This window comes from Dipodomys merriami, unplaced genomic scaffold, assembly GCF_024711535.1.
Source record: "Dipodomys merriami isolate MVZ:Mamm:240054 unplaced genomic scaffold, mDipMer1.0.p SCAF_106, whole genome shotgun sequence".
Classification (NCBI taxonomy): Eukaryota; Metazoa; Chordata; class Mammalia; order Rodentia; family Heteromyidae; genus Dipodomys; species Dipodomys merriami.
In genome coordinates, this window is record NW_027202338.1 from 329,656 (window position 1) to 566,293 (window position 236,638).

Genomic DNA, 236,638 nt, shown 5'->3' on the forward strand with positions numbered 1-236,638 from the left:
AGTGGCAACAACTGTCATCCAGGACGGAGGCCTGGAGGCAGAGCATGGTGCCTGGCACATTGGACAAGCAGCAAGAAGGCCAGCAAGCTAGAAGTAGAGGAGTAGAGGAACTGTGAGGGAAACAGAGGTCAGGTATGTGAAAGACCTGAGTCTGGCTGAAGCCTTAGGATTTTCTATGCTATTTCAAAGCTGAGCTGGTCTGGAACCAGGCAAAATGGACTCCTGCAGCCCTCCTGCCTTTCCTCAATTTTAGCTTTTACTCCTAAGTGTGGAGTCACAAGAGGGTTCTGAGAAGAGGGAGAAACATGAGCTAATCTAGGTTTTCACAACATCCTCTGCCTTTTTTTTTTTTGGCCAGTTAGGGGCTTGAACTTGGGGCCTGGGCATTGTCCCTGAGCTTTTTTGTTCAAGGCTAGTGCTCTACCACTTGAGCCACAGTGCCACTTCTGGCTTTTTCTGTGTAGATTTTTGAGATAAGAGTCTCAGGGACTTTCCTGCTTGCTTGCCCTGGCTTCAAACTATATTCTCAGATCTCAGCCTCCTGAGTAGCTAGGATTACTGACGTGAGCCTTCAGCACCCGGCCCTGAGCACTTTTTGATCAAGGCTGGAGCTCTACCACTTGAGCTACAAGTCCACTTCTGGCTTTTTTGGTGGTTAATCAATGAGCTTTTTTTTGCCAGGGTAGGCTTTGAACCTCTAGGATTACAGGCGTGAGCTACAAGCACCTGGCTCGGTCTGTCTTTAGGGTGAATGCATATAGTATGGTTTGGTATACAGTAGGCATTCAATAAATACTTGTTAAATGGGAATGCATTCCACGCAGGGCAGGTTAAGGCCGGAAAGTGAGCCCCACCTTATGAATCATTCAGCTCTCTGGCCCCGCCCACACGCGATGACGTGCAGGTTCTTGCTGGAGAAGGGGCGCGGCTCCTATTGGAGTAGGGCGGGGTCGGGGAAGGGGTGTGGGGGAGCGAGGTTTAAAAAAAAAAAAAGAGCAACATGAGTTTTGCGCCGGCGCAGAAGTCCACTGGGCGGTCTCAGTCTGTCAGGTGCGCGGGCGTGTACGTGCGCGCGCGCGGGCGGGTCGCGGCGGCGCAGTGCGCAGGCGCGGCGAGGGTAGTGCGCAGGCGCGAGCGGAGGGCGGGCTGTAGCAGCTGAAGCGACGGCTGCGGCGGAGTCTCGGAGCACAGGGGCGGGAGCTGCGGCCGGGAGTAGAGCGGCTGGTGGTCGAGCAAGAGGCGTCGGCGGAATGGTGGACTACCACGCGGCGAACCAGGCGTACCAGTACGGCCCCAGCAGCGGCAGCGGCAATGGGGCTGGCGGCGGGGGCAGCATGGGCGACTATATGGCCCAGGAGGACGACTGGGACCGGGACCTGCTGCTGGACCCGGCCTGGGAGAAGCAGCAGCGCAAGGTGCGCGGCCCGCGGGCCGGACGGGGGTGGGGCGGGCCGGGGAGGAGGGCTGCGGAGCCTCGGATGAAGGGGTGTGTGTGTGTGGGGGGAATCTCTGATGGGAATTGGGGGGGTTCTGGGGACAGGGAAGGAATTTGGAGTCCCGAAAAGAGATTGCAAGAGCTCGAGGAAGGAATTGGGAATCTGAAGGAATTAAATAAATAAATGCAAACAAAAACTGGCGCCCTGGTAGAGAATGTGAGAATCGAGGAAGCCTTAGTGGGTGAAGGAACAGGAGGGGCTGGGCGGGGAGTTATGGGGAATCGAGGAGGTGAATTTTTTTTTTTTGGTGGAGGGGGGGAGTTCGCGCTAAAATGGAATTGAGTCCGAGGGACGGTATTGCAGGGTCTTGAGGATGGGGTGGGAGAAACAAGATCTAGGAAAAGGTAAGAGTTCGGGGGTCTGGGGAACCCCGAGTATGGAATGCAGAGTGTCTGGAGAAGATTAGAATTGGGGGAAGCCTTAAGTTGGGAGGGGGTTTCTAAAGCTGGAAGTTTAAATAGAGGAGTGTGTGTGTGTGGGGGAAACCCCAGTGTAGCGAGAACAGGCTCAAGGAAAGAGTGGAGAGAAGTTAGGGATCTGTAAGAGGTTTGGGAAGGGGGAGAGAATTGTTGGGGTGCCCTGTTGTAAAGGGAAGAGGAGATAGGAAGATAAAGGGAATGAGCAATACATGGGTGGAGAAGCAAAGCATGGTACTGAGGGTGTTGGTGGGGGGGAGGGTATTTTAGAAAATGGTGGGAGGTGGAAATGGCTCCATAAAGGTCTTGGAGAGGAGCCTAGGGAAATGTAGTGTGGAAAGGGCTAGAAGGTGGGAGGGAGGACTAGCTGGAATGGCGGGTAATGGGAGGAGGGCTAGTTTGGAAAAGTGAAAATTTCCTTAGAAAGGGCAGGTGTGGCTCATACCTGTTTAACCCTAGTTACTCTGGAAGCTGAAATCTGAGGCTTGTGGTTCAAAGCCAGTCCAGGCAGGAACGTCCTAGATACTCTGATTTCCTGATTAACCAGCAAAAAAGCTGTGGCTCAAGTGATAGAACGCTAACTTTGAGCAAAAAAAGCTCAGAGACAGCACCCAGGCCCTGTGTTCAAGCCCAAGGGATGGCAAAAAGTGGGGGAGGGAGGTGTGATAGATAGACAGAAGGAGGGTGTTAAGTTTGGGGGAGGAAGAGATAGGAGCTCAGGAAGGATTGTGTCTTTGGGTGGTGGTAGGCCGGCCAAGCAGGTGAAGAGGTTTTAAAATGGAGCGTACTTTGGGGTGTGAAGGCAATGTAGGGGTCCCTCCTCGGTTGCAGAAGTGAGGTCAGAAGTGGAGCTGGAGGCCAGGAGAGGTGTTGAGGCCTTGGGAGTGATGGTTACCCAGCTTGGTTGGAATGGGAGGGAGGAGGGTGTGGAGTGGGCAGGGGAGGGGGTTGATGAAGTGCATGTGGAAGGTGGGAGGTACTTGAAGTTTGAAGTGTTTCTGAAGATCAAGATTTTCTTTCCACATTTGTTACCGATCCTTGGCTCTGTGGTTTCTCGTGGCAGAGCTGTCATCTGTACCATGGGGGGAATGAGAGGCGTTCCATTGGTAATTCTACCAAGGGGCTTTGTGGGAGACGACTCAGGATGGAGGAGTGTGTTTGGTGGAGATTTCTCAGACTCTTGTGTTGGGGCCGAAGGGCTGAGTTGGTTGCTGAGGGCTGAGCAAAGGGCGGCCTCTTCCTGAGGGGAAGGTGGGAGGAGCTGCTGTACCAGGGCAGCTGAGGTGGGGCTGGCATAACCTTGGCTAGATTACCAACGTCAGCACATTGTCCTCATCAGTCATGATGGAGTGGAGGGAGGGGAGCAGTAGTTCCCTGAGCTGGGGGGGGGTTTGTCTTACTAGCCCGACCACCGTGTTGACAGCAGGCATACAATACAAGTGATCTGGAGTCCCAACCATAATTGATTGCCCATGGCAGTGCCAGGTTGGAAAAGGGGAAAAGTTGCCAAGAGACCTGGAAAGTTGGGGGGGGGGGGACCGAAGACAGCAGTTTTGAGATAGTCTTGGATCTGTCTTCTCCATTTGTATGTAGGTGCTTGGGACAAGGAGCTAGCTGCGTCTTTTTTTCTTTCTTTTCCTTCATGTGGTGTGAATAAAGGATCTTTCTTGCCCTCCTGCCCACGTGCCTCCTCCTGCTCTTCCTTTGCCTCCCTTCTGAGTCAGGGTGTGTGCCCTTGGTGGTTGGAGTCTTTCTTGCCCACAGGGTGGGGCTGGGCCCTTTCAGGCCCCAGGCAGAAACGCCTGGCCTGTGGGGGGGGAGGGGTGTCATCCTTCCACCCATTGCCAGCCCCCTCCCTCCAGGGCCCGCCCAGGTAGAGGGAATACCAGCTGCTTTAGATGCTCTGGCCAGGTTCTCCTGCAAATATTTACACTTATCTGTTCTCTAGGGGAGAGGATCACTTTACCCTCCCACTCTGGGGGTCCCCGGGGTCCTCTGAATAAGAACAAGAGATGGGAGTAAATACAGCAGTGTATATTCTAAGAACCAGACTCACCCTCCCCATCCAGTCCGCCTGGCATTTTCAGTGTTTCATTGTCACTTCAGCGAATGATGGATTGCCTGTCTTGTCTCAGCGAGGCCAGTCCACTGGGCACCTGGAGAGTGACAGTCCTGTGAACGTCCTGTCCACATGTAACTCACATAGTCCAAAAACCTGTGTCAACTACAGTGGAAGCAGGGCGTGACCCAGGTCAGAGGGAGGGGCTTCTTCCCTTTGACCTGGCAGCCCTTTGCCCTAACTGGGAGCTCCAGACTTGAGGCATTGTCTAGTAAGTTAGGTAGCACAACAGTTTATTTGAGGAGGAAGGCCTTGGCTGTTGGAGGGGTGGGGGTGAGGGGAATAGAGAAGGACTGGTCTGGTCTTTGAGCAAATTCTTCTTTATAATTTTGAGCTGGGACCTTGCTCTGTTGTCCAGGCTAGCCTTGAACTTGTGGGACTTGAGGATCTTTCCACCCCATGAATAGCTGAGACTATAGACATGGCAAATCCTGAACAACTGTAGGGTTTTGTTTATTTGTTTTGTCCATCATGAGGTTTGAACTCTGGGCCTGGATGCTGTCCCTCAGCTCAAGGCAAGCGCTGTACCACTTGAGCCACAGCACCACTTCCAGTTTTCTGAGTGGTTTATTGGAGATGAGAGTCTCATGGACTTTTCCTGCCCGGGCTGGCTTTGAACTGTGATCCCCAGATCTCAGCCTCCTGAGTAACTACGATTACAGGCGTGAGCCTCTGGTGTCCGGCTCTGAACAACTGTAGTTTATTGGTCATTTTCCCAGTTTCTAAAAGAGGCCTGGGCAACCTTGTCCCTCCCTACCCCTGTGACACTTAACCTAAACTGTGTGTCACCGCCAGCTCACCCTCACCGCTGGCAGTGGCTTGAGGAGTCGCCTGGCTTGGCTTGCTTGCTAAGTCCCAGAACATTCTTGTTTGCTAGGCCTGGGTTTAGACCCTGACCTTTGGCTCAGACTTATTAAGTGTGAGTTAATCATTTGAAAGTTCTGATGGTGTTTTGCTTTTCTCCATGAAGGTTTTTTTTCCCCTTCTCATTTTTCTTCCCCCCCCCCACTTTTTTTTAAGTTTTATTGAAGGCTGATGATAGAAGCTTCAAAGTAGCCATCTGTTATTTTGCTCCATTACTCTAATTGCTTGCCTCTTAGGATCTGGCTAAAACTAACAGTTCCTTAGCAGTTTTCAGAAATGAATAATGTACTTTCCAAAAAAACAAAACAAAGCAAAACAACCCCCCCAAAACTTGGAGTTATCCTCTAGAAGTAGAACAATAAAACTAAAATCATTGGGGGCACTGGTGAATGGCTCACACCTGTAATCCAATCCTAGCTACTCAGGAGGTTGAGATCTGACAATCTGAGTTTGAAGCCAGCCTGGGCTAGGAAGTCCATGAGACTCTTTATCTCCAGCGATAGCGTTCTGCTCTCTCCCCTCCTCTGCCAGAAAATGTGTCTCAACACCTCACTTTTTTTTTTTTTTCCTGGTCGGTTGTGGGACTTAAACTCTGGGCCTGGGTGCTGTCCCTCAGCTTTTCAGCTCAAGGCTAGCACTCTACCACTTGAGCCACAGCGCCACTTCCGGTTTTCGGAGTGGTTTATTGGAGGTAAGAGTCTCATGGACTTTCGTGTCTGGGCTGGTTTTGAACCATGATCCTCAGATCTCAGCCTCCTGAGTAGCTAGGATTACAGGAGTGAGCCACTAGCCCCGGCAACACCTGACTTCCTTTTTTATTTTTGTTTTTTTGGGGTCCGGTCATTGGCCTGAACTCTGGGCCTGGGTACTGTCCCTCAGCTCTTCAGCTCAAGGCTAGCACTCTACCACTTGAGCCACAGTGCCACTTCCGGCTTTTTTTTTCTGCCCATGTGGTGCTGAGGAATGGAACCCAGGGCCGCATGCGTGCAAGGCAAGCGCTCTACCACTGAGCCACCTTCCCAGCCCCCCTCACTTTTTTAATGACTGAAGTAGCAGTGATCTGGATGTTGTGGTACACACCGTTAGTTCTGGAGACTGAGGCAGAAGGGTGGTAAGTTCAAGGCCAGCTGGGGCTACGTAGCAAGACATAGTCAATCAGAGGTCCTGGAGCCTGGCCTGGGAGCACAGGGGCTGTTCACTGAGCTGCCTGAGAGTTGAGAGCTGGCACCTGCCACTCCACTAATCCTAGGTGGTACCAGGCATGGGACTGGAATTACCTTTGGCCTTTTAGAAACACCTTCCCTGCTTCCGTCTTCCCAGACCCGCTGAGAGGCTCCTTTGGCTCACGGGAGCTGACTCACCCTCCAGTTGGACTTGTGGTAAAGGCTTTCATTTAATGGAAGCCAATTGCTTGGCCTCAAAGCGCTGCCTGTGAGGAAAAGTGGGGTGGAGGACAATTCAAGAGAGCTGAGCTGGGCAGGCAGGAGGATCCCCAGTCACCCGCCAGCCTGGACTCCCTAGTAGACTCCCAAGAAGAAGAAGAAAGAAAAACTACAAATGAGGGTCATATGGAGGCGAGGGGCAGCTAGCCGGGGCTGCCCAGTGAAAACATTGCAGCAGGCTTAGACTGTCAGCCTGTGCTCTGAATCAGGTGGGGGAAGGGCTGGGCAGAGCTGGATGCCCGTGTCAGCCGCTGGGTGTGGGGGTGCTACCGTTTCAGCTCACTGGAGTCAAGGCAGACTTTGGCCAGACAGCGTCAGTGTCCTTTTGCAGTCATTCAGTGTGTGGTACAAGTTATCTGGTGCGGTGAGCAGATGACAGCAAGGAGCCAGGGCCAAAGAGGAGTTGATGTAAGAAGGGCCAAGGAAGCCAAGGCTGGGGTGCTAGGCTTTTGCCATGTTGCTTAATAGTGTGGATCTTAAAAATTGTCCGTGTGTAGGTGTGTCAGTCCTTGGGCTTGAACTGAGGAACTGGGCGCTGTCTCTGAGCTTTGTAGCTCAAGGCTAGTGCTCTACTACTTGAGCCATACCTCCACTACTGGCTTTTTCATAGCCGGAACTTTCCTACCCTAGTTGGCTTCAAACTGTGATCCTCAGCTCTCAGTCTCCTGAGTAGCTAGGATGACGATGTGTGAGCCGCCTGCACCCAGCTAGGGTTGTCATTTAAGAAATCATCCCTTGTCCTAGCTTTTGAAAGGGAGAAAGGAAGGGAAGGAGGAATTAGAGAACTACTCGTACATATCACTGTGTTGGTCTCCCCTGGATTTAGAGTGTTCTCGGCCAGGGTCACCCCACTCTATCCCTTCCCTGCCTCTATGTCTTTAGTGTACAGAATAACAAGAACACTCCTGTTACCTGGTATAAGACGCTTTTTTGTTTTTCCATGGAAATAAGAGTCAAGTGATAGAGGCAATTCAATGGCCAGGGTAACTGAAACACTGGCCTATTAAAGGGGAGACGGAAGTGTGTGAGCCCTACAAGCGTGAAAGAAGCATTTATTTCACAGGTGGTTCAAGAGCTCAAGATTACACTCTTTTAAGACAAGTTTAAACTTTGAAACATCAAAGAAGAGTTATAAAGAAACTTAGTTTTACAGTGTAGTCAGTGCAGGCGCCAGAATTTGTTATAAAGTGTCTGAAAGTGGCACAAGTATCACTCACTTTCCCTGGAGGAGGTTGATGAGTTACATTTTAGTTCCTAGCACAGATAGGCAGGGAGGGTAAGGTTCAGTGAATCAAAGAGCAGCAGACCCATAGACTTCAAATTCCTACCTCCATTTCAAGAATGGCCCTGTGGAGGGAAGCACAGTGCTGGCTGGCTGGGAAGGGGAGGGCTCTTCCTGAGGGGCATTTTGCGTACGTTTACCAGGCCTTGGTGTCTGTCCTTTACTTAAACCAGTGCTTGGTGGGAGGTAACTGTCTCCCAGGATTATAAAAAAAATTCCAGCCAGACACTACTAGCCTTGTGCCTGTCATCCTAGCTACTCAGGAGGCTGAGATCTGAGGATCACAGTTCAAAACCAGCCTGAGCAGGAAAATCAATATAACTCTCCAATTAACCACCAAAATGCCGGAAGTGGAGCTGGTGGCTCAAATGATGGACACTACCCTTGAGCAGAAAAGCTCAGGGACGGTTCCCAGGCCCTGAGTTCAAGCCCCAGGACTGTCATATTCTTTCTTTCTTTCTCTTCCCCCCCTCCCCACCAGCTGAGACATTTATCTTGATGTTGTGCCTTTTTTGGGTTGTGTGTTTTTTTTTTCCCCACATCTCCCTCCTTTCTGTAAACAGGCATGGACTTGGAATGCCCATGGAAAGTTGCTGTAACTTGCGTGCCTTTCATTTAGTGTGAACCACAGTTTTACTCTGGAAAAGGCCCAGTCCTTTTTCTTAGGTGTGATTTATTGCAGTGTTATCTAAAAACCAGTGGCTTGAATCTGGTCATGATTTTTGCTCTTTGGCACCTGTTGCCCGGCTAGCTCCTGTGTTCCCTGAGATTGGCTCCCCGCTTTTCTCCAGTCCCTTTCCCCTAAGAGTTGGGAACCCATCCTAGGTCTCAAGGAAGTACAGTGATTCCCTGAAATATTTCTCTCCTCACTTTTACTTTGATGTATGTAATAGTTATAATAGTTATCATTAAGTCAGTTTGAATTTGTTGCCTTAAGTTTTTTGTGTCAGTATTCAACTCTTAAGTCTCACTTATGCTGGGTATGCTTGAGCTGTATTCCTCTAGCCGCTCCCCCCAACCCCCCCCCCCCCGCCTCTTTTGTGCTGGACCTAGGGCTTGAGTGCTGCCCCTGAGCTTTTTTTTTTTTTTTCCCTCAAGGCTAGTGTTCTACCACTTGAGCCACTTCTGGCTTTTTTGGTGGCTAATTGGAGATGAGAGTCTCACAGACTTTACTGCCCTGGGTGACTTTGAACATGAGCCACTGGGGTCCATCTTTTTTCTGTTGTTGTTTTGTTGTTGTTGTTTTTGAGATGAGGGTCTCACTGACTTTGCTGGGGTTAACCTTGAGCTCTGAATCACAGTGCTGGGTTTACAGGCAGGCTTACCTTCGAATTTTGAAGGGAGCTTGATGTGGTACATGGAAGACCCAGTTTCCCCCGCTGTAAATAGAAAGGAAACCTCAAAAATAAATATACAGAGAATGAAACAACCTTCTTAGGTTCTGGCTAAATCCTGTTCCTGCAGTTTCTGGTCTGAGGCCTGATCTCTCGGTGGGGGAGGTGCAAAGGTACTAAGGACCCCCTACCAAGTAGAGACCTTCTCTTTGAAGTTTTTGATTTCAAAGGTTTAATGTAAGGTGGGGATAATTCTTGGAAAAAGTTTGTTCTCCTGGGGTGGGCCAGGCAATAATATATGTTGAAACCCAGAGCTTTCTGCTCATGATTGGACGCTTTATTTATTTATTTATTTTCTGTTGTGGGGCTTGAACTCAGGGCCTGGACACTGTCCCTGAGTCTCTTTGTGCTCAAGGCTATAGCACTCTACCACTTGAACCACAGCGCCACTTCCGTTTTTGATGAGTGGTTTATTGGAGATGAGTCTCTCGAGGCCTTTCCTGCCGGGGTTGGCTTCAAACCATGATCCTCAGATCTCAGCCTCCTGAGTAGCTAGGATTATAGGCATGAACCCACTGCCCAGTGTTTTGTTTTTTAAGAAACCTGACCAGGGGCTGGGAAGGTGGCTCAGTGGTAGAGCGCTTGCCTTGCATGCTCGAGGCCCTGGGTTCTATTCCTCAGCACCACATAAGCAAAAAGAAAAAGCCGGAAATGATGCTGTGGCTCAAGTGGTAGAGCGCTAGCCTTGAGCTGAAGAGCTGAGGGACAGCGCCTAGACCCAGAGTTCAGGCCCCACGACCGGAAAAAAAAGAAAAAAGAAAAGAATTGTGGACCCTGCACTACTGGCTCACTTCTGTAATCCTAGCTACTCAGGAGGCTGAGATCTGTGGATCCTGATTGGAAGCCAGCAAGCTCCCCCTTTATATGCCCCCCTCTTATTTCCAATTAACTACCAAAAAATGCCAAAACCGGAGGTGTGGCTTAAGTAGTAGAATATTAGCCTTGAGCAAAAAAGTGCCCAGGACCAGCACAAAACTCTGTGTGTGTGTGTGTGTGTGTGTGTGTGTGTGTGTGTGTGTGTGTGTGTGTGTGTGTGTGTGTGTGTGTGTGTGTGTGTGTGTGTGTGTGTGTGTGTGTGTGTGAATAGATACATAGAACAGATTCGTAGGGTGGCACTGTAGACAGGACAGCAGTGTTAGAAAGGCTGTGATTGCTCTGAGGAACTGGGTGAGGCAAGCCTGGGAAATAAATACCCTTGTGCCCAGCTTTCTGGGAGTGAATGGGGCTGCTGGGGACACAGCAGCACAATGGCATTGTGTCTTCGGCTCTAGGCAGGAATAAAGACAACATTGTGGTTTGTTTTATGCTTTTGAAAGTTTCCCCCCAAAGGTGTGGGACTGAGTGACGCTGGTCACTGGCTTTCTAGTGGGTTTTCTTTTCATCTCCTCCCCCCCCTCCCTTGCCCGTCCTGCCCCCCTTGCTGATGGCTTCTGGAGAGGGTGGAGGCCATCATCTAGATGGATGGGAGGCCAGGGAACACCTTTCATCTTATAATCTCCAAGTGTTCAAGATAAAGTTTTCATAGCTTACTCCGGACTAGTAATGACTGATGTTAAGAATGTCTTATTTAGCAGCCCTTCAGAGGGCACAGCAGGAATGAAAGTCTCTCTTTCTCTCTCTGAGTCTGTTTTGTCTGTCTGTCTGTCTCTGTGTGTGTATGTCTGTCTCTCGCTCTCTGATGGTGGAAGAAGCCAACCTGAGGCTAGAAGGATCACATGGAAGGAAGCTTGCAAATGATTCAGCGTCCAGCCATGCTGGATGTTGCTTTTGGGAGTGCCTGTGTGCGCATGTGTGTGCAAGGAGCTGTGTGTGGGTCTGTGGTTCATGGTGGGAAGGAAGGCCCTGATTACCAAAGGCGTCAGGCAGTGCTGGAAGCTGACTTCAGCCAGGGCCCTCAGGGTTCAAATGCTGGTGCTCTGGTCTGTCTAAATCGGATATGGAAAAGGTGTTGAGCTGCTGTCACCATAGAAATCCAATCCCCAGCTTACTATTTGGGGCAGTGGCACTGTACCCAGGGGCAGTGCCAATGTGGGCTGTTGGGCCCCTGGGCAGAAAACAAGAGTCTGCCAGCGCGCTCTCACAAGAAAATGCCTACATGTATAGTGGCCAGGCTGCTTTATTGGTAAAGGGCATGTGTTTGAAGCAGCTGGTGGCTTTGTGGCCTGTCCAGGGCCTTTGTCCTCCAGAGACTGGGAGCTGGAATCTCAGCTATGTGGGGTTTTTTGTTGTTGTTTTTTTTTTTTTTCTTTTTTGGTTTTTTTCCCTTTGTGGTGCTGGGGATTGAACTCCAGGCTTCATGCATGCTAAGCCGGTGTTCTACCTCTGAGCCATATCCCCCAGCCGTTATGCCATGTTTTCCTAGCAGGGCAAAATGTGTCTGCATTCCTCGCCTGTTCTCACAAACACACACAAATTAAAAAGAACTCTAAAGTTTCCAGCAAATCCCAAGAGCAAATACATTTTTTTTTTTTAAAGTGCATCCTTCCAGCTTTGTTAGTAAGCAAGCCTTTTCCTTCCTTCTACGCCCCCTTCTGGGTTAAGATCACGTGAGAAAAATGGTTCCCATCCTACTGTCTGAAACTACAAAATGCTTCCACAACACACTGCAGGGCTATGCCCGACTCAGCTTGTGTTTGGAAGAGCCAGGTTTTCTTTGTTGTGTTGTTGTTTTCTCACTTTAAGACTTCTGTGATCTTCCAATTCTAGCCTAGGAAGTAAACTCAGTTTCAAATTCAAAATGTCTGGAACCGCCGACTTGCTAGGCTGGTTCTTGGGCTGTCTGGTGAATGGTCCCTCCTTACAGGCTGTCCGCGGGCCAGTCAAGATTCAGGTCTTCAAGTCTTGGAAGGGAGCCAGACAGTAAACATCACTGGAGTTGTGAGGCAGTTACTTGAGCCATGTGTTGCCAGGACTGTGGTTGGATTTGACTTTCAGTAAAACAGAAAGGCCTGTATCAAGATGTGTTTTTCAGAGATGTTGGCTTTGGTCCCCTCAGCACTCTGTCCCCTGCTGGGGTGAAAGGAAACACCTAGACCATCAAGGGAAGGGTCTTCCCTTTGTAACTTAATTTTTTATGTGTGCTTTGATCCTGGGGCTTGAATTCAGGGCCTGGGTACTGCCCCTGAGTTCTTTTTCTCAAGGCTAGCACTCTACCACTTGGAGCTACAGCACCACATTTGGTTTTCTGGTGGTTAATTGGAGGTAAGAGTCTCACAGACTTTTCTGCCCAGGCCGGCTTTGAACTGCAATTCTTAGATCTTAGCCATCTGAGTATATGCGATTAGAGGCGTGAGCCACAAGCTGCTGGCTCCCTGGGTTTTGTTTTGTTTTGTTTTGCCCAAGGGTAGCACTCTTCCATTTGAGCCATAGCTCCACTTCTGGCTTTTTTTTTTAAGTGCTTTTTATTTTTTTAAATAATTTCAAGTGAGCGCATAGTTTCACAGTATTGTGGGATAGTGATACTTAAAGTCACAAACACATTTTAACCTTCACAAGACAAATTGTCTTTTTAGTGCTTTTTAAATGCTTTATTGGAGATAAGAGTCTCTTGGACTTTCCTGCCTGGCTTTGAAACATGATCCTCAGATCTCAGCCTCTTGAGTGGGAAGGATTATAGACCTGAGCAATTAGGGCCCCTGACCCCTTTGTAACTTTCATGGCTCAGTGATGAAGGACCACTATAGAAGAGAATTGGGTCTGTTGAAGACTGTCAACCATTTTAGGAGTCCTCTTTCTTTTTTATTTTTATTTTATTTTATTTTAATTTTTGGGTCCAGTCTGGGCCTGGGCGCTGTCCCTCAGCTCTTCAGCTCAAAGCTAGCGCTCTACCACTTGAGCCACAGTGCCACTTCCAGCTTTTTTTCTTTTTGCTTATGTGGTATTGAGGAATTGACCCCAGGGCCTCATGCATGCAAGGCAAGCGCTCTACCACTGAGCCACCTTCCCAGCCCTAGGGGTCCTCTTTCTTACCTCCCCTCTTCCCGTAGGAACTCCCGCTTCCCACTCCACTTCAGATCCAAAGGGAATAAGCATAGACCATAAAAATAGAAGACTCCAAGTGCACCAAGTTCTCTATAAGCAGCCACCTAGCTTTGAGAAAGTTCTGGGCCTCTTTAGTAAACAAGCCCAGAACAACCCTGGCCAAATACGGCCTGCTCCAGGGCCTTAGGGTTAGTGTAGGAGACAGCTTTCTTGCCTAAAAATAAATGTGTGTTTCTATCAAACATTCCAGGCATAGTTAAAACATGAGGCAACCGAGGAGCCAAGGAGGTCTGTGGGTGCAGTCACGCGGGAGGGCAAGGGTCCTGGGGAACCACAATTGAGGAACCATGCACCAAGTGTCCTGTTTTCACAGGTTGGTGGGGAGACAGGTAGTAAGCTGCAAACCAGCAAGGGGACTTTAACCTCAGGAAGGGTTGGGTGCTGCAGAGTAATGAACAACAACTAGGTGGTGCAAGAAGAAGTTAGAAATAGACCATGGATCAAGAACTTGGGAGGCTCAGGTAGGAGGATTGCCAGTTCCAGGTCAGCCTGGGGAGCTACATAAGAAGACCTTGTCTGAAAACAGAACAACAAAAAAATTCTGTTTCTCTTAAACCATGTAACCAAAAAGACAAAGAAATGTGCCATGGCCGTTGAAGCTGCAGGCCTAAGTAACAGAGCCAGACTTGGGCAGGGGGGAGGAGGACGGGGATGGTTAGGAGCAGGGAAATGGGTCTTGGAACTTTTCTGAATGTGTCCAGGTGAGGAATCTCAGAGTTCATTTCCTGACCTCTGACAGGCTCTGGAGTCCTTCCTCCCCGCCCTCCGTCCCATCCCCCCCCCCCCCCCCCCCCCGCCTGATCAGAACTGACTTCTAAAGTGGGAACCCATCACTGCAGAGCATAAACCAGACAAAAAGCCTCAATTATCTCTGTGATCGTGGCCGCAACAGGCACCTGTGTTTGATTAAAGCCTCAGTCATTCTTGAATCTGGAGTTTTATGGTACTGTGCTCATAAGGCTTTGTAGTGCGACTCTGGGAGCTGGCTTTTACCACGGGAACCAGCTCCAGTGCCTCCCCTGTCTTCCTGATCCCTCCAGAGGCCATTTCTACCTGGTCAGATGCCACCTTGCTTCCAAAGCATCTTTTTTTTTTTTTAAAGTATTGATTGAGTCTCCCACTTTGAAGCCTGATTTCTACACTGGCCTCTTTTCTGTCCTGGCCCTATCCACCCCTCTTTCAGGCCATTCTGCATTTACTCCTTGTCCCTTTGGTCAGGTGGGGGCTAGGACGGTTGGTGCTGGTTCTGCAAATGGTGCTGGTTCTGCAAATGACACAGACATGCGGCTGTATTCAGTCTGAGGCATTGGGCTTTCTTGTGGCCCACTGGAAGCCAATCCCAGAACGGGTAAATTCATTGAGCCAGGGCTTCCTACTTGGAGTGAGCTTGTCAGACTAGTTGTGTGGCTTTGCTCAGGGAGGGAGGAGCTGAGACAGAGAGCTTGGGGCTATCAATAAGCACACATCACACACAGCCCGGCAAGTTATATCCTGGAAACTATGGCTGGGATCTCCCTGCCCTCCCCCTCACAGATCCGTGGCAGACATCTTCCCTGTCAACAGAATATAAAGCAGTGACGGAGGCCCGGGTGTCTGCAATGGCACAGGCAGCCCCACCCTCCTGCTTCCCCTGGAAAGGAGATGGCGCAGTCTCCATGCTCCTGGCATTCTGCCATGTGAACTTGCTATTTTTTTCCCCTTCTTTTTGTGCTAGTAGTGGGGTTTGAATTCAGAGCCTGGGTGCTGTCCCTGAAAGTTTCCCCCCCCCCCCAAAAAGCTGGTGCTCTCTCACTTGAGTCACAGCTGCATTTCTAACTCTTCAGTGGTTCATTGGAATTAAGATTCTCACAGGCTTTCCTGTTCGGTCTGGCTTCGAACCATGATCCTCAGATCCCAGCCTCCTGAGTAGCTAGAATAACAGGCATGAGCCACTGGCACTGGGCTTGCTAAATCTCTTTTAAGTGGCTGTATGGGAGGACAGATGAGTGTGTACGTGTCCCCTGACACATAAAAATAAAACTTCCTTTTTATAAAAATCTATTCCGAGTAGGCAGAAAGGATGTGGGAAATGGAAAATGTGTCGGATTATATTGAGTCCTAGCTCACGTCTGAGATCCAGCGGTAAGTTTCCATGGTGGGTAGCTTAGTATGCATTTATGCAGAGCTGAACCCGCTCCAAGTGGTTGCTGCAATGAACAGGCTTTCTTGTGTGTGGAGGGAGGTGTGGGGGGAGTCGCCTCCTGTCACACTGGAAAAGTTGCCCCTTGGATAGCAGAATGGAGTGAGCGTGGACCAGAGTGGGCCTGCATTTTACAGCCAGCCAGCTAGCTTCTGGTGTAACATGATGAGTTGGGGCTTTGCGGGCCCTGGAATCCAGCGCTCAGGTAGAAACATGACCGCCAGGGCCAGACAACAGCCCTCACTGGGCCCCTGGGCACACCGAGCGAGCTCCGTGCCGAGCCTTTGGGGTATGAGAAACCGGAGCCCTGGCCCCTGCTCTCCTGGAGCTCACTGGGTAGTACTCAAAGCCACAGGAGACTCAAGAGTGCATAGCCCTCTCGCTGTGTCCCGGGACAGGCAAGGGGTGCATCAGGCCAGGTTGGGTCAGTCATGGACACGTTCATAAAAGAGGTGAGTGTGCTCTGCCCTAGCTGCCTGCAGGTTTCGGGGGGGGGGCGGCAGATGTTAGGAGGCCCCCCCCATGTGTGACCACACAACACAACCACCCTTCCCCAGCCAGCGGTTTGGGGGCAGCTTTGGGTCTGAGGGGTGAGGTACCTTGCTTGTTCTAGCTTAGAGAGGCTTCTGGGTCCCAGTCCATCTAGGTGCAGAGCCGGTGGCCGGATGACCAGGGTAGGTGTGTACCCCCTGCCTGCTGAGACCCCCCTCCTCAGGAGAAGCACCCTGTTTTTGAGTTGGGGCCGGGTGGGTGGGTCTGCATGCTGCCTTGCGGTGCAGATGATCCCTCAGCCTGGGAACCACCATCCTGTCCTGAGATCATAGAGGTCCGTGGGGCGACAGGAGGCTGGCTAGGGTGGGTGCCATCCCCAGATGAGGATCTGCACGCCTGCCATGCCAAGCTTTTAGGTGCTATTCTTTACATAAAAAGCCTTAGAGCAGGCCTGTGGGCTTGTGGAGCCTAGAGTTCCCATCCCAGGCAATACTGTACTCTGCTTTAAAAAAAATAAAACAACAAAAACACCTCATTCGGGAAGCTTATGGATAGATGTGGTGACTCAAATACTGCCGTGCCCAGAACTGACGGTGTGCAGTCGCTGTCTGCTTTCGATGTGGGTGAAGGCGCTTTCATTGGTACCTGATGTTGGATGTAGCTCAGCGCAAGAAAATGACGTGGGTCACACCATCCAGTAAAACTTGTTCTCCATCCTTTAGATTGCCTGGGTCTGTGGTTAGCTGTGGAAGGGCTGAGTGGTAGGTATCGCCTGAGCTGGGGCTAGTCTCTAGCCTGGTACCCATGGGGAGAGAGGGCAGAGGATGCCTGCAGCACCACTTTCTTTTGCTCTTTCTACCTGTGGAGCTCTCTAGACAGGGCCTGCCTCCCTTGAAAAGGCAGACAAGTTAGGGAGGTAGAGAACCTGGGGCTCTTCACCTGTAGTTGATTAATATAGTACTTCACCCTTCTCTGGGGAGAATATTTCCTAAGGTAGAATTAGCAGGATTTTCAGGGGCCCATGAGCTGGCCATATTGGTACACATGTATAATCCCTGCACTCAAGAGACTGAGGAAGGAGGATCCACTGGTTTGAGATCATCCTGGACTGCCTAGCAAGACCTTGTCTGGGGATGAAAAAGTGTCTTGTGTGCTTCCAGGTCTGGAGGTGTCACCTGCTCAGCTGGTAGGTTAGCGGATAGCACCCCACCTCCTCACCAGAGAAAGGAGGCAGCTCAGGTGACAACAAGATCCCTGCTGTCTCCTAGCCTGGATAGCTACACTGGCTCAGGAGGCAGCTCTGAGCCCACGGGAGAGGGCTTGTGGGCCCCCCCCCCATGCCTGCAGTGAACAGTGTTGGTGTGGGGGCGGGGAGTCAGAGCTGGACTCCACCCCACTCCTTAACCTGCATCCTGCCCTGCCCTGGGCCGGTCACAGGGGCTGCAGCTTCTCTGGCCTCCTTGGAAAAAGGGCATCACTCTGCCTCCCAGGACGATTCCAAGGATTAAACAGGATAGAGTGTGTGAAGCACTTGGCACAGCGCCTGGCACATTGTAAGTGCTCAGTAATTATTTTAGCAGCTCCCCTCCCGTAGCCAGGTGGGGGCTGCGGCTCCAGCCTCCTCTTCAAAGGGCTTGAAAGTGCTGCCCAAATGTGCAGCACAGTGGAAAACCCAAACATCTATCCTCTTTCCTGAATACCCCCCCCCCCCAACTCTGGAGCCTAGCCCCAGCCAGCAACTTCAAAGAAGCATCCTCCATCCAGTGGCAACCGACACTGGCTGCTAGTGACGCGGCCTGGCCCTCCCAGCCTGCCGGCCTCTGTGTCCATCTGGGCCTCATTATCTGGGAGGTGGCTTCCAGCTTCAGAGTTTCGAGCCCTGAACAGATCTGTGTCTGGATGAGCCATAGGCAGTGCCAGGAAGACTCTTACATGAGCAATTGAACTTCCTAAGTTTTCTGTCTTTCCCCCAGGTCTCCTCTTTTCCCAGTCCCTCCCCCCCAAAAAATCAAAACCCTATCAACTCAAGTTAGAAACAACCCACAGCCTGTTACATACTATGGAAATAGTAAGGGCTTCCCACTGATCACCCCAAAATAACAGTCCAGAAAGACTAGTGAAGGGTGCCAAGAGGCCCACAGGAGCACATGGGACTTTCTGGAAGGCCTAGAGGAGCAGAGCCCCCGCTCCAGGAGGCCTTCCCTGCCCTAAGAAGCTTCTCCTGCCGGCTGCTCCATCCTCTTTCCTCCCGCCCCACCCCCCTTCCCGGGGTCACTTCCTGATGCCATTCCACAACTTAGCCCCTATCCCCCCTAAAAGCAATCAAATCCACAACCTAATAAGGCAAAAGAATGAGGAGAATGTCCGCCTCCCAGCCTCTCCCCTAACAGGCCCGGGCCCACAGCAAATTTGGAAAATGTTACAGCAGAGTGACAACTAACTGACTGACTGGAGGGCGGGGGGGGGGCACTGGTGTGGCCATTTTCAGGAGCTCCCATTGTCGGCAGGACCCTGGGGGAGGCCACCCGGCTGGGCTCGTGCTTTCCAAAGCAGGGGAGGGAAAAGTATATGGAAAGTCACAGCCTGAGTCAGCTGCACCTCCAGGGTAGGTTCGCAGCCCAGAGAACACAGAGTACCAACCAGCAAAGCTTTTGCAGAGTGATCGGCCTCTGTGTGGCCCTGCTCCTGACGCAGGACAGGGATGTGCAGATCCAAATGGGGTTAAATTATCCCGAGTGTTAATTAAAACTTGTCAACACTTAGAGTGCTGCCCTGATCCTGAAACCTGTCACCCCCTCCTACACCATGATCCTAAGCAAGTCAGCCCTCAGAAGCCATTTGTGATGGGCTGGGGAGAGGAAGGGCCTTGTCTCTGGTGTGAGCCCAGGGAGGAGTTGGAGGGGTCCAGGACCTGGCCCATTTTGTTTTGGAAGGTCAGACTTCTTCATTAGCCTGGGTGCTGGGGGAGGTCGTGAGGGGGGGGAGAGAAAGAACCAGCCTAGAGATGTGCCAGGGCTTTCAAATTGCTAATTATCAGCAGGCATGAGGTCATCTGTAAATATATCTAATTCTTTAGCTTGTAATTAAGGTGCTCATTAAAAGTGCAGGGGAATTTTTTTTTTAAGGGAAAAACACAAAAAGCCTTTGTTTCAACCTGACAGGATGGCTCAGAACCAGCAGGATTGAGGCACTGGGCTGGTTTCCTGTCTTAAGAGCCTTTGCAGGAAACACTGTGAACAATATTGGTGACCCTGCCAAGGAGACAAACCTGGGGTGATGTCATTGTTTGCGGCCACTTGCCTGGGGGGCGGGGGGAGGCTGCTCGGTGGGCTTAAAAAATGTTGTGTATTTGGCTATCTTTCCAAGAAGCAAGTCAAGTCGAGAGTGGGAGAGAAGTCTCCAGGGAAGATCTCGGAAATATTCTTAGCTGAGTTCAACTGGCCCTATTTTTCTAAGCTTTACAAAAATAAAATAAAAATCCTCACTCTTCTTGCTCCTCAGAATGCTGCTTTTTTAGGGCAGGCCTTTCTTGAGCCATTCTCGCAGGGTGCTCTGCGTAACTGGCCGTTAGAGTGTACCAATAGTTACTTAGGCCCTAGGTAAGTGCATACTCACCCTTAGGAAGTGTGGAACCTGACAGCCAGGATGAGTTTTTGATGTATCTGCTGCTTACATACACATACACACACACACACACACACACACACACACACACACACACACACATTTTGGAGAATACCCCAGTGCCAGTGAGCCTGGCATCTATTAGAAGTTGTTAATCTCGCATGTGCCTCCAGGAACTGTCTGGACTATCTCTAAGGGAGAAAAAAAAAGGACAAGCTTTATATCTATGTCATTTTTCCACTGGCTTGGAAGTCTTTTAACAGTGAGGCATAAACACAGTCTTAAAATGAAAGCAACAAAAATAAACTCAAAACAGCCCTGTGTGGAGACATTAATGCAAACGATGCAAGCTGGCTTGCTATTTCTGTGGCGGAAGGCAGTTCTAAGAAGAGCCAGGCTTGCTTAAGGCAAGCTGGGTCTTTGAGGCGTCTGTGCCTCAGATTCCTAATGAACCCCCTCCCCTCCCCAATCTCTCACCCCCAGAGATTACTCCGAAGGCAAAAGGCAAAGCAGAGTCGCCTCCAATTGCAGTCTCCCTCCCAGCACCCCTCCTAACATCCCTATGGCTTTGGGAGGAAGTTTGGAGACTGAACCAGAGGGCCATGCACATTTCCCGTGGCTCACATCCGGTCATCTGTTAATCCCCCTATCCCTCTACAACTGACATTTAACCTGACACAGTCTTGGAAGAAAGGCAAAAAAGAAAAGTAGTCAACTTCCCCTGTCCTCACAGCGGTTCCATGCTGACTGGAGAGGGGCCATGAATTCAGTGTGGGGGGAGCCCACACCTGTTAAAATAGGTGATGCTGGGTTTGAGAAGGGTCTTCCATCATGGTGTGTATTGTAGTGGGGGAGCTCATATATTCAAGGACCTCCAGATTGTGAGTTCCAGGCCAGCCCGGGCTATATAAGGAGAGCCTGCCTCTGAAATAAAAATACTAAAATAAGTGAAAAGCCCAGTGGAGTTGTGGCTGCTTGGCTCTTGGTCTGTACTTCCACGGGATGGGGGAGGGATCCCCTGGACTGAAGAGGCCCCCTGTTTATTTGGCTTGGGACCTGCACCTGGAAAGGAACAACAGATGGATCCAGCCAGAAGGATGCTGCCCCTGGGGAGGAAGCCCCAGATTTCAGGTGTCCCACCTCAGAGGCTTCCACTCAGACGGCCCAGGATTTGGAGTGGATGGTCCAGGGACCTATCCCAAGGTTGCCGCTTTTACTTAGACTGCACGGGTGGGCAGCTGGTGGAGACCCTGGCAGGTGAGGTGGCAGCCGCCCTTGGGTGGCTTAGCTGACTCTGCAACTGGAGGCATGGGTTTGTGGTGGCTGCCAGGAAGTGTTGCACCCAATGCTCAGCAAGTTGGTGAGGTTAACACCATTTTTGACAGGCTGGTGCCAGTGCCAGGGGCTGACACCATCATGGCTATAGCCCTGGGGTATAAAGTTCTTGGGGGCCCACTTTGGAAATGCATGCTTGGAATATTGGCTTGCTAGCGCCACAAAAGGGACAGACTCTGCAGGCAGTTTGAAGCTAGGGTTGGGGGAAGGAGAGAGAAGCAGTTGCAGCCAGCCGAGACTTTCAGCTCTTGGCCTTCAATGGATGGAAATCTGTAGGACTTTTCTGATCTTCATGGAAATAACTGTTCACTCTCAGCTCCAGTGGAGGAAGTGTCGGCAGCAAATGTGGGCTGCTCCTCGGGCCTACTGAGCTGGTAGAGCTGGTGTTCCTAGCCATTTCCCAAAGTGCACCTTCCTTTTTCTTACCTTTGTCCCAGCCCTACAACTTGGATTCAGTGCCACCATTAGGAAAAAGTGTCTCTTGGGTCCTGTAGGAAATGGGACTGGAGGATCACCCAGCCTCCTCCCTGAGAATCCAGGCTCTCTGCAGGAGGCCAGCAGTATGGCCTAATGGAGTATTGAGGCTAGAAGTTGAGTCGGTGCAACTCTGACCTCAGGTCTCTTTCAGTGACAGTTAGGAGGGGATGGATGGAGGGTCTTGTCACTCCAGGAAATGGCTGGTTCTTCATTTTCCAGAAAGTTAGAAATCCAGTTGTTTGTTTTGTTTGTCAGTCCTGGGGCCAGAACTCTAGGCCTGGACGCTGTCCCTCAGCTCTTCAGCTCAAGGCGAGCGCTCTACCACTTGAGCCACAGCGCCACTTCCAGCTTTTTCTACTTAGGTGGTGCTGAGGAATCAAACCCAGGGCCTCATGCATGCAAGGCAAGCGCTCTACCACTAAGCCACCTTCCCAGCCCAGAAATCCAGTTTTATGGGAGAGTAAATTGAACTAAAGCAAACAACAACAAACCCTACTGACCATACAACATAGGACCTGTTTGGTGCCAAGAGCTCCCCAGCTGACCTCTGATCTTCTCATGGTGTTCGCCCTGCCTCTGCCTTTTCTTCAGTTTCTTCTTTGCTCTTAACCGAATTGCTGCTGTGTGTCCCTCTTACTGGGAAAAAATCCATTTTTTCTTTTCCTCCTTGGTTGGAATGAATGGTAGGAAAGTGGGTCTGCCTTCCCACCAGTCGTTTTTAGTCTTCTAGTCTCTCCTCTTTCCCCTTACCTTAGATAATTGAGTTGGTTGCTCAGGATGTCTCTCTCCATCTCTATATTTTTAGGATCTGGCAGCTCCATGTTTCTGTGGATAGAAATAGTGGAAAGTGTTTTGTTTTGTTTTTTTATTGTTGTTGTTTTTAGAGGCCTAAAGCCACATTTCATTCGAAGGCAGCTATTCTGCACAACAATAACCTAGTGGACAGTGTCAGCCGTCACCGTAAACTTCCACTCCACCACCTGCATCCGAGTGTCAGATGTACAGAAATACCTCTTTATGACTGGCTGCTTAAATTTGACTTCTGGAAAATGTTGGTAACTCAGGATTTGTGAAAAGAGACCAGTGCCAAGATTCAGATAGTACCAAAAGTTCAAACACACCTCTTCTTTGGGATCAGAAGGTTGATAGATTTCAGGAGAATAGGATACAAGTAGTGAAGCAATGAATTTGTTGACTCTTGGGGGTTGGGAATGGACACATCCTTGAGAAATTCTTTTTCTCCTAAGTGCTAATCGGGTCCCCCTCTAATTGTACCAGTGCCCCTACCACCATCTTATCAAGCTATGCTGGGAGCTGTTTGGGAAATGCCAGGAAACCCCATAAAGGCATCGCCCTCTAAACTTTTAACTTTTTTGGACTCTTGTTGCCTTTGCACTGGCTTGAGTATTTCCTGCCTTGATTGTTTTCTCAAGCTGGCCTTGAGTTCTTCAGTGCTATTTGTGTGCCTAGAAATAGCTGGAGGGAAAATGGTTGCAATGCTTTGCATTGCTCCTTGCTTTCTGTGGACACAAACTCCAGTTCAGGTGGTGGGGGGAGAGGGAAGCTGGGCAGAGGAGGCTCTGGGCCTGCTGGCCTGTCACATCCTTCTGCCATGCTGCACAATCAGGATGAGAGTGACACTAGCTAGTTTTCATCAGGGTAGAGATCAAAGTGCTTGGAGTGGGCTGCCAGCTGTGAGGAATATTCGATAGCGTTTGCCACGCCAGACTCTTTCTTTTTTCTTTCTGTTTTCTTTTTCTTAATGCTGGTATTGGGGCTTAAACTTGGGCCCTGGGCACTCTCCCTGAGCTCTTTTGCCAAGGACCTGGTCATTCAGCAAGAAAATGAGTCCGTAAGGCGGAATGCTATGGTCTGAAGTGGCCTGGGTGAAGTGAGATGGGGGAGAAAGAGTAGACTGGAAGCAAAGGACTGTACTGCGGGGTGGGGGTCGACAGCTGGGGCATGGGGCTGCGGCCAGCAGGTGCCTCTCACTCATGACAGGTTGTAGGCACAAGAACACACACCACCACACGTGGCTTTTGAGGTAGGACAGATCCCTCAACAGCTCATGAGAGTGGGTCGCACTTTATTCCTGTCCTTTAGCCCCACACCAGCATGGCATTTGTTTCTTTAGTTTTGGTCTTTTGAGTCAGGATCTTGAACTGTACCTGGCTCAGCATGACATTTGTATCCAGCTTTACAGAGGAGCTAGCTGAAGCTCAGAGAGACTGCCCACCTTGCCCTAGGCCACTCAGCCTATAACCAACCGGACCAAAGAATCCACTTGAATGGTCCCCTTTACTTATTGGCTATTTCTTCCATGTCAGGACAGCAACTGGCCTGCTTTTCCTCTCACTTCATAACTCCTGGAGTTGGCACTCAGGGCTTCCTGATGAAGATCCTTGGGATTCAGGCCTGTGATGGCCTGAGGATGGGTGCGGCAAGAGGAACGAGTCTGCTATAGCTCTGCCTGGGTAGCCCTCCACGTGCGCCAGCCCTGGCACACTGCCCCCTCACCTCGGCGTCTTCGAGGGGAGATGTGCATTTGGCTGAATGACATGTCTGGGAACTTGTCTAAGCAGAGGTGGGAAGTTGAGAGTTGCTCTGGGGCCAGACCTCCTGGGTTCAGCCTGCCTATATATGGCTTGATCTCAGGGACCAGGTGATGGCAGTGGGAGTTGTTTTCTGTATTGCTGGGGGAGATGCTCAGCCACATTCCTTTGTAGACAAGCACAAACTAGATATTTCTGAAATTGAAGGTTGAAACCAGCCAAAGAATTAATCCTGGTCTGAGAGCACATGGTGATCGTGTAGGCAGCCAGGCTTGGGTGCAGCTTCCCCAGCCTTGTTGCTTTTTAATAAGCTTCCAAATACCTCTGTGTTCTCAATGGCTGGCCAGAGGCCTCAGCCATCTAAAGGGTGCATGGTGCAAGTGCGCACACTTTGTCTGATGAGGTGATAGGAAGAGGTTTCCTGGCGGGGGCGGGGGGGGGTCAGCTAGGGAGGCCTAGATGATCTTTGCCTCACCATGGGGTGGGGGGGGTGGGAATACAAGATAGGGGTGGTGATCCCCACTGTGCATATGCTGGGTCAGAGACCCAAAGCAGAACCAGAATGTGGTGGTGGTGGTGGTGTTTGTCTGTCATGGGGCTTGAACTCTAGGCCTGGGTGCTGTCCCTTAGCTTTTCAGCTCAAGGCTAGCGCTCTACCACTTGAGCCATAGCGCTACTTCCAGCTTTTTCTGAATGGCTGCCAGCCCTGCTTTCCTTCCCTCTGTGCCATGGATCTGGCTTCTCGGGAACCCAGGAACGAAGCTGGCAAGAGCCAGGTTTTCTTCCCTGCCCTGCTCTTGCTCTGTGCTGCCTCAAGGACCCGGGAGCCTCCGTTTCCAAACAAGGCCAAAAACATACCCCCTCAGCCTGGCCAAGACCTGGAGATGGAGTCATTATTAGGTGTCTTGTGTGTTTATACAGATAGACAGACAGACACACACACACGTATGCACATATGCTTTTCGTGGTGGTACTGTGGTTTGAACCCCTCACTTTGCTATGCTGACTGCTAACAATGGAGCCACATCCCAGGCTCTCATTACAGGCTGTAGAGATCCTGCAAGAGGTGTCATCAGAGTAGAAATTCTTTGGGAATTGGGGCTGTGGAGCTTGGTGCTGAGGCCATAGAGGCCATAGAGACAGATAGTGCTGGATGAAAAATCCCTGAGTGTCAGCCAATGTCACTGCCCAATAGTAAATGTCAAGTATTGAAGGAGTCCTGGAGAAAGTAAGGTTCCCTGAAAGCAGCAGCCATGGCCTACTCATCACCCACCCCACCCCCATCATCTCCAACACAGCAATGGATGGAGCCCCTGGCAGAGGACGTGACTCGAGGTGGTAGGTGGTACAGGAAAGCCAAGGCGGGAGAGGCAGGCATCCTACACCACAGCATCCTTTGTGCTGGCTTAGAACTTTCTGAGGGACAGTGGGTCCCACACCTGAGCTTGTGCCTTGTGCCCATTCTGCCTGTCCTGTAGAACATCCCATAAAAAGCCCCCAGGGCCGGATGCAGGAGGTATAAACCAGCCACAGACAGGCCGGAAGGCCCCAGGTGTAGCTTTTCATCTCAGGAAGCCCTGAGGTCTCATTATCCCTTTGCAAGAGCATGACCCGGGGCTGGGGACAGGCTCTTTGCTCCCTGCTCCCTCTCATCTCCCAGGGCTGAGTAGCATCTAGTGAAGGCCGGGGCAGTGATCCTCCGGGACCTGCCCCATAGCCTCTGCTCCTTCACCCACAGCCACTGTGCCATTCTACCCACCTCCGTCTCCACTCTGTTACACGCCTGCCACCTTCACTGAGGCTTTGCCTGATAACTCCAGCATCCTCTGCTCTCCCTCCCCCATGAGACTGAGGGCCACAAGAATGAGAGCAATGACTTTGTCCACTGCCGGGTCCTTAGCAGCTGAGACAAAGTCTGACAAATACAGGTGCTCTGGGAATAAACATGTATGCTATTTAGTAGATAGACGAGGAGACAGCCCATCAGATGGCACAGATCTGCTGCTCGCTGTCCGTCCACCCCGCCGAATGGTAAGGATATAGAGACCGATACCCACATTCTGTCCCAAGAAAGAGGGCACTGTGTGTCCAGAACGGGCCTACATGGCTGCCAGCTGTCCTGCCGAGTCCCACAGCCATGCCTGCCAGTTGGGAGACATAGGATGCTTTGCAAGGTCGCTGCCACCTGGAGAAGTGGGGACACTGGTGTTAGAGCTAAGAATTCAAGCCATTTGTGTGACAGAGCTGGGGGGTGGGGGGGGTGGGAGGGGACGTCTAGACAGCCGGAACCACCTCCATGAGCTACACCAGAGGAGAGACCACCACGAGAAAGAAGTGGCCAAGATGCAAGTGACCTTTTTTTTTTTTTTCCCTCCTCTCTCCCTTTTTTTAAACGTTTCCCTTTTTATCCAGAATTGCTACCTCCAGATAAAATTAACTTACCTAGTGAAAGAGACAATAAAGCGTTTTGTTTCTGGGGATAGCTTAAAAACTTTCAAACATAGCCCTGTGGTTTGGCTGAGTGACTGCCTTCCTGAAACCTGGCCTGCCCGGTGGGCTCCGATTGTTGAGCTGGGCCTGGAAAACATGCAGTATCAGGAAAGGAAGAGCCGTGCCTGCTGTTTGGGAACCATTGTTATTTATGGGGCAGTGGCATGGAAAATCTTAAGAGAAAGATAGAGGCTGCACAGTGCAGCCATGCAGAATCTGATAGCTCCTTGGCTTTCTCCAGGCCATGGGGACCCTGAGTGACATGGCCGGCCACCTTTTCCCTTCCCCGCCGTCTGGCTCAGTCTGGGGCTTTGTCTCTCATGTCCCTCCACACCTCCTGTACTGTCCATGGCCAAAGATCCCAGGGAGCCAGCCCTTCTGTTCCCTGGAGTCCTTGCCCCTGGAACCTTCTGTGTTGGGAAGACAAAACCTGAGACTGTTCCTCCTTTTAAATGCAGCCTTGTTCCCCAGGAGAGGAGGGAAGAAAGAGATGGCTTGTTCTGTGAGCAAGTGGGTGTGCTCCCATACACCTTTGAAAGGGCTCCAGCCCTGCCCCAGTGGGGCAGCCAGAGGGAAATACAGGGAGCTCGGAATTTGAGGGGAATTTGAGGCCTGGAGTGTGGGGTGGGAAAGTCCAGCTTTCACCTGGAGCAATGGTGTCTTTCTCTTGTGGAGGAAAAGAAAGTGGTGCTGTGTGGCCCCCAAGCTGGGTTATATCCTGGTATTTAAAAAACATTAAAGCCAACCCGGTGCTGGTGGCTCACGCCTGTCATTCTAGCTGCTCAAGAGGCTGAGATCTGAGGATCATGGTTCAAAGGCAGGAAAGTCTGTGAGACTCATCTCCAGTGAACCACCAGAAAACCAGAAGTGGTGCTGTGGTAGAGCACTAGCCTTGAGCTAGTGCTCAGGGACAGCGCCTGAGTTTAAGACCCACAACTGACCCTTCCCCCCCCCAAAAAAAAATAAAAGCCTTTGCTTGGGGGTGGGTCCTTCTCTCTTGTGGCCACTCTCCTGTGTGGGAGAGTATGTGCCAGCTACCTCTTCCCTAGCCTCTGCAGGAGCGAGGTACCAGCAGAGTTTTGTGAGGTGTTTGTGAAAATGGAGGTGCTCTTCATCCCACCCCCACCCCCACCCCCACCCTGTGTGCATGTGGGATATTTCTCATATTGATGAGACTCTGCTGTGTGTGTGTGTGTGTTTGCGTGTTTGCGTGTTTGTGTGTTTACGTGTGTGTGCAGGGGCCAGAATCCTTGAGGAACTGTTGACATACCCTCATATCCTCTAACACTTTCTACAGCATCCTTTCTCCCCGGCCAGAAATGGCTGTGGTCCTGACCCACTCCCCTCCCCTCACTATAGTCATTGGCAGCCCTGTCCCTCATGAGACATGGGAGAACTGGGTAGCTCTCTCCCAGCGTCCCTAGCACCGGTACCGAGTGGCCCAGTGCAGCAGATGTTCTCATGTTGGACTGCAGATTTCTTTTGCACATGCCAGCCACTACACTGGATTCTGGCTTGTCCAAACCCAGCAATCTCACAGCTCTCTTTGCAGGTTTTCTCCACCCCCAGGCTCGACATTGCTCTTTGCACAGTCAGAAACTATGGAAGCACTGAGTCTGCTTTCTTGCTCTCAGACATCTCAGGCTCCTAGCCTCCCCCTGCTCTTTGTGCAGGGCAGCTCCAGCGTTGCCTCTTCGTGCCATCTGTGCCACCTCCCACCACGACCTCCTACCTACCTGGCCTGGCTCCAGTCTCCTAGTCGTCTCGGCTCCATGAACACTATCTTCCTGAGACGCCTATCTAACCAGGTCACCCCATCCCACCCCCACACTGCCCAGAGAATACATTCTGAGCTCACGATGGGGTGATGTCTGACTCCCGCTGACACCATCCCTGTCACTGCCTCTGGGGCCCCCTAACATTTCCTTGCCCTTTTATGGGGTTTGCCCTGGGTGTGTTGGGAATTGATGGATGACCCTCTTCCCAGGCCACCACCTATCAGAACAGCACTCCCCTTTCAAGGCCCAGATCAGGTATCAGCTGACCTCAGATCGCCCGGCCCGCCATGGCCTCCACCAGGGCAGAGCTGCTGCTTCTCCCTGGAGCCAGGGCTGCGCCCAGCAGGTGTTCAGTCGAGTCAGCCTGCCGTTCTCCTTCGGGTGGTCACTTGCTGCTTCTGGACAAGATGGTGCTGTAGTCCAGCTGCTCCTCTAGACCCGCCTTCCCCTCACAGCCCCCCAATAGCATCTGCATATCCTGGGAGTATTCTGGCATTGGGCTCGGGACATTTGGCATCTGTCCCCCTTTTTTGGGGGGGTCCAGTTGTGGGGTCTGAACTCTGGGCCTGGGCGCTGTCCCTCAGCTCTTCAGCTCAAGGCTAGCGCTCTACCACTTGAGCCACAGCGCCACTTCCGGCTTTTTTCTTTTTGCTTATGTGGTGCTGAGGAGTCGAACCCAGGGCCTCATGCATGCAAGGCAAGCGCTCTACCACTGAGCCACCTTCCCAGCCCAGCATCTGTCCTTTTTATCTTCCCTTTTCTGCTCTCAGAACAGCAGGCCTTGGCCACAGCTGGAACTGCAGCATGTGTGGAATGCACACTCCCCCCCCCCCCCCACCGCCTGTTACCCACAGAGCAGAGTGGTGCCAGGATTTGAACTCAGGGCCTTAAGCTTGGCAGGCTGGCACTCTATCACTTGAACCTTGCTCTACCTTGCTTCTAGTCCCAGAACCTTTTTCTCTTAAGTAGAAGGGCCTCTTCCTGCTTATTCAGGCCAGATGTCACCTCCACCAAGAGGCCTTCCCAGACTTTCCCCCCCTTTCCACAGTGTCTCCATTTTAACTTTGCCATCTCGAATTGCTTTGTGTTCAGAATTCTGTGTGTCTCCTCCTGTAGACTGCAGGCTTCCTGAGGACTGGTGCTTGTTGATTTAATCCCAGTGCTCAAACCAGGTAGCATGTGGTAGATTCTCTTATCTGGCCGAGGCTTAGAGTGTTTGGGCTGGGGGGGGGGTTAGGCTGGTGCGATCAGCTGTATGTGGCCAAAGTTGAGGGGCCAGGCTGGGGTGTCTGTGGGGAATCCTTTGAGGCCCAGTCCATTTCTTTGGTCCTCATGTAGTATTTTTTGCTATTCCTAGGCTTGAACTCTGGTCCTGGGCACTCTACCACTTGAACCGTAGCTTCACTTCCAACTTTTTGCTGGTTAATTGGAGATAAGAGTCTCATGGACTCCTGGGCTGGCCGTAAACCACAGTCCTCAGATCTCAGCCTCCTCTGTGTAAGCTAGGGTTACAGGGGTGAGCCACTTGGTGCCCAGCTTGTTCTTAAGATGGGGTCTCTCACCTAAAGCTCAGAATCCTCCTCTCCCAGCAGCCTCCTGAGTGCTAGGATTTCTAAGGCCACGTAAGCCTTGTGCTCAGATCTACCCATCCATTTCACCCCTGCTGGTGAAGAGTGAGGTCTGTGCCTCCAGGGGCGGGCCTCTTCTTTTGCCACTCCTTTGGGAGAAAGTCGGTGGTGGAGGCTCCCAGAACCCAGACAGGCCTGGTGTTCAGCTGTAGCCTCCAATTGAGTTCCTCCAGCCCTACCTTGAGCCAGGCCTCCCCTGCCGCTCTTCGCTGACTACCACCCCTTCCCCCTTTGCTAAAAAGCCGTTGAGCTACACCTTTATGAGTCACTGGCCAGTCATAAATTGCTATTTCCTCGACTTTCAGAGCAGTTTTTTCGGGCGTCTCCTGTGCAACCTGGGAACGGATTGATACGGGGTCAGTTGACACGTCCTGTTGAAATCTGTCACTGTGCCCATATAAGGCAAACTCCTTGGGTTACTTTTTACCTTGGCAGAATCACAGGAATGTCAAGGTAGCCGGGCCTGCCGCCTCAGCATAGCTCTGATTCTCACCTGGTCACCTGACTCACCCTTCTCCCATGACTCACCCCGGCCTGCAGCGCTGGAGCTGGCCTCTGGGACAGAGTCCAGCCGCTGCGAAGGGCCTCCTTGGCGGGGGAAGCTGACAGTGGGCCCCAGAAATGTGAAGACAGCCTTAGGTAGAAGCAAGACTAGTTAAGAGACCTTGAGGGCGCCAGCCCTGCCCTTAGCCATGTGATACGGACCACTGTCAGCCCGCGCCGCCATTTAGTCCTCAATATGTAGTAAAGAACTCAGCTGAGGAGTCACTTGTCCCACTGGCTTGGACATCCAATCATTAAAAGCGCCTCAGCTATGTTTGGGAGATGCCCCCCTCCCTCAGCAGCCTTGATGGGGCTTCTTCTTCCTCCCTTGTACTCAGGACACTGCGTCCTTCCTGGGAAATTGGAGCCCACATCTGAAGGTGTTTTGCCCCCCATGTGTGGCAAACCACTCCCCATTTTGTTCTAAGGTAGCATGTGTTCCGCCCCGTTAGCCTCTGACCTCATACAGTTCCTGGAGCCAGGTCACCCGGAGCCTGCAGCCTGGCCAGGCCAAGCCCCTTGTCAGCCCCAGGAAGGCATGTAGGTGTGGCAAGCCTGGGTGAGAGTTCCCTGTTGCCAGGGCAAACGGTTTCACCATCTTTAATGGAGCAATTATGAGTCAGAGGTTTCAGTCTCTCCTTCGCGGTTCCTCCCAATCCTGTAATTACTCTTGGGCTATAGAATCTTATTTTGGTTTTTCTTTTTTTAAGTTCTCCCAAAACACTGTTGCTATTGTCCACCTATATTATTTACCCAACGGGTCTGAGATGGAACGATTTCCTTTTTTTTTTTTTTAAGATACCAAGCTTAGAGTCCTTTCTTCACCCACCCCATCCTGGGGCCAGGGAGTAGGCCAACACCTACTCAACTGAGGCCCAGGGTGAGACCCGAGAACTTCACACCAGTCCTAGCCTCTTGCCAAACTCCAAACTCTTCAGCCTGGAATTTCTGGTCAGAGGTCCCTCCCAGATGGCTGGGCTCCTAAGCCTCCTGCTATATTATTCCCTGGGTGCTGGCTCTGGCCCCCCTGGGCTGTGCCCACCTCTGGGGGACCCCCACTTTGAGCCAGGAAATCAGTTATGTAGATACATGCCCTCCATTCTTAGTAGACGCCCTTGCTAAGCAAGCTGCTCATCTGTATGTACTGCCCCTAGCTGGATCCACACCCCGTGTCACCACCCCACACGCCCCTTGTCTGCTTTCTCTCACCTGGCTGGGTGAACTGTTGACTCAAAGCCTCAGAAAAGGAAGAGATCCTAAGGAGGAGTTTCAGTCAGGAAGCAGAGGGCAAAAGGGTAGTGTCTGGTCTATGGATGGCCCTTGGAGACCTGGGAGTGTGTATGTGTGTGTGTGGGGGAGGGATGGGGGGGATGGCAGGAGGCAGAGCAAGACAGATGCATAGAAGTGGTACCCGCCAGCCCCTCTGTGCCCCAGACTTCCTCACCCCCCTCCCCAAATGTCTGATTTCTTATGTATGGTTGAGGCTGAGCAAGTGTCTACATGGACTGGTCCAGTTGAAAGCATTCATTCTAGGCCTTTTCCACCTGTGAGGGCTCCAAGCTACACAGTCTCAAGGTCAGAATTGCCCAATCGAAGTTAAATCAGACCTTTCATCTCCTCCCCCACCAGGAAACCTGAGCTCAGCTCTACTCTGGGAAATAAATGGGGTTTTTGTAGTTGCGCACTCCCTGTGCTCCAGGTGGAGGACCCAGGGTGCCAATTGTTTCCCAGCGGAGTGGAGAGGGCCCCAGCCCCGGCTGCTGCCCTCATTTTAAAATTGTCTTCTGGGAGTGGAAGTTTCCTCTTTTGAGAGTAGCTATCAAGGTAGACCTCGCCCTTCCATCTCCTCTTCCTGCTAGGAAGCTGTGGAAAGGCTGAGCAGCTTCTCCCTCTACCCTGTTGGCACTACTTGCCTTTAATTCAGAGCTGTCTTCAGTGCCCGCAGACATGCTATAGGAAGGCAGGCCCTTCTCTTTGGGTTGCTTGGTTGGGTTCTCTTGGTTGTGGGATGGCTCTTTTAGAAAAGCCTAAGGGAGGAGACAGGCTCAGGTGGGAAATCAGAGTAGGCCGCTTGTTCCTGTCTGCCAGATCCCAGGACAAACAGCTAGAAATGTACCTCTTCATGACCTTGAATTAGGCCCTGGCTAATTCAATTAAATGAGATTGCAGAAACAAATAAATTAGACTTACTCAAAATCAAAACCTTTTTTCATCAAAGAGCCCTTGAAGTCTGGTTTGGTATGGGGTAGTTTGGGGTTTGGGTGGGTTTTTTTCCCCCCTTGATATCAAGAGTGAAACCCCAGGCCTTGCTCCTCATGCTCTGCGCAGGTGCTCTGCCATTGATCTGCGTCCCCAGACCAAAGGACAGTATTAACGTGAGATGACACCCTACACAGAACATTTGCTAATAGCATTTCTGATAAAGGTCTAGTGCTGAGAATGTAAGACATCTTGCACAATTTAGCAATAAAAAGATAAGAATCCCAGTTTTAAAAAAATGGGATGGGGGCTGGGAAGGTGGCTCAGTGGTAGAGCGCTTGCCTTGCATGCATGAGGCCCTGGGTTCAATTCCTCAGCACCACATAAGCAGAAAAAAAAAGCCGGAAGTGGCACTGTGGCTCAAGTGGTAGCCTTGAGCTGAAGAGCTGAGGGACAGTGCACAGGCCCAGAATTCAAGCCCCACGACCGACACCGCATTCCCCCCCCCCAAAAAAAAAGAGCCAGGCACCAGTGGCTCATGCCTATAATCCCAGCTACTCAGGAGGCTGAGATCTGAGGATTGTGGTTCAAAGCCAGCTGGGGCAGGAGAGTCCATGAAACCCTTATCGCCAATTAACTATCAGAAAACCTGGAGTGGTGCTGTTGCTCAGTGGTAAAGCACTGTCCTTGAGGGAAAAAACTTGGGGACAGCACCCAGGCCCTGAATTCAAGCCCTACAACCAACAATACAACAACAACAAAAAAGTACTTTTTTTTTTTTTTTTTTTGGTCGGCCGTGGGGCTTGAACTCTGGGCCTGGGCGCTTGTCCCTCAGCTCTTCAGCTCAAGGCGAGCGCTCTACCACTTGAGCTACAGCACCACTTCCGGTTTTCTAGTGGTTTATTGGAGATAGGAGTCTCACGGTCTCTCCTGCCCGGGCTGGCTTTGAACCGCGATCCTCAGATCTCAGCCTCCTGAGTAGCTAGGATTATAGGCATGAGCCACTGGCGCCCAGCCAAAAAAGTACTTTTGACATGACTCAACACAATGAACCTTGAAACTGGGCTAAGGGAAAAAAGCTAGATGAGTACTCTATTTGCACAGGCACTAGGCAAACCCACAGAGAGGACGTGGAAGTGCAGAGTGACTGCTGAGGCTTAAGGTGATGGAAAAGACCTGGAACTGGGGGATCCTCCTGCCCCAGCCTCCAGGTGCCTTTGCCAATGCTACCACCAAGCTATGCCCTCTTTCTCTGAAGGATCTTTGGAATCAAGAAGAATCAGACCGTGAATTGTAATGGCTTTCGCTATTTGCGTTTTATTTATTTCCTTTATTCATTTGCTAGTTGGGAGGCTTGGGGACAGCTGCTTTATATCAGCTGCCAAAGTGCAGAAAGAACTTAGCAGCTGCTAGAGGGGCCGGCTGCGCACACACGTACACATGCCACACACGCATGCAACCACTGTGCTCTGTGAGATGGTATGGAGGCTTCTCTGTTACCTGTGGAACAGGACATGTCTCCTATCACCCTTTTCCAAGCTAGAAAGCAAGAGGCCAGAGTGAGGTTTGTGATAGACTCAGCCCTGGCCAGTGACTGTGCCACACTTTCCCCTCTGGGCTGATTAGCAAGGTAGATATCTGGGCTCCACCTCCGCCTTGCTGCCTACCCCAGAGTCTGTTGCCGTCTTAGGCATCGGAGGCCTGCAGGGGCAGCCTGCTGGGGGCTGGGGGCTGGGGCTCTTCACCACAACCATAGACCCAGAGCAGTTTTTCCCCAGCTTGCTTTACAGAATGTCACTGGTCGCGGGGTTTTTGTGGCCAACCGGAAATGAGCAGTGTCATCCTAAGTGGGAACATCTTGGGGACATAAGATGCCCAAGCCCGGTTCCATTTCTTCTAGGGTATCCTGAGTGTCCACTACACTTGGGCTGTTCCCACTCCTGGGCTCTGGGCAGGTGAGCAAGGCCCCTCTCGTGGACCTTATGTGACAAGTGCAAAGGATAAGGGCAGAGTTGAGTGACAGCCTTGGTGGAAGTGACAGAGAAGGGCTCCTGGGAAGATGGTGTTTGGAGGGAATCGTAAAGAGCGAGGTGCTGGTGGCTCATGCCTGTAATCCTAGCTACTAAGGAGGCTGAAATCTGAGGATCACAGTTCAAAGCCAGCCTAGGCAGGAAAGTCCTGGAGACTTTGATCTCCAATAGACCATTCAGAAAGCCGAAAGTGGCGCAGTGACTCAAGTGGCAGAGCACTAGCCTTGAGCTGAAGAGCTGGGGGACAGCGCCCAGGCACAGAGTTCAAGCCCCATGACCGACAATGAATGAATGAATGAATGAATAAATAAATAAACAAATATAAGCGGGGGGGGGAAGGGGGGACAGGGCTTAAGGAAGGGCTGAGCTCCAAGTCCATCCATGTTAACAGCTGGCACGCTGTGGCTTCACAAGGGACTGGCCAGGCTATGCGGAGCTGCTTTCTGGATGGCCACGCAGGGCCTCTGGAATGTTCACAACTGCGCTCCATGGTGTTTATACCGCTCCTACAACTGGAAAGTCAGCCTTCTCATGTAGACCCAGAAAACTCCGAATAAGGCAACTTCAGCCCCAGACATGTTTCCCTGTAATGTTTTCACTCCGGGCTGTCGCATCATGGGGCAGGTACATGCAGCATGCACACGCAGCATGCACACGCAGCATGCAGGTGCAGAGTGAGTGGCCCGGGTCCTGTGTGACCACCGTGGCCACAACATGAGCGGCTCCCCTGCCCCTCAGCCTGGTTCATCTCCTTCGGCATCTGATCCTTTGGCAATTGGTCTTCTAAAAAGTACTCACAGGTCCAGCCTCAGACTGTTCCAAAGGCCCCGCGGGCCCCGGGTAACCTACATTCCAGAAGGCCAAGGGGCCAGGGCCTTGAAAGCGCCTTTAAGAGTTGGTGGTGAGGCCCAGGGACCCAAGAGCAGTGTCTGCTTTCAGGAACTGAAAAGATGCCCCACCAGGGCTGGCCTTGCCCGAGGCCTGGCAGTGGCCTGGCAGATGGGTGATAAGAAGGGTGGCAAGAAATAAATAGCTGCTCCTGCCCCGTGTGCAGGCCCTGGGCGCGATTCTTGGGGACCCGTGGAGGCAGGAGCTATGGGCAGCGGCCGGGGCCACCGCAGGCCAGGTGGGAATTCAGGAGGCGGCATGGCGGCCGCCCCCGCTGAGCAGCCAGCATCCCAGCGGAGCCACAGACCCAACACGGTATTTCAGAGATGGGTTTAAGACTCCCGACCCCACGGAGACTTGCCCAGCCTCCCTGGTTTCCTGGGGGAGCTAGATGTGAGATGTGGCCACATGCAGTCAGCTCTGGGCTGGCGGTAGGTGGTAGTAGGTGGTGGTGTCTTGCTAAGCGGGTGGCCTATAGGCATGGGGGTGGGGGGAGTGGGGGTGGCGGGAGGGGCCCACAGCTGCTCCTCCCATCTTGTCCAGGAGTCAGTCTGGGGGAAGGGCCTGCCAGGCAGTTTGAAGCCCAAATTGACTTTTGTAAGAGGGGGCTCCCTCCTACCCCCCTCTACTTCCTCCCCCACCCCGTCCCAGGCCTAGTGGATCCCAGCTTTCAGTGACCTCGGCCCCCCCGCCCCCCAGTTTCCCCTTCCAGCCACGGCTGGCCTACATGCTGCCCAGTTAGCCACCTCCATCACCCCGCTTTCCTCCTCCCCGCTTTCCTCCTCGGCCAGGGCCCTCTTGAGTTGGGGGAGGGCCTAGCCAGCCCAGCCATGAATGGCTCATTAAAGCCCACTGTGACCACATTCCTGACTGCTTAGGTCACCTCCCAGACAATATCCATCATTCATTCACCCGGCTGCCCCACATCCTGGCGGCTGGGAGGGGTCCCTGTGACACAGGAAGGACTTTATGACCACTGATGCCCTGCCCCACCTCTCTCTCAACACCCAGTGACAAAGTAGAAACAGCTCCAGCTGGGGCCCAGCACCAGCCCACCGCACCGGGAGGGTGCCAGCCCCTCTCTGCACCCCCCCCCCCAGTACCCAGAGAAGCCAGGGACAGGCTTTGAGGTGCTTTCCAAAACACCCTGCCTGCCTGCACGCACAGGGCCAGGGCTGAGTGAAGCCCCCTTCCAGGGGTGGCCTCGGGGTGCGGGCCTCCTTGGCTGACCCAGTCTGACATCGTGGAGTGCCCCCACCTGGGTTCCTGTTTGTTAGCACAGTCTTAAGCACGTTGCCTCTGGTTCTGCTCTGGCCAGTGGCAGCCCAGAGCGAGAGGTGGTACAGAATGCATGGGCTTGGCTGTGGGCATGCATGGAGCACCTTAGGTGACACAAGTGAAGGCAGGAAGGGAGGGCTCCGACTCAGGTACCGAGGTGGCCTCTGCGCACTTCCTGCTACTAGCCAGAAGTCTCTGCGGTTCTCCCCCTCCCTCCTGTTCATCATCACTTACTGACCTTTGCCCCTTGGACTCTCCCCAGCCTCCCTTTTCTACATTCTTCCTTCCTGCAGCACGTGCAGTACCATAGCTCCCGTGTTCTTGTCCTGATAAGAGCTTGAGAATGAAGTCCGCAGGTAAACTTCCCCACCCCAGGATCAGATTGACCTCCGCTGCTGCTCCCCACTCTCTCCCCCTCCCCCTTTTTCCCCTATGAGGCAGGAGACAGATGAAGCCAGATACCCGCGTTGCTTGGCTGTGTGAATCCAGCTCTATAAATCTAGGTGTCCACCCAGGCCTGGGGGTGCTCCACCAATGCCATGGCCACATGGCTCACACAGATGGAGAATTGTGCCCATAGAAGAGGCATGGTGGGCCCACGAGGCTGCAGCTATAGAAAGCACGGCATGAGCTACCCACACAGCCTCTGCTAACCAGGAGAGAGGAAGGAGCTGAGCCCACTGTTATTTTTGTAGCCAAGTAGCACACGCTATGCATTTTTAATGTCCCTTCTGAGCCCCAGCTCCTCCTCCCCAGTATCGCTGTGTTGGAGCAATGGCGTCCTCAGTGGCTCTTGCCCAGGCAAGTCTCTTGGGCACAGGCTGTCTGTACCCAGAGCTTTTAGGGTCCTCACCTTCTAGGAGGTAAAGAGGCAGCAGGCCAGAGGTCTTCATTCTGCCTGAGAACCAGGCTTCTAGCAAGACAGATGCTCATGGTACAGCCATTGCTTACTTAAAAAGAGACCCTTCTCTGCCCTGTATAACTCCACACCAGCCCAGTGCTGATGGTGCACATGCACCTGTTTGTTTAATCTCTTAAGAGGAGAGTACATCCATTCATTCATCAACCAGGAAGCCACAGTTCTTTGCTTGCCAAGGTGGTTATTATATAAGGCAGCTTGCCTCCATGACCACTTGGAGGCAGGTCTGTGCCACCTCTGTGCCAAGAGCTCTAGTTCACTGCCTAGAGGAGGAGAGCAAGGGTGGGGTGTGTTGGAGGGCAGGTAGAGCAGCAGCCCCTGTGAGAACAGGTGCCCTGGGCCTGTGGTGGTAAAGTTTGCTCAGTGTCTCCAAAGCTTGGACTGGGGATCATCTGCCCTTTGAGTTTCCCCCCTTTTTCCGCCATGTCTCATCTGCAGGAGAGGGCTGAGGGTCTTTGCAGAAAACCAGATCCTGCCCTTCCACAGCCAGGCAGGGTGTGTGATTCATCTGGCCCACACTTTATGCCAGGGACCGTGACAGATGCTCTAGATGCATTTCCTCCACTGGAATCATTAGAGCATCTGCAGGAGGTAACTTCTGATAAATCTGCCTGGCAGGGAAGGAAACTGGCTGAAGGGAAAAGTGAAGTCAAAGTCATTTGATGGGGATCAGGTTAGATGAAGAGTTGGTGTGCAACCTCAGGTCTGTGCCCCTCTGTAGGTAGTGCCAGCTGTCCCTGCAGGCTCAATGCCACCTGGTGGGCTGGAGAGTCACTGGCCACTTTGTTGTCCAACAGAGGTCTAGCATCCCCACCTGCTTGGTGCCTGGCTTTGTCTGCTGCTACCCTCTTTTGTTGGGGAGAGAGAGAGAGAGAGAGAGAGAGAGAGAGAGAGAGAGAGAGAGAGAGAGAGAGAGAGAGAGAGAGAGAGAGAGAGAGTGTGTGTGTGTGTGTGTGTGTGGCTTGGGTGCTGTCCCTGAGCTCTTCAGCCCAAGGCAAGCGTTCTATCACTTGAGCCACAGCACCACTTCAGTTTTCTGGTGGTTTATTGGAGATAAGAGTCTCACTGACTTTTCTGCCCAGGCAGCTTTGAACCGAGATCCTCAGATCTCAGCCTCCTGCGTAGCTAGGATTACAGGCGTGAGCCACCAACGCCCACCGTGTGTGTGTGTGTGTGTGTGTGTGTGTGTGTGTGTGTGTCTGTGTGTGTGTGTGTGTGTGTGTGTGTGTGTGTGTAAATTTTTTTTGTATGTATACCGGGACATAGCACTCTACCACTTGAGCCACAGTTCTTTTTTTTTTTTTTTTTTTTTTGGGGGGGGGTCCGGTCATGGGGCCTGAACTCTGGGCCTGGGCGCTGTCCCTCAGCTCTTCAGCTCAAGGCTAGCGCTCTACCACTTGAGCCACAGCACCACTTCTGGCTTTTTTCTTTGTGCTGAGGAATCGAACCCAGGGCCTCGAGCATGCAAGGCAAGCGCTCTACCACTGAGTCATCTTCCTAGCCCTTGAGCCACAGTTCTAATTCTGGCTTTTGGCTAATCAGAGAGAAGTTGCACAGATTTTTCAGCCCGGGCTGGTTCAGATTACCCTCAGATCTCAGCCTCCTGAGTAAGCCAGGAGTTGGAGCCATGCCTCCTGCCTGTGTCTGCCCTAGAGCCTGCTGTGCCCTGGGCATGTGAGGTACACAGACAGGGCAGCCAGGGTATGAGGCATGTACTCTAAGGGGTGACAGGACTTCTGAGACCAGAGCAGGCTTGGCATGTGAGCTTCACAGACATAAACACCTGGAGTCCTTGTAATAACCTTGACCCAGTGCTTCTGCCTGGCTACATTCCAGAAGAGGAAACTGATGTTAGTGTGGGTGGAAGCAAAGGACCTGGGGCTGGGAGGGTGAATGGATGGATCCGTGGGTCTCTTCCTAATGAGAACATGCCCTGTGGGGAGACAGAAGGGACAGCTGGCGGAGACCAGGTAGGGGATCTATGGCTCGGACTGCAGAACAAGATCAGATCTGTTGGGAGTCAGAACTGGGTGGAAGCGGAGTCTGGAAGCTATGTGGTGTGGTAGAGTTGTACTCTGGGCCACAAGTTGGGTTTTGCTTTTGCACTCTGTAGACCAGGCTGGCCTCGAACTTGTGCTCTTCCTGTCTCAGCCTCCTGACTGCCGGGATTAGGGCATGCATGATCGTGCCCAGCTGGGCATGTGTTTTGAGGGGTAGGTAGCTGGTTACTGCAGGGTTGAGGCAGAGGCAGGCAAAGGCATCCCTAGCTGAGCAGCAGCAACTGGAGAAGGGGCTCTTGTCTTCCAGGCAGCTGCAGGGCGGGGCACAGTGGTCTGCTGCCTTTTCTTGCCCTCTCTGGTTTGGAGGGAATTCCCTTGCTGGTCCGCCCTGTGGGGTGGCGTATTAATGAGGCGTCATCATTGTCCCAGAGGCGCCTGGTGTTGGCTCTGAATGAGCAGACCCGATGACACTTGTCAAAACACATGGTGCTTGGCCAGAGGCTCCTTAGAAGCCCCTGGTGTCCCACGTGGGCTCCGCCTGCACCCTGGGCATGGAATGTGCTCTTGCCTGTTCCTGGCGGCCTGCCCACTTCAGCGGTGGTCCCTGCAGATGGAGGAAGAAGATGGAAGGGGCGGGCAGGGGGGCGGGGCACAGAGACTCCCAGGAGAAGCCCGTGCTTGGGTTTTTCCCAGCAGGCGTCTGGGCAAGTCGGCATTAACTGATGGGAGCCTCTGTGTACGCTGACGTCTTCTAGTATGCCCCAGCTGCGGGGCTGAGTGGCACGCACTCGGGTGTCCTGCCATGGGCGTTGGGACTCCAGCTGCTTGCTGAGGACCGTCCATACAGGGAAAGGCCCCAGGAAATTTGCCAGTAGTACCTGCTGCTTGCCTTCAGCATCCTGAGGGGTAGTGGAGCCCAAGACAGGGGAGGCCTGGGAAGCCAGCTCTGTGGGGATGGGTACAGGGCTGGCCCAGGCCTGTGTTTCCAGGCCATGGGACCCCCTGCTTGGCCAGTGACACCAGACGCTGGCACTTCATCCATGTGTGTATGGATTGTGGAAAGCCCAGCGGATCAAGTTCAAATCCACCACCCCTAAGGATCGCGGTCTGTTCACCACCCTGACCTCAGTGCCCTCAGATCTCTCTGCCTGGCCGACCATAAGGGTCAGGCACAGTGTAGTGAGGGCGGCGCCAGGCTCACAGTGGCTGCTGTGGCCCGCAGTGAGGGCTGTGGTAGGTACCCCTGCAGCTAGCTGACCTCAGCCTGCCACACTTTCCTCTCCAGACCTTCACAGCCTGGTGCAACTCCCACCTGCGGAAGGCGGGCACACAGATCGAGAACATCGACGAGGACTTCCGAGATGGGCTCAAGCTCATGCTGCTCCTGGAGGTCATCTCAGGTGAGGACCCCGCCCAGTCCTGCCCTGCCTCGTATGGCCCATTCAGCCCTCTTGCTGCTGAGGAGATGCCCAGGGTGTGCGCCCTTCACAGCGGCAGTAGCCTCAGCCCGGGGTAGGGCCTGGATATGGAGATCAGGACACACGCTAAAGCTCCTGTCTCCCTCTCCTCTCCTTGCACATCTCAGGGGAGCGGTTACCCAAGCCAGAGCGAGGCAAGATGAGAGTGCACAAGATCAACAACGTGAACAAAGCGCTGGACTTCATCGCCAGCAAGGGGGTCAAACTGGTCTCCATTGGGGCTGAAGGTGAGCCGATGCCTCAGCAGGGCTTCCTCTGCTCTCCAAACCCGTCCACCATGATGATGACTACCCTTGAGAAGACATTGAGCCCACTCTGAAAAATGTAGGCTGAACTACCGGGGGCCTATACCTGCAATCCTAGCTACTCCTAAAGGCTGAGCTATGGAGGCTATGGTTTTAAAGCCAGCCCAGACAGAAAAATCTATGCAACTCCACCATCAACCCCTCACATACACCCAAAAAAATACTGGCCAGAGGCTAAACTGGAAGTTTGGTTCAGGTGGTTCAAGCATCAGTCAAGCAAGCCCAGCAAGTGTGAGGCCCTAGATTCAAACCCTGGTACCACAAAAACTCTAGGTGGAGCTAGAACTCCACCTAGATAGAATACCTAGATGGTACAGACCTGTGATCTCAGCTCTTTGAAGGCAGGAAGGCTGTGCATTCATGCCTGGCCTGTGCTACATAAGATACTGCTTCAAAAATCAAAACAGAGGGGGCTGGGAAGGTGGCTCAGTGGTAGAGCGCTTGCCTTGCATGCATGAGGCTCTGGGTTCCATTCCTCAGCACCACATAAGCAAAAAGAAAAGCCGGAAGTGGCGCTGTGGCTCAAGTGGTAGAGCGCTAGCCTTGAGCTGAAGAGCTGAGGGACAGCGCCCAGGCCCAGAGTTCAGGCCCCACGACCGAACCCCCCCAAAAAAAAGAAAGAAAAAAAAATCAAAACAGAAGGACTGGGAAGGTGGCTCAGTGGTAGAGTGCTTGTCTAGCATGCATGAAGCCCTGGGTTCCATTCCTCAGTACCACATACACAGAAAAAGCCAGAAGTGGCACTGTGGCTCAAGTGGTAGAGTGCTAGCCTTGAGCAAAAGAAGCTCAGGGACAGCGCCCAGGCCCTGAGTTCAAGACCCAGTACTGGGGGGGGGGGGGTGATCAAAACAGAAAAAAGGAAACATGCTAACTATGAGTATAGTCCCAGTCTAGGAGGTGCTATCATGGGGGCTGGAAGAAAAAGGCTTTGACTTATCCTCTTCATACTGTGCTGGACCTCTTGTCTATACCAAGGGCCCCTGTGCTGTTCTCCTGCCTCTTGGTGGGCTGGAGGGGGACCATGGCCCCCAGCAGGGCTTAGGGGACAGGACGTGTAAAGCTTCAGGTCAGCACTGGGACTTTGCCTGGGGCGCACAGGCCCCAGATGGCTCGAATCCTTGATCCTGAGTGGACACTCAAGGTCCTCTAGCCCTGAGCTCTCCTCAGAGCCCTGGTTGAGTTCTCAGGCGCTTTTGGCAGGGCGAGGCCTGACGGAGCCCAGAAGCGCGGGCAGCTGGCTCGCTGCTCTGCTCATTAGTCAGCATAGAGTTTTTGCCCTGACATCCGTGTTGTCCCCACTTTTAGAAAAACAAAGAAAACTAATTGCTGCTAATGACAGGGCCCCAAGAATCGGGCCAGGACTGAGTTCCAAGGCCTTGCCCCAGCCCGGGACCTCTCCGAGGAGGAGTGCCAAGCCTCGCAGCCACGGTCGAGGTGGCTGGTGTTTGAACAGTCAGGCCCAGAGGTTTCCTGTCCCTGCCCGCGTCCCTCCTCTGGGCTCTGTTCCAGCCTTCTGCTTCTCACAGCCACATTTGTTTTGTCCAATGCTAGTCTGTAAATATGAAAGGGTCAGAGGACAGACCCAGGGCAGGTCCAGCTTCATTAGAGAAAAACTCAAGTCCGAAAATGTTCCCTGTTCATGCCTAAATTGATTCCGTCCCAATCCCTGAGCCCGCCAGGCCCTGGCACAAAGCTGGCGCATGGCATCCTGACCACAGCTCCCTGCCCTTCTGCACGCCCTGACAGAGATGAGGGTACAGCTACCAAGAGTGCTGAGAGACACCTTCTTCTCCTCCCTCTCCTCCTCTCCCGCCTGTGCCTGGGGTTGTGGTATGGAGCAAGAATCAGTGGGCTGTACTCAGGTCTGGGGCCCTGGATCTTGGGACAGGACCAGGGCAGGTCTGGGTCCTCCCCTGCCCCTGGGCTGCAGGCTGAGACTACTTCCAAACCAAATGTTTGGTTTCTCAAATGTCAGGGAACCTAGAACTCGTCTTTTCACCCAACCGCTCTGGTCATCTTCCACACTTTCCTCCAATGTCCTTGATTGGGGTGCTCATCTCAGGGCAGCCTGCAATCGGAGGACCTGGATAGGGTAGCAGATTGATTCTGAGGAAGCTGAGACTCGAAGAGAAGGCTCAGCCATTGGAGGGAAGGAGGCAAGCTACCCTTTGTGGGTAGAAGTACAAGGTCTCAAAGTAAGGAAGATCCTGGCTTAGCCAGGCTTACTGCCTGCTTTACTGCCAAGCTTGGCAGTACAGGTCTGTAATCCCAGTGCTTCATGGGAGTTTGAGGCATCCAAGTTCAGGCCAGCCTGGACCACAGAGCAATACTTTATCCAAAAGAAAGCAGGAAGTAGTTGTCGATGCCTTTAATTCTAGCTGCTCAGGAGGCTGAGATACGAGGGTCGAGGTTTGAAACTAGCCTGAGCAGACAAATTCAAGACTCTGAACTCCTGTTAGCCAGCAGAAAGCCAAAAATGGAGGATTGGTTCAAGTTACAGAGGGCAAGACCTTAAGTTCAAGCCCCAGTGCTGGTACACAGCGCACAAAAAAGAACAAATATCCTGGCTTAGCCTGGTTTGCCCAGAGGCTGCAGCTAAAAGATGGAAGGAGGTTGGCAGGGCCAGATCACCTGGGGGAGGCCTCAGGCCTCGGAAGCCTTTTATCGGGGGGGGGGGGGGGGGGGTGTACTGTGTAGCTGTCGTGAGCCGTGGGAAGGCCGCAGGGGCAGAGGGCAAGTGTCAGATCTCCAAACTGCAGGGTGGCCTGCACACTGACCGGTCAGAGACAAGAGGCCATCTTCACCCAGAAGGTGGCACTGCTCACACTGGAGCAGAACCGCGCCCCAGCGGTGGTGCCACCACAAACAAAGGTGAGCTGAAGGCCAGCCGGTCGCGGGCCTGCGGGTGTGTGGCAAGCACTTGGCAGCCCATCAGGCGGGTCTGCAGGTGCGGCCCCAGGCTGCGATCGGGACTGCAGGGCCTTGGCATGGCTGACCGCCTTCCCTTCCTACTCGCTTCACCATGTGTGCAGAGATTGTGGACGGCAACGCAAAGATGACCCTGGGCATGATCTGGACCATCATCCTTCGCTTCGCCATTCAGGACATCTCTGTGGAAGGTGAGACTCGCGCGCCCGCGGCCTCCTGCTCTCAGCCGCATTTCTTCTCTTTCTTGGGGCTGTCTGCTCAGAGGCCCCTCACACCAGCGGCCCCCCTCTCCCTCAGCCATTTCTGGCCGCTGGGTGGAGGAGGCAGTCTGGTGGTCCACCCAAAGCCCCTTGAGCTGCCAGCTGCCAGTTTATGGACCCTCCACTCTGCTCATGAAGCAGCCTGGGCTGCTGGTTCTCTGTGCTCAGGGGCTCCTAGGGCCCCTGTCTGCAAGGAGATGAGGCCAGGACTCGTATCCAGGGCTCTATTGCCAGTGCAGTGGTGGCTAATGGCGGGCTCTGTGGTCAGCTCCTGACCCTGCCGCTTCCTCCGGTGGCCTTGGGGCTGGGCCCATGTGTTGCGTTGTGTCGTTGGGAGGTGCAGCCCCCTCTCCCTGGGCTCAGCACGGGCCGAGTTCTACAGTTTGTGGTTGAGCCAGCCTCGCCGGCCTTGTGTGTGCATTGCAGAGACCTCGGCCAAGGAGGGGCTCCTGCTGTGGTGCCAGAGGAAGACGGCCCCGTACAAGAATGTCAACGTGCAGAACTTCCACATCAGGTAGCGACACCCCCCACTGCATTCCCGCCCGTCTCTGCTCTTTCTCCCAGTCCTCCGTGAGTCCCTTGCCTTAGCAGCCTTTACATGGCATTGGTGCCGGGCCCACACCTGCCAAGGTGAGCAGGACTCGGTCCAGCCATGAGACCTGCTTCCTTCCAGGACACACAGGCCACACCTCACGAGATCTACAGATCTCTCGATCCCTGCTGTATGCTCGGACTCCGCAGGGCCCACGCTGAATGCTCAAGACCTTTACCTTAGGAGCCTCCCCAGTCCCCTTGGGTTGATTGCTAGCGTTCTACCACTTGAGCCACAGCGTCACTTCCATCTTTTTCTACTTATGTGGTGCTGAGGAATCAAACCCAGGGCCTCATGCATGCGAGGCAAGCACTCTGCCACTGAGGCACTTTCCCAGTCCCAATTACAGAATTCTTTAAGTAACTGCTCCTACGTATAGGCTTCAAAGAAACTTACCTCTTTGCTGTTTTTATGGTATTAGATTGAACTCAGGGCCTCCTAGGCAAAGCACTCTACCACATGAGTCATTCCCCCAGTCCTTTTGCTTTAAGTTTTTCAGCTAGGCTGGGAGCTTTGGACCAGAGTGGGGCTGCAATCCTCCCACTTCTGCCTCCTGAATAGTTGGGATTACAGGCACACACCACTGTGTCCAGCTTAGGTTTGAAATCCGATTTCTCTAACTGTTGCCTGGATTGGCCTTAGACTGATCCTTTATCTGCCTCTTGAGTCGCTGATCTGCCACTCCTGGCTCAGTCTTTGATTGTTTGTGTTGTTTGAGTAGCCACTGGTGCAAGTATGTATACCTGAGCCATCGTAAGGTTTGAGTTCCGGGCCTTGTACTTACTGGGCAGGCAGTCTACTACTTGGCCCTGTGGGCTGTCCCCAGCCTCTCTCTTCAGATGGTAAGGAAACATTTGCAGATGCTGAGGAAGGGAAGGCTTTCAGGTGCCCTTTGCTGGGGTGGGTGTAGTGCAGGAGTGACAGACAGTGCCCTTCATCATCCAGGTCTCAGTCAGGTGGCGTGGTGAGGGCGGGTATCTGCGCTGCGCTCTGTGTCTCCTTCCTGCCACAGTGGCTCATCTCACTTGATTTTTTTTTCTTCCCCTTTTGGTGCCTGTCCTGGGTACTGCCTTTCATCTTTTGGGCTCAAAGCTCGTGCTCTACCACTTGAGCCACAGCTCCGCTTCTGGCTTTTTGCTAGTTAATTGGAGATGAGAGTCCTAGAACTTTTCCTGTTCTAGCTGGTTTTGAACCACAATCTCAGATCTCAGCCTCCTGAGTAGCCACTGGTGCCTGGCCACTCATTTGCTTGTTTATTGAGTCTGGGGCCCGTGGACTGCCTGCTGCTTCCGCGAGGTGGGGGGTGCAGCCCCTCCCTACCCCCGATCCCGCTGTAAGGACTTTGCCTACAGAGGTGCCATGCACAGCTGACAGAACAGAGCTGGGTGGGAACGAACGAAGCCAGCGCCTCAGGTCAGCAGGCCCTTTGTCCCTCCCTGCGGATCACGAGGAAGGTGTGACATGGTGGGGCCATTTTCTTCCTGACACCCTCCGGCCTCACCACATCCGGAACCCTTTATAGCCTAAGGACTGGCCCTCGGGTGCGGTCAGCGAGGCCCTGGCGTCACCGGGCAGGCCATGTCTGTCCAGCAGCCTCACAGCACCGGGGCTGTCACAGCCTCCGTCTCGATGCTTACTCATAGCGGCCCTGCGGAGTAGCTAACTGCCCCCATTTTGCAGTCCTGGACATTGAGGCAGCCAGGGATTAAGGGAGCTGGCCCCAGGCTAGGTGGCATCAGCTGATCCAGCAGTGCCTGCCACGTGCCGAACTCTCCATAAATGGCCCTCGTCACCTGTGCCTTTCCTCTCCAGCTGGAAGGATGGCCTGGCCTTCAACGCCCTCATCCACCGGCACAGACCCGAGCTTATCGAATACGACAAGCTGAGAAAGGTAGACGTCTCCACGCCCTCCCTCCCCTCTCCTCCCCTCCCTCCCCCCCCCCCCCCCGGCCTTCACCCCAGTGTCCACTGCCTGCCCTCTTGGAGCTCCTGGCCTTGTAGCAAAGGCAGGGGACTGTGTCTAAAGTGATCAGTTACCTTAGGTCAGGCATCTGGTCCAGGCCACAGTGGGGTGGTGCCCCTGAGCTGGCGTGGTCAGGAAGGGCCCTGGCAGGGGTGGCAAGAGTGCGCCTGGCCCACCCTGGCCCCGTGGGAGGGGGATGTGGCTCTGGAGGTTGATGGGAATAGTGGGGAGCCCACGAGGGAGCTGGCGCCGGTCTCTGCCGTGGAATGGGCAAGGGGGTTCCTCTGAAGTCTGTGGGTGACTAGAAATTCTGCATTTTCTTGAGAAGAAAAGGTCCATGGCTTGCCCTACTCGGGGTAGCAATTGCCCTCCTCCCGGCACCTCCCCTTCCTGCCCAGTGCACACATGGCGGCTGAGAGTTCCTAAGAATGCGTCCCAGGCCAGCCCCGTGCCCTCTGCCCCCTGCGTCCTGCTGATGGAGTTCTTCTCTTTCCCCATCCGCCTCCCAGGACGACCCAGTCACCAACCTGAACAACGCCTTTGAAGTGGCCGAGAAGTACCTGGACATCCCTAAGATGCTGGATGCGGAGGGTGAGTCCATCTCTTCCATTGCGTCACACGCGTCGCCCGAGGGCCTCCTCGTCTCTTCCGCCTGGCTTTGGGCAAGGGCGCGTGGACCGGCCTGAGATCAGGGGTCACTGCAAGGAGCCAACAGAGCCACCAAGATGAGCCGCGTGGACCTGGGTGCCCAGGACAGGCAGGCAGGCCTGCCATCCTGGGAGCCGTGGTGGGGACCACCCAAGCCCACACTGGCCAGATGCAGTCGGGGATGGAGCGCCTGAAGGGTCAGCTCTCTGGGATGTGTGGCCCGGGCGGGCTGGCTCCCAGCGCTCGCCACCCTGCCTGCCAGAGTGGAATGTTGTGTTTTTTCCCTTTTCTGGATTTCCTCCATTTCCCAGCCAGCACCCCTTCCTCCCCCCGCAAGCCATGACCTGTGGCTCCGGCCTCCCGTGGCCTCGGGAGTTCACAACACAGAGCCCCTGGAGGCCATGCTCAGCGAAAGGAAGCGGCCATTCCCACAGCCCCTGCTGTCGGAGACCGGGGGAGGGGGGGCAGGGGAGGAAAAGAGGAAGGGAGGGGCAGCCGAGCCCCTGCCACACAGGTGCCACCGAGGTCCTTCCCCGAGGCCTGGCCGAGCCTGCGCCCGCCCCACCCCCCTGCTCGGGCGGCTTAACCCTTGTTGTTCACTTGCAGACATCGTGAACACGGCCCGGCCCGACGAGAAGGCCATAATGACCTATGTGTCCAGCTTCTACCATGCCTTTTCGGGAGCGCAGAAGGTACCGGGCACGGAGGCAGGCCCTCCTCGCCGCCACTGCCCCACGCCGCCGCTGCGCTCGCCTCCCAGCTCACCTCATTTCTCTTGCAGACGGCAGTGGCTCTCTCTGACTGGAAGCCACTCCCACTCACTCCTGGGCAGAGCACTGCTCACCTCCGCAGCACATGCCCACAGAGCCCCTACTCAGTAGTGCCAGGCTGTGGGCCAGGGAGTGGGCACATGGTTAGGCCCAAGGCAGGCAAGCTCATGGCCAATCCCGTGGAGTAACAAGGCAGCGGAGGACAGGGGAGGTTGCCAGATGAAGATTAGGGCAAGTGCAAAGACCCTGAGGTAGGAATACGCTGGGCTTCGGAATCAGGAGAGGGTAAGGACGCAGGCAGCTCACTGGCCGGGAAGTAAACAGATGCGTCACACCCCGAGGGCCTCAGTACCTTCAGATTTGGGGGAGGGAGGGGGGATGTCTGGAGTTGATAATTGTTTGAGGCAGTCGTACTATGTAGGTAGTGCAAGTTGCCTTAAACTTAGAATTCTCCTGCCTCAGTCACCTGAGTGCTGGGATTACAGGTGTGAGCTCCATGCCTGGCATTATTAAGGGGTTCTATCTGAAGGCGGGAGATACACATGAAGTGATCCTACTTAGATTTTCGGTCCTCAGTTTGAGTCTGACTCCCCTAGCCCATGTACAGAGGCAAACCCAGGCCTGATAGACGAGGAGGCCCCTCGCTCACAACCTCGTCCCTCGTTCGCTGCAGGTGGGCAGGGAAGGACGCGGCCGCCCAGGCTTGAGCTGGGGCTGGCTTCCAGTCCCGAGCAAGCGCTATCCTCCTGCATGAGCCTCGGGCCCGCCGCCCGCGCGCCCTCCTGCCTCTTTCACTCTCTCTTGCCTCTCTCTCTTTCTCTCTCTCTCTGCACAGATATTGTGGGCACTCTGAGGCCAGATGAGAAGGCCATCATGACTTACGTGTCCTGCTTCTACCACGCTTTCTCGGGGGCCCAGAAGGTGAGCTGGGGCAGCGGACCCCACGCTGCTGTGCCTTGCACACTTGCCCGCTGTCACCTGGCATCCCACCATCTGTCTTGTCTGGCTGTCTGTCAGTCCGTCCATCCCTCCCTCCCTCCCTCCCTCCCTCCCTGTGCGCTCACAGTCCTGGTTCTCTTCTGAGAGTAGAGCTGCCTAGTGGAGCAGGGGTGTGCCCCAGGGTCTGCATGTGACAGCCCTGCCCCTCTGGGGAGCCCCCCCCATATCTGTGTGGAGACCGCCCCCCCCCCGCTGGCCAGATTTCCTGTTGGACAGTGGGTAGAGGAAGCATTGAATCTGTGAGCCCAGTAGGGCTCCTTAGCCCCCCTGGAGAAAGGAAAGGAAATTCAAGTTCTTAAAATTATACTGTGGCCAGCCAGTCACCCCGTGTGGTCACTCTACATGGCCTGGCTTGGCCTGCTCTGCTGTCTCTTGGGGTGTGGCCAGGCCCTGGGGTGGGGGTGGTAGGGTCCTATCAGCCCCTGGTTCAGAATTGTTCTCCAGTCGTGGGGCTGCCAGCAGAGGGCGCTGTCCAGCCAGGCCAGGGGCCGTCTGGTTCCGGGCCACATCACCACTTCACCATGTCATTAGCTGGTGGCTAGTGAGTTTTGCTTAAAGAACAGGCAGGGAGCAGGGAAGACCTGTGTCCATGCAGGGAGGAAGGCTGAGTGGAGACTGGCTCTTGGGAGGTTCCTTGCCACGACCCCTGACCAGCAGCGAGGCCGTGTTGCGCTCACTCCCTTCGGGCCCCTTCTCACACTGATTGCTTTCCTGTCTGAAATGCCCCCTTTGCATGGGCTGAACTTGGGAATGGAGGCCTCTAGGATCTCCGCAGGGGATTTGTGGGAGCAGGAAAGCCCAGGTCAGAGTGTGGGAAGATTCTGAGGTGGCTGGGCCCGGCAAGCTTGTTGCTGGCCATCCTGCAGGAAGCTCAGGGCCCCTCGGGGAGCAGAGTGCTATGACTTGGCCTCGGAGGACAGCCTTGCTCTGTCGATTCCTCAGTGACTTCAGAGGGGGCCTTTTGTTTCTGGTGGAGTGAACCCCAAGTCTCTGCCCTTAGCTGGTTTCTAGTCGTTAAAGGAACCACTCTGAGTTCTGATCCGGAGGCCTGTGGCTTTTAGTATACACACAGATCTGGGGGCGTCTGTGCAGTTGGGGGTCAGGAGCTGACCCCTGTGATGCCCCTGCCTCTGCATCCTGCCTGCCTCGCGGCCCCGCGTGTGGCCTGCAGCATGGTGCGGCCTGCGCCTCGGCCGCGGGGCCTCCCTCCCCGCTTGCCCCCGTGTGGTGCGTGGACGGTGGCGGGCAGTGCCAGCTCCCGAGCCTCCGGTTTTCCTCTCCGTCGCTGTAGACCCTCCTCACTATTTCTGTTCCTGTTCTGTTGCCGTTCCAACTCCTCTGGGACCCTTTCTGTGCTTCCTAAAAGGTACCTGGGCTCCTGTGTGACCCTCCACACCTCACCCTCCTGCAGGCTGCACCCCTGTAGTTGTGGACAGGGCTGGCTCTCCCGCCTCTCCCACTTGTGCCCCCCCCCAGCTCCTGAGGGCGCAGACCCGCCTGTGAGGGCTGAGGAAGGGGGCTGAACGCGCTCAGGGCACCAGCACCCCTTCTGCCCCCCCCCTCCAGCTGCCTTTCCGCCCAGGACATGGGACTGACCATCTCACCTAGCCGTGAGAGGTCTCCCCATCTTTCCTCTGTGCCCAGCTCTGTTCACGGGCTGCTCAGCCATCTTGCAGCTGCACGTCCTCTCCGTCCCCTCCTTGGGGAGTTGGTGTGGGCTATGGACTGTGCTTTCGAGGGGCGTGCTGGTCAGGAGGGAGGGGCTCCAGCCCCAGGCGGCCCTGACTTTGCCCCTGCTCCAGGCTGAGACCGCCGCCAACCGGATCTGCAAGGTGCTGGCCGTCAACCAGGAGAACGAGCACCTGATGGAAGACTACGAGCGGCTGGCCAGCGACGTGAGTGCTGCCCGCCCCCCCTCCCCCCCGCCCACAGCCACCCCGGAGTTGGACCCAGTCCCTGGGTGGCCTGTCATGTTTGGCTTCAGAAGGCAGAGGGTCAGACTGGCAGTCACCGTACCAGCGGGCTCTGGGTCACACACTGGAGATAGGACGATCGTTTCCCCTCGTGAACCACCAGCTCCTAGGCTAAGACTTGGTGAATCCCAGACATTTTGTGGCATGCTGTGGGCCTGTCCCGGTGTCACTCATAGTCCCTGAGCCTCTGGGTTCTTGAACAGCCAAACCTCGAGGAGCCAACAGCCCCAAGTCATGTGACTGCCTGAGGGGTGGGGTGGGGGACATATCTCCAGAAGTCTATGGGATCCCAACGGGGTAGGGAGCGGGGTGCCCTTGGGGCAGTGTGCAGCCCTAGCAGTGCACTGAGCACCGGTGCCAACGCCGCCCCGGCTTCTCGGGCGCCCACAGCTGCTGGAATGGATCCGCCGCACCATCCCCTGGCTGGAGGACCGCGTGCCCCAGAAGACCATCCAAGAGATGCAGCAGAAGCTGGAGGACTTCCGCGACTACCGGCGCGTGCACAAGCCGCCCAAGGTGCAGGAGAAGTGCCAGCTGGAGATCAACTTCAACACGCTGCAGACCAAGCTGCGCCTCAGCAACCGGCCGGCCTTCATGCCCTCCGAGGGCAGGATGGTGTCGGTGAGCGCCCTCCGGGGCCGGGGGCGGGCAGCACCCGTCCAGTGGTGGGGCTAGGTGCCCGCAGCACGGTAATCATGAGGCCCCACGGCCTGCGAGGCCGGGCCTCCCTCTCCCCCACTCCCTCCACACACAAGGACACCCAGAGCTTATCTTGGCTTGTGTGGCCGTTGGAGTTTGGGCCTCTCGCTTACCAGGAAGGGGCTGTGTGACCTGGATAAGGGTCCCTAACACTGGGAGCCTCCTCTGCGCCATCTCCATCCGCTTAGTGTCAGGACTCTGGCGCTGCACAGGCCTCCCGCCAGCTGCCTCCCCTGAGAGCCCCGTGTGCCTCCCCACCCCCCAGGACATCAACAATGGCTGGCAGCACCTGGAGCAGGCCGAGAAGGGCTACGAGGAATGGCTCCTGAATGAGATCCGCAGGCTGGAGCGGCTTGACCACCTGGCGGAGAAGTTCCGGCAGAAGGCCTCGATCCACGAAGCCTGGACTGATGGTGCGCCCCTCCCGCCCGCTCTGCCCAATGGCCCAATGTGCTCAAGCCTCAGAGGCCACCACTGGCAGCAGGGCTTTCCTAGGACACAGCCCATCCCTTCTGTGTGGCCTCTCTGAGGACAGCTCCCATCCTTAGTGGCTGTCGGCCTCCAGCGCCCTACCTGCAGGTGGCGCTCTCCGGCCACCTGCTTGTCCCGAAAGGGCAGCATTGCCTGAGAAAGCTAGCGCCATCTGCAGGTGGGTGTGGCTTAGCGGAGGCCTGGGTTCAAACCCTGAGCTGGCTGCGTGCGGGACTCCTCCTCGTGCTTCCGGCAGCCTCCCTCCCGCCTCCTGCCACCGCTTCCCAGCTGACAGCACTTCCTGGCCTACTCCCTGTGGCTTCCTGTGCCCCCCACCCCCGAAGCCCTCCTCACGTGGACAGGCCGCCCCACCCCTGCCCAGGGGAAGTGGGCAATGGCACAGGCCCAGGTGGCGCCCACATCACCTGGTGCCCTGGCTCTACCCAGAGCAGCCCTCAGCTGTGGGAAAACAGGGCCAGGCAAGGCCCTGTGCCAGGACGTGTGTTGGCAGTGGCGCGCTCTCGTGGGGGGGCAGGCTGGCCTTCAGTTACTTCACTTGACATCGCTCCCGGAGGTCCCTGGCCAGGGAGTGTCAGGTGGCAGATTTTTGCCTGTTTTCCTCAGAGCCCTAAGGCACATAAGGGCATGATTGTGCCCGTGCCCATCTCACACTAAGACGAACCTTCTGTCCTTGCCCACTCCCTTAGGGAGTTCCCCCCTGGGGAAGCTCTGTGCCCTGGCCCCATGAGGCCCCAGGAAGACACTTCCAGAAGGCAGCGGGACAGCTGCTGAGTCTAGGGCCCTGACCTGCCACAATCCAGAGCCCCCGGGGGGTCTCCCTGCTCCAGCAGGGTCCTGGGTTCTAGAGCAGTTCTGGATCACTCGTCCTGAAGATGGCTGAGTTGAGGAGGGTACCTGTTCCGTGCCCACCTTAAACACCCCAGTGACAGCCCAGTGCCACATGGACACCATTGCCCGCCTCGTCTTAGGGACGGGGGCCTGGGGCTCTGGGCACAGCTGAGGGAGATGAGAGCCCCTTGAGGAGCTTGAGTCCTGCTGGCCATCAGCCTGGCATTCCCTTGTTCCCTGCAGGGCGGCGGGAGCTTTTGTTCTGGTGTGTAATTAGCATGGCTCCAGGACTAATGACAGTGTGTATGCCTTCAAAGGGCCCTGCCTGCCCCACCCACAGCTCAGAGAAAGCCCAGGGACTGCATGGCGCTGCTGCCCACCATGCTGGGAACAGACGTCCACTGCCACCCCTCTCCTGGCCCTCTGGGGCCACCTTGCCTCCAGCACAGCCCCCCAGAAACCTGTCTTAACTTTTTTGCCACAGTGCCAAAGTCCAGTTCTGATGGCCTACTGATAAAGCACGCTGTTTAGAAGCAGGAGCTGAGTTTAGGCCTGCCAACTCCAATGTGTCTTCTAGCCGCATTCAAAACAATTGGTCCAGACCAGCCCAGGCAGGCAAGGCTGGGAGACTCAACATGAAGTACCAAAAAGCTGGAAGTGGAGCTGTGATTCAAGTGGTAGAGCAGCACTGGACTTGAGCAGGAAAGGACAGCATCCAGGCCCTCAGTTCAAACCCTAGGACCAGTACACACACCCATAGTTGGGCTTAGAGATTTCTTGGAGGGAAAGAAGGAAGGTTCCAGAATTGTTTAGGATGCCCCTGGTTGGACAGCCCCATGAGTGCTGTGCTGTTGTCCAAGTGCCCTCTGCCCCTCTCCCCAGGGAAGGAGGCGATGCTGAAGCACCGAGACTACGAGACGGCCACTCTGTCTGACATCAAAGCTCTCATCCGCAAGCACGAGGCATTCGAGAGCGACCTGGCCGCACACCAGGACCGTGTGGAGCAGATCGCCGCCATCGCCCAGGAGCTCAAGTGCGTGTGGGCGTCAGACCCCCGGGCTCCCCCACACCTCATGGCCAACCCCTGTCAGCCCCCTGTGGGGGAGCTGCTTCGCTTCCACAGTGGCACAGGCATCCTTTGTTCTGCTGGCCCTTCCCCGGGCAGATAAACTTGGGCACAGTTAGTACACGGCGCCCTGGAGCCGTGAATAGGGCCTCAGTCCTGCAGCAGCCCGTGGCAGGGAGGGCCCAAGGCAAAGGATGCCCCGGCCATTACTTCATGGAAAATGCACCAGCCTCCCAAAAATAGCCATCCGCTCCAAAATAGGATCCTTGGCTGGAGCTGCCCTTTCCACAGACATGCCCAGTGTTCTGCCCTCTGCAAGGAAAGGGCAGGGCCAGCTTCCGTCTGCAGATGCCCCCCCCCCCCCGGCTGTGGGCATTAGGACTGGGTGCACTAGACCCACTATAGACTCCATGGGACACTTGCTGGGGGCGGGGGGCTGCACAGGAGAGCATGGTACAGGTGCCCAAGACTACAAGGATATGAGACTGGCAGGATGCCCCCCCAACACACACCTAGGGGAGCCCCCGGAATTTGGGCCAGCCAGCCACGTGAAACCCACTCACGTGAAGCTAAAGCTGGCTCTGGGTGCTTGCCTGGAAGGAAGGTTGTTGAGGAGGTGTCACATGCACCTCTGGGATGAGCCTGCTGGGCTCATTTAATCCCCACAACAACCTGTGTCACATGGGGAAACTGAGGCATGGAGAGACCACAGGCCTGGTGAAAGATGACCCAGTTAGAGTAGAAGCTGGGGATGAAAGCATTTTCCTCCCAGTCCCTGCCTGCTCCGCTCCTCTGCCCTGTCCCGTCCACTGGTCTGGCTGCTCGCACTCTCCGCCCTGCACTCACTCCCTCCCAAACCTGCAAGGCTCAGAGCCTGCTGCACCAGGCTTCCAGAAGAGAGCACCCTCATGGGCAGGAGGGCCCGAGCCTCATTTACTGTTATTTCCAATATAGTAGTAAAGTAGTGCAGGCATAGCATCCTGGTCTCAGAATTAAAAAAAGAGGAGGATCCTAGAGTAGCACCCTGGGCTGCAGGCCTGGGCACGTGCTGCCCCGGCTAGGCCTTCTGCTCTGCGTCTTGAGTAGACCTGCCACAAACGTCCCCTTTAGGCTGGGTGCCACCAAGCCTGGCCCCCCCCCCCCCAGGGTTTTGGGTGCCACCAGGGCTCACTGCTGTCCATCTGTCCTGCAGCGAGCTGGATTACTATGACTCCCACAACGTCAATGCCCGCTGCCAGAAGATCTGCGACCAGTGGGACGCCCTGGGCTCCCTGACCCACAGTCGCAGAGAAGCATTGGAGGTGAGGGGGGAGGGGCAGGGCCACGCCCAGACCCAGGAGCTTCTCCCAGGGGCTGGGTAACTCCTCAGCACCTTGGCCTCTCCCCACTGGCAAGCTGATCTGCCTTCCCACCTTCTCAGAAAACAGAGAAGCAGTTAGAGACCATTGACCAGCTGCACCTGGAGTATGCCAAGCGGGCCGCCCCCTTCAACAACTGGATGGAGAGCGCCATGGAGGACCTGCAGGACATGTTCATTGTCCACACCATCGAGGAGATCGAGGTCTGCCCCCCTTCCCCCCTGCCCCACGCCAGATCCCTGGGGAGCCAGGCCGCCCCTTCATGCCTGCTCTTCTTCCCCACCAGGGCCTCATTTCGGCCCACGACCAGTTCAAATCCACCCTGCCGGATGCTGACCGCGAGCGGGAAGCCATCCTGGCCATCCACAAGGAGGCACAGAGGATCGCTGAGAGCAACCACATCAAGCTGTCAGGCAGCAACCCCTACACCACCGTCACCCCCCAGATCATCAACTCCAAGTGGGAGAAAGTGAGTCGGGCCCCCACCCCCACCCCCCACCCCAGAGGCAACGCTGGGCCCAGCCATGTGGGGAAGGGGCCCATCCTCACGCCCCCTGCTGGTGTCTCCCAGGTGCAGCAGCTGGTGCCCAAGCGGGACCACGCGCTCCTGGAAGAGCAGAGTAAGCAGCAGTCCAACGAGCACCTGCGCCGCCAATTTGCCAGCCAGGCCAACGTGGTGGGGCCCTGGATCCAGACCAAGATGGAGGTGAGGGCCCAGCAGACTGGTGTGCGTGAGATTGGCTGTGCCAGGCAGAAAGCTGCTGAGGGCTTGGTGGACTCAACTGGCCCTCCAGGGTGCTGTGCCGGGACTGTCATGGCTGCTGTGGGAGGGTTTACAGCAGGTGTCAGAGAGCGCTCTGTGCGCCAGGCCTCATAGGCCTCGATCTCCTCATCTGTCTGTCCACTCCGGACACGGCCCCGGCTCCATCCAGGCCACAGTCACCACTATGGCTGCTCTTGCCCAGGTTGGCGGGGCTCAGTGACGGCACAGGCCTTGCACGTCAGTACCCCACGGGGCCGCCCCTCCCCAGCCCACGTGTGCCTCCCCTCCCCACAGGAGATTGGCCGCATCTCCATCGAGATGAACGGGACGCTGGAGGACCAGCTGAGCCACCTGAAGCAGTACGAGCGCAGCATCGTGGACTACAAGCCCAACCTAGACCTGCTCGAGCAGCAGCACCAGCTCATCCAGGAGGCCCTCATCTTCGACAACAAGCACACCAACTACACAATGGAGGTGCACAGCCTGCCCCGCCCTGGTACCCTGGAAAACATTCTAGACTATGTGCACATTTGTAAAATGCTCCCTCCCCCTACCACCCCCCAGTCTTGCAGGGCAATCACCATGACTGCGCCCACCTTGAGCTACGTGTCTCTGGGGACCCAGAAGGGCCACATTTCTCACCCTGGGGTGGGAGCCAGGGACTCTGCAGCGGGTCCTGTTGGTAGCTGGATCTAAGCTGCGCCACAGACCGCCAGCCTGGCCTGTCCCCTAGAGAGCCATTGTTGAGCAGGCCGCGCATGTGCACAGAGCGCCTACATGAATCTTGGCCACTCATGCACACTGGTTGGCATGGGCAGCCCGGGTGCCGCAGTCCATCCCATGGATTTTAGGGGTGTAGGATAGCAAGGAGCTGTAGCCCCACACACACTGTGGGCAGCCCATGGCAGCCTCAGCCCATGGCCACGCCTGTTCCTCCACAGCACATCCGTGTGGGCTGGGAGCAGCTGCTCACCACCATTGCCCGCACCATCAATGAGGTGGAGAACCAGATCCTCACCCGCGACGCCAAGGGCATCAGCCAGGAGCAGATGCAGGAGTTCCGGGCCTCCTTCAACCACTTCGACAAGGTGAGCCGCCCCTCCTCTTTTTTCCTGTCCTGTCCTCCCTCTGTGTTGTCACTGTCCTCCCTCCCTGTTCCGGCCATGTGTGTAGTCTCGTGTTAGGGTCTGGGTGCAGCTATAGAGACCCTAAACAACATTGTGACCCTGTCCCCACCTGGCCTGCTCTGCTGGCCCCTCGTCCCCTGAGTCCCCAGGCCTCTGTCCTCAGTGCCTCCATCCTGTGTACCAGACACAGGCAGGACCAGGGTCCACACCAGCTCCTGGCCACCACCCCGTGTCTGTGATCGCCTCTAATTCTGTGTTTCCCTCCCCCGTGTCCTCCGCCCTCTGCATGCGGCCCGGCCCCTTCCCCACTCCACGGCCTGGTGGCATCGCCCCGCACACCTGCCTTCGATGGCCCCGGCAGGACCATGGTGGGGCTCTGGGGCCCGAGGAGTTCAAGGCCTGCCTCATCAGCCTGGGCTACGACGTGGAGAACGACCGGCAGGTACGCGCACGGGTCCCTGGACGTGGCATTAACCGCTCTTCTTTCTCTCCTCTCTCCTCCCGGCATCCTGCCCACCTCACCGGCTCTCGCCTCCTCCCTGCCCTCCTGTCTCTCACCTGTCCCCTTACCTCATCTCTCCCGGGGCCTCCCGTGTCCCTGCTCTGCACTGTCCTGTCTCCCCGCTGCGCGCACGGGGCGCCCCTCTGCCTCCTCTGCTATGGCTGCGTCCATCCGGGAGCAGAAGCAGACAGGCAGCATGGACTCCGATGACTTCAGGGCTCTGCTTATCTCCACAGGATACAGCCTGGTATGCAGCTCCCGCCCCGCCTCTGCCTCCGCTCCACTCGCCTCCCTCCCGCCCCTCACCTCCACCTCCTCCTCCTCCTCCTCCTCCTCCTCCTCTCCAGGGCCCACTTCCTCCTCCTCCTGTCCTCCCCCGGGACGCTCCTGCCTGCCTTGCCAACTCCTCTTCCTGCAAGCCTCGGGGCAGCGCCCCCCACTCCGTCTTTTCTCTCTCTCCCCTGCCCACCAGAGCTGACTCGAGTCTGGGGGTAGTGCACACCAACTTCCCATCTCCCGAGACTGGCGGGGGTGTGGCAGGCTGATCACTCAGCCCTATTCTGCCACTTGCCTTCCCGAGAGCAAGCCACTGGCACTGCCTGGCTAAGCCCCATCTGCCTGCCCGCCCCGCCCCGCAGGGTGACGCCGAGTTCAACCGCATCATGAGCGTGGTGGACCCCAACCACAGTGGCCTCGTGACCTTCCAAGCCTTCATCGACTTCATGTCACGGGAGACCACCGACACGGACACGGCTGACCAGGTCATCGCCTCCTTCAAAGTCCTGGCAGGGGACAAGGTAAGCAAGAGCCCACCGAGGCACTGGGACTGGGGAGGCCAGGTCGGCGCAGGGGTGTCGTGACTCCGTCCTGCCTGTACTCCAGAACTTCATCACAGCCGAGGAGCTGCGGAGAGAGCTGCCCCCCGACCAGGCCGAGTACTGCATCGCCCGCATGGCTCCCTACCAGGGCCCCGATGCCGTGCCCGGCGCCCTCGACTACAAGTCCTTCTCCACGGCCCTCTATGGCGAGAGTGACCTGTGAGGGCTCCTGACTCCCGGACCAAAGCCCCTCGGCCTCCCGGCGGGGCTGGGGGTACCCTGCCCCACCCCGACTCTTGTATCTATGCAAAGTCCTCTCTGTCGGTCCCTGGGGGCAGTGGGCAGAGAGGAGCTGGCAGGCTCTCTCCTCTCTCTGGCAGTCGGCCAGGGGCTCCCCCCCACACCTGGAAGGGGGACAGAGGCCAGGGTCAGCACCTCTGGTCTGGTAAATACGTACATTATTTTTAATCTTACGTGGAGGGGACAGAGGCTCCATGCCTCCCACACCCAGGCCAAAGCCCCACGTGCCTTGTCCAGGAACCGCCCCGCAAGGTCCAGCAGAGGGCGCTGCTGCTCCGCTGAACCAGACCCTGCCAGCTCCCTCTCCCCTCCCCAGTGGGACTCGATGGTGAGTGCCAGGCGCCAGGACCCTGCCATCACCCCCTTACTTTGTCTGGACTCCAGGTCTGTTTTTTTTTTTTTTCTAAGGACCAAAACCAACAAAATCATACAAAAAAAAATGAACAAGAAAAAAAAACCTATTAAAAAAAACCCTTCAGAGAATTCCTATTTACTTTATTAACTTACGGATTTATTATATAAATATATATTCACCTAGCAACGTATCTTCGCCTCTCTTGCTCTCTAATGAAGACATAGCTGATTGGCTGCCCGCCCGCACTGATCTTCCTCAGTGTCTGTGCTGGGCAGGGTCTGGGGGGACCTCCGGGGTGGAGGGGGCTGCTGGCCTGGCTGCCTGCTAGTTGATGGTTTTGCCCTCCTCTCCCCTCTTGAGTTTATTCTGATTTTCTTGGTTTCTGGATAAACCACTCTTCTGGGGACAGGATAATAAAACATGTAATATTTTTAAGATGGATTCCTAGCGTCCTCTTTCTGTGACGTCCATGCAAGGCCCAGGTCTCTGCGCCCCTCAAGGGTGTGGTCTCAGCAGGGTGGGGGCTCTCTCACGTAGGTGGCAACAGGAGGGGGGGGGCCAGGATGATGTGGAGGTGGCCCTAGACGATAGGTGATGGGCAGGTGCATGCGTGCTCAGCTGCAGTGCTGGGTTGAGGGCGCCCCTAGGAGAAGGAGGCCACCTCCGACCACTGGGGAGAAAGCGGGGCGTGAGCTCCGGCCAGCGCCCGCCCCAGCCACCCAGCCCACCGCCCAGCTCACCTGTCTGTGGGTCAGGCACACGACCCCTTCGCCCCCAGCTAGGTGCTGGCTGCAGTGTCCTGTGCAGAGAGGAGCAGGGTAGCTGCCGGCCCTCAGCCGAGGGTGCCCCCCTGCACCCCTCCACATCGGGATGGGCACTCACGGAAGATGCACGTGAGCTGGGCCGCGCAGGACACGAAGCGCTCCAAGTCCACCCGCAGGCGGCTGTCCCGGTAGCGGCTGGTGAGGGCCTGGGTCAGCTGGTTGTTCAAGTGGAAGCCTGGGGGGCACCGCCCTGTGAGCCCCACACCAGCAAGGTACCCCCCCATCTGTGTAGGGGCCCCTGAACACGGTCTGCACCTGTTCCCTCCTGCTGGTTGGGGGCCATCCTGTTGAGTGCCAACAACCCTGTCTCCAAAGCTGCCGGACTCTCCCTCCCCACGGGCCCACCTGAACACCCCATGTTGCAGCAGCAGCTCACCTCTGCCATCGTGTCCATGGGCTCCCAAAAGCCCCAAGCCCTGCGCCCCTCAAACTCAAGGCTGGGACGCAGCACCCGGAGGAAAGGCGCCTGAGGATTCCACCAACACTCACCAGAATCCAGAACATTCTACTGAATAAGCCTGAGCCTCAAGGCAGCAGCTCCCAATGCTCCTTCCTGGAGCCCCTCCCTCCCCTTCCCAGTCCTCTGCGCCCCTTCACCCTCTCTCCATCCTCCTGGCCGCTGGGCACACCTGCAGCGTTCAGCGCCAGCCTCAGCTCATAGGAGTTCATGGTTCCTGACGCGTCCTCATCGAACTTGTCAAATGTGCCCTGTGTGGGGAGACAAGGGTCAGCCCCTTGGCCCTGCAGGGGTGCTCGCTACCCTGAGTGGGAACCTCAGGGCCAGCTCCCCTTCCTCCAAGTGGGGATTATGGGCCACAGCACCTCTGCTTGCTCTTCCCTGGCCAAATGGCCATCTGACCACCACATAAAGCCTCAATGTGGCTGCTTACTGCTGTTTCTAGAACTTTCCTTTGTTTCCTCCTTGCACGGTTCTAAGCATCCTTTGTAGCCAAGGAAAAAGATCCCCTCAGAGGGAGGTGATATGCTTCAGGTCCTCCAGCCAGACCCAGAGGCTGTGGGATCAATTCTTCAGGAGCCTGATGACCTAAAGGGGGTCTTGGTCCAGGAAACAGTTCCGGCGAGTCACCCCTCCTTACCTGCCACAACAGGAGGTGACCCCAGAGCTCCTGGAAGTGGTGCAGAGACAGGCGGCCGCCGCGCTGTGCACAGGGACATCTGGTTAGGAACGAGGCTCACGGAAGAGGAGACCCCGCATCCTTATTCCTCCTTTCCAGCACTGCCTCCACGTACCCCAAAACACTGCAGCAGCTGCTCACAGGTCCTCAGCCCGATCTCTCCCCGGGTCCTTGTGTTGGCCCTGCCTACAAGAAAACACCCAAGGGGCTGGGAAGGTGGCTCAGTGGTAGAGCGCTTGCCTTGCATGCCTGAGGCCCTGGGTTCGATTCCCCAGCATCACATTTCCCAGCAAAAAGAAAAAAACCGGAAGTGGCGCTACGGCTCAAGCGCTAGAGCGCTAGCCTTGAGCTGAAGAGCTGAGGGACAGCGCCCAGGCCCAGAGTTCAGGCCCCACGACCGGACCCAAAAAAAAAAAAAGAAAAGAAAAGAAAACACCCAAGCCCAGCACTGGCTCACACTTGTCATCCTAGCTGCTCAGGAGGCTGAGATCTGAGGATCACAGGTCAAAGCTAGCCTGGGCAGGACAGTGAGACTTTGGTCTCCAATTAATCGCCAAAAAGCCAGAGGTGAAACATGGCTCAAATGGTAGTGATAGTAAAAGCTAAAGCTAAGGGACAGTAACCAGGTCCTGAGTTCAAGCCCCAGGTCCTGAGTTCAAGCCCCAGTCATGACGTACACGTGAGCACACAGGCTTGTGTGCATATGTACCATGCATGCACACAACACATGAAAACACGCAGCACTTGCTCCTTGGAGGCTGTACACCATTGGAAGAACTTTGCAGGCCAGACTCACTGAGGGGCCTTTGATAGGCATGGAGCTGGGATCAAGCCAGCCTGGGGGGGAGGGGTTTCCCAAGCCTGTGCCCACAACAGCTATCCACCCTGCCTCCCAGAACAAAGGCTGCTGAGGAAGCCCACCACAGGCCACATGCAGGGAGACGCCACTGAGCCCAGGCTCCATGGCCATCAGCGCCCACCCAACTCACCAGGCTCAAGGGCAATGCTTAGTAAGGTGTGCAGCTGATAAGCATCCAGTTCCTCCTCCTGGAAGACAGAGCAGCTGGTGAGGCCCTGTGCAGGCCAGAGCTGGGGACCTGGCTGTCGGGGTTCACTTGGGTCAGGGCAGTTAATGGCGGTGGTGGGGGCTGCAGGAGCCCATGGATGGCAGCTTCCAGATAAAGTCACTTTGGAAACACAGCCTGGAAAGGAAGAAAGGGGCCAAAGGCACCGAGGCAGGGAACAGCTGCAGTCCAAGAAAAGCAACTAAGGGCGTGTGAGCATGGAGGCTGAGGAAGGGAGCACCAACCGAGAGGGCTGGGCTCTGGGGTCAGAACAGACACACACACACACAGCATTCTTTTCTCACCCCTCCAGCCAACTCCAGAAACAGCTGCACCAGCTCCAGCTCCAGGGGCTCATAAGGGACCTGCGCAAGTGAGGAGAGTTGAGTCCTGACGCAAAGCCCTATCTGGCCCTGACCTCCGGGCCGGTGCACCCGCTTGCTGCCCCCTCCCAGAGCAGCCCCGCACCGTCAGGGCCTCCAGGTCCGCGCTGATGACGTCATCGATCTCCCTGCAAATACAGACCGGACTCGAGACAGGGCCGGGCCTCGGAGCCCAAGGGCCCTGGGGGCGGGGCTGTGCCGGGGGGCGGGGCCCAGATCGGGCGGCGCCAGGGGCTAAGGCTACACTGTGGAGTGTAGAGCCGGGGGTGGGGTCTTGCACACTTGCACGCGCGCGCACACACACACCCCCACCCCGTCCGGGGTCCCGGGCTCACACCGCCGTGTGGCCTCGCTCGGAGAAGATGCGCAGCGTGAAGTCGGCCTCCTCGCCGGCGCGGGCGGCGCTGGGCACCACCAAGTAGTGTCCGGGCGGCAGGCGGCAGCGGCGGCTCACGTCGCGGCGGGCGCAGAACACGGAGCGGTCGGCGCGCAGCAGGGTGGGCAGGAGCGCGCGGCTGCGCGGCGAGTCCCAGGCGCCCAGCAGCTGCGGGCGGGCGGGCGGCAGCGGCATGGCCTCCACGCGCCCGCCCGGCGCCCCGCTCCGGCCCGCCGCACCCCGCGCCCGGCGCCCCCCCACACCGCCGTCGGGGCAGGGGGCACCGCGCCCCGCCGGGGCCGAGCCCGGCCTGGGCCCCGTCTGATACCCACCTCCTCTGGAATCTGCAAGACAGAAGAGGCAGGGCGCGTCAGGGGCGGGCAGGCGCCACCGCTCAGAGCCCCTGCTCTCCCTCAGCAATAAGCGTCTCCATTTCTTTTCTTTGGCACCGGTCCTGGGGCTTGAACTCAGGGCCTGGGCTCTATCGCTGAGCTCTTTGGCTCCAGACTAGCTAGCGCTCTACCACAGCACCACTTGCAGTTTTCTGGTGGTTTATTGGAGATGAGAGTCTCAGGGACTTTAGTGCTCGGGCTGGCTTCGAACCGCCATCCTCAGGTCTCAGCCTCCTGAGTAGCTAGGATGCCAGGGTGAGTCAGTGTCTAACGGTCTTCCTGACCATTACCATCCCCTGTCCCGTCCCCCCCCCACCCAGTGGCTGGCCTAGGGCCCTCTGACCGGCCCTCTTCCCCCATCTGCGCCCTCAGTCCCTTTGCCGCCTGTTTGGTCACTCTCCACCCAGCCTTTTATCTGTCCCCATCTCCTGCCCTTCAGCTGACCTTGACCTCCCGTCCCCCTGCCTCCTCTGCTCTCTGACCCGAACCCCAGGCTCTACCTGGAACACGTGGAATCCCACAGTGAGGTACGTGAGACCCTTGGCCCGCAGACGCCGCCGGTTGCGCTGGATGAGTGACAGGAGGACGGTGCACTTGGGCATGCGGCCCCCCCTGGCGGGGCCCCGCGCCCCTGCTGCCCCCCAGCCTCCCCAGGGCCCCTCCTCATCGTCATCATCTTCCTCCTCATCCGGCTCCAGCAGCGTCAGCCGGAACTGAGGATTGGTCCAGAAGGTTTCTGATGGAGGAGAAGGACATGGGGTCCACAGCCCATGGCAGCCCGCACCCCACCTCACCCCTCACCCCTCAAGGGCCCCCAGGGCTCACCAGCACCAGGCTGGCTCCCGCCGGAGTTGAAGCCGCGTACCCAGCGGCCCTGGAAAGTGTGGATGTGCCAGCCACCCCCCGCTGGGCTGGGCCCCAGCACCTCCGGGCTCAGCGAGCAGATCTGCACCGTGTTGAAGTGACTCAGGAAGTCCTGCAGCTCCATCCTGCAAGGGACAGTCAGCCCACGTGCCCCTCAACCCACATCCCCAGCCTCCGGGTCCCCAAATGGGTCCAAGGCCCCACGGCTATGAAAAGCCACAGAACCCCACTCGCCAATGTCCAAGCCCTGAGCTCAAGCCTAGTACTGCACATACATACACATGAAAGACAAGAAGGGAGGGAGGGAGGGAAGGAGGGAGGAAACTGACCTGCAAGTTACAAGTTAAGCTGGTATAGCTTCTCCCCAATGGGCTTCACCCCACAAATTTTTGCCAGCAACCCTCTTCTCCGGGCATCCTGGCCTTGCTGCGCCCCCGGAGGCGGATGGGCCCCTGGGAACTCACCAGAACTCACCATCCTCCTTCTTCACCATCAGGGCATCTCGCCACTCGGTGGGGATGGCGTCCCAGCGTGGGCAGCTAGGGAGATGGACGTGAGGGCCAGGCAGGGGGGGACCTACCCCCCACCCCCCAGGGGCCCAGCCCACCTGTCACTCCAGGCCCCAGTCCACTCCACACGGCCCCAAGGATTCCGCAGCCGCAGGAGCCTCACTTTGGTGAAGCCCAGAGACACCTGAAGACAGCATGGTTGGGGGGGGGGGGAGCAGTGGAGGTAGGGCGGTCAGCAGGGGGCACCTGGAGACACACACACACACACACACATACACACACACACACACACACACACACACACGGGGTCCTCCCAGGGCAGCTCACCTTGTGTGTGCCTGTGACTGAGTATGCGTGTCCCTTTACCAGCCCCTCTTCCGTGCGGATCTCGCCCCGATCACTCTGGGTAGAGACAGCAGGGTGAGACTCGGTAGAGAGCAGCCACTCTTCCCAGCCCCCCAACCTTGGGCCACTGAAGCAGGAGTCAATCATCAAGCACAGGCAGGCAGGAAAGTCTGTGAGATTCTCATCTCCAAGGAACCAGCAAAAAAGCCTGAAATAGAACTGTGGCTCAAGTGGTAGAGGACCATACTGAGTGAAAAAGCTAAGGGACAGCGCTCAGGCCCTCAGTTCAAGCACCAGGATGGACACAAAGAAAAACCGTGAATCTGTGTTTGTCTGGTTCACAGCCCTCTCTCTCTCTCTCTCTCTCTCTCTCTCACACACACACAGCCCTTCCAGCTTTCCTGTCATGCATGGCATAGTCTTCGCTTGGCCCTCGGAATAAAAGCAGCACCTTCTCCCCACTCCCACCCCCCCACACTCTGACCCAGGCCCCTCATTTTCTCTGCATGGAGGGCTGGGGCCTCCTCATCCTGTCATTCAGATGCACGTCAGACAGGGGTGGGGCACCTAATCCAAGAAGGCCCCTCATGCTATCCTGTCACTTAATTTTCTTTCTGGAGAAAGAATCTTGGGGCTTGAACTCAGGGCCTGAACACTACTACCCCTGAGCCTCTTTGTACTCAAGGCTAGTGCTCTACTACTTGAGCTACAACAACATTGGCTTTTTCTGAGTAGTTTATTGGAGATAAGAGTCTCACACTTTCCTTCCCAGGCTGGCTTCCAGCTGTGATCCTCAGATCTCAGCCCCCTGAGTAGCTAGGATTATAGGCCTGAGTCACTAGCATCCAGCTTTCTGGCAAATTTATCATACTATGAAATGATCCATGACTTTATTTTCTGCCTAGCTTCTCACCAAGGCCCCTCTGTGATCTAATGTGTGCTCTGCACACAGTAGGCGTTTATACAATGACAGTGCCCCCTGGTGGCTATATCTATGCACAACAGTTTTCCCTGTAACCTAAAACACAAACGCTCAGGAAAAATGCCCAGGCCCTGAGTTCAAACCCCAGGATGGACAGATAGATGCACACAACCCATCTAGGGGGGTTGGAGGCATGACTCAGTTGGTAGAGCATCAGTTAATGAGCAAAGCCTAAGGTACTGAGTCCAAGTCCCAGTCTCACAACAATAACAACAACAAAACTATCTGAAAAAATAACCTAAAGCAAAAGGACTAGAGAGGTGTGGTTCTAGTCATAGAGCTCCTGCCTAGAATCTCAAGACACTGAATTCAATGTCCAGTACCATCAGAAGAAAATTTAAAAAGAATAGAGTCAGGTTGGAAAGGTGGCTTAGTGGTAGAGTGCTTGCCTAGCATGCATGAAGCCCTCAGTTCAATACCTCAGTACCACATAAACAGAAAAAGCCAGAAGTAGTGCTGTGGCAAAGTACTAGCCTTGAGCAAAAGAGGCTAAGGGAAGGTGCCTAGGCTTTGAGTTAAAGCCCCAGGACTGGTAGAAAAAAAGAAAAAAGAATAGAGTCATAGAGATAAAGATACAGATTAAAAGGACAGGCAGAGAGATTTTTTTTTTGTCAGTCGTGGGGCTTGAACTCTGGGCCTGGGTGCTGTCATTCAGCTCTTCAGTTCAAGTCTAGTGCTCTACCACTTGAGTCACAGTGACACTTCCAGTTTTCTGAGTGGTTTATTGGAGATAAGAGTCTCATGGACTTTCCTGCCAGAGCTGGCTTTGAACTGCAATCCTCAGATCTCAGCCTCCTGAGTAACTAGGATTACAGGCGTGAGCTACCAGAGATTTTTTTTTTTAATTAAGCAGGTAGATAAGTGGATGAGTTAAGACCAACTTAATGAGTGAGTCATTGATTTTATGACAAGGTCACAGGCAGGCAAAGCCCATGGGGAATCAGTGGGACACTGACTGAAAATCCCAAAACCGGTGCTTTTTTTTAACTTGAACTTGGCCTCATGCTCTCATTCAGCTTTCTCTGCCTACAGTTTATGCTCTACCAATTAAATCATATCTCAAATCTAGCTTTTTTTTTTTCCCTAGCTGACAGAGCAGAAATACCTTAAAAGACTCTTATTGGCCAGGGCTTCAGTGGCTTACGCTTGTAATCCTAGCTACTCAAGAGGCTGAGATCTGAGGATCGAGGTTCAAAGCCAGCCTGGGCAGAAAAGTCCATAAGATTCTTATCTCTAATTAACCACCAGAAAACTGTGACGCTGTGGCTCAAGTGCTAGAGTGCTTGCCTTGAGCTGAAGAGCTGAGGGACAGCGCCCAGACCCAGAGTTCAAGCCCCATGACTGAAGAGAAAAAAAAAAAAAGAAAAAGACTTCTGGCTTCAAATTCTGATCCTTATATCTCAGCCTCTGAGCAGCTAGGATTACAGACGTGACCCCCAGTGCCTGCCTATGATTTTTTGTCCCTTGGGTGGTGGAACACCCCTGCAGCTGTAGGAGCCCCTTCTATCCGTGAAGGGGAGAGCTTGCCCCAGAGTGAGGCTCATCCAGAACTAGACTAGCATAAACACTTTTGCAACACCTGGATCCAGCTGGGTCTGAAGCTTGTCTTAAAAACAAATAAATTCCTTCTAGCTTACTAAGTTGATTTGTGAGAGGGCATCAGGCAGCAGGAGACGCTGATGAAGGACAGGGGAAGCTCCCACCCCACGCTGACTGTGGCCGGTCACAGTGGGTCTGGCTCTCACCAGGGCAGTGGCACCCACGAGGGACTCCTTGGCCAGTGCGTGGCGAAGGGCGGTGAAGAGGCCGGGCGTGTTTTGTCTCAGGTAGAGCACCTCGCCCACGCCCCCCGTGAAGTCCACAAAGGCCTCGTTCATGTGGCCGCCTCGCATGGTCTCGTAGGAGCCGTGGAGCCTGTGGGGATGTGGGGGAGGGGTGTGAGGCGTGGGGGAGCTGGGCGCCTCTATCCCCGCAAAGGACACAATCAAGTAGGGGGTGGGTGGGAGAGGGGTGCTACAAGGCCCCGGAATCTGGACCTGTGGTGCCTGGAGCCTCCAGGACTGCACATTTGGGGGGAACTTGGGGAGCTCTTGGGGAGATGCTTACTGTAGAGGTGACTTCTAGGGAGCTTGTCAGGCATTCCAGAGCCCCATGATGGGGAAGGACAGATTGGGGGTCCCAGGGATACTAGGATTTTAGGGTGGCTATGGACATGTCAGTGGGTCAGGAGAGATGCTGAGCTTACCGGTTCCCCCGGAGAGAAAGCTTCGACCTGGTGACGGGTATGTGGGCTTTGGGGGGATCCTTGGGAATAATTATGGGTAATTGGTAGGGTTGTGGGAAGGCGCCAGAGGGGTGTGTGGACAGTCTGGAGGGTTTGCAGGGCGCACTGTGGTTTTGGGGCTCGTGGGGTAGTGACTCAGCTTGGGGGTCCTTGGTGAGGTGCCTGGAGGAACTCAGAAGTCAGGGGTCCTCACTTGGCGTAGGCTTTCTCCAGGAGGGGTGCCCAGAACTCGTTCCTCTGCTCCGAGTGCACGAACATCAGCTTGCCCTCCTGGACCGGCAGCTTGTCATCCACCACAACATCCACCCAGCGGCCAAACTGCCAGAGCTGGCGGGAGAGAGGCTTGGCTGCCACCCCAGCCCACCCCGGAGCCCGCCTTCTGACCTCAACCCTGCTTACCCAGTCCTTGAGTTCTAGAATGAGTACCACGAGGGGGCAGTGTCCATTACAAAATCTATGGCACCCTGCCTCCAGAGGGGAAACTGAGGTACAGAGAGAGAAATTAAACTCTACCCGGAAGTGGAAGACGCCTGCGTAGCCATCTTGGAAGCTCTGTCCTGGGGGGACCACCCGGTACAGAAGTCGGGGGTACAGTGTGAGTGAGGCGGCGGCAGCCAGAAACCAGCAATTTCCTGGAAGACAGGTTCAGTGAGGGGGGGCAGAGGCACACAGGGGGAGGGAGAGGAAGAATGGGGGGAGGGAAGGAGAGCCAGGACTTCCCATCAGGGCCACCACCCCCACATGGATATTTGGGGGCTCAGACCGGCCCGGGCTTCTCACCTAGTCTCCCCTGGCACACATCTGTCCTGCTCATGTCTTCACAGATGAACTGAGGCTTCTCACAAAACTCCTGGGCAGGAAAGGGTCCAGTCAGAAAAGCCAAGGCAAGCCGGGCACCTCAGATCACACTTAGGTACTCAGGAGATCTGAGGATCGCGGTTCAAAGCCAGCCCAGACAGTAAAGTCTGTGAAACTGTTCTCTTCAATGAACCACCAGAAAACTGGAAGTGGCACCCTGGCTAACAGTGGTAGAGCACTAGCCTGGAGCAGAAAAGTTCACCCCAGGTCCTGAGTTCAAGCCCCACAATGGACAAAGCAAACAAACGGCAAGAGCAACTAGGAACTCAGGTGCCCCCCAGTGCTACCCATCAGCGAATGGGGCCTCCAACCCCGAAACCTGTGGAGCTCCTGCAGTCTAGTCCAGACTACTGTCTGTAGGTCAGACCCAGAAGCCCAGGCCCCAGCCCCCCTCCCTCAGACTCAGGGGCCCAGGCCCCAGTCCTTTCTCTCCCTCAGAACCAGTCTCCTCTCTCGGCCTAAAGAGTACAGTACCCAGCCTTCCTCCATTGGACCCAGCCTCCTCCCTCCGGCCCAGCCCCACTTTACATGGGGTCTCTTCCACTCCACCCCTTTGGCCTTCTCCGAGTCTGGCCCCAGGGTGTCATAGCCAAGGGCATCTGGGCCGGCAGGGAAACAGGGGTCGCGGAAGAGGATCCCCGATTCCAGACAGGCTGCTCGGATAGCCTGGTAGTTCTGGCCCCGAAAGAGCTGTGGGCCCCCGGCCCCAGCGCTGGCCCCGTCATCCACCAGCTGGATGGTGACCCGCCTGCCGCTGCCTGCCATCGGACACTCCGGCTCCGGAGGGCCCCGGGCCCTTTAACCTCCTGAGTCATGGGGCGGGGCCTGCTCCCTCAGAGCCCCGTTGGGGGTCTTTAGGAGCCGCCCTTGTTAAAATTAATTGATGGTTTGGGGTGCCAGGGAGCAAGGACGCCTCATCAGTGGTTTCCTCCCTGGGGCGTGGAGCCTTCAGTTGTGGCCAGGGTGGCAGCTTAATGGGCTTGACCAGCAGCAGGAGGGAAGGTGGGCAGAGCTGAGGGAAGACTGGCCAAGAAGGAGGTCAACCTGGGGATGTGTTTCTGCTTGTTGCTGGGGGATGGGGAGGGAGGGGCAGCTATTTGCTTTCTCTGCACCTCTCTTCGGTCGGCCTCTGCTGCCAGCATTTCTCCTCTGACCTCTCCATTTTCTCTAAGCCATGATAACCCCTTGACCACCGAGCCAGCACCCCTCTTCTGCTCAGGCTGGCACTGCTAAGCCCCTGGGACATTGGCAGGGTCCCTCAGGCAGGGCTGATTGGGCCAGCAGCCCAGGGCTCACCTGAGCCCACGTAGCCCAGTCTTGTACAGGGGCACCTCAGGGTCTGAAGGCAGAAGGCTGATCCCAAGAGGACCCTGGAGCCCTTAGAAGAATGGCACTCAGCTGTGCCTCAAACCTTCTGGCAGACAGCCTCTAATTCCCGGCTGCCTGGCCACCAAAAGGAATCACAAAACAGGATGCCTTAGGCCAGGCTCAGTGACACATGCTTGTAATCCCAGCTACTCTACCCCAAAGTCTGAAGTAGGAGGATGGAGCAAAAATGGGAGACCCCATCCGAAAACGAAACTAAAACAGAAAGGGCTGGACCCCGTGGCTCAGGTGATAGATTGCCTGCCTAGCAAGCACAAAGCCTCGAGTTCAAACCCCAGTACTGCCAAAAGCAGCCTCCAAATAATTCCTATGCATTTGGCCCAACCTACCCCACACCTCTCCCATCAGGGTCAGAGAGACGGCCGGCAGCAGGGACCAGGATTAGAAACATAGCACATGGGTTCAAGCCCCAGCTCTGCTACTTATGTCTCTGGACAAAGTCACTCCATCTCTCTGGGACTCAATTTTTCATTCCTACAGTGGTGGGGGGGGGGAGTGAATATGGGCTCTACTTACAGAGGAGCTGTGGTGAGTGTGAGTGTGAGTGTGAGTGTGTGTGTGTGTTTGGAGTAGGGGTTAGACACCATGATGGTAAATTAGCTGAAAAACATCCGATCAGGGATTAACAATCTACACAATTTAGAGGTGCAGGATCAGCTGATAAAACCTTCCAGACAATGAACTGGAGGCAGGGGGGCTACCAAAGAATGAAGAAATAAGGACAGAGTGCTCAAGCTTTGGTGCCACAACCATGTAGAGAAGAGAGGGAAAAAAAGGCTCACCAAGGCCGGGCGCTGGTGGCTCACGCCTGTAATCCTAGCTACTCAGGAGGCTGAGATCTGAGAATCGCAGTTCAAAGCCAGCCCGGGCAGGAGAGACCGTGAGACTCCTATCTCCAATAAACCACCAGAAAACCGGAAGTGGCGCTGTAGCTCAAGTGATAGAGCGCTTGCCTTGAGCTGAAGAGGTGAGGGACAGCGCCCAGGCCCAGAGTTCAAGCCCCATGACAGACAAAAAAATTAAAAAAAAAAAAAAAAAAAAAAGGCTCACCAAGGCTGGGAAGGTGGCTTAGTGGTAGAGTGCTTGCCTAGCATGCATGAAGCCCTGGGTTCCATTCCTCAGTACCACATACACAGAAAAAGCCAGAAGTGGCGCTGTGGCTCAAGTGGAAGAGTGCTAGCCCTGAGCACAGGCCCTGAGTTCAAGCCCCAGGACCAGCAAAAAAAGAAAAAAAAAGAAAGAAAGAAAAGAAAAAGACTCCTCAGCAAGGACTTCAATTCTCACTATTTATCCAGAGGCCAAAGTGTGCAATGAAGACAGCAACCAAGATGGCTGAGACGGGCTCAGGTTCACATGTTTTGTTTTGCCACAGGAAGGCAAAACTTACTTTCTGCGCAGAAGGGAACACCAGCAAGCATCCGCATAATTTCTTGACTCATAAACTTCCATATTGCTGATAGCTCATGAGACTGAACTCTGAGCACAGAGGCTGAAATCAAGCCCAGGCAGAAAATCCATGAGACTCTTTTCTCCACAATTAACCTCCCCACCACCCCACCCCCACCACCCCAAAAAAAGAAGTGGAGGTATGATTCAAGTGGTAGAGCTCTAGCCTTCAATGGAAAAAGCAAGAGAGCATGAGGCCTTGATTTCAAACCCCAGTACTGGAGCACACATGCATGCGCACACACACATTTTCCTATTACTTTACTTACATTCCTGTCTTGTGGGAATTCTTGTTATTCACGTGGAAAATGAAGGATTACCTATGTCTTTTTAGCACTTGGATTCACAAAAAGGTGACAATGAGCCTGAGGGTCCATGCCCCAGGCTGACTCTGGCTGCTTTCCTGTGCCTTCCTCAGCCGCCTCTGTCATCTCTCTACCAACTTTTCTCTTCTCTCACTATGTAGGCTAGGGTTGGGCTGGAGGAATTCATGATCCTCTGGCCTGCATCTCCCCAGTGCCATGAGAGAGGGTTCTTGTCCTCTGTCTTCCCACCCCTGCAGTTACATACAGCTGACTCCTCTTTACTCCAAGCACCACCCACATGGGTGACACCTTGCAGTGACCAGGAGTGACCACTCTTGTGATGAGTGGATCCTGAGGCCTTGGGGAAGGGGGGCTGGTTGCTAGATGTCCCCTATCACCGAGTGGGGCCCTGCTGGCTGGCTAAAAGGCAGGCTCCTACTATACCATTTTTGTTGTTTTGTTGTTTTTTGCCAGTCCTGGGGCTTGAACTCAGAGTCTGGGCGCTGCCCCTGAGCTTCTTTTGCTCAAGGCTAGCACTCTACCACTTGAGCCACAGCACCACTTCTGGCATTTTCTATGTATGTGGTACTGAGGAATTGAACCCAGGTCTTCATGCATGCTAGGTAATCACTCTACCACTAAGCCACATTCCCAGCCATCCACAGCTGTTTTGTTGTTATTGTCCGCGGTGGGGCTTGAACTCATGGCCTGGGCACTGTCCTGAGCTCTTTTGCTCAAGGCTAGTGCTCTACTGCTTTGAGCCACAGCTCCACTTCCAGTTTTCTGGTGGTTAATTGGAGGAAAAGAGTATCACAAGCTGGCTTTGAACTGTGATCCTCAGATCGCAGCCTTGGAGTAGCTAGGATTACAGGTGTGAGCCACAGGCACCCAGCTCCACAAGTGTTCTCTATCACAGCCGCTTCACACCCAGGGGCCCTGCCATGCCTCTCCAGAAAAACTGTACGGATGATACAGAAATCCACATCTGCCTGGGGTGCTTTGCTGTTTGTGGGGCTGCAGATGAAGTCAGGGCTTGGAACAGGTGTAGGTTGCTTTAAGAGCCCAACTGTTTATCAGGAATCAAGCCCCTTCTGTAGGCTTAAACAATCCATTGACTCAAGTTTTCTAGACTTTCTGGTAAAGCTAGCCAGGCCTCCTCGGCTAAAGATAGCCATGTGCCCAAGGCCTGCCAATCAGAGCCCAGCAGCCATTAGCCAACATGGTCCGTCCCCCCCCCCCCCCCCAGGCCTCCAGATCATAAGGTACTAAGCTGTTCTCGGGGCAGATGAGACTCCAGAGTGGTCTGTGTCTATCTTGGCCTGTAAATGAGGCCGAACTGATGGGAAGACAGACAGATGAATGAGATTCCCCCTGAGCATGAATCCAGATGTGCTTTATTTACTTATTTTGAGACAGAGCCTCATTATATAGCCTAAGCTGACCTAGAATTTAAGATCCTCTTTCCTGGCCTTCTAGAATCCTCTTTAACCCCAGATAGGCATGCACTATCAGGCTGGGTTCCCAGATGTGCTTGAAACCACACTTGGACATTCAAGGAGCCAAGCAGTGCTGCTGCTCTTCATTTTTCCATTTTCTCACTAGCAACCAAAGGGATGCCCTCTCCCCCCTCCCCTGCAGTTAGCATGATTTTTGCAAAGGTGTCCTAGCCCAAAGGCTGAACACCAGTCCTGTGTAACTGTGACACAATCTGCAGCCAAGGATTTTGTGCCTCTTCATCCCAGTTCCCACACATACCTTCTTACTATTGGCCAAAGCCACCGGAAAGACGGGCGCTGGTGGCTCATGCCTGTAATCCTAGCTACTCAGGAGGCTGAGATCTGAGTATCCCGGTTCAAAGCCAGCCTGGGGAAGGAAAGTCTGTGAGACTCTTATCTCCAGAAAACCAGAAGTGGTGCCGTGGCTCAAGTGGTAGAGCACTCCTTTTGAGCTGAAGAGCTCAGGGATAGTGCCCAGGCTCAGAGTTCAGGCCCCACAACCACCAACAACAAAAAGCACCAGAAAGAAATTATGCTTGAGTCAATAAAACAGATCTATGTAAAACACTATCCTTCTGGTGGCTCACATCTGTGATCCTAGCTACTCAGGAGGCTGAGATCTGAGGATCCTATTCCAAAGCCAGTCTGGGCAGACAAATCCAGGAAACTCTTATTTCCAACAACAACAAAAAAGCCAGAAGCAGAGCTGTGGCTCAAGTGGCAGAGTGCCAGCCTTGAGCAAAAAAGCTAGGGGAAAGCATCTAGGCCCTGAGTTCAAGCCCTACTACCAGCACCAAAAAAGAAAACGAAAGCTTTCTAAATTCTTCCTTCAGCTCCTGGTACCCCTGTTCTTGGTCCTATGACCCTTATAATGATCCTGGTAGAATTTAATACACACTGTCCGGTCACTCTGATAAACTGGGTCTTAGATCTCCATGTTTCCATAGATGTTAGACCGATTTTTTAAGGGTTGGTTTCTCTATTAGGAGGAGACAGAGCTGTCTGGCTGTCTCTGCTCTATGATGTCAGCAGGAGGTGCTCTATACCTACATCAAAGTGATGCAAGCTACAGAATACAATGCTTAGACTCTGCTAGGCTTGGAGGTACATGCATATAATCCCAGCTCTTTGAGAGGTGGAGAGACAGAAGGGTCACAAGTTGGAAGCCATCCTTAGCAAAGTTAGTAGGCAACTCCATCTCAAAATCAAAATCAGACTGGGAGCTAGTGGTTCATGCCTATATTCATAGCTACTCAGGAGGTTGGGATCTGAATATCATATTTCAAAGTCAGCCAGGGCAGGAAAAAAATCCATGAGAATTTTATCTGCAATTAATCACAAAAAGCTGGAAGTGTAGCTATCGCTCAAGTGCTAGCCTTGAGCAAAAGAACTCAGGGACAGCCGGATGCCAGTGGCTCACTCCTGTAATCCTAGCTAACTAAGGAGGCTGAGATCTGAGGATCATGGTTCAAAGCCAGGAAAGTCCATGAGACTCTTATCTCCGATAAACCACTAGAAAACTGGAAGTGGCGCTGTGGCTCAGGTGGTAGAGCACTCGCCTTGAGCTGAAGAGCTGAGGGACAATGCTCAGGCCCAGAGTTCAAGCCCCACATCCGACAAAAAAAAAACAACAAAAAAAACTAAGGGACAGAGCCTAGGCACGGAGTTCAAGCTCTATTACTAGTATACACGCGCGCATGAGCACACACACCAATAAGACAAAAAGATGGAGGAAGGTGTACAGCTTACCTAGACAGGTACTCTTACCACTTGAGTTACATTCCCAGCCATGTTTGCCTTTGTTATTTTCTTCAATTACATCTTCTGTGTTTCCCTGGAGACAGCCTAGACCTCCATTCTCCATTTACAATTCCTACATAGGTATGATGACAGGTATGTGCCACTTTGCCCGGCTATTGGTTGAGATGGGGTCTCATGTGTATGCTTTGGCTAGTCTCAGATCATGTTTGTTCCATTATAGAGTCTCAAGCAGATATGATTACAGGTGTAAGCCCTGTGAAAATTTACCAATGTTCAGAGCAATACTTGTGTATCATATATACAAATTTAGTGTCAGAATTCCTTCACAGAACTTTCATTTGAATTAACTACCCAGTAGTGCAGCTATGTGACCTATCTCCAATTCTTTTTTTTTGGGGGGGGGGGGTCAGTCATGGGGCTTGAACTCTGGGCCTGGGCGCTGTCCCTCAGCTCTTCAGCTCAAGGCAAGCACTCTACCCTTGAGCCACAGCGGCACTTCCCGTTTTCTGAGTGTTTATTGAAGAGTCTCATGGCCTTTCCTGCCCCAGCTGGCTTTGAACCTCGATCCTCAGATCTCATGAGTAGCTAGGATGACAGGTGTGAGCCACCAGCGCCCAGTTTTACCTCCAATTCTTAGCAGCCATCAATATCTACCAAACAGAACTGAACTTGAATGTGACTAATATTTAGACTAAAGTCATAGCATCAAAATCAGGCTTGAAAGTAAAGCCTGCTCAGAAGTAAGCCAAGCTGAGCTCTGGGCAGCTGAGACCAGCTGAGCAGTAATAGAGGCAGGTACAATATGGACATACAACCTGTTCTGTCGGGCTGTCATAGATGTCCTGAGCTCACCTTTCATAAAAGTTTCCTTTAAGGTGAACCTAACAACACCCTTGGGAGGCCTGGTTTCCTAGAGCTGGCCAAGAGGGGAGGGGGAGGGGGAGAAAGGATAGACACAGGATCTTTTATAATGTAGACACTGGGAAGGGTGGGGAAAAAATCTCAAATATTCCCCGTGACACAGCATGGTACCAATTTCACCAATACAAGCGCACATTTCTTCTTTCTTTCTTATTTATTTTTTTGCCAGTCCTGGGGCCTGAACTCAGGGCCTGGGCACTGTCCCTGAGCCTCTCTGTGCTCAAGGCTAGCACTCTACCACTTGAGCCACAGTGCCACTTCTGCCTTTTTCTGTTTATGTGGTACTGAGGAATGGAACCCAGGGCTTCATGCATGCTAGGCAAGCACTCTTATCACTAAGCCACATTCCCAGCTCCCCACTGCATTTGTCAGTTGTGGAGCATGAACTCAGGGCACGGGCACTGTTCCTGAGCTCTTTTGCTCAAGGCTAACACTCTACCACCTGAGCCACAACCTGATTAATTGGAGCTAGGAGTCTCACAAACTTTCCTACTTGAGGTGGCTTCTAAGATCCTCAGATCTCAGCCTCTTGAACAGCTAGGATTACAGGCATGAACCACCAGCTTTGAAGTCAAGGCCTAGGTGCTGTCCCCTAGCCTTTTCAGTCAAGGCTGGCTCTCTCCTATTTAAGCCATAGCTCCACTTCCAGCTTTTTTGGTGATTAATTGGAGATAACCACCAAAAAGGGAGTGTGTATGGCTCAAGTGACAAGGTACCTACCTCACATGTGCAAGGGCCTGAGTTCAAACTCCTGTACTGAAGAAGAAAAAAAGAGCCAGGCAAAGCCGGGCGCTGGTGGCTCACGCCTGTAATCCTAGCTACTCAGGAGGCTGAGATCTGAGGATCGCAGTTCAAAGCCAGCCCGGGCAGGAGAGACCGTGAGACTCCTATCTCCAATAAACCACCAGAAAACCGGAAGTGTCACTGTGGCTCAAGTGGTAGAGCGCTCGCCTTGAGCTGAAGAGCTGAGGGACAGCGCCCAGGCCCAGAGTTCAAGCCCCATGACCGACAAAAAAAAAAAAAAAAAAGCCAGGCACTGGTGGCTCACACCTGTAATCCTAGCTACTCAGGAGGCTGAGATGTGGGGATCCCAGTTCAAAGCCAGCCCAGCAGGAAAGTCCATGAGACTCTTATCTCCAATAGATCACCAGGAAACCTGAAGTGGCCTTGAGCCACTGGACAGTGCCCAGGCCCAGAGTTCAAGCCCCACAACCGACAAACAACAAGGTCTTGCTGGCCTGCAGTCCCATCACCTGGTCTGACCACCCAAGTCCAAGCCCTACTAGATATATGGGAGAAGTTGATGACACACAGCGCAGTCTCCGGAAATTAGTGACTCATTAACCTAGTTTTCCAAAATTGACCATCCCATGTCCACATACCCCAATAAAACTTGAGGTCTTGGGGTGTGTAGCTCAGCACTGCCACCTGAACATGCCTGACCTCCCATCTGGAGGGGTTACATTAGCTTTGCTGTCGCTTTGCTTTGCATCAATAAACCTGCTCCTGATTAAGCCACTTCTGTTTGTCTTTAAATTCCTTCTCCTAACTGGGTGTCTCCCCTCTGCAATCCTAGCTACTCAGGAGGCTGAGGTCTTGAGGATCACAATTCAAAACTAATCCTGGGCAGGAAAGTCTGTGAGATTCTCATCTCCAATTAACTACCAAAAAACAGGAAGTATGGTATCAGCCTTGAGTGATAATGCCCAGGGACAGAGCCCAGAAAACTAAGTGGTGGTAAGAGCTAGGCCAAGTGTGTGAGACACCTGTAATTGCTCAGGAGATAGGCAGAAGGATGTTTGTAGCTCAGGATTTCGAGGCCCCATTAAAAAAAAAAAAAAGAAAAAGAAAAAAAAGAAAGCCAGGGCTGGGAAGGTGGCTCAGTGGTAGAGCACTTGCCTTGCATGCCTGAGGCCCTGGGTTCGATTCCTCAGCACCACATAAGCAAAAAGAAAAAAGCCAGAAGTGGCGCTATGACTCAAGTGGTAGAGTGCTAGCCTTGAGCTGAAGAGCTGAGGGACAGTGCCCAGGCCCAGAGTTTGGGCCCCAGGAATGGACCAAAAAAAAAAAAAAAAAAAAAAGCCAGATGCTATGGCTTATACCTTTAATCCTAGCTATCAGGAGGCTGGATCTGAGAATCATGGCTCAAAGGTAGCTCAGGCAAGAAAGTCCAGGAGACTCTTTATCTTGTATTAATCACAGAAAAAGCTGTAAGTGGTGCTGTAGGTTAAGTGATAGAGTGCTAGCCTTGAGAAAAAGAGTTTAGGGGCAGTACCCAGATCCAGAGTTCAAGGCTGAGGACTGAGGGGCAGCATCCAAGTTCAAGCCCCACAATGGATGAAACAAATAAACAAAGAAAACTGAGATTTTAAGAGATACTCCAAAATGGCCTTATTTCTTCAAAGTAATGCTCCCCCTCTTTTTTTTTTTTTGTCAGTTGTGAGGCTTTAACTCAGGGACTGGGCAGTGTCCCTGAGCTCTTTTTCTCAAGGCTACCACTCTACCACTTTGAGCCACAGTGACACTTCCAGTTTTCTGGTGGTTAATTGGAATTACAAATCTCACTGATTCCCCCCCTCCCCCCCCCCCCCCCGGGCTGGCTTTGAGCCAAGATCCTCAGATCTCAGCTTCCTGAGTAGTTAGGATTACAGTCATGCACCACCTGTGCCCAGACTTGGTACCATGTTCTTCTGCTTCTTGCCATATTCTGTGGGCTGCTGTAACTCTGCCACCCAAAACCCAGTATCATTGTCTGGGTGTGCTGTAATTTACTCAACCTGGGACTAAAGGCAATTTCCAGCTCTTCTCTCCTACTGCAAACAACTACTGCAATTTGTACACTAATTCCTTAATGAATACCTAAGCCAACTTTTCTGCTGCTAACTGTCCCGCTACCCAAGCCAATTGTCATGGGAGTTACTCAGTAAAGAACGTCAGGCAGAACCTGGAGGAGCCTGCAGAAGAACAAGTCCCTGGGACTTAAACAAGCCACACTTGGGAGGAGCAGCTGTGTGCTTGAAATCCCACTTGGAGAATTTGCTCTGAAGATGTTAGGCAATGTCTACTAGTCAAATGACATTATTTGACAGCTAGGCCACCATACACCTGGGAGAGTACTGAATCCAGGTTAGTTTTAAACAAGCAGCTATACACAGTGATTATGAGCAGCAGTCACCTGCAGTCTATCAGACTCCCTTGCAGCTTGGGTTTCCTTCTGGGCATCGATGGAGTCCAGGGTCTACATCCGGGTACTACGATATCTTTACATCAGCCATGTAAAGAACAGAGGCCTAGCCCAAGCTGCGGCCTTCTTGGGGTCGGTTTCTCGACTTGGGGTGCTGTGGGGAGTTGGCACAGTCCTGAGGCTGGCGACCAGCACCTCCTCGCAGCACAGCTCGTCCCTGCTCTTCTTAGTTGAACTTGCGCGAGGATAAACTCACTTAGCAGCAACTGCGCTGTGGCCCTCGTGTCCTTGCTCAAACAGCGCAGTGCTGAACTTTATGCGGAATTGGCCCCCTGGCGGTGAGACACGGGCCCAGGCCAGGTGCCCAGTGGGGCAAAGGGTTCCTTCCCGAGCTCCCTTCCAAGCACGCCAGAGAACTCCCAACGCCACTTCCGGCTGCCCTTAGTTAAGATGGCGGGCGCAGGGGCGTCACTGAGGCTTGGGCTGCGGCTTCTATGCCCTTGCCCAACATGGCGGATTTCGTCCCGCCCCTCGGCTTCCGCCCCTCAGCTTAGTTTGTTGACAGTCCTGACGACCGCAGCGATGGCGGTTTCTCGCGCAGTCCGCGACCTGTGGCTGAGGCGTAAGTCACCCCCTGTCCTCTGGGGGGTCCACCGAGGAGAGGCCTATGCGGAGGCAGCAAAAGGGCCCGTGCGCTGCCTAACGCAGGGGTCTGCGGAGGCTCCCAACTCGAGAGAACTCCCCAACTCCAGAAGCCTGGGTCTTTGCAATCTGGGGTCCCTGACAGCTCGTCGCCCCCGGGCCTGGCTCAGCCCACCGCCCACGGTCTCAAGTAGTCTCAGACTCAGCCCACTGCCAAGTGCACCGCAGTCCTCAAACCCGAGTCCCCCCCGGCCCTGGGCTCTGCGGACTTCGTGTTCTCCAGGCCAGGCTCCCCGAGACACGTGCATCCCCATTCTGGCGTCTCCAGGGCTCCTCTTCCCCTCTGTCCCCAGGACCGGCAGCGCCCACGCAGCTGGGCTTCCACCTCAGCCCTCGCCCCTTGAGCTCCTCCGCACACCAGGCCTCCAAGGCAGCCCCCTCGGAAGCCTCGGACCACAGCTACGAGTCCCTGCAGGTGACCTCGGCTGGGACACACGTCCTCCACGTGCAGCTGAACAGGCCTGACAAGAGGAATGCCATGAACAAGGCCTTCTGGAGGTGCGGGCTGCACATCCTGGAGGCCTTCCTGCAGGTGGAGGCGGGGCTGGGGCACCAGGCCTGGCTGGCCTTGGAGGACAGACAGATGGACTTGAGTGAGGGTGGGGCAGCCCCACTGCTGTGCTTACTGGCTCTTCCCTCCTTGCTCCTCCACAGGGAGATGGTGGAATGCTTCAACAAGATAGCCAGGGACTCCAACTGCAGGGCTGTGGTGGTCTCGGGTGCAGGAAAAATGTTCACTTCAGGTACCTTCTCCTCCCCAGGCGCTCCTGGTCCTGGTGGTATGGCAGTGCTTCTAATTGAGGATTTTAGGCAGCTCTAACTTATGATTTGAACCTCTTGCTCTTTTGTCACGAGGCCTCATTTCAAGCATCCAATCAAGGGCTGTGGTGTGGCTCTGACAGCACTGGCCTCGCATACTAGTAGACCTGGGTCATCCCCAGCATCCCCTCCCTAGAGGGCCAATCGAGAAATGAGTGCAGAACACACTATCTGAGCCCTTGAACCAGACAGTTGAACCAGACTTTGGCCTCTCAGAGTCCAGAGCAGGGTCAGCCAAGTGTGTTACCATAGCAGGGCCTTGCCCACGTAGTCAGCAGGCACATGCTAGTCTCTGGGTGTCTGTGGCCCTTTGCTCTGCTCTCCAGAGGGTGTCATCGGCCATCAAAGTCCCTCAGTGTTCTGACTTCAGATACTGTAGGTTTTTTTCTCATATATCCATTTGCAGCCAGCACAGTGGCTGACACCTGTAATACCAGCCACTCCAGAGGCACAGATGGAGAGGATTGTCGATTGAGGCCAACCTTATCAAAAAGTTATGGAGCTGGGCGCTGGTGGCTCACGCCTGTAATCCTAGCTACTCAGGAGGCTGAGATCTGAGGATCACGGTTCAAAGCCAGCCCGGGCAGGAGAGACCGTGAGAGTCCTATCTCCAATAAACCACCAGAAAACCAGAAGTGGTGCTGTAGCTCAAGTGGTAGAGCGCTCGCCTTGAGCTGAAGAGCTGAGGGACAGCGCCCAGGCCCAGAGTTCAAGCCCCATGACCGACAAAAAAAAAAAAAAAAAAAAAAGTTATGGAGACATCTCCCACCCCCACCCCTATGTCAACTGATAGCAGGACATGGTGGCTCACACCTGTCATCCAGCTACTCAGAAGGTATAAAAAGGATTGAGGCAACAATCATTAAACAAACAGAAGGGAGGCCCTAGCTAGGCCAGGGCCTCTCAGTGGCAGACAACAGACACAAGAAGCAATCCCAAACCAGGAGTCACTGGCTCATGCCTATAATCCTAGCTACTCAGAAGGCTGAGATCTGAAGATCATGGTTGGAAGCCAGCTTGGGCAGGAAAGTCTGTGAGACTCTTGTCTGCAATAAGCTACCAAAAAAGACAGAAGTGGAGCTGTGGCTCAAAGTGGTAGAATGTTAGCCTTAAGTGAAAAAGCTCAGGGACAGTGGCTAGGCCCTGAGTTCAAGCCCTGCAATTTGGAAAAGAAAGCAATCCCTATGAAAATGCCTCCAGGGCTGGGAAGGTGGCTCAGTGGTAGAGCGCTTGCCTTGCATGCCTGAGGCCCTGGGTTCGATTCCTCAGCACCACATAAGCAAAAAGAAAAAAACCGGAAGTGGCGCTGTGGCTCAAGTGGTAGAGTGCTAGCCTTGAGCTGAAGGGCTCAGGGACAGCGCCCAGGCCCAGAGTTCAGGCCCCACGACCGGACCCAAAAAAAAAAAAAAAAAGAAAATGCCTCCATTTCTATGTGACCACCATTTTTAGCACCCAACAATTATGGCCCTTAAGATCTGTATTCTGTAACATGAGCCCGAGGACCATAGAGAAGACAGGCAGCTTCTCCCAGTGACCCTATGAAGAGATGAAATTACAGATAAAAGAAAGACATGAAATTGGGCACTGTAGCACACAACTGTAATCCCAATTATTCAGGAGGAAGAGGCAGGCAAATCCTCCTTTTCCCTCCCTGACCCTGGCCTTCATCTCCATTATGCTCACTCTATTCTAGCCCTGCAGGCCATCTTGAAGACCCATACCCAGGTCAGGGGCATTCCAACCCAACCACTGGGCCTTTGCACTGGCTGTTCCCATCATCTGTTCACCACAGTCTAGATATATTCATGTCCCTTCCCTTCGTCTCCTTCAGGTCTCTCACTGAGGTCATTAGACAAGGCAACAGCCTCCCTGCTGACTCCCAACACAGATATATGTCATGCTTTTCATATAGTTGAGATGGAGTCTCAAGGAGATGTATTGTAGGCTAGCCTCCAACTCCTGATCCTCCCACCTCCACCAAGTGCTGGGATTACAGGCCTGTGTCACATTGCTCCAGTCTAATTTTACAAGAGTGTGTGTGTGTGTGTGTGTGTGTGTGTGTGTGTGTGTGTGTGTGTGTGTGTGTGTCTGGTCCTGGGCTTAAACTCAAGATCTAATCTGGTTTATCTTTCTTGCCTATGGCAGCATGGAGCCTGGACCTCTTTGACCATCAGATAGCCATAGTTGCAGGCTGGAACTCAGGGTCTTGCCCACCACTGAACCACACTTTAGCTGGGACAGTCATGAACAGAAGTCCAGGACTCGAATCTGAGCATTCAGGAGCCAGAGGTGGAGGGTCAGGAGTTCCAGGCCAGCCAGGGCTACCTAGCGAACTCTGTTTCCAAAACAAAACAAAGACTGCATACCAGTGACTCACAGGCTGAGATCTGAGAATCATACTTCAGAGCCAGCCTGACACTAAAGTCGGTGAGACTCTTATCTCCAATGAACTACCAGAAAACCAGAAGTAAAGCTATGGCTCAAAGTGATAGTGCTAGCCTTGAGCAAAAGAGCTTAGGGACAGTGCCCAGGCCCTGAGTATAAGCCCTATAAAACAAAGCATGAAAGAAAAACAGGAAAGCTGGGCACCAGTAGCTCACTCCTGTAATCCTAGCTACTTGGGAGGCTGACAGCTGAGGATCATGGTTCAAAGATAGCCTGGGCAGGAAAGCCTGAGAGAGACGCTTCTCTCCAATAAACTACTCAGAAAAAGGTGGAAGTGGCCCTGTGACTCAAGTGGTAAAGCACTAGCCTTGAGCAAAAAACGGCCAGGGACAATGCCTAGGCCCAGAGTTCAAGCCCCAGGACTGGCAAAAAAGAAAAGAAAACCAGAGGAAGAAAAGTCAGAAGAAGGAAGATGGAGGTGCAAGTTCACGCCATCCTGAACCCCAATCTCAGGAGACAACTTGCTGTGGCTAGTGACCATGGGACCATTTTGGATCTGAGTCCTGGCTAGGTTCTAGAGTACTGGAAGACTATGTGAGTGCCAGGAATCGACCTCATGGACATGGCTTCAGAACCGCTGCAGCCCGAGGGAGACGACGTGGCCCGCATCAGCTGGTACCTCCGTGACCTCATCACCCAGTACCAGAAGACCTTCAGCGTCATTGAGAAGGTGACTCTGAGCACAGCAGGGCAGCAGCTCCTCTGCCCACTGCCCTCAGCCCTGACCCCAGCCCTGCCTTCCCTTCCAGTGCCCCAAACCTGTGATCGCTGCCATCCACGGCGGGTGCATTGGTGGAGGTGAGTGTGCCTCCCCCTCTCCCCTGGGCAGGGGTGGGGCTGAGGCCGCCCCTCCCTCAGCCAGGGCCTCCACTCTCAGCTCTCTGCTGCTGAGCCTGGGGCCCTGCATGCGGCCATGACTGGGGAGCAGGGCCAGACTCTTTCCCTCTGCATTGTCCCTGGCCTCTTCCTTCCAGGTGTGGACCTCATCACTGCCTGTGACATCCGCTACTGTGCCCAGGATGCTTTCTTCCAGGTCAAGGTGAGTCTCCCTGAGCTCCTGCCTTCCGGGACCCCCACAGTGCTGACTAGAGAGTGGCACACCTGTCAGAGCAGGGACCATGTGTGTGGAGGGAGCAAGCCCTGAGGGCTTCACGGCAGAGGAGTCAGAGTGGCCCTTCCAAAGTGAGGCTCAGGAGACCGGCAGGGTAGCACACAGCTGTCATCCCGGCACTTGGGAGGTGGAGGCAGAAAGACTGGAGTTCTAGGTTAATCTGGGCCACATGGCAGGACCTTGCCTCTCCAAACCAAGAGCTGGGGATTTGGCTTGGTAGACTGCTTATCTGGCACATGGAGGATCTTGTTCCTGGCTCTAGTACCATGGAGAACATCTCCTGGCAGGCATCTAGGGAAGTGAGGAGTGATTGGGGGGAGGTGGCACAGACAGTATGACTGTCAAGCCACACTGGAGACCCAGAGACACAGGATGAAGCCAGGTGCAGCTGGGATCTGGAGGGAGAGAGGGAGAGGAGGGGAGGGAAAGAGAAGGGGTGCCTCCTGAGAGGTGAGGTCGCCATGAAGAACCCACTGTAAAGAACCAGGAAGTTGCTGGGTGCTCATGCCTGTCATCATAGATACTCAGGAGGTTCAAATACAAGGATCAAGGTTCAAAACCAGCCTGAGCAGGAAAGTCCATAAGTCTCTTATCTACAATTAACCACCAGAAAACCAGGAGTGGTGCTGTGACTTGAAGTGGTAGAGTGCTAGCCTTGAGCAAAAAGAGCTCAAGGATAGCACCCAGGCCCGGAGTTCAAGCCTCAGAACTAACAAAAATAAGAACCAGTAGGTCTCCTAGGGAGGAACTGTCTAGGGTTAGCATTGTAGGGGAGTAGGAGGTGTTTGGGGGTGAGGGTACAGAACTGGTGGGAAGTGGGGAACAGCTCTGGAGAATGGCACCAAGTCTTGGCCTTGAGTATTGGAAAGCAAATGATGACAGTCCCACTGCACACTAGGAGGTGGACATAGGCCTGGCCCCTGACTTGGGGACGCTGCAACCACTGCCCAAAGTCATTGGGAATCAGAGGTGAGAGAGGGGCGGAGGTGAGGACTGTGGGGTCTCTCCCACCCCAGACCACAGGGAGCCCTGATGCGCCCTCCCTCCATTCCCACAGCCTGGTCAACGAGCTGGCCTTCACTGCCCGAAAGATGATGGCGGACGAGGCGCTGAGCAGTGGACTGGTCAGGTAGTGGGGGCTGAGGACGGGGACAGGGCCACAGATGGGGGCGGAGGGCAACCAGGGGTTCGCGGGGACCTTCTGTCCCCTCTCCAGGTCACGGGCGTTGTCTTCTTGGGAGTGGCTGTGGCTGGCAGCTGGTGGTGAGGGTCAGCACCTGGAAGATAGGTCCTCTCCTGGGCTCTGCCAGCTTCCTATTCCTTTTATCCCCTCCTGAAGCCGCGTGTTCGTGGACAAGGAGGCCATGCTGGACGCAGCCTTCACGCTGGCGGCTGAGGTGTCGAGCAAGAGCCCAGTGGCCGTTCAGAGCACCAAGGTCAATCTGCTCTACTCGCGGTGGACATGGCGCTGGACTATGTGGTGAGCTTCAGCCTTGGCCACTCACCACGCTTCCTGCAGGATCTCTGCCAATCACTGCTCACGCTGCATGGCCTCCACCAATCACCACACTCCCAGTCCCGGCACGACCTCCACCAATCACCTCACACCCTTCTACTCATGCATCCAATAGGGACTTGGGGGTGGGGGGGCCTGCACCTCGCCCTCGGATTGGTGCCCACTAGCATCGCCCCGCCCCCTCCTCAGGCCTCCTGGAACATGAGCATGCTGCAGACCCAGGACATCGTGAAGTCGGTGCAGGCGGCCATGGAGAAGAAGGACCAAACTCTGAGCGCCAAGCCCGGCCTGCTCCGGGATCCGCCTGCCCACCTCTCTGCTGACCTCTTCCTCTGTAGTAGGAAGATTCAAGACAGACCTCCAGTGCCTTCTCAGTGCTCTCAAGCCTTATAACTTTATGGCTATCATTTCTTCCCACCCAGGTTTTTTTTCTCTTTTCTGAGAACAATTAAAAAACAAAAAATGTTCTGGAGAGAACTTGGCCCATTATTGGAGGGGAGGGAGACCCCGAGTCCCGGGGGACTCCCAGAAGGCAGCTGTGAAGTTGGGGATAAGGTTCGTTTGCTCTTCTGAAACAAGTTGTCATTTTGTAGCCTAGGCTGCCCTGAGTCATTTGATCCTCCTGTCTTAAGTCACCCTTGTAGTCAAGGGGAAAGATCTGAACGGTCAAAGATGATCACACAGGGTCAACAGGAAAGGTGGGAGAGATAGATCAGAGGTTACATGAACATTCTGAAACTTGATTGTCACATGGTCCTTCTGGCTATATTCAGAGTCACCTATAGATGTTATTTTTATCTTCACTTTTTTTTTTTTTTTTTTTTTGGTCAGTTGTGGGGCTTGAACTCTGGGCCTGGGCACTGTCCCTCATCTCTTCAGCTCAGGGCTAGTGCTCTGCCGCTGAGCCACAACATCACTTCTGGTTTTCTGGTGGTTTATTGGAGATAAGAGTCTCACTGACTTTCCTGTCCAGGCTGGCTTTGAACCTCGATCCTCAGATCTTAGCCTTCTGAGTAGCTAGGATTACAGGTGTGAGGCACTGGCACCCAGCTTATCTTTACTTTTTGTTATGCTGAAGAGCAAATGCAGGATTTCAAACATACTTCCAGAAACAGTTTAATACAAATTTTGGTGTTTAGACTGAGATTTTAACTAAGGGCCTGATGGTATGAACTAACAATCCAGTCCAGGTTTTTTTGGTCATTGATTAAAGATGGAATCTATTGAACTATTGAACTTTTCTCAAACCTCTATCCTCCTCCTCTAAGCTTCCTGTAGTAGCTACTCTGTGTGTGTGTGTGTGTGTAATATATATTATAAAATCTACTATATATATTTGCATTTCCCTACTGAATTGCTAAGTCACTCACATGCTTCTTTATCACTCATAAATACCTGTGTATTTTCTGCTGTGGGAGCACTCCACACCCACATAGTATATGGGGGGAAGATGGGAAGTTTCCATGCCACATGGCATGAGGCCCCACCTATATTCCCAGATATATACACTGTGACAGATGATTTCCTAGGAATATCTTCTTTTTTCTATCAATCATGGGGCTTGAACTCAGGGTCTGGGTCTGTTCCTGAGCTCTTTTGCTCAAGGCTAGCACTCTATCACTATGAGATACAGCTCCACTTCTGGTTTTCTGGTGGTTGTGGAGTCAAGAGTCTCAAGGACTTTCCCACCTGGGCTGGCTTTGAACTTTGATCCACAGATCTTAGCCTTCTGAGTAGCTAGGATTGCAGGTGTGAGTTGCCAACACCTGACTTCTAAGAATGTCTTTACAAACACCCTGGCAACCCACTCCTGTAATGCTAACTACTCAGAAGGCTCAAATCTGAGGATTGAGGTTCGAAGTCAGCCAGGGCAGTAAAGTCCCTGAGACTATTATCTCCAATAAATCAGAAAAAGGGGAAGAAAGTGAAGTTGTGGCTCAATTGGTAGAGTGCTAGCCTTGGACAAAACAAGCTCAGGGACAATGCCCAGACCAGAGTTCAAGCCCCAGGATGGGCAAAAGAAAACAACAGGGCTGGGGATGTGCCTTAGTGGTAGATTGCTTGCCTAACATGCATGAAGCCCTGGGTTTGATTCTCAGAACCACATACACAGAAAAAGCTGTAAGTGGCGCTAGAGCTCAAGAGCACAGAGAGGCAAAGTGCTGAGGCCCTGATTTCAAGCCCCAGGAGTGGCAAAAACAAAAACCTGGACAGCTACAAGGCCAGTAACTCAAGTCTGTAATTCTAGCTACTCAGGAGGCTGAGATCTGAGGACTGCAGTTCAAAATCAGTGGAGTAGGAAAGTCAGTGAAATCTTATCTTCAATTAATCACCATAAAAGACTGTAATGGAGTTGTGGCTCAAAGTAGTAGAGTGCTAGCTAGCCTTGAGCACAAATACTCAGGGATAATTCTCAGCCCCGAGTTCATGCATTAGAACTGGCACAAAAATAAACACCTAGAAAGTTACTGTAAGTACTTGACACTCCAAAACACCAGCTCCTTCACCAGGGCTTGCAGACTTTCTCAGAGCTCCATGAAATAGGTGTCCCATCCTAACCACCACTTCTACTAAGGGAAGGGACAAGCAGGGGGGGCACAAGGGCCCAAAACTAACAAATCAGAAAAGGCAGGAGTTGCTGGGCACCAGTGACTCACATCTGCAATCCTAGCTACTGGGGAGGCTGAGATCTGAGGATCAAGGTTCAAAGCCAGCCTGGGCAGGAAAGTCTGTGAGATTCTTTTTTTTTTTTTTTTGGTCAGTCTTGGATCTGAACAATGGGCCTGGGCGCTGTCCCTCAGCTCTTCAACTTAAGGCTAGCGCTCTTCCACTTGAGTCACACCACCACTTCCATTTTTTTTTTTTTTTTTTTTTTTGTCGGTCGTGGGGCTTGAACTCTGGGCCCGGGCGTTGTCCCTTAGCTCTTCAGCTCAAGGCGAGCGCTCTACCACTTGAGCTACAGCGCCACTTCCGGTTTTCTGGTGGTTTTATTGGAGATAGGAGTCTCACGGTCTCTCCTGCCCGGGCTGGCTTTGAACCGTAATCCTCAGATCTCAGCCTCCTGAGTAGCTAGGATTACAGGCGTGAGCCACCAGCGCCCGGCCACTTCCATTTTTTTTCTGCTTATGTGGTGCTTAGGAATCGAACCCAGGGCCTCATGCATGCAAGGCAAGCACTCTACCACTGAGCCACCTTCCCAGCCCCTGTGAGATTCTTATCTCCACTTAACCAATGGGAAATGGCGCTGTGGCTCAAGTGGTAGAGCCTTAAGCTGAAGAGCTAAGGGACAGCACCCAGGCCCAGAGTTCAAGCCCCACAACCAACCAAAAAATGAAAAAAAGAAAAGGTAAGAGTCCAGTCATGGCTCACCTAGTCACCAAGGATGTTTTTCTTGGCCATGATGGTCAAGGTGGATACATGGACAATGGTCGCCAGGGTGGGCAGCATCCTGTGGTTTGGAGCCTGGGCAGAAACCAGGCTCACCCCTTCATGGGGGTGGGGAGTGGGGGACTCCAGGAAGACTCTCCAAATGCAACCTGACCCTATGGTAGCACAGGAGCAGAATCTCCACCCCCCATGGTGATGCCCAAGGCCACTGCCCTTAGTCACCCCAGGCAGTGGGGCTGTGCTGCAGAGCGCAGTCATCCCTGTGAAGGGTTGGGGGGGAGTGCTGGGTGTTCCTAAGAATCCAGGGGACAGCTGTCCTGTTGCACAATGTACACCCTGTTGATGGCATCTTTCAAAGCTACCGTCTGCCCTGGGGCTGTGCATGCAAAGACCTGTCTGCACGGCGGGGCGTGCAGTTCCAGGAGATGACGCCCATCCCAAGTCAACTCACCCAATCCACCCCTTCTTGGGGCTAGGGAGAAAGAAAAAAAAAAGGGGGGGGGAGCTGAAGTAGGTGGGAGGGGCAGAGAGCTTTGAGATGTTTATTTTCGCTCCCAGCTCAAGTTTGAGGTGTCCAGTGATCAGGATCACACGGACTCAGTTTCCCTTGTTCAAATACACATATTAGTCGCCATTGACCTAGACACTCCCGCCCCACTCCCACCGGATGACAATCCCTGGGATCTGAGGACCAGACCTGCCCATCAAGGGACACAAGTTTGAATCGGCAGCAGCCCCTGAGTGGCTGTCCTCAGCTCCCTGGTCCTCAGGTGCCCTCCTTCCATACAAAGGCCATGCGGACGCAGTCAGACACCACGGCTACACTTTATTGGGCTCCCCGCCCCCCTCCCTGAGCCCCCCCTCCCTGAACCCCCGCCCGCGGCTCGGGCTCAGAAGATCCTCACGGAATCCAGCAGCACATCGCCGCTCACTTCCAGTGCGCGCACGCGCGTTAGCGGCATCCGGTGGCGGAAGTTATGGTAGGGGGTGTCCCCTACCACGGCCTGCGGGGCAAAAGTCACAGTCAGAGACCCCCCCCTCCGGGGACTACAGTAGGTCCAGCCCGAGCCCACCCAAGGGGGTGCAGCCTGGGGAGCTGCGTGTCTGGCTGCGCCCCGGGGCTCCCCGCTGCAGAAATGGGGCATAGGCCCATTTCTGGGGTCAAATGACTTGAGAGTGGGACAGAACCTGAGCAGAAGTGTTTGGGTGGGTGAGGGGGGTTGCTGATTCTTGGGGCGCTGGATCCTGAGTTGGAACGGCGGGGCGGAAGGAAAGGGGGAGAAAAGTTTCTTAGAAAGTGTTAGAAATGGTTGCTAGATTGGGGAGTCCGTGGTCATTATTGAAGCACTAATTTAAAGTGGTGATTGTGGCTGGGCGCTGGTGGCTCACGCCTGTCACCTCAGTGTACTGAGGAGGCTGAGGTGCGAGGAACAGGGTTCGAAGCCAGCCTGGGCAGGAAAGTCCATGAGATTGTGATCTCCAATGAACCAGCAAAGAGCCGGGACTGGAGTGATAGAGCTTCAGGGACAGCGCCCAGGCCCTGAGTTCAAAGCCAAGTACTAGCACACAAATGAATAAAGTGGGGACGGTCTCAGCCACCCTGGCCCACCAGGATGAGGTCCTGGGCTCTCATTGCCACTCTACCCCGTCCTCACCCCTCCTGATCTTGGGCACTAAGGACAGAGAGGAATACGGGCGGGAGGGTCTGGCCCACCCGGCCAGGGCACCCCACCCCGGATCCTGCCCCGCCCTGCTGCCCCTCTAGTGCGGTGGAGGTGCGCACAGGCAGGGGGATGGTCCACGGACGCCGGGGCCGGCGGACCTAACCATTGCACCGCGTGCTCCACCCTGCTCACAGCATCAAACCACGCCCACAGCACCCTGCCACGCCCACAGCTCTAACTCAACACCCAGCGCCCCGCCCCGCGACCGATGCCCCGCCCATCGCCACGCCCACCGCGCCACGCCCAGCATTCAGCGTCCCGCCCTGCAGGGACCCAGGGCCCCAGCCACACCTTGAAGCCGTCCTCGGCGGCGATGAGCAGCACCTCGAAGGGCTGGCCCCGCTGGAAGGGGACGCCTGCGCCGCGCTCCTCCGTGCCCCATTTGCCCTGCTCCATGCTGTTGAAGACCACCTCCGACGTGTCCAGCCGCGGGTTGAAATGCAGGGCCGCGTCGGCGCCCTGGTCCTCGCTGCACAGCAGGTTCACGTGGAACCTGAGGAGGGAGAGAGGATCGAGACTCGATCATCACCACTGGGAGGACTCAGGCCAAGCACCCAAGGACCCAAGACTCTCTGTTCAGAGCCTGGGGACTTGGCAACTCACAGGGCCCAGCGTGAGGGAGTCGGGTAGGGTGGACAAGGGCAGGGAATCACAGATTGGAGGCCCTAACGATGATGGGAACTCTGAGCACAAATCTACCCAGAACAGCCTGCGTGTTTGTGGCCATGGTATAAGTTCCCCAGGCCTCACAGGGCCTCAGAGCACCAGGGGCAGTACAAGGGAACCCCAAATCCCCACAAGCCCCCCACGAAGAAAATATACACTAACTGGCAGGTCCTGGAGCTCCAGGCCCACCTAGGGCCATACAAAGGTGGCCCTCGAACCCCAGATTATTTAGGGAGACCCCAGAACTCCATACAGGATGTCATGAGGAAATTAGTGAACATATCTGATTTCATAGCAGTTTTCATAAAGGTTCCAAAACTCTGACGTGCAGAGAAGGTTCCAGGCCTTCCATCTCTGGGCTGTCATGGAGGATCTCCTAAACCTGAAGATCACCCTCTCACCCAGTACTTTTGCCCTGGTTACTTGGGGGCCCAGAGGGAGAGTTTTCTTACCTGCTGGCCTTGTCAGGAACAATGCCTCGAATCCTCATCACAGTGCCTGTACGGAGGCCATCAGGCAGGGAGGTCTTGTGGGGGACCGTCTGCAAGATTCAGGGTAGAGGAAGTATGTGAACAGGGGAAACACAGGGAGAGCTGGCAGGTAGGTGAGCCTCTCTAAAAGGAGCTCCAATCCAGCGCCGGGGGCTCACACCTGTAATCCTAGCTACTCAGGAGGCTGAGTTCTGAGGAATGTGAGTCAAAGCCTGCCAGGCAGGCAACTCTGTGAGACTCTTATCTCCAATAAACCACTCAGAAAATAGGAAGTGGCGCTGTGGCTCCAGTGGTAGAGCGCTCACTTTGAACTGAAGAGCGCAGGGACAGCGCCCATGCCCAGAGTTCAAGCCCCACAACCAACCAAATAAACCAGAAGGTAGAGACAAGTGATCCCAGAACAAGAGAGACCCAGACAGGCGCCAAGAATGGAGACAGAAAGACAAGAGAAACTGGCAGTAAAAATGTGAGGTGAGATGCAGCAGAGGAGAGAGATGGAGAACTTGGCGAAGTCTGGGTGACACTAAGTCCACCCTTGGGCAATTCCCCGCAGGCCCAGGCCCCCACTTTCTCCCTGGAGCAGGACTTCCCAGCCAGGCCCAGCCCCCACACCTGCACAGGCCATGGGGGCTGAGCTTGACCGTGGGCTCCTAAAGCACTCACCGAGCTCATGGCTGGCACAGTGGGAAGGCAGCAGTGTGGCAGTGCACCCCACAGGGACCTTAAATAGAGGCAAGATGGGGCTGGCCTTGGTGACTCACCCCTGCCTTCCACCCACCGCCCACAGCTGGCACAGACCCTGGCCCTGGGGCACAACTGGCAAGGCTGGGCCTGGCCCTCCTCCCCCTCCTCCTTCTGCCCTCCTCCCATGCTCCCTGGGGTCCCAGACACATTGTCCCTCACCCAGGCCAGGGCCCCACAGAAGGCCTCCCATGGGTCCCCAGCCAGCCTGGCACATGAAACTCCTGGCTCCCAGACACCCATCCACTGGTCCTGACAGGTCCCGCTGGGCTCAGCCTCCTGCCCAGGGCTGAGGACAGCGCTGACAGCCCCGCTCACCACTGCCCTCTGCTCACAGACACAGGAAGCATAGTCCACAAACTGCCTCCCATGGACACCATGGCTGGGCCAGGGCTGGATCCCAGGCCCCAGCTGTGCCAGGACGGTGGGAGGCGAGGGCTCAGTGACCCCGGGGTTGATGGGGACTCAGGGGCTGCTGCCCTTCCCCAGGTCCTGGCTGGTTGGCTCCAGGCATGCATGCTCTAGCAGACATGGTAGGGAGCAGCAGGAGGGGCACACACAGGCCTGGGGCGGGGCGGGAAGCAGTTGGTCCTAGGTGCAACCTGCACAGCTGTGCTGCCCTGCTTCCTGCCCCCTCAGCTCCACATGCCTGTCCTCACTCTGCTGTCCTCCCTCCCTCCCTGCCCCAGTCCCATGACCACCCCCACCATCCTGCCAGCTGCTCCCTTGTTCCTGCTCAGTGATGACGACGTACAAAGGGACATGGGTTAGCATATCCTAGACACCCAGACTAGGAACGGGACACAGGGAACTCTGCCCAGCCTCCATCTCCTCTTCTCTGCCTCCCAGACTCCACAAGAAGAACCAAGGAGAGGGGAAATCAGGGAGAAAGATGAAAGAAGTTTCTGGAAGCAGGCACAGGAAAGGGGGCAAGTTGAGCAATTCCCCACCCCCACCAAAGACACACACACACACACACACACACACACACACACACACACACACACACACAGGAGATTTCCCATCCCTACCCCCTCTCCTGTGCTCCTGCCCCACCCAGCAGGTGGCAAAGAGCCTGGGGCAGCTGCAGGCTGGGAGTGGAAAGTTGGGGTGGAGTCAGGAGACTTAGAGCAGGATCCATCTCTCTTCTCCCTAATTCTAGGCCTCCGAGCCCATCCCCTCCTTCCCCACCTTGCTCCCAGGTCTCCCAAGGGGAGGTTCAACTCAGAGGAGAAGAGCTCTAAACAGGAGCCTGGACCACTGTGTTGCTTTGTGGGTTGTAAGACCCCCCCCCCTGTTTTGGCAAGTTGAAAACTGGGGTTCAGAGAGGGTAGTCTCTGAGCCAAGGTCACACAGCAAGCAGGAAAGACACCAGAGCCTGAGAGTGATCTGGAGGTAATCTACTTAGGGCATCCCAAAACTAAATAGAAAAACTTTTCTCTTCCAATAGCAACAGTTGGGCTGGGCTATGGTCAGGAATAGTGGATCTCATTTCTCTATCACTTCCCCCCTGGGAAGTCAGATTCTCCTAGCTTGTTTGTTTGTTTTGATGTGAATCCTGTCTCTGTGTTGTTTCCCATGACTTCTCTCTCATTTCTTCACCCAGTCTGGATATAAGTTCATGCAGTTTCCCTGCACGTCTGAACTTGCCTGTCTTTGATGAGTGACCCCAAGTTTGTTATCAGTTCATAAATCTCATTTCTTGGAACTGAGATTCCCTGAATAAATCTCCTTGATTGATTCTCCTTGGTCACTATGGTAAATCTTGGATTTTTTGGGGGGGGGGCCGGCGAGATAAGAGTTTCATGGACTTTCCTGCCCAGGCTGGCTCTGAACCATGATCCTCAGATCTCAGCCTCCTCAGTAGCTAGGATTATAGATGTGAGACACCAGTTCCTGGCCAAAAAAAAAAAAAAAATATATATATATATATAATATATTATATAATATAAATATATAAAAATATATTATATATATAAAAATATATAAATATAAAATATTTATATATAAATATATATATATATATATTTTTTGGAGGGGTCCGGTCATGGGGCCTGAACCCTGGGCCTGGGCGCTGTCCCTCAGCTCTTCAGCTCAAGGCTAGCGCTCTACCACTTGAGCCACAGCGCCACTTACGGCTTTTTTTTTCTTTTTGCTTATGTGGTACTGGGAATCGAACCCAGGGCCTCAGGCATGCAAAGCAAGAGCTCTTACCACTGAGCCACCTTCCCAGCCCAGATATATATTTTTATTTTTTTTAAATTTTTATTATTTTATTTTATTTGTGAACATACTGTACAGAGGGGTTACAATTACATGGGCAGGATAATGCATACATTTCTTACCAAGCATTGCAACCTCCTCCTTTGTTTATCCTTCACATCCCTTCCCAGCCTCCCCCCTCCCCCCCCAGTCCCAATCCTTCTCCCCCCCCCTGCACAGACATTGTAAAGCTCGTTGTGGACATGACAACTTGTACTTCTCATTGTTGCAACAGGTCCACCTGTATCCTTAAATGACTTGTTTTTCCCCATCTCCTCCACAAGTTATACTGACATCAAATATAGGGAAAGCAGGGGTTATACTGTGGGGGAGGGACATACAAAGCAACAAAGAAATAATCTTATAAATGCGTTAGAAACCCATGTATGAAAGAAAAAAACATTAAAATACATATCTAAGGGTTCATTTTCCTAACATCACATTATCTGACCTTTTCCGCTTGACTCATACATATACTAGATATTGCAAATAAGGGAAACCATGGGACCTATGTTTCTTTGGGCCTGGCTTACTTCGCTTAATATAATTTTTTCCAAGTCTTTCCATTTCCTAACAAATGGGGCAATGTCATTCTTTCTGATGGAGGCATAGAATTCCATTGTGTATATATACCACATTTTCTTGATCCATTCATCTACTGAGGGGCATCTGGGTTGGTTCCAGATCTTAGCTATGGTGAATAATGCTGTAATAAACATAGTTGTGCTGGTAGCTTTAGTGTGGTCTTGTTTGTAAAAATTTGGGTAAATGCCCAAAAGTGGGATTGCTGGGTCATAGGGGAGTTCAGATATATATATTTTAAATCATCAGGTTTTCTCCAACTTTATTAGCCATTTCAAATGTTACAATTCTGTTTTATAGGAATATAGTAAGCCTGTGGCTCACACATGTAATGCTAGCTACTCAGGAGACTGAGATCTTGAGGATCTATTTCAAAGCCAGAGCAAGCAGGAAAGTCTGCCAGATTTTTTTTTTTTTGGGGGGGGGTCCGGTCGTGGGGCCTGAACTCTGGGCCTGGGCACTGTCCCTCAGCTCTTCAGCTCAAGGCTAGCACGCTACCACTTGAGCCACAGCGCCACTTCCGGCCTTTTTTTTCTGCTTATGTGGTGCTGAGGAATTGAACCCAGAGCCTCATGCATGCAAGGCAAGCGCTCTACCACTGAGCTACCTTCCCAGCCCCTCTGCCAGATTTTTTTTTTAATCTCCAATAAAAAGTATAGGGGGAAAAGACTGGAAATGGAATTGTGGCTCAAGTGGTAGAGTGCTAGTCTTGAGCACAAAAGGTCCAGAACAGTGTCCAGAGACTAGACCACTAAACCACCTTCCCAGCCCAGTCCATGAGATTCTAATCTCCAATGAACTGCCAAAAAGCCAAAAGTGGGCTAGGAAGGTGGCTTAATGGTAGGGTACTCATCAAGCATACATGAAGCCCTGGGTTCAATTCCTTAGTACCACATAAACAGAAAGAGCCAGAAGTGGCACTGTGGCTCAAGTGGTAGAGTGCTAGCCTTGAGCAGAAGAAGCTCAGGGACAGTGCCCAGGCCCTGAGATCAAGCCCCAGGACTGGCAGGAAAAACCAAAAGCTAAAAGTGGAGCTGTGACTCAAGTGGTAGAGTGCCAGCCTTGAGCAAAAAAACTAAGTACTAGTGCCCAGGCCCTGAATTCAAGCTCCAGGACTAGTATTCTCTCTCTCTCTCTCTCTCTCTCTCTCTCTCTCTCTCTCTCTCTCTCATTCTGATCTAAGCCCACGAGTTAAACTTCAAGCAGAGCAAAAGCTTGGCCTTCCCACCTGCAGTGTCCCTGGAAGAAGAAGAACAGGACTGATGAATAACATCTTCCTGACAAGAGCCCACAACCAGCCCCCAGGAGCAGCAGAGGCTTGCAGAACAGAACACCCCTAATATGGATATGGGCCTATGCTGATGAGGCTGCACCCTGGAGGCCAGGAAGTTATCTCCTGGAAATCAGATTGCTACCCACCCTCCAGTGATGGACACCCAGAAGTGATGCCATGATAACGGCCAAGACTCCCAGAACCGGAACCCAGATAATCATCTGCAAGACACCGCTCAATTATACAGATCATGTTGATCTTTTGTTTGTTTGTTTGTTTGTTTGTTTGGTGTGCCTGTACTAAAGCTTGAGTTCAGGGCCTGGGCAATGTCTCTGAGCTTTTGTGCTTAAGGCTGCTGCTTTACCACTTGAGCCACACCTCTACTTCCAGTGTTTTGTTGTTTGGTTGGGGATAAGAGTCCCATTGACTTTGCTGACTGGACTGGCTTTGAACTGCAATACTCAGATCTCGGCTAAGCAGCTAGAATTACAGGCCTGAGCCATCAATGCCCACCTGGCATCTTCCTTCCTTCCTTCCTTCCTTCCTTCCTTCCTTCCTTCCTTCCTTCCTTCCTTCCTTCCTTCCTTCCTTCTTTCCTTCTTTCTTTCCTTCTTCCTTCCTTTTTGTGCCAGTCCTGGGCCTTGAACTCAGAGCCTAGGCACTGTCCCTAAGCATTTTTGCTCAAGGCTAGCATTCTATCACTTGAGCCACAGCAACACTTCTGGCTTTTTTTAAAAAGGTCCTATTTTATTTTTTGTTTATGGAGTACCAAGGAATCCAACCCAGGGCCTCATGCACCCCAGGCAAGCACTCTGCCACTAAGCTACATTCCCAGCCCACTTTTGGCTTTTTAGTGATTAATTGAAGGTAAGACTCTCATGGACTTTTCCTGCCCAGGCTAGATTCAAACCATGATCCTCAGATTTCAGCTTCCTGAGTAACTAGGTTAGAGACACAAGGCACCAATGCCCAGCTTGCATCTTCCTTCCCTTCCCTTCCCTTCCCTTCCCTCCCTCCCTCCCTCCCTCCTTCCCTCCCTTCCTTCCTTCCTTCCTTCCTTCCTTCCTTTCTTCCTTCCTTCCTTCCTTCTTCCCTCCCTCCTTCCCTCCTTCTCTCTCTCTCTCTCCCTCCTTCTCTCTCTCTCTCTATCCTTTTCTTTCTTGTCCTAGGGCTTGACCTCAGGGCCTGGGCATTGTAATCTGAGCTTCTTTAATTCAAATTTAGCACTCATCACTTGAGCCACAGTTCTACTTCCTGCCTCTTGGTGGTTAATTGGAGATAAGAGTCCCATAGACTTTCCTGCCTGGGCTGGCTTTGAACCACAATCCTCAGACCTCAGCTTCCTGAGTAATTAGGATTATAGGCCTGAGCTACTCTGTTCCCAGTTTACATCTTTTTGCTCTGAGCCATTATCTCCTGCATCTCCCCTGGGATTCCTGGAACCACAGGGCTGATGGAAATGACATCTTCTGATAAGGGTCCAACATGGCAGGCAGTGGCCAGGCTTGTTTTCTGATGACGAGGCCATCTGCCTGGCCACACCTTTGACCAGAACTGCTTAACAATGCATACTTCTCAAACCCTGCACCAATTCTTCCCGCAGTTTTTCCTCTATTGAAACCTAAACTTCGTGGTGTCAGTGCCCTAAAGATGGGTTGAAGGACCTACTCTTCCTCTTCCTGAAGCAACCTTACCCTGATTAATCATCTTTTTGTTGTTGCTCATGGGTCTTGAACTATGGGCCTGGGTGCTGTTCCTCAGCTCTTCTGCTCAAGGTGAGCACTCTACCACTTGAGCCATAGTGCCACTTCCGGTTTTCTGGTGGTTAGCTGGAGATAAGAGTCTCACGGACTTTTCTTCCCAGCTGGCTTTGAACCGAAATCCTCAGATCTCAGCCTTTTTAGTAGCTAAGATTACAGGCTTGAGCCCCCAGCCACCAACCAATGATGACTTCTTTAGTTGACATGTTGGGGCAAGTAGTTGAACCTAATATGTTGCAATGTCCAGGGACTCTGTCCTCAACTAGGACTCTGGTTAGATCCAGAGTGCTGGTATTATAGGTATGTACTACCATACCAGCTCAGTTCTATTGATAAAATATTCAATAAAAAAGATCCTTAATGGTTGAAGCTGTGATCCTTTATTGCATTGTGGCTTTGTCTGAAAGACCATCAGTCTCTGAACCTCCATTTTCTCCTCTGTAGAATGAGGTGCAATCCCCAAAAGAAATACAACCACCTTACCTCCTGTTCAGAGCTCTTCTCCTCTGACTTGAACCTCCCCTTGGGAGACCTGGGAGCAATTTGGGGAAGGAGGGGATTGGCTAGGAGGCCTAGAATTAGGGAGAAGAGAGATGGATCCTGCTCTAAGTCTCCTGACTCCACCCCAACTTTCCACTCCCAGCCTGCAGCTGCCCCAGGCTCTTTGCCACCTGCTGGGTGGGGCAGGAGCACAGGAGAGGGGGTGGGGATGGGAAATCTCCTCTCTGTGTGTGTGTGTGTGTGTGTGTGTGTGTGTGTGTGTGTCTTTGGTGGGGGTGGGGAATTGCTCAACTTGCCCCCTTTCCTGTGCCTGCTTCCAGAAACTTCTTTCATCTTTCTCCCTGATTTCCCCTCTCCTTGGTTCTTCTTGTGGAGTCTGGGAGGCAGAGAAGAGGAGATGGAGCTGGGGCAGAGTTCCCTGTGTCCCGTTCCTAGTCTGGGTGTCTAGGATACGCTAACCCATGTCCCTTTGTACGTCGTCATCACTGAGCAGGAACAAGGGAGCAGCTGGCAGGATGGTGGGGGTGGTCCAGGGACTGAGGCAGGGAGGGAGGGAGGACAGCAGAGTGAGGACAGGCATGTGGAGCTGAGGGGGCAGGAAGCAGGGCAGCACAGCTGTGCAGGTTGCACCTAGGACCAACTGCTTCCCGCCCCGCCCCAGGCCTGTGTGTGCCCCTCCTGCTGCTCCCTACCATGTCTGCTAGAGCATGCATGCCTGGAGCCAACCAGCCAGGACCTGGGGAAGGGCAGCAGCCCCTGAGTCCCCATCACCCCCGGGGTCACTGAGCCCTCGCCTCCCACCGTCCTGGCACAGCTGGGGCCTGGGATCCAGCCCTGGCCCAGCCATGGTGTCCATGGGAGGCAGTTTGTGGACTGTGTTTCCTGTGTCTGTGAGCAGAGGGCAGTGGTGAGCGGGGCTGTCGACGCTGTCCTCAGCCTTGGGCAGGAGGCTGAGGCTGAGGCTGAGCCCAGCGGGACCTGTCAGGACCAGTGGATGGGTGTCTGGGAGCCAGGAGTCTCATGTGCCAGGCTGGCTGGGGACCCATGGGAGGCCTTCTGTGGGACCCTGGCCTGGGTGAGGGACAATGTGTCTGGGACCCCAGGGAGCATGGGAGGAGGGCAGAAGGAGGAGGGGGAGGAGGGCCAGGCCCAGCCTTGCCAGTTGTGCCCCAGGGCCAGGGTCTGTGCCAGCTGTGGGCGGTGGGTAGAAGGCAGGGGTAAGTAACCTAGGCCAGCTGGGTCCCTGCCCCTCCCATCTGCTTTGCCACCTTTTTCTTTTGTTCTGGTCCCCAAATTGGGGAGTTTGTCATGGCAGATGTAGGGGTGGAGACTGGATCTGGGGTTCATTGTGATGTCCCCCTGTTTGCAATCTTGAGGTTTTCTACCTTGGGGCACAGCTGGCCATCAGTGGCTCATGCCTGTCATCCTAGCTATGAAGAGACTGAGATCTGAGGATGGATGTTTGAAGCCAGCTTGGGGAAAGAAAATCGATGAGACTCTGGGCTCCAATTAATCAGCAAAACCTGGAAGTGGAGCTGAGCTTCAAGAGGTAGAATGTCAGCCTTGAGTGGAAAAAAAAAAAAAGCCACATTTGGGTACCAAAAAGCCTGTCCTGGCACCAAAATAAAAGTTTTTGTCTTTTGTTTTTGCCAGACCTGGGGCTTAAACTCAGAGCCTGGACACTGTCCCTGAGCTTCTTTTGCTCAAGGCTAGCACTCTACCACTTGAGCCACAGCACTACTTTTGGCTTTTTCTATGTATGTGGTACTGAAGAATTGAACCCAGGGCTTCATGCATGCTAGGCAAGCACTCTACCATGAAACCACATTCCCAGCCCCCCCAAAATAAAAATTAAAATTGTATTTATAACTAGAGATGAGATTGTCTGCTTGGTCTGGCATTGAACCTCGATTCTCAGATCTCAGCCTCCTAAGTAGTGAGAATTACAGGTGTGAACCATCAGTGTCTGGCTTTGTTTTGAGGGGGCAGAGAGGGTAGGGATAGGGTCTTGCTTTTTACCTGAGATGGCCTGCAATTCATTATGTAGGAAGAGGACTGGGTTCAAGTCTAGGTTGGTCTTGAACTTTTTGTGTGTGTGCTGTTCCTGGGACTTGAACTAAAGACCTTGTCTTCTTGTTTGGGTTTTTCATTCAAGGCTACTCTACCACTTGGACCACAGCTCCACTTCTGGCTTTTTGGTGGTTAAGTGGAGATGAGAATCTCTAGAACTTTTTTTGCCTGGACTGGCTTTAAACCCAATTTCATTCTTAGATTTCAGCCTCCTAAATGGCTAGGATTACAGGTGTGGGCCACAGGCACCCCCAGCCAAATCCTGAATTTTTAATCCTTCCTCAGTCTGGCTGGTGCAGGGATTACAGGCAAGGACCAGTAATACAGGATTGTACGTAGATTTACTGTGATGGACAGACAGCTGGCTGGAAGAATGATGGAGTATAAATGACCCCTAAGGAAGGAAGGAATATTGAGGGAGAAGAATGGACACACACATACACACACACACACACACACAGATGCCCTCAGACATTTTATTAGGGCCCAGAAATATGTCCTGGGGATCTTTTTGTTTTCCCAGGAGTTGTGCCCAGGAATGATTTAGATCTGGACATAGGACAAGGTGACATCACCTTGAACTTCCACCATGTCCACCCTCTGGAAGGAGGTGAACCTATGGGAGAAGTCGAAGAGGTGCTGCCCATTGGCATAAACCTTGAAGCGATCCAGGCCGCAGCGAATGGACAGCTGTGGGAGGGAGTGGAGGAGGGGTGAGCCTGCTGGACAGGGCTGGGGGAGGGGAGGGCCCACTGGACAGAGGTGGGGGGGGAGGGCCCACTGGACAGAGGTGGGGGAGGGGAGGGCCCACTGGACAAGGGCTCTTGCAAGAGCAGGAAGAAGGGCAGGGATTCCGGACTCACATCAAAGAACTGGCCAGCACCAAAGGGGTTGTAGGAAAGCTTCCTCTCCTCAGAGCCCCAGGAGCCATTGAGGAAGCTGTTGCGGACCACAGCATTCTCGCCCAAGCGGGGGTTAATGTGCAGGGCCAGGTCCCCAGAAGAGCTCACCTTCAGGTTGATGACAAAGCTGAAACCAAGGGGAGAGTCCAGTGGGAATCCAGCACCTGCAGCCCGGGAAGGATGGCTGGCGCCTGGACCCCTGGGTCTGAGGGAGAAGGCCGGGGGTGTGGACCCCTGGGTCTGAGGGAGGAGGACTGGGTTTGAGTCTGCAGGAGACCTGGGGTCTGGATTCCTGAGTCCTAGGCAGGAGGTCTTGATTTGGATGTTTAGCTCTGAGGGAGGTGGACTTGGTTTGAACCCTGGGTCTGAGGAAGGAGATCTCCAGCCTGGACTCCTAGAGGAGGCTGGGACCTGGATCCTTGGGTCTGAGGGAGGAGGGCTAGAAATTTCCCTCTGTCTAGGTTCTGTGCTGACATACCTCTTGCTATGAGGAGGTACGTAGCCTTTGATGATGATGGTTTTTCGTGCCGTAAGTCCCCCCTGCAGTCTCCCTGTGTAAGGCACAGGCTATGGAAGAGAATAAGGAGCCTCAACCCCTGTGAGATTGCAGGAGCCACTGATCCCTGGACACAAATCCAACCAGTCTCCACCCTCACTCCTGCCCAGCCTGCCCCCCACATCTCTACTCCCACCACCCTGCAGAGTCTTACCAGCTCCCCAATCTACTACCGCCCCACCCCCTTCTGGATGCCATACCGGGTTGAAGGTTGGAGGTCCCTCCATGATCTGCGGAGTGGTGAAAAGAGGAATCATTCAATAATTGATCACAAATCATTGGCCATACCCCTGCCTCAGCTCCCCCATTCTCCCCAATTTTAGACTAGCTCCCCCTAAAATGGCCACCTAACTGTGCCACTTACAGGTAAACTGCTCATTGGTGGGGGACCATATCCGGGACCAAATCCAGGACCCTACAGAGATGGGCAGAAAAAAGCAGGGGTGGTGAAGGGTTCTAGGGGGAGGTCCTCTAACCCTTCCATGACCCCTTGGACCACTGATCCCCCAACTTAGGGACATTCCTCATCCTCAAGTACTTACTGGATAAGCTGGTGTGGTCACAGGTCTCTGTGGGCACAGAGAGAGAACATGGACATGAGTGAAACCCCCCCAAATTCAGGACCGGAAGGTGTGGAGGAAGCTCTGCCCCAGATGCCACCCTGATTCTCGGAGGGGACCCTGACTTCTTTTTTTTTTGGGAGGGGGTCCGGTCGTGGGGCCTGAACTCTGGGCCTGGGCGCTCTCCCTCAGCTCTTCAGCTCAAGGCTAGCGCTCTACCACTTGAGCCACAGCACCACTTCCAGCTTTTTTTTTTCTTTTTGCTTATATGGTGCTGAGGAATCAAACCCAGGGCCTCAGGCTTGCAAGGCAAGCACTCTACACCGAGCCACCTTCCCAGCCCCAAAAGGCGGATTCTTTTTTTTTTTTTTTTTTGTCTTTTTTTTGGTACTGGGGATCGAACCCAGGATGTTGCACTTGCTAGGCAAGTGCTTTTGCCACTGAGCTACATCCCAGCCCAACCCTGACTTCTTTAAGGATCACCAGTGCCTGTGAGCCCCGAGCTTTTAGGACAAAGCCTAGTACGTTCTTTTCTTTGTTCCCTCTTTCTGTTCTTCTGATCCCTCATTCTTCCCGTCTGTCCCATCAGAAGTGCACCTAGCCCATGTTGGGACTACTCCTGTAGTCCCAGTCACTCAGTAAATTGAGATCTTTTTTGTTTTTGCTTTTTTTTTTTGCCAGTCCTGGAGATGAACTCAGGGCCTGGACACTGTCCCTGAGCTTCTTTTTGCTCAAGGCTAACACTCTACCACTTGAGCCACAGTGCCATTCCCAGCTTTTTCCATTTATATGGTACTGAGGCTTCATGCATACTAGGCAAGCACTCTACCACTAAGCCAGATTCCCAGCCCAGTAAGCTGAGATCTGAGGGTGTAAAGCCAGCCCAGGCAGGAAAATCGAGCTCTGAGCTTACATGTTCTGATATCCGTGTGTGTACTTATTCAACTGTGGACAAATAAGCAGATTTTTTTTTTTTTTTTGCTGGTCCTGGGGCTTGAACTCTGAATGCTATCCCTGAGCTGCTGCTGCTGCTTCTTCTTCTTCTTCTTCTTCTTCTTCCTCTTCTCCTTCTTCTTCTTCTTCTTCTTCTTCTTCTTCTTCTTCTTCTTCTTCTTCTTCTTCTTCTTCTTCTTCTTCTTCTTCTTCTTCTTCTTCTTCTTTTTTGTCAGTCATGGGGCTTGAACTCTGGGCTTGGGCACTATCCCTCAGCTCTTCAGCTCAAGGCAAGTGCTCTATGGCTTGAGCCATAGCGCTACTTCTGGTTTTCTAATGGTTTATTGGAGATAAGAGTCTCACAGACTTTCCTGCTCAGGCTGGCTCCATACTGCAATCCTCAGATCTCAGCCTCCTGAGTAGGTAGGATGACAGGCAGGAGCCACCAGCGCCAGGCTTAAGCAGATATTTTGAACTTTGCCACTCTGTTCATTTGTACAATGCTGAGGGTAGAATCCCAGGCCTTTTGCCTGCTCTACCACTCTATAGCACTGCTCTACCACACCCCCAAGGCTTCTGGACATGGTGATATTGGAGTGTCCAAGTTGGAGACTCTTTGTTGTCTCTGTACCTGGGGTACAGTTTCAAGACCACTGGAGTTCACTGTGGCTCAGCTGTCAGATGACTGTGCCATCTACACTACCTGATGGGTGGGGTGCCCAGTATACCCTGCCAGCCTCTGATACCAAGGAATGGCTTCTCCACTAAAGCTCTTAAAGGCGTGTCCTGACAATTCACTGTGACATTGTGTCCCTAGTGACTAAGGTCATTTCGTAATATGCGCTTCACAATCCGTGTGTGTGTGTGTGTGTGTGTGTGTGTGTGTGTGTGTGTGTGTGTGTGTGTGTGTGTGTAAATCTGTGTGTGTGTACTAGGACTTGAACTCAGGGCTTGGGCACCATCCCTTAGCTCTTTGTGCTCAAGGCTAGTGCTCTACTAGTTGAGCCACAGCTCTACTTTCAGGCTTTTCTGGGTAGTTTATTGAAGATGAGAGTTTTATGGGTTTTCCTGCCTAGGCTGGCTTCAAACCACCATCCTCAGATCTGAGCCTCCTGAGTAGCTAGGATGACAGGCATGAGCCACTCTCAGATCCCTGTGTCCCTAGCCGGGTGCTGGTGGCTCACGCCTGTCATCCTAGCTACTCAGGAGGCTGAGATCTGAGGATCAAGATTCAAAGCCAACCCGGGCAGGAGAGACCGTGAGACTCCTATCTCCAATAAACCACCAGAAAACCGGAAGTGGCGCTGTGGCTCAAGTAGTAGAGTGCTCGCCTTGAGCTGAAGACCTGAGGGACAGCGCCCAGGCCCAGAGTTCAAGCCCCACAACCAACCAAAAAAAAAAAAAAGAAAGATCCCTGTGTCCCTGAGCTGTTTTGCTCAAGGATAGTGTTCTATCACTTGAACCACAGCCCCACTTCTGGCCTTTTCTGAAGAGTTCATTGGAGATAAGAATCTCACGGATTTTCTTGCCAGGACTGGCTTCAAACCACAATCCTCAGATCTGAGCCTCCTGAGTAGCTAGGATGATATCACCAGTACCCTGCTGTTCAGGAATTTTTTACTCCTTACCTTCAGTTTCTCATTCAGATTGCACACCTGCTCCTGTGCCTCAGGCTCCATCTGCCTCTCCCCAACTCACCCCTAACTCTCCCCACCCTGATCCTGACTTCTGGGGCTATGACTAATTTGAGGATATGTCTGTCTTCCAGGTGAACCACTTTAGCCACCATGGAGTTCCTTGGGAAGCCCCTAGAAAGACAATGGCACAGAGTAGGCATGGGCAATGGATGACAGGGTGGAAGGATTGAGGAAGGGTGGAAACAGCACATACCTGCCCTCCAAGGAAGTTGATGGACTGTAGCTCCAAATCCCCATCCACCTGCAGGTGGGTGACCATCTGCAGGGGCAGCCGGTGCCCGTACTCGTAGAAGGGCGTCCCATTGACCACTACCTGCAGGGCAGAGCCAAAGTGTGGAGAGTCAGTGCCAACATCCAGGGAAGGGAGACATGTGATCTTTTGTTTTTGTGTCCTGGGGCTTGAACTCAGGTCCTCAGCACTATCCCTGAGTATTTGTGCCCAAGGCTAGCACTCTATCACTTTGAGCCACAGCTCCACCTCTGGTTTTCTGGTGGTTCATTAGAGATAAGAGTCTTTCCCACACAGACTGGTTCTGAACTGTGATCCTCAGATCTCAGCCTCCTGAGTAGATAGGATGACAGGTGTGATCCACAGTGCCCAGCTTTGAGCCTTCCCTTCCCTGCATTTGTGATCTGAGGGAAGGGCCTGGGGAGGATGAGAAACTGCCGGGCATATGAGAGTGTAAAGCTCAGCCTTGTGTCCCCAGCATGACTGTGCCATCAGGCCTCCAGTGATAGTGATAAGACTTGGGCAAGCCGGGCACTGGTGGCTCACGCCTGTAATCCTAGCTACTCAGGAGGCTGAGATCTGAGGATCTCGGTTCAAAGCCAGCCCGGGCAGGAGAGACCGTGAGACTCCTATCTCCAATAAACTATCAGAAAACCGGAAGTGGCGCTGTAGCTCAAGTGGTAGAGCGCTCACCTTGAGCTGAAGAGCTGAGGGACAGCGCCCAGGCCCAGAGTTCAAGCCCCACGGCCGACCAAAAAAAAAAAAAAAAAAAGACTTGGGCATATGTGACTCTGAAGTCAGGCATGGTGAACTTGAAACTACCATCTTGGTAATGGGGAGGTGGAGCAGGAGAATGGAAAGTTCAAGGTCAGCCTGGGCTATATAGCCAGACCTTGTCTCATTAAAACAAAGAAAACAAAGCAAACTGGGCAGTGGTGGTACATGCTTGTCATCCTAGCTATTCAGGAGGCTGAGATCTGAGGATCACAATTCAAAGCCAGCCCTGGGCAGAAAAGTCTGTGAGACTCTCATCTCCAATTAACCAGCAAAAAGCTGAAAGTGGACACATGGCTCAAGTCGTAAGAGCATTAGCCTTGAGCAAAAAAGTTAAGGGACAGCATAGGTCCTGAGTTCAAGCCCCAGGAGTGGTGCAGAAAAATAAACAACAATTAATTAATTAATGGAGATATTTATGGATACAATGATGTTTGTGTGAGATCTGCTTTTTTTTTTTTTTTTTTTTTTTGGTCCTGGGGCTTGAACTCAGGGCCTGGGCACTGTCCCAGAGCTCTTCAGTTCAAGGCTAGCGCTCTATCAAGCCACCGCACCACTTCCAGTTTTCTGGTGGTTTATTGGAGATAAGAGTCTCATGGACTTTCCTGCCTGGGCTGGCTTTGAACCATGATTCTCAGATTTCAGCCTCCTGACTAGCTAGGATGACAGGCATGAGCCACCAGCACCCAGATAAGATCTGCTTTTAGATAACATGAGAGAGGTGTGTGTGGGAGAGATGAAGGGGAGGAACCTTGAGGGTCCCCAAATCTCAGTATGTGGGAGACCCTAGTTCTTCATGCTTCCCTTGTGTGTCCAGAGAGTTCTGATAGCACACAGCAAAATTCCACATTTTCTCAGTACCCTCAGGATGGCATGATTATATGCATCACATGAATTAGACGCCTCAGGAGCCAGATGGAGGATCCAGGTTGGAAGCTAACCCCAGGCAGGAAAGTCCTTGCGATTCTTATTTCCAATGAACCAGCAAAAGGCCAGAAGTGGAGTGTGGTACAAGTTGGTAAGCATTGGCCTTGCTTGAAAAAGTCAAGAGACAGTGCCTAGGCCCTCAGTTCAAGTTCCAGTACCAATTCACAAGCACACACACAAAAAGAAAAGAAAAGCCAGGTACTGGTGGCTCACACCTGTCATCCTAGCTACCCAGAAAGCTGAGATCTAAGGATCATGGTTCAAAGCCTGCTGGAGGGGCGGGGGGAGGGGGGGCAGGAAAGTCTATGAGACTCTCTTTTTTGTTTGTTTGTTTTGGGTCATGGGGCCTGAATTCTGGGCCTGGGTGCTGTCCTTCAGCTCTTCATCTCAAGGCTGAGCCACAGCGCCACTTCTGGATTTTCTGCTTATGTGGTGTTGAGGAATTGAACCCAGGGTCTCATGCATGCTAGGCAAACACTCTACCACTGAGCCACCTTCCCAGCCCCGTATGAGACTTTTAAGTCCAATGAACGACCAGAAAACTGGAAGTGGAGCTGTGGCTCAACGTGGTAGAGTGCTAGCCTGGAACAAAAAGACCTCAGGGACATTGCCTAGATCCCGAGTTCAAACCCATGGCTGACAAAAAATAAAGAAAGGAAGGGAGGGAGGGAGGGAAGAGGGAGGGAGGGAGGGAGGGAAGGCTGGAAGGAAAGACAGAGGGCACAGAGGAAGAAAGAGGGGAGTCCCAAGGGACAGACCTTGTAGTGTTCATCCAGCACCATGAACACCAGCTCGAAGTGGGTGCCCTTGCTAAAGGGCATGCTCCTCTTCTTCTCCTCGTTGCCCCACTGGCCACCCTGCTTCGTGTTGAACACCACCTTGTCCCAGCCATCGAAGCGGGGGTTGAAGTGGAAGGCAATATCAGCCCCCGGGTCCTGTCCCACCATGAAGTTCACCTGGAATCTGATGGACATAAAGGGCTGGTTCCTGGGGGGTCACCTCCCCCTGCCTCAGCCTGGCCCATAGTTTCCTGACCTGGACCTTCATGCCCTGGGTGGAGCGGAGGTGCTGGCCCAGTACTGTTTTGTATTCTTTTGCACATTGAATCCTAACAATTGTCTCATTTACAGTTGGAAAACAGAAGCACAGAGAAGAACAGTAGTCCTCTGAATCTGGGTGACAGAGCTGGGGATTTGGACACAGCACTTGCATCAATCTAGATTCATGTTTTCAAAGCTCTCACTTCCAAGTTAGGTGCTGGTGACTCATGCCTGTAATCCCAGCTACTACTAGAGAAGCTGAGATCTAAAGAATGGCCATTAGACGCTTATCTCCAATTAACCAGCAAAAAACAAAAAAAGCTGGACATCTGCTAGTTGTGGGTGGTTCATGACTGTAATCCTAGGTACTCAGGAGGCTGAGATCTGAGGACAGGAGTTCAAAGCTAGCCGAGTAGGAGAGTCCCTGAGACTCTTATATCCAATTAACTACTGAAAAGCTGGAAGTGGAGATGTAGCTCAAATGGTAGAGCACTATCTTTGAGCAGAAAACCTCAGAGACAGCACCCAGGTCCTGAGTTCAAGGCTCAAGGATCAGCATAAATGAATTTCTTTTAGAAAGCCAGAAGTGAATCTGTGGCTCAAGTGGTAGAGCACTAGCATTGAACCAACGCAAGTGCATAAGGCCTTTGAGTTCAAACCCCAGTACCAGCACAAAACCACAATAGCAAGAAAAAAAATCTCATTTCACGTCCAACATCCTCTTTCTTTGTAGCTCTGTCTCTTTTCTCTTGAGATAGTGTCTCACTATGTAGTCCAGGCTGGTTTGAATCTCTCAATCCTCCAGCCTCAGCCTCCTGAGTGCTGGAATTACAGGCATGCATCACTATACCTGTAATCTCTTGGGTGAGCCCTCCAGGCCCCTGCAGTCCCAAAGCATACACCTGCACACAGCTGATCTGACTACCAAGCTGCCTGGTACCCCCCCCTCCCCGCCCCTTCCCCATTAACCCTTCTTCCATCTTTTCCTTCCTGGACTCTTAGGCCTTGCAGGCCACCATCACACAAAGCCTAAGGGTAGCATGAGGATGGCCAAGTTCCAGTGCATTCTACACATCCATCCCACCAGCCCTGGTAACCAGGAAGGAAAAAGGTGGCGTCATGCAAATGGCCTGTGGTGCCCTGGCTGGCACTCTGGGAGAGTCTCACCGTTTCATGTTCTCTTTTGCTACTCCCTGGATATACACGGACATGCCAGCGCTGAGCCCACCTGGGATGGGCTGGTTGTAGGGCAGTGTCTGTAGAGAGGGATATCAAGGGACCTCAGAGGCAGCCTGCCTGCTACAACCCCTCTCCCTCTTTGAGAAGCCCCTCCCACTCCAGTGTCCCCCTAAACAAGGGAGAGGAAGCATGAGGATGAGATGGGGACCCAAAATGGCCTGAACGCCACTGTGGGTGGAAATCAAACCTTAGCCTCAGTTCAGGATGAATCAGGCCTGAGGAAGTCTTGGGATACTTCTCCCACACACCGAGGATGAATGTGGGGTGAATTGGTGGGGAGGGGGGCTTACCGGGTTGTAGGTGGGCTGGTAGCCCGGTGCCGGGACAAAGGCCATCTCAAGAGGCTAGGCTGGTGGCTGGTCCTAGGAGGAGTGTTGTTGCAGGAATGGGGAGCAGTGAACTGTGGCTGCTGACCCTTATAGCACAGTGAAGGGAGTGGCTGGCAGGGAAGGGGTCACCAGGTCCCTAGGTTAGAATCCTGAGGGTGCACCTCACTTCCTAGCCCTTACTGCCACACTGGGGCCTCATGCAAAGAGGGCCAATGATGGACTTTGGCCTTGCCAGAGCCTTATCAGAGACCATAAAGCCCTGCCCGAAGTCTGTTGGCAGAGGGAGGGGACAGAAGGTGGGCAGGGCGGGGCTGCAGGAGTGGCTGCACAGGTGGGTAATGGAAGGAGATAAGAGCTGGAGACACAGCAAAGTACCCACATTCACCTCCAGCTCTCACATTATGACCTAGGGACAGGGGTTTAGAGCACATGGGTGGCTGGAGTGAAAAGGTTTTTGTTTTTTTGTTTTCTTTTTCCAGTCGTGGGGCTTGAACTCTGGGCCTGGGTGCTGTCCCTCAGCACTTCAGCTCCAGGCTAACACTCTACCACTTGAGCCACAATGCCACTTCCAGTTTTCTGGTGGTTCATTGGAGATAAGAGTCTCATGGAGGGGCTGGGAAGGTAGCTCAGCGGTAGAGTGCATGCCTTGCAAGCATGAGGCCCTGGGTTCGATTCCTCAGCACCACATAAACAGAAAAAGCCAGAAGTGACATTGTAGCTCCAATGGTAGAGCACTAGCCTTGAGCTGAAGAGCTGAGGGACAGTGCCCAGACCCAGAGTTCAGGCCTCATGACCAGCAAAAAAAAAAAAAAAAAAAGAGTCTCACGGAGACTTTCCTGCCTGGACTGGCTTTGAACATCGATCCTCAGATCTCAGCCTCTTGAATAGCTAGGATGACAGGCGTGAGCCACTGGCTGCCTCTGCTACTTTCTACCTGGGTGTGCCCAGCAGACTCCAGCACTGCACTGACTATAAATAGGACAGGGGCCAGGTGGGTTGGGCACTGTCAGTCCAAGAATAGGGGGAGCAAGGATGGCCTTCCACACCCAGAAGGACGCCAGCCAAGGACTCCACCTCTTAAGACTTCCTGCTCTTCCTAAACAGTCTTCAATTGTTCAGATCTCATCATTGGCTGTGTATGGTGGTTCATCTCTGTAATCTCAGCACTCAGGAGGCTAAGGCAAGGGGATCTCGAGTTCCAGGCTACCTTATGTTATATATAATGAGACCTTGTCTCAGAAAAGCAAAAGAACCTCTATCCCCAATTTCACAGCTGCCTTCCTGGGAGACCCCTGGGTCTCCAATTCCCCCCACCCCCCTCCACTCCAGTAATGAAGCCAGGTTCTCTCCAGAACTTTATTGTTCTTAGTGAAGATAAGGGCCTGGGTAGAAATGAGGGTCATAAAGATAAGGCTTGAGAGTGCTCGGAAGGCACTAGAGGCCTGTCCTGAATCCTCCCATTATAGAGGAGGAGGCAGGCACTGGGTGTGGAGACGGGCTTGGCGCTCAGAGTTTGGAGAAGGTGATACTCTTCAGGTCCTTCTTCTCCATGGCCGCCTGCACCGACTTCACGATGTCCTGGGTCTGCAGCATGCTCATGTTCCAGGAGGCCTGCGGAGGGGGAAGGCGACACCTAGTGAACACCAATCTGAGGGTGAGGCAGGCACCAGCCCGCCCCTGAGCCCCAATTGGCCAGGCAGGGACGCCGTGATTGGAGGAGGGCTGGGCGGGGGCGGGGTAGGGAACAGGGAGTGCATTGATTGGTGGAGCAGCACCAGGAGTGGGAAGTGAGGTGATTGGTGGAGGCCTCGTGGGGCTAGGAGCACAGTGATTGGCTGAAGCCGAAGCTCACCACGTAGTCCAGTGCCATGTCCACCGGGTGATCCCGCGAGTAGAGCAGGTTGACCTTGGTGCTCTGAACGGCCACTGGGCTCTTGCTCGACACCTCAGCCGCCAGCGCGAAGGCTGCGTCCAGCATGGCCTCCTTGTCCGAGAACACGCGGCTTCGAGAGGAATCAGAAGGGCAGGTGAGGCTCTCCGTGTGGACCCCCATCCCACCAGGCGTGGACTTTCCCCTCCCTCCCCTGCCACACTCGCAGGGAGACACCCTTGATCTCGGATGGGAAGAGAGGGACTCGCCCCCCCCCCCCCATGGCATGGCTGCACACCCCCATGCTCTGCCCCTGCCCTCCTTGTCCTCAGCCCCCGCCCCCAGCCCTATCCTTGGTCCTTGCCTTCTTCCTTCCTCAGCCCCCATTACCTGACCAGTCCACTGCTCAGCGCCTCGTCTGCCATCATCTTGCGGGCGGTGAAGGCCAGCTCGTTGACCAGGCTGTGGAAAGGGAGGGCACACCAGGCTATCCTGTAGCCTGGGGCGGGGGGGGGGAGACCCCACAGTCCTCCCCGCTGCCCCCCTCTCACCTCTGATTCCCAATGACTTTGGGCAGCCGCTGCAGCGTCCCCACATCAGCGGCCAGGCCTATGTCCACCTCCTGGTGAGCAGTGGGACTGTCATTATTTGCTCCAACACAAGCTCAAGGCTAGAACTGAAGAGCCGTCCGTCCCCCCCACCACCACGCCATTTCTGCACCCCCTGAATACCTCCAAACTCCTCTAAAATGCTGACCCCAGCCAGTTCCTGGAGCCTCCTTTTCCCAGGAGACCTCCTGGTTCTTTACAGTGAGCTCTTCAGGTTGACCCCACTTTTCGGGAGACACTGCTTTTCCCCTCCCCCCTCTTCTCTCTCTCCTTCTCTCCTTCCTGGTCCCACCCTGCACCTGGCTTCCTCCTGTCTCTCTGGACCTCCAGTGTGGTCTGACAGCCACACTGCCTGTGCCCCCTGCCCCGTCACTCCTCACCTCCAGATTTTCTCCATGGCAGTCTCACATACACATCCCCTCCATGGTGCTGGGGACAGACTTCAGGGTCCTGCACATGCCAGCCAAGTGGTCTACCACTAAACCAAATCCCCAGCTCTTGGTTTGGAGAGGCAAGGTCCTGCCATGTGGCCCAGATTAACCTAGAACTCCAGTCTTTCTGCCTCCACCTCCCAAGTGCCAGGATGACAGCTGTGTGCTACCCTGCCTGTCTCCTGAGCCTCACTTTGGAAGGGCCACTCTGACTCCTCTGCCGTGAAGCCCTCAGGGCTTGCTCCCTCCACACACGTGGTCCCTGCTCTGACAGGTGTGCCACTCTCTAGTCAGCACTGTGGGGGTCCCGGAAGGCAGGAGCTCAGGGAGACTCACCTTGACCTGGAAGAAAGCATCCTGGGCACAGTAGCGGATGTCACAGGCAGTGATGAGGTCCACACCTGGAAGGAAGAGGCCAGGGACAATGCAGAGGGAAAGAGTCTGGCCCTGCTCCCCAGTCATGGCCGCATGCAGGGCCCCAGGCTCAGCAGCAGAGAGCTGAGAGTGGAGGCCCTGGCTGAGGGAGGGGCGGCCTCAGCCCTACCCCTGCCCAGGGGAGAGGGGGAGGCACACTCACCTCCACCAATGCACCCGCCGTGGATGGCAGCGATCACAGGTTTGGGGCACTGGAAGGGAAGGCAGGGCTGGGGTCAGGGCTGAGGGCAGTGGGCAGAGGAGCTGCTGCCCTGCTGTGCCCAGAGTCACCTTCTCAATGACGCTGAAGGTCTTCTGGTACTGGGTGATGAGGTCACGGAGGTACCAGCTGATGCGGGCCACGTCGTCTCCCTCGGGCTGCAACAGTTCTGAAGCCATGTCCATGAGGTCGATTCCTGGCCAGGAGTGGGGGGGGGGATGAGGGAAGAGGAGGTGCTCACATAGCCTCCCAGCACCCCCTCACCCTGCCAGGACTCAGATCCAAGCAAAATGATTATACCAGCCACAGCAGAAAACAACTTGCTTAGAGCTTAGGGAGACATGGCATGGAGAGATAAAGAGGTCTGCTCCTACTGAGCCTTCACTCTGTCTTCACAGAATCTTGGCAGGTCCTACAAGTGGTTCCAGTTCACCCGCAGGGAAACTAAGGCATGGAGAGGTTATACACTGGCCTGAGGTCACACTGGTGGTCTGGGAAGCAGGTGAGGGCGAGACACTGAGTCTGCAAAGTTGTTTCCTGAGATGGGGGTTCTGGATATGGAGCGAATGTTGTGCCTCTAACTTCCAGATAATCACCATAACCATGAATCTGACTTTTCTTCTGTTTTTCTTTCTTGCTTAATTATGTGTTTTTGTTTTATTGTCAGTTGTAGGGCTTGAACTCGAGGCCTGAATGCTGTCCCTCAGCTCTTCAGCTCAAGGCGAGCGCTCTACCACTTGGGCCACAGCATCACTTCCGTTTTTCTGGTGGTTAATTGAAGATGAGTCTCACGGACTTTCCTGCCCCGGCTGGCTTTGAACCGTGATCTTCAGATCTCAGCCTCTTGAGTAGTTAGGATTACAGGCGGCGTGAGCCACCAGCGCTTGGCTCAGTTATGTTTTTATCTTTTGAGACAGGGTTCACTAGGGTTCAGGCCTAGAACTCTTGACCCTCCACCTCTGGCTCCTGAGTGCTCAGATTCAAGGCCTGGACTGCGCTGTATGACTGGTTCAGCTGGAGTGTGGCTCAATGGTAGAGAAGCTGCCCAGTGTGGGCAAGACCATGAGTTCCAGCCTGAAACTGTGTGTTCCTATCTGATGGCCAGAAGAGGTCCTGGCTCCACAGAGCCATAGTAGAGGTCTCTGGTTTAAGCCAGGAACAACACACACACACACACACACACACACACACACACACACACACACACACACACACACACACACACACACACACACACACACACGTTTTGACTAGAGCAATGTGACATAGGCCTGTAATCCCAGCCCTAGAGGGAGGCGGAGGCAGGAGGAGGATCCGGAGTTAGAGGCTACTCTAGGCTACATCTTTCTGAGTCCCCATTTCAACAACAAGTAAAACATGATATCATGTGCCTGTGTGTGGGGGTCAGCGGGGAGGCTGTTACCCTGTCTAATGTCCTCAGTGAGAGACCTGAAGGACATGAAGGGAGCATAGACTCATCAGGATTGAGAATGGAAAATGCCAGAAACAGCCAGTGCAAAGGCCCTGTGGTTGGAATGCTCCTGGCCTGGGTGAGCAGCCTCACAGAAAGGCCTACAGGGCTGGAGTTATAAGGCAGACATGAACGTCAGGGTCAGGGAGGGGATGGAAGGAGATCATGTGTATCTCTTCTCTCCTCTTCATCCTTTCCTTGACCCCTAACATGTCACTGCCAACTTAAGAAGTCTCTCCCACTCTGAGCCAGTCCTGATCCACAGGCTTTGCTGTCTGTGGAGGCAGGTTCAGGAGACAGCAGGCTTGCGCAAGTGACAGGTGGGTATGACAGACTCCCTGCACCACCTTGGCTGGGCCTGAATCTGGACCAGGGGTAGCTTCTCTACACCAGGCTATTGAAACACTCCAGGGAGCAACTGGGCTGCAGGGTGGAGGAGTTGCATCTGGGCAGCACAAGGCAGGGTCCAGGCATGCAATGACTTCACAGAGCATCCTTAGCAAGTCCTCTGTTCAGCAGGACCGGGGTAGCCTGCCCCAGCCTGCTGGCAGCTCTTGGCACCCACAACAAGTCTAAGAAACCCTGGTGACTCATTGGCCTGGTTCCCAGGACCAGCCTCATGGGCAACTTCCTAAGCCTACTCTGGCTGGCTTTTCTGGTTCTCCTTGAACACCCACAATTGCAACTCCCTGAAACGCAGAGCCCCAGTGCGCAGGCCCCACAGTCAGATGAGATCAGTGCAGAAAACGGGCCCCAGCTTGTTCTCCTGGGAACCTCTAGATTTCATCATTAATCAGATTGTTGCTATTGTCACACAGCCACATAACAAATGGTTTGTCTAGATTAAGGTGGGTGCTGAATACTGACGTCACACAAGTATCACCTCCTTCCATTCACCCCACAGCATCCTGCTGAGCAGGTGTTCAGCTTCTCTCCATTTTCTTCACATCAGGGCCCCACAAGGTAGGGGGACAAGGACAGGTGCAGAGGTGGGTCTGCCTGAGCCCTCAGCCTTCATGCCTTCCTTTTCATTTTTCCTAGAGTGCTGGGGATGGAACCCCAGGCCACAGCTATTAGGCAAGTATTTTCCACTAAGCACTAAGTTTTACCCAGCAAGCCTTTGATTTGGATGCTTGAACAAGAGGTTCAAATCACAAGTTAGAGCTGCCTAAAATCCTCAATTAGAAGCACTGCCATACCACCAGGACCAGGAGCGCCTGGGGAGGAGAAGGTACCTGAAGTGAACATTTTTCCTGCACCCGAGACCACCACAGCCCTGCAGTTGGAGTCCCTGGCTATCTTGTTGAAGCATTCCACCATCTCCCTGTGGAGGAGCAAGGAGGGAAGAGCCAGTAAGCACAGCAGTGGGACTGCCCCACCCTCAAGTCCATCTGTCTGTCCTCCAAGGCCAGCCAGGCCTGGTGCCCCAGCCCTGCCTCCACCTGCAGGAAGGCCTCCAGGATGTGCAGCCCGCACCTCCAGAAGGCCTTGTTCATGGCATTCCTCTTGTCAGGCCTGTTCAGCTGCACGTGGAGGACGTGTGTCCCAGCCGAGGTCACCTGCAGGGACTCGTAGCTGTGGTCCGAGGCTTCCGAGGGGGCTGCCTTGGAGGCCTGGTGTGCGGAGGAGCTCAGGGGGCGAGGGCTGAGGTGGAAGCCCAGCTGCGTGGGCGCTGCCAGTCCTGGGGACAGAGGGGAAGAGGAGCCCTGGAGACGCCAGAATGGGGATGCACGTGTCTCGGGGAGCCTGGCCTGGAGAACACGAAGTCCGCAGAGCCCAGGGCCGGGGGGGACTCGGGTTTGAGGACTGGGGTGCTTGGCAGTGGGCTGAGTCTGAGACTACTTGAGACCGTGGGCGGTGGGCTGAGCCAGGCCCGGGGGCGACGAGCTGTCAGGGACCCCAGATTGCAAAGACCCAGGCTTCTGGAGTTGGGGAGTTCTCTCGAGTTGGGAGCCTCCGCAGACCCCTGCGTTAGGCAGCGCACGGGCCCTTTTGCTGCCTCCGCATAGGCCTCTCCTCGGTGGACCCCCCAGAGGACAGGGGGTGACTTACGCCTCAGCCACAGGCCGCGGACTGCGCGAGAAACCGCCATCGCTGCGGTCGTCAGGACTGTCAACAAACTAAGCTGAGGGGCGGAAGCCGAGGGGCGGGACGAAATCCGCCATGTTGGGCAAGGGCATAGAAGCCGCAGCCCAAGCCTCAGTGACGCCCCTGCGCCCGCCATCTTAACTAAGGGCAGCCGGAAGTGGCGTTGGGAGTTCTCTGGCGTGCTTGGAAGGGAGCTCGGGAAGGAACCCTTTGCCCCACTGGGCACCTGGCCTGGGCCCGTGTCTCACCGCCAGGGGGCCAATTCCGCATAAAGTTCAGCACTGCGCTGTTTGAGCAAGGACACGAAGGCCACAGCGCAGTTGCTGCTAAGTGAGTTTATCCTCGCGCAAGTTCAACTAAGAAGAGCAGGGACGAGCTGTGCTGCGAGGAGGTGCTGGTCGCCAGCCTCAGGACTGTGCCAACTCCCCACAGCATTCCAATGGCTAGTTCAAGGCTGCTGGTTGCAGGAGGCTGAAGGCAGGTGCTCACTCTGAGGTGTTCTGGTTTTGTGTGTGTGTGATGCTTAAGAGTACGGCCCAAGAGGCTGGGAAGGTGGCTCAGTGGTAGAGCACTTGCCTTGCATGCATGAAGCCCTGGGTTCAATTCCTCAGCACCACATAAGCAGAAAAAGCCTGAAGTGGAGCTGGGGCTCAAGTGGTAGAGCACTAGCCTTGAGCTGATGGTGCTGAGGGACAGCACCCAGGCCAAGTCCAGGCCCCATGACCCAGAAATAAATAAATAAAAAATAAATTATGGTCCAGGGCCACCAGCACAGTAGGCAAGGAACTCTGCCATGGAACCACTCTCTGCTTTTTTGAATACTAAGTTCAGGAAGTGAATGCTTTTGGAAGAAAGTATTACCCAAGAGCAGAAGAAACCTTTTTTTTTTTTTCTGTCATGGGCCTTGAACTCTGGGTCTGGGTGCTATCCCTGGGCTCTTCAGCTCAAGGCAAGCACTCTATCACTTCAGCTACAGCACCATTTTGTTTTCTGGTGTTTTTTTTTTTTTTTTTTTTTTTGGTCTGGTCATGGGGCCTGAACTCTGGGCCTGGGCGCTGTCCCTCAGCTCTTCAGCTCAAGGCTAGCGCTCTACCACTTGAGCTACAGCGACACTTCCGGCTTTTTTTTTTTTAATATATTTTATTTTTTTTTGTGAACACACTGTACAGAGGGGTTACAATTACAATGGGCAGGATAATGCGTACATTTCTTATCAAGCATTGCAGCCTCCTCCTTTGTTTATCCTTCACATTCCTTCCCAGCCTCCTCCCCCACCCCCCCACCCAATCCTCCCTGCCCCCCCCACCAACGTTGTAAAGCTCGTTTTCGACATGACAACTTGTACTTCTCATTGTTGCAACAGGTCCACCTGTATCCTTAAACGACTTGTTTTTCCCCCATCTCCTCTACAAGTTATACTGACATCAAATATAGTGAAAGCAGGGGTTATACTGTGGAGGAGGGACATACAAAGCAACAAAGAGATAATCTTATAAATGCATTAGAAACAAATGCATGAAAGAAAAAAAACATTAAAATACATATCTAAGGGTTCATTTTCCTAACATCACATTATCTGACCTTTTCCGCTTGACTCATACTAGATATTGCAAATAAAGGAAACCATGGGACCTATGTTTCTTTGGGCCTGGCTTACTTCACAATATAATTTTTCAGGCTTTTTTCTTTTTGCTTATGTGGTGCTAAAGAATCGAACCCAGGGCCTCAGGCATGCAAGGCAAGCACTCTACCACTGAGCCACCTTCCCAGCTCCCATTCTGGTGGTTTTATTGGAAGTAAGTCTCATGGATTTTCCTGCCTGGGCTGGCTTTGAGCAATCCTCAGATCTCAGCCATCTGAGTAGCTAGGTCTACAGGCAAAGTCACTGGGTGAAAGCTTCACCAAGGGTGAACAGAGCTTGCTTTAATGAATGAATGGCTCTTTTGAAGACAGAACCAGCCATTCGTAAGAAATTATCCATGCCACAGAAAACTGAAAACCCATGTAGGAATAAGCCATCAGCCAGGGAAAAATTGGAGAGCCAAGTAATGTTTAGTGGGACCCTTCTAGCATGAAGATGTCTCATGTATCCAGATGTGGAAGGACTAAATAAGAGCCCAGAAGGAAACTTCATCTGATAGATGGGATGTCAAAGTGGCTTAAATATTTGCATTGAGTGTGTGCATTGCAATGTTTGCCTTAGAAGAGCAGGAAATGGCCTTCAGTCTTGGGTTAAGTAAATCATGACACTCAGCTAATGATGGGGTGGGGAGGAAGCAGCAATAGGGCAGCAGTTAGTGAATGGGAGAAGGAAAAACATGGTACAGGAAATTCTTCCTGGAATCTTCCAACTTTAAATGAAATGTAGGGTTTTCTTTGCCAGTCATGGTGCCTGAACTCTGGGCCTGAGCACTGTCCCTCAGCTCTTCAGCTCAAGGCTAGTGTTCTACCACTTGAGCCACAGCACTACTTCCAACTTTTTCTGCTTATGGTGCTGAGGAATCGAACCCAGGGCCTCATGCATGTGAGACAAGTGCTCTACCACTGAGCCACCTTCCCAGCCCCAGAAATGTAGGTTTTAAGGACCCATTTTATGGTGTCTCTTGAAAATTCCCTGAACTTTTTTGGATAATGCCTGAACATCCTGGGCTACAGGTTTTTCTTCTACATACCTGGCCCAGCTCTTAATTACCACTTGAAGTGACTCTAGACGAGTCAGCTTGCCTGGGCAGAGCCCTCTAAGAACACCTCCAGTCCTATGGGATTTTCCTAAAAGGCCTCCTACGTTGCTAGCATGGCTCCCATGTGCTATGGTCCCTGCTTGCAGGGCTGCGCCTGTGTGCTGGCCTGTCTGCATACTGCAGGGATTGGCAGAAAGCAGTTAAAACCAGAAATTCCAGTAAATCCTCCATTTATTTTCCAAACAATTTTATTGAAATGTGCCAAGAGTACATGGGCAGCACAAATGAACAGAAAAAAAAAATCACATGGACAATAATTTTTAAAAAGTGAAGGTTAATCTTGGGAGACATCAGTTCCCCTCTCCCTCCCCCTCCAGACTTCCAGCAATTCCATTATGGTTAAGCTTCTACTAACCTAGCATTTAAAAAAGGAATACAGGAACTTTTGCAAAAACGAAACAAAACCAAACAAAAACCCAAGGGCATAAAGGGAAAAGAAAGGCTTTCTTGCTCAGGTGGTTCTTCGTGGGCATCTAATTAGGAGGCGTGCTGAGCGGTGGAGAAGCACAACTTCAGGGTGTACGGGTACGGACCATCTGTGGACAAGAGGGCAGAGGTGTGGTCAGCCCTTCTGGAGGCTCCAGCCTGGCCCCCCCTTCTGCACCTGCTCTTGCCAGGACAGCCCTGCACCTCTGCCCTCCCATGGAGGAGCCCGCTCCTAGACACTCCTGGGGCCAACGCTGACAGAGTGGCAGCTCCCAGAAGGGGACACCTAAACAAGTCCCAAGCTGAGAGCAGGCAGCCAGGCTGGCCTCCCAGGAGAAACATCATCAGACAGCTCTCCTGGCGACCAGCTTGCCTGCCTGCTCCTGCGACAGAAAGGAAATCTCGCGGGTCCTATCCTGAGGGCAAAGATGGCCTTGGACTGAAGCCAGCCAACCAGGCAGGCCACCAGGGGAGTGACTGCAGGACACACAGATACTCACTCGGGTTTTTCATCTGGTAATGGTTCAGGAAGCCCAGAGTCTCCAGGGCATCACTCTTGGATTCCCACTCGAGCAGCCCAGAAGAGCTGCGCTCACCTGAGTAGATAGGAAGGACACACAAGGTGTGAAGCTGAACAGCAGGGACCAGGCAGCTGCCTCTGGTCACTAAGGACAGGAGAACAGGGCAGTGACTCACTTTTGCCTGAGAATACTTTCACAGAAGTTGGCCGCTTCACTCCCAGCTCATCGCATATCTGCAGCAGAAATAGATGAAGAATTCAGAAACAAGCACCACTGCACAAGGAGAGATCAGGCAGGCCTGGCCTGCATGGTCGAATGCTGGCTTTAATCACATGTTAGAAAGTTTCCACATGGCATCAGGTTAAGAACAGGGATCGGGCTGGGAAGGTGGCTCAGTGGTAGAGCGCTTGTCTTGCATGCATGAGACTCTGGGTTAGATTCCTCAGCACCACATAAGCAAAAAAGAAAAAAGCCGAAGTGGCCCTGTGGCTCAAGTGGTAGAGTGCTAGCCTTGAGCTGAAGAGCCGAGGGACAGTGCCCAGACCCAGAGTTCAGGCCCCACAACCAGACCCCCCCCCCCAAAAAAAAACAACAGGGATCATATGATCCATACCAACCTTCCATCCTGAGCAACCCCACATATATGTGATAGGAATTGTGTGCTCAACTTCAGGGCAAATCAGAGGGGGGAGCCAGGAAAGTACACCCCTGCCCATCCCTCCCAACTGCCTTACTTCCCAGAATGCACTGGTTCCTAAGCTTCTGTAGCCAAGGACCCAACCCTGTACTGGTGTTCAACTTCACTGTGGCTCTCACCCTGACTCCAGTGTAAAGACCCTGGTATCCCTGATCTCTGTCCCCCAGTACCCAACTGGTAAGGGGGTCCAAATGTACCTTAGTTGCTGAACACAATGAGGCCCACTGGGGTACCTACCTCAAAGAAGTTCTCCTCAGTCACCTCCAGGGGGGCGTTGAAGAAGTGTAGCACGTTGCTAGGGTGCTGGATTCGGTTCTTGGCTGCCTGCTCTGGGGTGGAGAAGCGATTGTTTCTTGACTCACTAAAGTCTTTGTAACTGGATGACCCATCTTCTAGCCCATAGGACTGGCCGGGCATAATGGCTGGCTGCTTGGAGACACTGTGGAAAGCAAGGGGCGCCTTGATCAGATCCCAGGTTGTCCCCAAGGCTCGGAGGACAAGAGAACCATCCCACTATTCCAGCCTGGGTATCTCTGGCCATACCCACACCCCGTCCCTCTCCAGAGCTGCCTGCAACCCTCCCTTGCCCACAGCATAGCACCCACCAGACGTTCATCTTCTGCCCGAACATGAAGTTGTTGTTGAGGTGAGTTATAGCCCGGTCCACAGCGTAGCCATCAGCCATCTCCACCATGGCGGCCCCCGGCTTGCTTTTCATGAATTTTACCTGGGGAATGCAGCTGCCCTCAGCACCATTGCCCAGCTGCCAGGCTGTTCCTGCTCTGGCTCTGGGCTGCACCTTCTCCCATCAACACGGAATCAGAACCACCCCAAAGACCTGCGGGCCCAGGCTTTCGCACAATCTTACTGTAGCCCAATGTGATGGCCAGGCCCTCACTCTCACTTAGCCCTGAAGGCAATAGCTCTGCATCTGTTATACAAACGGCCACCAGACCTGAGTGCACCTCTGAGCACTGTGTTAAGAAAATGACCCAAGTTTCTATGTGTATGTAAAGTACCTTTAACAGAGCTTTGCTCATGTAGATACATTCCACAAGTACTGCAAGACCAGAGAGAGATGGAAGCAGAACCCCACCCAGCCAGTGGGAACCCAATGTCCCATAAGGAACACAGAAGACCTACACTGAGCGCCCCTCTCCCCCACTACTCACGCCTATACACCCATGCCTCTGCTAACCTGGAGCCAGAGATCAGGACTGAGATTCCTTCAAAGCTGAGAAGGGGATTCCATTTCAACAAATCAGCTTGGGAGGGGGGAGAGCAAGGGGATATCTACACTGATAATCCCAGCTTTATAAAAAGTGGATCATGATCTGAGACAGAACAAAGAATAAGAAGCTCTATCTGACCAGGCATTGGTGGCTCACACCTGTAATCCTATCTACACTCAGGAGGATGAGATCTGAAGACCACGGTTCAAAGCTAGCCTAGGCAAGAAAATCCATGAGACTCTTATCTCCAACTAACCAACAGAAAACAGTAAGTGGCACAATGACTCAAAGAGGTAGAGAGCTCATCCTGAGCTGAAGCTAGGGACAACACCCAGGCCCAGAGTTCAAGCTCCACAACCAATACATACATACGTACATATGTGCATGCATGCATGCATGCACACACACACACACACACACACACACACACACACACACACACACACACACACACACACACACACACACGTACGTATAGAAGTATGGCTCAATGGTTCAAAAGGTAGATCCCACATGCCTACAAGCACAAGTCCCTAAGTTAAGACCCCAGCACCTCCAAAAGGAAAGGAGAAAAAATGCCCATGACTGCCTGGAGCTTCCTTACACAACAGTCTCTCTAAGAAGACTGTTTCTGGGCTGGGAAGGTGGCTCAGTGGTAGAGTGCTTGCCTTGCATACATTAGGCCCTGGGTTCAATTCCTCAGCACCACATAAGCAAAAAAGCCTGAAGTGGTGTTGTGGCTCAAGTAGTAGAGCGCTAGCCTTGAGCTGAAGAGCTGAGGGACGGTACCCAGGCTGAGTTCAGGCCCCATGACCGACAAAAAAACAAAACAAAAAACTGTTTCTATGCCCTATGAGAACTTTTAACTCATGTAGTGCTAAGTCTTCATATTTGAAACTGTAGTTCGCAAAATGATCAACCGCTCACTGGAGACCCACCCCTACCTGTTTGTCTGTAGCCGGCTCTCCTGCCTCCCCCCCCCCCCCTCCCCGCCTGCCTCCCTGTGTGGACAGCCCCAACCCGGCGGCAGCTCACCTTCTCCACATTGCCATACAAGCAGAAGACATTGAAGACTCGATCACAGTTCATCTTAGATTGGTCCAAGCCATAGACCATGAGCACAGGGCTGTCGGCGTGGGGGCCATACTCGGGTGGTGGGGGAGGGGGTGGGGGGTGCCCATACTGGGGGCCGTAGCGACTTGGGCCCCGACGGTGACCCCCCACAGGTGGGCCCATCCTTCTCCCTTCGTAGTGAGGTGGGGGGGGCCCGTAGCCCTCATCATGGTAATGGCTGTGGTACCCACCGTGGGGCCCTCCTGGGGGGTGGGAAGGAAAGAGAGGGAGGGCGGGTGAGAATTTGCGCGGTGGGCGGCGGGCAGGGGCACAGGCGCCACGGGAGTCCACGGAGGGGAACCCCCTGCCCTCACCATATTCTGCGGGGTGATCTCCCAGGAGAGGGGGCTGCCTCTGGCGTTTGTTGGGGTTACTGCCAGGGTCACCTGTGGACACAGAGAAGAGTTAGGGGTGATCGTGAGGAAGAGCCCCTCCCTCCTGACTGCGGAGGCCGTGGCGGTCACTCACTCCCGGAGTGGTTGCAAACTCCTTCTTACAAGCAGGTGAGGGCTGTGGGGATGGGCCCCCTCACTCCTGCTGGGGTGGGCGTGAAGCCCAGGCTCCTCTCCTGAGCCCATGCCTGCGAAAGCCAGCTTCCGTGTGGGCAGAGGGCGCCCAGCAGCAGCCGGCCTCTGAGACTGGCAATCTGCCACTGAGCGGACCTAACACGTCAGTTCCCGGTGTAGGGAGAGGAGGTTCAGAGCAGAGACTTAAGCCACGACAGGCAGATAGAGTCAAGGGCGGCCTCCAAAGTGAGCTCTATCTACCCCCTACTCAGGGCCCAGACGGTTCCCCCTCCCCGCCCCCAGACCCATCCAGCCTGAGACAGGAGGAGGATGAGCAGGCTACAGCGGTCAGTGAGGACAGCGATCACATGAGGCACCAGAGTTCTCAAACCCAACAATGGCGCGGCGCCCCCCACCCCAACCCCCTGCCAGCTCAGGTGGCAGACGTGGGGACACACATTACAGACAGCGGCTTCCAAATTCCTCACAACAACCCTATGAGGTAGGTAGCAAGTACTGTGCGTTCAGCCCATTGTACAGAGAGGAAAACTTGAGAAGTTACCTTTTAACTGAGCAGTTAAAAGACACTTTGACCCAACGTCAGAAAGCAAAGTCAGCAGCTGGGCCAGGACTTAAACCCAGGTCTGGCTGACTCGAAAACCCAGGGCTCACAACCTCAGCCCTTGCTTGGGTTGGTTTTTCACCAATCTGTCATTACAAAGATGGAAAAGTGCTACTTACAGCAGAAGTACAGAGTACAATGTCCATTTGTCACAAAAAAGCAAATCTTATTTTCTCTTACCATTGGACGCTTCAACAGTGAGTTAGCACAGTTCTGAAAGATGGCGTCCCATCAAACATACACTGCGACCCTGCACACATGGTTTTACAGTCATAAATACAAGTTACAGTATACATCCGCTACATTTTTTTTTAAGAATTGCTTTAAAAGTCAATGCTGTGATTAAATCAAAATTGATTGGCTCACAGATGTTCTGTCCTCGGAAGATGGGAAGATGTCAGAAAGTGCAAATAAAGGTGTATGCAGTGGGTTGTGTCCCTCCGTGTTGTCACCTCCTCACGTGTGTGCTGCAGTGCGGTGGTGCTTCTGGCTGTGTAGGCTCCGTGTGCGTGTCTCCTGGTATGAAGTGTGCCAGTGGCCCCACCAGGCGCGCACTTTTGGCCTTGGGAGCGCGCCGGGTTGCCCGCCAGCAGGTAACTGTGTGCCTCTGAGCTGTTTTGGCTGTCTGGTTTTTTTAGATCTGTTTTTAGTTTTTGTTGTTGCTGTTGTGGTTTAAGGTTTTTGTTTCTGATCTCCAGTTGGTGCAGATTGTGTTGGCAGCCGGTGACTGCAGAAAAAAAAAAAAATAGCAAAAGGCCCTCCCCAAACCAAAGGACTTAAAAAACAAACCCACGTGGCGAGGAATGGAGAGGATCCTATTGTCTTGGAGGCCCATGGAATCTACTGCAGTCTATGAATCGTTCTCCGAAAACAGCACCGCTGGCTGGCTGGCTGGGAGAGCTGTTCTGTGTTTCCTACTTCTGTGTACATTCTCGGGCTCGAGTCTGCTTGGATTTTGACTTTAATGTTTAGTAAAAAGCAGTGTCTGCTGCCATGTTGCGTCTCTTTCTTTGTCTCTGTCTGCCTCTGTCTCTGTGCTTGGAGCTGTTCGTTGGAGCGCGGTGTGGTGTTCTTGATGTAGTGAGCTCAAGGCTGCGGCTGTTTCTGGGGTCGTGGTGCAGCTGCGTGTCCTGCTGTCCAGGAAGCGCTAGTGGTTTTCTACCCTGTGTGTTGGTGAGCGTGTGCAGAGGCAGAGCCGCTGAAGTCTGGTTCCTGAGGGCGGCGAAGCACTGCCCTCACTCCAGGTTACCTCACCAGCCCTTGTTTGGGGGCCCCAGCCTTGGGGCAGCCAAAGCTGAGAGGCATGAAAACCAATGCACAGCCAGCCCCTGCCACTAGCCCCTGCCGCTCTGCACATCTTCTACTTATGTTCCTTGGAGAAGAAATGGTTGCTTGCCGTGTTTCTGTTAGCAGTCATGTAATGCCATTGCCCGCTCTGGTACATTCACTTGATCAATTTGCCTCTGGCCTCTGCAGGGAGCGAGCCAGGCCCACAGGGCTCCACTTTGAGGGTCCTGGGACAGAGTCTAGCCCACCCTGCCCACTGCTTCCCAGCTTCAAAGGCGAGCAAGCCAGGTCTGCCCAGGCCTGAGGGCCTCTGGCCTCCCAGAGCCTCTGCGATGTCAACGACCAGCCTCCTCCCCCAGCCCCTGGCCTAGTCGACGTATCAGACCGAGGGATGGGCAGTCTTGCTGATTTTCAGAGGAGTTGCCGCTGCTTTTTAAAAACCAACCTCCCCCTCGCCCACCATTCCTGACACACACTAGGGAAGGGCTGTCCATTGGGCTCCTGCAGAGACGCTGAGTATCGTCTACAGATTAGGTGAGACATGGCCACGTGGCCCAGTCCCAGCACCTGCCTCTACCAGGCCAGCCTGCTCTAAGATCCCAGTAACCCTCATCACCTCCCTCCACCAGCAGAAAGTGAGGACTATTTCTGGCCCAATGGGGACGAAGAGCCAGTGGCCTGGCCCTGACCAGAGGCCATTTAAAGGTCCCAATGGTTAATACCTGCAATCCTAGCTACTCAGGAGGCTGAGATCTGAGGATCATGGTTTGAAGCCAGTCCAGGCAAAACAATGAGACTCTAATTTCCAATTAACCACTAAAAAGCCAGAAGAGCCACAGCAAACCCCAGTTGGGAGCTGCTACTGATTTCTAAGCCCAGGCCGCGCCCTGTCTTCAGCGAGACCTCTTCCCACCCTACCCAGGCCTCAGCCTCACTCTGGACACTCAGCAACTTCGCAGATCCCCAAGCTGCAGGACGCAGAGGTCCCTCATTCACCCACTTTTTCTAGGAACTGACCCAAGATCCTCCCGGGTCCACAGGAGTCCAATGGCATTACATAACCCACAGTTATGAGGTGCGCTAGTCAGGTGAAGGCGAGGCGCTTGTGTTTAAAACAAAGTGGCCAACAGGATTACCTTGTCCACTGAGGTTGGGGTTTGTGTAGTCCCAAGTATCCTGATCGTTCTTGAACACGTTCAAGCGTGTTGGCTGCAAGGACAAGGCACAGCTTGAGATCAGCCATTCATCAACGTCTCACGGTGAGGCCAACTAAGGCAGAAGGGCAGTCAGTCCCCAGACTTACCTTTGCATATTCGATCTTGAGAGTGCAACAGCCAGAATAGATGTCAGCCCCATTGAGGGAGGCCTTAGCCCGCTGAGCACTCTGCACAGAGTCGAATGTAAACCAAGTTAAGGACTATCCATCCCACCATAGTTCTTTGGGGAGGGATTCAAGGTGCCCCCGAAAGGACTATGAGAACATCCCAGACTGTGGCCTATGAGGCTTTAGGGGCACAGGCTGGTGATCTGCATTCCCACCCCAGCCACCAGCTGAGTTGCACCAACAACCTTCTCAGCCACCACCCCAAGACAAGCTACCTTCTTCAGTCCAGTTGTCTCAGATGCCATTCTGGGTGAAACCTGGAAACCAGCCAGCTCCACCCCTGCATGGCAACAGGATGGCACCTCCTTGGAGAACTGCCCAGACCCCCTTTCACACTCTTTTCCCAGAACCTCTCCTTATGCCATCTTCACAACTATACACAATGCACACCTGCTGCCCTATGCCCATTTCTGCACCATTCCTTGCTTGCTCCAAGCAATGTCCACTGCTCTGGGAGCCTCGCCCCAAGAACACATTCCCCAGCAAAGGATATTCCACCATAGCCTGGACTCCATTCTTCCGGAAGATAACAATTCGCTGGACTGGGCCACAAGGATTACAGATAGTGTAAAGAACATCCTGTAGAAGGAAAGACAGGCAAGATGAGGGGGCCTCAGAAGGTCAGCCTGGCTTGAGGAAGGATAAGGGAAGAAAGCTCAGAGGAGCCTCTAGGAGTGTCCAGTAGCACGCACCGTGGTTATGGAATAGATGGGATTCAGGATGGTAAATAAAAGAACGCTGTTAACGCTCCGGGAATCATCTGAGTCCCCAGGGCGGGAAATCTTCTGGCTTGTAGAGTAATTGACAAAAGCTGGATGACCAGCAATGTAGATCTGGTTGTCAGCTGCGTAGTTCACTGCATTGCAAGCCCCCAACACGTCTTCAAATTCCACCAGTGCTTGTCTCTTCTTAGGCATCACCACCACATAGCTGACAGAGAGAATATAGGCTCAATCCCCTCTCAGATATAAGGGAATGCCCCTTGTTTCTGGTGCAAAGCCTCCTCCCCAGACTCTGAATTCCTCTCATGTCCTCCCTGATGTCTCCTACAGACCCTTGGGCTCACCTATCACAGCTCTAATCTGGTCTTTCTGGGAGAGGCAGTTTTGCTCGCTTTTGTATTCTCCATATTTATTACATGCCATATACTTAACAAGTATTTGCTGTAAGAATGAAAGCTAACTATGAGACAAAGGAATACACAACCAAAGTTCAATGACCATGTGTAGGAGCCAAAGGAAGGCCTGCAAACCCAAAAAGCCCAACTTCCAACCACAATCCAGTGCCACATAAGAATGCCCAAGTTGACTTTTGGGGACCCAATCCCTCTAATCCAGTACCTGATGGGTCCAAATTCCTGCAAGGCCTCCACAAGGTCAGCTTCAACCACACCGTCAATCAGGCCCCTGATGTGGACAACTGGGGAGGCAGGGGTTTTGTGGGGGTCATCGTAGTTCTCCTGAGAAAAGAAAGCAACAAGATCTCATATCCTGCTTTATAAGATGCCAGCCAGTAGCCTCAAATATTGGAGGAGGGCAGTCAGGTCACCACAGGGGTGACCCAGGAGGATGCAGAGGGCAGAGAGGGCCAGCCAATCAAGCAATTCCACCCAAAAGGCTTCTTTCTGCAAAGGCAAAATGGAGCATCAAAGTGTAGGTGTCTCTTATATTCCATTAAGGTAACATGGGCAAGAGTGACATAGAAAGGGGAACATGCGAAAGAAGGGCCCACACATGCATTATGTATATGCCCCAACTTCCTTGCCTTTTCTCTGCTTGAGCAAGCCAACATCCTCCATTTAGGCAAGGCTCCCCTCTGATCACCCCCAAGGCTAATCAGGTCAAAACAGCATGTACCTCAAAAACTACGGCAGACAGGTGATCTCCCATCATTACTATTACTAGTTTTTAAACATATGCAGATCTTTCAGAAACACAAACTCCAAAACATACCACTTAGAGACAAGACAGCTCCTTCTCAGGGGTAGTATCTTTCCACCCACAGACAGAAACCTCAGGGACTCAGGAAGAAAATAACTTTTTCCTCCATCTCTCCTGGACTCTGGGGGCCTCCTGTTTAAGAAGCAGTGGGAGTGGGAAGAAACCCACTGGATTCTATTTCAGGAATGAGCCACACAAACCACGGAAGAATGCTAATTACCAGCTCTGCGATTCAGCTTCCAAAACCCGAATTCTAACCCTAGCCCTCTTGCCCCCTTTAGCGACATGACTTAAAATTTACCTAACCTCTGTGTCCTATTCTGTAAGTCAGAAATCCTAATACCTCTCCTGAAACCTCAGATAGGATTCACTTAAGCTGTCATTTAACCACATGGCCAAGTTCTTCTAATAAGTGAATCCGCAATCAGGAAACTCTCATCCCAGGAAATCCTAAGCCATGGCCTGATGGCCTCAACCCTTGTCTCAATTCCCAAACAGCAAAATCGTTTTCCCCGTTGCAAGGCCCACGAAAACAGGGATGTATGGATTTGTGGGGGGGAGGGGAGGGGAGGAGGAGGGTGGAAATCTCAGCGAAATTAGTATCTTTTATGAGATCGAGACTTGACACTATGGAGATTAAATTGCAACTCAACAGAAATCCCAAATTTGCAAGGCCACCCTCTTAACTCGTTCCGGCTCACGCGGTGACCTTCCCCAACCATGGGCCCACGAGGCCAGACCAGAGGACCGCGCCTGCGCACGCGGTCAACGCCAAAGAAAATGATAAAGGGGGGTGGGGGAGGCCCGGCCCCCAAGTCAGCCCGCTGCGCCTGCGCAATGAGATTCCAGCAGCGCGAACCGTTTCCTCCGCCCCCTCCACCCCCAGCTCAGGATTGCGCGCATGCGCAGGCGCCTGTCCTCGCGCAAACCCGGCCGTTTGCCCAACGCCTGCCCCTCCCCCAACCCCGTCCAAGGCGCGAGGCCTAGGCGCGTGCGCAGAGGCCCCCTAAAAAAAGATAAATACCAAAGTACGAGATTTTTCTTTTTCCTCCCTCCCCAGCACCTACAGCTCTGGCCTTACCCCGCCGCCGCCGCCCGCTCCCCCAGCTCCACCGCCACCACCGCCTCCGTGCTGGTCACCGGCGTTTTCAGTCTTAAGCCGTTTAGGGGCTCGGCCGCCCTCACTGCCGCCGCCGTAGTAGCGGCCTCCGCCGCCTCCGCCACCCGCCGCCGCCATCTTCACCATCGCTCCCGACCGTCTCAGCTGCTCGTCCGGCTGCTGCCTCTGCTCCAACCGTCGACGCCGCTTCTCCGCCCGGGGCAGCAGCCTCCGCGACATGGCGGCGCAGAACCCGCCTCCCCCCGCCTCTCATTGGGGGAGGGACACGCCCGTCACTCGCCGCCCCCACCCGATAGGGGGAGCCACTAACCCTGCCGTGGGGGGAGGGGAAGCCTCTGCACGCCTTGCGCGCCTATTGGATGCTGCTCATGCCCTTCTGCGCAAGGGCCCGCCCTCGTTTGTCTGACACACTTCTTATAGGTGAGCGCTTCCTGCCAGTCATTTGACCAATCCCGCCGTCTTAAAATAAACTCCAATTTGATAGGTCACATTTCTGCCCTTGCCCAGCCTCCCTAGGAGCATCTAGTAGAAGCGGCGCTCCCAAAATCCCGCCAGGCTCCGCCTTCTTCCCACTTTCGTTGGTTTTCTCGCTAATCCGTCAAATTGGAAGTCTTCAGTCCCCCAGTCAGAACACTACCTTCCCGCGCCACTTCGCGACGAGACAAGAAAGGCCTTCCCTTCTCTCTCTTTCCGCAGTGGTCACCGCAGACGCCCATCTTCTGCGTCACCTCCGGGTTGTCCAATGGAGAGTGGAAAGAGTATCCTCTCTCCAGAGGGTGGGACTAATGATGGCCTCTAATTGGGTAAAAGGAACCGACGGCGCCCTTTGGAATGGGATCGGTGGGAGGACGCATGCTCCAATACCTTTTTTTTTTTTTTTAAGGGTCCTCCGGAGGCGGGACAAACATACAAGAGCAGATTGCTCCCCCACCCCCGGGAAGGGGCGGGGGGATCCATCGCGTCATCGAGTGCTGGCGGTTCGCATCGCCGGAAGTCTACACTAAGACTGGTCACTTTCCGGAGCAGCTGTGTCCCCCATCAGAGTACCCCGTACTTCACCTCCAAGTTTTCCAAGGCCGGAGGCTCTCCACCACCACCACACCCACCCACAAATCCGACCCTTACCGTTCGTGTCTGCCGACTGTCTTCCAACCCTGTGCACCCTACCTCAACCTTTCAGCTACAATAAATCATTTCAGTATATTTTAGAGCTAACTTTCCTTAACCGTGCGGAGTCACTTCCCAGGTCCCCTACCGATCCAGATCCCTGGGCTAGTCCTCTCCCCGCGCCCGAAACTCAGGCCTGCGTTCCTGGCGTGCCCGCCCTAGCCTGCGTGGGTCATCACGGACCCCACGTGGACAAGGGAGCGGCGGGACAGGACCCCAGGAATGCTTCGCAGGGGGGGGGCGGAATCTCTCAGACAGTCCAGCCCTGCCCTACTAGGGGCGGGGATAAGAGGTCCCGACCCCAAATCTAGTCTTTGAGAGCTTCCTGGGCGTGGGGGGGCGGGATGGGGAGGATAACGCAGAAGGTCTGCCTGGCTTGCTCCAAGGCCCTGAGTTCCATCCCATCCCAAGGAACTCACAAAGAAAAACATAAAAAGGCAAGAAAGCCGTCTAGAACCGTGGGAAAGGCGGAGGACACCCCTGAAGGGTGATCAACGACCTTTCCCACGGGATGAACTCGGAATTCCCGTAGTAGGGGGTCCACCCAGCAACTACGTTTGGAATGGAGCCAACAAGCCCAGCGCCGACCGGGGACTGGGAAAGGGTGGGGGGGCGGGGGTGGAGAGGAGAAAAGTTTTGCAGAAGTGTCTGCTGGGAACCCGAAAGAACACACCCACTGAACGCAGGGGCTTCTATCCCCCCCTCCACTTCCACCCCAAAAGCCGACAGCACTTTACAGCGGGAAGCGGAGGGGGGGGGTGGGAGGAGAAGAGGAGCGATGGCTCGGCCTTGCGTCACGTGACGCGATCCGGGGGCGGGGCCCCGGGTCCTGACGTCACGGAATGCGGTGGGGGGAGGGGAGGAGGAAAGGGGGCCCCTCCCCTCCCCGCCCCCGCGCCCAGCCCGGACGCCCCTCGCGCCGGCGCGCGCGGACGGAGCGCGGCGGGACCCGCCCGGCGCCGCACGCAGCAGCAGGCCGCACCCCTCCACCGCGCGCGCCCCCGCCGGTGGCCGTCCGCGCCCCGCGCCCGCCGCCCCCCCCCCGCCCGCCGGCGCCCGTCCTGGGGGGGACCCTCTCGGGAGACACCCACCCCTTGGCGCCCCTCCCCATCCCACTTCCCCACTCCCCTCCCCGTCCCTTACCAGCTCGGCGGCGAGCCTGGCCGGGCGTCCGGGATCCGAAAGAACAGACACTGGGAAGTTTTGGGGGAGGGAGGGGCGGGCCTTAAAGGGACCACGACCTCTTTTCAGCCCCGAGGGTGGGGGGTGGAGGAACGAACGGAATCAGACAGCTAGGGGGGTGGGGGGCGGGGTGGAGGGGGAGGCCGGGGAGGCCACACGGCCGGTAAAGAACGGGAAGAGCGTGTGAGCCTCTGCGTTTAGGGGCTCTGCATCCCCTTCCCCTGGGCCCCACCCCACCCCCCGACACCCCAACCTCCCACCCCTGGCCTGCAGAAAGTTGTACAGATGTTTGGGGTTCTGGCGTCTTTCTCCCTTGGGTCGCCAAGTGCTGTGTATGGGTTGGAGTATGTGGGGTTTTTATTTGGGGGGGGGTATACGTTGTACTGTTGGGGAACTGGGTTCAAGATGGACAAGTCATAAAAGGGGGGGCACGGAAATGGAGGGATAGAGGGTGAACAAATGCACCGGACACTGGAAAATGAACTCTACCATTTCTACCATTGTGGGCGGGGGTGGGAGGAAAAAACTGGAAAAGAGCAAAGGGAAGGGGTGACACAGCTTATCCAAAAGGAAATAGACTCTTTTCCTGACTTACCGACCTGTAACCGCTCTATACATCACCTTTAGAATAATAAAAAACCAAAGCGATGCAGGTGACCAGCCCAGGATGCCACCGCATGGTAAGGGGCAGGGCGGGGTTTGTCTGCAGTCAGAACTGATTCAGCACATCCGGGACTGGGCAGGGCCTGCATTGGTCAAGGGGCTGCAGCTTAGAATGGGGTTGCAGCTATGAAGCCCATAGCCAGCCTCTGATAACTCATTAGCAGAGATCTGTAGCGTTCCAGGACAGTCATGAGAGGTCCCCTCCCCTGGGGGGGGGGGCAATTCACAGAGTGGAAAGGACAGCTGGGAATTCTTACAGCAGGGCAGCCTGTAAAAGAGCGGGTTGCACTGGTCCTTATCATCTTAGGAGGCATTAGCTGACTCACCCCTTCGCCTCCATTGCCCTGCTAAACATTTTGCTACTTTTCATCTGATCGTTTAGTTCAAATGTTACCTTCTGACAAGCCTAACTACTTAACCTCCTTACAGTTTTAAATCCTGGGCTCTTTAGAGGCTGGTGCTAAGCAGAGTCCTGTCAACAATGGTTTGCCTAAGTCACTGGGGCCCAATAAAATAATCTTTCCAGGATCATTTTGTTGACCCAGAAAACATGGGTGTGTAAAAGTAATGGAACATGTCTGTAGGAAATTAAGCAACTTGAGCACCAAAGTGGATGAATTATTACCTTATAAAATTAGAACCCATAAGCTGATTTTTTTTTGGGGGGTGCACTGGGTTTTGAAATTAGGACCTCATACTCTTGCTTAGCCTTTTAACTCAAGGCTGGTACTCACTTCCGGCAACAAGTTCCTCTTTTATCTTTTTGGAGATAGAATTTCACAGACTTTCCTGCCCAGGCTGACTTCAAACCTAAATCCTTAGATCTCAGCCTCCTAAGTAGGTAAGATTACAGGCTTGAGCCACTTGTGCTCCTATAATTTATTTATTTACTTATTTATTTTTGCCAGTCCTGAACTCAGGGCCTGAGTGCTGTCCCTGAGGAATTGAACCCCGGGCGTCATGCATGCTAGGCAAGCACTTTACCACCAAGCCACAATATTCCCAGCTCCCCTGCAATTTTTGAAAGTACACATGCTGTGTAGTGTTTGCAAAGGAACAGGCCTTTTTTTTTTTTTTTTGTCAGGGTCATGGGGCCTGAACTCTGGGCCTGGGCGCTGTTCCTCAGCTCTTCAGCTTAAAGCTAGCACTCTACCCCTTGAGCCACAGCACCACTTACGGCTTTTCTGTTTATATGGTGCTGAGGAATTGAATCCTGGGCCTCATGCATACAAGGCAAGCACTCTATCACTGAGCCACCTTTTTTTTTTTTTGTCGGTCGTGGAGCTTGGGCCTCATGCATACAAGGCAAGCACTCTGTCACTGAGCCACCTTTTTTTTTTTTTGTCGGTCGTGGAGCTTGAACTCTGGGCCTGGGCGCTGTCCCTCAGCTCTTCAGCTCAAGGTGAGCGCTCTACCACTTGAGCTACAGCGCCACTTCCGGTTTTCTGGTGGTTTATTGGAGATAGGAATCTCACAGTCTTTCTTGCCCAGGGTTGGCTTTGAACCGTGAGCCTCAGATCTCAGCCTCCTGAGTAGCTAGGATTACAGGCGTGAGCCATCAGCACCCAGCCTGAGCCACCTTCTGAGCCCCAGGCTTCTCCTTGCAGTTTTTGAACTCAACATTGCATTAGTGATTAGTTGATTCAAAGCACAGACTGTTTTACATTCTTTGCTCTAAGATTCCCAGTAAGCTGCAACATTTAGTAAAAATGACTTTTTTTTTCTTTTGACCTTGTTGGCAGGCCCAAATTATTTACTATTCTAAGAACCCAAAAGATCATTTTGCTCTGGGGGCTGAGCACAGATAGCTTAAAGAAAGACACTTGTCCTGGAAAAGGAAACATGGTAAAATGACTCTTTGACTGTAGAAATGTTTGCAAAGAAGAAATGATCTTCAAGGACACCTGGCTTAAAAGGAATATGGAGGGGTTGGAGGCATGACTTAGTTGGTAGAGCATCAGCCAATGATAGGAAGCATCAGGTACTGAGTTTGAGTTCCAGTCTTGGGCCTAAAAAAATTACTAAAATTAGGGCTGGGAAGGTGGCTCAGTGGCAGAGCACTTGCCTTGCATGCCTAAGGCCCTGGGTTCAATTCCTCAGCACCACATAAGCAAAAAGAAAAATACCGGAAGTGGTGCTGTGGCTCAAGTGGTAGAGGGCTAGCCTTGAGCTGAAGAGCTGAGGGATAGCGCCCAGGCCCAGAGATCAGGCCCCACTACCGGACCAAAAAAAAAAATTGCCCTTTGCCGGGCGCTGGTGGCTCACGCCTGTAATCCTAGCTACTCAGGAGGCTGAGATCTGAGGATCGAGGTTCAAAGCCAGCCCGGGCAGGAGAGACCGTGAGACTCCTATCTCCAATAAACCACCAGAAAACCGGAAGTGGCGCTGTAGCTCAAGTGGTAGAGCGCTCGCCTTGAGCTGAAGAGCTGAGGGACAGTGCCCAGGCCCAGAGTTCAAGCCCCACGACCGACAAAAAAACAAAACAAAAAAAAAAAAAAATTACTAAAATTAAAAAAAAAAAAAAGAAACATCTAGTAAAACCCAGCCTGTGATTCAAGGATTTCGTGTCACAGCGACACCCACATTTAACAAAGTGACCAGATCTGGGTTCTATTGATGATGTCAAAAGCTTTATCTCGCCGGGCGCTGGTGGCTAACGCCTGTAATCTTAGCTACTCAGGAGGCTGAGATCTGAGGATTGCGGTTCAAAGCCAGCCCGGGCAGGAGAGACCGTGAGACTCCTATCTCCAGTAAACCACCAGAAAACCGGAAGTGGCGCTGTAGCTCAAGTGGTAGAGCGTTCGCCTTGAGCTGAAGAGCTGAGGGACAGCACTCAGGCCCAGAGTTCAAGCCCCACGACCGACAAAAAAAAAAAAAAAAAAAGCTTTATCTCAGCTTTTACAACTCAAGGCCAGCACTCGACCACTTGAGCCACTTTCTTCTGGTTCATTGGAAATAAGTCTCATGGATTTGTCTGCCCTGGCTGGCTTTGAATCATAATCCTCAGAACTCAGCCTGTTGAGTAAGTAGGATTACAGGTGTGAGCCACTGGTACCTGGCTCTATTTTATATATTAAACTCTTACTTCCCTGCGGCTGCTGTAACAAATGAAAACAATTGGGGAGGGAGGTATTAAAACAGTAGAAATTTATTCTCTCACAATTCAGGAGGCCAGAGATCAGAAATCAGAATCTTGGAACCAGAACAGAAATTACAGTGTGCTGAGCGCCCCCTGGAGGGCTTGAAGAAAATCCTCTTCTTGAGTCTTCCAATATCTGGTGCCTACAGCATTCCATGGCTTGTGGTCCCACCACTGCAGTCTTCAAAACCAGCATGTTGGAAACCCTCTCTGCTCCATCTTCAGGTGGCCTTAGCTTTATGTTTCCCTCTGCTTCCCTCTATTTTATTTTTTCTAGTTACCTGGGTTGGAACTTAGAGCCTCACCTTGCTTGGCTTTTTTGTTGAAATTCTACCACTTGAGCCAAGCCTCCATTCCAGCATTTTGCTGATTCATTGGAAAGAGTCTTTCAGACTTTTCCGCTCAGCTTGGCTTTGAACCACATTCCTCCAGATAACAACTTCCTGAGTAGCTAGGATTACAAGTGTGAGCCATAGGCACCTGTTCTTTTTATTTGTTGAGACAGGATTCTGTTATGTTGTTGGATTGGACTAAAACTCTGGTGTTCAAGTGATCTTCTTTCCTCTACCTGGGACCTGACAGCTGATACTGCCTCTGATTTCCAGCACTGTCCCCTGTGATTATACAGGTATGTGGACATCCTTGGGGACATTCTGATTGTCATAAAAGAGTCCATGAGGGGGTGTGGTTTTAGACAGGGATCTCTGGAAGAATCTCACTAAGGACTGAAACCTGAAGGAGAGGCAGGAAGGTTCACTGTGGATATTAGCAAAGCCTAAGCCAGGATGCAGGGCAGCCTGTGCAAAGGCCTGAAAGTGGGTTGTTCTTTTTTTTGGGGGGGGGGACCCTGTTCTTCCCAGCAGCCTCCTGCACTTGGTCTACTGTGAGGGTTTTGAGCTGTCAATCATCATTGGTCCCTGGCACAGTCCCCACTGCCCAGGGTTCCTTAAAAGGCAAGTCAGCCTGTGGGGAGAGGTGAGAGGCAGAGTCAGACGGCCAATAGCATCCACCCTCTCTTCTACCTGTACCCCAGACTTGCAGTCACCTGAGCCCTAGGCCGATCCTGGTGGTGCAGTGTCCGCCTGCGGTGCCATTGACGCAAGGAAGCATGCACCTCAGAGCTGAGTCCCTGGGGTGCTTGGCCGGCCTCAGGCTGGTAGTGGGCAATGTGGTACAGTGCCCCAAACCACGAGGTCAGGTAGTACCCAGCTGGGGGCGAGAACAGGAGGTCAGCTTCTCTGAGCACCTAAAGTCCCCTCCAGTTGGCCCACCTTCCCTTCTGGGGCTTAGAGAAGCTTTTAAGGGTTTCCCTGTTTTGTATGCGGAGGGGGGGTGCATCTTGGGGCTTGAACTCAGGGTCTGGGCACTGCCCATGAGCCTTTTATTTCATTTTTGCTAAAGGCAAGGGCTCTACCATTTAAGCTACAGCTCCACTTCCAGTTTCTTGCTGGTTCATTGGAGATAAGCCTCTCTGGTGGCTCACACCTATCATCCTAGCTACTCAGGAAGCCGATATCTGAGGATCTGGGTTCAAAGCCAGCTCAGGCAGGAAAGCCCATGAGACTCTTATTTTCAATTAAGCAACAGAAAGCCTGAAGTGGTGTTGTGGCTCAAGTGGTAGAGCACTAGCCTTGAGCTGAAGAGCTGAGGGACAGCGCCCAAGCCCAGAGTTCAAGCTCCATGACTGACAAAAAGAAATTCATGGATCTGGGCATCTGTGGCTCACGCCTGTAATCCTAGCTACTCAGGAGGCTGAGATCTGAGGATCACGGTTCAAAGCTGTCCTGGGCAGGAAAGGCAGGAAAGGACATGAGACATATATATTCAGTAAACCACTCAGAAAACCAGAAGTGGCGCTGTGGCTCAAGTGGTAGAGCCCTGGCCTTGAGCTGAGAGACAGAGTTCAAGCCTCACAAAACAAAACCACCAACAAAACACCTCATGGATCTTCCTATGTAGGATGGCTTCAAACTGCGAACCTGGGATCTCAGCCTCTTGAGTAACAAGGATTAGCAGGTGTCAGCACCAGTGCCTGCCTGGCTCCCTGTTGGGTTTTGGGTTTCTGGGAGGTGGGGGCTCACCCTCTCCCCGCAGCTCATCAGGATCCAAGAGCTCCATCAGGTACTCCACGTCCAGCTGCGTCTCCCCAATGTGGGGACTCCAGATCAGCTCTTCGGTTAGGGCAGGCAGGAAGGCGTCGGCTCCCAGGGGCTCTAGGTGAAACCCAAAGACAGCTTTATTGGGGGAGGGGGGCCGGTAGGGTGGGAGGGTTACCCACCTTCCACCAGATCCTCAGGATCGCACAGACTCCTGCCCCACCCACCCCCGACGTGAGCCCAGGAGCTTCTTCTCTGGCTTTCCCGCTCACACCCATCCCAAATCCATAGGCCATTGCACACCCAGGTAACACGCGTGCTCCCCTCCCCCAGTCCTTTTACCTGGGCTCTGCTGCCCAGCCCTCTCCAAGCCCGCGTAGATGTCACCGCACACGGCCAGCAGCAGCGCCACCTTGCGGCGCGGGGCGCACGCGGCGTGCAAGCTGTGCAGGCGGGCGTGGATGTGGTTCCGCAGGGCGGGGGCGGGGCGCGGCCGCTCAAGCCACGCCCCCAGAGGCCCCGCCCCCTGCGCGCCCGGAGGCCCCGCCCCTGCCCTCAAGGCGATTTGTCTCCGCCGCAGTCTCCGCAGTTCCTGGGCCCGCAAAGTGCGGAGTCGCGTCCACAGGGCGGGTTTGAGGGGAGCCAGCACTGCGCGGCACACGGCTGCTTCCACAGCGGAGCCTGCAGGGAATGAGGAGGGGCAGGTGAGGACAGAACCATCAAGGTGACACCCCGATCCTCCCTGACAGTCCCTCTTCCCCCCATCACACCTGCAGGCCAGGGGTAGAAGGAAACAGGTGTGCGGTGCTGTCCACGTGGGACAAAGACATGGGATGGGAACACATATGTGGGACCCGGAGATGACACACCTGAACCCACCAGGAAAGAGATGGGGTCCTCCCTTGCCATCCTCCCCATTACCAAGATTCTCCTCCTTCTGGGTCACCCCAGATCCCCTGTTCTCAAAGACAGCTCTGACGTCAGGATCCTTGGCCAAGTACTCCTGGAGGTCAGTCAGGAAGTGGCGTACATCCTGAAGCAACTCAGTGGCTGGGTCTCCAGGCCTGTGGGGCCCGCCCGAAACTGAGGTGAGTCGCTCTTGAAGGCCCCGGTACTGCTTGGCCACATAGCTGCTCCTGACTCTGGCGAGAGCTCGGATGTGAGCAGTGAGAAGGTCATCATCCTCATCATCTCTGTAGACATCGCTGTCCTCTTCCTCCTTCTCCTCTGCCAGACTGGCCAGAACTGGGCCACGATGGCACACTTCAGGGCTGAGTGGGCCTTCCACCCAGGAGACCCGGTGGGGGGCTGGCTTCATGGTCTCTACATAGAGGAAGAAGTTGCTGAGATTCCTGGATCCCATCTAACAGCCACAGCCACTCCCTCAATCCTCCAGGGCCCAAGGCTCTGCCCAACTAACTTGGACCTTGTGTCTGAGCAGTGTTGGTCTCTGTCTCTTGGGAGACTTTCTCCATCTTCCAGGCTCCATGGGTCTCCAGGTAGAGCTGATTTACCACACACAATGTCCTCCGTGACACGTCAAGTCGCACCCCACCAACCAGCAGTGGATCTAGGACCCAGTGCAAGTGAGAATGTATCCCAGGTGTTCAAGAGGCACAGGGAGAATTTGTTCCCAGCTCTCTCTCAGGTCCAGGACTAGATTCTAACTCCTTCTTCCTCTAGCACGCTCCACTATTACGACACAAGGGTCTAGGTCTAGGTCTAGGTCTAGGTCTAGGTCTAGGTCTTCTCTTATCAAGTGGCCCCAAAATCTAGGTCCTCAGCTCTCACCTTTAAGCTTTATTCTCCTTCAAACCTAATAATAGGTGGGCACCAATGGCTCATGCTTGTAACTCCAGCTACTCAGGAGGCTGAGATCTGAGGACAACATTTCAAAAGCCATCCCTGGGCAGAAAAATCTGTGAGACTCTAATCTTCAATGAACCACAAAAAAAAAAAAAGTTGGAAGTGGAGCCATTGCTCAATGTGACAATCTTTTTTTTTTGCCGGTCATGGGGCCTGAACTCTGGGCTTGGATGCTGCACCGGTGCCAAGCTTAACATGATAGTCTTGAGTAGAAAAGCTAAGGGAGCTGAGTGCCAGGGGCTCACATCTGTAATCCTAGCTACTCAGGAGGCTGAGATCTGAGGACCATGGTTCAAAGCCAGCTTGGGCAGGAAAGTCTGTGAGACTTTTTTTTTTTTTTTTTTTTTTTTGTGTTGTGGGGCTTGAACTCTGGGCTTGGGTGCTGTCCCTCAGATCTTCAGCTCAAGGCTAGCACTCTACAACTTGAGCCATAACACCACTTCCCTCTGTGAGACTCCTATCTCCAGTGAACCACCAGAAAACCAGAAATGGCGCTGTGGCTCAAGTGGTAGAGCACTTGCCTTGAGCTGAGAGCACAGGGACAGCGCCCAAGCCCAGAGTTCAAGCCCCATGACCAACAAAAAAAAAAACTAAGGGACACATCCAGACCCTGAACTCAAACCCCAGTACTGGCACAAAAGCAAAGCAAAACAAAACAACAACAAACCCTCAAATAATCCCTGTAGACTTCTTTCCTGAGGACCTGGGCTCACCTGGGTGTTTGTCTCCAGAACTCAGAGCTGCAGAAGGCAAGAGCAATGTTCTGGGCAAGATATCCCTGAGAAAAGATAAAGGGGCACAACCATGTGGTTGGGGTGTCTTAGGGTCCCCATGAATGACTTTGATGGGTGGCCTGTACCTGCTGGCTGAGAGGAAGGCCAGGAGATGAGGCAAGTCTGGCATGCAGATGTTGGAGGAATCCAGAGACACCCCTGGAGTGAGGGAAAGAGGCAAGAAGGGATGAGAAAGAAAACTGAAAGGGTGGCCTAAACCTAAGAAGATTGTAAAATCTCTGCATGGACTGAGACAGGCAGGGGTGCCAAATTTGTGCCTGCTGTATAAAAATGCCTGCTAGGTTGCTGTGCCCGTGGGGATTGCAGGAAGGAAGGGTTGTAGCAGGAAGAGCAGATAAGAGGTTACTGCAGGGCTGGGAAGGTGGCTCAGTGGTAGAGCGCTTGCCTTGCATGCCTGAGGCCCTGGGTTCAATTCCTCAGCACCACATAAGCAAAAAGAAAAAAGCCAGAAGTGGCACTGTGGCTCAAGTGGTAGAGCGTTAGCCTTGAGCTGAAGAGCTGAGGGACAGCGCCCAGGCCCAGAGTTCAGGCTCCACGACCGGACCCAAAAAAAAAAAAAGAGGTTACTGCAGGGGTCTGAGCAAGAGGTGGGGGAGCCATGGGGGACTGGGTAGATGCAGATCTTTCAGAATTAAAGCTGATCATTGGTGACTGACACCTGTATTCCTAGCTACTCAGGAGTCTTAAGGATTGAGGTCCAAAGCCAGCCCAGGCAGGAAAGTCCCTGAGACTCGCATCTCGAAATGAATCACCAAAAAACCGGAAGTGACATTGTGGCTTAAAGTGGTAAAGCACTAGCTTCAAGCAAAAGAGCTCAGGGACAGCCCCCAGGCCTTGAGATCAAGCCCTAAGACCAACAACAACAGAAAAAGCTGATGATGGGCTTTAGTGATAAATTTGAAGTGCACTGGAAACCTAGGATGAGTGCCTCACCTCCGGGAAACTTCTGGATTTGGTAGGTGTTAACTTCTCCAGGTGAAGGTCCTGTCCTCAGTACCAGGACCTGGTTGGGATCATATCCGACGACCAGGAAACTCTATGGGATGGGGTGGAGGCAAGGGTCAGCTGGAGGGAGCTGTGGGTGAATATTGGTTATTTTTCCCATTTCCCTTAGGAAAACCCTCTTCCTACTCTCAGCCCATATGAGTGGCTTTCATGTCCCCAAGCTCTGAGGGGTGAGGGCACAGGCCCTGACTTAAACAGAATAGAAAGGATCTCTTTCCACTGTTTAGCTATGGGCTGGACATGTGACCAAGATCAGCCAATGAACATGTTCCATGAGATATATGGGCACTGTCCCTCAGCTCTTCAGCTCAAGGCCAGACTCTACCACTCGAGCCACAACGCCACTTCAGGTATTCTGGTGGTTTATTGGAGATAAGAGTCTCACAGACTTTTCTGCTTGGGCTGGCTTTGAACTATGATCTCAGCCTCCTGAGTGGATGGGATTACAGGTGTGAGCCACTGGGGTGTGGCTGTACCATGAGATTTTTTTTTTTTTTTTTTGGTCGGCCATGGGGCTTGAACTCTGGGCCTGGGCGCTGTCCCTCAGCTCTTCAGCTCAAGGCTAGCGTTCTACCACTTGAGCTACAGCGCCACTTCCAGTTTTCTGGTGGTTTTTATTGGAGATAGGAGTCTCACGGTCTCTCCTGCCCGGGCTGGCTTTGAACCGTGATCCTCAGATCTCAGCCTCCTGAGTAGCTAGGATTACAGGCGTGAGCCACCGGCGCCCGGCAATGTTGAGTGTCTTATTCCCTTCTTCCCTTTCCCTCCTTTCTTTTCTCTTCCCCTTCTATTGTCTTCTTTTCTTTTTCTTTTTTGGTGCCAGTCCTAGGGCTTGAACTCAGTTCCCATAGCTCTACTTCCAGCTTTTTGCTGAATCATTGGAGTTATTAAGGGTCTCATAGATTTTCATGCCTAAATTGGCTTCAAACCACAATCATATTGAGATCTCAGCCTCCTGAGTAGCTAGGTTTACAGGCTTGAACCACTGGCACTGGCTCCTTTCTTCCCTCCTCTCCTCTCCCTGCCCTCCTCTCCTATTTTCTCCCTTCCTTTCTCTTTCCCCTCTCCTCCTGCTCATCCTCTTTCTTTTCTCCCTCCACTCTCTCCTGAAGATTTAATCCCAGGACCTTGTGTAAGAATATGACCCCTGAGCCCAAGACTCCAAAGGTCTCTTTTTTTAGTTTTTTCCTTCCTTCCTCCCTTCCTTCCTCCCTTCCTTCCTCCCTCCCTCCCTCCCTCCCTTCCTTCCTTCCTTCCTTCCTTCCTTCCTTCCTTCCTTCCTTCCTTCCTTCCTTTCTTTCTTTCTTTCTTTCTTTCTTTCTTTCCTTCGTCGGTTGCGGGGCCTGTACTCTGGGCCTGGGTGCTGTCCCTGAGCTCTTCAGCTCAAGGCTAACAGTCTTGAGCCGCAGTACCACTTCCGGCTTTTTCTGGTTATGTGGTGCTGAGGAATGGAACCCAGGGCCTCATGCATGCAAGGCAAGCACTCTACCACTGAGCCACCTTCCCAGCCCCCTCTTTTTCTTTTTATTGTCAGTCCTGGGCTTAAACTCAGGACCTGGGCACTTTTCTTGTGCTCCTTTAGCCTAAGGTTAGCACTCAAACACTTTGAGCCACAGCTCCACTTCCAGTTTTCTAGTGGTTAGCTGGCAACAAGAATCTCACAGAGCTGAGTGCTGGTGGCTCACGCCTATAATCCTAACTACTCAGCAGGCTGAGATCTGAGGATCATGGTTCAAAGCCAGCCTGGGGGCTGGGAAGGTGGCTCGGTGGTAGAGCGCTTGCCTTGCATGCATGAGGCTCTGGGTTCGATTTCTCAGCACCACATAAGCAGAAAAAGCTGGAAGTGGTGGTGTAACTCAAGTGTTAGAGCGCTAGCCTTGAGCTGAAGAGCTGAGGAACAGCACCCAGGCCCAGAGTTCAGGCTCCATGACTGACAAAATAAATAAATAGAAGGATGATTTATATTAAAAAAGAAAGAGAGAGAGAATATCTCACAGGACTTTTCTGCCCTGTCTGGCTTTGAACCTTGATCCTCTATCTCAGCCTTCTGAGTAGTTAGAATTACAGGCATGAACCACCAGCACCTGGCTTGTGAGACTCTTATCTCCAATGAACCACCAGAAAACTGGAAGTGGCTCTGTCTCTCAAAGTGGTAAGCATGCTAGCTTTGAGTGAAAAATGCTCAGGGACAGTGCCCAGACCTAGAGTTTAGGCCCCACGACTGGACCCCCCCAAAAAAAACAAAGTGAAAGAAAGAAAGAAAGAAAGGAAGGAAGGAAGAAAGAAAGAAAAGAAAGAAAGAAAGGAAGAAAGAAAGAAAGGTCAAATGTGTAAGGTCCGCTCCTGGGTGGTGAGAAGACTCCACCCTCCTCGCAGCAAAGTCTCCACCCAGTACCTACATTACCTAGGCAACTGGTACACCTAGAAGAGGTCACATCTGCATCCTCTGAGGTCACATCTGAATTTGATGTGGCCACATCTTTCTCTGCCCATACCCTAGATAAGGCCTAGCCCAGACACAGAAGCTCTCTCTGCTCTTTTCTTCTCAGCAGCTCTTTCCCAGCTCTCTCTCTTTCCCTGCTCTCTTTCCCAGCTCTCTCTCTTCCCCACCTCTTCTCCCAGCTTTCTGTCCTTCTCAGGTCTTTCCCAGGCCTTTCCCAGCCGCGTGGAGTGCCAACCTGCCCTGGTCCCAGCAGGTCTACTGAATAAACCTACCCCTTACCTGAATACCACATGCGTGGTGCTGTTCTTACTCGGCTACCTCTTTAAAAAAAAAAAAAAAAAAAAAAAAAAAAAAAAAAAACCTAACAAAATGAATTTGGAATAAAAATCTTGGGCTGGGAATGTGGCTTAGTGGTAGGTGCTTGTCTAGCTGGCACAAAGCCCTGGGTTTGATCCCCCAGTACTACATAAACAGAAAAAGCTGGAAGTGGTTCTGTGGCTCAAGTGGTAGAGTATTATTAACCTTAAGCAAAAGAAGCTCAGGGACAGGCCCTGAGTTCAAGCCCCAGGCAAATGTAAAATCAAATCAAATAAAAATTTTTCCAGGTGCTGGTAATTCAGGTCTGTAATCCTAGCTACTGGGTAGGCTGAGAACTGAGGATCAAGATTCAAAGTGAGCACAGGTAGAGAAATACCTGTGAGACTCTTACCTCCAATTAAATAGTCAATAACTAGAAGTAGAGCTGTGGCTCCAAGTGGTAGAGTGCTCAGCTCAGGGACAGTGCCCAGGACCTTAGTTTAAGCCTGATAACCACCAAACAAATAAATAAGTTTAATTAAAAAAGAAATCTTGCTTCCCAGAGTCCACTTATACTCCAGAGGTAGAAAAACCAAAAACAAAACAGCCGGGCATCGGTAGCTTACACCTGTAATCCTAGTCAGGAGGCTGAGATCTGAGGATCACAGTTCAAAGCCAGCCCAGACAGGAAAGTCCGTGAGACTATTTCCAACTAACCACCAGAAAACCAGAAGGGGTACTGTGGCTCAAGTGGTAGAGCGCTGGCCTTGAGCTGAAGATCTGAGAGACAGTGCCCAGGCCCAGAGTTCAAGCCTCACAACTGACAAAACAAACAAACAAAAAACCTAGAGGTTAGCCGGGCGCTGGTGGCTCACGCCTGTAATCCTAACTACTCAGGAGGCTGAGATCTGAGGATCGTGGTTCAAAGCCAGCCTGGGCAAGAAAGACCATGAGACTCCTATCTCCAATAAACCACCAGAAAACCGGAAGTGGCTCTGTGGCTCAAGTGGTAGAGCGCTCGCCTTGAGCTGAAGAGCTGAGGGACAGCGCCCAGGCCCAGAGTTCAAGCCCCACGACCGACAAAAAAAAAAACAAAAACCTAGAGGTTCATGGGGGCCTCCCTTTGTCCTGCCTGGTGTATATTTGTAGGCCCTGGGAAATGCAAGGGAAATGGAAGAATTGCTGGGCAGCTGGCCATGAGGTCATGGGGCTGCTGCCCAGGCCACTGCCTTTCTGTCTACACCAGCAAGACAAATGGCTCTACATCAAACACTCTGGAAGACAAATCCAAGAAACTGAATCAAGAGAAATTTCCAAGTTGTCTAAGGTTCAGGACCTTGACTCCTGGGGATTTCTGTTATTTGAATGAATATTTTTAGGGGGGGGTTCCCAGTTGGTGGTATGTTGTTGATAAAAGGTGATATGAGGCTGTGAGCATGGTTCCTGAGTTGTATGTACTCACCCCTGGTGGCCACAGCTGCACAAGGTCCTCAGCTCTCTGGACATCCAGATCTGGGACTTGCCACACCCCCCATCCCCTCTGCAGGTGCAGAAGTGGCACTGGAATGCCCAGGGTCCCTCGAGGGGTCTTGCCTGCTCCATTTGTCTGTAGAGGAAACAGCCTGGGACGTGCAGGCCCGGATGAGGAATCAGAGTAGACAGGGGCTGGGAAGCCCAGGGACAGAGGCTGGGGGGGCGGGGGAGAAGTGGGGTGGTGGGTTTGGGGGCAGGAGCCCTCACCTCTGCCCCCTGGTGGGGCCCTGTCCTCCAGCTGGGCCATCTGGCTCAGCCATCCTCAGGGTACCAGAAGCCAGGGAGACATGGTGTGGCCTGTGGCAAGGAGGAAGATAAAACGCAAGGCTGCTCCAGGAGGGGTAATATTCTAAGTATGTATGCTCATAGGCAGAAAGCCTGGCCAATCAAAATGGGCCTAGAGGCCCCCAGTTTTTCCAAGGGTGGATCGCTACTTGCTGGATGCCAGGACACGAAGATCCAGGAGGTAAGGTTGAGATGAAGCAGGAACCCCATAGCTCCTTACCATGCTTGACATCTTGTTTTCTTTCTTTCTTTCTTTCTTTCTTTCTTTCTTTCTTTCTTTCTTTCTTTCTTTCTTTCTTTCTTTCTTTCTTTTTCTTTCTTTCTTTCTCTTTCTTTCTTTCTTTCTTTTGTTTCTTTCTTTCCTTTTCTTTCTTTCCTTCTTTTTCTTTTTCTTTCTTTCCTTTATCCCTCTCCCTCACCCTCTCCCTTTCCCTCCCCCCCCCCTTTTTTTTGGTATTGAACTCAGAGGAGTCTGGGCACTGTTCCTGAGCTTTTTCTGCTCAGGACTAGCACTCTACCACTTGAGCTACAGCTCCACTTCTGGCTTTTTGGACATTCATTAGAAATGAAAAGTTCAAGGACTTTCCTCCTGCAACTAGCATTGAACCGCCATCCTCAGATCTCAGCCTCCGGAGTAGCTAGGATTACAGGCATGAGCCACTGGTGCCTGGCCATTTATTCATTTTTAACTTCCATCTACCTATCCATCCATGGGATAGATTCCCATCCATCCATCCATCCATCATCCATTCCCCCATCCAGTATTATTGAACATAGGCCCTGGTGGCAGTGTCCTAGGTGGAGGCTGGAAAACAGAGTGGGCCCCTGTTCTGTGGGATCCCAGCCCACAGCTCCCTGTGGAAGATTGATAATAAACAGCTGAACAAATCAGCCTGCTGGCCAGCAGTCTGGAATAGGAGTGTTGAGAGGGCAGAGGGCAGGGGCAGGTGTACCATACAGGGGAGAGCAGGAAGGAGGGGGTGAGGAGGAGGAAGATGTCCACCTAGGCCCTTGGGCAGGGGGGGGGGTGGTGAAGGAGGGGGGACGAGGACGGATGGACATGGGTGGTGCCAGGCAAGGCTGAGTGGAGCAGCTGCCTGTCACCAGAAGGCAGCTGAGTATGCCAGATGCTGGGTCCCTGGGGGCCTACCTGTTCCAGGCGGGGTGGCAGGAAATGAAAGCACTCCCTAGAGAGGAAGCGAGGTGCAAGGGGAAGAGGCGGGGCGGGGGGGGGCAGGGGGGGGGAATCTGTACCCAGCCTTCCTGAGGAGGCCCCACCCACTAGTAGGGGGCCTTGCTGGCTCTTCTCCCAGCCTGGAGACAGTCAGGGTCCAGGCCGGCCCCTGCCCAAATGTCTTAGGTACCCACAGAAAGGAAGAGGCCACACATCTTAGGCTTAGTTCTTTCGCTTTTTAATTTATCTCCAATAAGCAGTATATCTTCTGCCCATCCCCACGTGGCAATTGGGTCCCAAGGGAGAAGGGGGGGCCCAGCACCCACTTTGAGAACTGGAGGCAGCCACTGGGGAGCCCTTTAGGCTCAGAGCCCCCCACCCCTGAGAAAACCGGGGTAAATTTGCATTGGTTTACTTGGCTACCAGTCCCTGGGAAGAGTAGAGTGGGGGATTCCTCAGCCCTCTGTCCTGGAACAGTTAGAAGTTGGGGGGTTCCCCTGACCCCTGGAAATGGTTAGAGATTAAGGGAGGCTGTTCCTTATGGGGGTGGTTAGTGATTGTGGGTGTTAGAGACTGGCCAGGATGAAGTGGAGACAGCTGGGAACCCCAGTTTTGAGTGGTGGTTAAGAGACTAAGGGGGTGTGCTGAGTCCTGCAGACCTAAGCTGCAGGTTGGAGGGGCTGTGCTGGTTTGGGGGCTGGTGTCCATCACTGGGGCCCCTCCTTCTCTGTGGTCTTGTCCCCGTCCTTGGCAGGAAGTGGTGACTTCCTGGGAGAAGTAGGGTTGGGGTTGGGGGTCCCTGACCCCGACTGGGCATCTATGCTGGCATGTTCCCTCCGGACCAGGTCTTCTAGATCCTTCTGCAAGTGGGGGGGTGGTGAGGGGGAGGATGAGGAGAGATTTCACAGAAGTCATAGGTCACCACACATTTGGGGACCACAGGAGGCACAGGCTGGGGTCCTGGGACCTGCAGTGGATGGGCTGGGGGGTGGGGGGCTGGTCTGGGATCACTGGACTCCTCACCTTCCATCCCAGGAGGTCAGCAAGCGCCAGGCAGCCCTGGTCACAGTCACCCAGCCAGGCCACATCCCTGCATTGTGACAGGAGTAAGCTCTGGGGTGCCCTCTCCCCTCCTCCTCCCCCAAGCCCCGCCCTCTTACCTGTAGGCTTTCTTGGAGTCAAAATCCATGCCTCCTCCCAGGCCCATCATCATCCCTAGGAAAGGGTCTGTCTGCATGGGAGGTAAGAGGAGGCCACCTAAGGGTCAGGGCCCTGTCTTGAGTGTACCCTGTTTCCTTTCTTTCTGTGTATAGGGGACAACTGGGGAACCCAGACAGGGTGTGTTGCCCACAGTGGATCACTGAGCATTTTCTCTTTCTGGTTTCCCACATAAAAGAGATGGGTTGTATGTATGTGTGTGTGCATGTGTGCATGTGCGTGTGTGCGCGCACTGGTCCTGGGACTTGAACTCAGGGCCTGAATGCTGTCCTTTAAGCATTGCTGCTTGAGACTAGTGGTCTACCACCTGAACCACAGTGGTAGTTAATTGGAGATAAGAGTCTCATGGACTTTACTTCCCTGGGCTGGCTTTGAACCTCAATCTTCAGATCTCAGGTTCCTGAGCAGCTAGGATGACAGGCGTGAGTCACCTCTACCCTTCATCGCAGGTTTGCAGTGGGACAGTCACTTGATCAAAAGGTTCCAGAATGACCAAAGGTGACCTGGACCCCTGACGGGTGGGAGGGATGGGACGCAGGAGGCAGATGGTTGGCGAGGGCTGCCCCCTCCCCTCTGGACTCACCTGGCCTGTCTTTTCTTTGTTGATGAGCAGGCGTGGGGTGGAGAGCGATGCCCTGGGGTGGGGAGCTGGGGGTCAGGCTTTGTCCTGGCTCCCCATCCCTAGGCACCCCCTCCCCCACTTCCAGCTCAGAGCCCCAACCTACTTGCCAATGAGGGAGGCGAAGGGCTGCACCTGCAGGGAGGTGCCCATGATGATGAGAAGATCAGCCTTGATGAAGTCCTGTGTGGAGTGGCCGGTGAGGGCTCAGGAGCCAGGGCCACGGAGGGAGGAGGGGGAGCCCGCCTCGCCTGGGCACCGCAGGGCTCTGGGGGCCACTTACCGACTGCATGCAGGAGAAGAAGCGTGCTGGGAGGTTCTCACCAAAAAATATGATGTCTGAGGCAGAGACCGACAGACCCATGGACAGACATGGAGACAGTTGGACACAATCAATGGAGAGGTAGAGAGAGGACTGGCGGGAGGGGAGGCAGACCCCAGGCACCGTGGTGGGAGTTGAGGGGCAGTGGGAGCCCGTGGGGAGGACAGAACTCTCCTCTCCCCAGGAGAGTTGAAGAGCAGGATCAGTGGGGGAGGGATGGGGGGGTCCCAACCCTAAGCCCCATCCCAACACCACCCCCAGGCCTGTCCCTGGCCGGACAGCTCACCAGGCTTGACCACACTTTGACATTTCTCGCATTTGGGGATTTCTTCTGAGAAGATCTTTTCTGGCAAGGGTGAGGGACAGATGGAAGGTGTGAGGGGCCTGGGGTGGGTGTAGCCATTTCTACCCTTCTCGTACATTAACCCACCATCGAACTCCTGGGGTAGGAATCCCTTGGGGAAGACTTCGTGTGTGTGTGTGTGTGTGTGTGTGTGTGTGTGTGTGTGTGTGTGTGTGTGTGTGTGTGTGTGTGTGTGTGTGTGTGTGTGTGTGTGTGTGTGCGTGCGTGTGCCCACCAATACTGGGACTTGAATTTAGAACCTACACTCTGTCCCTGAGCATTTTTTTGCTCAAGTCTGGTACTCTACCACTTGGGCCACAGCTCCACTTCTGGCTCTTTGGTGGTTTATTGGAGATAAGAATCTCATAGAGGGGCTGGGAAGGTGGCTCAGTGGTAGAGCGCTTGCCTTGCATGCCTGAGGCCCTAGGTTCGATTCCCCAGCACCACATAAGCAAAAAGAAAAAAGCCGGAAGTGGTGCTATGGCTCAAGTGGTAGAGCTCTAGCCTTGAGCTGAAGAGCTGAGGGACAGCACCCAGGCCGAGTTCAAGACCCACGACTGGACTCCCCCCTCCAAAAAAAAGAATCTCATAGAAAGTCATACCCCAGTGGCTCATGGCTGTAATCTTGGCAATTCAGGAGGTTGAGATCTAAGGATCAAGGTTCAAAGTCTTAGAAGGAAAATCCATGAGACTCTGATCTCCAAGGAACTACCAAAAAGCCAGTAGTAGAACTGTGGCTCAAATGGTAGAGTGCTAGCCTTGAGCAAAAGAAGCTCAGGGACAGTGTCCAGGCCCTGAGTGTCCAAGCCCTTGGACCAGCACCAAAAATAAATAAATTAATTAGTTAAATAAAATAAAAGATTCTCATGGACTTTCCTGCCCAAGCTGGCCTCGAACTTAGATCTTCAGATCTCAGCCTCCTGAGTAGCTAGGATTACAGGTGTAAGCCACCCGCCCTGAGCAAGACTTCCCTTCTTTTACAGCTGCCCCTTTATTCCTTGCCACCCCCAGATGTCCAGGGGTGGCGTTTGCTATGACTGTGAGAAGCTTACAAACGCACAGAGACACCCTGAGAAAGATAGCCCCTGCCAGGCCTTCGGGGTCCCCCCTGCTCACCCTGGGTCAGGAAAGGACACACAGATGATTCTGAGAAGGGACAAAACCTTTGTCCCAGCTGCTTCCCAGCCTTGGGGCTGTGACAGCGCCAGCCTCACTGGGTCTTTAGGACAATGGCCTCCTCCTTTCCATTCAACAAGTGTGCACAGAGCGTCTACTCTGTGCGTGTGAGGACGGCCATGACACACAATGGGGTGTTCTCTGTATGTCACCCCAGCTGCGTGGTGTGCTGCTCAAGGATCCTCAGCCCAGGGTGCTGGCTGGGGGCGGTCGGCGAGGCCCTCCTCCAGAGGACCTCCTATAAATACCACAGCTGGCCTTGTCTCCAGGGGACACCAGTGGCTTTGTCCAGACACATAAAGAGAGTCAGAGAAGGCTCTTCACTGGGCAATAGTGGGCTTTGCACCCTGCACAATGGCTGTGGGATCAGGCTCTCGCTGCCATGACACCCGTGGGCACTGGCTGGTTGTTGCTCCTGATGCTCTGTGAACGGGGATGGCAACTCTGAGCCCTGCTGCTGGTCTTCATCCCTCACCTGGCCTGTGTCCAGCTCCCTCGCCATAGACTTGGCTGGTACTGTTCAAAATGGCAGTCAAAATGTGACTTCACAACTGAAGTCCATACAAATTCAGTCTAACTCCCAATTTATAGCTGGCATCAGTGGCTCATGCCTGTGGTCCTAACTGCTCAGGAGGCTGAGCTCTGGAGGATCAGGGTTCAAGGCTAGCCTGGGGAGGTAGTGGTGGTAGGGTGAGAAGTCCTTAAGACTTCAACAAATAAAAGCTGGGGTGAGGCAGTGCATGTCTGTGATCCCAGCTAAGGAGGGGGATATAGGAAGAAGGATCACAGTCTCAGGCCAGGAAAAATCACAATCTATTTGAAAAAGGACAGGGGGCATGGCTCAAATGCTAGAACACCTGGCGAGCAAGTATGACCCTATGAGCTCAAATCTCAATATCATCAAAAATCAAAGTTGGAGCTGGGAGCTGGTGGCTTACACCTGTAATCCTAGCTACTCAGGAGGCTGAGAGCTGAGGATCTCGGTTCAAAGCCGCTCAGCCAGGAAAGTCTGTGAGATTCTGATCTCCAATGAACCATCAGAAAACTGAAAGCGGTACTGTAGGTTGAAGTGGTACAGTTCTAGCCTTAAGCAAAAGACCTCAGGGACAGGGCCCAGGCCAAGCCCCATGACCAACAAACAAAATAAAACAAAAACAAAGCTGGAGTCAGAGCATATAAAAGGACACAGAGCTAGGGGGCCTGGCCCTCGCGATGGCTGAGCTTGGCAGGGAGCTGATGTAGATGATAAATAACCAGGCCTCCACTGCCACCTTGCACCTGCCAGCTCCCAAGCTACAGAGTGAGGAGGACACAGGGAGCCCCAACACTGTGGGACCCAGCCTGCAGGCCTCATGATGACCTCCAGCTCCTCACCTTTCATCCAGCTCAGCCCATACTCCTGCCGGCAGACGGCGTTGACACAGTGTGACGTATGGAAAGTACCATGGGCCTCCACCAGGTCCTCGGGCTCCAACCCGGCTACTCGCTCCAGGGTGTCAATGTTCTGGAGGGAGAGCGGAGGGAGAATCAGGAGAGAGCCACTGTTCTCAAGGGCCCCAAGAGAGCAGAGGCCTCAAGAAGCAAGAGCAGGGGAGAGAGGACAGAAAGGAAGCAAGTGACAAGTGTCTGGACACATCCTGTGGTGTGAAGGGTTACTGGTAGACATCTAAAAGCCTGGGCCTCCCAGCCCTCCACCAGGCCCTGAGTTGAGTTAAAGTCCCAGTACTGAGGGAAATGGCTAATTCTGAGACACAGTGGGCTGTCAGACCACCTGACCACTGGAAAGGCCCAGGACTGTGGGGGTTTAACTAAGTTCCTCTATCCCCAGATCTTTAAACCTGCAGCACATGTCTGTACTGTGAAGTGTATCTTCACTTAACTGCCCCTGTCACTGGCTTTTGTCACCTCAAGTCACCATTAAGAAATCTGGTGCCAGGTGGGTCACGCTCAACCACTGTGTCACACACTGTGAGCACCAATAGGAAATGGGGACCGTCTTAGGGTTCCCATGGCATTCCCCTCAGATTCGGGGTCCTGTCACAATTTGCTTGGGACAAGCTGGGATGATCCCATGGTGAAGCTGTCCAGGTCTCTGTTTTACAGAAATGGAAACCAAGGCCGAGAAGGTGTGGCTCAGTGCAGGCCACAGGCATGGGGGGCGTGGCGGTAGGCAGGGCATGGCTGGGAGGCGTGGCTGTAAGTATGGGGTGTGGCTGCTGGAGGTATGGTGAGGACCCCAGGTGAGAAGGTAGGGTGGGCGTGTCCTGCAGGTGGGCGTGGCCAGATGCAGGGCGGGGCCTACCTGCGTGTAGCAGCGCAGGAGCTGTCCCTTCTCCTTCAGCAGGCGGATGAAGTAGTGGCAGATGGTCGGCTGTGGGGAGAAAGCCACGTGGGTACTCTCCTCTTGGTCATGCCACCATAACTGTGGCCTGGTGGGGGGTATGAGGAAGCAGCGCCCCAATACCGGTAAGGGGCAGAGTTGGTTTCATAGCGGGGCAGCGTCTGAGCTCCAAACTGTAGCCTGAGCTCACTTGTGCCTTAACAAGCCTGAGATTGTCAAAAGCTTGATAAATGAGGAAAGTGAGGCTCGCAGGCCATGTTGAACCAGGAAGGAGTGCAGGTGGGGCAACCTGAAGCATGCATTTAATGACTCAGAGTGGGGTTTCCCATTTCTCTTTCTGCCTGCCCCCTCCCTCCCCCCCACCCCAACTACCCTGCCAGAAAGCTCCTTACCTTGAACTGCCCTGGATATAGCTCCTTGGTGAGGGCAAAGAAGGGTTCTGGATGTTTCTGTAGAAGACAGTCAGAGGAGGTGAGAGGAGGCCTGGGGCAGGATAACCCCTGACCCCTCCCCTTCTTACAGATGCACCTTGAAGTAGCCAATTTCAAAGATGGCCTCCGGGTAAGGAAGATGGTACTTCTCCAGGTTGGCATACAGGCCCGTGGTTGGAGAACGGAAGTCGGGGATGCCCGCGGCTGGGGGGTGTGAAGGGCCAGGAGACAACCCCTCAGTAATATGGCCCCCATTTGTACCTCCATGACCCTCCCAGCTGGACCCCTGGGAACAGCTTCCCCATCCCCGGGTGTGGAAAAGGGGACACTTACATGTGGAGATTCCTGCTCCCACCAAACAGATGACCTTGCGACCTGGAGGAAAGGCTGTCATCACTGGAGGTGGTCCCCCAGCCACACAGATTGATCTCCATGTCACACAAGAGGAAGCCAAGGCTCAGATCAGGGGACACTGGCAACTAGGAGATCCAGCCAAGGGGATCAAGGATGCCAGAAATATCACTTGCAAAGGATGACCCAAGGGATGTACCAGTTCAAGCTCCAGTACTGGCACACACATACCAAAAAAAAAAAAAAAAAAAAAAAAAGACAGAGAGTACTTGGTCCCCTGACCATGTGATCCTGTGGGTCTTCCTCCCACACAAATATTCAGGACCTCATAAGAGAGCAGAGGAAGTGTGAAGTACACAGCAGGGCAGAGAGTCCTGTGGTGTCTTCAGCTGCTGCCTTTCATGCAGCCCTGCCACACAGCCCTGGCATCTGCCCCTCCTGCTGATGGACAGACACAAGTGTGCCATTCCAGGACATGGTGCCCTGGGATGACCTGTGCTACTGGGGACGGCAAAGATGAACAAGAGCCTTGGATTCCACTCTGGTGTCACCAGGCCTGGCTAGTGGGAGCATGCGCTCTGAATTCAGGGGACCTGGAACCAAATCCTGATTCTGCCTCTTCTCTTTATTATTACTATTATTTTTGGTGGACTTGACCTCGGCCTTGTACTCTCCCTTATCTTTTTCTACTCAAGTCTGACACTGTACCATTTGAGCCACAGCTCCACTTCCAGTTTGTTTGTTCCTGGCTAGTAGGAGATAAGAGTCTCATAGACTTTTCTGCTTGGGCTGACTTTGAGTTTTCAGCCTCTTGAGAAGCTAGGATTCCAGGCATGAGCCACCAACACTTAGTTCTAATTCTGCCTCTTTTAAAGTAGTTGGACAACTCTGTGCCTCAGTTTACTCCTCTGCTCAATCACTCCCGTACTGGCCTATTATTAGCTATTCTGTGAAGATCAAGTGAGGACAACTACACTAACTTGCACTGAAAACAGAGCAAGGCCAACACTGAAGGCTCAGTTTATGATCATCATCATCATCATCATCATCATTATCATCATCATCATCATCACCATTGTCATCAATCATGTTGTACCAGTGATGAAATCTAGGGCCTTGTACTTGCTAGGTAGGTGCTCTACTACTTGAGCCATGGCAACTCCCTTTTGTTTATATTTTGCTTTTGAGGCAGCATCTCACTAACTTGACCCAGAGTGGTCTCTCTCTCTCTCTCTCTCTCTTTTTTGCTGGTCCTGGGGCTTGAACTCTAGGCCCTGGGCGCTGTCCCTGGGTTCCTTTTACTCAAGGCTAGCACTTACCACTTGAGTCACAGTGCCACTTTTGGCTTGTGTTTCTGTGTGTGTGTGTGTGATTAATTGGAGAGTCTCACAGGCTTTCCTGCCCAGACTGGCTTTGAACTGCAATCCTCAGATCCCAGCCTCCTGAGTAGATAGGATTACAGGTGTGAGCCACCAGTGCCCAGCCAAAGTAGGCTTAAATTCATCATCCTATGTTTGCAGCCCTGGTAGTTGGGACTACAGGAATGTACCACAGTGCCCAACTAATTGTTGTAGTTTATTATTAATCCCTCCCTCACGGGTACCCTCATGTTCCAAAGACCCAAGACCTAGACACAGAAGGCTGGAAAGAACAAATACTTTGTTGCCACTGTCTGGGTTCTCCAGTGGCATCCCAGGCCCAAGATTGGCCACAAGCAGCTGGCTGGCCTGCTGCAGAAGGAGGTTCAGGGCAATGGACCTGTAGCCCAGGAGGAGGGAGGTAGAGGAGAAGACATCCTTAACAAAAGGCCCTTTAAGACCCTCAAAGGTCCATTGTCCCTTCAAGGACTGCCCAGGGCCTGATTTCTCAAACTTGAGTGACCCATTTGCATCCCCAAATCTAAATCTCATGGTGCCCCAGCCAGCAGACCTCTGCCCACCACAGATAACACAAGTTTCCCATAACCATAGCACATAGTCCCATGAAGTTCTGGGCGTGCTCTAAGCATGCATATTGTATGTCTGTCTTAAGGTATTCACACTGTCTGTAAGTCCATAAGTTGCTGTGTGTTTATGATATTAAGGTTTATAATCAAGCCAGAGGCTGGTGGCTCACGCCTATAATCCTAGCTACTCAGGAGGGTGAGACCTTGAAGATCACAGTTCATAGCCAGCCCAGGTTTAAAATCAGAGCTTCATAGCTGGGTACTGGTGGCTCACACCTGTAATGTTAGCTACTCAGATGGCTGAGATCTGAGGATCATGGTTTAAAGCCAGCCTGGGTAGGAAGGTCCGTGAGACTCTCATCTCCAATTAACCACCAGAAAACCGGAAGTGAAGTTGTAGCACAAGTGGTAGAGTACTAGCCTTGAACAAAAGAAGCTCAGGGATCCCTGAGCTTAGGCCCCTGAGTTCAAACACTAGGACTGGTATACACACACATACACACACACACACACATTAATCATTAACCAGATACACAAGGAACCAATGAGAAGGAAGGAAAGTTGTAACTGTTGAGAATGCAGATGGAGCCATGCTTAAAGCTGGGGTTTAGCATGGACACACGCCTTAGCTCATTGCTTGTAATCCGGAAGTATAAAGTCACTTGGGGGCCGAGCAGCGGGGGACTCACAGCGCTCGCTCTGCATGTAGCGAGCCACCCCTTCCAGGGTGAGCTCATCCAGCAGACGCTCCTTCTTGGAGCCCAGGCCCAGGGTCTGGGAGAAGAGATTCCGCAGGAAGTCCACTGAGTGAAAACGACAGAGACACCTGTCAGGGGAGCCATGGGCCTGTGGGTGGCCCCAGGGCCCCTGCGCCAGTGCTGTGATCTGCTCCCCCCGCCCCCAAAGGTATGAATTCTGGTCCAGCCAGGAGGCCCCAGGACCCTGCTTTGGCATAAACACTCCTGATGGCATTGATGGCATATCCCCAGCCCCCCCCCCCACTCCCACCCTGTCCCTCAAGAGGTTACTCACTCTCTTCCTCTCCACCGGCTGCTCCTCCCTCAGTGTCTGAGTCCGAGTCCTGGAAGGGTGGGGTGGGGTGGCCAAGCCCGAGAAGTGGGGTTAGGGGTGCAAGAAGGGGGGGGGGCTGGAGTGACTCCGAGCCAGAGAGGCTGGCTCTGGCTGCAAGGGGCTTGAAGGGCAGTAGAGGGCAGTACTTGGGCCACGATGAGGACTGGACCTGGCTATCTGGGTCCAACCAGGAGCCTACTGCTACAGGCAGCCCTTGGCCTCATCTTGGAGAAATGGGCTTAAGAGATGCTGGGGGAATGAGCCAGAGTTGGCAAATATGAGGGCCTGGGACCAGTGCCCAGTGGCAGGGGAATGTTGGCTATGGTTCTTACAACCTGCCTTGTGTCCGTGTCCTCCCCCATCTCCCTGTCCTGTGGAATGGGCCCTGTCACTGGAGTGAGTCACCCCATGAATGATGCCCCGTGCTCTCCTGCCTGGAGCCTCTCTGAATGGCAGCTCTCTGGGACTCTCAGCTTTCCAGCTCCATGTCCCCTGGGCCACCAGCCACACCTATTTGCCAGTGGCCTCGGCCTAGCTCCTGGATGCCCCCTCTCTGGCCCCAGACCCAGGTCACTTCATCCTAGGTGACCTAGACCTCATCTCACTGTGGTCTCACTGTCTGAGCCTGTCTCTGCCTGCCTTAGTCCCCAGCATAGCCCCTCAGTCCCCTGAGAGTCTCTCCTCTCTGCTGTCCCTTCTCCCTCTGTTCCCCACCCCCACCCCATTCCCAGGGCTTCCCCACCCCCACCCCATTCCCAGGGCTTCCCCACCCCCACCCCATTCCCAGGGCTTCACCTCTTCTAGCCAGTTCTCTCTCTAGGGGTCCTGCCCTAGCCTGCTCCCCGGGCTCCTGGGTTCAGTTTCTACCTCTCATCACTTTACTGCCAAGGGAGATTAAAGGATTGAGGATCTAGGCCAGCTGGGATAAAAGTTATCCAGACCTTCTCTTAAAACAAGCCAGGCCTGGTGGTATACATCCGTAATCCTTGCTACTCAGGAGGTGGAAGTAGAAAGCTCTTGGTCTGAGGTCAGTCTAGGCAAAGCTAGCAGCGGCCCTATCTGAAAAACAAACTAAAAGAAAAGGGCTGGGGGTGTGACTCAAGTAGTAGAATGCTCGGTAGGCCCTGACTTTGTGTCCCTTCTCTTTGTGGTTTCTCTGGTGCTATCTGTCAATCACAAACATCTCCACGTGGGCAGGGACTTCATCTGTGTTCACCATTGGATGCCCAACCTTAGGAACAGAGCCAATGTATGCCAGCCACAAACTGGAAAGACCAGGGCTGGCCCCAATTCAATGTCCTAGTTAAAAGCACACAGAGGCCAGGTGTTGGTGGCTCACGCCTGTAATCCTAGCTACTTAGGAGGTTGAGATCTGAGGATCACAATTCGAAGCCAACCCAGGCAGGAAAGTCTGTACGACTTTTTATCTCCGATAAACTAAAAAAGCCAGAAGTAGAGCTGTGGCTCAAGTGGCAGAATGCTAGTCTTGAGCGAATGAAGCTCAGGTTACAGTGCCTAGACCCTCAGTTCAAGCCCAAGACTGGCACCAAAAGAAAAAAAAAAAGCCAGAGAAAGAGAAAGAATATAGCCTTGATATAAGGATAATAGAGAACTTGACATATACATTAAAGCTTTGACTTTTTTTTTTTTTTTGGTCATGGGGTTTGAACTCAGGACCTGAATGCTGTCCCTGAACTTTTGTGTTCAAGATTAGGGTTCTACCAATTTGAGCCACAGCACCACTTCCTGAAGTTTTAATTTTAATATTACTCTCCAGCTAGACTTATTTACAAAGACAGGGGGAAAAAAATGGCCCCAAATTCTCTATGTCCAGCTTTTTCTGATGACAGAAATGTCCCATTGCAAGGAAAAATCCAGCTAAGCACTCTTAACAATTCAATACGGATCACTCGAGAACTTTTCTCTGCATAAAAACACATGTGATTAAAAAAAAAAAAACCAGAAATGGGTAGTGCTTGCATTGTACCCTGTACAATATGCCACTTTTTTTTTTTGTGGTACTGGAGATCAAATACAAGGCCTTGCACTTATTTGCTAGACAGATGCTCTAACCCCTGGAACTATGTCCCCCACCCCTTTGGATTGCAGTTTGTTTTTCAGATAGGGTCTCATGCTTTTGCCTGGGCTGGTCTTGGACCTTATCTATTGCTTCCTGGCTATCTAACCCAGCTAGAGTTACAAGCTAGAGATGGGATCACAGATAACCATTTTGCTTGGGTTGGCCTTGAACTGCCTATCTCTGCCTCCTTCTCTGAAGCAGCTACATAGTATGGCATTGTACAAGAGCACAGTTCATTTAACCTATCGGCTGACAGCCATTTAGGCTGTTTCCAGTGTCCCTCTATTACAGACAATGCTACAATTTATCAGCTGCTTCTCTTAGGGACTGAGGGTCTCTCTCTTTTAAACCCAGGAAACCTTCTCTGCTAGCAGGGATGCTTTAGGAGGCAGACAGTGACAAGAGGCTGTGACATCCTTAGCATGGCTTTGCTGTGCATTGTGGGGGGGTACTGCTACCCCAGCTTCCACACTGCCTCCACTTGAAGAGGGATGGGCAGGCTGGTATTCTCGGGGTTGCAGACAGTAAGGCACTGTAAGTGACTTGTAGGGAATCTGTCTAGCCCATGGCATAGAGCCAGCTTCAGGGAGAGCTGTGAGAGTCTATCTCTTCCTGCAGTATCTCTAGGACCCTGTGCCTACAGCCCTGAGCTTTAAACCTTTCTTTAGTCCTCCATGCAAGGGACAGGGGACAAGTGACTGAACAGCTCTGCCTCAAGTTTCTCATGTGTACAATGATCACACGCCAGGCCGGACACCGGTGGCTTATGCCTATGGTCCTAGCTACTCAGGAGGCTGAGATCTGAGGATCACAGTTCCAAGCTAGCCCAGGCAGGAAAGTCCATGAGACTCTTATCTCCAATTAACCACCAGAAAACCAGAAGTGGTGCTGTGGCTCAAGTGGTAGAGCACTAGCCTTGAGCTGAAGAGCTGAGGGACAGTGCCCAGGCCAAGTTCAAGCCCCACAGTGGATCAAAAAACAAAACAAAACAAAATGACAACAGGCCTGACCCTTCACAGGGATGCATTAATGAGATGTCACACTCTTCCCCATGCTCCCCATGTCTCCAACCTCCACTCTCAGACCTCCCTGCCTCTTCTATTTTTAACCACCACTCCTGTCCCCAGTACCAGCACTAGCAGAGTCTGTGGCTGGAGTAAAGAGCCAATAAACACTAACTATACCTACACCATCTCCAGTCACCTTGCTAGTCAACACATACATTATATTCTTTTCTGTCACCAGGCCTTTGCATAAGCTGGACCCTCCATGTGCAACATCATGTCTTACCCTGTCTGCAACCATTCCAGGTCAATTCACTGATTACACTATAACTATATCTTAGCCAGTAGGGTTCCTCCTATAAGAAGGGCCTGACCCATAAAGCTTGCTCCCATAGAGCTCCAAGCTACTTTTATAATCATCTTGTCAGATTATTTGCTTGTCACCCACCCCTGAGAACTGTTAGTTCAGGAACCAGATTGGATCCCTGTCTCCTTCCAGTCCCAATCAAAAGAGGTTCAAAAGGGATTAGGGTTGGGGTAGGCAGCATCAAGTCTGTCTTTGACAGTCCTCCAAAGCCCTCAGGCCCAAGGAGGCTGCACCAGGTGGGGTTAAGGATTAGGGTAATGAGCTGAGGGCCCTAGGGGTAACTCTCCCCTCTGCCACCTCCCCTCCATGCAGTGTGAAATATGGGAGCAAGTCCAGCTCTGTCCTTCCCTCCACCATTCCCCATCTCACCTGGGCCTCCTGCACCTTCCCTGCCTGGGTCTCCAGAGGGTCAGAGGCTGGGGAGGAGGGGAGCAGACTTGGTTATAGTGGGGGGAATGGTTAAGGGGTTCAAAGTGGTGGGGCAGTGGGCAAGAAGACCCATCAATCTAGTTATACTGGGGTGAAGGATGTCGGTAAAAATTAAGTAGGAGGGAGGGGAAGGGGGAAATGTAAGGTTGGAGTACAGGACTGGCTGGAGAGGCAGAGGAGATTGAGGAGGAGAGGGAGGAGAAAGTCGGGTTGTCAAAGCTGAAGGAAGATTTGGGAGTTGGGAAGGACTCAGTAGTGTAAGTGTGTGGCGGAAAGGTGAGGTTTGCAAGGCAGAGTGAAGTGTCCAGAGAGGGGAGGTTCCTAGGGCTGAGAGGAGGTGTGAGAGGAGGTGCAGTGGGGGTGACAGCTTAAGACAGGTATTGGAATTAAAGAGAAGAGACATCACCGGGCCGGGGGCGGGAGGGACGGGGAGTGTAGTACCCCACTGATGCCCAGGACACCATGTATCCTTAGCAACTGGGACCACGCCAACTTAGGTCCTTAGTAACCAGGGACCTCAGCCACCAAGGAGCGGGAAATACACGATCATACATTAGTCACTTAGCAAACGGACCTTGGTTTTGAAACCCACCAACCTAGTAATTGGGACCCTTTAGCAACAGCGCCCCGAATTCCACCCACTCCGTGCGGCCCCCACCCCCACCCCATCTCGCGTCCCACCGAATCTGCAGCCCCCACTACTCCGGACCCCGGGGCCTGCACCCCGCAGCTAGGCCCCGGCGCGGCCCGATCCTCCCACCCAGACCCCCAACTCACGGTCCGGTTCGGCCATGGGCGCCCGGCACGGGGCCCTCGGGGCTGTCACCGACTGCTCGGTCCCGTGACGGCACCGGAAACCAGAGAGGCAAGGGAGGGCGGGTGGGGTGGGGAGGAGAGAGGAGGAGGGAAGCAGGGAACTACAACTCCCAGTAATCTTCACGACTTCGCTTAGCTCAAGGCATCTCACGAAAGGGACTACGAATCCCAGAAGGCCAGGCGGCCACAGCCATTTTGGTAAAGGGCATTCGGAAAATGTGGGAACAACTAGATTGCGCTAGTCCATCCAAATACTGTGATTGGTTCATGTGCAGCATGGGGGCGGGGAATAAGCAAGGCATACAGCTCTGATTGGATAAACTAGGGGGGCGTGACTTTTTCTTCGGGAATTCCCAGCAGGGCGGAAGCTCCGGAGTTAAGGCAGAGCCCAGCCACTGACGGGCAGGTGGGGACCCCCACCGAGGTGGTAGTGGGGGGGCCATGGCTGGGGTCGCGTGCTTGGGAAAAGCTGCGGATGCGGATGAATGGTGTGACAGCGGCCTGGGCTCTCTGGGTCCCGACGCAGCGGCTCCTGGAGGACCAGGGCTGGGTGCCGAGCTGGGCCCGGGGCTATCGTGGGCGCCCCTCGTCTTTGGCTACGTCACTGAGGATGGGGACACGTGAGTGATCCTTAGACAGATCCAGGGGATTCCTGCGATCCGACGGTTGATTTTCCCATCCTGGTCCCTTTGGCCTCCTGACCTTTTCATTCCTAAATCTGACTTCCCATCCTTAACCCATCTAAGTTCTAAATGGAAGGAAAACTAGACTCCTATCTTCTCCATCCCAAACCTGTGATTTCTGCCCTTTCTTTCCTTGAACTTGGATTTCTAGATCCTGGAATCCACATCCTCCAAAACTTCTTTGAACCTCCTGATCCCAGTCCCCAGATCTTTGTAAGAACTCTGTCCGCCCGCGCCGCGCCGCCCCCGCCCCCTCCCGCCGCGCTCCTCCTACTCCCCCCCTCTCCCTCCCCCCTTTCCCCCCTCCCGTCCCCCCCTCCCCCAGCTCCATCCTCCGGACCATACAAATACCATCTTGGGTTCGACTGATTTATAAGCTCCAGGCTTTGATTTTCAGAATCAGAATTTTCAGTACTTGACCCAACACTGATCTTGACATCTTAAATTCAGAGAGAACTAAATTACCTGAGAGTGGAGATTCATTTGTTACTGGCAATACTTGTGTGGCACTGCCAGGTTCCAGGCCCTATTTTAGGTGCTAAGTGGTGAGGGATGGAAGGAAACAAATCTGGATCCTCAGATCTCAGCCTCCTGACTAATTGGGATTACAGTCATGAAACACTGCCCTGGTTTGTGTCTTAAGGTAGAAGCTGAGGTCATTGATTGATGTAGGCATTTCCTTCATTTCTGATAATGTGTTTAAACTTCCCTTCTGAACACTGCTTCAGCAAAAATATGTCTTCTGATACGTTTTTATTTTCATTTAATTAAGTAGTATACTTTAGTATACTTTTTTTAAAAAAAAAATTCAGATTTGACCAAGAAGTTATATAGAAATCTGTTACTTGATTGTCACATGTTTGGAAACTTTCTGTTACTGATTTTTTATTTATTTTTATTTATTTTTATTTTTTATTTTTTGTCGGTCATGGGGCTTGAACTCTGGGCCTGGGCGTTGCCCCTCAGCTCTTCAACTCAAGGCGAGCGCTCTACCACTTGAGCTACAGCGCCACTTGTTACTGATTTTTAATCTAATATCATTGTGGGAAGAGAAGATAGTTTGTATGATTTTTTTTTTTTTTTTTGGGTCCGGTTGTGGGGCCTGAACTCTGAGCCTGGGCACTGTCCCTCAGCTCTTCAGCTCAAGGCTAGCACTCTAGGACTAGAACCACAGCGCCACTTCCGGCTTTTTTCTTTTTGCTTATGTGGTGCTGAGGAATTGAACCCAGGGCCTCATGCATTGCAAGGCAAGCGCTCTACCACTGAGCCATCTTCCCAGCCCCATGATTTTTTTTTTTGGTCTGTCCTGGGGCCTGAACTCTGGGCCTGGGCACTGTCCCTGAACTCTTCAGCTCAAGGCTAGTACTCTACCACTTGAGCCACAGAGCCACTTCCAGCTTTTTTTTGAGTATGTGGTGCTGAGAAGTCGAACCCAGGGCTTCATGCATGCAAGGCATGTACTCTACCACTGAGCCACCTTCCCAGCCCAGTTTGTATGATTTGAATTCCTTAATTTTCTTTCTTCCTTTTTTCTTTTTCTTTTTTTCCAGTATTTAGAATGGAACCTAGGGCCTCTCAATTGCTAGGCAAGCACTCTACTACTGAGCTACTTAGCCCCCAACTCCTTTAAATTATATAGAGGAGTAGACCTATGGCTCAAGTGGTAGAGCACCAGCCAGAGGAGCCAGAGGCACTGAGTTCAAGCCCCAGTATCCCCCCCCCCTCTCTCTCTCACACACACACACACCCACACACACATGAACTATAATTCTGTGTTTGTGCTTGTAGTTCTCAGGTTTTGCTTGTTGTAATTTGAAGGTCAATTATTAGAGCCACAGATATTTAACATTGTTACATTTTTGTTTTTGAAACAGAGTCTTGCTATGTACCCAGACTGGTCTTCAACTTGTCCTCCCACAGCCTCCAACTGCAGGATTTACAAGCGAATGCCACAATGCCTACCAAATTTGCCTTTGAATTTGAAATTTGTTTGTGATACTGGGGTTTGAACTCAGTCTTATGCTTGCTAGGCAGGTGGCTCTACCACTTTTTTCCTTTAGTAAGAAAAGTTCTTTTTTTTTTCTTGCCAGGCTGAGTCTAGACCAAGATTCTCCTATTTACACCTCCCACGTGGCTGGGATGACAGATGTCTACCACCACACTGGATTTTCATGTGTGTTGACTTCTGTCCCGTCTCTACCCCTAGGGCATTGCACTTAGCCGTGATCCATCAGCACGAGCCCTTCCTGGATTTCCTCCTAGGCTTTGCCGCTGGTACTGAGTATCTAGACCTGCAGAATGATCTCGGCCAGGTGAGCCATAAGGAATTGTTGGTGTAAGGGCTCAGGGGTCCCAGGTTTTCAATGCGACCTTGAGCCTTGCCCTGCTTTCCTGCAGACTGCCCTGCATCTGGCAGCCATCCTGGGAGAGGTGTCCACCGTGGAAAAGCTGTACACAGCGGGTGCCAGCTTGCTGGTTTCAGAGCGTGGGGGCCACACGGCACTGCATCTGGCCTGCCGTGTGCGGGCACACGCCTGTGCATGCGCACTGCTCCAGCCCCGCCCCCGGGACCATACGCCTGACCCCAGCCCCGCCCCCGAGCCCGAGTATCCCGAACCCTCCAGAGAAAAGGAAGAGGAGCAAAGAGAGGAAGACTGGAAATTGCAGCTGGAGACTGAAAACTATGAGGGTGAGCGGACCAGGCAGGGTGGGCATGGGTTCAAGGCCTGGCCCCATGGGCAGACCTCAGGTATGGAAAATTAGATATATGGAGTCCAGTACACCCCAGACCTGCCATCCCCCAGACCCACAGCTATCAGGATCTAGTTCCCCAACCTGCAAAGTGTGGCCCACCTCTAAGCCACAGGCTCAGCCTACTGGGGAGAAATTGAGGGCTTTCAAAGCTAAGGCTTCATAAAACTGGCATCTGGGTACCCAGCCCTGGAGGGCAGCTGGAGGACCTGCTTCATCTGAGACTTGTATAAAAGGTGCTGTCTTAAGAAGTAGAGCTGTGGGGCTGGGAAGGTGACTCAGTGGTAGAGCGCTTGCCTTGCGTGCTCGAGGCCCTGGGTTCGATTCCTCAGCACCACATAAGCAAAAAGAAAAAAGCCGAAAGTGGTGCTATGGCTCAAGTGGTAGAGTGCTAGCCTTGAGCTGAAGAGCTGAGGGACAGCGCCCAGGCCCAGAGTTCAGGCCCCACGACCGGACCCCCCCCAAAAAAAAAAAAAAAAAGAAGTAGAGCTGTGGCTCAAGTGGTAGAATGCTAAATCTTGAGCACAAAATCTCAAGGCTAGCACCCAAGTCCTGAGTTCAAGCCCCAGGGGGGCATAAAAAAAGTCAACCTCAGAGCCGGGCGCTGGTGGCTCACGCCTGTAATCCTAGCTACTCAGGAGGCTGAGATCTGAGGATCGCGGTTCAAAGCCAGCCCGGGCAGGAGAGACCGTGAGAGTCCTATCTCCAATAAACCACCAGAAAACCAGAAGTGGTGCTGTAGCTCAAGTGGTAGAGCGCTCGCCTTGAGCTGAAGAGCTGAGGGACAGCGCCCAGGCCCAGAGTTCAAGCCCCACGACCGACCAAAAAAAAAAAGTCAACCTCCTTCCTTTCGGGGCTGGGAGGTTCGCTCAGTGGCAGAGTGCTTGCCTTGCATGCCTGAGGCCCTGGGTTCAATTCCTCAGCACCACATAAACAGAAAAGGGTAGAAGTGGCACTGTGGCTCAAGTGGTAGAGCACTAGTCTTGATCTGAAGAGGCTAAAGCACAGAGCCCAGGCCTAGAGTTCAAGTCCCACAACCAACCAAAACAAAACAAAAGGTGCTGTCTTAACTGTGATCCCAGCATCTGAGTCTGTAAGCACCTACCTGTAAGCCCAGTTTCCCCAGGTCCAGGCCTTCCACAGATACACTGAGATCACCTGCAACCCGGAGTTCAGAGACAACCTTAAAACCCTGGTCACCACCTTTGTGTGAAGTCAGACCAGAGCCTCTGGTCCCCAGATCCAAGGCTGCCATCTAAAGACCCCCAGCTCTTCATCCATAGTCCCTCCAGGCACCCAAACACTCAGCCCCCTCAGACACCTAACCTACAACTTAGCCAATCAGGACCCAGATGCATTTTGACATACCAGAATTCAGGAGCCAGAGCCCAAACCTGGTCACCCTCAGGGGCCCCGGGATCATGGTGCTGGGGGCTTAGGCCCTCACCCTTCCCTCTTGACACCTGTCACTCTGTCCCCAGGCCACACTCCACTCCATGTGGCCATCATCCACAAAGATGCAGAAATGGTCCGACTGCTCTGGCACGCTGGGGCTGACCTCAACAAACCGGTGAGCCACTTGAGGGGGGCAGGTGTGTGTGGGGTGTCCCCTCCCATGCCTGCTGACCTCTTGGCCGCACCCCACAGGAGCCCACATGCGGCCGGAGCCCCCTACACTTAGCAGTGGAGGCACAAGCTGCAGATGTACTGGAACTTCTCCTGAGGGCAGGGGCCGACCCCACTGCCCGAATGTATGGCGGCCGCACCCCATTGGGAAGTGCCCTGCTCCGGCCCAATGCCAGCCTCGCCAGCCTGCTCCGTGCTCACGGAGCCCCTGAGCCTGAGGATGAGGATGACAAGCCTGGATCCAGCAGCAGTAGTGACGACAGTGACAGTGACAGCAAAGATGAAGGCGTGAGTCAAGAGGGAAACTGCGGTGACTGACGAGGGGTCTGGCTGAACCAGCAGCCAGAAGGGGAGGATATGATAGGGACTCCCTTGAGCCTGACCTAGTGTGTCTGCTATTAATGAACTCAGGTGGAACCCTGTACCAGTCAGAAGCTCAACGCCTGTAATCCTAGCTCCTTAGGAAGCTAACATCTGTAGGACTCAGATTTGAGACTAACCTGGGCAGAAAAGTCTTTGAGGCCAGCCGCTGGTGGCTCTCACCTGTAATCCTAGCTAGTCAAGAGGCTGACATCTGAGGATCGAGGTTTGAAGCCAGCCCAAGCAGACAAGGCCCTATGAGACTCTTATCTCCAAATAACCGCTGAGAAACCAGAAGTGGCGCTGTGGCTCAAGTGGTAGAGCACTAGCCTTGAGCACACAGAAGCTCAGGGACAGTGCCCAGGCCCTGAGTTAAAGTCCCCCCCACCCACCAAAAAAAAGGATGAACAGCAATAAGCCTGGCTGGAAACATGGCTCAAGTGATAGAGAGCCATTTGATGGAGTGTGAGGTCCTGGGTTCAAACTCCAGTGCTGCCAAAAAAAAGTTAAAAACTCGGGGCTGGGAAGGTGGCTCAGTGGTAGAGTGCTTGCACTGCATGTACAAAGCCCTGGGTTCGATTCCTCAGCACCCCATAAGCAGAAAAAGCTGGAAATGGTGCCATGGCTCAAGTGGTAGAGCGTTCTCCTTGAGCTGAAATGCTGAGGGACAGTGCCCAGGCCCAGAATTCGGGCCCACAACTGACAAACAACAACAACAACAACAAACAGCCACACAGTGGCGTGAGCAACAGTCAGGAGAAACCTGGGCAGGAATGGCGAGAAGCAGCAAGACCTTGGTCACCAAAACCATGGTTGAAAAGTTAAGGCAGTGCAGGAGGAGACTGGGCAGAGGTGGTAGAAAGATTTTAGTGGTGGGGGGTGAACACAGGCTGCATGGCTGGCGGTGGGCTGAGTGGTCTTGGCAGCAGGAATTGGAGAGGCGAGGCTGTGGGCAGGGATCTAGGGTGGCAGCCACTGGCAGACACCTCGGGGAAGGGTGAGGATGGACCCTGGGGTGGGGTGCTATCCTGGGCACCCCAAGTGGCATTGAATGTTCTGAGTCATGAGGGTAAAGAATGTGGGTAGATGCCGGGCGCTGGTGGCTCATGCCTGTAATCCTAGCTACTCAGGAGGCTGAGATCTGAGGATCACGGTTCAAAGCCAGCCCGGGCAGGAGAGACTGTGAGACTCCTATCTCCAATAAACACCACCAGAAAACCGGAAGTGGCGCTGTAGCTCAAGTGGTAGAGCGCTCGCCTTGAGCTGAAGAGCTGAGGGACAGCACCCAGGCCCAGAGTTCAAGCCCCACGACCGACAAAAAAAAAAAGAATGTGGGTAGAGGCAGACGGGAGATGCTGCTTGCTGGGGAGTTGGAGGCATGACCTCAAAACTGGGACTTTTTATATGTGTACTGGCCTGGGCTTGAACTCTTGTACCTGGGCACTATCCTTGAGTTTTTTTTTTTTGTTTGTTTCTCAAGGTTAACTCTTTACCACTTGAACCACAGCTCCACTTCTGGTTTTATGCTGATTCACTGGAAGTAAGTCTTAAGGATTTTCCTGCCTGGGCTGGCTTTGAATGGCGATCCTCAGATCTCAGCCTCCTGAGAAGCTAGGATTCCAGATGCTCATCTCCAATTAACCACCAGAAAACCAGAAGTGGCGCTGTGACTCAAGTGGTAGAGTGCAAAGAGCTGAGGGACAGCACCCAGGTCCAGAGCAGGTTGGAGGAGGAGGGGACCTGGGGCTTTGAGACAAGACCCCAGACCTTAGAGGTAACTTGGGTAACTTGGGTCATGGGCATGGTGGCAGCCACCTGAGCCCCTGTGCCACCCCGTTCTGTCCCCAGGACGAATATGACGACATTGTGGTTCACAGAGGCCAGACTCCAAACTCGTCACCTCCTACCCCAGCATCCAGACCTTTTCCCGAGGATCCTGACCCCGCCTGATTTCCATGTTAATAGAATTTCTGATTTAATAAAGCCTCAGTTCTGATGAGCAGAGCCCTCTCTTTGCTCCTGGGTCCCCAAAGCCAATGGCACAGTCCGGCCATGGTGGTTTGCTATTTCTTTATTCACTCAGAGGGTAGGCTGGGGGGTGGATGGAAAGGTATTGGGGGATCCTGAGCCCCCCCCAACTCAATTCTAAGGTATACTTTCCTCTTTACCCTGCAGGTCAGGGTGAGTGGGTGCTGGGTAAAGTGTGTGGGGGTGGGGTAGGGAGCTGGTATCAACAGTCCTGAAGCAGAGGGGTACGTGAGTCGGGGGGACGCATGGGGCTAGGGTCAGCCCTCCCTCCTCAGCTCTTCCCCTAGCATGGCTGTGGCCTTCTTCAGTTCGTCCCGCACGCGTTCCAGCTGCTCTTCCTCCCGCTCCTGGCATCAGAAATGGGTGGCCAATGGCGGTGATAATGGCACTAGCAACTGACCCCTCCCCCCCCATGAGGATACCTTATTCTCCACAACCCAGCCATGGTACCTCTGTCTAGTCTCCCAAACAGAATGGCGGCCCCCTTGTCACATAGTGGCAATGCTGGCAAACTGGGGTACTTGATATTCATGGTGACCCTAATCCCAGAGGGAAGTCCCCATGGCCAGGCAGCGCCCTCATTTGGATGCTGCTGCTGTGTGTGCATGTGTATGTATGAGCTGGCCCTGGCTTGAGCCACAGCTTCGCTTCTGGCTTTTTGCTAATAGGAGATTGAGTCTTATGGACTTTCCTGCCTGGGCTGGCTTTGGACCATGATCCTCAGAGCTCAGCCTCCTGAGTAGCTGGGATGACAGGCGTGAGCCACCATGGGTGCTCGGCTATCCAGATGCAGTCATGGCGGATCCTGCTGTGTGGGAGCTTTGGGTTCAGTCCCCACTGAACGTCAGGTGGCCCCACCCCACTCACCTCCTGTTCTGAGGCCTCTTCCTCCTCCTCTTCCTCCTGGTGGTGGTGAAGGCGGGGGGCGTCCTCAGGCCTCTCCCCCTCGCCCCTCTGACCCTGCTGCCACAAGCTGTGGCCGCCGCCGTGCATCTTCATGCCCTTCTCCGCCTGGAACTGGGCAGACTGCTCATGGCTGCCTTTCTCTGCCACCCGCTTTTGGGGGCCCCCAGCACCCTCCAGCCGCTGCTTCCACAGCTCTTCAAAGGTCTCCCCAGGCTGTCTCTTCTTTTCCTCCTCCTCTTCTTTCTCCTGATGGAGCCGGCCATGCTGTTCCTGGAGTATCTCTTCCCGGACCTCAGATTTGTGTGTCCTCTCTGCCGCCTCCTCTTCCTCATCCCTCACCTCCTGGTCCGACTTGATCTTCCCAGTCTCCTCCTCTTCCTCCTTCAAGTCCCCACTCACCCCTTTCTCCTCTTGGGACCCACAGCCATGGGGCTCCTTCTCGCATATCTCTGGCAGAAAGAGACAATAATCTATGCAGGAAAGAGACCGGGAAGGGGTGGATCGGGGTCGAGTGTCATGGCAGCCCTCCAGAGCTAGGAGAGAAAGGAGGGACCGACAGGGCTGGGACCACCCTTCTGCCGCAAGCTACCAAAATGGAAGCTGTGGCCAGGCAGTCAGGCAACAGACAGGACAGTGCCACCCAGGGCAGAGGGCTGTGGATGGGGCAGGAGGGCAGGTTGGGGGGGGGGGTGTCGTAGCAGGCAAAGCCCTGGGTTGGGTGGGCTGGAGTTGTGGGAGAATGCCAGCCTGCTTACCTTTGTAGAGAAGAGCTGTGCACGGCCCCCTGTGCACCCAGCCCAGGCTCAGGACCTCTGCCAGACAGCGGGTCAGCTGGGGACAAGAAATAAAGGGTCAGAGAAGAATTGAGGGGAGCCGGCTGCTGGTGGCTCACGCCTGTCATCCTAGCTACTCAGGAGGCTGAGATCTGAGGATCGTGGTTCAAAGCTAGCTCAGGCAGGAAAGGCCGTGAGACCCTTTATATCCAATAAACCACCAGAAAACCGAAGTGGCATTGTGGCTCAATAGTAGAGCACCAGCCTTAAGCCGAAGAGCTCAGGAACAGTGCCCAGGCCCAGAGTCAAGCCAAATAAAAAATTGAGGGGAGATAGGGAGAGGGTGCTAGAGGAGATAGGGTGAGACAGATAAGGGGGTACACTCACTCTCACCTCCCTTTTGGAGGGACTGCTGGCTAGGGGAGCCGTGGTAGCTGTGGAGAAAACAGATGGGTGCTGTCCTCAGTACTGATCAGAGTTCCTGGAGTCCTGGGTCCCCATGGAACACCCCCTGTTGTGTGAACCCCCTCCAGGCCCGAACCCCTGCTCTGCAAACTGGCATCTAGGCCTCTCCCCACCACTCACCAGTCCCCAGCAGTAGTGGCAGCAGCAACAGAGGCAGCAGCAACAGAGAGTGGGCTGTGTGGTGCGGCATGGTGGGGAGCTGGGCTCCCTGATCCTGGGCTGGGCTGCTCCTACCAGCACCTTTATAACCCTCACAGTGGCCCACAGGGGAGCAGTGACAGCTGTGGGGCGGCCTGAGATGCTTAATTATTTATGGGGACCGGGCTCTGCACGCATCCCCTCAGGGGCTTCCTGCCAGGGGCTGAGGAATGGAGGACCTGGGTTCAAGCCTAACACCACGCCCCGCCCACAGCTCTCTCCTTAGGCCTGTTTCCTTACCTGAAGAGGCTGTGCAAACTGACCTCCTCAGTGAGGCCTGGCTAGGCATTCCAGCCCTGCCACCGGCACAGCCCGGAGCATTTCCCTACTTTGGTTTTTTTTGGTGCTGGTGCTAGTACTTGAACTCAGGACCGGGCACTGTCCCTTAGCTTTTTCACTTAAGGCTGGTGCTCTACCACTTGAGCCACAACTCCATTTCCAGCTTTTTGCTGGTTCATGGGAGGTGAGTTTCATGGACTTTCCTGCCTGGGACTGTCATTGAACCAGGATTCTCAGATCTCAGCATGCCAAGATGCTAGGATTATAGGCATGAGCCACGGGCGTCTGCCTCTAAAGTCTCTTAAGACGCTTTCTGCACTAACGAATGGGTTTGATGAAGATACAGTTGTGCAGGAGTGGTGCTGGGAGTGGTCAGCACTGCCAACTGCACAGGGCTGAGCACCATTACAATAACTTGTTTTGGGACAAGTTCTCATTGTGTAATCCAGGCTGGTTTTGGACTTAATTCTCCTGCCTCAGCTGGGATTACAGGCATGTCCTACCATACCAGCTCCAGTAAAAATTCAACACTGACAAGCACACTTCTGAGTCTGCAGCCACACCAGTGAATGCACTGGCTAAAACCAGTCCTCTTGGGGTACACACTAGACAAGGAAGGGGGTGCAGACAGCAAACACATGTGACACAAGGGAATGACTATAGTGAATCCAACAGAACAGACACAGATGTCGTGACTTTGTCCTTTACTTTGAGATGTAGTCACCAGAGGGCCTGGCCAGGTAGTTTCAGGTCTTCCCAGGGAGACCAATTGGGTGGCTCCTGCAACTATCTCAGTGGGAAAAGTGGTGGACAGGACCAGTACAGGGAACTGGGGAGGAGAGCATGATGGGAAGGTTCTGGAATATTCTTCTTCTTTTTTTTTTTTTTTTTTGCTGGTCCTGAGGCTTGAATTCAGGGCCTGGGCACTGTCCCTGAGCTCCTTTTGCTCAAGGCTAGTGCTCTGCCACTTTGACCCATGGCGCTACTTCTGGTTTTCTGGTGGTTCCTTGGAAATAAGTCTCACAGACTTTCCTGCCTGGGCTGGCTTTGAACCACAATCCTCAGATCTCATAGCCTCCCAAATAGCTAGGATTACAGACATGAGCTACCACTGCCTGGCCATGGTCACTGATTTTTGGACTCCAGGCAGTCAGGCAGCGCACTTCCTGTACTCCCGGATAGATTCACAGGCCTTTGTTTTGACCATTTATTAGGGGACCTTCAACTTCCCACCCCTGGATATCCTGCCTCCTTGTGCAGGCTGGGCTGCTGTCTGGTTCTGAGGGCTGAGGAAGGAGGATCTTGAAGTCCAGGCACTCAAGATGCAGAGGTTGGAATGGGCTCAGGGATGCAGGTCCTGAGGCATCCTGGCCTCTGGAGTCCCAGGAATTGGTGACAAGTCCCCCTGGCTGGGCTCAGCCAGTCCTCAGCTGGACGCCGGCTGGCCGGGGAGCCGGGGCTTCTGGGGCTGATTGGGGCCGATGTACAGGAGTGGTGCGTGCGTGGGGGCTGTAATCCGATCACTGCCCACATAGGGCTGGAGGGCAGGGGGCACGAGGACCGACCCGTCCTGGGGACAGAACAGGCCTCATGACCATGCTGACTTGGCTCCAGCCCCTCTCTCCTCCACTGTCTGGTCCCCCTCCCTCCCCACCTCCCACCTCCCCTACCCCCGCCTACCCCCACCAAGTCCACACCTTTTGCTGGTTGTTCTCTAGGAGGGCGATAAGGAGTCGGGGAACAGCACAGGCCGTGGCATTCACCTGGAAGTGGGGCACACTCAGGATGCACAGGACCTTGTGGTGGTCCTGGGAGGGCAGGGTGGGGGGGTGGGGGTGGGGAGGAAGGGGCAGAGAGGGCCTGAGCCTCACCGTGTGGGCGAACTGAAGCTCTCCAGCTTCGGTCTGGAACATGATATGCAGCCGGCGACTTTGGAAATCCGTGCAGTTGGAGGCGCTGGTGACCTGGAGGGATGGGGTGGGGGGCAGTGGAGAGGCTCAGCCATGAGGGGGGAGGGTATGGGGTGTCTCCCTCCCCTCCCCCTGCTCCGGGGGGGGGGGTGGAGCTCACCTCTCCAAAGCAGTCTCGGCCTGGCATCCAAGCCTCAATATCAAACTTCCGGTAGGCAGGAAGACCCAGTTCCTGGGTGGGCATGTCCAAGACCCTATGCCAGGGACAGGGCGTGGCCGATGTTAGGCAGTGGAGAAGGAAGAGGATGTGATGGAAGAGAGGAGGCCAAAAAAGGAGGGAAGTATTAGTAAAAGGGAGGGAATTATTAACAATAGGACAGCAGGCCCTGTGTGGTAGCTCCTGTCTGCAAACCTGGCTAAGTAGGAGGTGGAGGAAGTAGGATCAGTCTGCAGCCAGCCAGGGCAAGAGTGTGAGATTTCCCCCCACCCCCCATAGTAATGGGGTTTGAACTCAGGGCCTGGGTGCTGTCCCTGAGCTTGTTCAAACTAGCACTCTACTACTTGAGCCACAGCGCCACTTCCGAGTCTCATGGACTTTCCTGCCTGGGCTGGCTTTGAACCATGATCCTCAGATCTCAGCCTCCTGAGTAGCTAGGATGACAGGCGTGAGCCTGTGCCCCACAAATGCATGGAATTCTATCTGAAAACAAAACAAAACAAAAAAACCCACTACAGCCAAAAGTCTTGGGGCTGTGGCTCAAGGGGTAGCACAAGGTTCTGAGTTCAAATCCCAATACTACTCTCCCCACTGCCCCTCCCAGCCAATGAAAAAGAGGTAGAGGGGAGACTGGGGCCAGGGGAAGGCGGCACAGGGGAGAGGAGGCAGAAGAGAAGGCACTGGTGGGAGGGGAGAAGAGGCACATGTTCGGGTGCACAGGCCGCTCACTGTGCCATTCCCTGCTTCTCCGCACCGGAAGTGCAGGCCCAGCTCAGTCAGCAGTTCCACCTGCAGGGCCAGGAACTCATCAAGCAGCTGCGAGCTCTGCTCCAGCCCGGGGCCTGTCACCCCAAACATCTCCACCTGGGCCAAGGGTAAAGACACACAATCAGGAAGTCCCGGATGGTGAGCGTGACCCCGACTTGCCCCCTTCTGGTTCGGTTTCACTCACTTTGGTGAAATGGTGGACCCGGTACAGCCCCCAGGGCTCCTTCCCTGTGTCTGTCTCGGCCCGGTAGCAGGTACTGGAGCATGCCATCCTGCAGGGGACCAGGTGAGGTCGGTTAGAGGACAGAGAGGGCACAGGATGGGGCCAAGCCTTAAGACACTGGGTATCACCTGATTGGGAGGTCCCTGAAGGCCACGGCGTGGTCCATGAAGTAGCCTGGGAGGAGGAAGGGAGGGGATGAGGGTCAGCCAGGGCTGCCTCACTTTACCAAAAGCTTTGGTCCCTGCTGGACGTGACCAGGTGCCAGACATGTCACGTGACTTGTACAGTTAACAACCCACACACCGGTGCTGGCTGGCCCCGGAGTGGTTGTGCTGTGTCCCAGGCAGGAAGCCGCCCCCCTCTTCCACCTGTCTCCCCCCACAATGCCACCTGCTCCTTACTCCGGTTGCTCACCTGCCAGGCCCACCTCTGCCGTCCCGGCCAGGTTGAGGTCTGGGAAGCGCGTGGGGTCGATGTTGTAGATTTGAGAGGGGTTGGCATTGGGGGTCATCCCGCAGCCTTCCTGGGGGAAACCACAGAGGTCAGCCGCGGGGCAGGGGGGGGGGAGATGGCAGGTCCCATTTTGCACGGGCAACCCTAGCTTCTCCCTTACAAGTATCTGGAATTTCCCACCCTCCCAGCCCTGCCACTTACAGCTTGGGGCTCTCCACTTGGCCCCAAGATATCTCCTTAGGGGAACAAACTGGTCCCTCTCCTGGCAGGGGAACCCCAAAACAGAACTTGCCACCCAAAGCCTCACTCACAAACACGGCTCCCCGCAGGAGGTCTGGCACCGTCATGGGAATGAAGCCCTGTGGGGGTGGGGGGTGGGTGAGAGGGGGGCAGTGCGGGATTCCCCCAACTTTCACCCCAAAGGAGAGTGGGCAAAGCCTGAGCCATGGTCCAGGTCCTGGGGTCTTCGCTGCTGTGTGCTACTGACTCTCCTAGCTCCAGTTCCTTCGTTCACCCCATCCCACACAGGGTGTCAGGACGTGTTGCTCCCTTGCTTAAGGCCTCCCATGGCTCCCTAGTGCCCTCTGGCAATGTCCGTCTACTGTGGACAGCACCCGTGCCTAGCCAGCTGACTCCCTGTTCCAATGGGCACCACATGTGTCCCAGTCCTGTCTCCTGTGGCAGGCTCAGAGGGGCAGGGTTACAAGTGTAGGCTCTGAGGTAGGTCCACTTAAAGTCGCCTTTCCGGGCCTCAGTTTTCCCATCTGGAAAGTGGGCAGAGTAATAACCCATTTCATAAAGCTGGCACCTTTGAATTAAACATGTCCTCAGTAGAGGAAGACTCGGGTAGGAAAGTGTGATGAAAGTGGGAGTTGTCCCTTCCTGGAGCCCTCTGAGCTTGGTCAATGCCTCCCCCTTCCAGGCAGCCCTCCTCTCCTGCCCCATACCCGGCGCACGAGCTTGCTGAGAGTGAAGCTGACCAGCCCATGCTGCAGGAGGGCCCCAGCGCCTCGCAGGTAGTAGGAGCGATGGCCCGACACGTGGGACAGGCGCCTGGAAGCACACAGGGCACAAACGGTGCTTATGGGTGATGGATGACAGGAGGACTCCTGCATGGAGGGGGAGGGGAGGGGAACAGAGGCCCAGCTGCCAGGCAGGGGTGGGGCTGGCATCAAACATTCATGCCAGCTGGGGGTGCCTCTGGCTGCCAGCTGCTAGGGCAGGGATGGCGTGTGGGAGGGTGGGAGGGAGAACAGGAGGCAGACTCACCTTTGGCGGATGATGTTAAGTTTCTCGCCAATTTCCAGGTGGCCCCGGGGTCGGAAGGAGAAAGCTGGGTGTAGGTAAAGAACAAAGGGGGTAAGAGGGGAAGAGAGAGACACAAAGAAAGAGCCAGGAAGAGGATTAGACACAGTGGGGAGGAGACAGCCAGAAAGAAACAGCAGGAAGAGAAAGGAAGGGAAAAGATAAGGAGGGAAAGGAAGAAAGAGACAGAGAAAGCGGGGGAAGAGGATGGAGGCAGAAAGGGGAATGAGGGAAAAAATGAAAAAAGTTATCAGAGCCTGGGGCCGGTGGCTCACAACTGGATCCTAACTACTCAGGAGGTTGAGATCTGAGGATCACAGTTTGAAGCCAGCAGGGGAAGGAAGTCAGTTACACTCTTATTTCCAATGAACAAGCAAAAGGCTGGAAGTGGAGCTCTGGCTCAAGTGGTAGAGCAAAAAGCTCAGGGATAGTGCCCAGGCCCTGAGTTCAAGCCCAAGTACTGGCACATATGCACACAGGTACGAGACAGTCCAAATCTGGTCAGGCAGCTCCAGCTGTGCCCCCCGCTGCCCCCCGGTGTGGCCCACCTGGTTTGTCTCCGACCACGCGGAGCACTCGGGCATGGCTCTCATCCCCGACAGGCTGCAGGCAAGACAGGGGCATCACAGAGAGGTGGTGGCGGACAGTCCCCTCTCCTTTCCCCTTCCTCCCTGGCCGCCCAGTGCTCTCACCACATCCGGGTGAGTCTGGTTGGGCAGCTTCAAGGCCTGCAGGTAGAACTGCTCTTCCAGCTGGGTCTCTCTGGGGTAGAGGAGTGAGAGCTGCATCCGGATTTCCCGACCCTGTGTCCTCAGACCTAAGTACTGGGGGTCCTGGAGCAGGAGGGAGTCAGCCCAGAGCAGCGTCATGAGTCCCTCAGCCAGCCTGACCTCCTAATGGAAAGCCACCCACAGGCTCCTCCTTCTGTCTAGAACCCTAGGATTTCCTTTCTAGGGACCTCCAGTCCACCTGGGGCAGGTTCAAGCTTGGCCAGCTGGGGCAATCCGTGGATCGTCCCCTCTATGAAAACTCCTACCCCCACCCCCGAGCCCCTGGGCACAGCTGACCTCTCAAGGATTTACCCCAGGACTCTGGCTATCAAAAACTATCAGGAAAGTGTGACCCTGCCTTCCCTTTCCACAAGGGGAGAAAGCTGGGGGCTAAACATGACAGGGAACTGGAACCAAGCATTGGGCCAGGACCTGGATCTAACTGTACCTAAAGCCAGTTTTGGTTTCATGAACTAAGGAAGCCTGGTTTTTCTTTCCCCTTAAATTTGAGTTGTACTTTGAGTCATTTAGGGTGGAAAGAATCGTGACCAATTCTCCCTGCCCTCGTCAGCTGGGGACAAGATATCAACTCTGAGTACCTTCTGCACTTGGCTGCTGTTGTTGTTTACCTGGTTGGAAAGAAAAAGGAGGAGAGAGTCAGGATGATAAACTGGGGATGGGGAGGAGCAAAGGGAAGGGCAAAGGTCAAATGGGGTCAGGAGATCTGAATCTCCTAGTACTATGAATGTGGTAGTCAGCCTTCCATCTACCACACCGTGCCTCAGTTGCTCTGCTGGGCAAGCTAGGAGGCCAGGTAACCTAAAACGAGTAACATTCACAGTGTGTGTTCAGTGCTACCTCCATGCTGAGAGAGGGGCTCTTTCATCATGTCATTTTTTTTTTTCTTTGTCAGTCTTGGGGCTTGAACTGGGGGCCAGAGCGTTGTCCCTGAGCTTTTTTTGCTCAAGGTGAGCGCTCTACCACATTGAGCTACAGCGCCACTTCTGGTTTTCTGGTGGTTTATTGGAGGAAAGAGTCTCACAGACTTTCCTGCCAGGGCTGGCTCCAAAAGTGATCCTCAGATCTCAGCTTCCTGAGTAGCTAGGATAACAGGCATGAGCCACTGGTGGCCAGCTTCTTCTCACTTTTTAAATTTATGATGCTCCTTCTTAGGTCTCCCCATGCCACTGGGGATGACAGGCAAACACTACCACACCTAGCTTTTAGCACTGAGCTCACCAGCAGGCTCCGCACAGCCTCAGCCACAGCCTCCTTCTCTGCCTCCAGTCTCCGGATCTGCTTCTGCAGCTGCTGCAGCTCTTGCCATGTGGAAATCTATATGTACAAAGGAGGGAAAAGTAAGAACAGGTGGAGTTGCTCCTGCTGGCCCCTGGATGGGTCCCTGGACTTTCCTGCCCCCAATCCTCAAACCTTAGTCTCCTGAACAGCTAGAATTACAGGTGTGAACCAACAGTGCCCGGCCTTGCTCCCCAATTTTCTTTGCCGTCTTAGGGTGAGCCTGGCAAATCTTTGAGATTTGTGGTCTTAGGGTGTGTCTGGAGCTTGGAGGGCTCCTGGTACCTGATAAGTTCCCAGAGCACCCAGCATACATTATGAAAGATGCAAATATGGGTGTTTAAGATACACAACACAGGGCTGGGAATGCAGCTTCGTGGAAGAGTGCTGGCCTAGCATGCATGAAACCCTGGGTTCGATTCCTCAGCACCACATACACAGAAAAACCTTGAAGTGGCGCTGTGACTCAAGTGGTAGAGTGTTAGCCTTGAGCACAGAGAGGCTCAGGGACAGTGCCCAGGCCTTGAGTTCAAGTTCCAGGACTGGCAAAAAAGAAAAGAAAAAAAAAAAGGAAAGAATGAAAAATGATACACAAAACACCTAGGAGGTGCCATGCACTTAAGAAAACTTGGGGAAAAAACCTAAAATTCTTTTCTCTCCCTGGACCCCTGGCCCCAAGCCAGTGTGCCAGGGGCAAACTCCATTGGATCAACTTCAGCGTCTCCGCCTGGCGCATGCGCACTCACGATCGCGGGTAGGTCGGCCGGTCGCAGCTCCCCCTTGCGGAGCTCCAGTAAGCGCGCCGCCTCTTCTGGGCATGCGCACAGAGGCTCCATGTCCAGGTGAGGCAGAGCGCTGTACCCCTCGCGCGCGTGCTCGTACAAGAGGTTCCGCTGCCGTTTCTCCGTAGCAAACCTTCTCTTTGGATTCGGAATGCACATGCAACTTCCCCCGCGCCGGAACTCTCGACGAACTAAGAGAGGCCATAAATGCCGAGCCACGGACGCAGCCATCTTGCATCGGGAATTCAGTCACACCCTTTTGTCCCGCCCACGCTTCGTTTAGACCAATTGCAAAGCAGCCTGGGTTTTTTGGAGGGATGAACCAATCCGATCACGGAAGAGGGACAAGTTGTCCGAAATAGACTCTGTTGCTGCCCAATCGTTGACTGCGTCCCGCCTCATCAGTGACGCAGATAAAGAAATAGCCAATCCTTGTCCAGAGAACTCCCCGGAAGGGACTGGACACAGGAATCAGCGTGTCTGTAGATCCTGCTGGGGTGGTAGAGGTCGGTGGGGTTTCCCTCCGGCCCCCGCGTTTCTTTTACTTCCTTCCTGAGGGCGAGGACAGTCGGGTCCTTTACCCCAGAGCATCGGTTGAGGGTTGCAATTAGACTCTTACAAGAAAGTTCCTTAGCTTTCACCAGAAATCTGAGAGTGGGACGGGGAGGATTTGACCTCTCTTCCTTTCTGAGTTTGTTGTCCCCTAACAGACGCCCCACGTAGCGGGATGTCCTGGCCTGTTCTTCTCCGTGGTCTCCACACGTCCCTAACTCATGGTAAGTGGGTTTGGGCTGCCGAAACGATTCTGTACCTTCACTGAGTATGAGATACCTCCCTGGCTGAGATTTCCCCAAGTAAAGGTGTTTTAGTCACCCATTCAAGTGGTATTTTCCATCTATGTGCCAGGCACTTCTGGAGTAGCTTGACTTCTTACACTTAACTTAGATATCAGGTATTTCTCCTGGACTGAGCGTAGTGGTGCATGGCTGTAATCACAGCTATTAGGGGGAGGCAACAAAAGCCAGCCTTGGTTAAGTTAACAACACTGTCTCAAAAACAATACAAATAAAAGAGCTGGAGCATGACTCGAAGGGCTAGAGTGCCTGCCTAGCAATGAAGAGATCTTGGGTTTGATCCCAGTCCCTTGGAGGGGGGAGGGGTCTGTTTGTGTGTGTGCATGCGTGCACGCTGGAGCACATGTGTGCAGACTAGTGGTAAGTCTTGGACTCTACCACTTGAGCCAGAGCTCCAGGTTTTTGCTGGCTAACTAGAGATAAGAATCTCAGGGACTTTCCTGCCTGGGCTGGGTTGGAACAGTGATCCTCAGATCCCAGGCTTCTGATGACTGGCATGAACCACTGTCACATAGCCACTGCAAATGCTCTTATTGGTGCCTGGAATAACCACCTTGTTCTGCCCTTCCATTGTGTGTCTCCAGGCCTGGCCCTGGTTCCCCAGTTCTGGGTCACACGCTGCATGGCTACCCTGAACCAGATGCACCGTCTGGGGCCCCCTAAGAGGCCACCTCAGCGACTTGGGCCCACGGAGGGACGGCCACAGGTGAAAGGCGTGGTTTTGCGCACTTTCATCCGCAAGCCCAAGAAACCCAACTCAGCCAACCGCAAGTGCTGTCGAGTCCGACTCAGCACTGGCCAAGAGGCTGTCTGCTTCATCCCCGGGGAGGGCCACACCCTGCAGGAGCACCAGGTGGTCCTGGTGGAAGGTGGCCGCACCCAGGACCTGCCCGGAGTCAAGCTCAAAGTGGTGCGGGGCAAGTACGACTGTGGCCATGTGCAGAAGAAGAAGTAATGCGGGCAACGTGTTGGTTTGTGTGGCCAGTCTTACTCATGGGTTCAAACTCCATTGGTGATTCATTATCAGGACTGGCATTAGCCTGCTGAGACTCTGGGGGTGAATTGGAAAAGAAGCCCTCACTTCCAACAGCCACAGCTTCTGTGTTGAGGGCATGGACAATTTCTTTTTCTGGGACAGGCCACTGTTGTGCCAGCATCTGAGCCCAGGGTCTAATAAACATGTCACCAGAGCTGTCAATTCCCTGTGTAGTATTCTTGTGACCTCTGCTGTTTCTTCCAAAAAAGTTCCACTGGCAGTGGGGTTTGGTGAAAAGCATTTCCATGCCTTGTGGCCTGGACCCATCCCACAGGTGAAGGGCGGGGCCAAATAAAGCCCTACCCCAAAGCCATGGCCATCTGGAAAATTGTAACTAACCTAGAGGGGGTTATTGAAAGAATCGAGGGGTGTCTGATTTAGGCCTGAGGGCTTTGTACGTATGTTTTTTGTTTGGTGTGTATTGGTCCTGGGGCTTAAACTTAGAGCCTGGGGGGTGCTATCTCTGAACTTTTCCTCCCAAGGCTCTGCCACTTAAGCCACAGCTCTACCTCTGTCTTTTTAGTGGTTAATTGGAGGTAAAAGTCTCACACTTTCTTGCCTGGGGCTGATTTGGAACCATGATCCTCAGATCTCAAGCCTCTTGAATAGTGAGGCTTACAGACCTGAGCCACAGGCACCCAGTGTCTGGTGAGGCAGGGTTTTTAGTTGTAACCCAAGGTGATCTTGAACTCCATATCTTCCTGTCTCAGCCTCTGGAGTGCAGAGATTATAGGTATATACCATCATGGCTGGCCCTGTTCTTGGATATTATCACATACAACTAGGTTCAAGTCTCAGCTCTGCTCCCCTGATGGCCTTGTAATTGGGCTATATGCTTCCCCTTGTGAGCTGGTTTCTCCCCTGGAAAATAGCTTCCATAGTAATCCTGGCCTCTTGTAATCCTGGACTTAACCACATTGTAAGAAACTGTAGGAGTTATGCATCTGGCACTGAGTTCTGCTGACAATGTGATCCTCTGCTTACTGGCTGGTGACCTGGGGGAGGAGGGGGGTCTGGATGACATAGTACCAGGAGGACCCCTAAGGACTGGCCTTGGAGTTCCTTTGTGTATCATAGCCATCATTGTGTTTGGGGAGCTTGCCTCCATCTCTCCCAGATCAGCATGAAGCCTGACTTCCTGATTGTAAACTTGAGAACTATCTGGTCTTGGAGGACAATCACCTGGGCTGGAGGCAAAGCACACTAACTACAGATAAAAGCTGGCCGTTGCTTCATATTTAGCACCAATTTTATTAAGCTAGTTGCTTGGCCATGCCCAGCTGGGCAGAAAGGAGGGGAGGGGAGCTTCCCCTAACAGCACACCTTGCTCTGGGAGGATGGGATACAGGGCAAAAAAGGATGGTATTATTTCCTGGCAGGAGGTGAGGGAGAATCTGGTCTCTGAGACACAGTACCAATCTGGCCAAGGAGGAGGTATTGGGGCAGTGAATGCACATTTCCCAGGGGTGGCCAGGTACTAGACCCCACAGCTAAATCCCAAAGTAATCCAACTTGGCCTCAAAGCTCCCAGATCCTCCTACCTAGCCTCAAGTGCTGGGCCTACAGGCATGCATCACCATGCCCAGCTAGCCTTGATTTCTTGCCTCAACCTACCCCCACTGACCCCTAGGAAACAACTTCCAGGCCCAGGAATCAAAGAAATGTCCCAGTCATATGACTTCCCTTCCTCTGGGAAGAGGAGGAAGCTACCCATTGCCTAGTTGGTCCTTGTTTGTCACACAACACGAAGGTCACCATGCTGAAGCAGCAGCAAATAGGGTACATGGGACCCCCAATTTCCCTGTAGAATGTCATGTTCTGGGCTGTAAAGCCATGCTTGATTCTGATGATGGCCCATCAGGGTGGGGCAGTGGGTCCCAAAAGGCTAAGACAAACGGATCCTGACCCTGACACTGGAATGGGTCACTAGGGTTCCATAATGCCCCACCCAGGAGCGTGTGTCTCTGCCGTACTGCTCGAAAGACACGTAGCGGATGCCCTTGCCAAAGTTGGTAAAGACGTGAGAGACCTGTGGGAGAGGGAGAATCTGTGAAATTCTCTTCATTGTAACAGAGATCAGCAGCAAAAGCCCCTTTATTTCCCCTGTGGTTGCATAACAGGTGGTGATGAGAAAGTTGTAAGGTTTTGTTATTTGGGCAGTGCAAGTATTTGAACTCAAGGCCTTGCACTTACTAGGCAGATTCTTTATCACTTGAACCACAACCCTCCCTCCCCCAGCCCTTGCTTATTTACTTTTTTTTTTTTTTTTTTGTCAGTTGTGGGGCTTAAACTCTGGGCCTGGGCACTGTCCCTGAGCTCTTCAGCTCAAGGCTAGTGCTCTACCATTTGAGCCACAGCGCCACTTCTGATTTTCTGGTGGTTTATTGGAGATAAAAGTCTCAAGGACTTTCTTGCCTGGGTTGTCTTTGAACTGTGATCATCAGATCTCAGCCTCCTGAGTAGCTCAGATTACAGGCATGAGCCACCAGTGCCTGGCTAGGATTTTACTTTTGCCCAGACCAGCTTCATACTATGATCTTCCTTCCTCCACACTCAAGTAGCCGGAATTATAGACAGGAGCCATCATGCCCAGCCCCACATGATACTGTGGCCTTTTTGTTTTTTAAATGGGATCTTTTGGATGCTGTATCTGTGTTTTGGGGGTAGTGAGCGAAGGAGAGCAAGAGTGGAAACGAGAAGCCATGGAAAAGTTTATCTCAAGTAGTCATGACAACAACAAGCTTGGGAGCCAGCCTGGACTTGGATGGAGCCCTGTGCACCTAAGTGTGACCTTCATCATTTGCTGCCCTCCATTTGCCTGTTTCTTCAACTTAAGAATGAGATAGGCTTTAGTTTACCAATGCATTCCAACACTTTTAGCAGTGTTCTGCATACACAGCAGTTAATAAATGTTAAACACCTGGGTTGTTTTAGTAAAACAATGAATCTGTCATGCAATTAAAGACTGGATAATCAGCAGAGCTATTACTACAGAGAGCCAGATATCCAGATAGCAGAGCTATTACTACAGAGAGCCAGGATCTGGGCCCGGAAAGGTGACAGGATGGGAAGGGGCCTGAGGAGCAGGTCAGGGATGAGCAAGCGGGCCAGGGATAAGCAAGCAAGGCTCTCCAGACCCACCTGTCTGCAGCTCCTCTCAGTCCACTGAAGGACGGGGTTGGGTGAGGCCGAGAACTTGACCACTTCGTTTTCGTACATGTCCAGGAGGCGGACGCGAAGTCGGTAGATGCAGCCGCAGTTCTCTCGGGCACCCCACCTGCCAGGCGGCAGTGAGCCTGGGTGCCCCTGCCACCCAGCCAGCTCTCTGGGTTGGGACGACGTAGGCTGAGGGTTGGGCTTTTCTGAATGAGAATGAAGGCCCTACCTAACTACATTTGTTGAGTTCTAAATACCTCTGAGGTGCAGACCTTGGTCCTAGGAGGTGGGGCAGAGTGGGGAGATAAGCCTGGGAAGCTTGATTAGGGGACAGCCCCTGCTGTGGGGCAGAGCTGTCTCTCAGGGGTGGAATCTGGCTGGCACTGGATGGCTATGTCTGGGCTCATGGCTGTGGCGCTATGGGGTGGGGCCACGCCCAAGGGAGGAGCCTGACAGGCATTGGATGGCTAGACCCTTGAGTGGCTATGGTGCTCTGGGTGGGGCCGCCCTCAGGGGAGGAGCCTTGTAGACATTGGATGACTAGATTAGGGGGCATGGCTTTGGGTGGAGCCACACCCAGCGGACAGGCCTCAGACATTGGATGGCTGCCAGGGGGCGTGGCTATAGCATGTGGGGGGGGGCACACCCAGGGGAGGAGCCTCACAGATCCTGGACCACTAACTCAGGGGACAGTCCATAAGGCCCTCTCGAGCAGGACCTCATACTCATAGAGTGGGGTAGGGAAGCTTGGTGATCTGCAGAAGTAACCAGAGTTCAAGGAAAAAAATGCTTTGGGGATGCTCCTGCAGGCACTGGTAGAAGGGAGCTTGTTGGAAGCTCATCCTAGGCTCTGAAGCCACTCCTCCACCCCAGCTGTGCCCCTTGGAGCGTCAATTTTCAGGGCATAGTGGTTTTGACCCTTTAGAAGTCTTGGCATCTTCAAGCCTTCACAGTCTCTGCTGAGCCTAGGTAATAACTATCAAGACAGTGAGTAGCCCTGTGGACAATGGAAGGGGGGAACGCTTTGCCTGCTGGGAAGAGGTGAAGAGGAGTGTGGGGTGGGGCTCTGGGGTCACCAAGGTTCCTCCCCTCCCTGGCTGGGGACTCACCAGCACTTCCCTCATAAAAGGTGCTCAGTATTAGTTCAGTACCAAGGTGCTGATAGGGGCCGGAGCTGAGTCCCCACAGCAACGCACTGCTGTTGCTTCTCACCAGTCAGCCACGCAGATTTCGATCTGGGCGCTATCCAGCAGCTCCTGCCATACCCCTTCCATCACTAGGTCTACAAGCTGCCTCTTGAAACACCATCTGGGAAGAGAGCTGTGCTTAATCCAGGTATTCATTCACCGCCAAAAATCACCTCCTCCAGAAGCCTCCCCTGATCACTCTGTCTAAAGGAGCCACTCAGGACTTGCTGTGTAGGGCAAGAAGATGGTGCATCTTCCCGTGGCTTCTTGGATCCCCTTTCCTATCCCTGCTCTCACTCCTAGAGGCCGACTTACATGTTTACCTGCCTCTGATGTATGTGGGGAACCAGATGTGAATACAGATAGAGGAGGACACAGTGAGCAGCGAGTTTAGAAAGCTTCCAAAGCACAAGCATGGCCTAAATGACCTGGTCTCCCTTCCCTCTGTTTCCTGATGGGTCAGCCAATGGCAAGCTCTGGCAGAGATGAGAGGGAGGAAAGAGAGGAAAATCTATGTATTAATTTTCTTCTTGGTCTGTTCCAAGGGACTGCTGTATCCCTCAAAATAAAAGGACACAGGATTGGGGACTTCATCAAATTAAAAAGCTTCTGCATAGCAAAATTAAACAAAAAATTGCCAGGGACCAGAAGCATGAGTCAAGTAGTTCAACACTCTGAGTTCAATTGACAGTACCAGAGAGGAAAGGAAAAAAACCACAGAAATAAGCTGTCAATCTTCCCTTGTACCTCTGGCATACAAAACGGTGCCAGGATCCAGATGTCTGACAGACCCTCGACAAGTATTTGCTGAATAAAGGAGGAAGGTGAAAGGAAGGGAGGTAAAAGCAAATATTTGAACCCAAAAGTAGGACCCTTACCCCAGGCATGAGGATAGGACACTCACTCGAAGGAAGTCACAAAGCAGGTCTGAGAAGGAGCCCCTGGTACGAGTGTCAGGTTCTTTTCCACGGCCCAGCCATTCCCACCGTGCTCCACCTCCCAGCCTCTGAAGCCCTCTGAAAACACAAGAAGCTTGAAGATAAGCCAAACGCCGCCTGCCAAACTCACTCAACAGCGCTCCCCATCTGCCTCACCCACAGGCTTCTCCCCAATCCTCCTCCAGGCTTCCTAGCATCCTGTGTACCTGATACTGAGACCAGATCCTGGACCCAGTAGTTCCATCCGGCCCCAAGCTCCACCCCCTGAAGTGCCCCGCCCACTCTGCTTGCTCGCCCATTGGCTCCTCCCACTGGTTCTCTCTCTAGGGCTGGCCACGCCCACTCATTCAACTTGATCTCCCAGGCTCCTCTCATTAGTGACATCTTTCTAGGAGTCCGCTAGGCCCACACACACAGCTTGCACCTCTGGTGCATTGCTTATCTCTACAGGGATGGGCACGCCCACTCCACTAGGCCGAGCCCCCGACTCCTCCTATTGGTCACATCGCTCCAAGAGTTGACCACGCCCATCCACCGTCCCTCATCGCCCTCTCCAGCCCCGCCCCCCTCTCCAGGCTCCACCCTCGCCGCAGGAATTGAAGATGAGGTTGCGGCCCAGCGGCGCGCGCAGGCAGAAGCGCGCCAGGGCGCCGAGCGGGAACTCCTCCTGGTCCTCGCCCTGGGACGGGCAGCGCTGGGCCAGGGCGTAGAACGCGCGGCCCTCGGCGCTGCGGTCTCGAGCAAGCTGCAGCAGCCACACGGAGGGGCCGTCCACCACATCGCGCCAGGCTCGGCACACCAGGCGGCAGCGGGTCACCAGGGCGCGGGGCGGCACGTGGCTCAGCACCTGCACCAGCAGCTCTGGGGGCAGCGAGTCCAGGCCCACCGGCGGCTCCATGGACGGCCGCTGCTGCCGCCGCCGCAGCGAGGGCCCGGCGCCCATCGTCCCGGCCGCCGGGGTCCTGCAGAATGGAGAAGGGTGGGGGGGTCAGCGCGGGCTGCCCATGGTCACTTGGCCTATCCAGCAGGTTCTCGGGCCACCAGACGGGGTGTCACGGTCTATAGAGCCACGGACCTGACTCCCATCATCTGGCCGTGAGCAATGGTTGAGAGAGAGCGATTGATCTTCTGCTTCTCCCCTTCTACTGGCAAAAGCCCCCTCTCCAATGTCTCTCTGTCCCCAGCAGGCCAATCAGTTTCTATCTGAGCACTTTACTGACCATGAACATCTGAAGATTTGTTAAGAAGCAACTTAAAAGACTTTTACTGGCCTCATGGCTGTTATCCTACTTAGGAGGCTGGATGTGAGGATGGAAGAAAAGTCCATGAGAGTCTTATATGTATCTCCAATTACCCACCAAAAAAAGCTAGAAATGGAGCTGTGGCTCAAGTGGTAGTGCCAGCCTTGAGAGAAAAAGCTCAGGGACAGTGCCCAGCCCCTGAGCTCATGCCCCAGAACCTGAACAATAAATACATAAATATAAACATACGTACAAACATACACCCTTCAGTGACTAGCTACCACAAAGCATACTGAGATACTCATTCCACCTTAATTCTCCGAGGCAGAACAATCAAGTAAGAAAAGCATGGAGCTGGTCCCACTGGGACTGTCTGGACCAATAAGATGTGCACATGTGGACTGGGAATGTGGCTCAGTGGTAGAGTACTTGTCTTGTATGCATGAGGCCCTGGGTTCCATTCCTCAGACCACTAAGCAGAAGAAGCTGGAAGTGGTGCTGTGGCTCAAGTGGTAGAGCACTAGCCTTGAGCTGAAGAGCTGAGGGACAGTGCCCAGGCCCAGAGTTCAGGCCCCACAACCGACAAAAAAATAGATGTGCACATGTACAATGAGTACAATGAGATGTGTACAATGAATTCTAATCTCTCAAGACATGGACATTACCTTTCCTCCAAAAGCTTCTCCCCTTCCTAGTCAGCCCAAGGCAACCACTGATTTGCTTTCTGCTCCTATAAATTCAATACCCTTAAACAGTCTCAGCTGGGTGTCAGTGGGCATGCCTATAATCCTAGCTACTCAGGAGGCTGAGATCTGAGGATCACGGTTTTGAAGCCAACCCTGGCAGGAAAGTCTTTGAGACTCTTTTTTTTTTTTGGGGGGGGGGTCCGTTGTGGGGCCTGAACTCTGGGCCTGGGCGCTGTCCTCAGCTCTTCAGCTCAAGGCTAGTGCTCTACCACTTGAGCCACAACGCCACTTCTGGCTTTTTTCTTTTTGCTTATGTGGTGCTGAGGAATCGAACCCAGGGCCTCATGCATGCAAGGCAAGTGCTCTACCACTGAGCCACCTTCCCAGCCCCTCTGTGAGACTCTTATCTCTAATTAACCACCAAAAAAGACAGAAGTGGAGGAGTGGCTTTAGTGGCTGGATACCAGCTTTGAGTGAAAAAGCTAGGAGACAGCTCACAGGCCCTGAGTTCAAGCCCCAGGAACAGAACAAGGAGAAAAAAAAAACAACGAGGGGGGGGTAGGGGTGCTGGGAATGTGTCTTAGTGGTAGAGTGCTTGCCTTGCATTCATGAAGCATGAAGCCCTGGGTTCAATTTCACAGTACCACATAAACCAAAAGCTGGAAGTGGAGCTGTAGCTCAAGTGGTAGAGTGCTAGCCTTGAGCAAAAGAAGCTCAGAAGTTCAGGGACAGCCGGGCGCTGGTGGCTCACGCCTGTAATCCTAGCTACTCAGGAGGCTGAGATCTGAGGATCGCGGTTCAAAACCAGCCCGGGCAGGAAAGACCGTGAGACTCCTATCTCCAATAAACCACCAGAAAACCGGAAGTGGCGCTGTAGCTCAAGTGGTAGAGCGCTCGCCTTGAGCTGAAGAGCTGAGGGATAGCGCCCAGGCCCAGAGTTCAAGTCCCACGACCGACCAAAAAAAAAAAAAAAAGAAGTTCAGGGACAGTGCCCAGGCCCTGAGTTCAAATCCCAGGACTGGCAAAAACAACTAACAACAATAATAACAAAATCTAACCAAGTTCTTGCTATACATCTCAGGCTGGTTTTGAGCTCCTGATCCTCCTGTCTCAGTCTCCCCCTCAGTGCTGAGATTACAGGTATGATTCACCATGCTTGGCTCTAAGTGTAATTATTAGAGTTGTGCAAGTCATCACTTTATAGCCTCACTGTTAAAAAAAAAAAAAAAAAAAGCCGTGGAAATTGGAGCAGGGCACTTTAAGTGTTTTTCCTCTGCAAGCTGTCACAGTACCATTTTTATACAGTAGAGGGAGCCAGAGGCAGGGACTGGGCTTCTGGGCAGTTGTTTCCCCAGCCTAGATCCAACCATAATCCAAACTGCTTCAGGCTGAGGTTTCTGTAGCATGGACAAGTTTCTCCAGCACCTGGCTTCTGCAATAAGTAGCAGGCAGCAGCAGTACATCACAGCTGCAACATTTTTCCTGACCTCTTAGAGAGCAGGCTTCCAGCATATTCCATCCCATGGTTTCCTTGGTCCTTTGGTGCAGTTGCTTAAGCCTTCTCCAGCAAAGTCAGGATCTCAGCCTGATTCTGTCCTTTCCAATCTCAGAACAAGGAACGGTGTAATTGCTTTTTCTTTTGGGGTTTCTGTTTTCTAGATTGGCCCCAAACTCTTTGCTCCTGTCTTGATCTCCCAAGTAGCCAAGACTGCAGGCAGCTGTCACCACACTCAGCATTATACCTGATGCGCTCATTATTTTGTAGCAGCCAATCCCTTTCCTCAAATCCTCTTAAATTAGTTACTTTATTTCAACATTCTAATTTCAGATGACTGTATGCTTTCAGTTTCCTGATTGGGCCCTGAATGACAAACTAGAGCATGTATTTTCCCAACCTCACTTCCTTCCTTCTGCATAATGTCTGCGTGATTCATCCGCATTGTTAGATGTATCTTTCAGGAGTTCATTCCTTTCTTTTTTTCCTTGCTGAGTAGTATTCCATCCAACAGCTAAATTACAATGTGTTCATTCACTTCTCATGATGAGTATTCGGTTTGTTCCCAGTTTGGAGCTATTATGAGTAAAGAATTATGATCGATCTTGTACAAATGTGTATGTGGACATAGGTCTACATTTCTCTTGAGTGAGCATATAGGAGTGGAATTCTTGGGTCACAGGAAATGGCCCACAGTTTTTATCCTGGTCAATCCAGTTGTGTTCTAACAGGAATGAATGAGAGTCATGCTTGGCATTGACAATCTTTGAAGAATTGTACACAGAAGCCGGGTACCAGTGGTTTACATCTGTAATGCTAGCTGATCAGGAGGCTGAGATCTGAGGATCACTGATTCAAAGCCAGCCCAGGTGGGAAAGTCCATGAAACTCTCTTATTGCCAATTGACCAGGAAAAGGCCAGAAGTGAAACTGTGGCTCAAATGATAGAAGGCCAACCTTGAAAAAGTTAAGGGACAAAATGGGCATCGATGGCTCACGCCTGTAATCTTAGCTACTCAGGAGGGTGAGATCTGAGGATTGCAGTTCAAAGCCAGCCCGGGCAGGAAAGTCCATGAACTCTTATCTCCAATAAACTGCCATAAAACTGGAAGTGGTGCTGTAGCTCAAATGGTAGAGCTCTAGCTTTGAAGAAGTGAGGGACAGTGCCTAGGCCCAGAGTTCAAGCCCCATAAACAAACAAACAAACAAAAAAAGTTAAGGGACAGTGCCCAGTTCCTAGATTCAAGCCCCAGGACTAACACAAATAAACAGAAAAACCCTAGGAGTGGGGCACCAGTGGTTTATGCCTTTAACCATAGCATTGTTTCTCAAAGCCAGCCCTGGCAAGAAAGTCTGTGAGGGAGGGGGGTATAATTGGGTGGGGGGAGGGGGGTAAAATTGGGTGGGGGGAGGGGGGAGGCAGGGAAGGGAAGTGAAGGGTAAACAAAGGAGGAGGCTGCAATGCTTGGTAAGAAATGTATGCATTATCCTGCCCATGTAATTGTAGCCCCTCTGTACAGTATGTTCTCAAATAAAATAAAATACAATTAAAAAAAAAAAAAAAAAAAGAAAGTCTGTGAGACTCTAATCTCCAATGAAGGACCAGAAAACCGGAAGTGGTGCTGCACCTCAAAGTGGTAGAGTACTAGCCTTCAGCGAAAAAGTTAGGGGCAAGCGCCAGGCCCTGAGTTCAAGCTCTACCACTGACCAAAAAAAAAAAAAAAAAAAAAAAAAGCCTAGTACTGAAGAGAGAGAGGTGGGAGGGGAGAGAGAGATTATGGACATGTAGCAACTCCAGTACTCACAGTGTTGGTAAAATTTGGTGAGGGCCCATGGCAAACCTTTACTGTCTTTAGGAGCCCATGGCTATGATTAGCAGCAGCTCTGGCTCATGTGGGGCCTCCATTTGGGGGCCAGGAAACCCTGAAGTATGAGAAGAATGTGGGGAGGGGAGAAGGCCAGATAAAGTAGTGTAGGAACAAAAGCTGTTCCTAAGGCACCATGGAAGCCATATAAATAATTTGAAAAAACAAAAACATGGGCTGGAAATGCGGCTTAGTGGTAGAGTGCTTGCCTAGCACACATGAAGTTAGATTCCTCAGTACCACATACACAGTAAAAGCCAGAAGTGGCGCTGTGGCTCAAGTGTTAGAGCGCTAGCCTTGAGCACAAAGAGGCTTAGAGACAGTGCCTGGGCCTTGATTCAAGCCCCACAACTAGCAAAAAAGAAAAAGAAAAGAAAGAAAGAAAGAAAAAAATTCTTACTTCGAAAATTTACCCACGGTAGAGGTAGAGTAGAAAGAAGACCCCAATAACAGGGAATACTCTTAAGGTGATGAAAAGAGTTCCTTCAGGCCTTCACTGGTGGTTCATGCCTGTAATCTTAGCTATTCAGAAGGCTGGACTCTGAGGATCGTAGTTCAGAGCCAGCCCAGGCAGAAGAGTCTTTGAGAGACTCTTATCTCAATGAACCACTCAAAAACCGGAAATGGTGTTGTAGCTCAAAGTGGTAGAGTGCTAGCCTTGAGCACAAAGAGGCTCAGGGACCGCACACAGGCCCTGAGGTCGAGCTCTACAACCAATTACAACCACCAAAAGTCTCACAGACTTCCCTGCTCGGGTTGGCTTTGAACAGTGATCCTTAGATCACAGCTTCATAAGTAGCTAGTAGGTGTGAGCCTAAGTGCCTGGCTCTCAAGCAACTCATCGTCTTAATTTCCTTTCATTTAAAACATGGTCCCTAAGGGGCTGGGAAGGTGGCTCAGTGGTAGAGCGCTTGCCTTGTATGCCTGAGGCCCTGGGTTCGATTCCTCAGCACCACATAAGCAAAAAGAAAAAAGCCGGAAGTGGCGCTGTGGCTCAAGTGGTAGAGTGCTAGCCTTGAGCTGAAGAGCTGAGGGACAGCGCCCAGGCCCAGAGTTCAGGCCCCAGGACCGGACCCCCCCCAAAAAAAAATATGGTCCCCAAGCCGGGTGCCGCTGGCTCACGCCTGTAATCCTAGCTACTCAGGATGCTGAGATCTGAGGATCAAGGTTCAAAGCCAGTCCGGGCAGGAAAGTTCGTGAGACTCATCTCCAATAAACCGCTAGAAAACCGGAAGTGGTGCTGTGGCTCAAGCAGTAGAGTGCTGGCCTTGAGCTGAAGAGCACAAGGACAGCGCCCAAGCCCAGAGTTCAAGCCCCACAACTGACAAAAACAAAACAAAACAAAAAAATCCCTGGTCCCTGCCCTTCCCATTTTTTTCTTAAATATAGATAAGTATTTAATATATATATTTCTCTCTCTCCTCTCCTCTCTCTCCTCTCCTCTCTCTCTCTCTCTCTCACACACACACACACACACACACACACAAACACAAACACACACACACAGCCTTGTGCATGCCAGGAAAGCTCTCTACCACTGAGCTATGTCCACACCCCTTGTGGGTATTTTTCCATTTATTTATGTATTTATTAATATACACTGGTGGTATGGGCTCATAACTCTGGGTCTGATGTTTGCTAGACAGACACTGTACCACTTGAGCCACACCCCCTCACCCTTTAGGCTTTACTTTTCCAAAAGGGTCTCCCACCTCCTCCTCCACAGCTAGGATCACAGACTTGCACCACTACATTTGGGGCATTGATTGAGAGGGAGGTCTCCCTAACTTTTTGCCCAGTGTGGCCTCAATCTCTACCTCCAGAGTAAATGGGATAGCTGGGATTACAGGCATGTACCACCCTGCCTTCCCAGCTAAGAGGTTTTATATTATTTTTAATCTTGGGGGGGGTGGAGTTAAGGCAGGCTCATCTCTACTGATTTAACAACCACATGATTGGATAATAATATGTTGTTTATATACTTAGGAGTTTTATTCATTTTTTATTTAATTATTTTTGTCAGTCGCAGGGCCTGAACTCAGCCTGGGTGCTGTCCCTCAGCTCTTCAGCTCAAGGCTAGCGCTCTACAACTTGAGCCACAGTACAACTTGTGGCTTTTTCTGCTTATATGGTGCTGAGGAATTGAACCCCTGGCCTCATGCATGCAAGGCAAGCGCTCTACCGCTGAGCCATCTTCCCAGCCCCAAGGGTTTTATTTTTAAAGTATATCCTTAAGCCAGTGGGTTCTGGGGACTCATACCTGTCATCCTAGCAACTCAGGAGGCTGAGATCTGGGAATTGTGGTTCTAAGCCAGCCCAGGCAAGAAAGTCCTTGATAGTCTTATCTTCAATTAACCACCAGCTGTTAGTGGAGCTGTGGTTAAGTTGTAGAGTGCCAGCCTTGAGAGAAAAAGCTCAGGGACAGAGCCGAGGCCCTGAGGTCAAGGCCAGCACCAGCACGTGTGCACACACACGCATACGCATGCACATGCACATGCACACGCAAGCACGCGCGCGCGCGCGCACACACACACACACACACACACACACACACACGTTTATTTTTAGTTTTTCAAATTCCAGATCTGACGTGGAAGGAACAAGCCGGAAAACATTTTAAAACATTTTCCTGAATGTTACAATGGTGACTTTGAAAAACAGAATTTAAACCAAGAGTTGCGGCCACAGTTGTTAAACCCAGATGAGGCCCCCCTCCCCTACCCTCCCTCCACACACACTCCCGCCCTTCTTCCTTTCCTCCCTCCCTCTTTCCCTCTTGGGAGGGAAGATTTTTGCAACTTGCCAGCAGAAGAAATACACAAAGCAGCTCCGGGTTGAACACGTGTTGTTTGGGGCATTTGGATTTGTGTGTTTCGGGGTTCTCTCCCACACACACATACACCCCAGGACCTGGAAAAGGGGGCCGGTGGCTTTAGAAAACACGTTTTGCTTTTAGCAAAGCCCTTTGAATGACACTTGAGGTTTTCCAAAGGGCTTTAGAGAGCTCTGGGTTGTGGAAGGACCTGGGAAGGGGTGCTGGGGTACCCAGGGACTCGAGGCTCACCTGGAGGCCTGCTCGGAGGTGGTGGCGGATTCAGATCCTTTCCCCCAATGGTACTCTGGGGGGGACAATCGCAAGGCTCCTTGGAATCGGCCCGGGCCCCAGGGAGCCCCGAGATCCGGGATTGGTGGGGGACTCCGAATATCCGGGCCTCTCTCGGGGACTTGGCGGCTGCAGGACAGCGCTGGGGGGGGGGGGGGGGGTGGAGGCTGCGGGACGCGGTGGGAGGGTGGGGTGGAGGCCGGGCAGGCTCCGGGCGGGCGGCGGTGGGCGTGCTGTGGGCGTGGCCTCCAAGCGCCACGCCCACTTTCCCATCCTTTCCCACCACCCTGGGACACAGGCTTGGCCACCTCCTCTGCTGAGGCCCACCTTCCCCTAACGACCCTCCCCTTGCCCTGGGCCGGTCCCCCCCCCCCTCTACACCTCCCTCCCTCAAGTCTCTCTTTGTCACCTCCAAATTGCCTAACTTCAATCAGTGGCTCAGCTGTGAGTCCTCCCTAGGTCTGATTTGAAAGAATCGTATAAAGGGCCCTGCTAGTACTGGGATTTGAACTCAGGGCCTGGGCACTGTCCCAGCGTTATTTTTGTTGTTGTTGAAGTTGTTCAAGGCTGGTGCTCTACCACTTGAGCCACAGCTCTGCTTCTGTTTTTTTGTTTTGTTTCAGGTTTTGTTTTTTTTTTTTGCTGGTTAATTGGAAGATAAGGATCTCACACAGGTTCCTGTCTCTGCTGGCTTTGAACCCTAGGTCCTCAGATCTCAAGCCCCCCTGAGTAGCTGGGATTACAGGTGTGAGCCACTTGGCCCCCTGGCTAATAATAGTAATCATTTTTCTTGTACTCTATTCTTTCAGGTTCTGCTTCTAAGTATTAATTCTATTAATAAACCTAGGAAATTTCAGCAGCTACTTTCAGGGGATTCTTTGATTAATGTTCAGCCAACTCCAGTTTCAACAGCTTTAAGTCTCACTTCGCGGCTTAATTAATTAAACTCCCTGAAATGTTCTGCTTTCACAAAATTGAAACTGTTCAATTTTCTTCCGGAAGCGCCTCAGAAATTTCTCCCAAGCAAAAACCAGCCTAAGCACTTAACGTTTACGATAAATTAAACCACTCACAGTCTTTTAAACATTTACTCAGTGAAAACCTCTTTTATTCATGTTTCAAGTCCAAAGTAATGAATGACTCAATTACACAATTTATATTGGAAGATGTTCATTTATAGAACTCATTTGTAACATTGTCCATGATAGATCCTCTTAATTTTTTTTTTTTGCTGGTCATGGAGCTTGAATTCTGGGCCTAGGCACTGTTCTGACCTCTTCAGCTCAAGGCTAGCGCCACCACTTGAGCCATAGCACCCACTTCCAGCTTTTTCAGTGTATGTGGTGCTGAGGAATGGAACCCAGGGCCTCATGCATGCAAGGCAAGCACTCTACCACTGAGCCACCTTCCCAGCCCCAGATCCTGTTAAACTTAAAGTGACTTTAATACCAATGATTCCTGATTGTTCTTTTATTTTTTCCCTTTTGCTTCAGATATTGAATTGCACTTGAACCACACTCCCAGCCCTTGTTTCTCAGATAGGCTCTCATCTTTTTTTGGCCTGGGCATCTTCAGACACAGATCCTCCTACTGCTGCTGCTGGTTGATTAGAGATAAAAGTCCCACTCACAGACTTTCCTGCCCAGGCTCGCTTTCAACTGTGATCCTCAGATCTCAGCCTCTGATTTCCTAGGATAGCAGGCTTGCCTGGCTTAAGGGAGCAATATCATCTTTTGGGGGGAGGGGTCTGGTCGTGGGGCCTGAACTCTGGACCTGGGCGCTGTCCTTCAGCTCTTCAGCTCAAGGCTAGCACTCTACCACTTGAGCCACAGCACCACTTCCGGCTTTTTTCTTTTTGCTTATGTGGTGCTGAGGAATTGAACCCAGGGCCTCATGGCATGCAAGGCAAGCGCTCTACCACTGAGCCACCTTCCTAGCCCGGGAGCAATATCATTAACAAGAGCAATATTACTAGGAAGATGAGGATATTTGTGACTAGGGATTTGGAGTTAGGAAGGAAACCTAATCCCAAACCTCTAGTTATGAAAAGCATTCTAATTATGAAACAAAACCAAGCAACCCTGCCGAACCCTTTTTTCAGTAGTGCAAACATGGGATCTGGAATGGCATGGGCTGGTCTGTCCCTTACACTCTTTGTTTTTTTGTTGTTGTTGTTTTTTGGTTTTTTTGTCAGTCATGGGGCTTGAACTCAGCCTGGGTGCTTTTCCTCAGTTCTTCAGCTCAGAGCAGACTCTCTACTACTTGAGCCACATTACCACTTCTGGTTTTCTGGTGGCTTTTATTGGAGAGATAAGAGTCTCATGGACTTTCCTGCCTAGGCTGGCTTTGAACCACAATCCTCAGATCTCAGCCTCCTGAGTAGCTAGGATTACAGGCATGAGCCTGGCACCTGGCTGTCCCTTACATTCTTTTTTTTTTTTGGGTCCAGTCGTGGGGCCTGAACTCTGGGCCTGGGTGCTGTCCCTCAGCTCTTCAGCTCAAGGCTAGCACTCTACCACTTGAGCCACAGCGCCACTTCTGGCTTTTTTCTTTTTGCTTATGTGGTGCTGAGGAATCGAACCCAGGGCCTCAGGCATGCAAGGCAAGTGCTCTCCCACTGAGCCACCTTCCCAGCCCCTTACATTCTTTCTGTATTCCATCTCCAGGCTAGAGCCAAATCCCCTGAGGACTATCAAATGTCACCCAGAGTGCTCCTGCCTACTTCATTCCAGCTCCCCTAGCCAGGCCAGCATGAGCAGGGACAGCAACAACAATTCTTTGAGGGTTTGGGGGGGATGATACTGGTCCTGCCCTAATCCACTGCCAGACTGATTTTTTTTTTTAAATTATGTTTCCATTGCTAGCTATGAAATCCAAGGCCTAAGTATGTACTAGGCATGAGCTCAGTCCCCTCCCAGAAAGGGCAGGAAGATTGGATGTCAAGCTCCCAAGATGGTTGGAGGGAGACAGAGCAAGGGGCCTGCCTGCCTATCCATACATCAGCCCCAGGGGGTAGCAGCTGCCACCTATACTACATGGGGAGGGCAGGTCTTGCAGGTAAATGAGCTCTAACTCAGCCCTCCTTCCATAGCCAGAGGGTAGATTGGGCTGCACAAATTCCAGCCAGGAACATGGATAATATATTCCTTAGGGGCTAGGAATGTGTCTCAGTGATAGAGTGCTTGCCTAGCATGCATAAAGCCCTGGGTTTGATTCCTCAGTACTACATACACAAAAAAAGCCAGAAGTGGTGCTGTGGCTCAAGTGGTAGAGTGCTACCCTTGAGCAAAAGAAACTCAGGGATTGTTCCCAGCCCCTGAGTTCAAGCCCCAGGACTAGCAAATATATTCCTTAGCCGTGTGCTGGTGGCTCAGGCCTATAATCGTAGCTACTCAGGAAGCTGAGATCTGATGATCACAGTTCAAAGCCAGCTCAGGCAGGAAAGTCCATGAGACCATTATCTCCAATTAACCACCAGAAAACTGGAAGTGGCTATGTGGGTCAATGTGGTAGAGTGCTTGCCTTGAGCTGAAGAGCTCAAGAACAGCACCCAGGCCAGAGTTCAAGCACCATGACTCTCTCTATATATACATATATTTTTTACATATAATATATGATATATATATATATATATATATTACTTAGTTGGGCACCTGGTGTCCTAACCTGTAATCCAAGCTACTCTGGATTCTGAGATCTGAGAATCACGACTCAAAGCCAGCATGGATAAATGTATTCCCTAGTTGGGCAATGGTGCTCCTGGCCTATAATCCTAGCTAGTCAGGAAGCTGAGAATTAGGGTTTAAATCCAGCCTGGGTAGAAAAATCCATAAGTCTCCATAAGTCTCTCTCTCTCTTTTTTTTTTTGTTAGTTATGGGGTTTGAACCCAGGGCCCGGGTGCTATCTCAGAGCTCTTTTGCTCAAGACTAGCTCTCTATCACTGAGAGCCACAGTGCCACTTGTTTTTGAGTGCCTAATTGGAGATGAGTCTCATGGGGACTTTTCTTCCCTGGGCTGGCTTTGAACCATGATCCTCAGATCTCAGGCTCCTGACTAGCTAGGATTACATGCATGAGCCACCTGCTCCTGACTTATCCATGAGACTCTTAACTCCAATTAACCACCTCCCCCCCAAAAAAGCAGGAAGTGGAGACATGGCTCAACTGGGAGAGCACCAACCTTGCATGAAAAAAACAAGCAAAAACACAAAGCCTTAAGTTTAAGACCCAGTACTGGCGCACATGTCAATGTGCGCGTGCATGCGCGCGCACACACACACACACACTCAAAGGTCTGAAGCAGTTTTGGCAAAATATTCAGTTTAGCTGGGAAGGTGGCTCAGTGGTAGAGCGCTTGCCTTGCATGCCTGAGGCCCTGGGTTCCATTCCTCAGCACCACATAAGCAAAAAGAAAAGCCAGAAGTGGCGCTGTGGCTCAAGTGGTAGAGCACTAGCCTTGAGCTGAGGAGCTGAGGGACAGCGCCCAGGCCCAGAGTTCAGGCCCCATGACCGGACCCAAAAATAAATAAATAAATAAAAATACAAATGAAATAAACAAGAATCAGTGTTTCTTAAGGATGGGAGTGTGGCTCCAGGTACCATCCTATTTTTTTTCCAATGTCCACGTGGATAATTTTATCTTCACATCTCTAGTTGGTCCTCAGGAGCAGGACTTGATCCCAGCTCTGAAGCTAAGGATCAGATCAGAAATTTCCCCCATACACCAAGAGCAACAGCTGATAGAAAAATATCCAGAATGTGCCAGGCACTGGTGGCTAATGACTGTCATGCTAGCTACTCAGCAGGCTAAGATCTGAGGATCATGGTTTGAAGCTAGCCTGGGCAGTAAGACTCTTACATCCAATAAACTACTCAGGAAAAAAGCCAGAAGTGGTGCTGTAGCTCAAGTGGTAAAGTGCTAGCCTTGAGCAAAAAAGAAGCTCAGGGACAGCACCCAGGCCCTGAGTTCAAGCCCCAGGACTGGGGAAAATTAATAAAATTAATAAAAAAAGGCTGCTGCTGCTTGTAAACCCCTAAGTTTTGGAAGGAATCTGAGATCACCACCATATTCCTTTCTCTAATTCCTTTTCAGTCCATCAGAGACTTACCTGGTGGTAGATATTGCTGTTATACCATTCAGTGGGGTTGGGCAAAACAAAGGATTTGTCTGTGATAATCCCGTGGGCGTCTAGAAGCTTGAAAAGGAGTTGGAACATACAATTACTGTGTATTGAGCTCCTCAACTGTGGGAAGAGGAAGCCTGGGCTCACCACTTGTCTTTTGGGGTATCTGCCCTTCTCCTGAATGTCTTCCTCCAAGAGCTTCCTGAGAAGGATCTCTAGACCCTTGGAATCCCATCTGACAGTGTACATCACTGATTGGTACCCCACATGTTTTGTGTTATTTCATAAATAACTAAATTTTAAAAATTAAGACAGGGCTGGGAAGGTGGCTCAGTGGTAGAGTGCTTGCCTTGCATGCATGAGGCCCTGGGTTCGATTCCTCAGCACCACATAAGCATAAAGAAAAAAGCCGGAAGTAGCGCTGTGGCTCAAGTGGTAGAGCGCTAGCCTTGAGCTGAAGAGCTGAGGGACAGTGCCCAGGCCCAGAGTTCAGGCCCCACGACCGGACCCCCCCCCCAAAAAAAAAAAGTAAGACATTTTATTAGGGCCAGGCACAGTGGCCCATGCCTGTAATCACAGCTTTTAAGGACATGGGGAAAGATGTTAAATTGAGGCCTTTGTGGGGAAAAAGTTATCAGATTCTCCAAGGTACAAGCAGAAGGACTGCAGCCTCAATCTGATCCCAGGCAAAAATTCAAGATCCTGGGGGGGAGGGGGGAGGCTGGGAAGGGAGGTGAAGGGTAAACAAAGGAGGAGGCTGCAATGCTTGGTAAGAAATGTATGCATTATCCTGCCAATGTAATTGTAACCCCTCTGTACAGTATGTTCTCAAATAAAATAAAATAAAATTTAAATTAAAAAAAATTCAAGATCCTCTCTGAAAAGTAAAAGAAATTAGAGCACTGTGTGTGTGTGTGTGTGTGTGTTTGCGCGCACGCGCGTGTGCGTGCATGTGTGTGTGGTTAAAGTGCTAGAGCACCAGCCTAACAAGGGCAAGGCCTTGAGTTCAAGCTCTATCACTGAAAAAAAAAAAAAAAAGAATATAGATCTCAGCCTCCTAAGTAGCTAGGATTAGAGGTGTCAACCATCAGTGCCCAACTTTATTATTGTTTTGAGACAGAGGCTCATTATGCAGCCCAAGCCTGTCTGCCAACTCACAATCCTCTTGCCTTACCCTCCCAAGTGCTAGGATTACAGGCATACACAACAGAGCTCAGCAAAGCTTGACCTAATACCAGGTTCAGCGTATCACCTCTCCTTTCTGAATCTCTTTTCTATGAGGTCCAGAAACATTGAAGAAACTGAATTATGTACTCCCAGGGGATGTGCTTGACTTGTAACAAGCGCTCACAACTACATCTTTGCAGGTGCCAAAGGCCACCAGGCTGCAGAGGCGAGACTTGAACTTGAGCGGTTTGACTCCAGCAGGAAAGTTCTTAGCCAATCCTGTGTATTGCCACCTAAGGCAGGAAGCATGTAATCAGACAAGACAAAGTTGGGCCCAAGGCCAGTGTGGTGGACTTGAGCTGCTGTCCTCTGACAGATTTCTTAGGAGATGAGTAAAGGGCTTGAGGTGTGTCTCCTGGTAATCACGACGGATTCCGTCAGCAACCTGACCTTCAGTTTCTCTCTTCAAAGGGTTGCAGGACTGCCAACGCTCACCACTCTGCCACCCTCAGGTAGTTCTGGCCATAAACCCTCCTTCCTCCTCTGGGTCCAGGATCTGCCTCTTGAGGAGGTAGGAGGGTTTGTGGCTGGCTCTTCTGAACCCAGGACTTGGCCCTTGGAGAGTGCGGGGAGCGGGCAGGGGGGTGGAAGGGCTTCACCTGAAGGAGATCATGAAGCAGGTTTGGGAAGGAGCCCTAGGCACGGCTATGATGTTTTCCTCCACCAACCAGCCATCTCCCTTATGCAGATCTAGCCATATCTGGAGGCCTTCGGTTAAATGAAAAGCTACTGGTTCGCTCTGGGGGGTCCACGCAAAAGATCCCAGTAAATTCACTCTGCCCAACCGACCAGTTCCTTTGAGGCTCTCAGCCCAAGCCAGGCCAACAGCTTCAGTGAGGTCCCAGCCCTCCACCCAGAACGTAACCCTGCCCACAGCCTCTCCTATTGGCTCCCTACAGTCCCACCTATAGCCACACCCACTTAATTCCTTGTGGTCTGTCCCTAAGCCCTCCCATAGGCTTCCTTCTAGCCCCTCCCTCTCTTAAACCCCAGTTTCTCTAGGCCTCATCCTGGCCCCTTTCACCCATAACTTGAATGCATGCCCACATTGGCTTTTTTTTTTTGTCGGTCATGGGGCTTGAACTCTGGGCCTGGGCACTGTCCCTTAGCTCTTCAGCTATCAGTTACCACAACGCCACTTCCAGTTTTCTGAGTGGTTTATTGGAGATAAGAGTTTCACGGACTTTCCTGCCCTGGCTGGCTTTGAACTGCGATAGGAGTAGCTAGGATTATAGGCTTGAGCCACCGACGCCCGACCACATTGGCTTTTTTTTTTTTTGTCGGTCGTGGGACTTGAACTCTGGGCCTGGGCGCTGTCCCTCAGCTCTTCAGCTCAAGGCGAGCGCTCTACCACTTGAGCTACAGCACCACTTCCGGTTTTCTGGTGGTTTATTGGAGATAGGAGTCTCACGGTCTCTCCTGCCCGGGCTGGCTTTGAACCGGGATCCTCAGATCTCAGCCTCCTGAGTAGCTAGGATTACAGGCGTGAGCCACCAGCGCCCGGCCACATTGGCTTTTTATAACCCCATCCCCTAAACCCCACCCACTTACTCCATTGCAGCTCTGACCCAACCCATCCCAACAGTTTTTTTTTTTTTTTTTGTCTGTCCTGGGGCTTGAACTCTGGGCCTGGGCGCTGTCCAGGGGCTCTTCAGCTCAAGGCCAGAGCTCTACCACTTGAGCCACAGCACCACTTTACTGCCCGAGCTGGTTTTGAACCGCGATCCTCAGATCTCAGCCTCCAGAACAGCTAGAATTACAAGCCCTCGGCACCAACAGCTTTCTTTTAATCTCTACGACTCCACCCACCGGTTCTCCTCAAGCTAGCCTCTACCTCAAGCTCCTGCATGCCCCGCCCATAGCTCCTCCCATATTATTCCTCGCCCCTTATAGCTACAACCCCTGCCTCTTAGCTCTTTCCCTAGCCCCTCCCACCAGCTCCCTTTGCCACACCCACACCGTTCCTGGAGGCCCTACCTCTAGCCCCGCCCACCAGCTTCTGTCTATCACTCCCCTAACTCTTCCCTTCGGCACCTTTTAACCACGCCCCTTTAACGCCCCTTCCACCGCTCCTGCAGGCCCCGCCTCTAACTCCAACCATTGTTCCCCTCTTTAATCCTCGCCCCTCTAGCTGCTCTCACAGGCTTCTTTTAACCACATCTCTTCAATACCCCACCCACCGACCCTCTGACACCTTGGTCTTGGTCCCTGATACAGGCTCCTCAAACCGTGCCCCTTTTAATAACCCACCCCACCCAAGGCCACGCCCACACTCTTCCTTCAACTTCGCCCACTCACCACCCCATCCACCGGCTCCCTGGTGCCACACCCCCTGATTCCGCCCCTAATTTATTCAAACCACGCCCCTCGACAGTCCTATCCCTTCCGAGGATCTGCCCGTGACCACACCCACGTTTTAACCACCCCCACAAACCACTCCACCCGCCAGCTCGCTGGCGCCCCGCCCCCGGCGCACCCAACCACGCCCCTAGACAAGCCACCCTCCAATGGCATAAGATTACGCCAAAGGGGCGGGTCTCTTTAACCACCCTCCTTCAACACCCCACCCACCGGCTCCCTGGTGCCCCGCCCACAGGCTCAGCGCCCTTGGCTCCCGCAGCCCCACCTTGGCCGCACGAATTGCGGTTGAGGTTCTGCTGAGTGGGTTGCAGCTGGCGGAAACGGCCTAGAGGACCGGGCCCGGCGTCGCGGGCGGGGCGCAGGCGGCTGTGGAAGAGCGGCCGCGAGGCGCGGCGGGTGGCGGATGGGGTCTGGGACCAAGATAGCAGCCAGAGCGCCTGGCCGTCCACCAGGGCGCGCCAGTCTCACCAGGTGGCATCTAGCCATCAGCGTTTTGGGGGGGGACACGTGGCAGGAGCAGCTCTGGGGGAAACTGGCTCAGTCTGAACGTCTTTTTGGAGTTGCGGTCCGGCGTGGGATTCCGAGTGGCCTGACCACAGTAGGCAGAGATGCCCACGGTGGGCGCGCCTAGACGCAGACTGGGGCTGCAGGTCAGCAAGGATCAAGGCTTCAGGGAACCTGAGAGCCTGCCGGCCACTCGAACCCCGAAGCTGTCAGCTGTCTCCTCACCTCTCCATCACCGGTCTGTCCTCAGATCGGCACCCCCAGCCCACCTTCAGCTCCATACCTGGCAGACCTCCCCAAGTCCTACCCCCAGACCCCGGGCATGTTTCTAGGGTGCTCACTGTCCTGGCCTCTCCACTCTCCAGGTCCCCACCCCCCCTTACTGTCCAGCCCCTCATCCTGGTTCCCTTCTTCTCTCCACACCCCACTTCCTCTTTCTGTCTTGGGATATCCAGCCCAACCTGACACCACTTGATGACTCAGGGTCCAGGGTAAGTTCCCCTTGGTCCACACCAGCCGACCCCTCGGAGTGTTCCACATTCTGCTTAAGAAGCCTGGCGCCCAGCAACCACAGTTATTTTGATCAGGCATCCCAGTAGAAGGCCTCCCGGTTAACTCATTTAAACTTACATCTTGGGCGGGGAGCCAGTGGCTGACACCGGTCATTTTAGCTACTCATGAGACTGAGATCTGAGGATCATAATTTTAAATCAACCCAGGCAGGAAAAGTCCATGAGATTCTTATCTCCAATGAACCACCAAACAAGCCTTAAATAGAGGTGTGTGGCTCAATTGGTAGAGAGCTCTAGCCTTGAGGGAAGAGATCCCTGGTTCAGCAATCTTTCTTCCTCAGCCTCCTGAATACTAGAAATGGAACCAGAATTTTAGATGCCAGATCCCTGGATGCAAATAAATACATAATAATGATGAAGTGCAGAGAAAGATTTCTTTTTCTTTTTCTTTTTTCTTTTTGTCGGTCGTGGGGCTTGAACTCTAGGCCTGGGCGCTGTCCCTCAGCTCTTCAGCTCAAAGCAAGCGCTCTACCACTTGAGCTACAGCGCCACTTCCGGTTTTCTGGTGGTTTATTGGAGATAGGAGTCTCATGGTCTTTCCTGCCCGGGCTGGCTTTGAACCGCCATCCTCAGATCTCAGCCTCCTGAGTAGCTAGGATTACAGGCGTGAGCCACCAGCGCCCTGCAGAGAAAGATTTCTTACATGGCATGGGAAGACAGCACTTCAGTACATCTTCAGCCATCTTTGGGGTACAGAAACAAGTTTTAGATTTAAATAGACAAAGAATTAGAGCAGAGGATGAAAGGATGAAACAGACTCAGTCACTGACTGATAGCTGGGCTGATTCTCCTGGGACTATTTTGGTTTAACAACTTTTTGTGTGTGTGTGTGGAGGGTAGGTCATGGGCCCTGAACTCTGGGCCTGGGCGCTGTCCCCCAGCTCTTCAGCTCAAGGCTAGCGTTCTACCACTTGAGCCACAGTGCCACTTCCCACTTATTTTGCTTATGTGGTGCTGCGGAATTGAATCTAGGGCCTCATACATGCAAGGCAAGCACTCTCCCACTGAGCCACCTTCTCAGCCCCGGTTTAACAACATTTTGATGGCTAATCATCATTTGTGAGATACTAAGAGATAGGAATCAGCTGGCCACTGGTGGCTCATGCCTATCATCCTAGCATAATCAAAAGCCTGAGATCTGAAGATTGTGGGCCGAAGCCAGCCTGGGCAGGAAACTCCATGTGACTTATCTCCAATTAAGCACCTAAAAACCAGAAGTGGTGCTGGTGGCTCAAGGTGGTAAGTCAGCCTTGAGAAAAAGAACTCAGGGATAGTGACCAGGTGTGAGTTCAAGCCCCATAACTGATGAGAGAGAGAGAGAGAGAGAGAGAGAGAGAGAGAGAGAGAGAGAGAGAGAGAGAGAGAGAGAGAGAGAGAGAGAGAGAGAGAGAAGAGAGAGAGAGATCTTATTCTCTCAGGGTTTAGAGATGAGGAATAAGAATACCTGTCTGGATAGGTTCCCTGTGATGAAATGGGTAGCTTTATGAAACAATAGACAAGAAGACAAACACAGCTGCACAGCCCACCTCTTGATGTGCCAACTTAAGTTGCTGCCGGCAAATCCAACACTGGATATGCCCTCTGCCTGACCTTGGACATCCAGAAACTGTGAGCCAAATTAAACTACTTATCTTTAACAAATTATCCAGCCTCCAGTATTTCCTCATAGTAACAGAAAACAGACACATTCTCTAGTTAAAAATAACCAGAGGCCTGGGAATGTGTAGTGGTAGAGTGGGAATGTGGCTTAGTGGTAGAGTGCTTGCCTAGCAGGTATGAAGCCCTAGGTTCCATTCCTCAGTTCCACATAAACAGAAAAAGCAAGTAATGGTGCTATGGCTCAAGTGGTAGAGTGTTAGTCTTGAGCAAAAGAAGCTCAGGGACAGTGCTCAGGCCTTGAGTTCAAGCTCCAGAACTGGCAAAGAAGCAGGAGGAGGAAGAGGAGGAGGGCAGCAGCAGTGGCGGCGATCAGAAAAGGGAGCTCTGGGGACTTGGCTAAAGAATTAGAGCATCTGCCAGGCACCGGTGGCTCACACCTGTCATCCTAGCTAATCAGGAGGCTGAGATCTGAGGATCAAGGTTCAAAGCCAGCCCAGGCAGGAAGGTCCATGAAACTCTTATCTCCAATAAACCACCAGAAAACAGGAAGTGGCTCAAGTGGTAGAGTGCTAACCTTGAGCTGAAGAGCTTAGGGACAGCGTTCAGGCCCAGAGTTCAAGCCCCATGACTGACAAAAAAGAAAGAAAAAGAAAAAAGAAATAGAGTATCTGATTAATAAGGCAAGGTTGTGGTTTTAAACTTCAGTACTGCCTGAAGGGTGGAAGAGAAAGAAAAGAAAACCAGAAAAGGGTTTTAGGAAGTGCCAGCTGTTTTTTGTTTTATTTATTTATTTGTGTGTGCCAGTACTAGGACTTGCACTGGAAACTGCCCCGTAGCTTTTTTTTTTTTGGGGGGGGTCCGGTCGTGGGGCCTGAACTCTGGGCGCTGTCTCTCAGCTCTTCAGCTGAAGGCTAGTGCTCTACCACTTGAGCCACAGTGCCACTTCCCGCTTTTTTCTTTTTGCTTATGTGGTGCTGAGGAATCGAACCCAGGGCCTCAGGCATGCAAGGCAAGCACTCTGCCACTGAGCCCCCTTCCCAGCTCCCCCTTAGCTTTTTTTTGCACAAGGCTGGTGCTCTACCACCTGAGCCACAACTCTACCTCCAGCTTTTGGTGGTTTATTAGAGAAAAAAGGCTCACAGATTTTCTTGCCAGGACTGGCTTTAAACCTCAATCTTCAGATATCAGTTTCCTGAGTAGCAAGATGACAGGCATGAACCACCCAGCCTTAAACCCATTATAAAATTTGTTGACACAAGCATGGAGCCAGTAAAGATGAATGAAGATTTGGAATCATGGGTAAGAAGAGGTATTTAGGTGCCTAGTTAGAGTGATACTCATGATATTCTGGAGTGGCCAGAGTCTACCCAATCATTATTTCTGGCTGATTAAGTGTCCCTCAGCCCTGTAGCAGTGCTGTTAGCCAAATTTCTTATCTGTTCATCTCTGCTGCCATTGTTTGTGCCAGTGTCCTTGTTTCTTCCAACATTGCTCCTCCACTGTGCCAGCACAAGTGACAGCTTTCGATGGCTTCTCTAGGCTTACTTGATGACTATCACAAATGTATGACCAGCACCAGTGGCTCACACCTGTCATCCTAGCTACTCAGAAGACTGAGATCAGAGAATTACAGTTCTAAGTCAGCCTGAGCAGGAAAGTCCATGAGACTCTTACCTCCAATGAACCAGCAGAAATATGGAAGTAGAGTTGTGGCTCAAAGTGGTAGAACACCAGCCCTGAGTGAAAAAGCTCAGGGACAGCACTCAGGCCCTGAGTTCAGGCCCTAGGCCTGGCACACATTCAAAAAAGAATTTTTTTTTAGGTCTGAGAGCAGCACTCTAATTTGGTACCTACTACTTTCACTCACCGGCTGGTGCTCTACCAACTGAGCCATGCCTCCAGCCCCAAGAACTTGGTTATTATGACCGAAGCCCAGGCCTGAACTCCATTTTACACAAAAACAGTTTGTAACTTTCTTAATTTATTTACTGAGTAAAACAAGGGAAGTTTGTTCACTGGTCACCATTTTGGTATTTGAGTAACAAAGACAATGACACCTATGTCTGACTCCATTATGGCAAATTCAGTTAACATTCTGGAAGATTCTTACCACCTCCCTCCCCCACCTCTGCCCCACTCAGATTCCTAAAGCCTATTGTAATGTCTCCTAGGTTAATGAGGCCTGAGACTTGGCTTTATTTTTCTAGAAATGACTTTCCTGTGATTCTTCGTAGCTGACGGTAGAGTTCAAATCTTGCCCAGCCTGTACAGGCCCTGGCTCTGTGCCCCAACATCAAACCAAGTTGTCTTAGTTTCCCTTTATTACAATAAGGGGGTATTGTCCTGATTTAACACAAATCTGTATGTGAGTGGGTTATATTATCCATCAATTTCATTTCAGGGTGATAAAAGAAGCATGTGCAAATATTCATTAGGATACAAATCAAAAGTCAAGACAGAGCCAGATGCCAGTGTCTCATATGTCATCCTAGCTACTCAGGAGCCTGAGAGCTGAAGATTGTGGTTCAAACCCAACCTGGGCAGGGACAGTGCCCAGACTCTGAGTTCAAGCCCCAAAACTGGCACACACTCACATACAAACCCACATAAAACTAACCATAAGTCTATTGCAAAGATAAACATTCTCTTTTTATATAATCCAGTAATTGTAATTATTGGTATTTACTTTAAGAATTGAACACTTAGCCAGGCGCTGGTGGCTCATGCCTATCAGCCTAGCTCTACCCAGGAGACTGAGATCTGAGGATCATGGTTTGAAGCCAGCCTGAGCAGGAAAGTCAATGAGACTCTTATCTCCAATAAACTACTCAGAAAAAGCTCAAAGTGGTGCTGTGGCTCAAGTGGTAGAGTGCTAACCTTGATCACAAAGGGGCTTAGGGACACTGCCTGAGTTCAAGCCCCACAACTGGCAAAAAAAAAAAAAAGAACTAAACATTTAAGGACACAAGCAAATAAAAACCTATACATTCAGGGCTGGGAAGGTGGCTCAGTGGTGGAATGCTTGCCCCGCATGCATGAGTCCCTGGGTTCGATTCCTCAGCACCATGTAAACAGAAAAAGCCGGAAGTGGCTCTGTGGTTCAAGTAGTAGAGCATTAGCCTTGAGCTAAAGCACTCAGGGACAGTGCCAGGCCTAGAGTCCAAGCCACACGACCGACAAAAACAAAAAACAAAAAACAAAAAAACCCTATCCATTCATATTTTGAGTAAGTTTGTTCCTAATTGTCAAATCCTGGAAGCAGCCAGGTGTAATGGTGCACACCTGTAATCTGAGGATCTCAGTTCAAAGCCAGCCTTGGCAGGAAAATGTGAGACTCTTTTTTTTTTTTTTTTTTTGGTTGGTCGTGGAGCCTGAACTCTGAGCCTGGGCGCTGTCCCTCAGCTCTTCAGCTCAAGGTTAACACTCTACCACTTGAGCCACAGTGCCACTTCCGGCTTTTTCTGCTTATGTGGTGCTGAGAAATTGAAGCCAGGGCCTCATGCATGCAAGGCAAGCACTCTACCACTGAGCCACCTTCCCAGCCCCATTTTTTTTTTTTTATAGCGATCCATTCTTTAATAGTTTAAAGAATGAACTGCCTAACTTGTAAAGTGTTAAAATTCTATTTTAGAAAAAAAAAAAAAGCCAGAAGTGGAGCTGCAGCTCAAAATGGTAGAGCACTAGCCTTGAAGCAGAAAAACCTCAGGGAGGGTACCCAGGCCTAGAGTTCAAGCCCCAGGACTGACAAAAAACTGTATGGGGTGGCAGGGATCCCCAGCTCTGTTCCTGGCAGTGCGATCTCAGAGTAAGTGAGCTTCCTTCTTTGAGCCTCAGTTTCCTCATCTGGAAAATGGGGGTATGAGGAGACTGCCTAATGGTGCATGACACATGTTGAGAGGCCAGCTGCCTGCACCCATGACTGTGACAATGAGCCACAGATGAGCGGCACGGGGGCTGTCCCAGCATCTTCTTGCAGTTGAGACCTTTGAGTCACTGTCCCTTCCCTGATGCAATCCAGGCAGGGTGGCATGTGCCCTGGGCACGCCCCTTCAACGTGGCAGTTCACACGTCTGCTGGTGCATGACGGCACATGCAGTCAGGATGCAATCACAAGGCTGCTTCCCTCTGGTCAGTCTCAAATTTGTGCCCTCCTCTACCTCCACCCCTGGCCAGGTGTTCTAGCTACTGAGGATTGCAGTTCTAGGCCAGCCAGCGCAGAAATGTTCCATAAGACTCAGTAAACATGGAGAGAAGCTGAATGCAGTGCTGCAGGCTTGGGAGCCCAGCAATGACAGAATAGGGAAACACAGGCAGAAAGCAAAGACACGAATCCTACAAATCATCAGCAAAAAGCAGGGTAGTTCAGTCTATGCAAAAAATGCCCTGAGTTCAAATCCCTAGTAGGACAAAGAGACCGAGGGGTACTTGGGCATGCACAATATCCAGGGGAGGATATTCCATTGGAAAACATCTATTTGTTATAATATCATTTAGCTACTTGTATGTGCACCAGTAGCCAGCTTGAACTCAAAGCCTCGTGCTGGCTAGGCCAGGACTCTACCAGTTGAGTGATGCTTCCAGTCCCTTCTTCTTTTTTTCATTAGTTATTTTCCATATAGGGTCTCATTTTATGCCAGATCTGGACTGTGATCCTTGTATTTGTGCATCCCCCCAAGTCTCTGGAGATAACAAGCATGTCCACCACATCTAGCCATTGTGCTTCTCCTGGTGCTGGAACAATGGGAGCCCTGTTATACCTAGCCAGTAGTTGAGATGAGTCTTGAGAGAATTTTCTTGTCTGGGATGGCCTCAAGCTATGATACCCCTGATCGTGGCTTCAAAATGACAAGCTTGAGCCACCATGCCAGGCTGATTACATAAGATCTTTGGTGCATAACTGCAGGTATTATGTCCTGAGTTCTTGGCGCCACACCCTGTCTTACACATGCTGTACCTTTCCAAGCACTCCTAGGTCAGCTCTGACACCCCTATTATCCACACCAGGACACTTGGGGGCGGGGGAAACACTTGCCAAGGTCACTAGGGCAAGAAGAGATAAAACAGGATTCAAGCCCTAAGGTTATCCAGTACCCTGGGCCTTAAAATCTCCTCGGCTCTGCCTACCTTCTGATTTTTCTGAGTTGGGACAATATTCCTTTCCTACTAGGAAACAGATTCAACAAGGGAAAGACTGCTTAAGAATGTGACTCATAGCCAGACATCAGTGGCTTACACCTGTCATCCTAGCTACTCAGGAGGCTGAGATCTGAGGATCGTGGCTTGAAGCCATCCCAGGCTCATCTTCAGTTAATCACAGAAAAAGCAGGAAATGGCACTGTGGCTCAAGTGGTAGAGCACTAGCCTTGAGCAACAGAAACTTAGGGACAGTGCCCAGGCCCAGAGTTCAAGCTCTAGGAGTGACAAAAAGAAAAAGGAAAAAGAATATGGCTTATGAATCTTTATTAGCCAGGTACGTTACTCTGAGAAAAATCAAATCCTTGCCTCACACCATACAGAATGCAAAATGAGAAAGCATCTAGAAAGAAACTAAGACAGTATCTTTCTGGAGGTACAGAAGGATTTCTCTCTCTCTCTCTCTCTCTCTCTCTCTCTCTCTCTCTCTCTCTCTCTCTCTCTCTCTCTCCCCTCCATTTCTAACCCAGTCACTAAAAGTTGGAGGAAATTTTTAAAAATCCAATTGAAGTTCAAAGCCAGCCCAGGCAGGAAAGCCCATGAGACTTTTATTTCCAATAAACCACCAGAAAACTGGAAGTGACATTGTGGCTCAAGTGCTAGAGCACTCGCCTTGAGCTGAAGAGCTGAAGGACAGAGCCCAGGCCCAGAGTTCAAGCCCTATGACCAACAACAACAACAATAACAACAACAACAACAAAAATCAGGCCAGCAGCTCACATCTGTAATTGTAACGACTCAAGAGACTGAGATCTGAGGATTGGGGTTCAAAGCCACCCAGGGCAGGAAAGTCTGTGAGACTTTTATCTCCAATGAACCACCAAAACACCATAAATGAGGCTGTGGCTGAAGAAGTAGAGTTCCAGCTTTGAACACAAAAAGTGCCCAGATGGTACCCAGGCCCTGAGTTCAACCTAGGACAGGCCCCAGAAGGACACCACAGGAAAAGGCCTATATGCAAATGAGCTGATAGATTTTACTCCTCAGGGAAATGCAAATTCAAATTACAATGAGCTATTGTCACATATGCACCAGAGTGAAGGAAAAAACAACTGCTTGTGCAGGCTCAGTGCTGGTGAGGAGCTGGAAACTTGCCAACTTGACTGGCCAACTTGGCTGGTGGAAGGGGAAATCACCACAGCTGTCTTGGAAAACTCTTTGGTGATATCTACTAAAGACAAATACATAGCTGAGTGTGGTGGCTCACACCTGTCATCCTGTTGACTCAGGAATTGGAGATCAGGAGAATTGAGGTTCCGGGATAGCCTGGGCAAACAATTTTTTTTTTTTTGGTCCAGTCGTGGGGCCTGAACTCTTGGCCTGGGCGCTGTCCCTCAGCTCTTCAGCTCAAGGCTAGCACTCTACCACTTGAGTCACAGCACTACTTCCAGCTTTTTTCTTTTTGCTTATGTGGTGCTGAGGAATCGAATTCAAGGCCTCAGACATACAAGGCAAGCGCTCTACCACTGAGCCACCTTCCCAACCCATGGGCAAAACAATTCTTGAGACTTCATTTCAACCAATGAAAAGCTGGGTTTGGAGCTCAGTCAGTTATGGTGGGAAGCCTAAAATAGGCAGATGGTGGTCTAGATGCAAATATTGGCTGAAAGCAAGACCCCCATCTCAAAAACTAACCAGTACAAGCTGGGTGCTAGTGGCTCAGGCCTATAATCCCAGTTACTCAGGAGGAGTAGGATCTAAAGATCAAGGTTTGAAGCCAGCCCAGACAGGAAAGTTGGTGAGACTCTTATCTCCAATTAACCACTAGAAAGACAGAAGAGGAGTTGTGGCTCAAGTGGCAGAGCACCAGCCTTGACTGAAAAAGCTAAGGGACAATACCCAGGCTCTGAGTTCAAGTCCTAAAGCCAGCACACAGGTGCATACGCATGTGTACATAGACAAGCATACACACACACACACACACACATACTGCATATGTGTAACTCAATAGCATTGGTTTCTTTTGTATTTATTTACTTATGTTTTTTTTGTGTGTGTGTCTGTGTGTGTATGCTGGTCCTGGGGCTTGAACTCAGGGTCTGGGCAATGTCCCTGAGTTTTATGCACTGTACCACTTTGGGTTACACCACCATTTCCAGCTTTTTAGTGGTTAATTGGAGATAAGAGCCTCACAGGCGGCTGGGAAGGTGGCTCAGTGGTAGAGTGCTTGCCTTGCATACTTGAGGCCCTGGGTTCAATTCCTCAGCACCACATAAGCAGAAAAAAAAAGCCAGAAGTGGCACTGTGGCTCAAGTGGTAGAGTGCTGCCTTGAGCTGAAGAGCTGAGGGACAGCACCCAGGCCCAGAGTTCAGGCCCCACGACTGGACCCAAAAAAAGAAAAAAAAGAGCCTCACAGACTTATCTGTTTGGGCTGGCTTTGAACTATGATCCTCAGCTCTCAGCCTTCTGAGTGGCTAGTAGGACAGGCATGAGCCACTGGCACCTGGCTATGTATATTTATTTTATTTTTTATTTTTTCATTTGTTTTTGGGGGTCCGGTCATGGGGCCTGAACTCTGGGCCTGGGCGCTGTCCCTCAGCTCTTCAGCTCAAGGCTAGCGCTCTACCACTTGAGCCACAGCGCCACTTCTGGCTTTTTTCTTTTTGCTTATGTGGTGCTGAGGAATCAAACCCAGGGCCTCATGCATGCAAGACAAGCGCTCTACCACTGCGCCACCTTCCCAACCCCTGTATATTTATTTTATGCGTGCAAAAACAGAATCTAGGGAAGGTCTTCCCCCAACCTGCCAATGGCTCAGAACCCTCTGGAACCCCAGAACTTGACTGCTGCTTTTCTCTGTGTGTGTGGGTGGGGAGGGAGGAGATTAGTTGATTGTTTTTTTCTGTTGGCTTGGGGCTTGAACTGAGTGCCTGAAAGCTATCCCTGAGCTCTTTTGCTCCAAACTAGCACTCTACCATGTTGAACCACAACTCCACTTCCAGTTTTCCAGTGGTTCATTGGAGATAAAAGTCTGCCTGGGCTGGTTTCAAACCATTATCCTCAGATCTCAGCCTCCTGAGTAGCTAGGACAACAAACATGAGCACCAGTGCCTGGCTTGGTGTGTGTGTGTGTGTGTGTGTGTGTGTGTGTGTGTGTGTGTGTGTGTGTGTGTGTGTGTGTGTGTGTGTGTGTGTGTATGTGTGTGTGTGTGTGTGTGTGTTGGTTGTGGAGTTTGAACTCTGAGCCTAGGTGCTGTCCCTCAGCTCTTCAGCTCAAGGTGAGCACTCTACCACTTGAGCCACATGCCACTTCCAGTTTTCTGGTGGTTTACTGGAGATGTCTCATGGCCTTGCCTGCCTGGGCTGGCTTTGAACTGTGATCCTAAGATCTCAGCCTCCTGAGTAGCTAGGATTACAGGCGTAAGCCACCAGTGCCTGGCTCTGTGTGTGTGTGTGTGTGTGTGTGTGTGTGTGTGTGTGTGTGTTTATCATTCATGGGGCCTGAACTCTGGATCTAGGCACTGTCCCTTAGCTTCTCAGCTCAAGGCTAGCACTCTACCACTTGAACCACAGCGCCACTTCTGGCTTTTTCTGCTTATGTGGGGCTGAGGAATTGAACCCAGGGCCTCATGCATGCAAGCAAGCACTCTACCACTGAGCCACCTTCCCAGCTCTGTGTGTGTGTGTGTGTGTGTGTGTGTGTGTGTGTGTGTGTGTGTTTTAAGGGAGATTTCTTCACCTACACAAAGCCTCAAACTCAAGATCCTTTTCCCTCAGCCTTCCTGAGTTCTGAGATTACAGAAGTGCACTACTATATGTTGCTATTTTTTGTTTTTGTGTTTTGCTTTAAATAGAGACCCTGGAAGATGGGGGGAATCCAAACTTGACAAAAACTTCATTTTAGTCCCTCCCACTCCCAGTGAGGTTGGGATGGGGGGGGTGGTCTCTGAAATTAGTGTCTTCAACAAGCAGAATCCCATACTCTGAATTTACAAAGGCGCATCAGGGAAACTTGATGCTCAGAGAGTCCCATAACATGTGTGTGTGTGTGTGTGTGTGTGTGAGAGAGAGAGAGAGAGAGAGAGAGAGAGAGAGAGAGAGAGAGAGAGAGAGAGAGAGAGGGAGAGAGAGAGAGAGGAGCTACCTCCACTTAAAAATAGCTCATCGAGATTTGGCAACCATTTCCCCCATTTACTCCTTCATTAGAACCCCCACCCCAGGCCTAGGCAGAGTTCTGAACTAACGATCAAAAAAATCCCAGCAGAGTTAGGTGCTGGTGTGTCATCCTCAGGAGGCTGAGATCTGAGGATTGCCGTTCAAAGCCAGCCCAGGCAGGAAAGTCTGTGAAACTCTTATCTCCAATGAGCCACAAAGAAAAAAAAAGCCAGAAGTGGAGCTGTGGCTAGAACACTAGCCTTGATAACAAAAGTTCAGAGACAGCACCCAGGCTCTGAGTTCAAGCCCCAGAAGTGGCACCCCCCCCCAAAAAAAATAATAAAACTAAAGAATATCCCAGCAGATCAGTACCTGGTCTTGTTCCAGGACAGGCTTGTCCTCCATTACAAAATATCATTCCTCATCTGCTTGTCTCATTGTCCTGGAAGCCCATGGGGTATGAACTATCATCGCCTCCTTTTTTTTTTTTTTAAACAGGTGAGAAAACAGAAGTGGAGAGAAATTGAGAACCTGCCTAGGGCGCTGATTCCAAAGCCTCTTTGTCTGGGGAAGTTTGTTTGAAAGATGCCCGGTGGGGGGGACTCAGCTGGGGACAGAGTTGGTTGGTCGGAAGGAATGAGGGAAGATGCTAAGGCTGGGACTTCCCCTCCCAGCTGCACACCTGGGTACCTGGGATGGGGGTGTCGGTGGCCTTGAGGGGGCCTCTCCCACTGGGAGTGGGGAATAAACATGGCCTTACCTGTTCCGGCGTTCATCTGTGGTCCAGCTCAGAGATGGTGACAGACAACGAGAGCCTCTCATGCCTTTCTGGGTTCCCCCAGTCCTTGTGCCCCACCCTGGGGGAGGCAGGTGGTGGGCGTAGGGTGACAGGGACCGGATTGACCTGTGGGACCCGGGGCCCAAGCTGTCGGGGAACCTGTCACCCCAAAGAAGCCTGCTTTTCCGGGGTTGGGACAGCCTGTGGGTGGAGGGAGCTTTGGGTTCTTCCAACGCATAAATACTGGGGTGACATTGGTGGCCCAAACCAGCGTGTATGTGTGTGTGTGTGTGTGTGTGTGTGTGTGAACAGGGTGAGTCCAGGTCCCAGGGGTTCTCCTGGCCACAGCTCCTGGATTTTGGGGAGCTAGGAAGGAAGTGGGGGGGATGGTTCCAGCAGGAACCATCCAGTGAAACTCTCAGGGGAGAGAGGGATAAGCCTGCATCCCTTGAAGAAGAGGGAGGGCTAGGGATAAATAGGGGTATCCATGCAGGTGCAGAATGGGGTGCCCAGGGAGGGCGGAGGTAGGCCAGGATTAGAGTGACTTCAGGCAGGTTGCAATTCTGAGATCTGGGAGTGCAATGTGAGATGAGGGTGATCCAGACCTAAGGAGGGGTGCTGGGGTTCGTCCCCCAGGGCATGACCAATGTCATGTGGGGAAGCAAAGAATGTGGGGAAGCAAACAGCAAGAGACTGAGGCTGGAAAGCTGAGGGCGGAGGTTTCCCAAGAGAACCGCCTCCATTCCCCCCCCCCCCCCCCCGCCTCCACCCTCTATCTTCCCAAATGTCTTTGGTAGGAAGTAAGCCAGGCTGCCCTGATGGGATGGGAAGTTCGAATCCCAGCCCTATCACAGGCTAGCTGTACCTAAGCCACCTGGTAACACAGTTTCTCACCCATGACTGATGATGATGCCAGTCATCGGGCCCCGCCTCCTCCTAGGAATGTGGAGAGACTCCTGCAGTTAATGTATGCGAGGCCCAGGGCAGGCCGCAGCCTCCAGCTGGCTGTCCATCCTGACTCGCTTCTCTTAGCCCTCCAGACCATCCTGCTCGCCCCCCCACCCAGCCGGACAGACCACCCGACAGCCTGACAGATCCTGGACTCCCATCCTTCTTCACCTTCCTTGCTGGTCTCTGAAAGTCCCCCGACCTGGCAGCCATGTGCCCACGTTTTGGCTGCTGGGTCTGTTGCTGTCTGCTTCTCCTTGCAACCAGGAAAGTCCAGGGGACCCCAGGAGACCCCAGTGCCATGCCAGAACAAATCCATCTGTCTTATCCAGGTAAGTGGCTGGGACTTCTCCTGAAACTTCTCCCAGAATCCTCCACAGAGGGCTGAGCCTCCCACTGGGGTCTGTCTCTATGAGATTCCCCCCAAGCAGTCCTATGGGAGATGTCGGATTGGAAGTGCTCTGTGGCTCTCCCCACTCACCCCGTCACGTGTGTGAGTGCACAGGGCTCTGAGGACAAGGGCTGAGGGTGGACTCTGGACCCTCGGATCCAGCCTGGGCGCATTTGAAGTCCAAGAAACAGGACTCCGTTTCCTCCTCCTCCAAACAATGGGTTCACTCCTGTGGGATCACAATACTGAGGTTGGTGTGGGTAGTGGTGATTCTTGTCTGACTTGTTCTTGGTGGTAGTGGTGGTCATGGGGCTTGAACTCAGAGCTTGGGCACTGTCCCTGGGCTTTTTTTTTGTCAAGGCTAGTGTTCTACCACTTGAGCCACAGCCCACTTCCAGTTTTCTGGTGGTTCATTGGAGGTAAGGGTCTTACAGACTTTCCTGACTGGGTTGGCTTTGAACCCCAATTCTTAGATCTCAATCTCCTGAGTAGCTAGGATTATGGGCATAAGTCACTGGTGCCCGGTTCAGAACTCTTTATGCCATAGACTGGGAATGTGGCTTAGTGGTAGAGTGCTTGCCTAACATGCTGGGTTCGATTCCTCAGTACCATATACAAGAAAAAGCCGGAAGTGGTGCCGTGGTTTAAGTGGTAGGGTGCTAGCCTTGAGCAAAAGAAGCTCAAAAGGGACAGTGCCCAGGTCCTGAGTTCAAGCTCCAGGACTGGCAAACAAAGAAAGGAAGGAAGGAAGAAAGAAATCTTTGTGCCACTGAAAACTGAACCCCAAAGGGCTGTAGTTCATACAAGTTGTATCTGTTGATATTTTCCATATTCAAAATGAAAGCTGACAACTGGAACTTAGTGGGGGAAACATCTGTGTCGTATTTGTGACTCCCTGAGTTACATCCCCAGCACAGCACCCCAAACACCTCCAACACCCAGACATTTATAATATTTATTTATTAAGTCATTTCCTTCTTATGCCAGTATTGGGACTTGACCTCAGGGCTTGGGCCTGGTCCTTTAGCTTTCTTACTTAAGGCTGATGCTCTACCGATTGAGTCACAACACCACATGTGGCTTTTGGGTAGTTAATTGTAGATAAGAGTCTCATGGGAACTGGGAATGTAGCTTAGTGGTAGAGGGCTTGCCTAGCATGCATGAAGCCCTGGGTTTGATTCTTCAGTACCACAGAAACAAGGCTGGAAGTGGCGCTATGGCTCATGTAGTAGAGTGCTAGCCTTGAGAACAGAAAGGCTCAAGGGCAGAGCCCAGACCCCTGAGTTCAAGCCCCAGGACTGGCAAAACAAACAAACAAACAAACAAACAAACAAACTCTCATGGACTTTCCAGCTGGGGCTAGCTTTGAACCATGATCTTCAGATCTCAGCCTCCTGAGTAGCTGGATTACAGCCTGTAATGGCCAGCTACCTTGACATTTTATTGTTTTTGGTCAGTAGTGGGGCTTGAACTCAGGACCTGGACACTGTCCCTGAGATTTTTTTGCTCAAGGCTAGCACTCTACCGCTTTGAATCACAGGATCACTTCCAGTTTTCTGGTGGTTAACTGGAGAACACGGTCTCATGGACTTGCTTGCTCGGGCTGGCTATGAACTGTGATCCTTAGATCTTAGCTTCCTGAGGAGCTAGGATGACAGGCATGAGCTACCACTGCCCAGACTGACTTTTTCTTCTTTTGCTGCTGATCCTAGAATTTGAACTCAGGGCCTGAGTTTTTGTGCTCAAAGCTAGGCTCTACCACTTTGAGCCACGGGGTCATTTTGGCTTTTTGATGGGTCATTGGAAATAAGAGTCTCATGAACTTTCCTGCCAGGGGCTGGCTTTGAGATTCTCAGAATTCAGTCCCCTGAGTAACTTAAGATTACAGGCGGGACCCACTGACACTCAGCTTCCCTTGACGTTTTTTAAGAAGGTAGTTTCTTAGCTCAGTGTGATAGTGCCTGCCTGTAATGTTAGCTACTGAGTAAGCAGATAGTAGGAGGACTGAAACCCCATCTCAATCCATTAGAAAAACAAAACAAAACTGGGCTTGGTGTCATGAGCGCCAGTCATCCCAGCTACTCATAAAACATCAATAGAGAGATCGAGAGCCAAGTTAGTCTGGGCATAACCTTGAGACTATTCAACAAATAATGAAAGTAGAAAAATTGAAGGCATGGCTCAAGTAGTAGAATACCTGCTTAGCAAGCTCAGGGTCCTGGGTTCAAACCACAGCACCACCAAAAACCAAAGAAAGAAAGAAAAAAAAAAAGAGGAAAGGAAGTAGGGAGGGATATATGAGGGCTGGCATTTGTTGGCCAAGTAGCCTACCTCTTCCTGGTGCTCCTGTGAAACCCACTGACTGCCAGCTGGCTTTGTGTTTGTGTCAGTTCTGGGGCTTGAACTCAGAGCCTGGGTGCTGTCCCTGAGCTTTGGTGTTCAAGGTTAGAGCTTTAACACTTGAGCCACAGCTCCAGTTCTAGTTAGTTGGTGGATAATTGGAGATAAGAGTTTCATGGAGATAAGAGTTTCATAGACTTTGTTGCTTGGACTGCCTTTGAACTACAATCCTCAGATCTCAGCCCCCAGAGAAGCTAGCCAATTGGCTCAATTGTCTTTTATAGATGACTCAATAATAAACTAGCAGCAATTATATTCTTTCTACAAGCTTTAGGTGAATAACTCACTTAATCTCAGGCCCACCTGATGCTATAAGTACTCTGGTTACTTCATTTTACAAGTGTAAACTGAATCAGAAGTGGTGGTGCATGAAAGTCAGGACCAGGAATTAAATTTATTTTAAAATGATTATTATAAAGGTGATGTACAGAGGGGTTACAGTTACATACATCAGGTAAAGAGGACACTTCTTTCTTTTTCTTTTGTTTTTGTTTTTGGGTTTTGTTTTGTTTTGTTTTGTTTTGTTTTGGTTGTGCGGTTTGAACTCAGGACCTGGGCACTATCCCTGTGCTTTTTATTTTTTTGGCTCAAGGTTAGTAGTCTACCACTTTGAGCCACAGCTCCACTTCCGATTTTTCTGGTGGTTAATTGAAGATAAGAGTCTCATGGACTTTTCTGCCCAGGCTGCTGGCTTTGAACTGCGATCCTCAGATCTCAATGTCTTAAGTAGCTAGGATTATAGATGTGAGTCTATCCCAAGAATAGATTTCTTTTTGGACAATGTTCCCCCTTCCCCCACACTCTCCCAGTTTTTCCCTACCATCCCCATCCATAAATAGGACCTGGAATTTAAGTGAAATGAAAACCCTTAATTTTATACTAATTTTCTTTCTTTTCCATCTTTTTGTAGTGTCTCCAGGGATTTTTGTTTTGCAACAGGATCTCACTGTGTAGCACAGACAGACCTTGAAGTCCAGATCCATTGCTTTTAGTTTCCCTGAGTGATGGGATTACAGGTGTGAACCACCACACTTGGTTTTGCTTTCATTGTTTATCTTTTTTTTTGGGGGGGGGGGGTTCGGTCGTGGGGCCTGAACTCTGGGCCTGGGCGCTGTCCCTCAGCTCTTCAGCTCAAAGCTAGCACTCTACCACTTGAGCCACAGCACCACTTCCGGCTTTTTTCTTTTTGCTTATGTGGTGCTGAGGAATCGAACCCAGGGCCTCATGCATGCAAGGCAAGCTCTCTACCACTGAGCCACCTTCCCAGCCCCTCATTCTTTATCTTTTATGAGTTTTTTTTCTTTTTTTCTTTGTCAGTTGTGGCACTTGAACTCAGAGCCTGGTCACTGTCCATGAGCTCTTTTGCTCAAGACTAGTGCTCTATCACTTTGAACCACAGCTCCACTTCCAGTTTTCCAGTGGATCATTGGAAATAAGACTCTCACAGACTCAGCATCAGCTGGCTTCCAACAATGATTCCCAGATCTCAGCTTCCTGAGTAGCTAGGATGACAGGTGTGAACTAGGCACCCAGCTCCTTATGAGTTTATTTTCAAATATTATTTTATTTCTTTTTAAAAATTTTTTTAATTAAAAAAAATTTTTTTTGGGGAGGGGTCGGTCGTGGGGTCTGAACTCTGGGCCTGGGTGCTGTCCCTCAGCTCTTCAGCTCAAGGCTAGCATTCTGCCACTTGAGCCACAGTGCCACTTCTGGCTTTTTTTTTTTTTCCTGCTTATGTGGTGCTGAGGAATCGAACCCAGGGCCTCATGCATGCAAGGCAAGCGCTCTACCACTGAGCCACCTTCTCAGCCCCGTTTTTTGTTTTCTTAAGCATCCTTCATTTTGAGTTTGTGGGACATGTCATAATTAGAAATGTCTGTGTTTGGGCAAAACTGTCAGATGTGTTCCTGTGTCCCTCTCTGTGTGTGATGTCAGAGGGTCCACAATACTACTCACTTGGTGCTGTTCCTGAGGCTAATGACTGTTGCTAATTGATGGAAGGAGAATCCTGCTGAGTGTTGATTGGTTGGTGAAGGTGAGTCCTGCTGAACATTGATTGGCTAGTGGAGAGGCCTGCTGGACGTTGACTGGTTGGTAAGGGAGAGGCCTGCTGCATGTTGATTGGTTAGTGGAGAGGCCTGCTGGACGTTGATTGGTTGGCCAGGGAGAAGCCTGTTGGGTTTCTCCACTGAAATTATTATTGTTTCCTCTGCAGTTAATAGATAGTTGGGAGGCCTTGCTCAACACAATACAAATCCTGTTTTTCCACAAATGTTTACCCACTAATTTTACCATCCATCAATGGAGCTTGCCTGTGATAATTATTAGTGTAGTGTTTGCCTAGTTGTGATTTTCTAATTTTCTCCTTCCCTCTTTTGGTCTAATTGAAATGTCAGGGTAAGGAAGCTCTCCCTCAACTGCTCTTTGTTTATCCAATCATCTGTTATGTCACAGACTTGTGTGAGTCTCTTTAAGTACACAGGTTAAAGTTCAATACTATCATTGCTTACTCTGTGGCTCATTCTTTTCCAGACTGGGTTTCTTGGAATTTCTTCAAATTGGTTTCCTTGCTCTGTCAACAAGTCCTTCACATTTTGTAAGCCTTTTCTCACTTTATGAACTTTTAGATTAGTTCCCACTCTAACACTGGAATTACTGACTATCCCTGTATAGTAGTGTAAACCCAGCTTCTCCAGAGGCAGATATAGGAAGATCACAGTCCAAGGCTGGCCTGGGCAAAGCGAATCACAGACTTTAACTAAACAAACTACCACAAAACAAAAAAGGGCAAGGGTGTGGCTCAAGAAGTAGAGCAGAGCTGGGCGCCAGTGGCTCATGCCTGTAATCCAAGCTATTCAGGAAACTGAGATATGAGGAGCCCAGTTCAAAGCTAGCCCAGGCAGGAAAGTCTGTGAGACTCTTATCTCCAATAAACTACCAGAAAATCAGAAGGGGAGCTGTGGCTCAAGTGGTAAAATGCTTGTCTAGAGCTGAAGAACTGAGGGACAGCACCCAGGCCCTGAATTCAAGCCCCATGACCAACCAAAAAGAAGAAGAAGAAGAAGGAGGAGGAGGAGGAGGAACAGGAGGAGCAGGAGGAGGAGGGAGAATGAGGAGGAGGAGGAGGAGGAGGAGGAGGAGGAGGAGGAGGAGGAGGAAGAGGAGGAGGAGGAGGAGAAGAAGAAGAAGAAGAAGAAGAAGAAGAAGAAGAAGAAGAAGAAGAAGAAGAAGAAGAAGAAGAAGAAGAAGAAGAAGAAGAAGAAAAGCACTTGTTTAGTGAGCATGAGATCTTGAGTTCAAATTACAATATTCCCCACTCCCCACCAATCTTTATTTTCTTTCTTATCTCTACTGTACCTGCTCTTGGGACAGTAAAGCCACTGGACAGACTTGAATTTTTTTTTTTTTTTTTTTTGCCAGTCATGGTGCCTGAACTCTGGATCTGGGCACTGCCCCTCAGCTCTTCAGCTCAAAGCTAGTGCTCTACCACTTGAGCCACAGCACCACTTCCAGCTTTTTTTGCTTATGTGGTGCTGAGGAATCGAACCCAGGGCCTCATGCATGCAAGGCAAGCACTCTACCACTGAGCCACCTTCCCAGCCCCCAGACTTGAATTTAGAAGCCCATAGGCCTGGTGGCCCTGATCCAAATTCCTGCCCAGCAACCATCACCTGAGCTGTCTTTTAGGGAGGGCGTGTTCCATAATTTGCTCCTGGCTCCACAGCTTCCTGTCAGCTGATCTGGTCCCCAGTCTCTATGTATTAACTAGCTGGATATCTGTGTTAGTGTGATAAAGTGATCCTGAGATCCTATGGTTGGCACAGGTCACATTCAGTGAGGCAGGCTGTGAATAATGATGTCCACTGGTACAATCAGACTGACTGACTGTTCAAGCGTCTCACTACAGTCATCTCCCATCATCTGCCAAGTACTGTTCCTCTGGATAAATTCCCCAACCTCAAGGTCCTCAAGTTCTCCTGGCCTCCAATCTAAGGATTGTAGTTCAAAGTCAGCCCAGGGCAGGAAAGTCAATGAGACTCTTATCTCCAATTAACCAGCACTGAAGCTCCAGGACCTACCTACACACACACACACACACACACACACACACACACACACACACACGCACACACACGCGCGCGCGCGCGCACACACACACACACAGAGAAAAGAAAGTGGATTATGTGTTTTGTTTTTTGTTTTTGTTTATTGTCAGTTGTGGGTCTTGAACTCTGAGTCTGAGCACTATCCTTGAGTAATTCAGCTTAAGAATAGTGCTCTACCACTTTGAGACACTTCTGGTTTTCTGGTGATTAATTGGAGATAAGAGTATCATGGACTTTTCTGCCCAGGCTGGCTTTGAACTCTGATCCTCAGATCTCAGCCTCCTGAATAGCTAGGATTATAGGCATGAGCCACCAGCACCTGGCTGATTATGTATTTCTCATTCATGGAAGCTTCTTAACAACCCGATAAGGGGGAAGAACATTGAGACTCCGTTTTACAGATGGGGAAACTGAGGCTCAGAGAGGCAAAGTGATTCACCCAAGCAAAGCACAGCTTAGAATGGTGGTGCTGGGGTTGATCTTGGACCCCTAACTTTCCAGGTCATCCCTCCCTACCCCCAACCCCCTCTCTTTTTTTTTTTTTTTTTGGTCGGTCGTGGGGCTTGAACTCTGGGCCTGGGCGCTGTCCCTCAGCTCTTCAGCTCAAGGCGAGTGCTCTACCACTTGAGCTACAGCGCCACTTCTGGTTTTCTGGTGGTTTATTGTAGATAGGAGTCTCACGGTCTCTCCTGCCCGGGCTGGCTTTGAACCACGATCCTCAGATCTCAGCCTCCTGAGTAGCTAGGATTACAGGCGTGAGCCACCAGCGCCCGGCTCCATCCCCTCTCTTGTGCCTTGTCCCCCAGGTGTGCCTGGCTCCATGACGGTTACCTGGACCACGTGGGTGCCCACGCGCTCCGAGGTGCAGTTCGGCATGCAGCTGTCAGGGCCGCTGCCACTGCGGGCCCAAGGCACTGCCAGGGCCTTTGTGGATGGCGGCATCCTGCGGCGGAAGCTGTACATGCACCGCGTCACACTGCGGAAGCTACTGCCTGGGGTCCAGTACGGTAGGGGGCCGGAGGCAGGGGGCGGGGCATTGTGTTCAGGCCAGGTTTCTCACTCACCTGTGCACCTGTCCATCCATCCACCTATCCATCCATCCATCCACCTATCCATCTCTTTGTCTTCCCATCTATCTGTCTGTCCGTCCATCTGTTTGTCTTCCCATCTGTCCACCTGTCCTCCATCTATCTTCCCATCTGTCTGTCCATCTTTCCATCTGTTCATCTAATTGGTGCTGTGGCTCGAGGAGTAGAGCACTAGTCTTGAGCACAAAGAGTCTCAGAGACAGTGCCCAAGCCCTGAGTTCAAGCCCTACAACCTACAAAAAAAAAACCCTCACACACAAAGATAAAGCTGGGCACTGATGGCTCACGCCTCTAATTCTCGCTACTCAGGAGGCTGAGATCTGAGGATCACAGTTTCAAGTTAGCCCAGGAAGGAAAGTTCCTGTGAGACTCCAATAAAAAACCACTCAGAAAAAGCCAGAAGTGGTGCTGTGTCTCAAGTGGTAGAGCGCTAGCCTTGAGCACAAAGAGGCTCAGGGACAGAGCCCTGGTCCTGAGTTCAAGCCCCAGGACCACCAAAAAGCAAACAAAAACCATCTGTCCACCTGTCCATCTATCTTTCCACCTAGCCATCTATCTGCCTGTCCATCTGTCTACCTGTCCATCTATCTTTCCATCTGTCCATCTTTTCACCTGCCCATCTTTCCAAATATCCATCTAGCTTCCTGTCCATCTGTCCACCTGTCCATCTGTCTATCTTCCCGTTTATCTGTCCATCTGCCTACCTGTCCCCCTGTCTCCTGTCCCTCTGCCCACCTCCCTTTGAGGCCCAGGGCTGGGCAGCTCCGGTCTCCTCTCCCTCAGGTGGGTGGGGACAAGGAGCTATCCTAGGGCTCCAGATAACCACCACCTTTCCCTTTACCTCAGTTTACCGCTGCGGCAGTGCCCAGGGTTGGAGCCGTCGGTTTCGCTTCAGGGCCTTGAAGAATGGAGTTCATTGGAGCCCACGCCTGGCTGTGTTTGGGGACCTGGGTGCTGACAACCCGAAGGCCCTGCCCCGACTGCGCAGAGACACCCAGCAGGGCATGTTTGACGCCATCCTGCACGTGGGTGAGACTGCGCACGGCAGGGGTGCTGAGAGGCAGGGAGGGGCTCAGCACCAGGATGGTGCCCAGGAGGGCTTGGGGAGTACCTTAGGAACAAGGAATAACCCAGGTTAAAATCCCAACTCCAACCCCACCACTGTGAGAATGGCTCTCCTCCTCCTTACCATCACAGATGAGCCTACTTCAGAATTCATAGGTCTCTGGGGATGCTAATATGAGCTGAGCTTGGTGGCACATGCCTGCAATCCCAGCACTCAGGAGGCAGAGACAGGAGGATTGTGAGTTAGAGGCCAGTGTATACTTCATATAAAGAACTCTCAAATATAGAGAAAAATAAAAAAGCTAGGCCTGGTGGCTAATGTCGATAATAGCTTCTTGGAAGGTAGAGATCGGAAGATCAAGGTTCAAGGCCACTCTAGGCATAAAAGCTCACGAGACTTCATCTCAATCAGTGGCTGAGGGCAGTGGGGCAGGCCTCTCAGACCAAAGGCGAGCTTTCTTCACTTTCTCCTTGTCCCTCTTCCCCGCAGGGGACTTTGCCTATGACATGGACCAGGACAATGCCCGCGTTGGGGACAGATTCATGCGCCTCATTGAACCGGTGGCCGCCAGCCTGCCGTACATGACCTGTCCTGGAAATCACGAACAGCGCTAGTGAGGACCTGGGGCTGCAGGGGGAGTGCAGGGGCCAGATAGGTAACACTGGCATGTCCTTGATAGCATCTCCCCTTAGTCTCTCATGCTGCAGTGTCTCATTGGTGACATCAAGAAGAGGGAATGATGCTGGGTGCTGATGGCTCATGCCTGTAGCTCATGCCTGTAATCCTACCTACTCATGAGGCCGAGCTCTAGGATCATGGTTCAAAGCCAGCCCAGGCAGGAAAGTCCATGAGACTCTTACCTTCAATTAATCATCAGAAAACTGGAAGTGGCCATGTGACTCAAGTGGTAGAGTGCTAGCCTGGAGCTGAAGAGCTCAGGGACAGCGCCCAGGCCCAGAGTTCAAGCTCCACGACTGACAACAATAATAATAATAATAATGAGGGAAGGAGGGAAAATGCTGGTACCTAGAATAGTGTGGCTATAGGAAGATGGGATTCTACATCTGGAAAATTACCCCTTCACCCTTTTACTGCCTTTTTCCCCTCCAGCAATTTCTCTAACTACAAGGCTCGCTTTAATATGCCAGGGGACAATGAAGGCTTGTGGTACAGGTAACTTGGGAATGCTGGGGGATTGAGCTTGCTCCCCAGAGGTAACCCCATTTCTAACCCTACCCTGTGTCCTGTGTAGTTGGGATATAGGTCCAGCCCATATCATTTCCTTCTCCACCGAGGTCTATTTTTTTCTCAATTACGGCCGACACCTGGTTCAGAAGCAATACCGCTGGTTGGAGAGCGACCTCCAGGTAGGCTGAGTGGGGGTCCCCTTGTGCCCATCAGGGCTATACTCCGACCCCCACTGCTCTGGCACCTCCTTATCAGTGGTCCTTCCTTCTAGAAAGCCAACAAGAACCGAGCGGCTCGGCCTTGGATCATCACCATGGGCCACCGGCCCATGTACTGCTCCAATGCGGACCTTGATGACTGCACACGGCACGAGAGCAAGGTGAGGGGGGAGGGAGACACAGCACAGGGGTGCAGGGGGGCACTAAAGAAAGAGGGGGTTACCAGGCACCTGTGGCTCACAGCTGTCATCCTAGCTACTCAGGAGTCTGGGATCTAGAGAATCGCAGTTCACAGCCAGCCTGAGCAGGAAAGTCCATGAGACCCTTATCTCCAATGAACCACCAGAAAACCAGAAGTGGTGTTGTGGCTCAAGTGGTAGAGCGCTCCCCTTGAGCTGAAGAGCTGAGGGACAGTGCTCAGGCCCAGAGTTCAAGCTCCAGAAAAAAAAAAAAGAAAAGAATTAGGGATGATCCCTCACCCCCTTGCTTGTCTTACTAGGTCCGCAAAGGTCTCCGGGGCAACCAATATGGACTGGAGGATCTGTTCTACAAATATGGTGAGTTTACTCATGGGGGCCTACCCAAGCCCCTGTCTTGTCTTCCCATTGGCTGTCCCCCCACCTGCCCCGCCACTACCCAATCAGGGGCCCTGACTCCCCATTTGCTCTCTGTCAGGAGTGGATCTTGAGCTGTGGGCGCATGAACACTCTTATGAGCGTCTGTGGCCTATTTACAACTACAAGGTGAGGCCGGTTGAGTGGGGGGGGGAGGGGAGCTGAGGGGTCTAGCCACGCCCCATGGGTGGTCACATGTCAAGTTCTCCCCCTCCTCTAGGTATTTAATGGCAGCAAGGAGGCGCCCTATACCAACCCTCGGGGGCCTGTCCACATCATCACTGGGTCTGCGGTGAGTTGGCGTAAGCAGGCAGCCTGGGTGGTTGGGGTCTTACTGGATGCTGGGCACTGGGGCTAAGGCCTGGTACCCCCTTGTGCCCCCAGAAGACAGATCCAGAAAGAATTCTCTCACAGGGAGCTAGAAGCCACTGTACAAATAAATGGCAGGATCTGGAGCTTTCCCCCACCTGGAAATTTCAATACTTCCCTGTGCTTTTTCCTTCTTTTTGTTGCTGTCACTTGCTGGGCTTGAACTCAGGGCCTGAGCGCTGTCCTTGAGCTTTTTAGCTCAAGACTAGCGCCCTGCTACTTTGAGCCACAGCTCTACTTCCAGTTCTCTGGTGGTTCATTGAAGATAAGACTCTCATGGGATTTCCTGCCCTAGCTGGCTTTGAACCGTGATCCTCAGATCTCAGCCTCCTGAGTACTCAGCTAGAATGACAGGTTGAGCCATCTGTGCCCAGAAACTTTTGGTCTTTCTTGGGGATATCAGTGCTCCTCACTTTCCCAGCCCCAAGTCTGATTGGTTTTCCTCCACAGGGTTGTGAGGAGCTTCTTACCCCCTTCTCCATCTTCCCGAGGCCCTGGAGCGCAGTGCGGGTGAAGGAGTATGGGTACACGCGCATGTCCATTCTCAACGGCACCCATTTGCATATCCAGCAAGTGTCTGATGACCAGGTGAGTTACCAGTGGGTCTGGGGCACCTGACCAATCAGCTCAGCTGGGTTAAACCTTGGACTTAGCTGGGCACTGGTGGCTGAAGCCTGTAATCCCTACTACTCAGGAAGATGAGATCTGAGGATTGTGGTTCCAATTGGGCAAGATAGTCCGTGAGGCTCTGTTCTCCAATGAACCAGCAAAAAAGCTGGAAGTGGGCCAGGTGCCAGTGGCTCACACCTGTAATCCTAGCTACTCAGGAGGCTGAGATCTGAGGGTCGTGGTTCAAAGTCAACTCAGGGAAGAAAGTATTCCGTAAGACTCTTCGTCTCCAATTAACCACCAGAAAACTGGAAGTGGAACTGAGGCTCAATTGTTAGAGCACTAACCTTGAGCAAAATAGCTCAGGGACAGTGCCCAGGCCCAGAGTTCAAGCCCCAGAACTGACACACACACACACACACTCACACACACACACACACACACACACACACACACACACACACACACAAAGCTGGAAGTGGGGCTGGGAAGGTGGCTCAGTGGTAGAGTGCTTGCCTTGCATGCATGAAACCCTGGGTTCGATTCCTCAGCACCACATAAGCAGAAAAGGCAGGAAGTGGTGTTGTGGCTCAAGTGGTAGAGCACTAACCTTGAGCTGAAGAGCTGAGGGACAGCACGTAGGCCCAGAGTTCAGGCCCCACAACCAACCAAAAAAAAGTAGGAAGTAGAGCTGTGATGCACCAGCTGTAGAGCACCAGCTGTGAATGTATAATCTTTTTTTTGGGGGGGAAGGTGGGGTCCAGTCGTGGGGCCTGAACTCTGGGCCTGGGCGCTGTCCCTCAGCTCTTCAGCTCAAGGCTAGCACTCTACCACTTGAGCCACAGCGCCACTTCTGGCTTTTTTTCTTTTTGCTTATGTGGTGCTGAGGAATCGAACCTAGGGCCTCATGCATGCAAGGCAAGCGCTCTACCACTGAGCCACCTTCCCAGCCCTTGAGTGAATAATCTTAAGGACAGCACCCAGACCCTGAGTTCAAGCCCAGAACAACACACACACACACACACACACACACACACACACACACACACACACACACACACACGAATCAAAACTGTTTTCTGGACTTGCTGGGCATGATGGTGAACACCTGTAATCTCAGCTATAGAGAAGGCAGAGACAGAAAAATCTGTAGCAAGGGCTGGGAAGGTGGCTCAGTGGTAGAGCACTTGCCTTGCATGCCTGAGGCCCTGGGTTTGATTCCTCAGCACCACATAAGCAAAAAGAAAAAAAAGCCAGAAGTGGTGCTGTGGCTCAAGTGGTAGAGTGCTAGCCTTGAGCTGAAGAGCTGAGGGACAGCGCCCAGGCCCAGAGTTCAGGCCCCACGACCAGACCCAAAAATAAAAAGAAAAATATGTAGCAAGGGGCTTGGAAGGTGGCTCAGTGGTAGAGCGCTTACCTTGCATGCCTGAGGCCCTGGGTTCGATTCTTCAGCACCACATAAGCAAAAAGAAAAAAGCCGGAAGTGGCGCTGTGGCTCAAGTGGTAGAGTGCTAGCCTTGAGCTGAAGAGCTGAGGGACAGCACCCAGGCCCAGAGTTCAGGCCCCACAACCGGACCCAAAAACAAACAAACAAAACAAAAAAAGAAAAAAAGAGAAAAATCTGTAGCAAAATAGCAAGATCCAGCCAGGCATTGGCAGCTCATACCTGTAATCCTAGCTACACAGGAGGTTGAGATCTGAGAATTGTGGTTCAAAACCAGCTCAGGCAGAAAAGTCTGTGATACTCTATTTATTTATTTTTTTTTGGGGGGGTCCAGTTGTGGGGCCTGAACTCTGGGCCTGGGCGCTGTCCCTCAGCTCTTCAGCTCAAGGCTAGCATTCTACCACTTGAGCCACAGCGCCACTTCCGGCTTTTTTTCTTTTTTGCTTATGTGGTGCTGAGGAATCGAACCCAGGGCCTCAGGCATGCAAGGCAAGCGCTCTACCACTGAGCCATCTTCCCAGCCCTTTCTTTCTTTCTTTCTTTCTTTCTTTCTTTCTTTCTTTCTTTCTTTCTTTCTTTCTTTCTTTTTCTCTCTCCCTTCCTTCCTTCCTTCCTTCCTTCCCTTTCTTTCCTTCCTTCCTTCCTTCCTTCCTTCCTTCCTTCCTTCCTTCCTTCCTTTCTTTCTTTCTTTCTTTCTTTCTTTCTTCCTTTCTTCCTTTCTTTCTTCCTTTCTTCCTTTCTTCCTTTCTTTCTTTCCTGGTCCTGGTGTTTAACCTGAGGGCCTGGCACTGCCCCTAAGCCTCTTTGTGCTCAAGGCTAGCACTCTACCACTTGACCACAGCCCCAATTCTGGCTTTTTCTGAGTAGTTCATTGGAGGTAAGAATCTTATGTATGGGGGGGCTGGGAAGGTGGCTCAGTGGTAAAGCACTTGCCTTGCATGCCAGAGGCACTGGGTTCGCTTCCTCAGCACCACATAAGCAAAAAAGAAAAAAAGCGGGAAGTGGCGCTGTGGCTCAAGTGGTAGAGTGCTAGCCTTGAGCTGAAGAGCTGAGGGACAGCGCTCAGGCCCAGAGTTCAGGCCCCACGATTGGACCCAAAAGAATCTTATGTATGGACTTTGCTACTTGGGCTGGCTTTGAACCATGATCCTCAGATCTCAGTCTCCTGAGTAGCTAGGATTACAGGCATGAGCCACCAGTGCCCCACTTAGCCAGGAGACTTTTATCTCCAGTGAACCACCAGAAAACTGGAACTGGAGCTGTGGCTCAAAGTGGTAGAACATTAGTCTTGAGCAGAAAAACCTCAGGGACAGTACCCAGGCCCAGAGTTCAAACCCCATGACTAACCAAAAAAGAAAAAAGAAAAAGAAGCAGCAGTCATAGGATATGAACCCCTGCACTGGCCCCAGCATCGGGGTTTTTCAGCTTTCTTTCTCTTTTCTCCTGTGTTATTTTGTGTCTTGCAGGACGGGAAGATAGTGGATGATTTCTGGCTAGTGCGCCCCCTCCAGGGCCGGCGGATGTACCTCTAATACATGAAGGCTGGCTGGGCTCATCCGAAACTCTAGGCCTGGGTCCCATGGGCCAGGTGGGGAGCCAGGCACCCCCTTCCTTGTCCTCCAGAGGCCCATGGATGCGGGGCTTGAGGGTGCTGGAGACATGGGAGCCCTGACTGGTTGTAGAGGGAGGGCAGGAAGGTGGGCACGAGGCCCCAGGGAACCCCAGCCTCCTGCATGGCACCAGACAGGACCCGGTGCCAGGGCCTCAAGAATAAAGAGGCTTCCAGCTGCGGCCTGGAGAACTTACCCTTCTGATGGTCCTGACTGGCCCTGGCTCAGTGCCCGCCTGGCCTGAAACCCCCCAGCCCCAACCTCAGCACAGGCATGGCTGCAATGACTACCACTGGGCCCATCTGATCCAATCCAGAGTGTCCCTTTGTGCCTCAGTTTCCCAGATGGCTCTGTCCTCTCCAGGAAGAGGGGCCTGTAGAACAATGACACCCTGCCCAGATGGCACAAGCTGAGGGTCAGGAGCTCATGGGACATGCACATTTGCCACATTCCAGGCCCTTGTTCTTGACATAATAACCAAGAATATGAAGGAAATACAGTAAGGAAATCTCAAGGGGGAGAAAAGCTCAGAAAAGGCCAAGAAGGGGGACAACTCTCCTACAATTTCCTCCCTCCCTCCTTCCCACCCTCGTCTCAGAGAGGGTCTCTGTGCCCAGAGTTATTTTTTGTGCGAGTCCTGACTTTTGAACTCAAGGCCTGGGCTCTATCCTTGAGCTTTTGTTTTGTTTTGCTCAAGGCCGGCGCTGTACCACTTGAACCATAGCTCCGGTTCTGGCTTTTTAGTGCTTTATTGGAGCTAAGAGTCTCATGGACTTTCCTGCTGGGGCTGGCTTGGAACTGTGATCTTCAGATCTCAGCTTCATGAGTAGCTGAGATTACAGGCGTGAGCAGCAGCACGTGGCTGTCAGAGACATTTTGCTCAACACTAACCAGGCTGGCTTGGGATGCTTGAGCGGCCCCTCCTCCCAGCACACCCAGCGATGGATCCCTGCCCCACTCCATGGTCAAGGTCAGGAGGGCGGGGCCCTCCTGCCTGCCACGTGTCCTGCTGGTCACGCAGTGTGGGAGCTACTGATGACTCAGCCCACGTCGTGCCCCCTGGGAGCTTGCAGGCAGGCAGGGAAACCTGTCACCCAGGCCAGGTGACAAACAATGCCATGAAGGGTGGTTCCAGATTGTGAGGTCACAAGCCAGAGAAGAACTGCAGGCTATGATGGTCAGAGACTAAGTGGGTGTACCACAAGGGTGGACATATTCTAGCCCCAGCTGAGGGGAGGTGGTGGCCATGCTGGTCAGAGTGTGCAGTATTGATGCAGATGGGTTCTAGTCCCCACTCTGCCATTTCTGGTGTGATTGTGGAGAAGTCACCAGCCCTATGTGACCCTCAGTCTCTTCTTCTGTAACACAGGGACTGTCATGTTTTGTCTGAGGATTAAATGAGATATAAAGGCCTTCTGACTCTTCTTTCTCTTGTGCGCCGTATCCAGTTAGCTTTATTTATTTAGTGCTAGTATTGGGGCTTGAACTTAA

General features: G+C 52.7%; 14 protein-coding genes and 1 pseudogene across 24 annotated transcripts; 5 read left to right on the forward strand and 10 right to left on the reverse strand.

Annotated features, from left to right (window-relative positions):
• Positions 1-1,150: 1,150 nt before the first annotated feature.
• LOC138812540 (alpha-actinin-4) lies at positions 1,151-60,125 on the forward strand. 5 transcript variants are annotated; one of them, XM_070000533.1, is made up of 22 exons: positions 1,153-1,415; positions 40,752-40,866; positions 41,052-41,171; positions 44,282-44,368; positions 44,864-44,951; positions 46,842-46,920; positions 47,502-47,583; positions 48,247-48,332; positions 51,212-51,304; positions 51,773-52,003; positions 52,347-52,494; positions 54,284-54,434; positions 55,660-55,768; positions 55,888-56,028; positions 56,112-56,294; positions 56,397-56,531; positions 56,883-57,062; positions 57,530-57,676; positions 58,077-58,157; positions 58,399-58,464; positions 58,856-59,014; positions 59,100-60,125. In XM_070000533.1, exons 1-22 carry the CDS (start codon positions 1,251-1,253, stop codon positions 59,256-59,258), a joined length of 2,805 nt encoding a protein of 934 aa, XP_069856634.1. In that variant the 5' UTR covers positions 1,153-1,250; the 3' UTR covers positions 59,259-60,125. The 5 variants fall into 5 exon arrangements, with proteins under 5 accessions (XP_069856624.1, XP_069856634.1, XP_069856617.1 ...); XM_070000523.1 differs by lacking the exons at positions 48,247-48,332; positions 58,077-58,157 and adding an exon at positions 49,246-49,331 and having other exon boundaries at positions 1,151-1,415; XM_070000516.1 differs by lacking the exon at positions 58,077-58,157.
• Positions 60,126-60,191: 66 nt separating this feature from the next.
• LOC138811380 (calpain-12) lies at positions 60,192-70,472 on the reverse strand. Its single transcript, XM_069999120.1, has 21 exons — positions 70,236-70,472; positions 69,630-69,699; positions 69,363-69,481; positions 69,043-69,176; positions 68,311-68,479; positions 65,566-65,640; positions 65,337-65,422; positions 65,194-65,268; positions 64,691-64,854; positions 64,366-64,601; positions 63,806-63,817; positions 63,433-63,641; positions 63,183-63,225; positions 63,020-63,079; positions 62,640-62,697; positions 61,766-61,836; positions 61,612-61,674; positions 61,144-61,222; positions 60,573-60,689; positions 60,431-60,489; positions 60,192-60,360 (listed from the first exon to the last, which is right to left on the reverse strand). The coding sequence occupies exons 1-21, from the start codon at positions 70,470-70,472 to the stop codon at positions 60,334-60,336; spliced, it is 2,163 nt and encodes a 720-aa protein (XP_069855221.1). The 3' UTR covers positions 60,192-60,333.
• Positions 70,473-80,773: 10,301 nt separating this feature from the next.
• LOC138812568 (delta(3,5)-Delta(2,4)-dienoyl-CoA isomerase, mitochondrial-like) lies at positions 80,774-87,420 on the forward strand (annotated as a pseudogene).
• Positions 87,421-91,074: 3,654 nt separating this feature from the next.
• On the reverse strand, positions 91,075-93,769 carry LOC138811584 (galectin-7-like). The gene is made up of 4 exons (XM_069999329.1): positions 93,731-93,769; positions 93,029-93,117; positions 92,202-92,403; positions 91,075-91,190 (listed from the first exon to the last, which is right to left on the reverse strand). The coding sequence occupies exons 1-4, from the start codon at positions 93,737-93,739 to the stop codon at positions 91,077-91,079; spliced, it is 414 nt and encodes a 137-aa protein (XP_069855430.1). The 5' UTR covers positions 93,740-93,769; the 3' UTR covers positions 91,075-91,076.
• Positions 93,770-102,718: 8,949 nt separating this feature from the next.
• LOC138812430 (galectin-4-like) lies at positions 102,719-111,622 on the reverse strand. The gene is made up of 10 exons (XM_070000379.1): positions 111,404-111,622; positions 111,042-111,130; positions 109,593-109,797; positions 107,098-107,217; positions 104,257-104,283; positions 104,079-104,129; positions 103,915-103,944; positions 103,637-103,725; positions 103,120-103,285; positions 102,719-102,946 (listed from the first exon to the last, which is right to left on the reverse strand). Exons 1-10 carry the CDS (start codon positions 111,446-111,448, stop codon positions 102,800-102,802), a joined length of 969 nt encoding a protein of 322 aa, XP_069856480.1. The 5' UTR covers positions 111,449-111,622; the 3' UTR covers positions 102,719-102,799.
• A 1,162-nt stretch (positions 111,623-112,784) lies between these two features.
• Positions 112,785-118,592, reverse strand: LOC138812441 (delta(3,5)-Delta(2,4)-dienoyl-CoA isomerase, mitochondrial-like). The gene is made up of 10 exons (XM_070000386.1): positions 118,509-118,592; positions 117,933-118,137; positions 117,692-117,780; positions 115,057-115,181; positions 114,929-114,977; positions 114,688-114,752; positions 113,864-113,934; positions 113,703-113,774; positions 113,295-113,445; positions 112,785-113,053 (listed from the first exon to the last, which is right to left on the reverse strand). Exons 1-10 carry the CDS (start codon positions 118,546-118,548, stop codon positions 112,949-112,951), a joined length of 972 nt encoding a protein of 323 aa, XP_069856487.1. The 5' UTR covers positions 118,549-118,592; the 3' UTR covers positions 112,785-112,948.
• Positions 118,593-121,438: 2,846 nt separating this feature from the next.
• LOC138812452 (heterogeneous nuclear ribonucleoprotein L) lies at positions 121,439-134,506 on the reverse strand. Of its 4 annotated transcripts, XM_070000402.1 has the most exons (13): positions 132,095-132,367; positions 130,414-130,532; positions 129,766-130,003; positions 129,565-129,652; positions 128,993-129,087; positions 128,826-128,898; positions 125,589-125,660; positions 125,197-125,477; positions 123,535-123,656; positions 123,167-123,368; positions 122,408-122,465; positions 122,212-122,307; positions 121,439-121,821 (listed from the first exon to the last, which is right to left on the reverse strand). In XM_070000402.1, exons 1-13 carry the CDS (start codon positions 132,350-132,352, stop codon positions 121,763-121,765), a joined length of 1,761 nt encoding a protein of 586 aa, XP_069856503.1. In that variant the 5' UTR covers positions 132,353-132,367; the 3' UTR covers positions 121,439-121,762. The 4 variants fall into 4 exon arrangements, with proteins under 4 accessions (XP_069856503.1, XP_069856514.1, XP_069856497.1 ...); XM_070000413.1 differs by lacking the exon at positions 132,095-132,367 and adding an exon at positions 134,444-134,506 and having other exon boundaries at positions 125,197-125,660; XM_070000396.1 differs by having other exon boundaries at positions 125,197-125,660.
• Positions 134,507-138,304: 3,798 nt separating this feature from the next.
• On the reverse strand, positions 138,305-148,613 carry LOC138812484 (ras and Rab interactor-like protein). Its single transcript, XM_070000421.1, has 11 exons — positions 148,526-148,613; positions 148,248-148,407; positions 143,974-144,076; positions 143,106-143,178; positions 142,960-143,024; positions 141,801-141,950; positions 141,302-141,703; positions 140,723-141,061; positions 140,366-140,497; positions 139,330-139,493; positions 138,305-139,247 (listed from the first exon to the last, which is right to left on the reverse strand). Exons 1-11 carry the CDS (start codon positions 148,576-148,578, stop codon positions 139,185-139,187), a joined length of 1,704 nt encoding a protein of 567 aa, XP_069856522.1. The 5' UTR covers positions 148,579-148,613; the 3' UTR covers positions 138,305-139,184.
• Positions 148,614-150,003: 1,390 nt separating this feature from the next.
• On the reverse strand, positions 150,004-164,353 carry LOC138812495 (NAD-dependent protein deacetylase sirtuin-2). Of its 3 annotated transcripts, XM_070000429.1 has the most exons (16): positions 164,252-164,351; positions 163,415-163,461; positions 159,556-159,604; positions 159,213-159,326; positions 156,561-156,602; positions 156,325-156,431; positions 156,189-156,245; positions 155,758-155,826; positions 154,830-154,959; positions 152,223-152,282; positions 151,898-151,953; positions 151,721-151,797; positions 151,579-151,630; positions 150,938-151,008; positions 150,801-150,867; positions 150,004-150,637 (listed from the first exon to the last, which is right to left on the reverse strand). In XM_070000429.1, the coding sequence occupies exons 1-16, from the start codon at positions 164,265-164,267 to the stop codon at positions 150,485-150,487; spliced, it is 1,167 nt and encodes a 388-aa protein (XP_069856530.1). In that variant the 5' UTR covers positions 164,268-164,351; the 3' UTR covers positions 150,004-150,484. The 3 variants fall into 3 exon arrangements, with proteins under 3 accessions (XP_069856530.1, XP_069856538.1, XP_069856544.1); XM_070000437.1 differs by lacking the exon at positions 163,415-163,461 and having other exon boundaries at positions 164,252-164,353; XM_070000443.1 differs by lacking the exons at positions 163,415-163,461; positions 164,252-164,351 and adding an exon at positions 160,536-160,665.
• A 263-nt stretch (positions 164,354-164,616) lies between these two features.
• On the forward strand, positions 164,617-171,709 carry LOC138812516 (NF-kappa-B inhibitor beta-like). The gene is made up of 6 exons (XM_070000452.1): positions 164,617-164,910; positions 167,180-167,285; positions 167,371-167,662; positions 169,206-169,294; positions 169,372-169,638; positions 171,559-171,709. Exons 1-6 carry the CDS (start codon positions 164,732-164,734, stop codon positions 171,658-171,660), a joined length of 1,035 nt encoding a protein of 344 aa, XP_069856553.1. The 5' UTR covers positions 164,617-164,731; the 3' UTR covers positions 171,661-171,709.
• An 86-nt stretch (positions 171,710-171,795) lies between these two features.
• On the reverse strand, positions 171,796-174,072 carry LOC138811392 (coiled-coil domain-containing glutamate-rich protein 2-like). The gene is made up of 5 exons (XM_069999127.1): positions 174,003-174,072; positions 173,805-173,851; positions 173,400-173,475; positions 172,606-173,093; positions 171,796-172,085 (listed from the first exon to the last, which is right to left on the reverse strand). The coding sequence occupies exons 1-5, from the start codon at positions 174,070-174,072 to the stop codon at positions 171,996-171,998; spliced, it is 771 nt and encodes a 256-aa protein (XP_069855228.1). The 3' UTR covers positions 171,796-171,995.
• Positions 174,073-175,552: 1,480 nt separating this feature from the next.
• On the reverse strand, positions 175,553-182,341 carry LOC138812524 (serine--tRNA ligase, mitochondrial). Its single transcript, XM_070000465.1, has 16 exons — positions 182,048-182,341; positions 181,245-181,340; positions 180,605-180,634; positions 179,928-180,068; positions 179,784-179,838; positions 179,200-179,263; positions 178,878-178,983; positions 178,242-178,289; positions 177,892-178,000; positions 177,606-177,651; positions 177,439-177,526; positions 177,241-177,350; positions 176,430-176,523; positions 176,231-176,323; positions 176,057-176,122; positions 175,553-175,929 (listed from the first exon to the last, which is right to left on the reverse strand). Exons 1-16 carry the CDS (start codon positions 182,312-182,314, stop codon positions 175,786-175,788), a joined length of 1,557 nt encoding a protein of 518 aa, XP_069856566.1. The 5' UTR covers positions 182,315-182,341; the 3' UTR covers positions 175,553-175,785.
• Positions 182,342-182,480: 139 nt separating this feature from the next.
• Positions 182,481-184,135, forward strand: LOC138812533 (small ribosomal subunit protein uS12m). Of its 2 annotated transcripts, XM_070000488.1 has the most exons (3): positions 182,481-182,589; positions 182,794-182,859; positions 183,522-184,135. In XM_070000488.1, exons 2-3 carry the CDS (start codon positions 182,811-182,813, stop codon positions 183,890-183,892), a joined length of 420 nt encoding a protein of 139 aa, XP_069856589.1. In that variant the 5' UTR covers positions 182,481-182,589; positions 182,794-182,810; the 3' UTR covers positions 183,893-184,135. The 2 variants fall into 2 exon arrangements, with proteins under 2 accessions (XP_069856589.1, XP_069856579.1); XM_070000478.1 differs by having other exon boundaries at positions 182,547-182,859.
• Positions 184,136-185,224: 1,089 nt separating this feature from the next.
• LOC138811399 (F-box only protein 17-like) lies at positions 185,225-207,091 on the reverse strand. The gene is made up of 9 exons (XM_069999140.1): positions 207,084-207,091; positions 206,860-206,998; positions 206,620-206,764; positions 197,605-197,785; positions 189,837-190,216; positions 189,221-189,332; positions 188,342-188,437; positions 187,115-187,250; positions 185,225-186,002 (listed from the first exon to the last, which is right to left on the reverse strand). The coding sequence occupies exons 1-9, from the start codon at positions 207,089-207,091 to the stop codon at positions 185,859-185,861; spliced, it is 1,341 nt and encodes a 446-aa protein (XP_069855241.1). The 3' UTR covers positions 185,225-185,858.
• A 13,164-nt stretch (positions 207,092-220,255) lies between these two features.
• LOC138811599 (acid phosphatase type 7-like) lies at positions 220,256-235,069 on the forward strand. Its single transcript, XM_069999330.1, has 12 exons — positions 220,256-220,376; positions 227,748-227,948; positions 228,876-229,058; positions 229,585-229,708; positions 230,206-230,268; positions 230,348-230,462; positions 230,555-230,662; positions 231,001-231,058; positions 231,177-231,244; positions 231,336-231,407; positions 231,935-232,072; positions 235,004-235,069. The coding sequence occupies exons 1-12, from the start codon at positions 220,256-220,258 to the stop codon at positions 235,067-235,069; spliced, it is 1,317 nt and encodes a 438-aa protein (XP_069855431.1).
• Positions 235,070-236,638: the final 1,569 nt, after the last annotated feature.

Coding starts and splice junctions, on each gene's coding strand:
- LOC138812540 (XM_070000533.1), top strand. CDS start 1,251: ATGGTGGACTACCACGCGGCGAACCAGGCGTACCAGTACGGCCCCAGC. Junction 56,532..56,882: donor GGATCCAGACCAAGATGGAG/GTGAGGGCCCAG, acceptor CCCTCCCCACAG/GAGATTGGCCGCATCTCCAT. Junction 57,677..58,076: donor CCTTCAACCACTTCGACAAG/GTGAGCCGCCCC, acceptor TGGCCCCGGCAG/GACCATGGTGGGGCTCTGGG.
- LOC138811380 (XM_069999120.1), bottom strand. CDS start 70,472: ATGGCAGGCAGCGGCAGGCGGGTCACCATCCAGCTGGTGGATGACGGG. Junction 65,269..65,336: donor ACTGGGGCCTGGAGTGACAG/GTGGGCTGGGCC, acceptor CCATCTCCCTAG/CTGCCCACGCTGGGACGCCA. Junction 60,361..60,430: donor TGTGCCTGACCCACAGACAG/GTGAGCTGGGCG, acceptor CTTTCTCCCCAG/TGGTCGGAGGTGGCCTCCTT.
- LOC138811584 (XM_069999329.1), bottom strand. Junction 92,404..93,028: donor GTTCCTGACAAGGCCAGCAG/GTAAGAAAACTC, acceptor CTCCCTCCTCAG/GTTCCACGTGAACCTGCTGT. Junction 91,191..92,201: donor CCGCCGAGGACGGCTTCAAG/GTGTGGCTGGGG, acceptor TTTGCCCCGCAG/GCCGTGGTAGGGGACACCCC.
- LOC138812430 (XM_070000379.1), bottom strand. CDS start 111,448: ATGGCCTTTGTCCCGGCACCGGGCTACCAGCCCACCTACAACCCG. Junction 107,218..109,592: donor TGCTGGATGAACACTACAAG/GTCTGTCCCTTG, acceptor TCTGCCCTGCAG/GTAGTGGTCAATGGGACGCC. Junction 103,286..103,636: donor GTACCTCCTCATAGCAAGAG/GTATGTCAGCAC, acceptor CCTTGGTTTCAG/CTTTGTCATCAACCTGAAGG.
- LOC138812441 (XM_070000386.1), bottom strand. CDS start 118,548: ATGGCGGTTTCTCGCGCAGTCCGCGGCCTGTGGCTGAGGC. Junction 113,935..114,687: donor ATGCTTTCTTCCAGGTCAAG/GTGAGTCTCCCT, acceptor ACTGCTCACCAG/GAGGTGGACATAGGCCTGGC. Junction 113,446..113,702: donor CTGAGCAGTGGACTGGTCAG/GTAATGGGGGCT, acceptor TTCCTCTCGAAG/CCGCGTGTTCTCGGACAAGG.
- LOC138812452 (XM_070000396.1), bottom strand. CDS start 132,352: ATGTCGCGGAGGCTGCTGCCCCGGGCGGAGAAGCGGCGTCGACGGTTG. Junction 129,653..129,765: donor CCATCTATTCCATAACCACG/GTGCGTGCTACT, acceptor TTCCTTCTACAG/GATGTTCTTTACACTATCTG. Junction 129,088..129,564: donor AGTCCAGGCTATGGTGGAAT/ATCCTTTGCTGG, acceptor CTTGGTTTACAT/TCGACTCTGTGCAGAGTGCT.
- LOC138812484 (XM_070000421.1), bottom strand. CDS start 148,578: ATGGCTGAGCCAGATGGCCCAGCTGGAGGACAGGGCCCCACCAGGGGG. Junction 143,179..143,973: donor AATCCAGAAGTTTCCCGGAG/GTGAGGCACTCA, acceptor CCCTCACTCCAG/GGGTGTCTCTGGATTCCTCC. Junction 141,062..141,301: donor CCAGAAGGAGGAGAATCTTG/GTAATGGGGAGG, acceptor CATTCCCTGCAG/GCTCCGCTGTGGAAGCAGCC.
- LOC138812495 (XM_070000429.1), bottom strand. Junction 156,603..159,212: donor CTACATGCAGAGCGAGCGCT/GTGAGTCCCCCG, acceptor CCTTTCCTCCAG/GTCGCAAGGTCATCTGTTTG. Junction 155,827..156,188: donor TATATCCAGGGCAGTTCAAG/GTAAGGAGCTTT, acceptor TTCTCCCCACAG/CCGACCATCTGCCACTACTT.
- LOC138812516 (XM_070000452.1), top strand. CDS start 164,732: ATGGCTGGGGTCGCGTGCTTGGGAAAAGCTGCGGATGCGGATGAATGG. Junction 169,295..169,371: donor GGGCTGACCTCAACAAACCG/GTGAGCCACTTG, acceptor CGCACCCCACAG/GAGCCCACATGCGGCCGGAG. Junction 169,639..171,558: donor GTGACAGCAAAGATGAAGGC/GTGAGTCAAGAG, acceptor TTCTGTCCCCAG/GACGAATATGACGACATTGT.
- LOC138811392 (XM_069999127.1), bottom strand. CDS start 174,072: ATGCCGCACCACACAGCCCACTCTCTGTTGCTGCTGCCTCTGTTGCTG. Junction 173,094..173,399: donor CACAGCTCTTCTCTACAAAG/GTAAGCAGGCTG, acceptor TCTTTCTGCCAG/AGATATGCGAGAAGGAGCCC. Junction 172,086..172,605: donor AAGAGGCCTCAGAACAGGAG/GTGAGTGGGGTG, acceptor TTCTGATGCCAG/GAGCGGGAGGAAGAGCAGCT.
- LOC138812524 (XM_070000465.1), bottom strand. CDS start 182,314: ATGGCTGCGTCCGTGGCTCGGCATTTATGGCCTCTCTTAGTTCGTCGA. Junction 178,290..178,877: donor TCAGCAAGCTCGTGCGCCGG/GTATGGGGCAGG, acceptor CCACCCCCACAG/GGCTTCATTCCCATGACGGT. Junction 176,123..176,230: donor AGCTTCAGTTCGCCCACACG/GTGAGGCTCAGG, acceptor CCCCACTTCCAG/GTGAATGCCACGGCCTGTGC.
- LOC138812533 (XM_070000488.1), top strand. CDS start 182,811: ATGTCCTGGCCTGTTCTTCTCCGTGGTCTCCACACGTCCCTAACTCAT. Junction 182,860..183,521: donor CCACACGTCCCTAACTCATG/GTAAGTGGGTTT, acceptor GTGTGTCTCCAG/GCCTGGCCCTGGTTCCCCAG.
- LOC138811399 (XM_069999140.1), bottom strand. Junction 197,786..206,619: donor CCGCAATTCGTGCGGCCAAG/GTGGGGCTGCGG, acceptor CCCCCCCCCCAG/CGCTGTCCTGCAGCCGCCAA. Junction 189,333..189,836: donor CTTCAATTCCTGCGGCGAGG/GTGGAGCCTGGA, acceptor TTGTGTTTTCAG/AGGGCTTCAGAGGCTGGGAG.
- LOC138811599 (XM_069999330.1), top strand. CDS start 220,256: ATGTGCCCACGTTTTGGCTGCTGGGTCTGTTGCTGTCTGCTTCTCCTT. Junction 220,377..227,747: donor AATCCATCTGTCTTATCCAG/GTAAGTGGCTGG, acceptor CTTGTCCCCCAG/GTGTGCCTGGCTCCATGACG. Junction 231,245..231,335: donor GGCCTATTTACAACTACAAG/GTGAGGCCGGTT, acceptor CCCCTCCTCTAG/GTATTTAATGGCAGCAAGGA.